Here is a 228,462-nt window from a genome sequence, read left to right as displayed (position 1 = left end):
ATAGTTTAGCTGGTGGGTCTGGCAGAGGGTCTCTTACGAGGTTATTATCAAGCTGTGGGCCAGGGTCATCTGAAGGGTTAACTGGGGCTGGAGAATCTGCTTCCAAGCTTATTCTGGTGGCTGTCGGCAGGGGGCTTGAGTCCCTTGATCGGCCAGGCTCTCCATAAGGCCTTCCATGACCTAGCAAGTGTCTTCCTTCGGTGGGGTTGTTCAGGAGTGATGGCAGCCAACACAGAAGCAGCAGTGTCTTTTATGACCGAACCTTGGACGTGACCCACTAGCAGTTCTGCCGTATTCATTCTATCAGTCATTCAGCCCAACCCTGGTGCCACATGGAAGAGAATACCCAGGATGTGAACGCTAGGTAGGACTGGGGGGACACTGGGAGGTCAGCTTCAAGGCTGGCTATCACAAAGTGTATTTTTCAAAAGTGAGGAAGCCTCTGCTAGAATCCCAGTAGGTTTTTCTTTATATCTGCTAGCTAGGATTGTGTCACGTGCCTATACCAAAACCAATCACACGTGAGGGCTTTGGGACCACCATTTTGGCTCATGACAATCATGATTCACCCCAGGGCTAGGATCCTTCTCCGATCAAGCATATGGTTGGATCCAGGAAGAAGATGGCTCTCTGAACAAAATCAGGATTCCATTTGAAATGAGGACGGCGCAATGGGAACGGATGTTGAGTTGGAAACTCAGTGTCTATGATGCTCACCTGCTAGGCCGTAAACTCCCTGAGAAAAGAGCCATATCTTTTCCTACTACCGCATCCCAGCATGTAGCCCACTACCTGGTACAGAGTAGATGCAGCCATATTTGTTGAATGAGTAAGTGAGTGAATTCATAACTAAACTGGAAGACCATAGGACTAGGCCAGGGGTATAAATCCCCAGGCCCTGGCTCCTTAAATTCTTCTTAGAACTCAAGAGGCCCCCTGCTCCCACCACAACTGCCAGCCCCAAGGATGGACAGGACTGGCAGAATTACTCTCACTTTATTTCTGGAGAAGTTTGATCCGATGCAATAACACTGATTCCAGGCGAGGGCAGGGGGCATGGGTACCCCTAAAGCAACCAGCATCCTGTGGCCCAAGGTGCCCTCCACCCCCAGACCTAGGTCCCCCCTCAGTTACAGTTAAATAGAGAGGAAGATCACCCCAGGGAGTCTTGGGAGGGTCTGCCTCCTGCACCCGTCCCCTCCACGCAGAGGAGTCTGAGCACAAGCTATTTACAGTATTCACATCCACTGTACCCCACCAAACCAAGGCAAATACTACAGGTGGCCCTTCCTCAAAGGAGGAGGCCAGAGAGGCTGTGAGTGTATGTGTGTGTATGGGGGGGATGTCCGCGCGTGTGAGCACACGAATGCACTGAGGAGCAGGGTCTGGCTCCAGCCAAAGAGACAACAGTCTATAAGGTGCAGATTAAAAATAACAGAGAGGACCCACCCCCAGGGGCCCAGGCCACTTCCGGCTTTGTTCTGTCTCTTTCTTTTCCAGACATCCTGGTAAATGATGCAGAGGAGCCCTCATAGCTGTGCCTGGATCCAAGACAACCCCTTAAAGGACTTCTGGGGAAAAAGAGGAGAAATAGTCAGGCAAACCATGCCTCCAAGCCCAGCTACCGGGGGTGGAGCGATTGGGGGCTTCAGGGTGTAGTGTACGAGAGTCTCTGGCAGAGCTGGAAGAGAGGACAGGGCTGGAGAGTCCTGGGAAGGCTGCTGGGAGGGGAGGCTATGGGTCCAGGAGTTAGGGATCCCTACCTGTGACCTGTGGGGGCTGCACCACAGCTTTCTTGAGGAAGGCTTCTGCCTCTGCGAAGGGCAGGAGTGTCTCTGATGTTCGGCCCAGACTCTTGTCCCCAGAGGGTCCCTTGGGGGAGAAGCCATTCTCCTGGTGTGCTGGGAGAGGCTGCAGGCCATTCACCAGGGACCCCGGTGATTCCTTGTTTGGCAGGCTGTGGATAGAGGGCAATGCTCAGGTACCTGACATCCAGGGACAGCCCAGGCACCCCCACAGCTCTAGCTTGTCCCTGCATCCCTGCTCAGGGCCCCTGGGATGTGAGCTGGTACCTCCACTGAGACTCCTTGGGGGCCAGCTCCTCCTTTTGCACAGCCTCCTTCTGCAGCCCTGAGGGCCGAGACTCTCCAGCTTTGACAGGGTCTGTCACAGGGAAGGAATGGTCATCAGTTGCCGGCTGGTGGGAGGAGTAGGTATGAGGATGGGGTGGTGAAGGGGATGGAGATGAGGGGAACTGGGACTTTACCTGGGCTGGAATTGTTGGCGTTTGCCTCCTTTCTGTCTGGCTTCTGCTTTGAGGAGGAAGAGCAGTCAGATTCCAGGAATATCTTGCTCCACCCAGCTAAAGTGCTGAATTCTCTCCCCGAGCCCAGACCCTCAGTGGCCCGCTCACGACCTTCCTTCCTCCAGCCTGGATGCCTTTCCCCAGCCTCCCTTCCTCACCCACCCCCCACTCCCAGCATTCCCTTGGGGAATCCTGACCTTGGTTTCAGCAGCTTCTGACTTCCGAGTCCTCTTCATGATCTCCTCCAGACGCTGTTTGGAGGACCCACATCAGTTAGGCTCAAAATCCGCCCTGATCCTAAACCTCCCACCAGTCAGCCCTGATCCTGGAGTCTTAGGGCCCTTGCAGCTCATACCAGTCCTTTCCAGACCAGGAACCAGAACTCACACTAATTCCTTGACCTACCCTTTATAATAAGCCCAAGACAGGGCCCACTCTCCCAGACGGGCCAGTCTCATTGACCAAAGTGGGGATCCAGCCCAGAAGATGGCACCGCCCACCCACTGTTCTGTCACCTTTCTGCGCTCTTGCCGCTCCTGCTCCACCTGCTGGAAGTGCTTTTCCCGCTCCAGGCGCTGCCGCTCTGCTTCTTCCCGGGACCGAGCTTCGGCTTCTTCTTTCTGCCAAAGACCCCAGTGACTGTTAGGCAGCTGGACTCCAGCCTTCCCTCCAGGCCAGCCCCCGGCCCGCTATCAGGGGGCACCAGCGCCCAGCCCTGCACTGCCCGCCTCCTGCAGGGGCACCTGCTTCTGAAGCCGCTCCTGTTCCTCCTGCTCCGCCTGCGCCTTCTCTCGAGCCTCCTGCTCCTCCCGCCTCCGGGCCTCTGCCTCCCTCTTGGCCTGGGCCTCAGCCTCCCGCGCCAGCTGCTCCTCTCGCATTCTCCTGGGGAACAGATGAAAACTCAGGCTCAGTCCTGTACTTTGACAGCTCCCATTTGGGCCCCCTCTGTCCCCGAGGGCACACTCACTTGTCCCTTTCTGCCTGTAGCCTCCGCTCCTGTTCCTCACGCTCCCGCTGCTCCCGGGCCTGGCGCCGCTTCTCAGCCAGGAGCCGAGTAGCTTCTTCTCGGTCTGTGGTGCCCGCCATGGGTTTGCTAGGGGTCGCCGGGGAAGCAGGGGCTGGGGGTGAGGTCAGAACAGCAGTATCTGGAGTGGGATCCAGGCCTAGGAGTCAGCACACACTAGCTCAGGCCCCTCCAGGATCCCTGCATGCTCCCTGCTTCCTGGACCTCAGGGAGACCCACCCACCCAACTTCTGCCTTCAGTTCAGGGTGGAGGTCCTCTTGTCTGGCCTATGTTCTGGGCCTGGACTTTCTGAGGGCAGGGGCTTCCTCTTCCTGTCTCCCAGCACCCAGTCCTCAAGCATCTCTGGGCCCATACCTCTGACCACCTCCCCCACACAGGCAAAGCTGGCTTCCTTTGACCCTCTGTCCATGCCCACCTGCAGGGATCTCGGCCGTGGGCTGCTCCTTCTGGGATTGGGCTGGGGTGGGTGAGGGCACAGGTGAGGAGGATGCTGGTGAGGCCGGGGCTGCAGGCTCCTTCTCATTACTGGCTTTGTTCTTGCTCTGGTTCTTGTTCTCGGATCCTGCCGCACTGGGGCTCTCCTTTGCCTCATCCTTCCTCCGAACCCGCCCCTTGGGTGATGCAGTGGTACCTCGGGGGGATGGTGGTTTGGGGGGCAGAGTGTGGCTGGGGCCTGGGCTGGGAGAGGCAGGTCTGTGCCAAGATGTGGAGGGAGAGGATGGCCGGGCCTTGGATTTGGGACTGAGAGAAAAGGGAAGAGTTAGGCCTGGAGGGCACAGCATGTCCACACACACTCATGCAATTCTGGCCGCCTCACTTCCTCAGGGAACTATCCCTCCCAGGCTAGGTCAGCACCCCCACTTTATATGCTTTCACAGAACCATAGTTCATTTTAGGGCTTATATCTCAGTTTGTGATCCTTGATTAATGTCTGTCTCCCCCATAGCTGGTAAGATTAACAAGCCCAGAATGAGGCCTGGTTTGGCTCATGAAGTGTCTTCAGATCCCATGCAGTACCTGGCAGGCCCGCCCATTCACTCGGGAGGTAATTGTTGAATGCTTATCAGCTGCCAGGCATTGTGCTAGGTGCTAGGGTACTTCAGTGATCAAAGCACTCAAAAATAAAATCTTCCCTCAAGTTTTCTTCATTTTAGAAGTGGGTGCCCAACAAATATTTGTGATTGACTGATTGAATGAATGCCCACCTGAGCTCAGAGGCCGCACCGGTAGAGAGTCGCGGGCGCGGAGAGGCAGGCAGCGACTGACGCTTCTTGAGGCTGCGCTCCCGGGCCAAGGCACTCTTCTCCTTCTCATTCTCCCGCTCCTTGTCCTTCTTCTCCTTTTTCTGCACCTGGTGAGGAAAGGGATGGACAGTGGGGAGGCAAGGAGCAGAGGTCAATGGCGTTTGTGTTCTGGGTCCAGGCTCTCGGTCCCCACCTGTTCGCCACCTGCACGGCCACTTGCCACTTACCGGAGAGGCCTCTGGCCGGCGGCGGACCGCGGCGGGGCTGCCCACCGCGCTGGGCTTGCGGCGCTCCCCACGATCCCCAGAGGGGGCGCAGCGGTGCACGCTGCGGGGGGCGCTGCATGGAGGCGTCAGAGGGCTGGCGGAGGCCGAGCGCGGGCACAGCGGCACGGCTGCGGAGGGATGAGCGCGGTCGGGGTGTGGCCCACACGCGAGGCTGGCCCCTGCCCGGCCCCTTGTGGGGGCTCTCCCAGGGCCGCCGCCCCTACCCTGGTCCCGGCCGTTGCGGGGCAGTGTGACTGCACTGCGACTCCGTGCCAGGAAGGAGAGGGTGGGCGTCATGAGACGGTCCACGATGCTGCTCTCCCATGCGCTCAGCTGCAGGCTGCGATCTAGGGGAGAAGGCCAGGAGCCGATCACCGCAGGGGGCCGCAAGAGTCAGGCAGAGGCAAAGAGAGGTGGCCAGGTATCATCCCCAGGCCAAACCCAAGGAGTCTTCCCTAGGGGACTCTCCTCCAGTCACGCCAGGCACACTTTACCGCCCTAGGGTCTGACCCCCAATGCAGACCCTGGTAAGACTTCCCAAGGTAACCGTCCTGCAGTAGCTTAAGGGACCCATCCTACCAACCCCTAAGTGAAAGGGCTCTGAACCGTGAGTACAGAAAGGAGCCTCCCAGGGTTGGTGAAAGGCCAACTGCTCTCTCCCTGTGTTCCACTGTAGGGCCCTGCTCCTCCTGCTATCAGAGACTGGCCTGGGGAGGCATGACCCCATGGATTTGAGACACTGAGGGTCCTTGTGTTCCTCTGACTCAGGAAAGTCCCAACTTTTAGGTGTCCCATGCCAAGGAGAGGCTGCTAGGGATGTCTGGCTGCCCTGGGCCACAGTGCTCTGTCCCCTCAGCTGCTGGGTTATTTTTAAGCCTTAGTCAGGTGGGGTTGCTACAGCAGCTGATTTGGTTGCTAGGCAACAAAGCAACCAAATAAGAGCTGGAGAAACATAAATAACTTGCACCAGGGCATGGTGGGAACGCAGGGGCCATGCCACTTTGGCCACAACTCTGGAGCTAGCCAAGGCCATGGCTGGGGCTATGAAGGCAGAGAGGGCAGGGTTGTATGGGCCCTCCAGGGTGCAGCCAGAAGAAGGGGCCCTGCCGCACGCACAGCACCAAGGACAGTCTCATAATCAGGGGCAAGGCCACCTGCCTGAGGCTGGCCTAGGCCAGCTGACTGTGGTTGGAGGCTTCCTGTCCATTCCCACCCCCATCCTACCCCTACTTGTTCTTGAGGCCCCTGCCACGCTCTCTGCCTGCTCTCTGCCCTTTATCTCTGTTCCCCTCCCCTGCAGGGCACATCTCTGTCCTCAGGGTCTAGACCCAGATGCCGGCTCCCCCTAGGGGTTTAGAGCCCCAGGTGGGGTAGAGAAGGAATGGGGAGACCTGTAATACATGAGGGCTGCGGGAGCCTGGGGTTCTTGTTGAGCTCTGAAAGGGGCTTCATGGGGGCTACAAAGGGGCTCTGGAGGGAGCAGGGCTGGGCCTTCTCTTACTTCTACTGGGGGAGTTCCAGAGCGTGGCAGAGGACTTTGAGAGCCGCTTGTTGATTATAGAGTCCACGTGTTTGGGCAGGTTTACTGCCGACACAGAGCACCTGCTCCCACCTGGAGGGGAAAAGACACGGCATTAGGGCCGGGCCAGACAGGAGCCAGGGGGGGCACTGAGGCCTTCCATGCAGGATGCTCTGTGGGTAGGATGGGGGAGGGAGGAGTGGGCAGGCTAGGAAGGGGAGGAGGAGGCAGACTTGGCCCTGGGAGGGGGATGGGTAAGTGACCAGGGACGACCTGGATTGGGGGAGCCGACGGAGAAGGAACAGAGGAAGGAGATGGAGTAAAACTAGAGAAACTACAGCCTTCCTGGCCAGGAAGCCATTCCCTAGGGCTGGGCACTGCAACCCCTCCCCCACAACCACCCAGCGTTGGCACTTGCTGACGCTGCCCAGCCAAGGCGCAATGGCCACAACACCCATGTACTGGGACAAATGCAGAGCAGTTCCTAAACGGAAAAACTCGTAGTCACAGTCATTCTCACAAATCCACATATTCATACAGACACAGAAAGACATGCAGGTACAGGCATATAGAGTGATAGGCACTTCTGCATGCACATGTGTGTGCAGACATGCACAGGTATAGAAACACAGACACTAACAAATAATGTGTCAGATCCAGATGCACACAGGCACAAACACATCGAAGCAACTTAATCATGGTATTGGCACAGCTAACATTTGTTGGATGCTTACCATGTACCAGGCACTGTGCTGGGCACCATACACATGTTACCTCACTTGATCCTCCCAAACATCTACCTACAACCTCGGAGGCAAGTAGTATTGTTATCCCCATTTTACAGATGAAGAAAGTGAGACATTGAGAAGTCAGGTCACAACACAAGTGCCAGAGCTGAGATCCTAACCCAATTCTGTCTGACTTGGGAGCCCTCACTGCGGTCCACAAGGCCACAAGCACATCAAGGCAAACAAATATTAGAGCCACAATGCCCAGATCCATGAGCACATATACCAAAAGATACACAGCTAGAAATACTGAACCTTGCCATTACATAAAGATATCCAAACACAGTGGTACATACATGCCAGCAAAGAATCAGACCAAAATCCATGATGGCCCTACGTGAAGAAAGCTCAGAGACAAAAATCTACCTTCCAAGATAGGTACATTAGGGGGCGACAGTTTTCTTTAAACAACCCATGTCCACAGGGCATTAAAGTCCTCTTTTATGTATCATCAACTAATAAAAATTGACAGGAGCCGAGAAGGCTAAACTGAAAATGACAGGTTTGATGAGCAAACCAAATGAAGAGGATCCATTTCTGGATTGATAGTGGAAGTTCTTGGGAAGGGATAATTTGGCTCACAGACCATTCCAGTAGACACAAGTCACACGAAGCAAGGCATACCTGCTACAGGGAGCTGCCAGTCCTTGCACTGAAGCTGCTCTCTTCCCCTACTCTTCAGGCCCCAGCCTCGCCCACCCACCCACCAGCCCCTCTAGCCCACTCACTGGTCTTATGTCCTGGGGAGCTGTGGTGCAAGGCCCCTGCCCAGGACCAGCGCTGCTGCCGGATTTCAGCCCATGTCTTCTTCACTGACCTCTGAATGGCTGCTTCGTAGCGCTCCTGGTGGGGTGGGTAGGTGGTGGGGGGAGAAGACAGGTTAGGGCTCAGATTCATTCATCATATCCGGGAGAAAGGCCCCTCCCTCACCTGTGACAACCCACACTCCCCAAAGTGTTCCCTGACTCATTACAGGTAACCAAGGTGACCAAATCCTTGCTATGATTAAGGACCATTTGCAACAGATCCCTTTCAACTTGTTCTTGGGGAGCTTTTCACTGTTCTTGAGTCATTTTCTGGGTGTGTGAGCTGTTTCTCTGAGGACAGAGTGGGACTCCCCTGCCTGGGACTGCCAGATGGGGCCAGTCCCCCTGGCACTGAGGGTCCTGACCTTGGGCCGTGTTTTCCTTTCAGCCTAAGGCCACTGCAGGGCAGAGCCAGGCCACCTTTTCCTTCATTTCTTCACTGGTGCTAAAGTCAAGGCTCTCCTACGTCATAGAGCTCAGCACACTCACACAGCACACTCTTTGTACGAACACATACACACATATACACACATACACGGCACACACACAAATACTTGTACTGACAGCACACAGTTACAGGTGCCCACCTGGCATGTACTGACCCGAACATGTCTGCAGTTGCACAGATGCGCAGATGTTGTACCCACAGGGACCCAATGGTTTTCTTTAAATAACCCATGACATGACCACGGATATGACCACATACTGAGCCAGGGTACAGATGCGCCCACATACAAGCATGCAGACCCGCATACCTCCAGTCAGAAGTGAGTGCACACGCACCTTGTTTTTCTCGAGCTTCTGCCGCTGCCGCTCCTCCAAGGCTGCTCGGCGCTGCTCGGCTTTGAGCCGCTGCTCCTCCAGCCGCCGCCTGCGCTCTTGGAGCTGTTTCTCCCGCAGCGCCTTGGCCTTCTCCTCCTTCTCCAGCCACACAGCCTTCTTGGCCGCTGTGGGAAAGGAGCCCCAGAGGGTGTGAGGGGTTCTGCATGGGGCGGGCCTTCCCTGTTACCCTGCCCTCGGTGGGTCTTTCTCCTGCCTGCTTGGTGGGGAGGTGCCCCTGGCTCTCAGACTCCCCACCTCAAATTAAAGGGCTTCCTGAAGATGGGTTCAAGGCCCCACAACGGGAGGCCTATTTCTCCCCCACTGGCCTCATGTCACTTGGCACTGAAGGAAAAATGAGTTCTTTAGTACCAGGATCCCTGTCTGATTTGGGGCCTGAGGGAGAGATCTTTTTCATGTGCTATAATTAAGAGTATGAGCTTCTGGTCTGAATCTCAGGCACTCCATGAGCTGTGCGGCTTAGGCAAATGATTTCATTTTTCTGGCCCTCTGTTTCCTCATCCTCAAAATGGATTAACTGGGATGTTGCATGTACTGTAGGTCTTAGCACAGTGCGCATAATTAAGTGTTCCACAAGTGTTAATGTTGTTAATGTGATAGTGATGATGATGATGGTGAGGAAGATGATGATGCTTCCTAAACACTCACCCAGGTACTTGGCCCGCTCTTCTCGCCGTTCCTTTGCCAGCTTGTGTCTCTCTCCTGCCTTCTTTGCATCTTTGTAGAGGGAACAAGAATAGACTTAGGTCAAGTGGTTCTGCCTAAGGAGAGTCTAAGCCTCAGGGCCTTTCCTCTAGGCCTCACCCCATCCCTTATCTCATCTCCTCCAGGGCAGAGGCATTCCCTCCAGTGGCGATGCCCAGAACCAGGACCCTGAGCCAAAGGGTCTCAGCCCAGGACTGGGGATATCACACCCACCTTGCTTGGCAGAAGGGCTGTCAGAGGCTGGCACTGTTGTTGGGGATGGCTGGCTGCTCCTTCGGATAGGCTTGGAATCCCGTGAGCTTGTGGCTGGTGGGGTAGGTCCCCTGATCTTTACTTCTGAGAAAGGGGACTCTTCCTGATGAGGGGCTGGTCTAGGCCCATCCAGCCTTGGGGGGCTCTCTGGTTCCAGTGGGAGCTGCTTAGCGTTAGTGGCATTCTTCATGGCAGGAGGGGTGTCCGGGGGGGTGTCGGGGACCAGGGCTGACATCGGTGGTGGTGGCGGTGGTGGGGAGGGGTCACCTTCTGGAGAAGGTCTTGGCTCTGGGGGGGTCCTGGCTGCCATAGCTGGAAAACCAACACAAGAGAAGAGAGACAGTCAGAGAGCACATCTGCGCCATCAGTTCAGCATGCGGCTCTCTCCTTTGTTCAACTGACCTGCTCATTGATTCATGCAACATGTTCATTGAGCTCCTATGTACCAGGCCCTGTTCCAGATATTAATGATATCATAGTGAGAAAATAGCCACGGTCCCACCCTCTAGTAGGGCAGAGAGACAAACAGCTAGGCAATTATAATTGTATAGAATAAGTACTATGTCTTGGGGTAACACTGCAGAGATGGTTAGCCTTCACTTGGGGGCTTCCTGAAGAAATAACAACAAAGCTGAGATCTAAAGGGCGAGCAGGACTTGGCAAAGCCAGGAGGTGAGGATTCTGGCAGAAAAGAGTTTGCAAAGGGGCAGAAGGGAGCAGGGTATGTGGGAAAGACAGGAAAAGTCCAAAGTACTTCTCAGTGCACCAAATGGTAATGATTGGTTTCTATGTCTTCCTGCTTTACATCAGGGTGACAGTGCCCTCACCCCAAGTCTGGTGCTCAGAGGGTGCCAGTGCTGGATACATGGGACTACATAAGAGGAAGGACATAAGCATGGGCACAAGTAGGATTCCCAATGGGGTGGGCAACCAGATATGTCCACTTTGTAATCTTTCTTTTCCCAATCACCCTTGGATTTCTATTTCAGAGTCCCTGTAAAAGACACCAAAGAGCCAGGTAAGGAAGCCACGTGATTTGGTATGCATGTGTATACGTGCACACGTGAGCACATGAACACTGTAGGGCAGTCAAAAGACCGGCCTCAGTGTCAGTCAGATGAGGGCCCAATTCTGATGTCACCATGCTAAGACAGGAAGGACCTGCTCCCCCAGAAGGTAACCTTGAGCAAGCCAGTCAACCTCGATAAGCCTCAGTTTTCATATCTGTAAAATGGGGGCAATGATCCCAAGCTAGCAGGAATGTCAGTGACGTGCCTGGCACAATTAAGGTGCCAGCAAACAACATTTTCCTCCCTTTCCCTTTGGATCTTATGAAGTTGTCAAAAAGAAGCTTCTGCAGTGTTGAGCCCTGGTACCATCTGCTGCTGCCCTCTGGGCACTAAGGGGACCAGTGGGGTCATATAGTCACTGGGCTTAGGGAGAAAGGCCAGGGTCCATGAGAAGGTGAATCCAGGGAAGTAGTTTTTGCTTTTTACTGGGTGGCTCCACCATACTGGGTCCTCTGCTCGGGGAACTCTGGCCCTCTCAGAAGGTGGCAAACTTCCCATCTCTGCGGGTGGTATTGTGAATGCAGGGACAGGACACTCCCAAAGGGTCACTTTTGGGACTGGGCACCTTTTTGAGGAAGACAGGTGTCCAGTGGTTGAGTATGGTCTCTGAAGGCAGACTATTTGAATGTGAACTTTGGTTTCCCCATTAACTGTGTGATCTTGGACTAAGTTACAGACCCTCTCAGTACCACAGCTTCTCTTCTATAAAATATGGATAGTACCTACCTCACAGGACTGTGAAGAGTGTTAGTGATAATAACCATTTTCAATTATATTATTTCCCGATAGCTTCCTACATTCAAAGCATTTCACACGTTATTTTTAATACTCACTGACAATATTTATGAAGGAGGCACTATAAATATCTTTCATACAAAGAAAGTAAGGCAAAAAGAGGTAAAGTAATTTGAGGTCACTCAGCTGGTAAGTGACAGAGGCTGGACTTGAACCCACTGGCTGTCACCAGAGCCCATGCTCTTACTCATTACATTCTCCTGCCTCTGTTTAAGGCAGTATGAGGTAACACATGTTACGCAATGAAATTGTTTGAGGTTCACACTATTTCCCCCTCATTCTTTCCCTTCCAGCTTCCTGGGCGCCAGGCAAGAGCCCCGGCTGAGGCCCTGTTTTGTCTCCCAGTGGCGCCTCCAACTCTGCCAGCCCCTCTGCTGCATGCCAGTCCACCCAGCTCTCCCATCAACTCTAGAAGGCTGCCCGGTCACTGTCAGTCTATTTTCTGGCCACCTGCAAATTCCTTTCTAACTCCAATAGGCAATAAAACTACAGCAGGTACTCAAATAATGTCATATCACGCAATGCCATTTCATTATAATGTTAATGAGATGCTATAGGAACTTAACTGTTGTTTATATCAATTAGCCTATTATAAAATTGGTTTCGCTATACATTATTTTGCTTGAAGTTACAGAACTTAACGATGGCAGTAAGTGAGGACTTACTGTAGTGTCAACTATTCAGTGAGTGCTTATTATATACCAGGAGCTGAGCTGGACAGACCCTTTGTATGCCCATCCTACATCCTCATATGAACTCTGAGAGGCAGAGATTCTTATCCCCATTATACAGATGAGATAATCACAGCTTACCCCACTGAGTGATCTGCCAGGGTTATAGAACTAGTCCACGGAACATTGGAATCCAGGACTATCCCAGGTGTATAAATATTAAGCTTGAATGCTGAGGGTGAAGTCTGTTTACTGCCATTCCCCTAGGACCTGTGCGTGTTGCAGGTGTTGCAAGGAAAACTGGTAGGCGGGTGTTTGTCTAGACCTAGGCAAGTCACACCCACAGGCAAGACCGTGAACCTCAAACTAGGTCCCGATGAGCGTGTGAAGAGAGCCTGTGAGGAGGGACAGTGAAATCTGGAAGGACCTGTGCCTGGGCGTCAGATGCAGCAGAGCAGAAAGGTCTTAGGCTCTCCTGTGGGACCTTGGGCAAGCCCTGAACCTGTCTGAGCCTCAGTTTCCTCACCACATTGTTGGGCCCAAGGATACATTATCTCTGGCACCTGGCTAGAAGAATCTGTCCACTTCTCCCCATCTCTGTCACAAGAACCTATGTGGGTCAGGCCTTCACTCCCATTGCTTCATAACACTGCTTTTCTCAAGGTTACCAATGACATCTACATTGCTAAATCTAGCAACCATTTCTCAGACCTTGTCTTGCTAGCCTATCGGCCACATTTGACACAGTTAATCCCTTGATGCTCCGTGAACGCTTTCTTTACTTGGAGCTGAAGACCACACACTCTCCTGGTTTTCAGTCTTCTTTGCTGGTCCCTCCTTAACTTGCTAACCTCTCAGTGCCTGAGTGCCCCAGGGCTCCGTGGAGGACCTCATCTCTTTTCAGTCTACACGCATTCTCTTGGTGATCTCATCCAGACTCACAGCTTTAAATACCATCCCTTTGCTGATGACGACCAAATTTTTCTCCAGCCCAGACCTCTCCCTTGAGTTCCAGTTTCACTCATGCAACTCCCTACTTAACACCCTGGATGTCTTACAGAAACCCTACATTTAACACATCCAAAATTGGAGTCTTGATCTCCCCCCAAAATGCTGTTCCTCCCCCCGTATTCCCCATCTCAGTCAATGGCAGCCCTGTCCTCCAGTTTCTCAGGCCAAAACCCTTGGTGTCATTTTAGAATTTTTTTCTTATCTCTGATCTCTCCGTAAATCTTTTTGGCTCAACGTGCAAAATATATTCTGAATCCAATCGCTTTCACTATCTCAACTTTTTAACATCTTGGTTCAGCCACTATCGGCCCTCATAAAAGACCCCTGCTGCCTTTCTGTTACCCTTTGGCCTTTTCCCAACACAGCAGCATGTGATTCTATTTAAACATAAGTCAGATCGAGTCATTCCTTTAACAAAATCTTCCAAAGATGCCCCGTCTCCTGGGGAGGAAAAATCAAAAGATATCCAGGGCCCTTCAGGACCCTCCTTCTCCAGCCTCTCAGGCTTCATCTCCTCCTCTTTGCTCCCTGCTCAGTCTATGCCCGCCACTGCTCCTTAAATATGCTGGGCATGTTCCTGCCTCAGGGCTTTGCACTCACTGATCCCTCTGTTGAGAATTCTCTGCCTTTGGATGTCTCATTCCCTCACCTCCTTCAGATATTTACTCAAATGTCACTTCTTAATGATGCCTTTCCCGACCCCCTATTTAAAATTACAGACTGGGGTGTGGTTCCATAGTGTAGCAGTTAGCACAGCTGCTTTACATGCAGAAGGTCCTGGGTCCATGCCCCAGTGGAGCCACAGTCCATGGTCTATGGCTATACCACCCTGAGGAAGCCTGATGTCTGACCTTGGAAGCTAAGTAGGATTGGGCCTGGTTAGTACTTGGATGAGAGACCATCTAGGAAGACCAGGTACTGTAGGCATAAATAATAGTAATAAAATAAATAAATAAAATTACAGGCTGCAACTGAAGTCTCCATCCCTCTTTCCTATATTTTCTTTCTTAAAAAATTTTTTTTTAAATTAAGAATTGACATTCAATATTACTTTATATTAATTTCAGATGTACAGCATAGTGGTTAGACATTTATAGTATGATTTACGAAGTGATCCCCCAAACAGTCTAGTTCACCTGGTACTATACTTGGTTATTACAATATTATTGACTATATTCCCCATGCTGTATTTCACATCCCTGTGACTATTTGGTAACTAGCAATTTGTACTTCTCCATCCCTACACCTTTTTTACTCAGCCCGCATCCCCCCTCCCATCTGGCAGCCATCAGTTTGCTCTCTGTATCTATGAGTCTGCTTTTGTTTTGTTCATTTTGTTCTTTAGATTCCATATCTAAGCGATATATGGTATTTGTCTTTCTCTGACTAATTTCACTTAGTATAATACCTTCTAGGTCCATCTATGTCATTGCAAATTTCATCTGTGTCTTTTCATTTTTCTTTTTATGGCTGAGTAATATTCCATTATATATATGTACAACTTCTTCATCCAGTTGTCTATTGATGGGCACTTAGGTTGTTCCCATATTTTGGCTACTGTAAATAGTGCTGCACTGAACATCGGGGTGCATATCTTTTCAAATTCGTGTTTTGGGTTTTTTTTTGGATAAATACCCAGAAGTGCAATTGCTAGGTCAAAAGGCAGTTCTATTTTAAATTTTTTAGGAACTTCCAAACTGTCTTCCACAGTGGCTGTATGAATTTGTAATTCCATCAGCAATGCACAAGGGTTCCCTTTGCTCCACATTCTCACCAACACTTGTTTCTTATTTATTGATGATAGTCATTCTGACAGGTGTGAGCCTCCTGTATTTTCTTCTTTTCAACTCTATATTTTCCACAAACATTAATACCATTTAAGCCCTCTCTCATTAGATAATCTCCATGAGAAATAGACAAATTTGTGTCTATTTCGTTTGCCATTCTACCTCTAAGGCCAACAGAGGGCTGCACACACAGCTGCTCCACAACTATCTGTTGAATGAATAAATCAATGAACTCCACCCTATCAGATATCATCAGCATCTCTCTTACCTGGGTAATTGCAAAGTCCTCCCACTGCTCTCTCGCATCCATTCTTACTCTGCTCTCTATGGAGCAGCCAGAGTAATTGTTTCCAAATGCAAATCTGATCATGGCATTTTGCTATTTGAAACCTCTCAATAGCTTCCCATTGCTCTGAAGATAAAGATATAATTATTGAATCCAAGCTGCAAATCTGGCATAGTCTGAAGTCCCTATCTCCACCCTCTATACATATACCTCTTGAATCTCCTCTCCATGTTACATACTTGCTCTCTGCACTCCAGCTACACTGACCTTTTAATTCTGATAACCATCCATGCTCCCTCCAACCACAGGGCCACATGCTCTTTCTTCTGTTTTCTTAGATAACTCCCATTTACCCTTCGTGTCCTAGCTCAGTCATCATTTCCTCAGGGAAGACTTCCCCTGGCCTCTCTGATCAGGATAAAGTCTCTCATTGTATACTGTCATGGCTTCATGTGCTTCTTGTTTGGAACACTGTGGCTATTACAATTTCAAACTTCCTCGCATGGTTCTTTTGTAATTGTCAGCCTCTTCCTAGGCTGTGAGGAAGCCCTACAGGAGCTTGCTTAGCCATGTCTGCTTTGCTCACTGCTGCAACACCAGCAGCTACCACACTGCCAAGTACATGGAGACAGTCATGAAATGCTGCCGAATGAGAATAAAGTGCTGTTCTAGGAAGCCGCCCTTGCCTAAAGCAGGTGCATAGAGGAGATTTTGACTCTAACAAAGATTAAATCCATGTGGCAATTTTATTGCAAAGGGATAAGTACCTAAAGAAAAGGAAAACAACAAACAACTCCATCTCAACCAGGTTTGGGCAGCTTCCTCGACTAAGGTAGAAATTAATAAAAATAATAATGAGTGTTTACTCCAGCAGCTCAACAAGAAAGACTTCTCGAGAGGCAAATAGGATGTTTGGAATGCCTTTTTTTGACCTGGCGGACTATTGACCTGGAATACAAATGTTTTCCTCAGGATTATGTCAACTCTGATGAAATGTCATTGGAACAGTGTTATCCAGAACAAATTATATCAAGCCAAAGTAATTCCTTGGTTAATTATCTATATGGTATGGTTAAACCAATTTCTGATTATACCCATTTTCAATCATCATGATCCTTTATTTTATTTTTGTCTTGTGTCACATTGTGAGGTTTTAGCACCATTAGTTGCTACATTGATATCTACCAGAAGTATTTGTTAAGAACTGGATAAGAGACAGATAGTTTGTATTTATTTCTTGGCACAAAGAACTTTAGCAGGGCAAAGGTGCAAGAGCTGGTTGTTGGGTCAATAAGCCATGTCTTCTCAAGAGCCCCAAGAGGGACAGTATGTGGGATCTACAGAATGATCGGGCCAAGTGTCTCGGAGGGCCTGTCACATTACTCCCCTTCTCCACCCTCTGGGAGCTGGCAGTCCTTTCTTCTTGGCTCTCCCTCCTCCCACCCCAACTGCTGCTGGGCCAAATATTCCCCAACACTGATAACTCAGTCCGGCTTTTCTATTTGCCTCCCTGCCAATGTGACAGCTCATGGAGAGAAGAGACTGGGTCTTAAACCTTCTTGCAGCCCCAGAGCTTTATATAGAACCTGCCCGGCACAGAGTAGGAATTCTATGTCTGTTTAATGAACACCTGGATGGATGGATGGATGGATGGATGGATGGATGGATGAACAAACTGTGGAAAGCTACCTAGCCGGCACATAGTCAAACTCCAAGCTGCTCCAAAGCCTAGCCTCTCTAATCCTAAATGTCTTGATCATATCAGAGCTCTGTGTGTGCCCTGCCAGCTCCTGAGCCCAGGAAGGGAAACAAACTGATTTATCAGAGCACTTTCCCTCATATCATTTAATTCTTATGAGAGCCCTAAAGGGAAAGTACTGTGGATGGCCCCCATTTCACAGGTGAAAAAACTTAGATAGGTTAAGTGAATTGCTCATGTCAGTGTCAAAGGTAGGATATGAACCCAAGGCTGTCTGATGACAAAACCCTTATGTCACACTGTTTCTGGTAGGCATCACCTCACCCCTTCCCAGGGCTCCTGCCTATTTCCTGAAGGAGGAAGTGATTCGGTAGTTCCCCCAGGGAGGTTTCTCCTACGATGGTGAAGGGTGCAGGTGGGGCCCGCAGGCACTGAGCTCAGAGTGCAGGAATGCAGGAAAGGCAGGCTCCTGTCCAGGCTGGCCACCAGGAGGCAGGAAGTGAGACACCTTGGCAGAGGGTGGGGGAGAGCACAGACAGCACCCCTGAGTGAGGAGCATGGGGAGGCAGAGGAATGAGGCAGAGAGAGGAAATGGGACAGAGCCCTCATAGTTCTCACAGAAGCTCCTTAGGTGGTAGTGCTGGACCAGACAATGAAGACAGTGAGGCAGACAAAGGAACAAAGATGCACAAAGAGACAGAGTACATATCACGGAGAGAAATGCCTAGTATGGACAGCCTGCATGATGGTGAGAGATGAGACACGTATTCTCTCCCCGCCCTCCACAAAGCAGACTTATGGGGACTGGGAACTCCACACAGATACACACCTACACATACATCGAGAGACAGACAGACTCTCTCTCTCTCATGGAGCCAGGCATTCCCTCTGTGTGCCTCAAAGACACAGCACTCAGAGACACGATGTCCCCAGTACACAGCCTCATCCAGGTCACTTCTGCTTTGCCCCTGCTGGGCACTCCTCTACCTGGCCCAGGGAAAGTCCAGTTAACCGTAGCAACAGCTAATACTGTGTCAGTCACATCTAAACACTCTAAACACATCAGTCCATTTCATCTTCACCACAGTCCTATAAGGTAGACATTATTACCCTATTTTACAAATGAAGAAATATATTCAGAGAGATTGAGATACTTGCTTAAGTCACACAGCTGGTGAGTAGCAAAGCTGGGGTTTGGACACAAATCAGTTTGACAGCCTCCTGGAGAGATCTGCTGGGAGGATGGGGGCGCGGTGGCGGTAGGCAGGAAGGACAAACCCTGGCGGATGCCTGCTTGTGGGGCTGGGACAGACGGAGCCCATAGGGGGCAGCATTACGCCCAGCTGAACCAGCTCTGAGAAGGAATGAGCTAGGAGGGTTGGCCTGCTCCAGCAGTCCTCAGAATGTAGGCCACAAGCCCCTGAAAGCAGGGCACTAAGGCAAGGCCCCAGCCTCTGTGGGTGGTGATAATGCTGGGAACCCAACTGAGACTGCAGATCTGAAGGAGCTCTCTGGCTGGTCAGCGGCCATTGTTCCCAGCCTCCAATCAGGAGCACCCACTTCCTGTTATTTTAGGCGGCAGGAAATGACCCCATCTTGCAACCCAGGCTCCATCACGGCGCTCCCTTAACCACGGCAGAGCTGCCCACTCTGAAGCCTACATGCTGAGGGCACAGGCCCAGCCTCAGGAGGCCTGAGGGAGGCCCACTGGCTGGACTCTCACCACTGCTTGGGTCCAGGACCTCCTGGTTTCAATTGCTCAGATTCCAACCTGACAGGGGAACCTGCTCTACCTCTGCCAACCAGGGAAAAAAGATCATGGGATCCCCAAGACCAAGATGCCCACCAGTCATGCAAAGAAAGTGGGCAAAACTGTTATCTGCTGGCTTGGTCATAATTCAGCATAGAGATGTGGTGCACTGGCTTAAGAGTCAGACAGATCTGGGGATTTGAACCTAGCTGTGCAACTTTAGGCAAGTGACTTTGCTTCTCTGAGCCTCATGTGTTTGTAAAATGGGGATAATGTTAGTCCTTACTTAAGCTATTGTTTTGAGGGTCAAATGAGACAATGCATGAGCATTGTACTGAACACAGAGAAAGCCCTTAATAAATAGGAGTGGGAAATAAGTTGGTTCACCAGAGAGTGTATTCCTGGCCCACATCTGCTCTTACAAGTGGAGAAGTGTTGATGGGGTCAGGGATACCATGTTCTCTACCTCCTACCATGCTCTCTGCTGCCCTCAGGACAGAGCTGCAGCTGAGAGGTGATGGAAGAAATGCTGAAGGCTGTGCCCCAGGGTGCCAGGCAGAGCTGCCACTGCCAACAAAGCTGCATTATCTAGGCTTGGCTCTTTGGCTCCCTCGCTGGCCCCAAGGCCCAGGAAGGATCCAAGGACATGGCTCCCAGCTGCTTGCTGCTTAACTTCCAGCCTAGGTCGAACCTGAGACCTGCCTTGACCATACTCAGGTGCCACCATTTCTAATATGGGCCCTGGTTTCAGCTCCTGTCCCCAATCCCTCTGCCCTGCCCCACCAACAGCTGATGCCCATCCTGAGGGGAAGAGAGGGGATGAACTGGCTTAGTGCCCTTTCCTCCTTGTTTGCATATGCATGACTGCACATTAGGGACTCATTAGAGGCCTCATTACTGGACCCACAAGACTAAGGAGTGAGAAAGCTGTCAGTGGGAGGTGCCAGCCAGGCTGGCTGCTGTGTGCAGAGACATGGACCATTGTGCCAGTCTCACCAACTTCTACTCATCCTTTCAGGTTTACCTCAAATGCCTCCTACTTTGTGAAGCCTTCTACAAGCAGAATGCTATGTCCACTGCATCACCATTATACCTGGGTTTCACTGCAGTGAAACTGCCTCTCACAGTGGGCCAGCAGCTTCCCTGGGTAGCGACTCTGACTCACTTCTCCGCTGTCTGCAACAACCAGCACCAGGCTGGCACATGGTGAGCAGCAGCATGGGCGTGCTGGATTGCCGGCTGTCCCCATCTCCTGCATCTCTCTCCTATTCACACTGCCCCACTACACCTTGGTTCATGTCATCTAGAACTCCCATCCCCCTTGCCCTCTGTCCCACATTTACCTCCTGAAGTTCTAAATAATCACACCTTCTCAGGCCTCTAAAGGAATTAAAAAATGACAAAAAGCAAATAGCTAGTGTTTATTGAGCACTAACTACACTCCAGGGCCTACCCTAAGTGCTTTATATGTTTATCTAAGTTAATGATCCCAGTGTCTCTATGAAATAATTTCTAGCATTATTCTCATTTTATAAGTGGGGAAACTTAAGACTTTTGTTAAGCCATTTATCTGAGGTCAACAGTAATAAATTATCTTCGATTCTAGAGTCTATACTCTTAAGCAAACTGACTCCCAATTCCTGCCCTTAACTCCCCCATTTGTATTTAGTACCTCCCTGCTGGCCAATGAGCATAACTATGATAATTTCAATAGCACTGCATTGAGGGTGTCTGTGTACCAGGGTCCTTTAGGTATTTCATCTCTAACCCTCACATTAATTCCCTAAGATTGATAACACTGCCTCCGTTTTTCAAGGGCATAACCTGTGTCCAGAGAAAGTCAATTGCTGCAGTCCAGTGGCTACTAGTAAGTGGCTTACTGGGATTTCCATCTAGGTCTTCTGACCCAAATGTGGGTGCCACACTTGTCCCCTACTCCATGCTGCCTTCTGTTAATGCTCAGCGTGCAAAAGGAACTCAAAGAGGGCAGGGATCATGTCCCCTTGCACTCAATCTCAGAGCCATGCCTCAAACTCTCATAGGGTGGTGGGCAGGACCTTTATTCCTAAGAAGCCTTTGGCTCAGAGGGGGCCTCTGTCACCAGTATGGTCCAGATTCTCATGTAACGTCATCTAGACCCTTGTGTATAGAATAGTCTTCCCAACTAGGACCCTGTATACGGGCCCCATGCAGGCTCCCCAGTACAGCCAAGCATCCCCCCCAAAACCCTCTTACTCAGTCCAGACATCCCACTCGAGTGTTCTAATTATAAAGCAGCCAGCGACTCAGGCCCTGATGTACACACCACTGCCAGTGTCCCTCACAAGCAGAGGGCCAATAACCAGATGGAATGGACCCAAGAGACGATTCTCACTAGATGTCCCCTCTCAGGCTCAGCAGAGCCAAGACAGACCCCAAGCACCCTTATTCCAGCGCAGCCTACAAACCTCCCAAACCACGCCAGTCTAAAGCCTCCCCTCTGTGTCCTCCAGCTCCCACACCCACACTGTCCCCTCGGAGCACCCACGCTGGCATGGGGAGGAGCCCACCGACAGCCAAGCGGCTCCACCTTGTCCTGGGCTCTCCGCACCCACTATTTCATCCTGAGCCCACGCCCCAGGGGCCAGGGAGGTGACAAGGATTAGGCTCTAGGACTCTATGGAGGTGCGGGGATGAGGCCACCTCCCCCCTGAGTCAGTGGGAAGAGAACTTGGGTCCTCAGTAATCACGTTCTTCCCTCCCCTTCCAGGAAGAAAAAGAAAGAGAAATCCCTCCCTCCAACACCAGGCCCAACCAGAAATCTGTCCCCACCCCCTCATCAGCTGCTCCCAGATCCGAATGGGATTTGCAGAAGTCCTGGGCGCTGGTGGTTTGGTGGGGTGAGGGGAGGAACAGCTTTGATGGTCTTGGGCCTAAAGAGAGGGAGGCGGGGTGTGTGTTTATGTGTGTAAGGGGGTAGATATCCAGAGCCTCAGGCTGAGGAATGATGTGGCATGTCCCCTGAGTGCCGGCCTTGAGCCGTCACCTCTTTGTACAGTGGGAGACTCAGGCCCAGAGAGGCTAGAACGGAGGGCGGGCGGGAGACGCAAATTTACTTCCGTCCCCTTCCTCCCCAAATCGGGCTGGGTGGGCTCCAGAGTAGGCCAGGCTGCAAGGGAGGCGGCCCACTCCCCATCTCCCGCCCTCGCCCCAAACAATGCCGCCTCCCCCTCCCCCTCGCCTTTATCTGGCGGGTTACTTGGCAGCCGCCGCTAGAGACCTCCCCCTCTCCTCGCCTCCCCTCCCAGTCGGACCGCAGCAGCAACAGGCCCTTTGCGCGGCAGCTGGAGGGATGGGGTGGGGGCGAGGTCTGAGCCGGGGCCTGGGCGTGGGGAGCGCCAGGGCCTAGGCTTCTGTCTGCAGGGCTCCAGGCTTGAGAAGCTGGGCCCCCGACACACACGCTCAAGCTGGGGTCACACGTGCCCACTGGGAACAGAAAGGACAGACTCCCCGGCTCAGTAGAAGAGGATCTTCAGGGCCTGGGTGGATGGGAAGAGGGTGGGGTGGAGAAGTCGAGGTGGCACCGGAATGGAGTGGAAGGGTCACCCTACAACTCCAGAGCGGGGTCCCAGTACAGCCGGGTTGGGGGAAGGGGCAGCTGTCAGAAGATGCGTCCCTGGTCCTGAGCCGCCGCCGCAGCCTTTATTTTTGAACTTCAAGCAGTCGGAAGGCGCGGCGGGGGAGGGGGTCCGTGCCCAGCGGGCCAGCCTCATCCTCGGCCTCCGTGAGGCCCCTCGACCTCCCCCCATCTCGCCTTTGCGTGGCTCCCAGCATACCTGGGGGTGCGCCGGCACCCGGCTCGGCACGTGGGCCGTTCTCCATAGTTGCGGCGTCACTGGGGGATCTCGGCGTCTCAGCGGCGACGGCGGCGACGGCCAGCGGCCAGGACAGGGGTCCCGCGGCGCATCACGCCCGGCCCAGCCCCGCGGGCAACAACTCGGAGGCGGGAGCGCTCCGGGGAAGGTAGAGGCTGGCTCGGCTGGTGGCCTGCGAGGCTCGGAGTCGCTGGCTGCCCAGGATCTGTCGGCTCCGGCCGCGATCCTCCTTCTCAGCCCGGCGCCGGCCCAGTCCCCGTCGCGGCCCAACCCTATTGTACCGCCAGGGCTGGGCCTGGCCTCTGTAACGGCGCGTACCAAGTGAGACAAGGGGAGGGTTGCCCCCGCAGCGTCCAGGGACCAAGCCACCAGGCCTGCCCCACCCGCCCCGCCCCCGCCCTGGAGCGCTGGCCTCGAGCCTCTGGACGCCTCTCCTGTGGCCGCAGCTGAAGGGTCACTATGGCTCCGGGAGGCGCCTCCTCCCCGTCGAGCTGCCTCCCCGTGCGGCCGCGCGTTGGTACACGCCGCCGCGCGAGAGGACTATGTAGGGAGCGCTCTGGTGACTCACCCGCCGCTAGGACTGGGGAGAGTGGGGGAAGCGGGGCTGGGGACCCCCAGTCCCACCCTGGAGCCTGGGAGCTGTGGCTCTGGGGCCTTGGCGGCAGCTTCAATTCTAAGTTCTCTCTCAAACCCACCTCAAACAAAATCCGCCCGGAGGGCGTCGGGTGACCCGAAGGAGGGTCACAAGAAGACCCCTAAAAGGGCTAGGCTTTCTCTCCCTTGGCCTTGGCTGGAATGAGAAGAGGCCCGGAAGCCTTGCTGCCGCCCTTCCTCCTGATCCTATGGTTGTGTCTTCCCTGCTCCTCTGGGGTAATTACAGGCCTGCATACTGCTTTACCCAGGTCTCTAATCTGCTGGGTCCCTCATGTCTCCAAACTGGGTGGTCCTGGCCCTGAACCTCCCCACCCCCATCAGACGACCCCTTCGATCTTCTCTGAAGGATTTTCTTCCCTGTGGCCTGTCGAAGAAGAGACTGAGCCCCATCTGACTCCTCTCCCCAAAGTAGCCTTGCTTCCCAGCTCTCTGGAGTGGATCCCCCAATCCCCTGTTAGTGCCAGCTGTGGTGGGGCCTCCAGCCAAGTCTGGCGCCGCCTGGGCAGAGTGGGGGAGCTTGCTGGGAAGGTGGATCGATGGTGATGCTGCATGGATTGACAGGAGAAAGGAGGAGGCACAGCTGGGTCTGCCCCCCCCCCACCCTGCCCTTTGTCCTGACCTCGAGAAGGTCAGTTCTCCAGTTCTCCATTGTCCAGAGATTAGGCCCAGTGAGATACTGTCCTCCTGCCCGCCCCCCTTCCCGCAGGGGTCTCTTTCCTTGAGCAGCTCCAAGAGCAGCCATTTCAAGGGGGTGGGGGGAAACAGGCAACCTGAAAGCAGCTTGTCCTGGGAGGAGTGAGTGGTTGGGAGCCTGAATCCTCTGGGGAGAGGTTTGGGAGGGAATAGTTCTCCCTCTAGCCCAAAATCATTAGAAGAGGATGTTAGAAGGCCTTCAAGATAACTTTAAGCCAGTGTCTTAACTTTTCTGAAACCCAGTTTTCTCATCTATAAAATCAGGAAGATATGGTACCATGGGGTATCATGGGGTCATTCATTGTAAAGGTTAAATACTGTAACACAGATGAAGTACTTAGCATAAAGCCTGGCATATAGGAAATGCTTAATAAATAGTCAGGATGATGATGATGGGGCTTCCAAATTAGGATGAGCAGAGTCCTAACAAATTGATTTGTTGTCAGTCATCTCATCTGGAGGGTGAGGGTGAGGGTGAGGGGACCGTGTGGATGATGGGGTCCTGGACTGTCCTTTGTGAGGTCAGAAGCCTCAGGACTGTATCTTCCAGCGCTGAACAGGCCCTCTCTGAGCCAGGCAGTGACTAGACTCAGGAGAATTCATGAACAGAACCCACCAGGGAGAGATCCCTCTGGAACGGTTCTTCTCCTACCCCTGATCTTGAGGTAACTGCAGGAACAAAGACAACTTGGTAGAAGTAGTGAGATACCCTCATTGGCTAGAGCTTAAGGATAGTGGAGGAGGAAATAGTAGCTAAAAATCAGAAGATAGGCCAGGGATTGATTTGAATGACAATTGACAACAGGATTTGTAGATTCCGTTCTTCAGAAGGGGAGTAGAAACCTTTAGAACTGGAAATCTCTGTTGCATCTAATGATCTGACTTTGAGGAACTCACTGAAGAGACAGTGTGTGGTACTAGCCTCTATCAGTGGTTCACAACCAGAGGCAATTTTGCCCCCCAGGGGACATTTGGCGATGTTTAGAGACACTTTTGGTTGTCACAACTGGGAGTGTTACTGGCATCCAGTGCTTAGACTCTAGGGGTGATGTTTAATGTCCTGCAATGCACAGGACCACCCCTAGAACAAAGATTCATCAGGCTACAAATTATAAATGGTGCTAAAGTTGAGGAACTCTTCCCTAGATTGAGGGTAGAGGCACCTGCACTCCCTTACAAGATGCTAATGGTGGGGACCAGCAGGGCATCTGGAAGTTAGGCAACTTGACAGACAGTTTTCCCATCCAGCCTCAAAAGACTTTTCCTGCATGCTGATGGGTCCACAGGGAGTTCTGGGAGGATGAAGCCTGGAGAGCACCAATGTCCTGTGATTGCTGCTGTCAGAGGAGACAGATGAAGTAGGCATCTCTCCATTCTCCCTCTAACTGATTGGGATCCTAGGCTTCAGTCACTTAGAGAGTTTAAAGTGGGTGTCTCTGAGTTTGGGGCTGAATGATAGTGCCTGGAGACCCCACATGCTCATCCTCCCCAAATATTATATATCTCATAGAAGGAGAAAGTGTGGCACTTGCAATTTCCAGGGCTGAAGCTACAACAGGATGCCCTGACCTCTTAGGTGAGAGGTAGGGGACTCTGTCGCCTCTTCAGTGCCTCCCCTATCGCCCAGGGCAGTCCCCTCCCCCTCTAACGGAAACAGGCATGAATGAGCCGTTAGTCTCACCACAGGCTGGGCTAAGGGGGGGCAGGTCATTGAATGAGGATCAGAAATATGTCCTCTTCCTGATCCTTTTAGGGGGAGGGCAGAAGTAAGAGCGTTAACAACCTCCTAGGTTGTGAGGCAGGGTCCAGGATGAATTTGATGGAGGGTTGATGGGAGATTTGATGCAGAGATATGAATCAACACCAAAGCCCTGAGGCTGCCTCCACACTAGCAAAGTAGGAAAGTGGGAGGGGCCAGGGGAAATGGCAGAGAAGAACAGACACTAGATTCTCACTCCTACCCCCAACCCCATGGCACTGCAGCATGAAGGGGTTTCTAACCCAAACTGCTTTCCTGGGGTGCCCGAGCCTCCAGGGCCCACTCCCTAGGGCTGGGAGTGGGGAACGTCCTCAAGGGCATTGGTGACACCAGCTACAATAGAGCCTCATTCCTTCCAGCTCTTAGGGAGTGGAAGAACACAGAGGGATTGGAGGGGGGAGGAATTCAGATCCAGGACTAAATAGGTTCAACCTTTTTGGTTCCTAGATAGAAGTCCTTGTCTAAAATCCCTGCTAGAGATGGGAAGCTGTCCTTGCTGCATTCTTTTCTAGGGAGAAGGAGACAAGGTGGGGAGGGTTGCCTAGTGTTCCTAAATGTCCTGGCTCAGAGGGGTGGTAGAAAGGAATTGGGGTTTTGAATTGATGGGAACTGTACTGAGAACCCTTGGAGCAGCTGTCTAAGGATCTTTTAAATTCCCATCTGATCCAGGGGTGAACGCTATAGGTCACCCAGAAATGGACCCCACCGCACCCTTAATTCAGGACTGAGGACGCTTTGAGGAGGAGTCCCACAGAAAAAGAGCCAAGAAGAGGAATCATAGGCAGAGAGAGGAAGAATTTCAGATTGGAAGACAGGAGAGGCTCCGCCTCCATTCTCTCCAGACCCTCCCTGCTTGACAGCAGGCTGGGTGGGGTCCGGCAGCAGGCCGTGACTGTGACTCAGGTTTCTGTGGGCAGCCAAAGCAGCCAGCAGGGAGGAGCCCAGACCGACAGGCCAGCCAACTGCAGATTTCACCTCAGCTGTCCTCTCTCCTGAAAACGCAGGAGGCTCTTCTCTGGCTGTGCTGGCCTCTGGGTGCTAGCTGACCCCTGCTCCGCCTCCACCCCTCCCATCCCCCCCCCACCATGTTCCTTCCCAGAACCCTCAGTCCTTGGTCCCCTCCCTCAGCGCATTGACACAGGAGGGAAAGTCAAGAGGCACTGCCTCTAGGGAGGCCCCAGAATGTCTGTGCCACAGGGAGGAGGGTATAATAATGATTGTCTTGCACCCGGAGGGAGAGACCTGGGGAATCTTGCACACTAACTTTCAGCCGAGCAGCCTGGGCCCCCATTCTTCCTCAGTATGGCTAGCTCATGTCTGGACAGGCTTGTTGTCATGGTGAAGGCTAGGGGTTAGAATACAGCTGCTGCAGTCAGGCTACCAGTCCCCAAGAGGAGAGGCTGCTCAGCGACTCCCAGCCTTGTCCTTCAGAATTCACCAGCTAGAAAGGGTTGGCTGGCACTTACAGCAAAGAGTTCTGGTCAGGGACTGTAGGACTTCCCCTTGGTGATGGGTGAGGGTGTGTCAGCACATTCCCCTGGTGTGGGGCCTGTTTATTGAGCTATGTTTTCAGAATTGCTGGAAGAAAGGGAATACACATTTACTTTGTGCCCAAGTACTCTGCATACAGGGCTCACCAGACTTCACAACAACTGAGAGAAATCCAGCCACTTGCCTAAAATGGTAAAGCTGGGATTAAAACCCAGGACTGGCTGCCTCCAATGCTGGTGATCTTTCTTTTCTGGAAGCCAGGCAGTGTATTTGTTCTAGGGGAGAGAGTGGGGAGAAAGTGACCTGAACTTTATCTAATACACTCGCTATTCCATCACGAAGATGCAGGTGCTGGCTGCTTTTGGGAAAAGACGGCAGTTTGAAAAGAAAGCCACTAACAAAATACTTGGCACATAGTAGGTGGTCATTAAATATTTTTGTAATGAAGAATCCAGATGTATGTATGAGCCATCGCTAGTTTTTTGGGACATCCTGAGAGCTTCCGAATTGCAGCAAAAGCATAAGAAGCTAGTTCAAAAGAGGGACTTTCCAACCCTGGCGAGAGAGGAATTTGCAGAGCCTTATGAGTGGGGACTGGGTGGGTAGAAAGGAGGGGGAAGTGTTTGGATGATACAGGATTACTGCAAGATGCGGACGCCACCCAGCGGCCAGAGTGCAATTTAGGGGCAGGCAGGCTCAATGAGTCAGCCGCGCGCGGACTCTCGGGAGTTGTAGTCCAGCTGCGCTAAGGGGCGGTACCGCCAAAGGGGCTGTTGGGTATTGTAGTCCGACGTCTGTTGGGCGGGAGTTACCCTCGTCGACCGGACCACGGGTCCCGTGGTGCCCCGCGGCAGGTCACGCAGGCGCGGTGAGTCTGTGCCGGTCCGTACCGAAGGCTGAGGGGCAGCGGCTGGGTATCAAGAAGGGGTTGCCGAGCGGGCCTGTGGCGAGGCGGGGTGGGCAGCCGGCACCATGTCGAGGCAGGCGAACCGTGGCACCGAGAGCAAGAAAATGGTAATTTAGGCCGCGTGGCCTCAGCGGGCAAGGCGGAATGGAGGCTTCTGGGGAAGGGGCTTTGCGCGGGGCAATTGGGAGAGCCTTATGAGCTCTGGGAGGGGGGCGGTTCTACAGGATGAAGGAGAAGGAGGCTGCCTGGCCGGGAGGAGAAGGGAGAGTCACTCGGGGCTTCCCAGGCCTGAGGCCGGTTGGAGGGCCGCTGGAGTAACCTCAGAGACCCCTTCCCCGCGGCCTGAGTGCAGCTGTGTGCGAGGCCAACAACAACGATGGCAATAACAGTAACTACTACCTATTGCTCCCTTTCTGTGTTAGGGACTGGGCCATCCACTTTCTGTACATTATCTCACTTAATCCACAAAGTAATACTATCAAATGGATAATATTATCCCCATTTTACAGTTTAGGGAGGTTACATAACTTGCCCAAATTTACAGCTAGGAAGAATTAGGATTTGAACCCATGTCTAACTCCAAAGCTAATGCTTCAGACTACTAGGCCACACTTGCCTTGGTGTTGTAAGATGCTCAGATAATGGTTTTGCCAGAAGGGAACTTTCTGTTTGGTGGAGAAAAAGGTGGGCTAGTTTAGGCAGTAAGTAGTGCCGCTTTGGTTGGGGGATGCTCCCCTCTGTCCTGCGACAGTGGGACACCATATAGTCTCATAAAGTTTGGCTGCAGATGGGGTGTGGGCCTGGAAAATAAAGTAGATGACTTTTTTTCTCCAAACTAAAGAGACTTCTTGGCAAGTGTTCCTTTCTCTTTGCCCTTTCTTTTCTTAATATTCTTATTTCCTCTTGAATTGCCTATGCTGTCTGTCTTTATTTTCTGAGTAGTTTTGAAAACTGAGTAATTTTCATGTTGGGCAGATCTGGGGCTTTTTGTTGACAAGACTCTCGAAGGAATGATTAAACTTCCCTCGGACCTTTGCATCTTCTGCCAGGAACAACAGCCCACCAAAAATGTGCTGCAGGAGGCCCTATTACTCCTGAGTAGTACTTAACTTTTTCTCTCAGGCCTCCTTTAAGAAGCTAATGATACCTATGGATCTTCTTTCTAGAAATATTAAATATAAAAACATATACACAGACATTTACTTAAATTTGGGGAGGGTGGGTTTGTGGGCCCCATAAAGATACTTCAGGGTTCACAGGTTAAGAATTCCTGTTTTGGAGGAAATACCAAGAGTTTAAGAAGAAAAAAATAAGTATATTTTGCTAGGAAACTGTCAAATAGGGGAAAAAGCATGGACATTGCTTAGAAGTCTTTCTCAATTGATCCTTAATTTCCTTATCTGTAACATGGGGATAGCATTGCCTGCCTGTTCAGGATTAAATGAGATCACAGTGTAGAATGCATGGGTTTCTTCTTTCTTTTCTTAATATATGAGCAGATATGGGAGGTATTCCTGCTTAGTTTTCATATCTTGTTATTGTATAGTTTTTTTTTTTTTTTTTACCTGAAATTGATATTGAAATCTTTAATACGATTTTAGTAGGAAACGACATTTGAGGAAATTACGGAGGGGCAACAGCACACTCCTGCCTTAAAGCTTTGCAGCTGCTGTTGTCACTGCTTGGAATTCCCTACCTCCAGATAGTCACCTAGCTACTCATCACTTCATGCACAGTTTACTCACATGTTACCTCCTCAGAGAGGCCTTCCCTGACCACGTGATTAGTTTTTGATCCTTTTATTCTACTCTTCATAGTACTTTCTTATTAAATTAAACATTTTATTATAAATCATATATTTGTTTATTTTTCGTCTTTCCCCATAAGAATGTAAACTCCATTCTCAGCACCTAGAATGACGCCTGGCACTAGGCAGTCTATATTGAATGAATGACACGAAGGTTTGGTGCATCCTCTCATTTAGTTCCTGGTAATATCTGATTGGGACTTGTGTCATGATCCCCTTTGTAGCAACCTGGTTTTCACATGCTCTTTTCCTCCCGAGAATTCCCACCTCTAGCACCCCTTTTCCCAATCAGCCCATTATTCTGCAATCAATAATCTAATTGTGTTCCACTTAAACCTTCCAAGATTTAAAGAGTTACTGTGCCTCAGTCACTAGACTTCTGCTTTAGTCTGTGCAAACAGCAACAGCCCATTTATCTGGCAAACTTCTTGGATCCCAACTATGGGTAAAGCCCTGTGCTAGGTGTTGCGGGAAATGCAGAGATGAAGTCCTAGTCCCTCAGCACATACCCTATGAGAGTCAGAAAAGTACACAACACAGAGGTATAGTAGTATCTGGGATTGTACTATACAATTGGTGACTGTACTGCTTACTTGCTGTGTGACCTTGTATAGGCTTTTTCATTGTCTTAAGCATCAATTTCACCGGCTTTAAAAAATAAATTTAAAAAGGTAATGATAGTATCTATATCGTAGAGTTGGTCTGAGGATTAGTGTGACACTACACCTAAAAATACAGTTAACACTCAGTAAATGTCAGCAAATATCCTTGTTAGTAACAATACTAGCCTTCATGTGTCTGTATAGCATTTGATTCTTGAATACCATGGATAGTCGGGCTTGTCCTTTTGTGTTTTGTTACTAGTAACCCAACCCCAGCTGCTCTATTCTCCAGAGCTCAGGTGAGTTACTAAATAGCAGTACTCAGAATCTCCATGACTCAGTCCGTCCATGACTCAGTCCGGTTACTGACCTTCCTTCCCCAGCTGCTGAGGACAATCACACTGGGTTACCTGTGTTGACAAAATAATAAGTGTGACTCTTAGGGCATTAGCTCCAAAGATCAGCCCGCTTAAGGAGATTCGATGTTTTGTTAGAGGTGCTAACTAAAAAGCTGCCTGAAAACCATCAAGTACAGTAGCTCATATGAGCGTAGGGCTTGGCTTTAACTCACTTTGCTCAGGTTTTGCCTAAAGTACTTGGATAAGTACTTAGAGATCACATTGATTATTGCCAATGCGAAATCATTCAAATGGTTTCTTAGCCTGGAAAGCATCTTTAATTCTGTTATCTCATTAGAGCCTCCCAACAACCCTGTGATCGGCATGACGTTCTACTGTTACTGTTTTTGTATGAGGAGATTGAAGTTTGGCAAAATGAAGGGACTAACTTCAGTTTCACAGCTAGTAAGTGGCAAGTTCAGACTCAGAATCAGGTGTTCTAACTACAAACCCAGTATTCTTTCTATATGCCTTATTAATTGTTACAAAGTTCTTCATATTGATTCAAAATCTCCTCCTTTGAATCTCTTTGGCACCACACCAGAGAGAATCGGTTTAAGAATAAAAATGATATCTACTTTTTGAGTTCATACTGAGCCCCAGGCGCTCTATAAACATTCTTATTGGAATCTCACTGTAACCCTGAAGGGCTGATAATGTCAAGATTGTGCAGATGGGAAACCGATGTTCAGGAAGATTAAGCAATGGAGGAGAATCATATAAGTTTTTACAGGACAGTACTCAACTATAAAAAGACTGCATCTCAGTTCTTAACTTGTCACTTGTAAAATGAGGATAGGTAATGTTCTGGTAACCTCGTGGTTGTTATGAGGATCAATGAGAAACTGAAGGCATTCTGAACGTTTTGTAAATGTTGATGACCATTACTATTGAACATAAAGTAATCTGAAAGTGTAAGTGTTGCAGAAGACATGCATGTTTCTTTTGGGAGGGAGAATGTGGTGCTTATGTTCATTGAAGAAATTGTACCAGTTGTATTAGCAACCTCTAAGGTCTCATGGAACCTTTTGTTTTAAGGGTCACAGAACTGAAAACCCAGGTCTTCAGACTCTGCAACCTCCTGTTTACTTCTCTGACTTCCTCTTCTGTTTTCTCTTTTGTTCATTCCTAGTCAATTACACTAGTTTCCCAGTTGTTTCTCAAACATGGCAGACATACTCCCACCTCAGCCATTTACACCTGCTGCCTAGAATTTTTTCACTTGGATGTTATCTTCATGGCTTACCCTTACTCTTTTCAGTTCTTGCACAAATATCACCTTAATGAGGCCTTCTTTGACTACCTTATTTAAAATTGACACACACACACACACACACACACACACACCAGCGTAATTCCCTCATCTCCGTTTGTGCTTATTTTTCTCCACAGCACTTATCATCTGGCAAACTATGTATTTTATTTATTTCATTTATTACCTGTCTCTCTCCTATTAGATAGTCCCTGGTACATCGTAAGCATTGAGTAAATAATTTTCTTCTATGCACAGCCCCACTTCTGTTTTTTAAAGTATGGAGATCTTTAAGTTATGTGTTTATGTCACACCCTCTTCCAAATAGGCTTGGTTAATAATTGAAGATGGAGACAGACTTGCAAATTGGAGGGTGTGGAAAACCTGAGTAAGGGGTCTCATTCCCAGATCCCAGGCATATTGATTTTGTGACCACGGACAGATCTGTCTAGGATCTTGATTTTTCATATCAGTAAATTGAGAACTGTTCCATGTATAAGGACCTTGATAAAGTCGTGTTATGTATGTTACTTGGCATCGTGATAGACTGAGGCTCTTGGAGTTCCATCCAAGGGCTCATTAATAATGGAAGGAAAGCTCTCTTGACTTAATGCAGTGATGCCCATTCTATGGACTGGTTACTGCTGGATTGTCTCCATCCATTCATGCCCTAGTCATTTTAGTGCCAAACCTTTAACTTTACTAAAACAATCATTCTCCTCCTTAATAGCTGCCCCTCAATTGCCATATTTGGCAAATAGTCTCTTGGAGACCCTGATCTGACTGTTTTAGTTGAGTTCAAAGAGCCTCCTGATGCAAAAACTGATTTTCTTTGACTTGCTAGTACAGCTAAGTTTTTTTGTTTTGTTTTAGGGGGGTTTATTAATATTATAGTTGTGGGGAACAGTGAATAGAATGAACACTGGCTTATAAACTCTTGGTTTTATCCCCCAAAATTACTTTTGTCAATTATTAGCTATTTGTTTTGGGGCAAATTACTTAACCATTCTGAGCCTCAGTTTCCTTATCTCTAAAATGAAATTAATTCCTGCCCTTTCTGCTTTACAGAGTTATTGTGAGGTGGAAAATGAGATGAATAAAAATAGAATGCAGTATGTAAACAAAAGGCATTCACAGTATTCATCCAGTGACCTCACCCGCAGGTCATGGGGATGAGGTGAGAAGCATTGGGTCCTGAGAGTCTGGGCCTTAACATTACTTGGACTTTCTTCCCCAGAAGACGTAAAGACAAAAAGGTGTTCTCCAAATTTGACAAGCCTCCATTCAGAAAGGAGTGGTGGGTGGCAGTTCGGCCTTGTATTCGTGTGAATCCATTGGTCCAAATGTACTGTTAACATGTTTCTCACTTTAACTCTGATGATGCCATCCCCCTGACTTGCTGCTTTCATTCTGTAGTCTTGGTTTTGGCCATTTCTTTCACCTTCCACATTTGTTTATTTGTGGGAAGGTGACAGGATTCTTTATCAGAGAAAGCGTTTCTGTGATTTTAACTGTGGTTATATTAGAAACCAGGCCAGGTCAGTATTGCATTCCAGACACACAAAAGATTATATTTCTTTCAGAGTTATCACCTTTCCTGGAAACGTTCTAGCTATGTGTCAAGAGGAACATTATTTTTTCCCGTGCTGGTAACTTAAAAGAAGAGTTGTCATTCCACACAATGGACTTCATTTAGGACTTCTTTCCTTCCCCATAGACCAGGCCCCTGGGTCATCTGCTGCTCCTGGTGGGGGAGTGCAGTTTAACTCTAGGCCAGGACACTCCAGAGTTCTAAGGTGCGGGGAAGCCACTGGTCACACCTGCTAACTCACAGAGGGTAATTTGTAAATGTCAGCTTTGGGTCTTTCACAGTATCTAGTGAACAAATTAACTGCTCTCACACCAGATTCTGAGCTTAGGCTTGCCAGCTGTGATGGGGTTCTGGGTCGGTGGAAGCCCACCTTTGTGTTTTGAAAGAGTGACTGCTCAGTTACATGAGGTGTCTTTTACAGCCTGTTTTGTAGTGGGGAGATAAATTCCTTGGTCACTCCATAGGGGATAATGTTTTCTCTCACTAGATGCAAGTGACCTTCCTTTGAATCCCATCAGTTGCATTAAGGCCAGTCTAGACTCTCACCAAACTTTCCTTGTGCAGGTTGGTCCTGACTGCTTTTTATATCTCTTTTAGAGCTCTGAGCTCTTCACCCTGACCTATGGGGCTCTGGTCACCCAGCTATGCAAGGACTATGAAAATGATGAAGATGTGAATAAACAGCTGGATAAAATGTGAGTGAGCTGCTCTGTGGGATCAATAAGAATGGTGCTCCCAGCACATTGAATCTACATGGTTCTTTAGAGCTCAGAATAGGGTCATCTCTCTTGTAACCAACATTTTAGTTTCCACTTAACTCATTTATTGAGATGTTTTGGAATTACTCCATTTTCCTTTTACCATTAACAGCTTTATGTTCAGATATAAGACATTCAGACCCCGTAATCTAGTCTGTTCTCTCATTTGCTTCCCAGGGGCTATAACATTGGAGTCCGACTGATTGAAGATTTCTTGGCACGGTCAAATGTCGGGAGGTGCCACGACTTTCGGGAAACTGCAGATGTTATCGCCAAGGTCATTATCCTGGGCCAGCTGGCCATGTCGAAGGATTGTCATTGGGAGGCACTGCTTACCACTTTCTCTGTCTCCCTTAGGCCCTTAGCATTCCAAAAGACCAGTTAGGTAGCTATTTGAACCAAAGTAGCCTTCCTGGTGGTTTGAGAATAACACAGATTATGGAAAACGGAAGAGTGGTTGGGATCATTCCTGTAGATTAAAGCCCCACTGAAATCAAAGCCAGATCTCCTTAACTGTGAAGACGCAGCAGAGTAGCATGGGGATTATTAATACAGACAAACGTGGTTTCAAATTCTGACTCCAATACTTACTAGTTCTTAAGTAAGTTATTGTTAACCTCTTTAATTACCAGTTACCTCATCTTTAAATGAAGAAAATAAGAGCTATCTCATAGGGTGTGAGGAGTAAATAAAAAAAATGAACATGAGTATTCAGGTAAAATGAATGCACTTAATGTAGTATGTGTATAATAAATGTTGTTAATAATATTGATGTTATATAATATAGGATTGATAAAACACCTATAGCTTTGTGGTGTCAGTTATCTAAAGATTGGTTCTTTTTGTTGTGGAGCATGTCGGCCATACCCAAATCCTAGAGAGGGCTAGCAGTGGAGAGAGTTTTGTGAGGGCTTGAAATCAGGAGGGTAGGTAGAGGGAAGGATGTGTTCAGAGTAATTCTGCCCCAGTGACCTCTATTCGCTTTCCAAAAGGGTTCAAATGGCACAGAGGACAGTGGTTTGGCCCTCTCCGCACTCAGATGCTGGTTCAGGGCAGGCACCCCACTCAGAAGATAAGTGCTCCCTTCTGCTAAGACGTGCAGGTGGATAGCACATTGTTGCCTAATTTACGATGCCTCGAAAGAGAGGGGTGTGGAGCTGTGCACAAGTGCCTTTTTTTCTCTGTCCCGAATACCTTCCTTGTTGTACAGCCCCTGCTACTCTTCCCATTGTGCTGTTGTGTGTCCTCTGACAGGTGGCATTCAAGATGTACTTGGGCATCACTCCAAGCATCACCAATTGGAGCCCAGCTGGTGACGAATTCTCCCTCATTTTGGAAAATAACCCCTTGGTGGACTTTGTGGAACTTCCTGATAACCACTCATCTCTTATTTATTCCAATCTCTTGTGTGGGGTGTTACGGGGAGCCTTGGAGATGGTGAGTGCAGCTCTTTACATTCTGGGACACCTGAAATGTAGTAGGGGCTTGATAAATGTTTTAATGAATAAGAGAGAGAAAAGAAAGGCCTTTCGCTTACCCAGTGCTTCATTGCCTAAGATGGTGATGCTGCTGAGTATAGGATCCAAGCTGGATGTTTCTATGTGGTGGTGATCCTCCCTGCCAGGCTGGGAGAAGGTGCTGTTAGCACTCAAAGCCCAGAACATCCAGTCCTAGATTGGCTTATTTGGTAACAGTCTCATTTGGAGGTATTCTTTGCTAAGTCTCTCTTCATGGGTCAGGGCCACTGTCTTCTACAAGGGAACATTGGCATTGACAATCTTGTCCTGCAGAAAACAGCCCTCTTTTTTTTTTGGCTGCTGCGGATAAGCTAGGGGCTCTGGCTAGGCAGCTACCCCTTCATTTTCCCACTGTCCCCCAGGTCCAGATGGCTGTGGAGGCCAAGTTTGTCCAGGACACCCTGAAAGGAGACGGTGTGACAGAAATCCGAATGAGGTTCATCAGGCGGATTGAGGACAATCTCCCAGCTGGAGAGGAGTGACCGTCCTGGGACTTCAGGGTAGCCAGCAGGAGCACTTGTTGGAACCAGAAAGCCTCAGCGCGCTCTCTGCCCTCTAGAACTCAGTGACTCTTTAACACAGATGTTATATATTCTTCTAACCTTGTTTCCATTCTCCATGCTAGCTAGGAAAGAGCAGACTGCGATATAGTCCATTTACTCCATGAGCATGCACATTCAGGAGGGAAATTCTTTGCTCCCTCTCCCTTCAGAGGGGCTGGATGTAGTCATCCTTGGTTGGACTAGAAAGAGCTCTACCATTTTACATTCCTGTTTGAACTTTCCAAAGCAGAACCCACTTTAACCCCATTAAGAGGCAAGCCTAGAACATCTTCCCTGGACCTTCAGAAAGCCATTGGCAAATGGCTGTAGGGGACCCAGGTTGTGGAGTGGGGAGAAGGGGCAGCGAGGGGTGGGTAGGGGTTGTTAGTTGCAGTGCGACACACTAGTGCTTGCCAGGAAAGGGGAGCCAGTTGTACTGGCAACGCCGACTTCTGGGAAGCCACCCTGGTTTCTCGTTACTCCCTGCTGTTTGGAGGTAACATCTCTTTTTACAGACGGTTCATCCTTTTTTTCTTACAGATTCTTCAATAAAGACACATTCTTGAGTGAAATTCTAGTCTTGTCCTGTTTTCTTTCTGCTAAGCCCTGGGAATTTTGTTGCAGTGGGGTGAGGAGACCAGCTAAGTTCATGGACCTGCTTTGATTTTACCTGGTTTTGGAATGGTTTCTCCCTACAGACCTGAGAGCCTGGGAAACCTGGTAGCAAATGAGGCCCCTTCAGAGTCATTTTTAGGTTTACTGTCTGTAGTAAAATGTAGAAGTAGACTATTATCCCAGACATGCCTAAAATGAACTATTCTGGGCTTTTGGCCACCTAATAGAGGGATTTGGCTTAGAAAGCCATGTAAACCCTGGTGTTGGGTACCATTTATTGAGTGTTTACTGTGTGTCAGACACTAATGAGCACTTCGCATATATTATCTAATTCACAATTCTATCTTTAGAGGGGAGGCCCCAGGTTGCCGAAGGTCATACAGCTAATAAATGGAAAAGCTAGGGTTCAAAGCCTGATTAGCATTGTGGAGAGGAGGGACATCAGATTGTCAGGCCTTACTTGGTAGCACCATTCTTGGGGACAGCCTAGGGCCTTGATGTCTAGCTACTCGGGTTGTTGGGAAGGGGTGGAATAGGGCCTCCAAGCTTTCCTCAAGGTTAGTAGACAGTTACGAGATGAGCGATTATAGATGCATTGTGCTCAAAGTGTGTCTTGATTGAATAGGTTAGGACCAAGTTCTGGGACACCAGTAAGAGGCAGTTTGCGCAGGGCTTGCCTCTTCCAGCTGGGTTAAGCCACCCAGCTGGAAGAGGAGAAAAGAGAAAAGGTCACTTTTATGTCTCCAAGTATAGGGAGGCTCATGCTCCCTCTGGGGTTCCATCCTCTGAGCTTCTACCTCCCCCTCCAGGTACAATTTGGGGCCCATGGGCAGGTACCCCATTTTTAGTTATCTGTACCCTTAGCACCCAGTATAAGGCTGGATCCAATTGCAATAGAGTTTGAATGAAAGCAAGATTAAGGGAATGAATGCTGGGGCCCAGATGTGGAAAGAGTTGTGTGGTGTCCAGACCCTGCCAAGAAAAGTGAGCTCCACCACACTTTCCCTTCTCCAGGGGCCCCTCGCCCTTCCTCTCCTCAGCACCACAACCAACTTTCCAGCAGCCGTTTGTGTGGTGTGAGGTTTTGGATATTTCCTTTCCCAGAGCTAGTCTTTGGCAACATTACAGGGTAGTCAAGCTGTGGAAACAAAGCCCCCTTAGTGACTTTTCCCAGTTACAGCCCCACAACTATGTCACGCGCACCCAGGGGCTGAGAGAGAGGAAAGGGCTGGTGCTATTCGAAACATCACTTCATCATCTTTCCCAAATGAGCCTAGCATACAAGTTCCAGCAACCTAGCTTCTGGTCCTCCCACCCCATAATTAATTATTGTAGATTACGTATCCCTCTACCTTACTATGAATGTGAGGCTGGGACCCTCCTCTAACCCCAGGCTAGGCTATTCCCCATTCTTTTTGATATATTGGCATGTCCTCCCTGCAAGATGGGGCAGGTGCGCCTGGCTATATGGGAAATACTGGCTAAGGAGGAGGGTTCTCAATGAGCCTGGGTCACAGCAGAGTTCTGGAGCTGGAGGGGTCCATGCTGGTGGCCTTTGGGCTTGGTGGTGGCTGGGCAGAGCTCTAAGGAAAGGCCTTGTTCTACAGCCTTTGGCCACCAGAGGTCTCTGGATCACCACAGTACTATCTCAGAGAGTGCCCACTGGACCTCTGGTTTTCACAATGTGGTAGAAGATGCACCTGATGGAACAAATCTCAGAGGCTGGTCAGAGCCAGGAAGTGCCCGCTTCCTCCAGTCATGCCCATGGGACCTGAAAGCAAAGCTCACGTGGCTGCCAGGCTGAGGGCCTGCCTATCAAACCCAGTGCACTGGCAAGAGCACATGAGCTAAGAAGTCAGTGGCCCTCCCCCAGAACTCTCATGCTGGCCTCCCACATTGTATATGCTACCTCTGAGCCCTCCCCAACTAACACCCCTTGCCTACTGAGCCGGGGACCAGAGCACACCAGCCTGGTTCCCCTGGTGTAAGAAAGTCCTATTCCTGCCCCAGACTCCTGCCAGTGACATTTCCATATTCAGGTTATGCCTTTTCCTGGTGGATTGGCCTCTTTATATTTGTATTGAGCAGCAAGATCTATGAAGGAGGTAGCAACGAAGGCCCAGGAGCAGAAATTGCATTAAGTAAAATTAAAATAGTCTCCTAACAAGTAGTTCATTGTGGATGGCTGGGGGTGGTGATGCAGGAAAAGCATCCTCCCGGTTCTCTCAGAGCTTAAGTGCTACCATGTGCTGTTCCCTGGAAGCCAGAGGGCCTGTGGGAGGAGGGGGAGGGTGGCAGCAGGCAAGGAGCCTCACTGTTACCAATCCCCGGCCTTTGATGTAGGGCCAGACCTGACCCCAGGACAGCCGCCGGCCACTGCCAGGGGAGCTGTGGGATGCAAGGCATTCCTAGGGGCGATTTACGTTCTGGCAGGAGGAGAGGAAAGTTTCTACTGTGAGGAAGGGGGTGGAGAGAGGGCCCTGCAGCAGAGGATGGGGGGGGGGTGTTTTGAGGAACAATGGAGGGAGCCACGGCACAGGACAGCACCTTCCTGCCTACACCTGGCTAACTTACCAGGCTTGGGTGGAGGCCTCCTTGAGGAAGCCTTCTCTGATGGATCCAGAGCTGGTGAGGATCATCACCTGCCCCCGCCCACCACATACATGGGCCCTCACAGGTATAGCCCTGGAGGATGCAGGCAGAAGCAGCTGCTCTTCCCTCCTGGCTCTTGGGGGCCTAGATGGTCACCCAAGGAGGGCAACTAGAACTGAGCTAGGCTAGAGGAGGACTGGGAAGATGGTGTGATTGGCATGAGGGCATGCGTGAGTACAGAGCAATGTTATTCATAGCAACAGCTAATATTTATTGAAGTGACTATGTGCCAGTGGTAGTCTAAGCATTTCACATATATTTCTCATCTAGTATTCACAATAAGCCTATTACGATTCTTATTTTGCGGATAAGAAGACTGAGACACACAGCTAATGTAGATTCAGGATTCGAACTCAAATAGTCCAGTACTGGACATCAAGCTTTTGTCTAAAACAATATGTGTTGTGTATGTATATGTTTGTGGTTCAGTGTGTGTCTCTTTCCTTGTGTTCTTTGGGAAGTGTGTCTGTCTGTGAATTCTTTCATTTAATAAAAATGTAGCCCTGTGCTAGGGGCAGGGGACATGGAGATGCTGGAAGCTTCGGTCCATATGGAAGCAGCTGAATACAATGCGTGTGTGGTGTGGGGAGGAGAGGAGAGGTTGAAAATGAGAGACAAGGCAAGTCCTGGCTCTGCTACTTATTGGTTATATGACAGTGGAAAAAGGGTTTGAACTCTGAGCCTTAGTTTCGTCATCTGGAAAATGGTGATTATAATGCTTATCTTGATGACTGTTTAAAGGATGAAACAAGATGAAGTATGTAAATTTCCTGGCAGAGGCTGAGTATTCTCTGATTGGCAGCTACTATGAACATGATTGTTATTAGGGGAAATGTCTTGTATAACTTCGTGTGTGGATGTGTGAATGTCTGAGCGTGTGTGCAGATGGTAATTTTGTGAAATCATGTCTTTGTTGTTCATTGCTGTATCTCCAAGCATCTAGCAGTACTTTTCAGCACAAAGTAGGTGCTTAATACATTTTTATTGACTGGGTATTAACTGAGTATGAGAATAGAATGAGGAGGGGTCGCAGAGAGAGGGGCATGTGGGCAGTGTGGGCCACCATCAGGACCAGTTACATAATTTACAGGGCTCAGTGCAAAATGAAATCGCAGAGGCTCTTGTTCAAAAATTATGAAAAAAAAGTATTAGAAATTTCAAGATGACCCAGCAGAGCATTAAACCAAGCCCTTCTGAGTTGGGGGCTCTATGTGACTACCCAAGCTGTGACACCCATGAAGCCAGCCCTGGCCTCTCACTCTCAGTAGAACATCACCAGCCCCCAGCCCAGCTATGCAGCAGGGAGTATAAGGAGAGTCCACCCGTGGCCTGCTACTCTTCCTGGGCCGCCCGAGGGAAGATGAGGGAGAGGAAGGTTTACTCAGTGTGGGCGGGCCAGGAGAAAGCAGAGGGAGGGGCCCGATAACCTGCAGACCTCTCCCCCAGGGAGTTCCCTATCGCCATTCTCACGCAGCCAGCCACCAAACCTCCAACCAGGCCACTGGGTGGTCTGGGCACATGTGGTCACATTTATATGTTAATTGAAGTAAAATTGTTAAAAGATTAGAATATTTAAGGTAACTTTAATTTCCACTGCATTTCTGGGATTTTTGAGGATGATGCTGAGAGATCCCCTGGAGTGGAAGCGAAGAGAATGGTAGTGGCTACAGGAGGGGTCTTCATTTCCTAGTCCTGTAGGCAAGGCTTCTGGCAACTGAAAAGAAAGAAGGAGGGCTAGACAGAGGGAAGGACTTCCCAGGAATTGTAGAACCACAGGTCCCGTGCTCTAGCAGATGTGGGAAGTCAGGGGGTGGGGATGGAGAGTACAGAACCACCAAGGTTCTGGTGGAGCAGGAATTTACCAGCACCGCACACCCCCTTCCCAGACCATTGGTGTACCCTGGGCCGCACATCTGCGCAAACATCCCTCCCTCCCCTCAGCTTGCCAGAGAGGTGGAAGGGGTGGCAAGAGGAAGGTTCCATCCAGGCCCTCCTCAGGCTGCCATCTGGGGTGACTGGTGCCTAGAGAGTTTTCTTACTGGCAAATCAAGACGAAATGGGAGAAATTGTGATAACAGTTACAAAAATTACTAACATTTATTGAGTCCTTGCTATGTGCCAGGCTTGTGTTAAGCCCTTTCTATTCACTATCATCTCTCCTAAGAATGGTGGGAAAGGGGAAGATTAGGGAGCCAGGCTGCCTGGAGTTGATTCCCAGATCACCCACTTCCTAGCTACGTGACCATGGGTGAGTCACTTAACCTGTCTGTGCCTCAGTTTTTCCCATCTAATAATGCTAATCTCAGGGGGCTGCTATGAGCGTTAAATGAGTTAATCTGTGTAAAGTGCTCAGACTAGTGCCTAAGAGCCCTGTGAAGGTTAGCTGTTGTCATTAACGACTATCATTATCCCCTTTTTAAAGAGGAGAAATTTGAGGTTTGGAGAAATGAGGTCATTTGCCCACAGTCACAGAGAAGCAGAACTGGGATCCAAACCCAGGTCTGCTTGAGTCCTCAGCTCATTCTGAACCGCCTGGCGGGTGCCAGCACCAGCTCAGCCAGAGGCTGCACTAAGCAGGTTATATGCCTCATCTGGTTCAGTTTAACCACCCACCCCATTTGATACTCCCAACTCAGGTCTAAAACAGTCCTTGGATCCTCTCTGACCAGTCTGATTCTTGTGGCTGAGGGAACCCAGAGAGACACAGCGACTTGTCCAAGGCCACACAGCAGGCAACCACAGACAAAGCTGACCCACTGAAATATAGACACTACCAGAGACAGACCAAAACTGGAAGTCCCTGGCAGGTGGAATGGGGAGCCTGGCTGGAGTCTGGCCTGGGCTAGCCCAGGAGTAAACCTCGGTGGGACAGTCTACAGACTTCTGGCTCCAGGACACTCATTTCCTGCTTTGGGGTTTTCTCTGCAAAGAGCTGGCGCACAAGGGGGCAGCTGTGGCAGGATCATGGCATCGCTGTCTCAACTTCTGTTGGAGGATGGGCAGGTGAGCCCCACCTGGAGGGTCCGTGAACACTGGGGCCACAGGACAATAAGACAGGCCTCCCAGGGCCGGTTAAAAGGAGAAGGAGCCGGAGCCCTCCATCCCTGCAGGCCATTCACCTGGGGAAAAATAAGGGAAGGGGCAGGGGAGAGTGTGTGCCACATAGAACTAGGCCAGAGGGCCTCAGGAAAGTTTATAGAGTGGTCAGGGGAATCGGGGGTGAGATGTTTGAGTGTCTATGGACATGGAGCCCTTGGGAGCCCCTTCTCCAGCAGAGTGCACCCCCCACTTGCACGCTTGCTTCACCATCTCCCCTTCACTGAGTTCTTCTCCCCTTTCTAAGAATAGCTCACACACAGAGCTAAATGATCTACATAGATTCATGAATTTAATCCGCACGACAAGCCTATGAGAGCTTTTCAGATGAGGAAACTGGGGCACCAAAGGTTAGGTGACTTGCTCAAGGGCGCGGCTGGTGAGTGGTGCTTGGACTACAGCCTGGGCAGTCTAACTCCAGAGCCCATGCTGTCAACCTTTAGTCCCTGCAGCTCAGCTCCCACCCCCTCCCTGAGCACTCAACCCCCTCTAATCCCTAATCAAGGGCAGATTTTCATACCAGCTCTGGGAGAGGGGCCCGGCTCTCTACCCCAACAAGTGTCCTCTTCAGTAACTGCCAACCAGGTCCCCTCCCCTTCCTTAGGTAGTACCACAGCCTGGCTCCCCTGTAGTCCCTCTGGGCTAGCTCAGGCCAAGAGGCCAGACCCAAAGACCCCTTTGCAACCCCCCCCCCCCCAGTCTGAGTGGTAGGATGAGAGTGGGCCCAGACTCTGGAAGTGGTCAAGGGTGAGAGGCCCCACTGAGGAGTGGTGGGGCCAGTGTGTATCTTGGCAGGGGGACAGCAAAGTGGGAGGCCCTCGGAGGGCAGGCGGGAGGTGGGGGAAGGGGGATGGAGGTAGGCCCAGACCCAGAGACAGGCAGCCTTGGGCCTTCCCTGCTCCTTTTCTGGACCTGTTGAGGGCTTGACTCTTTCTGTCTTAGAAAACACACACACACACACACACGCACACGCACACGCACACACGCACACATGCACACACGCACACACACACTCTTCTGGCCTTAGTTTCTCCAGACTTCTCCACCTCACTCGCTGCCTCCTTGTCTGTCCCTGTGGCTACTCCTTTGGTCCCTTCAACCTGGCTCCTGCCTCCCATCTCAACCACCAACCCCTAATTAACAGTCCCAAAGGACACTCTTCCCTGATACCTGACCCTGACCCTGCAGGCCTCCCTGGTTTTCTAGAAACACTCTGCCTTTGCCTTCTGAGTCACCGTCCTGGTTTCCCCCCAGTCCCCAGCTGCACACTCTCAGTCTCCTTTGCTGACCCTCTTTTTCTGCACACCCGTCCCCACATCCTGGCTTTGGCTTTCTCTGCTCCCCGTACTCCTTCCTTGGGCATCGTCCCTGTAGTATCAGTCACCATCTGTACACCATAGAAAGCCTGATTCTAGCCCGGAAGTCTCACTTCCCTTGTGGATACATGGAAGTCCCACCGGCACATCAAACTTAATGCGTAAAACCACGCCCCTTCTCCTGGACCACCACCTCCCCATTGCCTAACCAGAAACCTGGGTGCCGTCCTCCATAACTCCCTCCTTCTAGGCCTCTCGAGCCCACATCCAGATCCTGTCTATTCCACCTCCTTAACTCCTCTCACACTTGACCCTTCCCTCTAACCCCCAGGGTCTAGCCAAGATTAGTCCAGCAGCCTCCTCACAGGTGTCCCTGCCTCTGTCTTCCTCCACACAAAAGCCAGGGCGCTCTTTCCAAAGCACAGCTCTGACCAGTCAGTGCGCTGTTCCATAGCCTCTGAGCACACAGGCTCACCTCCCTTAGCCTGAATGTGCAGATCACAACCATCCCTCTTCATTCTTCCCCTGTAAGCCCTCCCCCTTCAGCTTGGGTCACTATTTGCAGGAAGCCTTCTGTCGCTGCTCATTTTGGGGCCACGATCCCTGTGCTGCCCTAATCCCCACAATGAAACCCCCATGCCCTCCTCACAGCTGCGTCTGTGGCTCCCTGGACGGGAGCCCTTGAGACAGGGGGCTCACGGGCACAGGGTGCATGAGGGTGACTGGGAGAAGAGCTGCCCGGGATGCGTGTGGCTGTGGGGGTGTCTTAGAGTGGATCCCAGGGAAGGAGGCCGACGTAGAGGCTGGGCTGGGCTCGCGGGCCGGGTGGGGCGCGCGCGGGCCTTGGCCGTGGCTGTGGAAAGAGGAGGGTGGAGGCCCCGCCCCGCCGCGCCCCTCCCGCCGCCCCAGTCCCCCCACCCCGCCCTCCCGCCCACTCCGGCAGCGGCGAGGGCGGCCCGCAGAGCGACGCGGAGACCCGCCGGTGCGGACCCCGACGACGCCCGCCCCTCCCTGAGCCTCCGACGCCCTCTTCCCAGAGCCCGCGCACCCTGGGCCCCCCTCGAGGGCCAGAGGCGGCGCCCAGGCCGCCCTGCAGGTAAAGGCAGGGGTGTCGGCTTGGCTGCCAGGTCTTGGGGGACTCCGAGGGCAGGACCTGGCCCAGGCTTCCCCTAAGACTGTCTCGGTCAGCTGGGCTGGCGCGTCCTCGAACGAGGACGGGACTCGGGAACGAGATGGGGACTCGGGCCAGGGGGTTGGCTGTAGGATGGGGGAGCCCATCCGGTTCCCTGTACCTCGTCCTCCTCCACGCCCCGTCCTCCTCCCCACTCCGCAGCCAGAGCTGCCCAGGCAGAATCCCAGATAAAGCCCCTTCCTCCTTCCCTCTCCCCAAAGTGGGGCTCCATCATCAGACAGTCCCTGGCAGACTCCCAGACGATGTGGCTCTGAGCATGTCACTTCGCCTCTGGGAATGTCCCTTCCCACCTGTGAAATGGGAATGACAAAGCTTGCTTGTCAGGGCGGTGGAGGAGAGAGGAGGTGGCAGGGGCGTTGGAACCCCCTCCAGCCTCGGGCAGGGAAGCGCTGCCGCTCTCTCCCTCCCGCTCCCTCTCGCTCCCCCTCTCTCTGCCCCGGCGGGTTCGCTGGCTACCCTCCAGTTTCTCCGTTTTTCTGCTTCTGCCCCCACAGTCTGTCCTATTCTAGGTGTCTTGGCAGCATCCCCCCCCCCCCCCCTCCAAACCCCCAACAAATGGAGATTGAGGTTCTGTGGCATGTCCCTGCCAGAGGCTCAGCACCTTCCTCCAGCTCAGGACTGAGACTAGCAGGGGCTGTCTGCAGGGGCGTGAGGGGGCTGTTGTCTGGCCCAGAGGGACAGGGGGCAGAGGGCCCCAGAACGGCCTCCTCGATGTGTCTGTCCTGGGGCTGGAGACACAGTAGCCCCAAGGAGTCTCCGGGGAGATGAAACACTGTTCAGCCAGAGGAGCCCAGGAATTACCTGCTGGGGAAAGGCAAGCCTTCCGAGGCTGCTTGTGGGTTTCTGTGTGTGAGCAGGTCAGTGTGTGCAATTGTGGGAGTGAGGAGGACAGTAATCGTCTGCCAGTATGTTCTGAATGTGCATGTCAGTAAGTGTGTGAGACTCTCAGTGTGTGTGAGAACATGCTAGGTTCCCAACACAGAAATGCCACTGACCTCCCTCAGGGGACCCTGGCAACCCACACATTTTTCCTCCTGCCTGCATTAGTGCCTCTTGCTAAGGCCTGTGCCCTTGTCTGGTGGCAAGTGTCCATGCCCTCCTCAGAGTACCCTTAGCAAAGGTAGCCTCCCGGGGGCTGTTGTGAGCATTTGAAAGATCTGGGGGCTGTGGGGCTGAGATAGGGAGGGGCAAGCAGCCTGGGGTCCCTCTCTGGGGACTGACCCCCCACTGCCCTGAACAGATAGGGGCCTCAGGGAACTCATTCTAGAACCCAGGGGAGGAGGTGTATGTCTGAGGAGACACCATGGGGTGTTGGAGACCCCAGTGGCCTCCTGCTGGGCTGGTGAACACCCACAGATCCTTGGACACACAATCACCCGAAAACGATAATGAGGACACACCAAAGACATTCTCACACAGTCACACATAGCTTACCCTCCCTCCCAGTTACAGCGACGCACAATCACATATGTGAACATGCTCTGCTGAAACATACACACCGCGGGTGCTGGGACAATGACAGGTGGGGCACACGCGAACCCACCCAAACTCCTACAGACACCTGGCAGGCCCCACATGGCCCAGCCACACTCAGACAGCTCAACACGCACTCACGTTCACGCTCACACTCAGACACGGTCACCAGGGTCTCTCTCGCTCCGGTTTCACTTTGTCCACCTCAGTGAAAATGAATGTTTCCACTCTGGCTCAGAGGGAAGAGAAAGAAAAAATGGAAGTGAATGTGTCTGCTAGCAAGAGGGAGGGGAAAGATATTGAACAGGGCTGTCGGCCCGAGCTTCCCACACTAACACCCCTGCCCCGGGCCTGAGCCAGACCAGAGCTTGGCAGGGCTCCAGCTTCCCTACCCCGCTGACCCCCACTCCAGACCCCTCAGTGGCAGGCATGGGGCTCCCATGTAGAAAAGTGGGGCCTCAGATGAACTGGTTCCATCTGTGGGCCAAGACACTTGCAGATTTGGGGTGGAAGAACCAGAAGGGTACGGCAAACTCTCATGTGGGGTACAGCTGTGTTTCAGGATGTCAGCTGAGTTACACCATGCAGGCCAAAGTGTGTGAGGGGGTGGTAGCCAGGGAGGGAACTTTTGGCTAGGGCTTTCAAGGAGAACCAGACTTTGACAGGTGCAAGTGGTAGAAAGTGGGGGGCGGGGGGGGGGCGGCATTTCAGCCAGAGGGAACAGCACGTGCAAAGATGTGGAGGTGGGAAGGTGCAGAGTTCTCTCAGGGGACAGTGAGTTGTTGTTGGCTTATGCAGTGGCGGAGTGAGTGGGAAGGACTGACAGCTACTCTGAGGTCAGATTTCCAAGGGCCTTGTCCAGAGAAAGGGTGTGAGCTGCAGAGAGGTGCAATCTGGCAGTCACCCTGGTTTCTCTGGGGTCAAGGACAAAGGGGGTTCTTACAGGCAAGGAGACTACTGAAGGGACCAGGCAGAGTGTGAAGAGAAAGGTGCTGGGGGCTGAGGTGGGTGGTTGCCATGGGGATGAGAGGATGAAATAGATGGAGAGGAGTAAGAGGAGAGACTGGACAGGCCTTGGTGACTGATTGGTTGGGGGGCAAGGAGAGTGCAGGCCAGGAGCTTTGTACTAGGATGCGGTGGCCTGTCCCCAGAGCAGGCCATGGAGGGGAGAGCTGGGTTCGGACCCCAGGGTCTGGTATGCTGAGATGGTTGGGCCTGGGCATTGAGTATGGCCTTGAGTTGGAGGAGTAGTGTCTGAAGACTGGGTTGTGTAAAGAAGCCCAAGTAGTTATGTGAGGCTACATTTGTACACACGAGTGCCCAGATATCAGCCAGGGAGGTCATACTCCCAGATAGGAATTTCCAGATGGTGGGCTGTAGATGGCAGGTCTTGAGTGAAGGCATTGCATGCAGTGAGGGAAAGATTGACCTTGGGAGTCAGACGGGCCTGGGTTACTTTCCATGTGACCCTGGGTAAGGGACTTCCCATCTCTGTGCCTCCATTTCCCCATCTATCAAATGGGAATGCTAATACTTGTCTCCAGGGTCGTTTGTCTACAGAGAGGTGAGGCGTTGTCCCAGGTCACACATGTGATCATGGTGCAGCACCTGGAACTTTCACGCAGACTTCTGATCCGTGTCTGTTATACCTCTCTGATGAAATCCTGGGAAGGGACTTGGAGGACCTGGCCCTGCTTCCATTCAGATTTTGGGGAAGTTTTGAATTGGGAGGTGACTGTCCCCACGCAACCTGCATGGGCTGAGATTCCTGGCTCTTAGAGGGTAGCAGAAGCGGGTGGCGGAGGGTCAGTGCCTCATGGGGAGAGCCATGCCAGCACTGTGGGCTCATATCATGGATCAGCTTATGGGGACTCAGAGGGGACCTTGCCCAAGGTCACAGAGGCCGGTGGCAGGACTGAGACCCCTAGTCTCAGGGGTCCTTTCCTTCCAGAGGCTTCTCCCACTAGTAGAGCCCGTCAGGGACCTGGGGCAAAGGGAACTTTGTCACCAGAAGTTCTCTAATTTCAGTTCTTCTTTCTGTCCCCTTGGGGGAGGGAAACAATAAGAGTTTATTGGGCACCTATTTAATGCCAGGTCCTATGTTAGTAAATCTCATTTAGTCCTTATAACAATATTGTAAAGCAGGAATTGGTGGCCCATTTAACAGAGAGGGAAGTAGAGGGTCTGAGAGGTCGGCGACCTGGCCAAGTGTCACGGATTCACTCCCAGGTCTGTGAGCACGCATAGCTCATGTTATTCCCACTGATCCCCCTGGGGCACTGCCTTCTCCAGGGCTTGGTTTGGTGGCAAAAGGAATGGAACCTAACTGTCAAGCACAGTGTGCCAGGTATTTTCATAACATAAAGTGCTTTTTTTGGGGGGGGAGGGCAAGGAAAATGGGAGAATAGTGGGCCTGAGAAGGTCAGAGCCAGAGAGAGCCTAGAACACTGAGGGCTGGGATGGATTTTCCACTAAGAATGTGCCGTGGTCCCCACGGGCCCTGTGAGGGAGGGCAGCCTCTGGGAGGAAGGGGTCCTGGTCTCTGGTCTCAGGTCTGCCATTGGCTGCTGTGTGACCTCAGGTAATTCTCCGCTGGGCCTCCACAGTCCCATCTGTAAGATGGGCCAGCAGTGCCATCCTGACTCTCCTTGGAGCCTGTAGTGGGGAGCCACGTGGGTTGTGGGGCAGAGGGGTCATTTTTCTTCTCCTGAAAGGTACTAGGAGGCCAACTCTCCGGTGTCTACCCCCATCCAACATCCGTAGCCCTCGCTACCCAGAACTTTCCTGTTTTACCTCCTTCCCTCCCACTGTGGTGGCTGCTGGCCGCCATGCAGCTCTGCGTGGGCCCTCCAGGCCACGCTCCCTCTGACAGGCGACTGTGGCTCAGCTCGTGGCAAACATTCTTTTCATAGTTCCTGGAGCACAGCAAATCCGGCTGCTTAGCCAGGAATGCAGAGTCCCCTCCTGCGGCGCAGCATGGGCTTGGGTGGGAAGCCCCTGGGGGTCAGGCAGGAGGGGCTGAGGGGGTGTGGAGGACCCCCATCCCCACCAGACACACTGTGCCTCAGCATCCGGGAGCTGTGAGGCTGTCCTTATCATCTGTGGACTCAGCTTTGGTCTAAACTCTGGGGCCATCCACCACTGGCTAGTTGGGAGAACTTGTGCAAGTGACTTTTCTCTGAGCCTCAGTTTCTTTACTTATAAAACAGAGTTTATAATCTAACCTCACAGGGCTCTTGGGAGATGTCATGGTAATGATGATTATAATAACATAATAATAGTGAACATCTATTAAACGTTCCTCTATGCCAAGCACTGCTTGAAGTCTGCTACATGAAATTAATGCGTTTAATCCTCACAAATGCTCTATGAAGTAGGAATTGTTCTCATTTGACTGAGGAAGCTGAGGCACTGACGAATGAGGTCATGTGCTAGCAAGGGGTAGGGCTGGAAGAAGAACACATGTAGCTGGGCTCTTAACACATCGTGAGAGTGTAAGCAAAACTCAGCCCAGGTCCTGCTCAGGGGGCTCAGAAAGTGGTGGAGATTTCTCTCATGAGCCCATCTCTGGGAGGTGCCGCATGGCCATTAGCACCTCATTTTGGAGAGCTGGGGTGAGGAAGCGGGGCCTGGGCCCTGGCCGGGCCCCTTGGGAGCCCTGCAGCTTTAGAAGCTGGTTGGGGCTGGGGGTGTGTAATGTCCCACCCACATCTGGCCTGAGATTTAGCTGGCGCTGCAGGCTCTGTGCGAGGAGGAGATGTCGCCAAGGGAGGAGCTCAAGGAAGAAGTGAGGAAAGGCAGCTGGGGGTGGAGGTTAAGAACAGAGTCCCATTGAAGTGGGCTCAGGCGCTGCCCTGGCACACCCACCTACCTAAGCTTTCTATTTTGTGGGACTGAAGGAGCCTTGGTAACTGGAGTGGACCCTTGAGGCCCTTGATGGGAGCTGCCCACTCTGTTCCTAGCCTTGCTGGTCCATGTTACCATCTCGGTTGAGGTGGTACAGATGGGGGTGGAGGAGAAGCTGGGAGAAGGGCCTATAGCTAAGGTCGCCAGGAAATGCAAGTGCACAGAGTTTGGCCACTTTGAGGGGCTTGGCAAGCGCCAAGGTTCAGATCTGGCCCCTGTGCTTCCCAGTCCTGTAATCTTGGGGAATGGATGTCACACCTCCATACACATGCTCTTCCCTCGGCCCTTCAGAAAAACAGGATAGTAATTCCTGCCTTGCAGGGAATTTTTTTGATAAAATAATGCCTGGAGAAAGCCTAGTGCTATGTCTGGTGCATTAAGTGTACTTGAGCTTTAGAGACTGTTATTATTAAGTAGGGGAATGGGGAGCCAACTTTAGGTTGGGCACGGGGCCTCTCATCCTGACATTCACGGCACTTCTCAGGCTGACCCCAGCCAGCCCTCCTCATTTCAGATCACTTGCATAGTGGAGAGCCAGCGCTTTGGAGCCAACGGCCTAAGTTCAAAATCAGGCTCTATCCCTCATGAGCTGTGTGACCTTGAGCCAGTTACTTAACCTCTCAGTTCCTTGGGTTGCCCAGTTGTATAAAAGGGAAGACAAAGTACCTACTTCACTGGATTGTTGGGAGGATTAAATGAGATAATCCATGAGAAGAGCTCAGAATAGTGCCTGGCACATAGTAGATGCACAATAAATGTTATCTGTGTTTTGTTAGTTAGTTAGTTAGTTAGTTAGTTAGTTAGTTAGTTAGTTAATTTTTATTTCCACACCTCCATACACATGCTCTTCCCTCGGCCTGGACCGATTGCCTCTCCCCATCACCACCCAGTTAAATCCATGGTCATCCTTCAAAACCCAGATCCAATATAAGTCACTACCGTCCCCAGGCCTCACGATAGGTTAGGGGCTGGGGCCACAGAAGCTGGGGTTGAACTGTGCAGTGAGGACCTCCCACCCAGGCTCCATAAGCTAAACTGGGCCCTCAGAGAGTAGCCTCTTGACCCACCTCCGGGGTCACCGTGTTCAGAGTGGTGGGGCTCGGCTGAGTTGGAGAGAAGGCCCAGGAGCCGCTGGCTTGGGGAACTGGCTGCTTGTTCAGTGAGAGACAAGGCCGGGATGTCAGAGTTTCCATGGGAGTGAGCAGAAGCAAGAGAGCAGCTAGGGGAGAGAGTGACGCAGCTGGTAGGCCTGCCTGCCAGGTGGGCTGGCTGGGTGACCTCTCCCCATCTACCCAAAAGTCATGCTGGGCCCTGGACTACAGCCCAGCTCCCCTGTGGGCAGCTTCGTGAACTAGATTGGGTCTTGCAACAGCCTGGCATCATGGTTGATTGAGGCAGAAACGGGAACCTGGTCATTCAAGACTCTGATCACATTACCTTCCATGCATGGCTCCTCATTGCTTTCCAGAGAAATGCAAACATGGCATTCCAGGCTCCTCACTAGGTTGCCCCAGCTTTCTCAGCTTCTGGTTGTCCTCTCAACCCCACGGCACTTCTGGATCTTCCCTGTATCTGCCGAGAGGCTTCCTACTGCCAGCAATTTCTTTTCTTACTTTGTCTACCATTTAGACTCCTACTCACCCTTCAGGATCCAGCTCCAATGCCCGTTCCTACATGAAGCCTTCTGGGAAGACTCAAGGGGGAGGCAATGTTCCCTGCTGTGTGCTCCCAGAGCCCAGAGATCTTAGCCAGCTATGTGGTGGCCACTTGTTTGATGCCTCCAGCTAATTCAGGGCAGAGCGTGGGGCTGGGGCATTTCTGTGTCCCAAGGCCCAGCCTAGGGTCCCCCTCCTCCTGACAGTAGGTGCTTTCCTAGGCAGGAACCCTAGCCCAGGGCCTGATATATACAGTAGGGACTTCTCTAGCATAAACCCTGGTGCACAGAAGGGGCTTCCTCTGCGTGGACCCCATGACAGGAGGAACTACATCAACTCAGGGCCAGGCACCCTGTGGACATGGCTAAGTGTGTGTGAAATGAATGGAGTCATATCCTGGCTTCCTGAGAAGAGGGACTGAGGTTGGGGCTGGTGTTCCAGCAGGGGCTCTTGGTAAGAAGCCCGTGGCAGGCACTGGGGATGGGGGCGGGCCTGGCCTGTGGGTTAGTGCAGGAGGCCTCCCAGCGCCTGGCATCTTTCTCACTGTTTCTCTCTTTCGTCCTCAGGTATTGCTTCTGCTGGGACCTTCAGAGGCCCCTCCAACCTGAAAGGTAAGCTAGATTTGGGGCACGGTTCTCTGACATTCCGAGCTGGATGAGCCCATCTCTGGCCGCTATCTAACCTTGCCCTTCCCGCCACAGCGGAAGCCCCTCCCCGCCCAGGATGTCCAGCAGGCAGAGGCTCTTGCAGGTGACCTCAGCTCCCTGCAGCCTGAGCTTTAAAATCCCGGCCCAACTCGGAAGCAGCTTTTTCTCATTTGTGAACTATTTGCCCTGGCTCCTTGGCGAGAGCCCGTGTTTGCTTGGCCTGCCCGGGTGCAGTGGCCTGGCTGTGCTCCTGCCCGGCCCCCTCCCTGCCCAGCCCAGCCCAGCCCCTCCTGCCGCCCGCTGCTGCCGCCACTGCGCGGGGAAGCCACGAAGGCCCAGGAATCTTGGCAGGCGTGGGTAGGCAGCGGGCGGCGGGTGGCGCTCCGGAAAAGACTGCAAATGTGAACCAGAAGGCGAGGAATTGGCAGCGAGGAGGCCCTGCCTGGCCTGGCCTGGCCTGGGGCTTGGGGGTGGCTGGGTTTGTGGGGACCCTTCGATGTCCAGTTCTGGTCAGAAGCTCAGGGCCCTTGCTGGGAAGCGAGAGTGATGGCGCCAGCCGAAGCCCGAGCCCCAGGTGGGGAAAGGCCGGTCCCCTGGCCACCTGCCTGAGGGTACATTGTTACTCTGGGTCCTGCCCACTGCTGGGCCTCTTCTGGGTCTGGGGCACCTACTGTGTGTCTCAGCCTGGCTAGTCCTACTTCCCTGGACATTTAGTTGCCCCAAGATGCTCCTCCCTAGGAGAGTAGTGGGGTGTCTAGTCTCAGAGATGGGCAGAGACTGGGGGCCCGGGAGGTGGATCAAGTTGCCTGCAGGAAGGGAGGTTTGGCCTCAGCCACCTCCAGCCCAGAGCTGAGAAGGACTCTGGGAGACCCACAAAGGAAAAAGGACCCTGTGGGCTTGGCTGGATGTGGAAGATGGGTGGTCAGAGGCCTGCAGCCAGAGCACCGGGCTGCAGACTGTATCGAGAACTTACTGTGGGCCAAGCTTCAGTTGGAGATGAGGTAGAGCTTGGGAGAAAGGTGACTAAGAGGAGGCAGGGAAGGCTACTTGAAGGAGGAGGCATTTGAGCCGGGTTTTAAATGAGGAATAACATGTTTGTCTGGAGGAGAGAGATAGAAGAGGCAATACGGGCAGAGGAGATCATCGGGTGAAGCAGGCATGCGGGTACAGGGAGACATTGAGAAGCTTGGGGTATCTGGATGTCAAGATGCTGGGGCTCAGGGGTGCAGTGGGCTCTTATCACTCCCTAAACAGGGGCGTTTTCCCCAAAAGTGAGTCCATGGCCCTTATCCAGGCTGTGAAGCCCTATTTTTATCTCCAGCCTGTGTCTTTCTCAGACCTATAAGTTCTCTGCCTCTTGAAAACACCCTCGGAAGCACCCTCCTCTCCCCCCGCCCCCCAATATTCCTTGCCCTGACGTTTACTCTGCTCTCAGTTTGAAAATTCCACCATCACCTGTCCCTCAGGGCCTGCTTCCAAAGCTGCTTCCCAAATCGAGCTTCCTCTGGGTCTGGGAGTCTCCCCTGCAAGGATGAAAATGTTGGGACTCTTGGTGGAGCTGCGGCCTGGCGGGGTAGGCAGGACGGGCAGGGGCAGCACTCCTGTCCTGCCATCTGCCTGGGTGATGACGCGGCCCCTGGGCAGCCCTGCCCCAGCCTGCCACCCCCTCACCCTCAGCTCTCAGATTCCAGGCAGCTCTCTGGCTTTGGAGCAGTCCTCACACTTGCACATTTAAATTTGAGGGGGTCGGTCTCATATGGATCCTGCAGGACAGAGAGCTCAGCATTGGACCCCGCAAGTCCCCACACAGATTCTGCGGGGCTGCTCAGCGATCGTCCTGGGAGGTCAGACACAGACCTGAAGTTAGCATGAGTGTCAAGGCCATAAACGCTTCCAGAAGGTCCTATCAAGTGACCAATAGCCAGAGATTTACAGAGCCTGGAACTCAGACAGAGGTCTAAATATAAGGATAGAGGAGAGGACAGATAAAGACGAACAGGCTCACAGAGATGGACAAATGGGATGGTGACACAGTGAGGGGAGACACGCCACGAGGTGCCTGAGATACACAAGACCCGGATTTAGTGGCACAGAGACATGAAGGGACACAGATGGGCATGGCACACACCCCCATGGCTCGTGCATGGAGCTGGGCCCCAGCCTCCCCCTTACAGTGCGCATTCCCAGTCATGATCTCAGAGCTGTGAGGGGCTTGCAGTCAATCTCTCCACCCTCTCTCTCTATCCTCCCCATCCCATCCTAATTGTTTCACATCCTACTGAGCACTGTTGTGGTATTTAGAGGATGTATTGAGGAAAACAGAAAAGCTAAGAGTGAGGGATGGGAGAGAGTCTGTTATAATAATCCAGGTGAGGATTTAGCAATTTAATTTAATAAGACTTCATTAAGTGGCTGGGATGTGCCAGGCTCTGGGCTGTGTCTCGTAAGGTCTGTATAAGGGCAGAGGCTATGCAGAAGGAGCAAAGGAAAAGAAGTGAGAGGGGTAGAGGAGACTGAGTCCACAAGATTGGATTGGGGGTTTGAGGGTAAAGGAACAGGGCTGTCATGTACAGTTGTTCATGTTGGCTACTGTACAAGGGCACCCAGGAAAGTCAGTGAGGAAGGCCTGAGTTGGCCCGAAGGAGGGGTCGGCTTTTCTAATTGTGCTAAGGCATTACATAGGCTAGAGAGATTCCTTACTGCCCTGTAAGGAAGGAAGGGTCAGAAGTGATGTCCAGGTTTCTGGCCTGGGCATCTGGGGCGGGGGGGAAGCAAGTAATGAGGGAGAAAGTAATGACATCTGTTGGGTGAGCCAGGAGGAATGCTCAGCTCATCATTGAACACAAGAGTCTGGGGCTCAGGAAAGAGGCCATAGCTGGAGACAGATGTGGGAGTCCTTGGTGAGGGGATTGGTGAAAGCTGGAAACTGTAGAAGAAACATCCAGAGATGAGGCCTGAGCTAGCTCCTTAGGGCAAGCCTGGATCCACAGAGCGGGCAGGAGGAGGGAGCAGAGGAATCTACGGAGGGACCTTTCCAGGAAAGAGAAGAGCGGGGTCACAGGGCGAATTCAGTGCTGGAGACAAGGTAGCGTGGAGATGAGGGGGTGAGGAGTGCATAGCGACTGGGCGTGAGCGGTAGAGACAGTTCCTCCAGGAAGCTTGGCTGACAGGGGCTGGAGGGAGATGAGGGCGGCCGGTGGGGGAGAGTTGGGCCTGCGTGGACATGGGGTGGAGAAGCTGGGGAGCGGGCGGGTGGGGGGAAGCATCCGCGGACAGACAGAGGCCCTTGAGGAAGAGGTGTGGAGGGCCTGGGTATTGAGGAGGAGGCAGGACTCCCTTCATCTGAGACTCAGGAGAAGAGGATGAGAAAGGGCTCTCCAGTTTCCATAAGCTGGGAGAGAGGCGGGGTGGGGGAGGCGGGGATCAGGAATCCTGGAGAAGACTGGAGCTGCCCCGCTGGCCATTTGGGGTGGACATCATGCCTAGTGGGTGAGGACAGCAGCTCCTCTGCTCCTCTCCAAGATCCATACCTCCATCCTAGTTCTGACTCCATCTTGTCAGTTTCGTCTCAGGCGCAGTCAGGGAAAAGGCCTAGAAGGCCAGAAAATTAACTTTAGGGAGCCTTCACAAGGTCCTGGCCTTTGGCGGCTGGTTGCCTAGGTGTTTTAAGGGTCAGAGATGTTGCTTCGCAGCAGGAGGAATTGAGGTTAGATTGAAGGGACAGCTTCCTGGCTATCAGGGTCGCAGGACAGGGCAGCGTACCTGGGGTGCCGATGGCTCAGATCATCTCAGTTAATCCTTTCACAGATGAGGACACTGAGGTTCAGAGAGGTTAATTCACTTGCCTAAGATCACCTAGCTGGTAAGTAGCTGTGTTGGAATGGGAGTCCAGGGGCTGCTGGGACTTAGGAAGGCCTTAAGGGCCCACAGGCTGGGCCCCTAGTAGGAAGAAATGTGCAAGAAATACTGCTCACCTGTTGAGGTGGCTGAGACAGGTCTGGAGAGAGAGACAGAGACAGAGCAATGAGTCAGGGAAAGAAGAGAGCGAGGCTGGGAGAGTGGGGAGGCAGGAGGCACCGGGGGAGCAAGCGGGGCAGCCGATCCCGATCCCGCAGAAATGTCTCCACAACAGGAAGCGTCTCATAACATACCTGTGGTTTGGCCAGGCCCCGGGGCTGCCTGAGCCCTCCCACCGCTCCCTCAGCTGCACCACCCCGTCTGGGGTGGGGGGCTTGGAGCTGGAGGAGCCTGCACTGCCCAGGGCTATGATCCATCTACCCTCCCACCCGCCTGGGAGGGAGGCTGCCAGCTGCACTAGCCACATCTCCACATGGTCCTCTGGGAGCCCTCTCCCTTAGGACCTCCTTTTTATCTGGACCTCTGATAGCTCATCTGTGAAATGGGATGGGGAGTGGGCAGGCCATTAAATTCCATAGGATAACCTGAGTCCCCTCTGTCGGTCACTCCTGGAACACAGGACCCTTTGAGAGAGGGGACTGGTGGGGAGGGGGTCACCGTTAGCTGATGCCCCTTCCCTTCCCGCAGCCATGTGGGTGTGGGGGTCTGCATTCATGCCACGTCTTCCTGCCAGGGCCCATACCCCCCACTCTCCCTTGGTCTGAAAGACCCCCAGAGTACTACCCACTCCTAGCCAGCCTCCTTGGCCGCCCCAGGGAGGCCCAGCCTGCCACAAAACGCTGACTTGGACAAAATGCTGTTTTACGGGGATTTGTAGAAAAGGGGGGAAATCCCCGTTAAGGACTTGCAGCTGTCCAAACATCGCGTCCACCCTGCTGCCGCCATTGCTCAATCCCCTGAATCAGCGTCTCCTTGTGCACCCCATTTTGTGCCCCTGCCAGCCCAGCCCCTTCCCAGCTTCCCTGGGTCCTGCCTTTCTTCTTAAGAAGTCACCAGAGAGGGTGATGACTTGCCCAAGGTCACACAGCAGAGCTGGGCTTGAGCTTCAGAGCCCTCCCTTGACTCCTGACGCCTCTCGGGGAGAACAGGAGTAAGGCAATGAATCCTTCCCTGTGAACCTGGCTTCCCTAGGCACGTTATTCTTAGCTGAAGTTCTTTGACTGAGGCCACGTGAATATCCCTGCCTCTTCCCCTGTGCCTGGGGAGCGCATTCCCAGGACAGTGTGACATGTATCTGTGCTAAGTCTGAGGAAAGGACTGAATGAGTTACTGACATGACCTTTAAATCTGATGGTGAATTGAGCTCATCAAACATTTATTGAGAATTATTGTTTGCCAGCCAAGTCCCGTGCTAGACACGGAGTTGGGGGAATGTGGTAGGTAGAGCGCATAGAAGAGGCAACTAGAGGAATAAGAGCTGCGATGGGGACCTGCAGCTGTCGGCAGAGCCCAGGAGGCATCCAATAGGCTTCCCTGATGTCCAGGGATAAGGAAGAAGGAGGCGGTGGAGATGCAGCAGGGGGAATCGAGTGTGCAGAGGCCAGAGAGCCTCAGGGAGCCTGGGCGTGTGGGGGAGGGATGACAGTGAGGAGGAGGTTAAGGGCTCAGAGGCTCCCAGGCACTCTTGGCTCTGATGGTGGCTGGGGTCGGGGAGCAGTCTGTCCCACCTGGGCTGCTGCGTTGTATCATCCAGGGCATTATTTATCTTTGTAAATAATGGAACAGGCTCAGCACACCCCTTTTCTTGGCCGTGTACTCAGATCCACCCCCCACCCTCACCCATACTGGCACATGCCAGCCTCACCTCTAAGAGATGAAGTAATCTTTCCCCCTCAAACCCACAGGTGGCTTGGAGCTGCAAGAGAGACACTCTTTCTCAGGCTGCTTCTCTCTGTCTGGCTTTTGCTCTCTGGCTGTTCTCTCTCCCTGCCTCCCCCATGGCAGGATGTCACAGTGGTTACAAGCTCAGGTTCCTAACAGCCTTCTGTTCCAATCCTGGCTCCCGCCGAAGCCAGTGGGCCCATCACTGTACTTGTCTGAGCCTCAGGCTCCTCACCTACAGAAAGAGGAATCATAACAGCTCCTCCCTTCCAGGGACCTGCCGGGAATTAAAACATAGATTGAACATAAAGCACGTAGGTGGCTGTCTGATGGGAGGTCTGTGTGCTCGAGCAAGTGTGAGCTGTCATTCTGCTGTAGACACTCCTCACTCCAGAGGAAGCACCTGCTCCGGGGCCCTGCTGCAGATCTGTCCCACCTCAGCAGACAAGACACAGTGCCCAAGGTGCTGGGAAAGGGCAAGTTCAGGGAGCCACAGGGTGTGGGGTAGGGATGCTCCTTGGAGACCTGCTTTGCCAAGGAGGAATGAAAGGTGGGGAGCTAGCCAGGAGGCCCTGCCCTGGCTCCTGACTAGACTTGGGGCTCTTCCTTTAGTGCCCTGCCTTCCTGTGCCCCTCCACAGTCCTCCCAGCTGAGCCTGAGGCTGCCTCTCACCTCTATCACCCCCCCACCCCTAGTGAGGCCTTGGCTCAGGTCCCCAGAGCTAGGGCTGTCCCGAGTCCTCCTGTGGTGGTGCCACGACCTTGGCCTCTGGCCGCTCGGGCCAGAATGGCTCACTCCCCTCCCTCTGCTTCCTGCTACATGCTCTACCTGCCTCCACCTGCTCCCCTGCCACTCATCAGGCAGAACATTCTGGCCCTGTGCATGTGTGGGCACTGCTCCCCACTACCCCATCAGGTGGCTGGTGCAGGAGGGCCCTTTTCCTGTTCATGAGACGTGGGGTGGTATGGTGGTTAGGCGCGGGGGCTCAAGGATCAGACAGCCTCGGTTTAGGTTCTGACTGCACCCTAGTTTCCTCATCTCTAAAACAAGGCTAACATGCCTCACGAGGCTGAGTGTGTGTGTGGGATGTAAAGCCTTAGGCAGTGTCTGGCCAGAGCCTCCATCAGCAGGACCAGAGGCCTGGGCCTATCAGGCGCAGCCTCAGGAGTTCTGGCATCGGTCATGTGGCAATTAGAACAGGGGCCCCGTGCTGAGGCTCTGGATGAGGCCTCGGTTCTCACACTTCCCAGTCATGTGTCCTGGGCAAGATCCTTACAGTCCAAGCTTCCGTTTCAACATCTATAAAATGAGGACATAAGTGCACGAGCCTCAGAGGGTCATTGAGAGAATTCCATGGAATGAAGCCTGCTGGGCCCTGAGCTCGGGCCTGGCGTGTGGGGAGCCCCATGAGTGATAGGCTGAGGCTCAGGGAGACTGAGTGACTTGCCCAAGGATATAGACCAGGCCGATGGCAGAGCTGGAATTTGAACCCCGGAGCTGGTTTGGCAGCTTCACCAACCTTCTCCAGATGCAGTCATTCCTACAAAGCTCCACTTGGTACTGAGTTTAGGGGAATATTGAGCTGCAGCTCTGGACTCAGTCCTGCATCAGGGAGGGCCGTGCTCCCCACATGCTTCCCTGGTGTGCATGACTCCCCCCCTCCCCAAACCCCTCTGGAGACCAGGCACAGGTGCTGAGGGGCCTCTGGGTGAAATTAGGAGACCCCAGAGCAGAAATCTGAGGGAAAGTGGGGTTTTTCTTGGGTATGTAAAATACTGGATAGTCCTCCATACAAATATCAGTGGCTGTCCACTGTGAGGCAGACACAATATCTCTAATCATCACAGTAGCCCTGAGGAGCCCAGTTTTCAAAATATAACATGATTTACCTATTAAATAATAAAAATATGATTTGCATATTAAACAATTGCTTACAATTCAATTTTTTTATGTAGTCATAGAATCATGCAGCCATCACAATAAATTTTAGAACATTTTATCACCCCTAATAGAAACTCTGTTTCCATTAGCAGTTACTCCCCATTTTCCCCTCCCCCCAGCCCTAGGCAACCATGAATCTACTTCCCATCTCTACAGATTTACCTATTCTGAATACTTCATATAAACAGAGTCATATAATTTTATAACTCGATTATTCACTTATATGTATAATGTTTCGAAGATTTATCTGTATTGTAGCATTTTTCAATACTTCGTTTCTTTTCATTGCTGCATAATATTCCATTATATGGATATACCATTCTTCACCCCTTCATCAGTTGATGCTCCTCTGTATTTCTACTTTACGGCTGCTATGAACATTCGTGTACACCATTTTGTGTGGACACATTATCCCATTTTATAGACGAGGAAACAGGTTCACAAAGTGGAAACCTCTTGCCCAAGCTCCTCCCCCAGCTGGGGAGTGGAGGACTCAGGCTAGCTGTTTCAGCATAAAGCCTGTGCTTCTCCCCACCCAGGCTTTGTTCTTGGAGGTGACCTAAATGCTGTGACCAGCCTAGGTCAGAAAGAAAAGACGAGAGAAGTTAACTTTATGGAGGAAGGGGTGACAGCTTCCCCGAGACTCGAAGGAGGAGTAAGAGAGGAGAGGAACATTGTAGGTGGAGAAGCAGTAGGTGCACAGTCCCAGAGGTGTGAGGCTACCTGGCATCTGGGAGCCAGCCATAAGGAGTTCTTTGTTATTGGGGCAGAGGTCTGAGGGTCGGGAGAGGCAGAGAAAAGCCTGGTAGGTGATGGGCTTGGAGACAAAGGTACAGATTAAATTTAAAAGGACTTGATATCCTACTTTCTTTAGGAAACTAAGCCTTCAATATACATTTTTAATTAAGTATCTATCAGTGAGATAGGTTTATTTTAGAACTATATTTAGCCAGTGTGTTATGTTTTCATGTGACTCATGATGCCACATCGCATCATCCATAAAATATTGTCATTTTCATTTCAGTTATTGTAACCCAGGGAAATAGGTATTTCCTAGACCATTTCTGAGTTTCTCACTTAAAGGACACTTATGCTTTGGTATGTGCGTATCTCTGTAATAAGGGTGATATTGATATATGTGCTGCTACCTATTTTTAGAATAAGTCTACTTCATGTTGTCATGAGGCCATGATTTACACTCTTCTGCCCACCGCATTGATTCAGAGGTGGAGGGTAGTTCAACGTTCCATTTGTAGATATCTTTGAGGGCTTTAGTAGGATGTGGCTCTGTTCAGGTCCTCCCAGGCTTTTTGTTTTGGATTTTTAGTAGGGTGCAGTTGATGTGGTAGAGTCAATTTCTTTGGCACACAGGAAGGTTTATAAAAATTTATTCATAAATCCCATATTTTGAGGAGCTCTTTTGAGAAGACTACTGTTGATATAAAACATTATTTTTGCCCCTCGAAAATAAAATGTTAAAAAAATTATGTATATATAGTAGGAAAAAAAACTGGCATTAAAAAAAATATAGACTATGAAAACCTTTGGAAAAAAATTATTTTCCCAGACATGAAAGCTTTGTGTATTGATTAAGGTGATTCTGAAAGTTTACATTTTAAATGTTAGAATGTAATATTATTGTTAATTGTACTCTCTTATGTATTCAATAGGAAATCATGGTTTATCAATAAAAATTAAAATTTCCATCTTTAAAAACAAAAGTCTTGCGTGCCATGCCAGGCACATGGACTTGATCCTGAAGGGAGTGGGGAGCCTCAGAAGGGCACCTACATAATACAAAGTCAGACATATCTAAGGCGCATCCCAGTTCTGCTTCCAAAAGATCTTTCCTTTATTTTTGTCACCTGGGAAATGGGATGATGAGAATTTTACCTCGTTAAAGTGCTAGGGAAATTCAGCGAGTTTTCATCTCTGGAGAGCTTATCTCAGTGCCTCGCACAGCAAATGGTAGTGAGTGTCATCAAAGAGTGTTGAGCAGGGGCTGCCGAGGGCTCTGGAAGGGTGTCTGGCTGCAGAGCGACTGGTCTGGGGGGAGCCTGATGTCCAGGGGAGAAGCCAAGAGACAGCTGTGGGGATGGAGAGCGAGGGCAGGGTTGGGAGAAGTTCTTCAGACTATAAGACTTTGGGAATTGCTTGTGAATAATATCTAACTTCTGATCTCTTTGTGAGTTCCTGGGCTTGGTGCCAAACCACCCAGGGGCTGGCTTGATGGCCCCTCTCGGTTCCTCCCTGCAGCACGCCTGTGGACGCCATGCGGGGGGCTCTGACGCCCCTGTCTGTGCCATCGCCTCTGCTGCTGCTATTGCTGCTGCTGCTGCTGGGGTGCGGGCCGCGGGCAACCACCGGCGGCGGGGCCGTTGGGGCAGCGGGCTACGCGCCGGTGAAGTACGTGCAGCCCATGCACAAAGGACCCGTGGGCCCGCCCTTCCGCGAGGGCAAGGGCCAGTACCTGGGTGAGCACCTCCCCGCCCCTAGTGCCTCGGACGGCTCCCGACCCTCAGCTCCCTGCCTCCTTTCCGCCCCCAGCTCCCTGCTTCCCCACCTTCACCAGCTCCTCACAGGCCCCTCGGTCACGGTCACAGCCCCGCAATCCCACAAAAGATTTTCCCATCTCCACTTTATTCCTGATGCCGGTCCAGGGCCTCCCACCCCAGTAGGGCCCGGAAGCAGGTACGGCAGTCTGGCAAAGGGGGTCTTTAGTAGGGCGGGGGCGGGGAGGGAAGGTCTGTGGGGAAGTTGGGTGGGGATGGCGACAGGTCTGTTCCAATTGGTTTACGGAAGGCTTCTGGCGCCACCTGGCGGAAATTCAACCCCAGGTCATGCAGGGATGAGAGGCACTGCAAGCTCTTGGGGAAGGCCCAGCCTGGGTAGGTTGAATGATAGGAGACCTGGGTGGCGACACCACGAAACTCCCAAGATGGCCACTGGAGAACCCTAAACTCCATCTTGCATATGAGCTGGGAGAGGGGAGAGCGGGGTTGTGGTCTTCATGAATAGATATAGAGCCTTGTCTTCTCAGGATCCATCCCATGCTGGTGTGCGGGAGTGGGTAGATGGGTCCTTTGTCCCCACTGTCCAGGCCCTGACTGCCCCTTCTCTTTCTCTTTCTCTCAGAAATGCCTCTACCGCTGCTGCCAATGGATCTGAAAGGAGAACCTGGTCCCCCTGGGAAACCTGGGCCTCGGGGACCTCCTGGCCCTCCTGGCTTCCCAGGAAAACCAGGCACTGGAAAGCCAGGGCTACATGGGCAGCCTGGCCCTGCTGGCCCCCCTGGCTTCTCCCGGATAGGCAAGGCCGGTCCCCCAGGGCTTCCAGGCAAGATTGGACCACCAGGGCAGCCGGGGATTCGGGGAGAGCCAGGGATACGAGGGGACCAGGGCCTCCGGGGCCCTCCAGGGCCCCCTGGCCTCCCTGGGCCCTCAGGCATTGCTGTCCCTGGGAAACCAGGCCCCCAGGGGGTACCAGGGCCCCCAGGATTTGGAGGGGAGCCAGGGCCCCAGGGTGAGCCTGGGCCCCCAGGTGATCGAGGTCTCAAGGGGGACAATGGGGTGGGCCAGCCAGGGCTACCTGGTGCTCCCGGGCAAGGTGGTGCCCCCGGACCTCCTGGCCTCCCTGGTCCAGCTGGCTTGGGCAAACCAGGTTTGGATGGGCTTCCTGGGGCCCCTGGAGATAAGGGTGAATCTGGGCCTCCTGGGGTGCCAGGTCCCAGGGGGGAGCCAGGAGCATTGGGCCCAAAAGGGCCCCCTGGGGTAGATGGTGTGGGGATACCAGGGTCAGCAGGGGTGCCAGGGCCACAGGGCCCAGCGGGGGCCAAAGGGGAACCAGGGACCCGGGGTCCCCCTGGCCTGATAGGCCCTACCGGCTATGGGATGCCAGGACTGCCAGGACCCAAGGGGGACAAGGGCCCAGCTGGGGTTCCGGGGCTCTTGGGGGACAGGGGTGAGCCAGGTGAGGATGGAGAGCCAGGGGAGCAGGGCCCACAGGGCCTTGGGGGCCCCCCTGGACTTCCTGGGTCTGCAGGGCTCCCTGGTAGACGTGGACCTCCTGGACTTAAGGGGGAGGTAGGGCCTGGAGGACCCCCAGGAGCGCCTGGCATTCGGGGTGACCAGGGACCAAGTGGCCTTGCTGGGAAAACTGGGCTCCCAGGAGAGAGGGGCCTACCCGGGACCCATGGACCCCCTGGACCGACTGGGCCCAAGGGTGAACAGGGTTTTACAGGCCGCCCTGGAGGACCAGGGGTGGCAGGAGCCCTGGGACAGAAGGGTGACTTGGGGCTCCCTGGGCAGCCTGGTCTGAGGGGCCCCTCAGGAATCCCGGGACTCCAGGGCCCAGCTGGCCCTATTGGGCCCCAGGGTCTTCCAGGCCTGAAGGGTGAACCTGGCCTGCCAGGGCCCCCTGGAGAGGGGAAAGTGGGGGAACCTGGTGTGGCTGGGCCTACAGGGCCCCCTGGGGTCCCTGGTTCCCCAGGACTCACGGGCCCTCCTGGGCCTCCGGGGCCACCTGGCCCCCCTGGTGCCCCAGGGGCCTTTGATGAGACTGGCATCGCTGGCCTGCACCTGCCCAATGGTGGTGTGGAGGGCGCTGTGCTGGGCAAGGGTGGAAAGCCACAGTTTGGGCTGGGCGAGCTGTCAGCCCATGCCACACCGGCCTTCACTGCTGTGCTCACCTCGCCCTTTCCTGCCTCGGGCATGCCTGTTAAATTTGACCGGACTCTCTACAATGGCCACAGCGGCTACAACCCTGCCACCGGCATCTTCACCTGCCCTGTGGGCGGGGTCTACTACTTTGCTTACCATGTGCATGTCAAGGGCACCAATGTGTGGGTGGCCTTGTATAAGAACAACGTGCCAGCCACCTACACCTACGATGAGTACAAGAAGGGCTACCTGGACCAGGCATCTGGTGGAGCCGTGCTCCAGCTGCGGCCCAACGACCAGGTCTGGGTGCAGATGCCCTCGGACCAGGCCAATGGCCTCTACTCCACCGAGTACATCCACTCCTCCTTTTCAGGGTTCTTGCTCTGCCCCACATAACCCGCGGGGCCCTGCTGCCCTGGCCTCTTCCTCTTTAGTGGTAGAGAGACCTTCTCAGTTACGAAGAACCTGCATTTAAAGAAAAAACCAAAGGCTGAACAGAGGCGGGAACAGAGGCATCCGTGGCCTTGGCCTTGGCCTTGGCCTGAGGAGACTGACTTGGTTTCTTCCTCCATGCAGGCTGAGGTTGTTTCTGGAAGAGGCTGGCCTGAGTTCTTCCCCACCAAGTTTCTGTGCAGTGTTGGGGTTGCACTCCTATTCCTGCCCTGCCTGGCCTGCAGGCAGGGCCCCAGGACACTCAGCCCAGCTGTTGGAGACCCCTACCCCCTTGTGAGTCCTGGGCTCTGCTGGGTGGTGAAGATGCTGCTTCTCTGTTAGAGCTGAGAGGGGACTGGGTTCCCCATCTACCACCTCCCAAGGGGGTGGGGGGACATATTCTTAAGCCCTGTGCTTCCTGCTGGCCCTGAGATGGCACCTGCTCAAGGAATGGGACATAGCTTCCCTTAGATCTTGGCTGGGGCTCTTCCAGCTCCCCTGGGACCTCCAGCATATGATGGTGGGTCCCCTGAAGAGTTTGTTTCTCTCCAGGGGAAAGGGAGAGGAGGGGAACCATCGAGGTGGCCAGCATGGACACCCTGCCAAGACTGCAAACCCAGGGGCAATGCAGTGGCATCAGGCCTGTCCAGGGCAGGTACAGGTGTGTGGCCTCTCCTGCAAGCTCCTGGGAAGGGCTAATCCCCTTCCACAGCTCTAGCCACAGTCATGGGGAACGGTGGTTTGTGAGGGGTCGGAGCATGGAGCTGGGGCAGGATGGCTGGACTTCGTGGGCATCTCTATCTCCCAGGCTGCCCCACCAGCTCTGATTCTGTTTAGCATGAGGGCAGCAGCCCAGGCCCCCCTAGGGAGGGGCACAGGTAGGCATGAGACAGGGCTGACTATCAGTAAACAGTATTCCTCCCTTTCTCTCATATAGGGGGAGGGCTGATTTTCTCACACGAAATTGTAAGGGATCCTTGCCACCCCAACCCAAATATCACCGAGGTAGAGCCTCTCATTTGGCCCCCAAGAACAAGGTGCTCACAAGCTCGGGAATGAAGGTTCTGCCTGCTTTTCCTTATAAGGACCACATGGTGGGTGCGTGTATCCACTAGAGGGGTTAATCTGGGGGGCTTCCTCTCTGGTTCCAATTTCCTGTTTTAAGCAGGATTAGGGCCCAGGAGGCTGAGGCTCTGAGAAAAAGGATGCCAAGAGGCCCCTCTGGAATGAGTTGGGCATGAACGTTTCTGCCATTTTCCCCAATCAGAGCTCTGCTGTAGGAAACAGGCAGGATCCCCCTCCCACCCCTCAGCCCCTGGTTCAAGCCGAATGGATAAAGCTGAGATTAGCGTTGGGGCAGGGAGGGACACTCCTTCAGCCCACCTTCTTGAATCAGTGCGAGCCTGGGTTAGTCAACTTGACCTGGTTTCGCTGTTCAGATTCTGGCCCTGCCAGACCGTCCGTGTTGAAATGGAGGGTGATTGCTGACTTCTGACTCGCTAAGCTGTGGTTCCCTCAGGCCCCTTGCCTGTCCTCCTCCCCACCAACTTCTCCCAACAAAGCAGGCCAGTTGACTGCTCACTTTAACTTTCAAAAGGAGAAATGAAAACCCAATCTGCCCAAGCGACACTTAAAGAACAGGTTTTGGCCGGGGTTCATGGTAGATTTCCTACGCTCCTACAACCATGAGAGCTAAGGAATCTGAACCATATCTGGTGGGCCCTTTGCTCAGCCTCCTTTCTGGGTCAAAGCCACCTGTTAGGGAGGGGTTCTGATGGTCCCCAGTGGTTACCCAGGGGACCAAGGAGGGTATGGGGGAACCCAAAAAAATTGTTTCACAGAACTGAGTTTCTGATAAATGTCACTCCTGAAGCCTTTGGGAGGGATTGTTGGTGCTTCTGAAATGTGGGATTTTAGTTCCAGGTGTCCACTTATCTAGCTTTGATAAACGATGTCAGGTTTTAACAATGAAAACTACATTACCTTGTGCATTTGTATATTCCAATTCCTTTTTTTAAAGATTAAGGTTTAAATGTTTTCCATTAGTAATTCCATTTCTAACCTGGTGAAGCAGCTTAGTTTTCTACATACCTATTATGTGCCCTGTGTCACAGAAGATTAGGGAAAAATGCACTTGGGAATAAAAGAAAATGGGACTTTTGAAAAGAAAAACAATGGTATTGACTGTACTGACACAGCCTCAATAAAACCTGTTGTGTAAAACAGCACAGTGCTGAGAATGGCATTCATGCAGAGAGGTCTCAAGCCTTTGGATTTCATAAGGTGTCCAGGGAGCTGGCTGACGCTCTTGCTCTGTGCCCTCTCTCAAGGAGCATGTGTCCCTCGCCAGCTGCCTGGCCATGGGTTCTGTCACCGCTGCATCGGAAACTGTGCTCCTAAGCTGCCAAAGCTCTGCACCAAGTAAATGCCATGAGGCCTTTTAAGAAAGCAGTTAGGCAGTGGCTGGAGCTGGGGGAGACGGATCGAGCTTCCCTGAAACATTCCTGCAAGCTCTCAAGGGTAGTGGAGCATGACAGCTGGCTCAGGCTCCCAAGGGCCAAGTTTCAACATCTGATACAAATTATGAATGAAATCATGAATCTTTGCTCCTGTGGGTGGGGCTAGTACTAGGCCCAATGATGAAGGCGGGGCCCACGGAGCTGTCCTGGACAGAAAGTACCTGCCTCACAGCTTGCCATGCTCTGCAGCTAGGGATCTGTCTCTGGTTATGGGGATCAGATGACACACCCGAGACGAATCCATGCTCTGCAAAGTCCTGTGGTTTGCCCCAGCCTGGCAGAACCGCACTTTGGCTGAAAGAGGATCTGCCCAGCAGTCCTAAAACCTCAGGTTAGCTGCAGAGCTGGGTGTGCTTCTCTCTCCACTTGGGCTGGAAGGATGCTCGGAATATCCCCCACGTTTGATGGCAGGTGTCTCTTCCCTTTCATTGAAATGGAGTGTGCAGAACTTCCTAGCAGGACAAGGCCTGGGACCAAGATGCAGAATGAGGCACAGCCTTTAGCCCACCCAGGGCATGTGGGGTGATGTGCCTTCACCACCCAAAGGTCACCAGTGATAGAAGGTGCCCTCTGCATCCTTCTAAAGGGTTCCTGTTTCTGGCCTGGCTAGGCTTGGAGAACAATCTATGGAAGAAGTTAGGCTCTAAGAGAAGGAAAATCTGGCTGTTCCTGCCCCTGCCTCTCCTGAGTGATCTCTGACAGGAAAAGGCACCAAACCATGCTTGACCTGCCCTTCCTGGCTGAACAATGCAGCCAGACAGAAGAACTGGAGGAATTTGCCTCGACAGCCCAGCAACTCATCCCCTTGGGATGCTAGCCCCCAGGAGAGCATGGCCCAGACAGAGGCAAGAGACACATCAAGGAGCAAGAAACTGTTCAGGGCAGAGGAAGAACACAGGAGACCATGGTGGGATTTAACAAAAACTGTTTATTGCTGTGATTTCTGATGGAAGCTGTTAACAAGCCCGACAGCCAAGGGCCAGGTATGTATCTAGATCGGCTAGATTCAAGTGCCCGTCTCCTTGATCCATAGAAACCTGCTGTTCGGGGACCCTGCCCAAAGACAGGCTTTCTAGCAAACTGGTTAAATCCCAACAAGGAGAAATGATGCTACTACAGATCATTTCCACCTCTCCAATCCCAAGTCCTAGATAATAAAGGAAAATGCCACAATTACCCCTCAAAAATAACTTGCCCTGGTCCCTCATGTTTGAGTTGCTGGGAGTACCCAAGGCTCTGTAGCAAGCCACAAACCCAGCACCAGGGAAGCACCGGTCCCTTACTCACTGTTCCAGTGACCTCCCCCAGAGAGCCCAGGCCCAGCGGTGCACTTCACCCATGCTGCAGGAAGACTGAGGCAGAAGGCCAAATACAAGGAAGCTCAGGGTGTCCAACACGAGCTGTAGTTGGTCCTGCTGGACACAGCGGAGCCCCAGCAGCTGTGGCTCTCACAGACTCTTCTGGAAGACCCGGTGCAGGCTCTGGGCCAGGACGTCTGTCTCCTCATAACCCTCACAGCTTTGCTGCCAGCTCTCTGGCACCTGTTCCATTCCATAGTAGGCACCAGCAATGGCCCCTGCCATGGTGGCAATGGTGTCTGTGTCCCCACCAAGTGAGATGGAATATATGAGAGTCCTCTGGAGGTTATTGAAGGTAGACGGAATCTCAGGGTCGGGCTCCATGCACCGCAGGAAGCAGTAGATGGCAGTGGGCACAGATTCAAAGGCGGCAATGCCGTTCCCTGTGGGGATGCCAGATTATGGGGACTTGACCCCATCCCTGCATGTCTCCAGGCTTCCTGCCACTTGCCACAAATCAATACTCTCAGCCTCGAGTTGGACAGTGATTAAGATCACAGGCTCTAGAGGCTGGACTACCTGGGTTCAAATTGTGGCTCTCACACCTACTGGCTGGGTGACTGGAAAAGCTCCCTTATTATATAAATCAGTATCAGTTGTTAACATTAGCTGTAAGAGCTGGTGGCCAGCTACCATTTCTGGGGACATTTATCAGTAAGGCTGAAGGTGCTGTGGCCATAGAGCAAGGTGGTGCTATGCTCACTCACAACCTGCCAAAGACCCTACAGGGGTAACTCTGCTGTCACAGCAGCTCCGGGCAAAAGTGTGATGGCAGGTGTGACTCCATGCTCCCCTCCCATCCCTGAGCCCAAGCCTGATTCTGAAGGATGAGAGGTGTTGGGGGACTACCCACCTAGCTCGGATACCACTTCCTCTCTGGTCACCGAGTCCTGCTCTAGAAGTTCTCTAATCTTTTTCAGTCGGCTGGAGTACGGATGCTCCTCCATGCCCAGCCTGTGGGTCGGAGGTAAGATTTCAGAGAGATCGGAGCCAGCAGGGTGATGCCGGGCAGGGGGGAGGGTTATGTGGGAGGGTGAGGCAGGCATGCAACTGGGCTAACACCCAGGCCTACGAGTCCTAACAAGTGGGAGAAGGCTGAGTGTAAGCCACCTGGTTTGTTCTCTGAGCCCCTGAGAGCCTTGTGGCACCGCCAAGGCAAAGGGGCTATTCCCGCCCTTCCCTAGGGTCTGCAATTAAAGGTCTTAGCTTGTGGCAATGCCAGAGGACCCCACCCCACACACACGCACACTCACAAACACACCTTCACCCCAATACTCACTCCCTGGCATCTGAGATAGACTGGGCATCACTCTCCAGCTCTTCCATGTGGCCCAGGAGTTGTTCGAGGAAGCGCTCGCTGGATGACTCTCCCTGCAAAGCTAGGTGCACAGCCAGGGCCTGTAGGATGGCTCCGTTGTAACCCAGGGAGGAGGCGTGTGTCAGCTGGGCCGAGAGCCGGGCAAACTAGGGCAAAGGCATGGAGGCTAAGACCAGCCGTCACAGAACCCAGAAAAGAGAAGACAAGGGGAGGGAGGGGACAGCCCAGAAACCAGCCTGCCCGGACTACCTTCTGCACATCCTGGATGCTGCTGTAGGCTAGGGAGATGCCAGCCACCCGCATGGCACCCCCATTGCCATAGGAACCTTTGCCGTTAAACTGGGCCCGGGCAGGCTCATAGACATCACGGCACTTGGGGCTCAGGAGCTTCTTGAAGACAGTGATTACTCCGGCACCATAACCCCTGTCAGGCTCCTTCTGGTACTCCTGAGCAAATCTAGGGGAGAGAAGGAAGACAGGATGAAGATTTCAAAGATGCCGGTCAGGTTGGGAGAGAAGAAAGGTAGCTGGTTTGGGAAAAGAGGAAGCTCTGGAGACCTATGGAGCCTACACTCGCGATGCTATCATTTCTAGCTTGGGAAGCTGCAGTGGACCTAAAGAGAGCGTCCTGCCGTGGATGGGGGTCCCGGCATGTATGGCTATCACTGCTCTGGTCAAGGGGTGTAAAAACTCTGCCACTTGGTTTGCCTCATTCAAGGACCATCCCCCCTCACCTGTGAGCCATGTCCACCTCGTCGAAGGCCTCCTTGGACAGCAGGGACTGCACCAGGGCCCTGGCCATGGCCGTGTCGTCTGTGTAGTACAATGCTTCTGCAGGGACAGGGGAGGGGGCGGGGGGAGGGAGGGAGAGCTGCAGGGCTCCGGGGTGGCAGCTTTGCCCTCCTGCTTGTCCTTTTATTTACCACTTCCAGAATGCCTAAGTCAGCCTCTCACTCCCACCCAGTTTCCTGGGCTCCAGGTCTTCAGATTTTCAGCAATTCTTTGTTCTGAGCCAGTGACCATGTCCTGAAGATATCTGAAGGAAAGCCTTCCTCCCACCTCTGGCTGCCATCACTGTAGTTCTAGTCTTCATACGACCTGCTTTGGGCCTCTCGAACCTCCTGCACGTTCCCTACTCTCCAACCGGGCCTCTATGTGCAGCCAGGAAATTCTTCCTAAGACTAGACTATCACTTTCCTCATCTCACTCTCCAGTTCAAGATGGCGGACTGTTGCCTTCAGGATGAAGCCCTTACTTTCTCACCCACCTTATATCCCACTGCTCCCCTACGTATCCCCAGGACCAGTCTTGGGGCCTGGGACAAGTTCTTACCAGCTCGGACTGTTCCCCTTCCTCCCCTGGCCCTGTCCGCTCCCTTCCTCTGGGTGCCTGGGAGTACTGCTCTGGCACCAGATAGGCTACAAATGGGCTAGGGCCAGGGACTTGGTTTTATTTGAAGGAAGAGCCAGTTACAGAGAATGAAACACAATCCCTAGCGAGCCCCCTTTCTCATTCTTCATACTGGCTATGCGTCCCCCTCTCCATGTATCCCAAGCCCCAAACCCACTTTCTTCAGCTTCTTCACTCTTCGCTTTTGAGAAGGCCACCTACTTCACCAGCCAGTGGCTAACCAGCACCTTATCTACAGCTGTACTCTCCAGTCTCTCCTAGAGGGAGTGAGTTTCTCCTCTGGTCCATCCCAGCCCATGCCTGGGGAACTTGTTCTTACTTTGTCTCCTCTCCTGTACCCTCAATCTCTGTGGTGAAGCAGCACCCGTTCTCCCTTTGTTTGGTCCCTGTACCCTGCTTTGCTTCCCTTCTCAGTCCATGTGATTAGGGATGGAGCTAACACCACCTCTAACTTAATCAGATAGCACACCCCACTCCTTTGTTCAGGGATGGATAGATGATCTGAGCCAGGCCAATGAGATTCAATTTGGGACTTTTGTGTCACCTACTGCAAAGATAAACTCTTCCTCTGCTGGAGCTGCTGAGCTGGGAGCTGCTGGGGGTGCCCCATGGGAAAGATCTACCAGAGTGAGTGAAGTCCACTAAGAAGAACGCAGATCTGAACGGACAGGAACTGGGTCTTGAGGATGCAGCTTCACCCCCTGGACTCAGGTCCGCTTAAAGCCAGACCTACCTCTTTTTGCTCAGGCCATTTAGAGTTGGGTTTTCTGCCACTTGTATCCAAAGGGTCCTAAAACACCTCTCAACCTAAAATATGTTTTTCCCTCATCTTAACAGCAAAACGAAATTAAAAACTGTCCATCTTTTCACCTCAACCATAGCTCATCTCTTTCCTTTCCTTCATATCAAACCATACTCTATCTCCACATTTTCCGCTTCCTCCTAAACCCACTGAAATCTAACTTCCAGGCTCCAATCTTTTACTGAAAATGCTTTTTTAAATCCAGACTTTCCTTTACTTTATCTCTCTGTAGCACACCAGTAACCTCTGTCTTCATCTTGAAATTTCTTTAGGTTTTGTTGATACCCATGCCACCTGCTTCTCCTCCTGTCAAAACAAACCGTTTTCTTCTCTAGCTCCTTTTCCTCCTGCAGGGTCCCCGAGTAGGGGCCCTTTTCCTTACTATTCTGCATGCTCTTCAAAAATAATCCTCCTCTGCTTGACCTCAGACGTGGTACTAGGCTGAGATCTGGGTGAGGAGTTGACTTGCGCCAAGAGGAGGGAGAAACAGAGGGGAGAGAGATTTACAAGGCAAGGGATGGCACAGGTCTGGGCTAGAGGAAGCAGGATATGAGGAAACGAAGAACAGAAAGAAGGCCACGAGTGGTGTAAGATGAAACTGGAGACGCATGTGACGCCGGGCCAGGTAGAACACGTTAAGGAATTTGGCTCTATCCTAAGGGTAAGGGAAAATCAATGTAGAGTTTCATGCGGGGGGGCACGGTCAGATCTAGTTTTCGAGATTACTCCCTGCTGTGCAGAGAATGGGGTGGTGGTGCACCCATTCGAGGGAACTGGGTAAGAAGTAAAACTGGTCGGGTGTATATGCTGAACTAGACGCAATTTAGGAGACTGACGCCCACGTTTCTGACTTGAGCGGCTGGGAGAATGGTGTTCCCCGAGCTGGGGAACGTTCGAAGCAAGACATGTGAATGACGGAGCTCGAATTTAGCCAGGCCGAGGCCGGGGTGCCCGCGGGCCATCCAGGTCTGGCCCCTGCCGCCCTAGGGAGCCTCATCTCCGAAAACGCGCCTATCCCGACCGTGCTCCCGGGCGCCCCGAGTCCCTAGCGGGCGCTCGGCCCCTCCCACCTGTCTGCGCGCTCCCGGGCGAGCCGGGGTCCGGCTCCAGGCTCTGGACGTGACGCAGGACTGACGTCAGGTTGACGGTGTTGTGCGCCTCGTAGAAGGAGCCCACGCAGTCCCCGAGAAGCGCGCCAGCCAGGCAGCCTCGGAAGCGGGAGAGGGAGCGGGCCGCCCCAGCCCCTCCGCAGCCCGCCGCCGTCATCGCTACCGTCGCCGCCGCCATCCGCGCGGACCCGTCGCCACTTCCGGTGCGGCGGGCGCGCTCCCCGTGGCGCCGCTTCCCCCCCACAGTGCCCCAGCCCCACAGCGCCGCCCCGCGGCCCGGAGCCCCCGCGTCGCTCCCTGCCCACAGCGCCGCCCAGCGGCCAGGAGGCGCGGCTCCAAGTGCGTGGGCCACGGCTGGTCTCGCAACGCTGGTTGGATTCTGCCAGGTCTCTGCTTTTAGCCCTCATTCTCCCCACTTGTAAACGGTGTCACCACGAAATGGACCCTGAGGGGACCATCGGACTATGGCAGCCTTGCCCGTCAGGACTTTATGAAGCCTCGCTCTGTTCCCCAGCACTCCCTCCAGTAGCAGCCCTTGCTCTTGGCCCCAACTCAGGCCTGGGCTCATACCCCGAAACTCTTACACTGTGATCCTAACCGCCCCTGGGTCTCCCCTATATATCAAAAGGCCAAAAAAAGGTCCAGCTGGGCAGTGCTGCCCTGGCCTACAGAGGGGCTCCCTGAGGAGGGAGAAGGAATTTGGAACCATAGCTTCAGGTTCATGGATTTCGAACATGGAGCTTTGGGGACGATGGTCCCTATCTTTGCTCCTCCCTGAGCAAGACGGCCAGGATCTCCCTGCTGGCTACATGCAGCAGTAGCAGAGAACCATCTGGACAGAGAACCCCAACATTTATTAGATTCATTTTTTTCCACCCCACTTCCTCTTCCATTTCCCACCTAACCTCCTCTCCCCATCTCAGTCTCCAAGGCTAAGCTAGCTCCAGCTGGCAGCTTTTGAGCGGACTCAGGGTGCGGTTTGTGGTGCGGGTGAAGGTGTCCACCTCAGGCACAAACTTCTCAGCAGGCACAGTCAGCTTCCGACGGGTGTCCATGCACTTTGTGTCCAAAAGCATCGAGTTGGCCTTGCAGGCGATGTCAGCCTGTAGCCGGGCCAGGTGCTTGTACAGGGCATCCAGAGCATCCCTGGGGAGGAGGCATTAACAACCCACCACCCCTGCATGAGGAGAACTGTAAGGCCAGGACTGAATTCACTGGTCTTCAGTCAGGAAGACAGCAGGGAAGCCAGCAGGCAGCAAGAGGCCCAACAGATGGGAGGTGTCCCCCTCCCCCTCCTGCCCGCTCCTCAAACCTACTGTGCTTGCGCCAGCTTCTGCTTCAGGGCAGCGATGGTTGCCTCTAACTGGTGAACCTCATCCGTGAGGCCATACTGTGCCTGGAGGCAGAGGGGAGGGTTGGGAGTCCCAGGTCAGTCATCCTATCCTTTAGCCTAGCAGTCCCCAACCTTTTTGGCACCAGGGACCGATGTGCCTATGAGAATATAATGGCTGATAATCAGAGGTGGAGCTGAGGCAGTGATGCTAGCACTGGGGAGTGGCTGCAAATACAGATGAAGCTTCACTTACTCACCCGCTGCTCACCTCCCACTATGCGGAACTGTTCCTAACAGGCCACGGACTGTACTGGCCCATGGCCCGGAGGCTGGGGACCCCCGGCTTTAGCCCATGGGCCTAGGTGCCGCCCTACGCCAGCACTCATTCTACTCCAGGAATACGTGCTGGGGAGAGAGTGATCCTGAGGAAATCTTAGCAGGGAGCCAGTGCCTCACTGGGGTAACCTCGCACCTGGTCCCGGCAGAGTTCTACATTGGGCCGGTAGGTTCTGGACTCTAGCCGGGTATGGCATAGCTTCAGGTTCATGAACTTTCTGCGCAAATCATCCTCCAGGTGCTGGATGTCTTTCTGCAGCTCGGTGATCTCCTCCAAGGTCTGCAGGAGACAGAGTGACTGGTCTCCACTGGCTGAACCCACCATGGTGCACCCAGGGCTTCCTGGCAGGGCAGCAGGCTCCTCATCCCACAGCAGGAAGTCCAAGCCCCAGGGGACTAAATGGAGAAGGCTCACATTCTTCTCTTGCCACTTGAGCTCACTGTACACTTTCTCCATCTCCCGCAGCCGCTTTCTGAAGGCAAATTCTGTTGCAACCCTCTGGGCTTCAAGTTCATTGTTGGTCTGAAGGACAAGTAGTAGGTAGAGCAAGAAAGGGTATAAGCTCATGGCGATCTGAGGATGTTGCTCAAGCAAGGGGATGGGATGCCACACAATAGACAGAGAACAAAAATATAACGGCTTAAGTGTACATGTGGGCCATCCATTAGCTGTGGAGGAGCGGGCTTGGGCTAGGGGTCAGTCACCTCAGCAATAGTGAGGGCGATGGCCTCCCTCAGCTCTACGGCTTCTTTCATCTCAGCCTCTGCCCGGTTCTTGCTGAACTGACTAAAGTCATCCCACTGCTGAAGTGTGGAGGAGCTGCAGGTGGCAGGAAATACTGGGGTCATAACAGTAAGGTCTATGCAGGTGTAGGGGGAAGAGAGACTGATTGGAACACTTCTCACCCATCAGGGACACGTGTGGGATTAATCTTCAGCGAGATGTTTGGGGACTTGAGGTTGAGAGAGAGGCAGCCTCTGTCAATGTCCAGTGTCTCCATTTTGCCCCGGTGGTCAGAGTGGAGCTGCTGTCGGACTTCCTGCAGGAGGCTGGCAAAGGAACAAACTCTATCAGGATCCATCCCTCCGAGGCCCCAGGACATACCCATCACTATACTGCAAGGACACCGAGGCATGGGGAGGCTGGAGTGACAAAGGCCAGCATAGCTAGATGAGCTTCTCACGAAATTATGATACCCATATGCTTGCACAAATTGACAGAGGCACGTGTATTGGCTACACTCACAAAGGCTCACGCATACACACAATAAAGTACTCAGTTCGGGAGGTGGTAAATGGGCTTCATCTCTCATGCTTCCAATCAACTGACAATGGCTGCCTAGAGCAGGGTCACGGGAAGTATTCTGAAACCATGTCTCGGTGGTGGAAAAAGTGCTAGTCAGTGGTTTTTGCCATGAGCACAGCAGGGGCTGAAGGCAGCCTGAGAGACACCTGTTCGTCATCCACGGTACATAGGTTCCACATTTAAGACATACAGCCTTAAAGTGCAGATAAACATGTAAATGACACCTCTCTCCCTTACCAGAGCTTTTCAAAAGATTGGCCGATCTTCCGTTGCAAGGCCTTCTTGGTGGCATCAATAACTTCCACCTCTTTGTGCAGCTCTTCCTCCACAGGGTCCTTCACCACATCAATGTCACGTCTACTGTCCCGCAGGGTCAGACACTCTATTGCCACATCCAGAGGCAGGTTCTTGGCCTGCAGGTTTTGCTCTGCTGACTCTTTCATCTAGAAAAGAGAGGGCACAGGAGGCCGGTGGGCCACCTACTGGGAAGTGGCTCTCATCCCCACTTTTAGCAGAGAGGCCAATGAGTGACTCAGATGGACATGCCACCAATTACCCCCATCAAGGGTTTCCCGATCGCAAAGTGAGCAGGGAGGGGAGATCTCCTTGCGGCAGGGTTTCCTGGCACCCTGCCCTAGTTCCCTGCCTGTGTCAGGGCATCGATCTCAGCATCTAAATCCGTTAGACACTTGTCCAGCATCTCCTTCCATCGGTTGACAGTATCAACCCTCTCTTCCAGTCGAGTCCTATTGTCATGTTCATCCCAAATGGTCTGGAAGAGACAGAGCCAGATAAAGAGGGCGTTGATGGTTGGGGGCTATCCCTTGGCCCACCCACCTAGGCTCCTACTCCCGACCTGGTTATTGGTCTCATTGCGGAGAATCCGGGCCTCCTGGCGGATCTGGTGTGATGCATCTCGCTGTCGCTCAGCGTTGGTGGACAACAGATAGCTGTTAGTGTGCCAGTCCGGCAACTGGAAGCGTTGACTGGGCTTGACGCTCAGTGTGGCCATGGTGCAGGGGACCGTACGCCTGTCCCAAGACACCTACCTCTACTGGAGAGGGAAAACAAGGCTGAAGAGACTGTAAGGAGATCCTCTCCTAGATCGAAAGCCCCCTCAAAGGACCTGCTCCTGTCACATTTTGTTCCAAACCTCTTCTTGCTTTATTCAACTCAACTCGTCCATCTACAGACACAAACTCCTAGACTCCGTAGGTTCTGGAGCAGGGGTGTGTGTGTGTGTGTGTGTGTGTGTGCGCGCGCGCTGCCAAATGCTGTGTAGGGTGGGTGGGGGTTGGCAGGAAAAATAGCACTTAATCTAGTTTCCACCCTAACTTCCAGCAACCAAGTCTTGTGGAGCTTCCTTTTCTTTCAACCCACCCCCAGCTTTGGCCAAGACCCGTGGGGGTTCTAAGAGAAAGACTCAGGGCCTCCATCCAGAGAGGACAAGCTAGTTTTGCAGTGTATACGGGTTGGTACAGGGAAATTTGAAGGGGGGCGCTGGCCCTGGTCCCCTCCTTCTGCACATGTGGGAGGAGGAGGAGCTGCTGTGCGAAGGGCCCTAGTTGGAGGAGCTGGGGGGTCACTCTATTTCCCAGCCGAACCCCAGCCCTCCCCTCCCCAGGATAATCAATCGTCTTTGAATTAATATCTCGACGCTGGCACAGAGAAAGGAGGAGGAGGAGGGAAAGAGGAAGGGAGCTCGGCCCTGGGTGTGAGTCCCCCAGCACCCGCCCCCCTCGGCTTCTCACCTCCTTCCCAGCTCGGACTTCCGCCTCAGCTCGCCAGCTCCTCTGTTAAGCGCCCTGGTTGCTAGGCACCGGCCGGTCAGCTCGCGGGTAACCCCCGCCCTCGTGTTTAGCTTGGCAACCGCGGAGCGGGGGCGGCTGGGCCCAGAGGCCTTTGGGGTCGGAAAGAGGCGGCTGCTGGGCTGCAGCTGCAGGGGGGAGCGCGAGGAGAAGCGCGGCAGGGTATCGCGTTCACTCACTTCATTTACAAGTTAAACAATTTTATTTTCATGAAAGTTATACATCGACATGATAAAACATACTTACAATACATAGAAAAAGTAATATCCCGCTCGGGGGGCATTCCTCAGCAGGTATCCTTTCAGAAATGTAAATATATTTGACATTATTTACACGCATTCGTTTGGTCCTGTATTTTCCGACAATTTCATCCTCCTGCTTGACGGCATAGAAGAAATGGTCATCGTTTTTGGAGAAGACACTTGCATGGGAGAGGAACCGGTACAAGAAGAAATGCTCAAAATTCCACCATTTCTTTAAAAAAGAGAGGTAAAAAAAATTCGACCCTGCCAGTACTGTTCTAGGCCTTGGAAAATGTTAACATTTATTGTTCATAACTAGGAGGTAAGCATTATCTCCATTTCCACAGGTATCTATAGAGATTGGCACTGCTAAAAGGCAGGGATGGAAACTCAGGTGTGTCTGATCCCCAGGTCGGTCCTCTGTGCTCTGTTACGGCTCCACACTGTCTCTAGTGGTGGTGCCGGACATCGAAAGGAAGGCAGAGATGCTGTTTCCAACACGTCGGCCTAGTCTTCTTATGAGGCTTGTGCAGAAGGGTCTCAGGAGGTGGGTGCTATTATCATGTTCCTCTCACAGGCGGGGAAACTGAGGCACGGAGAAGTAAGGAAGGTGCCCAGGGTCACATAACTAAGTGGGAGAGCTCGGATCCCGACGCAGGCAGTCTGCCTCAGAGGCCGAGTTAGGGTTCGATGGATGAGGGAAAGAGGAATCCATGAAGAGGCCTCAGTTTTAAAACCTCAATGATTGGTGGGTTGGTGTTAGCCTTCCAAGAGGGAAGGGAGGCAAAGAACCAAGGGCATGGCAGGCCAGGAGAAGATGAGCTTGACTTTGAGGTGCTTGTAGTGGATCCAGGTGATGTCCAGGCAGGCAGTTAGAGATGTGAGTCTGGAGCTCTGCAGAAAGATTGAGGCTAGAACATTTCCCAAACTTCCTTGACCACAAAATACTTTTTTTCTGAACTGTAATATAGGACTCATAAACCACATATGGATGAGGAATTTGTGATATACCTCTTTTACTAGGATTAAAGAAGGAAAAAAAAATCTTGGACAAATTAATTGCTAGAAGAAATGATTGAATTTTGGCTTATAGGTTTTGAAACATTTTATAACAGAAAGAAGTAAACAAATATGGCAGAATGGTGGGCACTTTGGCATACATCTCTGGGTGTGATGGTGGACTTAGTGTTCATGACTCATAAGCTTCCCACACATCCGGACCAAGAAAAACAGTGATAAGAATGAGTGATGCTGCGCTCTATTATTTTGTACTAGAAACACCAAGAAACTATAATTTTGATGTCCAGAAGTTTAGATCACAAGTAATGTGCAGACATGCTGCTGAAGGATTTAAGATTTTGGCAAATACCCGGCAATGCTTCAGTGCGTTCACCAGCAAGGTATTTTTTTTACTGCAGTGGATTATGATGAAAGCCCTGAGGCCTTTCAAATGCTCCAGTTGACGTCAGTTCCAAGTTCCCTCCACTTTTCTGCTAAAAGGAAATTTAGATCAGAAGACATTTATCATTTGGAGGGGGACATAGCTGAATAAATGGGTGACTGTGCTGCTGAGACTGAGAGAAAGAAGGTCAACATAAGAATCAGACAGCCTACAAATTACCACGATCCCTTCAAGTTGGGGATATTTTTGGCTTTCATTGGTGGACTTGTGTATTTATTGAAATAGAATAGGGAATTTACTTTTAACAAAACTTTGTGGGCAGTTTTAGCTCTGTGTTTTGTGATCATGACATCTGGTCAAATGTAGACTTCTATAGAAAGAATCCCATATGCTCAAAGGAATCCTCACACAGGACATTTCTGTTCGATGTGTGTAGTAACCTGGGAATGGTGCTCTTAGATACAGCTGCCACTTCTCACATGGACATTATGAAGAGGAAGATGCTGTGCATGACTGGTGTGTGTCTCGTTATAATATACTTCAGTTGGTTGCTCTCTTTCTTTAGATTTAAAAAATCCTGAGTATTCAGCGTTCTCATGCATTAAAAAAGGATCGTAGAGATAGACAAATGAAGTAAGAATTTTAAATGTGCAAAAACTGTTAAACAGAAGATTATTAACTCGAACTCATAACGTTTTTTAAGTGATTGAGATTGAGCCAAAGAAGACATGACATGCCTTTGCAATAAGCCATTTTCTCTCAAAATCTGTGGTCTTATGGTATGTATCTTCTCTGTTCTTCTCAATTTCCTCCTCCCAGTCATAGTATTACCTAATTTAGCGAATTCCAATGATTAAAATCATCAGAGAGCACAAGTTTTATAGAATTAGAACAATGTTTAAAGTACTTTAAAATTTGGTTAGCTGATCTTATTCTAATATGAAGAAGTCTCTTGTTAAGGTATCCCTACATCTAGCTACTGAAGATAACTGCATTATGTTTTCTGGAGGTGTATATTTGCAGAGTGTATTTTGTGTGTTGTCCTCTGAAGCCTAAGTATCTCTTTTTTGATTGCACCTCCAATGCCTAGAGGCAAACATAGTTCTTAGTGCTCTCCATCTCCCATCTTTCCTACTGAAATACGCCACTATGCTTCTTGATAAACTAACTGAATACCGGGTTATTATTTCTCCATAATTGTTAACTATCTTTTACCTGGATTGATTTCAAATAAGTTAGCTTGTCGATTCGAGGTTCTTTGCTACTTAATTTAAATCTAAGGGAAAAATAGATATAAAGATAATTCAGAGGATTAATGATAATTTTCTCACTCTTTTCTGTTTAGGAGCTTGTTAAAATATTGTTATTTCCAATATGCAAAAATGCAAAACTGAACATCTTAAAAGCTGTTCTATTTTAGCTTTCCTTTTCTCTTAAGTGGAAAAACAAAGTACAAATTTGAAGATTTTCTTTCCCCTTTCTCTTCTTTTTGTCATATGTAGGTAATCTAAGTCTAAAACATCGTACAAAATGCTTGGCAAATGACAGCAAAGATTTCAGTTGTGGTTTACTATTAAACCATATTTTAGCCTTTCTGCTGGAAATTGCCGTCTTAGAAATATGAGAACTATGATTGTGAAAATGTTTTCCAAGCAACAAATATTTAGTGTCATATTAGAAGACTCCTGCTTTAAATCGGGACTGGCTTTGGCTGTTTACAGTCAAGTAACCCTCCTCCTCCAAGGTATACTGGAAGATCTTGAGGCTTTATGTAAGAGGTGTTTGCCATGGGAGTTGGGTGTAATTTCCCCAGAGTAAATTACTTTTTTAAAACACGTAGTGGGTGGGAACAGTTGACCTCTCTGACTTTAATTTAGACGTTTTTGTTTGTACATCACTCCAGAGCAAATTGTTCCACTCTGGCCTTTTCTCCAGGTCACTTTTCTGCTGGGCTTGCACTTGTCTCAGGCCAAATAAATTCACGTTGAGATCCTCAAGGCTGAGACTTAGGCTTGGCTAAGTAGTTTTGCATAGCACATTAGTCGGGGAGAGAAATAACTGCTGCTTTAGCTACACAGCTGCAAATGTGCAGAAACCATTCCCCCCCCCCCACTTTGCCCTTCTTATCTTCAAAGCCTACTTTTGCATAAGAAACATCTCAGTTAAAATGAATGGAAAGCCTTTGCTATATTCAAAGTAAAGTGTTATACTTTTGTGCATATTTTCAAATTAATATCTCAAGGGCCTTAATGTAGACAATAGTAATACTTTTTCATTAAAGGTTTAGATAACACCTCTTGGTAAATTTTGAAAAATACTATTCAAAGGGATACTACAGATGGCAAACTTTTATAATCTAAAATGTTTATAAAAGTACAAAAATAAATGAGAAAAATTAAACTCACAAATATATATATGATGGTTAAACAACCTTAATTTTACATTTGTATAAAATATAAGTGAAAACTGTCTGAATGATGGTGGTGACTAAAATCTCATCTGGTGCAGCATCAAAACTATTCCTATGTTCGATTTTTGGTTTTAGTTTTTACAATATCATGTGCAGATTCCTTTTAGCAGGATACATTATAGTAAAGAAGGAGCAATTTTGTAGATTTAGCAGTTTCAAGTACTTTTGACTGGGTTATTTCTAAAATCACTCAGCAAGAGTCTATTAACATTTTGTTTCTGCTGAGAATCAGACATATTAAGCTTCATAATTCTGTCACTAAGGTGTCTGTTTTGTTTATAATTATAAATAAAATTTTAACCGAAGCATTATTCTTAAAGGAAAATATTTTAACAGAGGAAAGTGCTGCTTTATAAAGGCATTGCAGAAATCTTTACAGACTGAGGAAACTGTAGAATTAACAACATAGGAAAACAAACATCTTTCTTCTACAGATAAAATAAAAGATTTCAGGCCCCTTTATGATAATAACGTTTTATCAAATATTGGAAAAATGATTTGCATCCTTTCCTGGCATTGACAGATTAGTTTTGTAAAAGCATCAAGTGCTTCTTTAGCATCAGTAACAAGATCAGTCGAGAACACAAACAGGACTGTTAGGGTGGTACAGAGTTTGGGGACAGGTAGCTGGGAGAAGACTGGGATGGGGAATACATAATAGCATGACGGGATTAGACTGAATTTGCTGATATTCTAGAGAACATAAGTAGGGTAAACGAAAATTATGAAGTAGTGAGTTTTTACTATTTAGCCAGACTCTTTAGAAGTGAGTTACCCCCAGGTAAGGAGCATGTCCTCAAAGGCCTTCCTGCGTTGGTCGGAGGCCTTACCTTACATTAGTGTTCCTTTGAGCCAGTCCAAAGTGGGAAACCACTAGAGATTCCCCTGATGGCAGCTGTGAAGGAAGGAATACTGGGAATTTGCTGAATCTCCTCACTTTGCAAGGGAAGACAAAATCGGGATTTTTATGTGAGATCTGCTTTTGAAACGTTAGCAACTAATGAAAGTATTTTAACACCAAAAATTATTTGCAGGCCAAAATTGGCCTGCCACATTGAGACCTCTGATTTTAGTCCGATAACTTCAATTATAAAATGAAACGATAAACCTAAAGTTATACAGTTATGACAGTTAAGAGCTGGTTCCTAAAATTTTAGTTCAGTGTTTTCTTGCTTATTATACCTGGGCTGTGTACTTCAGGGCCTGTGAAGAGTCCCCAGTTTATTTGTTTCCTTTTTCCCCTAATTATTCTTAAATTCATCTACTGCCTGGCAGTTTGTAAGCCTGACTTCTTGCCTTCCCTTCTTTCCCCTCCACCTATTTTATTTGAAGGAAAATGGAACGAGGGGAGGAACCTCTTTAAAACCTGAGCTCTATCCACATGCTCAGCACTATTAAGTACTTTCTGTATAGCATCTCATTTCATGTCCCAACTGTACTGTTAGCTTCTTATAGCAGAGGAAACTGAGGTTTAGAAGCATCAAGGAACCAGTCAAGAGTGTCATGTAATCCAGGTTTTTAGCCCACTGTATCACACTGGCTCTCTTTACTTGAAGAGCTGTAATGATAACCACACGATAGAAAGTTTGGAGCAAAGCTTTTTTTATTGCAGTTATTAGTGAAAGTTACACTTCAAACTGAAGCTAAGCAACATTAAAACCATTTAAAAAAAAATCAAGGATTTAAAAACAAATACAACATAGAACCCTTCCAATAATGCAGAATGGCAGAACAAAGAGGAGTGGTTCTGTCACAGGACATTTTAGTGACAGTTTGGCTCAGAAAGAATGATGACAATTTCTTTAATAATATAAGTTACTGAACTGCTTAAAAATTGGCTTCTTCAAGCTTCTCAATCTCAATCCTAATTTTTTTTTGTAGTAAGTTGTTGGGGAAGATAAATTAACCAAAAGTAGAAAATTTACTACCAAACTTTAAATGCCAAAAAAAGTACTTTTGTTTATTTGCCTTCTGCTCATAGTTATATATAGTCTTCAAGGAATTAAGATGACAGTAAAATCCAAAGCCTGGCCCCCAAGTACACAGTGATAGGATTCAGCATTTGGTATTTCTGATTATACAGTGATTACATATATATCATAGGCTCCCACTCCCACCATATAAAGTTCCATTTTCCTCTTAATGAAATATGCCAGTCAAATTTAGTATCATTCAAGATCTTATCTGGTCCTATAGCATATTACAAAATCAGACTCGCTCCACTGTTTTAATTGATGTTACTGTATAACCAAACATTGACAAAAGAAGGCTTATAGACAAACATTTTGAAATTCTGCAGTCTTCAAATTACTATAATAAATTGTTCGTACTCATGAAAAGCCAAGACAGGGTCGGGAAGAAGAAGGAGGTTTGAGAGTCTCATTATTTTACCATGGTGAAACTTGGTATCAGTAGAAATATTTGGCAAGAATAGTTAGTGTGGAAAAGGAGGATGGAAAAAAAAGAAGTTACTTTGATTTTATGTAATAATTCAGTTTCAAAACATACTGATATTGACCCCCAAAAATAGTTCACATCTGCAGTACAAATAGGCACACACGGTCAAGATGGTTAAAAAGTAAAATTTAAAAGGCTATTTGCCCACCTGTAGGACATCTGCAGGTGGCCCCACCCTCCCCACATGTCCTACATTTATTTACATTTTACTTTTCAGAAAAGCCCCTTTAAAAAGAGTGCTATTTCCTCCTCCATTACTTAGGGTTTTTTGTTTTGTTTTGTTTTGTTTTTTAAAGCAGCAATTATCTAAAGTGGGAGCAGTTCACAACGCTTTAGGGGTGTGCATTTGTGTGTAATATAAATATTCTCTAGAGTGAGCGGTCAGATCACACTGGAATGGTTATATTACAATTTTAGTCCCCCAAACACTAAAGGAACATATTTTTTTCTATATAAACTTACGTAATACACAGTGTTATAAACAGTGTACACACACACACACACACACACACACACACACACACACACACCACTGCTTCCCACAGCCTATGAATGCATCCGTATACTAGTCCACAAGAATGATCTTTATTCACAAGATACACTAATACTTTTACGGGTCCATAACTGAAGAGAGACATTAAAGCTACAAATTACAGCAAAAATTGTTTAAAAGTATTCCTGATATATCAATGCTCTTAGCTATCTCACTCAGCAAGGTGGATTTTTTTATTTTCTGAGCATGAATCTCCCCAACTTTTTACTTCTAGTACCTGCAATTCTTCTCATTATCCTATAAAACTAAGACAGACATCACCTATGTTAGATGAGTTAGAAAATCCCAATTGCCTGCACAAGGGGAGGTCAGCATCTATAGAGATAAAAATAAATGCCGAATGTATTCATACCCTGTGTACCTAAAATGCATTATTTTTCTTAAACAAAAACAAAACCAAAAACTTGTCTGTTGCAACAAGGAATTGCTTACACAACCCGTGGTGATGTGCCCTTTGTTATTTTCTAGAAACAAAAGCATCCCCTCCCCACGAAAACGGAGAAGACTATTGAAATGTACGGTCTGCCCACCACCCACGAAGATATCAGGCTGCCTGGTATCACCTGCAGATGCTCAGAACTGAACTAAAATGAAGAAAAAAAACTTACTATATTTTATCTTTTACAGACATGGTAATTGGAAAGCAAGGCTCAACTCTCAAAGCGATGAGTGAAATAAGCACACTTCCCTCCTTCAAATCTAACCCCTTACTCCAAAACAAAATCCGCTAAGAAACAAAGGGGTAACTATCTGGTTGTATAACTGCCTCTGATGCCAGCATGTAGCGAAAATGCCTGCAGGCAAAAGGCCAAGTTAATTTCTGATTATCTAATGGTTTCTCCACATTAATCTACCTCAAAATACAATCGCAGCTGCCATAGCACCACTAAAGGAGTTTGGTTTTTGAAGTTACACTTTGCCAAGGATTATTATGAAGAAAAATTCAGCTTGTGCATCGGATATCTAGCTGGGGAGAAAATAAGAACAGGATACGTTTGTAAGTGAACACCATACCACAGTAAGGCTCAAGTTTCTCTCATACCTGTTTGGTAAAATGATCTATGGTAATGAATGATACTTTCATAGAGGCCAACTAAATGAACCATTCATACGACAAGATTATATTATCTTGAACTTCTGAAGAGTTTAAGCACGGTCACAAACATCATCCTATTCTTACAGCAACTTTGTGAGGTAGGTGAGGGCAGGTATTATCACTACCATTTTACATGGAGAAACTAGGCACAAAGATTAAGAGAATTGCCCACCGACACAGAGCGAATTAGTAGCAGAGTGCTGACTCAACTCCAAGTAAACTCTGAAAGGCAACAAGTTCTCGAGTCTTTCTCCACTTGTGGTCTTCTGAAAGTTCCTGTGTTTGAAAACACTTTGTGCCTTCTTATTTACAGCTCAGGCTTGACTAGGAAATGAGTTAAAACATTTAAATATGTTTTGCGCACACCAAGAGGGATATGTGAGATAGAGTTAACTGAAGTCTGAATGAATCAATATGTAAATTAAGAGGAAAGAATAGTCTTAGTGTTCATTCAGTATTTTTATGTATCTAAGAAGACAAATGTGAGAAAAGTCACGAACCTTTTAAAGTTTAAATGAGACTGACTGATTGAAACCAGAAGCTGTATTAATTTTCCTTAAAAATATATAGAGATCTCAGTTGCAGAAGATTGAAATATTACTTTCAAAAATGATTTTCTTTGATCGCTTTGCTATAACATATTTCAGATATATATTCTTTCCACATCATCACTCTATAGCTAGCAAAAAATTCTATGGCTAGAAATCATACCTGCAGCATTAACACTTCCACTCTTAATTCTCTTAACCAAGTTAGGGTTTCCTTCCATCTACAGTAACTAAAGTTACATTCTAGTGATTCTCCTTATATATAGTTTTTGTTTTATGCCTCCCTTTTATTTTTAAGAGAGAGAGAGAGAGTGAGTGTACGGGATGTAAGAACTGCACAATTCACAAACGGTATAAAACAACCAGTTATATTACAAAACGGGATGGCACTCAACTAAATAAAAGAATGGTATGTCAAAGGAAAAACTTGAGAATCCAAACATGAAGAAAATGCTCAAATAGTCTATCAACTGTAACTTGTCACATGTGATCCTCCTCCAAGAATTTTAAAGACTATTATTTACTTGTAGTAGAAGTCTATATAAATTGCCTCTAAAGCCCCCCCCCCCTTTTTTTTTTAAAAAAAAAAGGAGAAAGAGGTTGTACCCTGGGCTAAGAAATGAGAAAATGCCTGCGAAACTTTTAAAGAATCTTATAGGGACAAACATTTCAGTTAGTGCTTGCTATTCCTGATTTCTGAATTAGAAAAAGAACATGTGCACATTCGCAGGGTCCTCATCAATAGTATGAGACCATTCACCTTCTGTGAAATGGGGGGATATTTGCAGTTAATTACCATTGGAGAGCCAAGTCTGTTGCTACCAAAACCAAAGCTTCCTCTTTTTAAATACCCTGGGGCCAAATTGAGTCCATTTAGCTTGGCTGGACTGTCTATGTTAGGCAAAACTCCCCCTTCATTACAACCTACCACTGTTTTTCCTGAACCTTTCACCGAAAATATTTTCGTTACAGAAAAGACTACTTTGGAAAGGCCCTGCTTGGTGTAGTCTATGTAATGGGAAAAGAGAGATTCCATGTTGATAGCAACACCATGGCTCTATTTAAGAATGACTACTTCATTTAAATTCTTTATTATAATTAAGAAGCAACTTCCAAGGCTCACATTTAACAGGAATAGATGCAGCTTTATATTTGGGACAACATGAAATAAACTCAGGTTAGAGAGTACTCTTAGGTCTCTTCTGTACGTCAAACAGCAACTGTCGCTCTTTTATAATGTGGCTGTGAGAACTCGACAAATATTAAACAACTGTAAGGTTCTGTCCAAGGATCCTAGCAAAGAAACCTTTTCTTTGTTCTCTCCTTACTATATACACTCACAATCCCACCAGTCCATTTCTTTACAAAGACCTCCTCCTGTTTTCACAGGTTCTTACGATAAAGAGAGTCACATCTGCAACATCTTTGTAGAGTCTTTCCTTCTTTGGTTCTAAAAATATTATTAAAGGGCCGCATTAAGGGATTTTCATTTGTTTGTTTGTTCTTCAAACTAAAGCCATGAAGTAAATAAAGATGGAAAGACTTAGGCGTTAAATATCAGAGTAATCTCCCTCTTTAGTTTCTGGCACAATCTCTTAAAATTCAAACATAAAATTATAGATGTACACAGTCAATTTCTGGATGTAATAAAACCAAAAAAGGGAAAGTTCTAATGACCTATACTCCCATCTGTTTTCTACTCATAAAAGACTATTTTTGGGATGAACTATTACTTAATGCACAAATATTTCTTTCTTAAGAGGTGGCACATGACTATAAATGTAAACTAAACATGGACAAGTCACTAAGCACTTCACTACAGTAATGTAGTACTGATGCCAGGTACCTTGATTTTCAGAGCCAACCAATTAAAAGAGCAAAAAAGGCTCTATGTGTCAGGTTTTTATGACCTTTCAGAAGAAAAAAAAAAGGGACTATTTCTACTTGAAGCTGCCTTAAAAAATGTTGGTCTATAAGAATTCTATGCCTGTTAACCTAGGACAATGTTGAAACAATTAATAAAAATATTAAAGTTATAAGGACAGTAAATACCATTACAGGGGGCATATACTTACAACAAAAATATATCCGACTTTCTGATTTTTATTTAGTAGCAATAAATTGCTATAACCAGAGTACCCATCTTCAATTAATACTTGATGTGGGGGTAAGGGAAGTAGCTCAGAATAGTACATTATATATATAAAAACTACTGTAACTGCCATAAATGCAAAAAGAAATATAGTTAATGTCTATAAAAATCGCATGCTGATTCATTTAAATTGTAAATTCTTACATAATATAAAAATAACAATTTCCCAATTATAATTTCTTGAAACTTTCTCATTTACCCCCTTCTCAGTAGAAGAATAGATTACAGTATAGCAAAATGTCATATATTGAACCCAGTAATTTAGAATTTAAAACCAGAGGATGGGGTAAAGTTTACCTTTTAATCTCTTACAGAAAAAATGGCTTACCCAGCAAATTCACAGTGTAAAAATACAAAGGAAATAGCTTATCTGCTTAGAGAATTCACCTTTTTTCATGTACCTTTATAAAAAGTTAGTCGCCAATATAAATAAACTTGATATATTCATTAGGAAACTGGAGTGCCTATATATGCTTAAAATTATTGTTCTATAATAATACTTTTCATTGCCTTCCAATTAATTCATTCATAAATTACTACTTTGTTAAATTTTTAGTTAACTGAAATACTACATTAATCAGTCTTTATCCCTAGCTCTACCTAGCCACTTAAACTATGTTTCTTCACTGATGCTCAGAGTTGAATCAGCTTCAAAGTATGCTAGGGAAAAGATCAGGGTAGCAAATCTTCCATGTAATATAATTATGGGGAAAAGGAAATCCCATTTCAAAGTCAATTATCGATGAGTTCTTGATCATGTGCTATTTGTTTTCCAGGCTTATAAAAATGGTATCATAATCCTAATGCTGGATGATGTGACCATTTAAGCAGCTTGAATGTAGCTGGTTAAAAAATAAAAATGTAACAATAATTTGACAGGTTTCCCAACAATTGCAGATCAGGTAAAATAAGTCCAATCTGTTAGTGTTTGCTACTTAAGGGGAAGAAATCAACTTACAGACAAACCCCACCTTCCCTCCACGTTTAGAAATCTCTCTAAAGACTGTCTTTAATGCCCACTATATAAACAACATTAAATATTCTAAGTTAGAAAATGGTGTTAATGGTTTATTGGTAAAATCCAAACTCTAGACTTTATAGAATTAGTAGTTTGGTCGGAATATTAACATTCCATCTTAATCTTTGCTAGTATTACAAAGAAAGAGGAAAAGCTAGAAATATCTATAAAAATAAAATACCTTAAAACCAACATCTAAGCAAAATATAAAAGTTGCACACAAATTGCCAATAAATATAAACATTACAATACAAAAATTAATTATTAAAAAAATAAATTCATAATTGCTATTAAGACATTATAAAAAATGAAAAAGTTTAATGTGCATGTATATTTGCAAACAGACGCAGTACACTCCACGCAATCCATATAATTTTACTATTATTATTACATAATGCAGCATACAAAGTTACTGAGGTGTGGTGTTTTTTGTTTGTTTTTAGTTTATTATTTTCTGGAGGAATGCTCACCAAATTCACAAACAAGAACTGGTGAGGTGATCATTCATTTACTGTTTACTGCTTCCTAGTCTGGGGGAAAATTGCTTTCTGATAGATTACTAAATTTCTAATAAGTATGAATGGTCCTGCTATTTTCCTTCCATTTGCTTATTTTTCCAAAGTCCAATTTTGCATGTTCTATTATTTCTAATTAACTGATCATACCCTTTAGATACACTGTCGTTGTTTTTCATAGTTCCTCCATTCTAAAAAAAAAGAGAATCATTTAAAATATTTCTTAGTTCTTAAAAAAGAAAACTTCCCTAAAGACAGAGACATAATCATTTTACTTTTTCTCTTAAACTGATTTCCATGATTTTCATGATGACTTGGCTCTCCCTTTATAAGCAGTCTTCTTTGATAAAAATTATTTAGAAAAGGTTGCCAATAGGTATTTACAAAAGGGTCAATCTATAGTGGGAGAAAAAATAAAAAGGACATAATTCCTGGCAAGTTACCTTTCCCTTTGGACACTTTACCCATACTTTTGTTAAAAAGTTAAGCAGACTTCCTGTTTTATGTGCCTTATAGATTACCTTCAACATAGCTGAGAACTGAAAGTGTTAAAAAATTTATTTTTAAACTTACAAAATACATTTGGTGAGTATTTACCTAGATACTTTACCAAAGAAAAGCTTTACTGCCATTCCCTGGGACCAAATCCAGGACAACAAATAACATTATATGAAACTGTCAAATTCTTGGGAGTTCTAAAATAATTTATCTTTAAAATTTTTAGCCTCAAACTATTTGAAAAATAAAAATCTACAGCACCATCTTCTGAAAAGGCACTTTCTAAGAACCACCTTGCTTTAAAATATGATTAAAAAATTTAATTCAGCATCTACCCTGAAGAACATCTTTGCTTTACTGAGATCCTAACATAGATACAACATTAGATTTTGGTTACCTCAGACACTGATATCAAAAAGGAAGGGAGACCAAAGGCTGAATATATGATTAACAGGATCTTAATTTTGTCCCACTGTTGCCTGATACTTTAACAGGTTTCTCAGTGGTAAATCTCAACCCTCCCTGTTAAATTTATTATCTTTCTATTTTTAACCTTTAACTTCCATACTTTAAGAGTAAAAGATTCTTGAGGCTTTATCGACAATGTAAAAAATCTAGAGTACTATCTTTGATGGGTAAAGAAAAATAAAACTCAACTATCAGTAGATAATATTAGCACAAGCCTTCACCATTATATCTTAGTTAAAAGAAATTATTTTGACCAACATGGAAAACTATAGACAGAAATGTACCATTTTTAAAAGTAGGAAAAAGTCAAAAATATTTTTCCCTTTGTGAGATCGATCAATTGATCTATCTACCTGGAGACAGACAGATACAAGTGAGCAAGAACAGAGAAAGATGTTGATTTTTTTTCCTCCTGGGAATCAGCTTAGGTTTTACTAATCATAGTATCATTTCTAACATTGCCACTGATCAAGAATTTCTTAGCATAAGCAAGATTTTTTTTTTTTAAAGATCTTTTGGAGAAAATTCCCACTTTCACATTTCCGAAGTACTGATTTTACCCATTTTTTTCTTGGCTTGTTTTTGACCTACAGAATCACAAAAGTGCTTAATATGATCAAATGGGAGAGAAATAGAAAAATATAGACAGATTCTAGAATCGGGGTTATACTGCCAGGTAGGAAGGCCTACTTTGATATAAAGGCTCCCAACTATTATTATTGAAGCTTTAAGACATCTACAAATTCTCAAAAAGAAGGAAAGAAATTAAAACTTCATAGGGATAAAAAAAAGCCAAAATAAAGATGCCAGGACAATGAAGCTTGACAGATAACTCATAAAAGGTAATTTAAGTAGCAAGTTACTGTTAGGGACAACTTGTCTTTAAAAGTTTTCAATAGGAGAACCTCTAAGATGATGAGTGAAGCAAATATTTAACTCAGGTTTTATGATACTGAATAAAAATCATGCAGAGCTGTCAGTTAAGCTTCCTGGCAAAACATTCCTATCAAGTTTGAAATAGCAAGACTACAAAATATTCTAGCTAAATCCAAGTGGCTGGCTTCACTGATTTTATTAAAATTAACCATCCGCCCCCCCGCTGCAAATTCTTGTTAGCTTCTGAAAACATCCACCAAATTCCTTAAATAACAGTCTCTAATTCCTGGCCTATAATCCATCTAATTACCTATTACTGGCACTCTGAGTGTTCTTTTCTTTAAATGCTGAGATCCTCTGCCAGTTATTTCTACTGAATGGCAACTAAGCTTTTATTTCCTTAGACATACCTTAAGTTTGTCATGACTAAGTCTGTCATGAGGTCTGTCATAGTAAAATCCATTTTAAAGTAAATATACAAGTAAACATTAGGCAGTGGTGGGTCATCAGAGAACCTTGTTTGAAAAACTAGTATAACTCTTTAGAAGGTTAGGAGATCCTATTTTAGAATTTAGAGATGAATCTTTATCAAGTACCTTCCAAGACACCCAGTCTATTCCTACCAGAGTCCCTCCTAGACTCTCTTCTAGGAATAGAAATAAATCGGCTACACACAGAAAGATTTCCATAGAAGAATATTTTTTTCTGAGAAACTTGTTAAAAGATAAAATATTAAGAAAAAATAAAGGACATCTTTACTTCTGTGAAAATATGCCAAAAACCAGTGCTGAGGAGGTTGACGTACACTTTTTCAAAACTACTAAAGTAAAAATCCACATTTCTAAAACAAAGAAAGAGCATCCTGATACTATGTTTAAACTAAAATGGCAGCACCCTTTGTTACCTTGATATTTCATGTTCTTGACCTCATTTAGGATAAAAAAGTGGGGGTGTCTAACACTAGCCTTGAATCCTGCTCATCTCCTTATTGTTTAGTGCAGTAACTGTCAGACTCTACTTAAATAAATATAGCAGCTACGGTATTATAAATGTATGGTCCACAATGCCAGTAACTTGATACTGTAATGTAACAACATGTATCAGCACTTTACATAGACACATTTGCAATCCAGAATATACATTAAACTCCCAACTCTTCTTCACATGAAAATCAATTATATCAATTGCTGGGACTAATATTTTAAAGTCACTCTTACACATCACAGCAAACATCAGATCAAATTTAGCATTCGTTATATAGTCAGTGAGCAAGGGCAGGAATAGAAAGGTCATTATTGAATTTCATGGCCATTAAATTCAAAAAAACTTTTTTTTTTTTTTTTAAATAAAAAGGATCAGGAATTCTACCCCAGAAATGCAATAATAATTAAAAGAAATTTCAAGAAAGTATTTCCCTCTTAGTCTTTTATCTTCAAATTCTAAGCATAGGTTTCTCGTAATTGTTTGATTACCAATTTGTTAGTAAGCAAAATAGAAATATACTATACATATCCTTTCTAGTTAACCAACCTTAAACTAGTAATGTTGAAACTGTAAGAAAGAAACCCTAAAAAAGAAGTCACTTCAAAGGTAAAGCTTTATATTAAAAATTTTTTTTTCCTCTGTAAAAGTCCTTCTAAATAGATTTACATTATGGGCTTCACTCTAGTGCATGTGAAACTAAGTAACTGAAAACTGGGTAAAGCAGTAAATAGGGAAAGGATATCTACAGTTCTTCCCTGGACCCTAAAGTTTCCCACATGAATCTGTGCAATTCCCATTAATAAAAGATGTTTTACTCATTCTGAATGAGCATATAGCAATCAAGTTTTTACCATGTAGGATATATCATTTTCTCTTGTCCATGTTCTGACTACTATATTCAGTGAAATTTTAATGTAAAAAAAAAACCCATACATGCTTTAAAGGACTTTTTGGAGGAGGTGGGGAAGGTTGGAAGAAAAAATGTATATACTGTACAAATATTACTTCATGTAAAGGGCTTTGAAACAGTGTTGTAAATTGCATTTCAGACACTTCAATATAATAAACATACAAAATACAGTACTTTCTTAGTTTTCTGGCAGAGGGATAAAAGATTTCATACCTGTTGGAGGACATGGGCTCAGGTTTTAGGCTCAAAATACAGTAAATTGGCAATAAGAGTGGGTTATAGGTAAGAGAGAAACTGTAGAACTAATCCATTTGTTTTCATGAGCAGATGGAATTCCAAAAGGTTAACAACAATGCCCACTGGAAACAATCGGTAATATTTATACTCTGAACCAGTGCAAAAAAAAAAAAATAATAATAATTAAAATGCATTTTCATGAGTCACAAAGTGCAAAGCTCCCCTGAATCCAATGTTACTGGTGAACTTGGTTTTGACAACTTCATAGTACTTTTTAATACCTTAAAGTAAAATCATTATATAATGAAAGTTTTACAAAACTTTTTTCCACATTTCACTGATTTAGCGCATTTAAAATAATTAAAATCCTAAACTAACTTCCTTTGTCACAATAACCCTAATTTTAAAAGGAAAGTTACACTGGTAATAAATAAACAACAAAAAATAATGTTTAAATGGCCACATTTTCCTGATTAATTTTAGTCAATGAAAATGGGAACGTAACCAGCATGATTCTTCAATAAACATAATTTATTTTCAAAAAATTTAAATACTTTATAAATTTTTATCTATTCATGGTCATATCTTAAATCAAAATTCAACTTTATTTTTAATATTCAAGGTCAGACTTATCTAGGATATTAACTTCCTTCATTTTCATTATGATTTTTAAAGACATGCTTTAGATTTGAAAATTACAAAACTTTCCTTCTGAAATTAAGGCTGTATTACTTTGCCTTTTTAAAATTATGAAGGTGCCTGTTTCTTCCATTATCTGTGATAAAAACATCAGACATAGCTTTCCTTTAAACTGCTTATTGCACTAAAAGATAGCAAAAACAAGTTGTCAGTTCTTAAAATAAACATGATTATTTCTATAAAAGATGTTGCCAATATGGTTCTATAATTATTAAAGCACTATTCTAATAAATAGAAAAGAAAAGGAAGCTATACTTCAAAACACATACATACATATATGTTTATATATACACAAACATATATATAAAAATATATATATGAAAATCACATTAAGGTATGAGAGGCAGCAAGTAAACTAGCAAAAAAAAAAAAAAATTAAAAAAAACCAAAATAATCCCTTCTCTCTTGACCCAACTTCAGAGGCCTCAACCCTATAGAGTTCCAATCATTTAAAATATTTACTCTTTATAAAAGCTTTTAGAGATTTCCATGTATAGCCCATAGAAACAAAAGGCTTTAGACTACATATCACTTATAGAGAGAAAGAGTTAAACTTCTGACAAGGTCTTATATTTATAGCAGCTTTAACAAACTCACTGAAGAAAAAAGAATAGTTTAGGTTGCTACTGCTTATGTACACATTGCACAAATGGCAAATGTTAAGTTTGGAGGGGGCAAACACAAACTCTCATAAAACCATATATATATATATAAAATAATTTTGTTTCTTAAGAAAGCAGTATCAAGAGTTGAGGGCTCAGAATTGTGTATGAGACAAGAGACAGGAGAGGGTGTGCAAAACAAAAAAAAAAGTCTTGTTTGCCATGCTTCATATTCAAATGAACCAGATACATGAACATTTGAATGTCGCTGGTAGCATTAGGGGAAAAAAATGTAGGCGATGAAGGCAAGGGAGGTAGAGAGAGAAATAAAAGTGTTGGTGGGAGGATATTAAAAGAGAAAGGCAGTTCCTCAATGGAATGAACTATAAAATATATACAAAGAACATATATATCTACTATAAATGTAGATCCAGATATATATGCATATGAAGTATATATGTATATATTTAAAATATACACAGATACCTTTTACAATACATGAATGCACATTAATTTTTTTGCACACACAATTTTGAACAATCACTGATTATTCATGTAGGTGTTTTTTTAAACCATCATTTACCTTTTCTTAACTTTTTTTTTTTTTTTGCAAAGATAGTTGTGCTGCCAAGCAACTTGAGGTAAAGGCATTAAAAGGGTTAGACTACAAAGAAAGTGAAAACAAAACATTGGCGATACTTCCTACAGGAGACCGCACAAAAGCGCAGTTGGCTGGTTTCATATTGCATAATAGTGCTGTGTTCCTTGATGAAGTAAACAATCTTACTTGTATCAACATAAAAATCAGACCCTGGTCCCCACAGTGTTGGTTTCTGTATGGCTGCAGGCATCCCCACTCAACGAACTCCACTGGAAACATGTATGTCGATTCATCTTTCAGTTCTTCCTCTCAGAGAATAATCTTGGACTTTTTAAGCAAAGTACATTGTGCGTAAGGTATCTTGGTGAATCTGTACAGCCTTGGCAAGAGCTTGTGGATCTCGCCCATTGCTCTGTCCTGAAACATGACTTCCTTCAGCACTGTAAGAGAATTGATAATGAAAAAGCAAGGACCTACAACTGAGATTACTCTACACAGAAAAGCTAACAATTAGAATTGAAGGACAGATAAAGAGCTTCCCAGACAAAAAAAGCTAAGTGAGTTCATCACCAAACCAGTATTAGAAGAAATGTTAAAGGGACTGACTACTTTAAGAAAAAAAAAAAAAAAAAAAAAAGATAAAAACTATGAATAATAAAATGGCAATGACTACATATCTATCAACAATTACTTTATATATAAATGGATTAAATGATCTGATTAAAAGACATAGGGTGGCTGATAAGAAAACAAGACCTTTATATATGTTGCCTATAAGAGACACTCCAGATTGAAAGACATACACAGACTGAAAGTAAAGGGATGGAAAAAGATATTTCACGAAAATGGGGGGTGGGGTGGGGAAGCTGGGGTAGCAATACTTATACCAGTTTAAAACAAAGGCTATAAAAAGAGTCAAAAAAGAACCCAGTAATCCCACTTCTGGGTATTTATCCGAAGAAGCTCAAACACTATTTTGAAGGGACATGTGCAACCCGTATGTTCATTGCAGCATTAATTACAACAGCCAAGATATGGAGGCAGCCTGGGTGTCCATCAATGGATAAATGGATAAAGAAGAGGTAGTACATATATACAATGGAATATTACTCAGCCACAAAAAAGAATGAAATCTTGCCTTCTGCAACGACACAGATGGACCTAGAGGGTATTATGCTGAGTGGAGTAAGTCAGGCAGCAAAAGGCAAATGCCATATAATTTCACTTACATGTGGAATCTAAAGAACAAAACAAATAAACAATACAGAAGCAAACTCATAGATACAGAAGACATTCTTATGGCTTCCAGATGGGAGGGGGTTGGCAGATGTATGAGAAAGAAGGGATTAAGAAGTACAAATTAGTAGTTACAAAACAGTCATGGAGATATAAAATACAGCATAAGGAATATAGTCAATATTGTAAATATAAAAACTATGTGGGTACTAGATTTATCAGTGATCACTTCATAAGGTATATACATGTCTAACCACTATGATGTATACCTGAAACTAATTTAATATTGTATATCAACTGTAATTGAAAATTTTTAAAAAAATTACTTAAAAGAAAATTGGCAATGAACATAAAAACAAACCTTATTCTGATGCAATAATTCTGAAAATTATTTGTTGTAGAAAATTTCAAAAATATTTTAAAAACTAGAGGCTGATATAATGAATTCCTACATGTCTATCACACAGCTTCAATAATTAACTCAAGGCCAATTTTACTTCTCTCACCTGCCCAGGATTATTTAGAAGCAAATCCCAGACATTCTATAATTTTGTCTAAATATATCATTTTTATTATCAATAATCTCTCCCTTGGGTTATTTGGTAAAGCAATTAAATCACTATATCATGCTATTACTTATAAGCCTAGACTGCATACTTTAATGGGAACCCTTATCTTGGGCACTCAGTTCTGATTATCATTGTTTTTCATATGGATCATTGACTCCTCAAACAGCTTGTGGAACTTTAAATGGCAGTAATTTATGGCAAACAGAGAGGCACCTACTTAGATGAAAACATTTAAAGAAATTTCTCAAGAAAATCCTACATGCAGGCCACATTTGGATTTGGGCGAGAATCTGTATTTGTTAAACAGCTTTTATATTACCTGTCATGTTCTTTGTCTACGAGATGATATCTGGCTCTGAATGCCACCAGGTGAGCATAATACGCTGGTGCAGGTATAGAAACAGATCGTGTACAGCGCACATAAGTGTGGCAGAGCTGGTAAGTTAGCAGCTGAAGTTCATCTGCATTAAAGCAGTTATCATCCCATAAAACATGATAGTGTGAAGGACGGCTGGTACCCTATAGAGAAGGCAGTGACACATTCTGTTGATTTCTAAACTTTTAAATAAATATTCATCACAGACTAAGTTATATAAAAATTCAGCTTCGTACATTAGTGAAACATATTCTAATTTAATAATCAATTAAAAAACCATTTAGTTGATTCTGGGCATATAGCCAATAAGTGAAAGCAGGGACTCGAACAGATATTTGCACACCTATGTTCAAATCGCAACATCCAAAAGGTGGAAGCAACACAAGTATTCATTGATGGATGAATGGATAAACAATACATGGTATACCCATACAATGGAATAATCAGCCTTAAAAAGAAAGAAAAGTCTGACACATACTACAACATGAATGAACCTTGATAACATGCTAAATGAAATAAACCAGTTACAAAAAGACAAATATTATCCAATTCACTTATATAAAGTACCTGGAATAGTTAAATTTATAGACAGAAAGTAGAATGGTGGTTGCCAGGGGCTGGGGGAAGGAGGGAATGGGGAGTTATTGTTTAAAGGGTGCAGTGTGTCAGGGAAGATGAAAATGTTCTGAATATAAATGGTGGTATGGCTGCATAATAGTGTGAATATACATAATGTGATGGAACTGTACACTTAAAAACAGTTAAAATGCTAAGTTGTATGCTATGTATATAACATATAAAAACACCAGAACAATTACTTGCGCTCCTATGTATTAGTTACTATGTTAGGTATTACGCATTCAAAGGAAAACAAAATCAAAAGTTTCTTATCTTCTAGAAAACATAATTTGTAGAGGAGTAGAGGAGCTAGAGCACCTATAATTATAAAACAACTTATAAATGGCTATAATACTACTGCCACTTAGTCTTATATAAGCATACCAAAGGAAGTAATTGTGGGGGTAAGTCTTGGTTCTTTACAAAGTGGGGAATGAATGAGATCTGGCCATTTTGGGGAGGTGAAGGTGAGGAGACTCTAGGGAGAATGAACCACCTTAACAAAAGCACAAGGGGCTTAATGTTTAATGGTGTACTTGGAGAATAGCTAATAGACTAGTATGAATAGAGTATGGTACATGAAGTGGAAAAGACAAAGCTGAAAAAAAAGTTTGGAATCAGACTGAATGACATGTTTGGGAATTTGAACTTGCACATGGATGTGGCAGGGAAAGCAATGATTAATTTTTTTTTTTTACACAGGAGATTTTTTTAGGTGTGATGAGGTTGGAATTTTGTAAAAGAAACCCCAGCAACAATATGAAGGATGAATTAGAAAAAGAAACAAACAGAAAGCAAAAGGAGTAGTTGGGAGGCTGTTGCATTAGTTCTCGTGTTAGATAAAAGTATGAACTAAAGAAATGGCAGTGGCAAAGGAGAAAGATTAACTCATACTTTAACAAATATTTGAGTATCATTTGTCAGACACTGTGTAAGATTCTGGGGATAAAATTAAAATTATTATCAAATCTACCTCCCCCAAATTATATGTTTACAATGCATATAATGCATATATGATATATTCACACACATTTGATATTTACTGAACACTTAATATAGGCCATGTCTTGTATCAGGTGCCAGGCACACAGTAATGAATAAGACATGTATTCCAGAGATGAGACAGATAATATATAAATAAAACCACCAGAAATTGGGCTATAAATAGAATTAAAGTTTTTGGCTAAATACATTGGGGGAAATAGTTATTTTTTTAAGATTCATAATGACCATTTGCATATCAGTGGTATCCAAAAGTTCTAGAGAAAAAAATCTGTTTAGCCAGAATTTCCAAAATTTATTTGAACAGAGAATTTTTTTTCTCCTCTGTAGTATTTATTAAAAAGTCAGAGCAATAGTGTTCCTTGGGCTACATGAAAGTAAATGCTAGGTTTAAATATATACTCCAATGACATAGATTTTATCTCTAGGTCTTTTTAATTTTGTTTTGCTAAGTGATTACCCCCATGAAAATGTGTAACACTGACTGTAAAGGGGAGCAGATATAAGAACATAGATAAATGTGTGGGACAATAATTTAAAAGCTGTAATAGTGAAACTGGGGTTAGTGTATGTGAAGTGTATGAATATAAAGCTTTAAGATATTGTCTACGGCCATGCCACTCTGAACAAGCCCAAGTCTGATCTCGGAAGCTAACCAGGGTTGGGCCTGGTTAGTACTTGGATGGAAGACCAGCTGCTGAAGGCATAAATAATAATAAACAAAGAAAATAAATAAAAAAATAAAGCTTTAAGATACAGCTGTATAGTAAGGTACATCTTCCTGAAATTTCTATTTTATCGTTGGCAAGTAGCCTAAAACAGTTTTGGATGACATTTTCTCAGACATCTTAGGAATATGGATTCATTCTCTGCTGCTGGAGCATTTAGGAAGCATTCAATTAAAGCTCATATTTTAAGCATAGCTAACAAATTAGCAAAAAGATTTTCTGAAAAGAAAAAACGACTCTTAAAATTATGTACCTTAAAGCTGTAATTCCACAATTAAACTCTTTTACATGTTCAGTAAATGTCAAAGTTTTCCATGAAGTATTATCATAAAAAAGAAGCATATGTCAAAGGAACAATCAGGTATTTAAAATTTTTTTGAAGTTTTGGGTTAAGGACCCAGTTTAGGGAGAGTCCTTCTATTAAACTATTTATATTCTGGTATTTTCATAGGAATAAGCCCCTGTCAAAGTAAGACAGGGGAAGAAATTTACTGAAATTCATCTAATTTCATGTGGAAACAATTTGGAGTGCAAAGAAAAGTATTTCTCCTTTTTCTGAGATTTAAAAAATATACACATTAGTGGAAGTTCCTGAATTAAAACATTTCACCCAAAGCGTAGGCTTACCTGTATTCCAGCATGGCTACAGAGGTAAAAATCAAACTCATATGGGTGTGTAATGTCTGTATCAACTGTTGTTCCAGCTGGGATATTGCCACTCCTTCCAACCTGGATTTGTTTTGTCAAAGTTTAAACAAACAAGACAAATATAAAGAATGCATCTGAAAGCACTTTTAAAAATGTATAACTATAGGCTGATGCCATGATTTACTTCCTTCGACTTGTAATATTACTTAAGCAGGCACTATGAACAGATTTTATTCTAGTTCTGGTTCCTATTCTTAATGTTGCTGTACGTGAGAGCTGATAAACAACAGAGTTCTTAGTCTCTTTTGATGCTTAGCTGGTAGTTGACACCGATATGGGTGGAAGACTTAAAAAAATGTTTTTTTTCAAGTTACTTTAGGTGCTCTAATTTATGGTACCTGTGCACAGCAGGTACCCTTGATTGTGTAATTTATGAAAATTAACATTTTCCTTAGATAACACTATATTTTTAGAGAGAAAGAATGCTGAGAACATCAATAATAGTCACCATTTGTTAACCATTTATGTGTCAGGTACTTTACATATTTCAAATCTGGATAATCCTGCAAGCTAGGATTACTAGCTTTGTAACCATGGGAAGTAATTTAACTTCCATGTGCCACAGTTTTCTCCTGTGGAAATTGGGATAATAAGAAGTACCTCATGGTGTTCTTTGTGAAGATCAAATGAGTTCAATTTATAAAAAAATACCGAGAACAATGACTACTATTATTATTTTTTTCTCTATTATTACCATTATCACCTTACTAAAACTAGCTAACTTTTATTGAGTACTGAGGATGTGCCAAGAATCATTCTAAGTGCATTATGTATTTTATTTAATCCTCTTACCAACCCAAATAAGGTAAATATTAATATGATCCAAACCTTGCTGAGAAAGGAACAGGCACAGAGATGTTATTTGCCCAAAGTTACACAGTGAGTGTAACCAAAGACCAAATATACACCAAAAATAAGACATATCCCATCTCTCAGTCTTTTATATTGAACCCCTTTCCCAATGAGACATTGACATTGAAATTCTCAGATTTCCCTGCTCCAAGGTTTGCAGGGTTGGGGACGGGGCACTGGATACGATGACAAGACTGCTAATTGCCAATTTTGCACACAGACAAGAAAATATATTTCCCTTGGTATTTATACCTTCTTCCTCTTCCTAATTATAAAAATACACATTCACATTATAAAATACAGAAAAAAATTCTGTGAATTTTAAAGAAAGCATTGTTTAAAAGTTAGTTTGCATTAATTTTCACTAATCACTCTAGAAAGTCTCTAGCTTTTTAAAAAAACTAATTTTACACAATATTTAAAGAAAAGAATATATCTTTTTTCTTCTGAACATTTACAAAAGTATGAATAGAAAGAACAATTTTAAAATTATGAGTTTCTTCACATCAACAAAAAGCATTAATAGGATTTTAAACATGAAATTCTAGAAAGTTAAAAAGTAACAACCTATTTTGATACTTCTATACTCATAATCTGGTTTGTTGAAATATGCCACTATATATTAGAAACTCTGCTGTTGGCAGAGAGCCTTTGTTAAGTGCTCTATGAACTATGAGATAAGCTTGGCTTATAATGATATTACGATAGATATAAGATTACCCTTTCTGTCCTGTCAGCACAAAATAATCGAGTGTGATGTCTCTTCTGAACTACAATGTAAGTTATTCCGGGTTGATAATCTTTCTCCAAACTGATGCAGGCTTCTCGAATTGCTAGTAGTTCATAATATAACACCTAGAAAAGGTGAAATGGAAAGATTTGGTATAGTCAACTGTTCTCTTATACATACTTCAACTTAAGTTAATTACTTGGTCTCAGTTTCTTAAGCTTATCACTTTATAACTAAATATACTGCTATTCCATCTTAACTATTATCAGAGCATGGTCTCAGCAATCAAGGCTTATATATCCATCCATCATAAACATTTTAAAAGGGAAAATCTAAGGAAGCATCAAATTTGACTTTAGGAACTCTCAACTTAATTAAGGATTCTAAGTTCAGAACTAGACATCATATTTTAAACACAGTAGCTGATTTAACCACAATATGATGAGATCCCAGACAACCGACCTGCCGAAACTGTCCCTCTGAAACACCATCCCGATAAAAGATGATACGAGTAGGTTTGAAACGAGTTGACTTATAAAATTGAATGAGAAGTTCTCGGACCATGGAGGCCAAGTCCTGGATGATCTCCTGTCGGGGTCTCTGAACTCTTACTGTGGCACAGTATCTGCTTGGGTGAGCGTCCATACTACCTACAACCTAAGTTGGAAAAGTAAAGAAAAACAGAAATTCAGATAATCAAAACAACATGAATATGAATTTACCACAATAAAAAAATAAATTTGAAATAAAGTACATGCTTTTCATTTATATTTATTTGTATTTTACCAAAACCTTACTATATATATTTATAAAAGTTGGTTTTAAAGAAAATATCATTAAAATTCAAAAAGTTGAAACCAAAATGCTGATCTTCGTCTAAACTTTAGATAAGATAAACCTGCCTTATGATACTCACAGCAGCAATAGAAGGCTTCTTCCCATCACCGGCTGGTGGATGAGTGACATCTGCTCCCAAAAAGATCACTGGTTGCTGGAACACAGATGGTCTTAAACACATTTTAAAAAGAGTTAGATAATTCATTTTTTTCATTATCCATTTATCTGTTTCATAATACTGCAATACACTGCAAGTTGCTGAAATAGCACAGAGGCAGTCCTATATAGACAGCTTCATAGGCCTGATATACTGATAGCTTTATTCTCTTAATTCATGAATCCCTGGTCAGTGAAGTAAAAGCTGTCACAATGGGTCTACCCAATGTCTTATCTAGAGCAGTTTTCTGCCTTAAATAGTGGTGATGGTGGCTGCAAAGAGCAACTGCTGCTAGCATTCTTCAAACAACAGGCATAAAATGCTAAACCTCCTCATATTAATCCACAAATTTGTATCAATCTTTTTTTAACCTACTTACATTTTAAACTGATATAATCCCTCAAGGAGAAAAAGCATCATTACACCTTACAATGAAAGGGATTATGAGTGTCTACTACTTCTTCCTCCCCTGGATGAAAGTATAGATTTGAGTAACATATATTTAATAGTTATAAAGTAGCTAGTAGTTCATTTTATTTCTAAAACTGTATGTTTTAAGATTTAAATGGCTATTTCTTTGTTCTTGGGCTTATGGATAAAATTCTATATTTACCTCATTTTTGAATCTCATATCCAATAGAGATAAGAAGTAGAGGCAACAAGGAAAAACAGGAAAAAAAAAAAAACCTTTTGTGTCAAACATACACAAATAAGCATTTCTTATTGTAATGCTTATCTGTGGTGCATACTGGTCAAGATATTTCACTTTTTAAGGCCCTTGTTGCTTCAACTATTTAAAGAAAACCTGTTGTTTAATTCTCCCAATAACAGCCTCTTCCCAGTGCTTGTTTCATAGATCATTTATGTCTCATACAACCTAAGAGCTCTTAGACATGATGGCAATCCAGTACTATCTGCTGTCCCATTGAACTGAAGCAGGGGTTGATAACGTCTTACTTAACTGATTTACTGAATTGACATGCCCCACTCCCGACCTTCCTTTCTTCCCTCATTTTCTTGGTAAGTAGCCTCATGATATTAGGCTGAAGATGACTACCAAATAATGAGAAAATTCTTCAAGCTGGGCTCTCCAATAAAAAATAAAGTTCTCAAAACTTTCTAGCTAGGTAAGAGGAATTTTGCATATTAAATAAAAGTGGAGGTAGGAGGGGATTTTTACAAGGAAATCTCTTAATCTTGCCAACCTAAACTCTTAAGTTTTTGCCTAAGTATCTACTTACCTCTCATGACAGGAATCATCAAAGCAAACAGAACTTGGATATGGCAATGAAAATTAAGATATGAAAAATCAGTTTTTTAAGTGATTAGCTTATCTTACCTTTGATGAGGTACAAGAATATTATTGATCCCTCCGAGTTTAACATTTATCTTTAGGCACAGGTTTGAGAGAGTTTGAGGGGATGTTTTTATTACATTCTTGACTTGAACACACTGTGTAGCCATACCCAAAAGTGTATCTCCTACACGTTTCACCTCCGCTATGGAACAAATACAAATACCTCTAGTTAGAAAAAAGGACGAACTTTACTGAAAGTTAAACTACTGTGTTTCTCCCCTTGAAATATATCATTGTGTTCAGGACACTAAAAATTACACCAGTACCAAAACAATGGAATATTATTCGGCTTTAAAAAGTGAAAAAATTCTGAAAAACGCCACGACATTGATAAACATTATGTTTATCAATGATTGAGAACATTATGTCAAATGAAATAAACTAGTCACAAAAGGACAAATACTGCATGATTCATTAATATGAGGTACCTAGAACAGTCAAATTCAGAGACAGAAAACAGAATGGCAGTTGCCTAAGATGAGGGAGAGATGGGGAGTTATTATTTAATAGGTACAGAATTTCAGGGATGATGAAAAAGTTCAGGAGATGGATGGTGGTGACAGTTGTACAATAATGTGAATGTACCTAATGCCACTGAACTGTACACTCATTAACATGGTAAATTTTGGTATATATGTTTTGCCACAAAAAAGGGGGAAAAATTCTGATATATGCTACAACACAGAGAAACCTTGATGACATCATGCTAAGTGAAATAAGCCCGAAACAAAAGGACAAATATTATATGATTGTATTTATTTGAGTTACCTAGAATAGGTAAGTTCATAGCCACAGAAAGTAGAATCGAGGCCACCAGGGGTTGGTGGGAAGGAGAATGGGAAGTTATTGCTTAAGGGGTATAGTTTCTGTTTGGGATTATGAAAAAGTTCTGAAAATGAGTAATGGTGATGAAAATGGATAATGGATAAGTGATGATTCATGACAATGTGAATATACTTAAAGCCACTTAATTGTATAGTTAAAAATGGTTAAAATGATAATTTTATGTTAGATATATTTTACTGCACCTATACAGAAAAACTTATGTAGGGCTCAGGCAAAAGAGGGCTAGAGAAAAAGCTGAAATATAGGTAGCAGCACTCAGGAAAAAAAATTTAAATAAAAAAGAAGGGGCAAACGATGAGTTTTTCTATGAGAAAAACAGCTCTAAATAGACTGTTTCTTAAAATAAGAATTCCAGAATGACTTAACACTTGAAACCAGTGAGTGGTAATTTGATTTATAAGTAAACATTAAACAATTAAATAATTTTTTTAAAAAGTGAAGGAGAAATGCCTTCTCAGACAAATAAAAACTAAGGGAATTTGTTGACAGCAGACTTGCGTTGCAAGAAATGATAAAAGAAGTTTTTCAGAGAGAAGAAAAATTATATAGGTCAGAAATTCAGATCTATAAAAAGAAAGGAAGGTCAGAGAAGAAGAAGAAGTAAACTCTTTTACTTCTTATTCTTAACTGAACAGATAACTGTATTAAATGATAATAGCAACAATGTATTGGGTGGTTATAGCTTATGGATAAGTGAAATGAATGCCAGCAATGTTATAAGTGACAGGGGAGAGGAATTAGGAATACTTTGATAAAGGTACCCACTTACACTATCTGTGAAGTAGTATTGAATTACTTGAAAGAGGACTTAGATTAGTTGTAAATGTATAATACAAACTTTGGGGCAACCACTAAAATTTTTTTAAAAATAAGTATAATTAATATGCTGAGAGGAGAGAAAATGGAAAATCATAAAATGCTCAATTAAAACCAGAAAAGGTAGAAATAGAAGGGAAGAAAAAAATAAGACCCTATTACATGTTGCCCACAAGAAACCAATTTTAAATATAAGGACATAGATTAAAAGTAAAGCAATACAGGAAGATATACTATGCTAACACCAAGAAAAAGAAAACTGGATTAGCTATATTAGTTTCACATAAAGCAAACTTCAGGACTAGGAAAATTATCAGGGATAAAAAGGGATATTACATAATGATAAAAGGGTTAATTCTCCAAGAAGACATAACAATCCTGAACATGTATGAACTTAACAAAAGAAACCAAAACAAATGAGGCAAAAATTCAAAAATTGATGAAACTTTAAGGAGAGACAGACAAATCCACTATTACAGCGGAGAGTTCAACATACTTTTTTCAGCAATTGACACATCCAGCAGTGAGATCAATAAGAATAAAGATGATCTGACTGCACCATCAATCAACTGAATACAAGAGACATTTATAGAATACTTCATCCAATAACAGCAGAATAAACATTCTTCTTAAGCTTGCACAGAACATTCACCCAGATAGCCAACATTCTTCTCTAAAAATACATCGTAATAAACTTAAAAGAACAGAAATCATATATAATATGGTCTCAGATTACAATGGACTTAAAACTAGAAATTAATAATGGAAAGATAGCCAGGAAATACTTGTATATTAAATGACATAATTATATGTTAACACATGGATCAAAGAAGAAGCCTTGAGAAATTATAAAATATTTTTATCTAAATAAAATGAAATACAACTTATCAAAATTTGTGAAATGCAGTGAAAGCAATGCTTAGAGAGAAATTTGTAGCACTGAATATATGTATTAGAAAAGAAGATCTAAAATCAAAAATTTATGCTTCTACCTTAGAAAGAACTAGACCTAAAACAAGCAGAAGGAAAGAAATATTAATAATTAGAGCAGAAATCAGTCAAATTGAACATAAGAAATCAATAGAGAAAATCAACAAAGCCAAAAAGCTGGTTCTTTGAAAAGAACAATGAAATTCATCAAAATCCAGACAAAGAAAAAAGGAAAAGACAGATTGTTAATATCAGAAATAAAAAAGGGATCATCACTATTGGTCCCATGTATATTTAAAATAATAATAAAAGAATATTGTGAACAACTCTAGGCCCACAAATTTGATAACTTACGTGTAGTGGACCAATTCCTTAAATGACACTATCAAAACTCACACAGAAGAAACAGGTAATCTGAGTAGGTCTGTATCTATTAAAGAAATTGAATCAATAATTAATAACCTTTCAAAAAAGAAAGTACCAGGCTCAGATGCTTTCACTGGTGAAATCTACCAAACATTTAAGAAAGAAATGATACCAGTTCTCTACAATCCTTCTAGAAAATAGTGGCAGAGGGAATGCTTCCTAACACATTCTATGAGACCAACATTACCCTAATACCAAAACCAAATAAAGACATTATAAGAAAGAAAAATTACAGGTCAAGATCTCTCATGAACATAGATACAAAAATCCTTAATAAAGTATTAGCACATTGAATACAATAATGTATAAGAATTATACACCATGACCAACTAGTATTTATCACAGGTACGCAAGGCTGGGCTTCAACATTTGAAAATCAATTAATGTAATCGATCACATCAGGTGACTAAACAAAAAAATCATATGATCATATCAATAGATACAGAAAAAGCATGCGGCAAACTCTGTCACTCATTCTGATAAAAACTCTCACCAAACTAGGATTAGAGAACTTCCTCAACTTGATAAAAAACAACTACAGAAAACCTATAGCTAACATTATACTTACTGCTGAGAAACTATATCTTTCCCCTAAAATCAGGAACAATGCAAGGGTGTCTGTCTTCTCTCACTACTCCCATTCAACATCATATTGGAAGTCCTAGCTAATGTAAAAATAGGATTGGGAAGGAAGAAATGAAACTATCTTTGTTCACAGAGGTCATGACTGTCTATGCAGAAAATCCCAAAGAATTGACCAAAAGCCTCCTGGAACTAATAAGTGATTGTAGCAAGGCTGCAAGATACAAAGTAAATAATACAAAAGTCAATTGATTTCCTAAATTCTGAAAATAAATGACCGAGATTTAAAATTTAAAACATAATACCATTTACATTAGCACCAAAAGAAAAAAAAAAGATTCTTAGGCATAATTCTAACAAAATGTACATAGGATCTATATGAAGAAAACTATAAAACTTTGATAATAGAATCAAAGAAGCTCTAAATAGAGACATTCCATGTTCAAGGAAAGGAAGACTTAACATTCTTAAAATGTCAGTTATTCCCAGCTTGATCTACAGTCAGTGTAACCCCAATAAAAATCTCAGTATGTTATTTTATGGGTACTGACAAACTAATTCTATAAGGAAACAAAAGACCCAGAACAGCTACCACAATAATGAAGGAAAAGATCAGAGAAATGACACTACTTGACTTCCAATACTTACTATAAAGCTACATTATTCAAGACAGTGTGGTGTTCTAAATGAAAAGACATACAGATCAATGGAACAAAATAAAGAGCCCAGAAATAGACTCACATAAACAGAGGCAATCTTCAACAAAGTAGCAGAGGCAATTTATTGGAGAAAGATAGTCTTTCTAACAAATTGGTGCTAGAACAACTAGATAGCCACATGAAAAAAAAAAATATTCTAGGCACAGATTACATACTTTCACAAAAATTAACTCAAAATGGGTTATAAACCAATATGTAAAAAACAAAACTATAACTATTGGAAGATAACCTAGAAGAAAGCTTAGGTGACCTTGGGTTTGGCAGTGAGGTTTTAAATATAATGCCAAAAACATGATCTGTGAAAGAAAAAACTGATGAGTTGGACTTTATTAAAATTAAAAACTTGTGTTTCATGAAAGACGTTGTTAAGTAATAAAAAGACTAGCCACAGACTGGGAAAAAATATCTGCAAAATACATATCTGATAAAGAACCTGTATATAAAATATACAAAGAACTCTTAAAACTGAACAATAAGACAAACATCCCAATTTAAAAATGGGCAGAAAGTCAGAACAGATACTTACCAAAAAAGATATACAGATGGTAAATAAGCATATGAAAAGGGGACCAATGTTACATGTCGTTGAAGAATTGCAAATGAAAACAACAAGATACCACATTACACACCTATTAGAATGGTTGAAATTTTAAAAACTGACTGTACCAAATGCTGGAGACGATTTTTTCCTTTGAATACATTTTTGGAGTTGAAAATACTGAATCACAGACCAAAAACACATTTTTATGTTTTTGGTGGGAAGGATATTATCATTTATACTGCCATCAGCAATGTATGAAAATGCTAGATTCACTACATACTGACAAGCATTAGGTATTACAATATTTAAACGTATTTGCTGATTTAGTAGCTTAAAAGTACATAAAGTGCAAATTAATTTTATTAATTTGTACTTTACTATTGAAAACCAATGTTTTCTCATGTTTACATGTTTTGTTTTGTTTTTTTGAGAAATCTTGCATTATATTCTTTGCTCATTAATCTTAAACAAGAATTTTTTTAACACAATAACAGATATTTATTAATATTTTAACTAATAATACTAGCCCTTCATCGTCCCATTTGCTGCAGATATTTTCACTTTCTATTGGTTTCCTTTTAATTTTAGTTATACATTTGTGACATACAGAAATTTTAATTTTTATGCAGTGAAATCTAACAATTTTCCTTTGTGGATTTTTCTATCATGTCTGATTATACTCCATTCGGTAGTTTGAAAATTCTACTTTCCTTGTGTTTTTCCATGATTCAATGATTTATATTTAACTTATTAATCACAAAACTTTAATTTGTTTATTATAATAATAGCTAACATTTACTGAGTGTTTATATTACAGGTACTATTTTAGGTCCTTTATATATGTAAATTTAATGCTTACAACTGTCATGTATGGATTAGATTAATAGTATTCTGTTTTCACAATGAGGAAACTAAAGTTTAAGTAATTTGGCCAGCTCACACAGGTAGTAAGTACACTTGGCAGTACCTGGGTATTAAGCAGCATAGTCTGACTCTATCACTACTACATTATAATGATAATCAAGTTATCTCAAGGATATTTTTAATAATAATTCTTCCCTTAACCACTGTTTTGTAATGCCTACTTTACTAAAATTCTTTTTACAGGTCTCTTCTTGGACCATTTAGTTTACCCTACCGAATTGTCTTTTTAAAGTAATAATAAATGGTTTTAAAGTACTGTAAGCTGTAAAATGTTTTAATGTTTGAAAGCTTTAGAATATGTTTTGGCATAATTCTAAAAAAGAGTATTAAGTACTCGAGGAAAAATGCAATCTTAAGATATCCTTACCATACACAGGTGTCTTCCCTGGCAGGATGACAATAATGAGCTGCAGCCCAGAGTAGGTGTTCTTGAGATGCCGGAACATGGGCTCCACGCTGTCTGCTCCCTGCGCATATTTGCAGAAGCAAGGCTGGCCCTGGATGGGCATCCCTGCATCTTTAGAAATCTTCCGCAGCTGGTCCGTGAAACCCCTAGAAGGAGAAATCACTAAAAATAAACATTGTCTAGTCATGAACATCTATAAAGTGTAATGGAAAGTTTGGGAAAGGAATGGAGAATGAAGCAAAGATTTATGTGCCTCACATATGAAGAGTTCACCAGACTACTGATGTTAAGGGCAAAGCGGGTCACTGCTGTACAGTTACGTGGCTATTTATGGTTTACCAAGGGCATTAGTAATAGAGTGTGTTGGTTAAGAGCTCAGCTCTAGAGTTAGCATGAGAGGTTCTAATCCTAGTTCTGTTACTTACTAGCTATGAAATTTAAGGCAATGTTTTTCAGTTTCTCTCATTTATAAAATGCTTACTTCTAGTATCATGTTGGTGTGATGATTAAATGAGATAATACATGTAAAGCACTTAGTGCATTACCGAAGATGTTATAAGAACTTGATAAATTTAAGGTAATGTACATTTTCTAGTTTGATCCTTATAAGATTCGTTAGAGAGTGGAAGGTCTGGTATTACTCCTGTTTTACAGACCAGGAAACAGTTGCAGGGACATTATATATTTGGCCAAGGTCAAATGGTTAGGTAAGTGACAGAGTCAGAACTCTGACCTAGTCTAGAATTTCTTTTCACGATATTACCTATCTCAAACTAGGACATCAGGAAAGATTTTATCCCTCGGGTAAAACAAAATAAAACAAAACAAAAAAACTAAGAAAACAACATTTAAAAAGAAATAAGGCAGGCAGCACTTAATTTACTTTATCTACATTGCAAAAAGACTAATCATTTCATAGTTAAACAAAATTCTGTGTTTAGCCTAGGATAAATGAGTAATGATGTTGAGGTTTAACAATCACTTTACTTGTTTTTAAAATAAGGTCCTGAGTCAAGGATTTGAGTTATCTTTGATCAAAACACTCTGATTCCCTTAGAACAGAGATAAAGTTTACAGGAATTCCCTTCTCCTTCTTATTAGTGTTTAATTAAAAAAAAGTACACAGGTGACAAAATAGTCATGGGGATATAAAGCACAGTGTAGGGAATATAATCGATAATAGTGTAATAACTATGTATAATGCCAAGTGGGTACTAGACTAATGGGGGGAGGTGTCATGCCATAAATTAGATAAATGTCTAACTACTATGCTGTACACCTGAAACTAATATAAAATAATATTGAATGTCAACCCTAATTAAAAAATAAAAATAAAAAAAAGTAATTGTTGATAAGTAAAAAAGGTAAATATTTTTAGTCAACCTGAACGAGAGCCATAAGCCCAATGATTATGAGATTTCTATCGAGCCATGAACAACAAATGTAAAGTAAATAAGCTTGAAAAACAATTGGAGGCTATTTCTTTGGTTTCTAGAGGTCAAGTAAGATAATCGTAGCATTTCAGTAAACTGTCCTTATGATTTTACTTGAAAGCACGGGGATTAAAATTTTGGAGAAAAGAAAATATTAAGTGAATCTTAAAACATATAGTTAGAGATTTGTAGCCAATAAAAAGAAGTGAATAGAATAAAAAAAATTTATTTCTTACAAAAAAAGGCAAAACAAATTCTGAATTGGATAAATGGTCTCTAAATTACTCAAAAACTATTCATTATGGGTATACTTTACAGGATCTATTAGTAGAGATTTAAATTAGACAATAACTATTTTCTTAAGAAAATTATTGATTCTAGAGGGAGATGAAAAAATTTACCTAATTATAATACAATTATATTTTACACAGAAAGTGAGGATATTGATAAACCAGTATGTTTAGAGTTAAGAAAGATTATTTCCAGCATCACAAGTCAAAGAAGATTGGGTAGTTTTTAGATGAGCAGAGTTCGGAAAAAGGCATTTTCAATAACATGCAGCATGAGTGGAAATGAAAAAATGCAAGGGAGATGGAGGGAATACAGTGCTTCACTTTTCTGTCCAGAATATGTGAAAATGAAGAAAGGACTTAAGAGGTAGGTGAAAGATTATAAATGGCATACTGATCTTTAATGTTATTCTTTCTCAAGGAGAAGCATAAGTTTTTGAGTGCAGGTAGTCACAAGTGGAGCTGGTCCTCTTTCACGATGGCACAGCTCCTCAAACCAGAGTGATAGCAGAAGCCCTTGAGCCTGCCAGAGCCCCACAGATGTGAGAGTCCAAAAAGAGAGAAGAAAAGCCAACATGATAAAAAGGAACCAGGAAGGCAAGAATGGAGAGACTGTCAAGAAGGCAGTCAATTGTATCTAATGCTGTACCATTTTTGAGAAAAATCATGGCTGAGAAAGACAACTATTAGAATTGATAAACACAAAGATAATGGAGATCTTCCAGAAACCAATTTCAGTAGAGCGCTAAGATTTCAAGGAAGGAGAACGGAAACCTGGAAGCCTGAGAGAATAAGTGAAGTAAATGGAAAATTGAAGATTTTTTTGTTTGTTTATTTTAAATTTAAAGAGAAGATTGTTGAGTACTAACATGTCGAGGGAAAGAATCTGAAGAAGATGGAAAGTGGTAGAGAGATGGAGGCCAAATTTCGAAAAGTAAGGAAGTGGAAATGAGGAGTTAAATCTCTTTCCAGAAACTCAACTGAGAAATAAGGATTTTATTTAATCCTCGCCCAGCAGATGGTAACTATTATCTCTATTTTAAAAAGGTGAAAACTGAAGCATAATGATTAAATAAATTATCGAGGGTAATAAAGCTGGGAAGTGGCAAAGTTGGGAATCAAACCTAACCTATTTGCCATCAAAAGCCAATGATGCTCCTGCTATATCACATAAGCTAGTCTATTAGGATGCCTAGAAGAGCAAATCAGTGACTTTACTATGACTAAAAAATTCAGGAATCTTCATCAAAATATTGAGAAGATTGATTTTTAAAGGCTCAGTGAATAAATATACATCATGCCGAGGCAACACTAGTTAGTACATTAGCTGAGTAATTTAAAATTAAAATACAAAATTTAAACACAGAAAGGTTCCAAAGTGACAAGCCTTACTTCAATATTTCTTCTCTGCATTGCCTCTGTGTGGCAAAACAAGCTATAGCCCACATTTTGATTTCAACTCCTGTGTGGAACTGTTTTCCTCGCATGTCCCATACTCCATGGCTTGGTGTTGCTACTGTACGATTCTACAGAAAAAGGAGAAGGAGAAATAACGGCAAAAAGGAACAAACAGTTAACATATGGTTTATTTCAACAAGCTAATATACATATATATGACATTCTACATGGAAGAGGTTGTTCTAAATCAATATTACTTATATTTTTATCGTAGAAAAAAATTCTACTAAACTCAAGCAAAGACATCTTGAAACAAAAAAAAATATTGTTGGAACAATAAAACATTTTCTAAATTTCAGGCTTAGCTAGGATGACCTTCTCTCCATATACAGAAACTACATTTATAATTTAAAAAACTACCAAGAGGTTTTACCCGTCCTCCATACTGGAGCATAGGTGCTGGAAGTACACGTCCGGTTACATGGGCCATTTCGTCCCGAACTTTAAATTGAAACTCCTGAACAAATGGATCTGTTTCATAATTTGCGCTTCTTACCTAACAATAGAAAGTTTGTAGTTAGTTCCAAAATTCCTCCAAATCCCATGCTTTACTTATTAGAAGTCTCTATTTTTTTGTTGTTTACTGTATCAACAATGTTCTACAATAGGTCTTTTTAATGGTGTCCTAACTAGAGAGCAGAGAATCTTAACCTGGGGACCACAGATTATGAATGGATTGCTGTAAGTCTGTGAACTTCTTGGTAATTTATAGTAAATTTAAATGTATTAGGTTGAATAATAAGAAATTTCAATTATTTATGACCCATGAAAATAATAATTTTATATGATTAAACCTAATACAGTTTGGGGAGGGTGGTCTAGAGATTGTAAGAGAAATACTTGACCCCCAAAAAATTAGGAACCTTTAATTAGAAGATCTAGATATACACTATTAAAATTTAGTTTACGTAGTTTGATAGCAAATATTGATAATCCCAAGACTTTTTCCCCCCTAATTACTTTACAATTGATATAAAATTTGCTTGAATATTTTCAGATAAAAAGTGCCATATTATAAAATGTACTTAATGGGATAGATATAATTGGGACAGATAAGAAAGCCAGTATGACACTTAGATGATCATTTTTACATAATATATCCATACATACAAAGATAAAGAATTTATCGTAATTCAGTGTAGGCTTGGATCTTGAGAGTATAATTCATGCTTATAACATGTATAATATAGTAAGTAACTGTGTTTTTCAAAACATATTTACTTGGTCTTAGGGTAAATGTCAAATAAGGTTATAAAAAGAAGGCAATGTTCAAGTCTTTGAGTAATCTATGAAAATTTGTCTGCCACAGTATTACAGACCAAAAAAGGAAAAAAAAAAACAACTGTATAATCTAAATATGTAAAAAGAATTGCCCCAAAATAAGCAGCTAAAGTTGTTTTCTAAATTAGGCACCAATGCATCTTTTCTTCAAGTTTAAATGCCATTCATTTCTAGTGTTTTAGTGTACCTCCACAGTAAGGTTATAAAGACCAACAACTTCTATTAACCAGAACTTGCCGCATGATGTGCTAGGTGCTAAATGTTTTATAACTAATTTTTACACAGCCTTCTAACTACAAAAGTAAGTCTTTTATAATCTTCTTTTTACAGAGGATAAAACTAAAGTTTGGTAAAGCGAAATGAGTGGCTTAAAAACTATATAGCTAAGTACGTGACATAGAATCCGAAACCATGCTATGTTGTGATTGTAGAGTTCTTACCTGCACTAGCCTTTCAGATGCTATTAGAATAATAAAATAATAGTAACAAGAAGTGGAGAAGCTAGACTTTTAACCCAGAGCTGTTAAATTCCAAAGCCTGTACTTTTAACCACTGTATAATATTGTCTTGCTGGACAGAAAAGCTGTAATAAATAAGTTAGAAGTAGCTAAGATTTTATAGAGTGGGAGGTTCTAGTATCCTAAAGGTTTTAAAATCTTGTCATAGTAGATCAGAGAAAAATCCATGATGAGAACCAGACTGTATTTTCCTAATTAAATATCATGTAACAACTTTCATTCGCTTCTTATAAAACTATAAGAAAAAAGTCTTTTTCTATAATGGCTTATAAAATGAGCCAGTTCTATAACTCTTTTTCAACAATCTTTAAAATTGCTTTTGAAAGTGCTATCAAGTTGTTTTAGGTAATACTAATATTTTGACTTTTTTTTTCTTTACCTGGGCAATTTAAATGATATTAATGATATTAAAGAGCATAAGATCCAGGTCCCTTTTATTTTTCATTTTGCCTTTATTCCATCATTTTATAGAGTGGTATTTATAACTCTTCCTTCCTCCCCATTTAGAATAAGACAGTTTAGAAACCCTCCATTGTTAGAACTGTTTAATATTTCTTTGTTTATCTTGTAGTTACCAGTCCGATACTGGGGGCTAAGCAATCCTACTCTGAGTATTATGGCTCTATCGCTAGTTGTGATACCTTGACTTTTCTTCCTCCTCTTTTAGGTGGGCGGCAATAAAGTACTAGTTCACTATATTGAAACATTAGTTCTGAGAGATTCTGGTCTGTATCTAATTAAAGAGTTTCAAGTTAAATTAGAAGGAGCTAACCCTTTTCACAGAACCAAGGTTTAACCCCAGAACACCACTATTTACTTCCATGATCCCTTTAAATTCTGATAGCTCGTGAAACGGTAAAAAGGTACAAGTTGCTAAGGACATGGTTCTTTAGTAGTTCATCCTAATACATTTTTAATCCCCATTTCTAGGGTTAAGTACTAACCAATCTGCTAATTTCCTCTTGTCTATCTGGTGCAGATCTTGCTGTTGCTTTGATCATAGTGGAAGTCTGATTGTCCGTTAGCTTCTTGATACATCGTTGCCCTGCCACAATATTACAGACCTACAAATGGAAAAAAGTTTTGTACTAGACATACACATATATGTATATATTTTAAATTCTCAATGCCAATTATATGTGAAATTAAATTTTAATTTTTTAAAATCTACTTCATTAAATTGCTTTTTAATATATTAAGTAAAAAGTAATAAAGAATACTGCTTTACAGCATGATTGTAGTTAGGTAAAATGTATACTGAATAAAAAGGCTAAAAAGAAGTATACTAAAATACTAACAGTGTATACCTTTAGAGTGGTAGGACTGTGGAAGAATTTTTTCCACATTATTTGATTACCAAAAATTTAGAATAAAATAAAATTGAAAAAGTTAAATCTCCAGAATAAACACAAAAGTATGAAGTTAAAAGACCCCAAAAGAATGATGAATAAGAGGATATTAATAAGCAACCTAAACACATTACTTCTAGTGGCAGATACGTATGTTTCTGCTCCTGCCCCACTTGCAGACAGGGAAGGTGTGGGTACTTCAGCTGAAGAGTATACTTTTCTCTGAAATATTGTGCTACTGTTCTCTCCACAGTTTGGCCATTTTCTAACTGTAAAGGAAAGCTGGAAAAAAAAAAAGTACACATTAACAACTCTTATCTCAGTATGAGCCAGCAAAACTCTCAATCCACTAAATGGAGTAAGCTGTTTCACGTATCATCTCTGCCCACAAACACCAGCTTTTCTTACGTTTGATGACTGGCAGGCCTTCTTGTTACATTACAAACACGGTATTTCCGTCTCATTGTTCCACAATGAGTCACTTCAACCTTCAGACCTGTTCCCAACAAGAAAAACTGAGGTTACACATGTAAAATATTTATAGCTATATCAATCTGTTCACTACTATAAAAATTCAAATTCTAAACAGAAAATCTGTGATATAGGCAATGTGATATTAACAAAGGATTTTATATGTGACATTGTAAATAATGGTTATAATCACAGTAGACCTAACTCCAAACCTTTTCCCTACCTTATCAAGTTCTACACATTAAGAAATAGTACCACAAAATTTGAAACACCTTTAGATCAAGGGACAAACTGCTTTATTAATCAAAAGCCTGTTTACAATAAATTCAGGTTATTTATTCTAGGAGAGGGAAGGAGGAATGAAAGAGAAGTTGCAATCATTCTCAAAATATTCTATGACCTTCAACGTTTGTGAAATTTGAACATCCTAGTCATCACATACTGACTAAACATCACAATTTAATAAAGCTCAGGGTGTGACCAGGGTGGGTGGTAGTACTGCCCTGTGCATTGTACTGCCCTGTGTATCTTCGAAATCCTTCAAAGATTTTTAAAGCAGGGAGAAAAAAAATCCTAGGCCCTTTTCACAGAAGTGGAATAACAATTTTGTTGAAGTATAATATAGCAACACAGTTCTTTTACTACTATTAGAAATTAAATGCAATTAAAATAATTCTTTGATCAGATGATCCCTACTTTCTTAGGGACCCCCTTTGAGAATCTCATGAAAGTAGGGATCAGTGACCTACTTTCTTAGGGACCCCCTTTGAGAATCTCATGAAAGCAATAAGTACTCAGAAAAATGTACATACATATGGATCCCTGAAGCCCACTTATGGACCCTAGGAGTTTGAAGATTCCAGGTCTGTTTTTGAAATGGAAGCAATGCACTTTTATTCATTGGCTGAAATTCCCTGGAATGAAATTTCTTAAGCAGCCCTGTCTAACAGAGTTTTCTGAGATGATGCAATGTTCTCTATCTGTGCTAATATGGTAATCACTAGCAATATGTGTTACTGAGTTACAATATGTGGCCAGTGTGACTGAGAAACTGAAAATTTAATTTTAACTAGTTTAAATTAGCTACATGTGGCTAATGGCTACCATACTGGCCAGTGCAGTCTTGGAGTGACCTAAAGAAGAGTTAACAAATATACAGTGGCTACTGCTCACAGAAAAGCAACTCTACCTCTATGGCCTATCCTCAAATGGAGGAAAATCTAAAAAGGGATAAATTAGGACAATTTTTAGCTTCCTGATAGTATTTATAGTTATTATTTTTATATTATTTCCATTTTATATCTTTGATTCCTATAGTGCAGTGGTTCTTAACCAGAGGTGATTTTGCCCTCCCAGGAACATTTGGTAATGTCTGGAGACATTTTTGATTGTCATAACTGGTGAGTGTTATTTGTATCTAGTGAATGGTAGGTTTAGGGATGCTGCTAAGTTTTCTACAATGCACAGGGCAGTACTACCGCCCACCCTGATCACAACAAAGAATTATCCAGCTCCAAAATATCAACAGTGTCAGGTTACTAACTATAGAACCAAAAAAAAAGTTTACTCATAGTAATATTTTCTTCTAATATATCAGCACAAATTAAGATGCTAAATGAACACAGTGTCACTGTATCAGATTGGTTTGGATTTTTCTTGAGTACTCCTAATCGAATCAGTGAGAAATGGATTTTTAGTAACTGCCTTTATAAAACTAAAATTTCAGATGAATTAGAGTATTTAATATAAAAACTAACTATATTATTTATTAATTTGATAATAAATATTACAATATTTGTTATTAAATATACAAAGGAGATTGTATATATATAATATATAATTGTATATAAATATATTTATATTATGTAAAGGAGACTAAAATAATAAACTATCAAGGGAAGGTTTTATAAAGATAATACCAATAATATAAAGTAAGCAAGATATAAAAATATTATTGTGTTTAGGAGGAAAACACAATTGAAAATTTAAAACAAATTTCTGTTGTCTTATACCACTTAGCAATTTGTTTTCAAGCCTTCCTCTTGAATTAAAAAATTATTAGTAAGGTTCTACAAGCTTACTACATAAGTTTTTAACAAAAATAAACTGCAACTCTTATACATATGTAGTATTTTTACCATATACATCCCCAATATTTCTGCTCTTTATGATGAATTTGTGCATGAAGAAACCACCCTACTATTTAGGAAACAGTTCAACTGGAACTAAATGAGTATGCTAAGGAAATTTAATCATTATAGCACACTTTCTATCACTATTTAATATCTTTCATCAAATTCCTTATGCCAGTTAAAAATTAAACCCAAAAATATAGCACAGAACACATAACTTTGATTTTATTTTTTAGTTACTGTGGTAGGAATACATGATGTACTTACTTTAAAGAGACCCCACCCCCCCACTCACTTTTTAAATAGCTTTTATGACTTTGAATGGAGGAAAAAATCATTAGTATGTCAATTAGTTCCAACTGAGATTTTTCTACCCTGTACCTAGGGTCATAGGTTCCTAAGGATTAGACTCAAACCCAGGAGTTAGCAAAAAGCTAAAAGTTAAAAAAATGGACTACACAATCCTCTGCCCAGGTCCCTCCCTAAACCCTCCAACCAAAAAAAAAAATTTTTTTTTGGCTTTAAAATATCAAATATTTAACCTATAAACTTGGCTTTACCTTCACTATAACATCAACTTTATAATGCTTTCTAGTCAATTTTTCAGTCATTTCTTTGGGCCCCTGAGCAGCTGAAGTTAAGATGGAGTCCATGCTCTTCGGGCAGCAGTTGAATCCTTGTTCTGTACATCTTGTATTTTCTGTGATAAAGTGGTGATATGAGTTGATTGCATAGTTACCGCACAATAAGGTAAGTGACTCCATGATATCAGAGGTGGTAACTCAGCAGCAACTCCACTGGAAACATGGCATTTAGATGATCATGTGTTAAGGGTGGGTAACACACTACCTCCCCAAAGTGCCAACTGTACAGTTAATGCAGATTATGGAAGGATAATGGTAGGGTTGCAGTACAGTAATAAATAACAGTTTCTTATTCTGGCACTTCAATTACTTGAGATAAATAGATGTTTATTTTCAAAGCAGGAAGGATGTTCCTTATAATGTTTTTACTACAGTGATGATCTCTTTCTGGGTTACTAAAATGGCAAAGAATGAATGATTACTGGAGCAAGCATGATGTATTCAGCTACTCAATCAAAATTACTCTGGAAAAATCCCTTAAATTGCTGATAAAGTACAGTATATGAAGGATTGCATATAAAAATATATTTAAATATATGTAGAAATGTATATACATATAGAGTATATATACAAAATAAAAATTTTTAGAAGACTAGCAAAATTATTTTTTTCTTTTTCTCTTTGGAAAATTATGCAGAGATAAATTTACATTAGCAAAACATACATATGATGCAACACCACTGTACAAATTTTAGCTTCTAACTAAAATAGGCAAGATTGATGGTCAACTGTATAATGCACACAAAATAATTAAGTTCCAGCTCGAGAACAACACATGAAACAGCCTAGCCCCATATCCATAAATTTTTAAAAGAATAAAATATTCTATCTTTTCAAAAAATAAGAAAGTCATTACATCAGAATATGTTCAAAGAATGATTCCACTTCTGAAGTAACAATGTTTTTGAAATAAGCTTTCTACTTTTAGCAGTACTATAGAAGCATTTTCCCATGAGATACTCTTATACACCTTCAGCTAGTAAAAGAAAGTGTTAACAGAAAATTAGCTGGTATCGATATTAATTTCATTACTTGGTACTCCTTTCATTGAAACACTACCTAAGATGTTATGGTAATTCATTTAACATTTTATAACTGATCTATATTTTACTGGTAATTTTACACAAATAAATTTTAATTAAAAAATTTTTTTCCAAGAAAAATTTGTTATATCCATGCATTTTATAGTTAAGTTGTTCCAAATGCTAATTAATTCACCTTTTATCTCTTTGGTGAATTTTACCCGATGAGAATCAGTCAGAGGTCTTGGTTGCTCATCAATATTATGAATGTCAAGAACTTCACACATGAACTGAATTACAGGTTGTGCTTTGTAGAAGGCAGTGGCAGAAACTAAGAAGAAAAACACAAACAGTACAAATTAATGTTTCCTTAAAAAAAATTCCAAAACTTGATCTCGGGCTCCATAACGAACTAATTATAGAATTAAAATTATCCTTTATACATACTTACATATATAAAAATATTTCCAAAATTAAGCAGTTTCAATATGATCTTTGTTTGACTGGAAGACAGGCACAAGAATAGAAAAGCTAGACACTACGGTTTTTACATCTCTCTCACCATGGGTAATTGAATTATTCCATTCTCTATTACATGTACAGAGAAGTGTTCTGGGGTGTGAGATAAGGCCTATAAAGGGACAAAGAAGGCCTGAGCCCCTTAGATGAAAAGGCTATGTATTATTTCTTAAATAAAGCTTTCTATGCCACCCTAGACTGTTTATCTATTCCAGTGAGAGTTCTCCTTGTCTTATACAGATTTGAGAAGACAGTAGCAATAAAAGTTATTAGTGCTAATCCAAGCTATCGGTAGTAATAGTACGGAGTATCTGCTCGATGTTACTTAGCTGCCATTGGCAGTTTTCTAAGTCAACCAGCATGATTTCTTAACCTTGGGTTTTGGAACTGGAAGAGTTTCACCAATCATTACTAGATCACCACCAAACATTTCTTAAACACATATTTACTGACTGCTATTTGTGCTATAAAACATTGGCGATACAATGAAAAGTACAACCAAAAGATAGTAAGCTACATTCTATGTTATCTTAATACTTAAAAAAACATGCCCACTGTCTGCTGAGCTAAATGTAAACTTTTATGAGGTACGGTTTCTCTCTCTTCGGTTTAGGATTATGTGTCCTCCACAAAATGTCCCTCATCTCTGGAAGGATATTCATCAAGGCTTTAAGAGTAGTTGTCTTAGGATATGTGTGAGTGGTGATGCTACTGTGGATTTTCATTTTCTTTTTAATTTTACCTTTAAATCTTCATTTTATAGTGAGCAGATATTACCTTTTCCTTTATTACAGAAATACTATATGAAGTCTCATCATAAAATATCCCAATAATATAGACATATAAAGATTTCCTCCAGTCTCCAAGTAACGATTGTTGGTATGTATGTATGTATGTATGTATGTATGTTTAAATCCTGTTTTTATTATGCACTTACAGAGATACACTATACATACAACATTTTTTTACATGAGATCAGATAATAACTGTTCCATGACATTATTTTTTTAAATTAATAATATGTAGAGATCTTTCCATGTCAGAACGTTCTTAATGGCTTCATTTTATTCTTCAGTATGAGTGCATGATAACTAAGTAAATATATACTCCCTTACCCTTTTAAAAAAGAACTCAATGATAAAACATTAGAAATATTCTGGACTGTGAGTTTTTTTCTCATTATGTATCTTAGAGATAGATTTATAAGTACTAATATGGAACTATATCATTCTTTTTCAGAGCTGCAGGATATCTTATTGCATGGATGTACTTCATGTCCTATAGTTATGTTGGTTTGGTTTCTTTACTAGTACAAAAAATATTCCAATGAATGTTCTTATGTGTGTATACACGCAGATGTGCAAGCATGCACACATCCATGAGTATTTCTTTAGAAAGATTTAAAAGGAATCAATACTCATTGCTAAACTTCTATCCGAATAAATTTTAGAAACAATTTCTAACTAATTAAAAAAAGAGAGACTTATAAGATTATATTAGCATTCCGGGTATTTTATTCAAATCCACAGTAGTTAAAAGAAGGTATATAATATATTCTTCCATTAAAAATGTGACAATATTGTTGCGCATTATAAAAATGCTGGCAGGATACATACCAAAAAAGCACATATTGCTTCTAGGTAAACTTTTAAAAAGTAAATAAATAAAAGAAAATAAATATATGGTAAGTAATATGCTTGTTTTGTCTTTCCTTTAATCCCACGGGTAAATTTCCTTCACCAGATTACTACAGTACAGGCATTCACAACTAATATGTCTGACTTCAGAATTGAAACTGCTAAACAAACATTATTTATGCTATTTAACATTCTTCTATTATTTTCCCTACTATTTATACCATTATGCTTCTAATCATTTTAGTGTTTATCATCTTCTCTATTAGAATTTAGGCACCTGAGGTGACAATTAAACTTAGTGAAAAAAAGCTGTTAAAAAGATGGGTTGAAATCAGTGAGTATAGCTGAATTAGGTATGAATTTCAATAAGCAGATATCTGCTTCTCCACCTCTTGGTTAATTAAATCTTTAACATTTTATAAACCTACATATACATGTATTTTATTCCCTCCTCTTTCACAAATTAGCTAATTTGAAAAATATTTATGTTAAACATTTTTAAAATCTATTAACAAAATATAACACATTAATGTGTTAAAAGCAGCATACAATCATTTCCATATATGCTGGCCCCCAAAAAGCATAAGGTAAAATTCAGCATCATAGCTAATATTCTCACTGTACCAGGACTAGAAGAGAACTTTCTTAATGTGATAAAAGTTACCTATCAAAAAATCTATGGCACATTCAACTTTACTTAATGGGAAGCCCTAGACAGCACAGTAATGCATGTTAAAAGAAATATAAGGTAAAGAGAATAGAAAGGAGAACAAAGTTATTATTCTCCACAATATAACTGTCTACATGGAAAATCCAATAATCTATAAATTACAGAATTAACAAGAGAGTTCAACAAAGTTGCTAGATTTAAGATCAACACAGGAAAATTAATTATATTCTATACATTAACAACCAACTTAAAATGTAATAAAAAAACACTTAAAGTCACAACAAAAAACATAAAGCACTTGGGAAGAAATCCTAACAAAAGATGTATAAACTTATAGAATAAGTATCTTTACTATTAAAAGATATTACAGAAGACATAAGTAAATGCAGTGATATACCCAATTTATGTAAATTATCCCCAAATTAATCTGCAAATTCAAAGAAATTTCAATCAAAATACCAACAGGATATAACTCCTTGACCTCTGGAATTTAAGAAGCTGATACTGAAATTAACATGAAAGAGCAATGAAATATGAATAGCCAAGACAATTTTTAAGAACTAGGTCCATCCTATCATTCATCAAGATTTGTTGTAATCCTATTCAAGTCGAGAGACTGTGGTGACAGACATATAGACCAGCAGTATAGACTTGAAAGCCTATTTCATATTATATACAAAAATAAATTCCTATTCAGAGAACTAAATATGGAAAGAAAAACAAAGTTTAGGGAAAAATATAGAATATTTTGATTTTGGAGGTAAGAATTTCTTAAACAAGATACAAAACTACAAATCATTAAATCTATAAGAAAAAAGATACCTTAAGCAAAGCTAAACAAACCACCACCAGGCTACAGATTGGTAGAGGATATGTGTAATAAATATAACAAATGATTAGTATCTAAAATATTTAATGAGTTCCTATAAATTAAGATAAAACAATGAAAGTGGCAAAAGTATGAACAGGCATTTCACGGAAGAGAAAATCTGAATGTCAAAAATAAATTTTCACTAACTTTCTTATTTGTAAATAAGGTACTAAATATAAAAATAGAGTCATTTTACACCCATCAAGACGGGCAAAAAATGTCAATACTAGTAACATAAACTGACAACAAACCAATGGAAGAATGAAAGCTCTGATATAGATTGTAGGAATATATACTCGAGAAATTCTGAATTTAAAAAGGAAGACATGAACAAAAATGCTTATTGTAGCATTGTTTTTAATAGTAAAAAGAATGTAAACAACTCAAAGATCCATACAATTAAAGTTAATGGGCAGGGGCTAGATTTCAGATAAATAAAATTGAGAAATAAAGTACAGATATTACTTGAGAGTCTAGTGGAAATGAGATATATCAACTAGTTAGATTGATCGTATCTAGATATGTATAAACACAACTAAAGAAAAAAATATTTACCGAATTTGACTAGATATCTAGAATACCAGTGGGATAGTCTTTCACTTCATGAACAAGGCGTATCTCTGAATCTATTAAGGTCACTTAAATTTCATTAAGGTTTTGTAATATACTCTATAATATACTCTATAATATACTCTATATTTTAATACATTTACTAATCATTTTTGTTGCTGCTGGAAATGTAACTTTTAATTTTTTGTCAGTTATTAACTGTTGCATTTTTTTAAAAAAAACTTTATTTTCTTTTCATGGGTAGCAGAATTAGAATAATAATAATAATAATAATAAAAGGATAGGGTTGGAAATAAAATAGATTTTAATCCTAGGTCTAGCACTTACTAATTATCATTTCTCTGAATTTCTATTTGTTCATCTGTAAATTTAGAAAAATACCTACTACTCATAGCATTAGGGTGGAGATTCAATGCAAGATACCTATTTGTGCCCAGAACATGTCAGAAGCTCAAAAGAGTTTCTTTTTTCATTTTTGAAGAATTGTTTACTCATGTCCTTTGCTCACTAATCTACTGAGGTCTTAATTTTAGACAAAATCATTTTTGTCACTGTAACCTCCTTGAAGAGGTTATACGAGAGAATGTTACATGAATAAAAGATCAGAGTTCTTAAGTTTGTTTTTCACTGTGTCAAAACAAAAAATTCTCTGTTAGGATACAGCTCAAATAACATGCGAAAAAAAGAAAATAATAATTTGCCATATTTAAAATAACCAGGACTATATGTACCAAAAGAGTGTAGGTCCAAATGAAAAGTATAAAACAAAGCAGTAATTAATGTTCGATCCTGGCAAGAACATAATCAAAATTATACTTTAGTGTTGTACGCATACAACACTAAGAGGTTACATGGTATGGCAGTTATCTGCCTCAGTCTTACAGGTTTACTTCCATGGTTCTGAAGGTATAAGGCCACATTAAACATCCTGTATTTCCTATTATCACCTAGCAAAATATTAACACAGTACTCAGGAGGTATTGATAAAGGATTGTTTTCTATTTTTAATATAAAATGTCACATACTTACTAAAATGTCTGAAACATCAATATGCCATCTAACAAATTCTAATGTGAATACCACATGAGCATTCAGATCAAGAACTAAATATTGCCAGTATCCTAGAAACCTCTTCCTTAGCTCCTTCCCAACCCTAATGTCTTCTCTAAAAGTAACCAAAATCCTGGCTTTTATGGTAGTTACTTCCTTTTCTTTATAGATTTACAATATAAGTACAGATCCCTAAACATCAATTTAGTTTTCCTAGTTCTTGAACTTTATGGAACTAGAAACGTACAGCATATAATCCTTGAGACTTTTGCTAAAGATTGTTTCTAACTCATCTGTATTAACGAAATGTAACCAGTTTCTTCATTTTCATTGCTCTGCTTAATACTGTTATAGAAATACACAATTTATGCATTCTAATGCTGGTGGATGTTTGTATTGGTACTTCCCTTTGGCTACCAGAATATCATTAACATTCTTATAGTTGATCTTTTTGATGCACATATACATACAAATTTCTCCGGTAGAACAGGCTGTATCTAGAATTGAGTCATGATGGATATGTACCTCTAACTTTTCTAGATGAGGCCAAACAGTTCTAAAGTGGTTTTAACAAGTGAATCTCACAAGCAGTGTGTACGTCACTGTTGTGTCAAATTCTCACCAACTCTTAAGTACTGTCAGACTTGAATTTTAGCTCTTCTGGTGTGTATGTAGTGATATCTCACTTTTATAAAACAATTTTGAGCTATAATTTACATATAATAAAATGCATTTTAAGTGTTAAGTTTAGTGATTTTGACAAATGTATATTTATGCTATTACCACCCCAATTAAGACATTTTCATCACTCCAGAAAGCACTTTCCTTCCTCTGTGTAATTAGTTCCTCTCACATCTGCCCCAACCACTTTATCTGATTCCTTTCATTTTAAGACATTACATGGTTCCAAAATTTCATATAAATATCAATTGTACTGTATAATTACACTGTGTCTGGCTTCTTTTGCATTTCTTAGCTAAGATTCACCTACAGAACTATACAAATTAGTAGTTAGTTCTTTTTAATTCCTGGGTAGTATTTCGTTGTATGAATAGATCACCATTTGCTTCACCATTCACTTGTTGTTGGACATTTGGGATTGTTCCCAGTTTCTAGTTAGGAACATGTACACATACGTGCACAGATATTTGTATCAGCCTATTTTCATGTCTCTTGGGGAAAGATCTAGGAATAGAATTGGTGATTCATATGGCAAAAAAAAAAAAAAAGTTTAACTTTTAGAAGAATCTGCCAAAGTATTTTTCAAAGTGGTTATATAATTTTACACTCCTACCATTTCCACTTGCTCCACATCCTTGCCAATATTTAATATTACCAGTCTTTTTAATTTAGCCAATCTAGTGCATATGAAGTGATCTCATTATGGTTTTTAGTGGCATTTTCCAATGACCAATGATGATTAGCATCTTTTGAAGTACTTAATGGCCAAATATCTTCTTTTGTGAGGTGTCTGCTTTTGAACACTTTAAAAAACCATCTGTGTTACACATTTTTTCATGTATTCTGGACACAAGTCTTTTGTTTAGATATATTTTGCAAATAGTTTCTCCCAGCAGTAGCTTGCCTTTTCATCTCAAGAGTGTTCTTGAGAAAGTTTTCATTTAGATGACATTTCCAGTACATTAAGAAATCTTTGTCTACTCCAAGGATGTGAACATTTCTCCTGTTTTCTTAGTTTTAAATTTCCCAGTTTTAGCTTTGTTTTAGAGTGTGATAACACTTTGAATTAATTATTGAGCACGGTGTGAAATAGGGAGGTTTTCGGTTTTTGTACATACAAATACCCAGTTGTTCTGGCAGCATTTGAGAAGACTATCTTTTCCCCCATTGAATTATGTTGGCCCCTTTCTCAAATATCGACCAACCACATAAGTAGGTCTATTTGTGTAGCTATTTTAATTGCTTCTCAGCCTTCTGGCTAAGATCAAGTGTGCAGTTATCTGTAGCTATTCTTGATTGCTGATATATTTGATTACTGATACCCGGTAATCAAAACTAATACTAGAATAAAGATGATATGTCCATCTTTATTCTAGTATTAGTTTTGATTACTGTAGTTTTAAAGCATGTCTTGAAACCCTCCAATACTGTTTAAGATGGTTTTGGCTATTTTAGATTCTTTGCATTTCCAAACAAATAATAAGAATCAGTTTGTCAATTTATATTTTAAAGAGCCTGATGAGATTCTGAGATTGTCTTGAGTCTATAGATCAATTTGGGGAGAATGAACATCTTAACAATTTGAGTCTTCCGGTACAAGAGCATATCTGTTTATATTTCTCAGGAATGCTTTGTTATCTTTCAGTGTAGAGGTCTTGCACATCCTTTTCTAAATTTATTTTTGTTTTTAAAATATTATAAATGGTAATTTTTTTTTTCACTTTCTCAACTCTTGAATGCTGATATTGTTATATTGCTAGTATCTTGTGACCTTGCTGAATTGATCTATTAATTGTAATAGGGATTTTTTTCCCTAGATTAGGATATTTCCTGTAGACAATTATGTCTTCTGCAAACAGAGATGGTTTTATTTTTTCCTACACAATATTATGCCTTTATTTTTCTTGGGCCTCCAGCACAATGTTAAATAGAAACAGTGAGAGCAAGTATCCTTGCCTTGTTCTTGATCTTGGGGCAAAAGCAAGTAATATGGTCACCATGTAGTATGATGCCTATATTTTTTAGATGTTTGATCAGGCTCAGGAATTTTTATTTCTAAGTTGCTGTAAATTTTTATCATGAGAAGGTAAAAATGTGTCAAACGATTCTCAGATGAGGATTATATTATTTTTTTCCTCAGGTGTCAGAGGTATCAGAAATATACTACCTTTATAAAATTGAGTTGAAAAGCTTTCCTTCGTTTTCTGAAAGAATTTGTGAAAGACTGGTATTTTTTCCTTAAATGTTAGATAAATTCACCAGTGAAATCATTTGGGACTGGAGTTTTCTTTGTTAGAAAGAATTATGAAATCAATTTCTTTAATATAGACAAGGCTATTCAGATTTCTCTGAGTCAAATTTAATAAAGTTGTCTAAGTTATCAAATTTTTAAAAAGTTGTTCATAACATTTCCTTACTAATTTTTCAATTTTGAAGGTTCTTTAGTGACGCCTTTTATTCCTGATATCAGTAATCTGTTTTTCTATTTTTCTTTATTAGTATTACTGGTATTAATATTTTTAAAAGAACCAAATTTTAGCTTCATTCATTTTCTGTACTGTTTTCTATTTAATTTTTGCTCTGATCTTTATTATTTCTTACCTTCTTACTTTAGGTTTAATGTTTTCTTTTTCTAGTGTAAGACAAAAACTCTGTGTGGTAGCCAGCCTGAAGATGGTCCCTAATAAGTCCTGTCTCATGGAATTTGCACCCTTTAAGTCTCCTTTATACTGAATATAACTGAGACGTATAATATTATGAAAATGGCAGAATGCAACTTTCAATGCCTTAAGGTCATTGTAGCTTCTGCCTTGCTCTGTTATGCATTACTTGTTTCAGAGAAAGTCAAGCACAACATCATGAGGACACTTAACCAGCCCAACTGAGGTCCACGTGGCAGGAGACTAGGCCTCCAGCACAAACTTGTTACCAATTGAGTTTTACAGATGAAAAACAAGACTTAATTATCCATTTTAACACTTATTAAGTACCTACTATGTCAGGGACTCCTTTATGGGTTGGAATTTAGATAGGAATCAAACAAAGCCTCTGCCTTTTAAGAACAGATCCTGGGTTAAGATGAAAGATTAACTACAAGGAGCTCATTTCATTCCTTCCTCAAACTCCACTGTAACTACGGTAAGGAATTAAAAAAAAAAAAAAAAAAGACATTAACCAAGACAGAGAAAACAGAAAATGTATCAATATTTTGAAGATGAAAAGCAAGCAAGCAAGTTTTAACTAACCTAGTACAGCCAAGAAAGTGAAATCCCAAGCCAGCTATGTTGAGAATGATAAAAATCAATTGCATTTACACTACAGAATCTTCGAAAGTCGAGAAAAGTGGCAGTACTAGGTTACTTCTGAAACTGGTGACAGAAGGATGGGAGTGGTACAGAAAAACAGAGATAAGGTTTTTGAGAAGAGGTAAACTCCAAGACCCCTTGTGTAGCTCCACACTGCTGAACAACTGCCACTTCTTCATTCCTGCATAAATCTGTAGGTTTATTCCCTGGAAAAAGTAAAAGGCTCTTTGGAGGGAAGATATCAGTACAATTGAGGGCATAGGACTGTCCCAAAAATAAAAGATTAAATGACTATAAATATTAAATGCTGAATGCAGACATTCCCCAAGCTGGAATTCCCAACTTGGCTTCCAGAATGCAGGCATTGAGACTGTTACCCTTTAGGCAGAAGTTTGGAAGACTCACGTTGGGTAACTTGACCAGACAAGGAGAGAGAACTAAGGGTTCTAACGTTCTAAGCTCCCCTACATCAGCCCACTGAAATCATCCAATGATGAAGCTCAAAGTTGACAGGCCCCACTGATGCATTTATTCAAAGCGTCTAGTCAGTGTTTTTACTTCCACTGATCAAAGAGTAAATAATCAAAAATACTACATACTTGAGGAGAGTCTCCAAAATGGAAGACAGATCAAAATAAAAAAGGAATTTGGAGGAAGCATATGTACCAGATAAAGAAACACCAAAATCATTCTCAGTGAGCTAAGAGAGCATACTGTATCTAGGAAACAAAAATAGTATGCTATAACAACATTTGGAAAATAAAAAAATATTAGAAATTAAAAATAGAAATGAAAAAGTGGAGAGGACTGGAAGATAAAGTTGAGAAAATTTTTCAGCAAGTAAAGCAAAACAAGGGAAACAAAAAGACAATGGATATACACTTAAATGGGTACATTTTATAGTATGTAAATTAAACCTCACTAAAGCAATGTAAAGAACAGAACACTACTTTCAAATTTATGAAGGAAAATTATTTCCAACAGACACACAGCTAAACTATCATGTAGATTTGTTGATACATTTTCTAATGTGTACGGTGTCAAAAAAATTTGCCTCTTGTGTACTCTTTTCTCATGAAATGTCTGAAAAATAAAAAAAGGGGCGGGAGAGGAGGGATACAGGAAACAAGAGATAAATTTAGGAGAAAGAAAATTCCTCAGGGAGATAGTGAAGTGTGATCCCAAGAGGACAGCTATGCACCAAATATGAAGGGTAGCTCAACCAGACTGAAACAAAGGTGAATCAAGAAACAGATTTGATGAAGATTGTCACTGAGATTCCTGCAGCCATTATATAGTTTTTCCAATGTGAGGAGACCGGGTAAGCCTAATACAGATAGATGTCTTTACTTGACCTTGCTTGACCTCATATTGATAAAGTTCTTCCCCTGCCTGCCTAAAATCAGACTCTAATTTTACCCTAAAGAAATGTTCTGCTTTAATACACTTCTGAGAGGATTAATTTAAATATTGTAAAAATTAAATATTTCTTAATCTTAGAAATCTTATACTGAACTCTAGACATATGAAGCAAGCAATACTAATGTTGATTACATTACTTACTAAAAATCTGTTTCCCTTTTCCTTGCAAAGAACTTTGACTCTTAAACAGAATAAATTATAATTACTAAATTCTATGACCATTTATATTTTCTGACTACTTTCTTCTTAGAGTAACATAGTGTATGTGTTATAGAAAGTCACTTTTTACTAAAAGTACAAGAAAGTTAAAGAAAAATAGAGGTTTCTCAAATTAGATGTCCTGGGTTTCAGATCTGTCTGCCAGAAGTCTTGCTTCTTAAGGGATGCAGTACAGCACTGTGAATATTAAGGACATAAGCTCTGGAGTCAAACAATTAATTGCTATTACTTTAAACTATGTGACCCTGAGCCTTAAATATAAACTGTAGTTATATTTAAATATAGATTTAATAGGCTGTATCACATATAAACTATTTAATATAAAGGATAAACTAGCTTTGACCTCTAGATAAAGTTTAGAGATTTTCTCTCTAAACTTCAGTTGAGGGTATCACTTAACTTATACTTGTGGTGGAGTTTATATAATCTATGAAAAACACTTAGTATTCTATTTGGTACATACTAAGTAGTAAATTGAAATATCTTAAAGGAGACTTAACTAATAAACACCAGATTTATTGTGATGCTGTCAAAATGTGTGTTGTAAATGAGTCTGGCCTAAAAGCAGGCTAAACTAAAAATAAACTCTACATTTCAGTGAATTTAGGCTGCCAGTGAAGTAGGGTATATCAATATTTTATGTATTGTAAAGAAGAAACCTGCCAATTAAACTGTGACAAACCATTAACTGTTAAGACATCTCCCTATTTCAGAGATGATGAGATGTGAAAAAAATTTTTGAGTCTTAGATTGGTAAAATTCGGTAAGTTTAATTACATAGTTGAGACATAGGATAGTAAGCACCATGAAAGTCCATGAAAACAATCATTTTGAAGACAAGATTGTCACACAATTAGAATTAAATTGCTCTCTTTCTTAGAGTACTCTTCCAAGCTCATCTCCACCACCAATCTCATCTAGCTCCCATCTGTTACCTCTTCAGAGAAACGTTCCTGAGACTAGAATATGTCCCTCTCTTACATGCTCCCATTGCACTTGATATTTCTTCAGACTACTCATTATATTGCTCAATACCAGTCTTCTACAGTAGATTGCAAGTTCAATAAGGGTTGTTTTGAACCCAGTGTGATATACCAAGTGCAAAGGTTGCAAAATCGTTATCACACAGAAAAAAAAAGAAAATATAAGGTGGTCAGCGCAATATTTTCACAGCAGCATTACATATTACTGACAACTAAAAAATAAACCCATTTAAAATTTCAGGCTTTACTTTCATTTCATTAGGATACCACAGATCTTTTAAAAAAATACTGTCAATCTTTCAATTTCTTTGCTTCACAATGGTACCTTATCTATATATTGTTCACACAAATAAACAAACTCTCACATTTTTCTTGAAACATGTAGCCTTTTAGGTCTATTTCTTTCCCCTGCCTCAATAGACCTATTCCATTTTTCTTCTTTCTACCTAAAAGGAACCAGTATATTGAAATTGGTGTGTATTTGTCCCACCTAGGTTTTGATAAATTTTACTGCATTTGTATGTATCCAGTATATACTTTTTGTTGTTTTAAATTTACATAACATATCCTTTTGCTATTTGCTCTGCCCTCAATACTGTTTTCAATATTGATACATGGTTCATTCATTTAACTGTTATATAGTACACCACAATATTATATAACAATTTATGTACTCATTCAGCATATTCACTCACTCTATTAATAGAAATTAGGCTGTTTCTAGTTTTCTGCTATTACAAATAATGCCTCAGACACATATGTAAGATGTCTAGATCTATGGTATATTATGGGTTCTAAGATATGTACAATTTCTTCTTTACTTCATCTTTTCTAGATATGAAAAATGCTCTCCAAAGTAGCTGTATCAAATCATACTCCTACCAACAGTGTGTAAGAGTTCCTTTTACTTTATTCTCATCAACATTTGATGTGACTTTAATTTTTACTGATCTCATGGGTATGAACAGGTAACTCATTGATTTCATTTGCATTTTCCTGATCACTAATGAATATGAGAATTTGATTTTCATGTGTTTATTGGCCATGTGGATTTCTTCTTTTGGGAACCACCTGTTTTTCTACTGATCTGTCCTCATATTTTGTAAAGTTCTTGCTTATATGTGCTAAAGATAATCTCGTAGCTTTTAGTTTGTTGTGTCTTCTATAACACATAAGTTTTCAATTTTAATGTAGCCAAATTTATCAGTATTTTCTTTTATGACTTACACGGTTATTATTTTGTTCAATGTTAGACATATCCTTTTATTTTTTTCTGAAAGAATTTCAAAATTTGGCTTTTCAAATTAGGATTATAATCCACCTAGAATGTTGGGTATGATGTGAGATGAGTATACTTTTTCATACAGTTAACAACTGTTTAACACAATTAAATATTCTACTCTTTCCTTAGTAATATGAAATCCTACCTTGACATTTACAAAGTTTCCATATGCACACGTGGTTTACTTCTAGGCTCTGTATTCTGCTTCATTAATCTGTCTCTGTACTTAAAAACAGTGTGGTATAACTATTATAAAAAAAAGGAGGCTAATTCTTCCCTATTTATTCTTCTTTAAAATTATACTGGTTTTTCCTGGTCATTAATTTTTCCATATAAATCTTAATATTGACTTATCAAGTTTCATAATACACTTTATTGAGATTTTTACTTAAAATTGCATTTATAGATTAATTTAGGGAGAACTCACAACTTATCAATAAGCCTAATACATTTCACTCATTTAGTGCTTCTCTTATGTTTTTAATAAACCTTGTATTTTAGAGATCTTTCAGAAATCTTTTATTCCAGTGTACCTCATTTTCAATCCTAACTTTTGATCTCATCATATGTGTTAAAGCTCAGCTAAGACATCACTTACATCTACAAATACGTTTCTAACTTTCCAGGCTTATTTGGTTGCTCCTCCCCTATGCTCTTGGTTTTATTTATCTATTTTTTGTTTAACATGGTCAAGAGTTGTGCTAGACATGGAGGGCACATACACTGTTGAATAAAATTAGCTTCATAGAGCTTTCATTCTAATAGGAGACACAGAACAAAAAATTTATAATTCAGGGTGACACATGCTATTACAGGTGAAGGACACTGCACTATGGGAATACATAAGAGAAATACCTAACTCAGACTCGGGGGGATGGCTGGTTGGGGGGGGTGAAGGGTGCCAAATACTGCTTCTCAAGGAAGTAACATGTAGACTGAAACCTGTAAGAAGAACAGAAGTTAGCAAACACAACAGTGACTACATATCATAGTACTGATATCCTGGTCTTACTCTTGATTTTATTGGAAAAGCTCCCATTGCTTAACTGTGAAATCATCTACTCTTAAAATGTTTCCTCCCTTGGCTTCTTTACACCACTTTTTGGCTTTGATACTGCCTGTGATAACCATTGATTGCTCACTGATCCTTTATCCTGCCGTAAATGTTAGCATTCCCCATGGCTTTCTCCTTCTCATTCATGTTTTCAATCTCAATACTATTTCTAAAGAAGTCCTTCCAATTCTACAGTTCATATATGGATTTGTGTAGTAAGGAGTCCCTAAATGTTTACTTTTTAGCTCTTACCTGTACTTCCAACTACATTCCAGATGTCTCTTCCCGTATGTCTCAAAGAATCCTCAAACTTTAGATATATTCACATTTTATACAAGATGTATACTGCCAACCAACTGGCAACAGTAGATATACCTCGCATATTCAGTTGACAGCATAACCATTCATACTTGGTATGAGTAAGTCACTATTCTGAATGTATGTTAGCAAGTAAGCCCTCTTGGAGACTAGTTTATAACACTGCACAGTTATTGCACCAGAGGTTTGGGAACAGGAAAGTTGTTTCAAAGATTGAATAATCACTGCATTTTGTAGGCAAGGTATGCTCTTTTTAAAAAGGTGTTGATTTGGGTAGGTTTTAGATATCAGTTATTCAATCAAACACTAATCTAGGTGTTTCTGTGAAGATATATTATAGATATTAAAATCCATAATCTGTTGACTTTATGTCAAGGAGATTATCCTGGATAATATGAGTGGGCCTCATTCAGTCAGTTTACAGGCCTTAAAAGCAGGGCTGAGGCTTCCCTAAGATAGAGAAAGAAGAAATTTCACCTATGGACAGTAGCTGCAGCCAGCGCCCATAAGTTCCACCCTGCCCTTCCTGACAGCCTATCCTCAGGATTTCAGACTTGTCTAGCCAGCCCCTAAAACTGTGTAAGCCAAATCTCTCTCTATATAATCTCCTATTGGTTCTGCTTCTCTGGTTGAACCTAATATACCAGGTTTGTAGTTTATTTCCAGAAACAATTCTTTCAAAAACCTAGTAAACTTTCTGGTCTACTCATTTCCGATTAGTTCCATGTGCCAGTAACTATACCCAAAGTTTTTTTTTTTTTTTTTTAATCTGGACATGGCTCTTAAACCTATTTTCTTATTTTTTTACTTAATCCTTGTAATATGTTCCTTTCTCTCCATCCCACATTAGACCAGCACCATCTCTTACCTGAACTAGTGATTGAAAAAGCCTCCTAACTGGCATCTCAGATTAGTTTTTTCTCCTCTATCTATTCTCCACACTGCTGCCAGGGGTCTCTTTCTGGAAAACAAATATGATCATGTCACTATTCTTCTTAAAAACCTTTGAAGTCTTTCTACCTACAGGATAGAGGTAAATTTGTTTACTATTTCATTAATTTGTTTTTAACTCTTATTTCCCTCTATTTTTCTTTGCATTTAATTTTCTGATAATTTTCTAACTTGAGATGAATGTGTAGGTCATTGATACTTTTCTTCTTTTCTAATAGGCATTTAAGGTTTTAAATTCTAAGCATTGCTTTAGCTAATCATAACCAATTCCAATATATACATTTTCACTACCCTTCGTTCAAAATCTTTTAAATTTTCTTTGTGACTTCTTTGACCAATGGGTTATTTAGAAATTACTTATTGATAATATTCAAAGCTTCATTTTAAGTTCAGTAGGAAAATAGCACAATTTATTTCCAGACTTTCCCACTTTCCTCCCGGAACTCAGAGATCAACAAAGAATGTTGAGAGAGAGAGAGAGAGAGAGAGAGAGAGAGAGAGACACCCCACTATATCTTAAGTGAACCTACAACACAATAAAAACCTGAAAATGCCAAATAAAAATGGCCCCAAATACTTGGGACTAATAGAACCTATGTGAAGGAAAAGGACACAAAGCATAAAAGGAACCCCATGGAGGAACAGCAAATTTTCACCCCTAGAAAGGGTTCTCTTCTTATAGGGGGAACTGCAATGTTTAGAACTTAGATTGAGTGAGGGAATCTTAGAAAGAAGCAGAAAAAGGAGTTACAGAAAGTGTTATGAGGGAGTAAAGGGTGGTCCAGAAGTGACAGATCTCAGATAGGACTACCTTTCTGAAAACAAAGTATGTACCTTTTTTTCTGTAATCTCAAACTCACGGAAAGTTAAAAGAACAGTACAAAGAACTCCTGTATAACCTTCACAAATTTTCTAATTTGTTAACATTTGAGTAGGTACTTGCTCTTTAAAAGGCAAGAGCTGCATTAGCAGAAGCTAGCAAGGACCTGGTGGAACTCATGGCTTGTAGTTCACACCACCTATAAACACATATATTACTGAGAGGCAAAGGAGATGTGGCTGTATTTTGAAGAAATAACCCATCACAATGACAGAAGTCTTGAGCAGAGAAACCTGGAAAACTACCGTTTCCTCATGTCCTGTCCCACTTCTCCCTCCAACTCCAGTCAGGTGGTTTGGGAAAACGCATCGCACTCCAATATGAATAACAAAAAAGTGGTAAGTATCCATACAAATATACCATAATAAAATGTAAAAAGGCAGCACAACATCCTTGACAAAGAAAACTCAAAAGAAAATATCAAAAAGTAGATGAAAACTGCTTTTTAACATAAATTCAAAAATTCTTCATGCAGCTATGAAGAAAGATTTGAGTAAAAACTTAAAAACTTAGGGAAGAGACAACCAGTCAACAGAAGGTAAAATAAGCACTGCAGAACTCATAAAAAAAATGGAAGAATTTTCTCTTTCATTTTTTTAAATTCAAAAGATGAGGACTAACCTACAATGCATACATGGTAAAAATTACACCAGAAAAAGCACAGTTGGGAGCAAATAGGATGGAAAAATTCCATTAAAAAATGCTATATTAAAAAATAAAAGACTTGAACCTACATTTTTGAAGGAAATCCCATGTTTTAAATAAAACTGACAAACTAGTCAACGCTGAGAAATGAGTCCAGTAAAATAATTGTGAAAAGTACTTTTAGCAACCAGATTAAAAAAAATAATAATAATCAAGTCTCTTCTAGGGAAAAGAAATCAAGCTTATATCATACTTCTCTACTGAAAATTCACTGTCAGAAGATAGTGGGAAAATACCTAAAAGATACTAAAGAAAGTTTGAGTCAATAATTTCATGTCCAGTCAAGCAGTCCTTCAGGAATAAGACTATGACAAATGGCTTTCGATATGCAAAAACTCAGCTCTTATTCATATTAGTCCTTCTTGAAGAAACAACTTGAGGATAAATTGCAATCAAGAGATGACAGGAAAAATTCCAGCAAAAGGACTGGTAGTTACCACCAATACATTTAATTGTAGATTTAAAATCAAAACGAATGGACATACAGGTGACAGAATAGAATGTAACTGTTGCATGATCTAACAATGTAGGAATATATAAAAATAAATGAATGGTAGGAGTAGAATATAAAAGAATAAAATGACTGCACCTTATTGTAGTAGACAGCAGTCCAAGTTGAAAGCTGAGTAGTAAAAATTTTATAAAGGTCAATAAAATAATGTTATAATGGCTAAAACTAGTTAGTAAAAGAGAGGGAGGAAAGAAAGGAAGAGAATAACGCTAATAAAATTGTTATTCATTAAGGAAAACGAAAGACTGTTTTAAAAAATAGAGAAATTTGAGTATTACATGAAGTTTTAAGTATAAAGGTAACTACTAGTAGGAAAATAAAACCTTCCTAATATCAAAACTATCATTTAAAAAACATGAAACAGGCGACCTAGTTAAAAAAAAACACATATAATCAGAAAATATAACAAAATGATTTGACACAACTGACACCAAACATGTATGTTCATCCTATCTGGCTTAACTGATCCATTAACAGAATAAAAAGGACTGACCCACAAAGGAAAACCATTCCATACTGTCACCAAGATGCATTTGTATTTCAGAAAATATAAAGAAAATGAAAAATTAATGGATTGGAGAAAAGCCACAAAACCATGGAGTGTGATTCTTTTATTTGACGATGTAGACTTTGACCCAAAAATATAAAAAGAGTCACTTTACTATTGTAAAAGATACAATTCACAATGAAGAAAATAGGTATATATATATGTTCCCAACAACATAGCAGCAACATTAAGAAAGCAGAAATTATAGGAGATATAAGAAGAAATAGATAGAAACATAGTAATAATAGTACATTTATTTCTCCCAGTCTGAGAAAACAAGTAAACAAAAACAAATAAGGAAATAAATGATCTAAACAACCCAATCAAAATGTTACAGCTGATATTCGTTTAACTCTAATAATTAGATATATATTATTTTCAAATAGTATTGAACTTTTGCAAAAATTGACTATATATTAGGCTACAAAAAATACCAACAAATTTTAAAAGTAGAAATACAAACCACATTCTCTGAATAAAAACACAATAAAATGAGATATTTATAACAAAATCAGAAAATAAAGAGATCTTCAATCTGAAAAATTTTAAAGTATCTCAAACAACATTTGGTTAATAGGGGTAATACAAATAAAATTTGTAGTGTTTCCAGAAAATATGAAAATACTACATATTAGAGTCTTTGGGATATAACTAAAACAGTGATCTTTAGAAGAAAGTTGAATGTCTTAAATATTTTTATCAATAAGAAAAAATGAAAGTGAATGGGTTACTAATACAGCTCAAAAAACAACTAAATTAACTGAAGGAAAGTAAAGAAAAACATTTTAAAAGCTAACAGCAGATATTAAGAAGTTAAAAAACAGAAAGCCAGAGAACTAAAAAACAATTTCAAAAGCTATTTTGCTGGGAGAAAAACAATCCGTTGATTAACTATCTCTCCTAATCAAGAATAAAAATAAAAGGGACAAAGTACAAATACACAAAATAAGAAATGGGGGTAAAGTATGGAAATAAAACAAAATTTCAAAAAATAAGAAACTAGTTTGTAAAACTCTATACAAATAAATTAAATACAGATAAAATATTTTTTTAGTAAGATCTAACATACCAAAATTGAATCCAGAGAGCCTAACCAGACTTATTTTTGCAAAATAAATGCAAGAAGCTTTAAAAGAGCTACTTACCAAACAAAACAAAACACGCGGGCCACAAGATTTATAAGAAAATTCTACCAAATCTTAAAAGAGCTGATAATTTCAATATTATTTAAAAACTGTTATACATTTTAGAAAATGGAAAACTTGCAAATTCTTTATAAAATATAACATTAATACCAAAACTTGAAAAAGTCTATAAAAAAAAAAAGGACTGCAGATCAGATCAATCTTATTTTTGCAGTTTAATTAAAAAGTAAAAGTATTAACAAACAGAATCCAGCATCACATTAAAAGAATCAAGAAACATGTCTGGTTTAATGTTTGTTAAAAAGAAGAGAAATATATCATCAGCTCCATAGATGCTAAAAAGACATCTGAGAAAATTCAACATCCATTCTTGATTAAAAGCACTTAATTCAACAGCAGACGACAGATGCTCCTATACATACATGCATATATGAAGTATGATGCATATATATATATATATATATATATATATATATATCTCATACTTCAGGCAGAAAAACAGGAAGTATTCCCTCTAAAGTAAAGAATAAAAAGAGGATGCTCACTAATCACTAAGGTTTATTACTGCCCTGATTAGTCAATATAACCTGATAAGAAAAAATGAGATATATAAAAATTCAAAGGAAGAGGTAAACCTATCACTATCTGTAGATTAAATCATTATAATCTAGAAATTTCAAGAAAATCACTTGAAAAACTACTATAAAAATAATGGAATTTAATAGAGCAAAGAGAAAAAAGTTAGTATGTAAAAATCAAAAGCCTTCATGTACATGAACAACGACCAGTTAGAATCTACGAACCCATTAAACAGCAAAAATAGGGGAGAAAACATCCAGGAATAACAATAAGAAATGTGCAAATTATATCAGAAAAACTAGAACACTCATGAAGTAGACAGAAGTAATCTTAAACAAATGGAATGGTGTAGTATTTTATTGGACAGAAAGAGATAACATCTTAAAGATGGTAATGTGTCCTAACTAAACTTACAAATATAATGAGATCTTAAAAATAACAGCCCATCTTCCCATACCCACTAGATCTAGACAAGGTGTTTCTAAAGCTTACGTGTTAAAAAAAAAAAAAAAAAAAAAAAGGCCTAGAAAACTCTGAAGAGAAAAATGAGACTCATCCTATTAGATATTAAAAGTCATAGAAGAAATTACTGACCAATGCATATAAGTGTTTGTGTGTGTGTGTAGATAGATAAATACACACACACCAACAAAGAGACAAATTCCTATGTGGCAAAAAAACAAAAACAAAAACGATACTGAAGGCCAAAAGAAATATAACAACTTGATATACAGTACCTGTAATTCGCATGAGACAAAGAGCTAAGCTCTTTAATTTAGAAAGCTCTCTAGTAAATGAGAAAACCAAACATCCCACAGCAAAAAAGGGGCAAGGGACATAAACAGTTAACAAAAGAGAAGGGTAGCCCTTACATATATGAAAATATGGTCAGTGGAAAATAAAAATACATAGTGAAACCATTTCTTGCAAATTTGATCCACAAAAATCTAGTTTGACACCTGTACTGGCAAAGGCATAAGGAAATAGGAAGTCTTATTCACTGATGCAAAATGTTTACAACCTCTGCTGAGGGCAATCTGGCAATAACAATCAAAATTACAAATATATTTATCCTTGACCCATCAATCTCACTCCTGGAATCTATCTTCAAGAAATATGAAATGTTCTGAAATGGCAAATAATTAAAAACAGCCCTAGTATATATCTAAAGGAGACTTTTGAAATACATCCCCTCAATGACATATCTCCACAATGGCAGATGCAGCTGAAAATAACAAGGAACCATGTACTGATCTGGAACGATCCAGGGATCCTTGGAAGAATGGCTGATTCCAGGTACAGGGTAAGAAACAGAAGATGAGCCTGGAATGTCTTGCATGTCAGAAAGCAAAAAAGCTATCAAAGACTAATGAATTATCAATAGAACATTGTGATTTTCCACATTAAGAATTCCATCTAATAAAAAAAGAATAGCAGAATTAGAAAAAATAAGAGTTGATAATCCTTAGTGAAATAAATAGTCCAGGTAATAATGATCAATGAATGGAATATGAGTAATTGAAAGGTTGATTGAGAAATTTACAATGAAGAGGTCAGGCCTGCTGATCTTTGAACCTACTGATCAATCTTAGTTTAGCATCAATAAAAATGGAACCACTAGATACTGTGTCTAATATAAAAGATGAAGCACTTATTAAGTATTTTGAATCAGAACTCAACCAAGTGTCTAGGGCAAACTTTCATTTTCAGGTAATATAGGGAAAAGAGAAACAAAGTAATGATACCATAAGAGTGACACCACAAGAGAAGGCAAATCCAGGTTTCTGGATATTCCACAGGACAAGTGACAGAGTTTCTGTAAAAAGTCAATGGCATAAAAAAAAAAAAAAAGAAAAAAGAAACGAAACAAGAGGAAAGGAAATCGGACCACTACATTAAAAAAAGGCTTAAGAGCCAAGTTTGATGTGTGGATCTTGTTTGGATCCTGATTAGAGCCAACTAACTAAAAATATACATATTTGAAACAATTAGGGAAATCTGATTATAGACAGGGTATCAGAGGCTACAAAAATAAATCATTATTTTAAATTTTCTTATATATGATAATGGCATTGTGACTGTGTTAGAAAGCATCCATATTTTTAGAGGTTCATACTGAAGCAGCAGGGACAAAATAACATGCTCTCTGGGGTGTGATTTAAAAATATTACAATAACATGCTGAAATTTGAAATTTCCTTTATGAGGGCAAAACACTGTATTAATTTTTGTTACATTTGTTTTAGCTCTAATTGGTCTGGACTCCCTTTGCCTATCATTTTTTGTCTTTTAAAACATTAAAATGAGGGTTTTTCAAAAAAAATAAATAAAAATAAAAATATTATAATAGAGGAAGAAATGTAGATAGTTTAAGCAAAGATAGAAAAATCCTGACAATGTTGTTAAGGGCTACATAGGTGGCAGTTTATCATACTATTCTGCTTTTATATGAGCACAAAAATATAAGAAAACACTTAAAAATGAGAATGTAATTAACACATTAAGCATCAGTAGCAGGCATAATGCCAGAGGTCGCCAGGACCAATAGATTTCTCTTCCTATAAAACATGTATTTCATAATGAAATACTGACTTAAGAGTTAAAAGAACAAAAGTGAGTTACAACAAAAGGCTGTTCAAGTGATCATGTCAAAGCTTTTATATTTGCTTTCATGTCTAGCAGCAAACCAGGACAAGTTCTGTGTAAATGCTTTTTAAATGAAATGTAATATATATATATATATAAAGGTTTTTCCAGTTTGTCTTAATATATGTTCATATTACTTTAAGACACCAGCACATATAATTACACATAAAATGAACACACACACACACACACTACAACCACAAGCCATATGGAAATCAACTACCCAATACAGCATACAGTTACAGTTTCCTTACCATCAATATTAAGCATCATTTTCCACATGGCAGGCCGAACAGATTGATGGAATCCAAACCATACTTCCCTGCCTCCTCCAAGAGGGTGGTCATATCCTTCCGGAGCTGAGAAAAAGGAACGGCCCACAGGCGTATATCTACAAAAATTAAAATGGCATATTCAATCTTTCCTTCTCACGTAAGTATTTAAATCTGCAGAACAGGTAAGTCTAGACCACATAATTTATCATAATGATGCTTATCATTATGAATATATGAAATTAAAAAATTTCCAAATTTCTGAAAGCAAAAAACAGCCATTTTAAATGAAAAAAAGTCAGCATCTTTCACAGAAATTCTCTATTGTTAAAACTAATGTTAGTTTGAATAAGAAGAAATTTTTATTTAAAATATTTTTTTAAAAAAAGATTTTAAAAAGTTAAAAGTTCCAACCTTAGAGAATGTAAGAGTTCAATAATTATTGATCAAAAAGCTATTTCTATAAATGTGCTTGTAAGACAATATTTTTCTTTAAAAAGACACAGCCTATATGATCCTATATAAGCACAGAAAAACACACATGTAAAGTACTAGTGTGATTAAAATAGGAGCAATTTCAACACAATTCGATACTATGTATAAAGAATGAAATTACCTTTAAATTAAAGTGATTTAACTACAGGAATACATCTGAAAATATATCAGTTACTCAAGATTAATAGCTCCTAAGAGAAAGGCATTTTTCTCAAAAAAAAAAAAAAAGTCCATTAGAATAGCTAAGCTAATGAGGTCATTTACCTTCAAAAGTCAGATAATTTTCTGTAACTTACTTCTGTTAATGAACTTTTATTCATACTATTCTACAACTGAAATAATCAAAGTATACAACATCTGAAGGTTAACCAAAGGAGGCCTGCACAACCCTTGGGAAGAAAGCCGTCACACCTAAAATCTAAAAAGGAAAAAAAGCCAGAAGCACCCACTTCATGGAGGGCAGATGTCGTAGCACCACATCGACAGCATGGACAGGATTAGTGCTGATTGGCTTGTCTAATTCCAGTGGCTCAGGCAAGGTACGTCCTGTCAGGACTTCATGTAGTAGGTGCCAACTCACCCGAGAGACAAATTTGATTGACACCTTAAAAGGTCGATCTTTTCCACCTTCCCCAGGTAAAGTAACATCTAAATCTACCTGTTGATAGGAAAAGAGTCATCAGGTAAAAGCTGAAAAAGATAAATACAATTATTTTAAAGTTTAACTTAATACAAAAAACAAATCATCTCAATGTAAAATCAATGAACTAAAATTTAACCATTAATTATGTCAGCATTATTTGTCACTGCAAAATACTGGAAATTACCTAAATGCCCAAACATTTAGGTTGCTATAAAAAAAGGCTGTCCTAGGAAGATCTCTTGGAATGGCTATAAAGTAATTTCCAAACTATACTTTGAAGTGAGAAAACTAAAGTGCAGATTACAGATAGTATGCCATCTTTTGTGTGAGAAAGAAGGGGAAAATGGGAAAATATCCATATATCTGCTTATTTATACAATAACACAAGAAGAACCAGATAAAAAGAAATTGGTTACTTTCAAAAACAACAACAATGACAAAAGAAATTGGTTACTTTCAAAGGATGGGAAGGAACGAATTGAAATAAAGAAGGGATTAACAATCCTGAGTGTGTTTTTCAGTACAGTTTTGACTTTCGGAAGCATGTTAAAATTCTATATGCTAAATATTTTTTTAAATCAATAAGGCTGGGGGAAAAAAACTAAAATTGAATATAAATAAAATCAAATGAAACCAAATGCACTTCAAATGAATAACATAACTACACTGAAAGAAAGGGGAAAAACATTACTACAGTAACTTTGAACATGGTATACTAACTATACCAGGGGTGTGGAGGAGGGGGTCACTGGGAAAAAATGCATACAAAATAAAATCTTAAATTCTTATTAGTAGGTTTGTTTTCTGTAGTGGTATGGTATAGTTAGTAATTCAGAAACTATTTCATATGTTGTAGGAATGAACAGATGAGAGAGGAGCTAGGGGTTTAAAGAAGAAGAAAGATACAAACATGCAATGTTGGGAGTAAAGGAAAAATCCAGTGGGGATAGACTAGATCTGGAAGAATCAGTCTGAACTCATGATTTCCAATATAAATATTGTATATTGTATACAATAAGTGGTACTTCAGGACATATATGTTAGGTTTACAATATGACATATAATAACTTTTTATTTATTGTCTGTTTTATTTACTTACTTACATATTTCTATTTCCTAACTATGTCCACTCAAGAGCTTAGAAGCACATATACCCCAGTATCAATGAGCACACCCAGCACTCAGATTTGGGTTTTTAAATTGCATTACCCAACTAAAACCAGTGCTCCTTTGAGAAATGGCCAGTTGCAGGACTGCTGAAGGGTAAAAATAAGAAGAGCCTAGAACATCTTGTGCCACAAACTAAGGAATTATTCAAAGAAAAAAAAGAGGTCCATATCATGTCAAAAGGGACCAACTTAAAAGGGACAATGTGGGCAGTCAAATAAATAAGGATAAATAAAAAGAGAAGAAAATGCTTCCCCTTACTGTAGAACCAACTAATAAATGTAGAAGACAGAGTTAGAAAATCACTATTACTACACAGTACCAAATCCTTCCAAGCAAGAATCAATTATTAAAAAGTCTAATGAGAAACAAAACATTTAAAAATATCACTTGTATCAAATTAAAAACTCCTATCAAAGGACAAAAATCAACAAAGTGAAAAGGCAACCCATGAAATGTGAGAAAATATCTGCGAATTGTATATCTGATTAAAAAAATATAAAGAATTCCTAAAACTCAACAACATAAACCAAACCTAATTAAAAAATAGGCAAAGGACTATTGAATACATACTTCTATAAAGAAGATATACAAGTGGCCCATAATCATATGAAAAGATGCTCAACATTAGTATTAGGGAAATGTAAATCAAAACACAATGAGCTGGGATTTCTGAAAACATGGCGGAGTGAGTGAAGTCCTCAGATCTCTCCCCTTGAAACAACAATAAGCTGAACATCTAAAACTCAACAAAATACACTCAAACTGCACACCAGCACATCTGAGCATGGGATCTGCACATAAGAACACATCCATAGGTCACAACCCCAGGTACTAGGCGGTGGACTGGGAGAAATAAAGAAGCTGCCTCTTGCAGTAGCCAGGAGCTCCCAGGAGGAGGAGGGGGAGAGGAGAAGGTGCAGTGACTTCCCTGAAAAGCCCTACCTGGAAGTGCTGTGAGTTCCACACAGCCAGCGGCAGGGCCCAGTCATCAGGGTAGAAAGCAGAGAAGTGGGACAGGACCGCAGAGAAACAACACTTGATTTTACCAGCCCCAGTTGCAAAAAGGAGGCTGAGCCACAGCCCCCAACTCCCAACCCAGAGGGCCCTTCTCCCCATACCCTCTGAATATCGCAGAGCCCCAGGGGAATCTGAGCAAACACTGCTGAGACTGTCATTGACAGGGACTGAAACTGAGGATAGCGAGTGTGATTAAATAAGGCAATTTTAAGGCTTTATATAAAGCAGAGAACCAAGAGGTTTAGACACCACCTACTGGAAACCAAAAGAAAAGAGCCTTCTTTGCAGCAGGCTTAATATAATAAATCTCCTTTTTGGAAAAACAGCAGAATACACTTCCATTAATGCCCAGGCAGAGAAATAGTCTGTTAAACACCATGAACAACCAAGGTGACAAGGCATCTCAGAAAGAAAGATAAAAATCTACAGAAAATAAGCCTACAGACACAGAAATATGCAATTTAAATGATAGAGCATTCGGAATGGTACTTCTGAAAAAACTCAGGGAGTTCTAAAACAAGTCATAACGACAATTTCAGGAATTGAAAAAACAACTAGATGAGCAAAGCAAGGAGACTGAAACCTTTAAAAAGAACCAAACAGAACTTCTGGAGATGAAGAACACATTTCAAGAGTTAAAAAATGAAATAGCAGGCTTGGGAATTAGAGTCGACCAAATGGAGGAAACAGAAGACAGAAATCTAGAAATAAATCAGAAGGAAGAAGAGGGAAGACCTTTCCAGACATTCAAAAATTGAAAGAAGTCTCCACTACGAGGCCTATACTACAGGAATTACTGAAAGAGGTCAGCTCGCCTAAAACAAAATGACAAAAAACCCATACATAATTAGGAGCAGAGTGACTATCAGGCAAATAGAAGCAGAAGAGTGTAATCCATAATAAGAACAGAGCTTATAAGCTTAAATAATAAGAGAATTGCTATCGCAAGATAGTAATGAAAGTTCAGCATACATAGGGACAAATTGAGACAACAATGACTGAAAAGGGGAGGATTCAAAGATCTAAATTGGCAAAGGGGAAAGGAGATAAGGCACATCCATAAGAAAATGGATGACTGTATATATGTGACTATCCTTTTCATATTCGTGATGGTAACCACACATCAAAGATTCACAACTCAAGTATATAACAAAACTTTTATGAAGAATCTGAGGGAAAATCCACAAAAGCCAACCCAAATAAAGAAAACAGAAACAAAAGGACAGAGAAGCAATGGAAACACTGAGCTACCAGAAAGTAAAAGATAAAATGGCTGTAAGAAGCCCTCATATTTCAATAACCACCCTAAATGTAAATGGACTAATAAACTCACCAATAAAAAGGCGCAGTTACAGATTGAATCAAAAAATAAAACCCAACCATATGCTGCCTCTAGGAGAGACATCTCAGTTCTAAAGACAAATACAGACTCAAAGTGAAAGGGTGGAAAATGGTATTTCAAGCAAATGGCATTCAAAGAAAAGCGGGAGTAACAGTACTAATATCAGATGAAATAGACTTCAAAATAAAAAAGGTAAAGAAAGATATTGAGGGACACTTCATAATGATAAAGGGAATCATGCACCAAGAAGACATAACACTTATTAATATCTATGCTCCCAATTAGGGAGCTCCACAATATGTAAAGCAATTACTAACAGAACTAAAGGGAGAAAGAGACCAAAACACTATCATAGTAGGGACCTAAATACCTCATTGTCGGATATGGACAGATCATCCAAACAGAAAATCAATAAGGAAATAACATCTTTAAATGACACATTAGACCAACTGGACATAATTGGCATTAACAGAGCCTTCCATCCCAAAACAGCTGCTTATACATTCTTCTCTAGTGCACATGGAACATTCTCAAGAATCGACCACATACTGGAACACAGAGATAGCCTCAACAAATATAAGAAGGTTGAAATCATACCAACCATATTCTCTGATCACAATGCTTTGAAACTAGAGATCAACTGCAAAAAGAAATCAGGAAGAACCACAAATACATGGAGATTAAACAACATGCTACTGAAGAATAACTGGGTCAGGGAAGAAATAAAAAGAGAGATCAAGAGATTCATAGAAATGAATGATAATGATAGTACAACATATCAAAACTTTTGGGACACAGCAAGAGCGGTCATAAGAGAAAAGTTCATATCATTACAAGCCTATCTCCAAAAACAAGAATGAGTCCAAACAAACAACCTAATGCTTCATCTTAAAAAACTAGAAAAGGAAGAACAAATGAGGTCTAAAGTTAGCAGAAGGAAAGAAATAGCCAAAATTAGAGCAGAAATAAATCAAATTGAAAACAACAACAACAAAAACAAAATACAAAAAATAAATACAACGAAGAGCTGGTTCTTTGAGAAGATTAATAAAATTGACAACTCCCTGGCTAGACTCACTAAAGAAAAAGAGAAAGGATATAAACAAACAAAATCAGGGATTAAAGAGGGGAAATTATGACTGACATCACAGAAATACAGAGGATCATACAAGAATACTATGAAAAAGAATATCACATCAATATTAATAACCTAGAAGAAATGACCAGTACTTAGAAATGTATAATCTTTCTATACTGAATCAAGAAGATCTGGAAAATCTAAATAGATTGATTAGCAGTATGAAAATTGAAACAATCATCAAAAATCTATCAAAAAGTAAGAGTATAAGACCAGAGAGCTTCACCAGTGAATTCTACCAAACATTTAAAGAAGATTTAATACCTATTCTCCTCAAACTTCCAAAAATTTGAAGAGGCAATACTTCCCAACTCATTTTATGAGACCAATATTACTCTGATACCAAAACCTGGTAAGGATAACACAAAGAAAGAAAACTACAGACCAATATCTTTCATGAACACAGATGCCAAAATCTTAAATAAGATACTAGCAAACCGAACACAGCAACATATTAAAAAGATCACACACCATGATCAAGTGGGCTTCGTCCCAGGGGCACAGGGATGACTTAACATACGCAAATCGATTAATGTGATACACCACATAAATAAATTAAAAAATAAGAATCATATGATCACATCAATAGATGCAGAAAAAGCCTTCAACAAGATACAGCATCAATTTATGATCAAAACACTTAACAAAATCAGTATAGAAGGAAAGTACCTTAACATAATAAAGGTCATCTATGACAAACCCTCAGCCAACATTATACTTAATGGTGAAAAACTAAAAACCTTCCCTCTAAGATCAGGAACAGGGCAAGGCCGTACACTATTGCTGCTGTTATTCAATATAACATTGGAGGTTCTAGTGAGTGCAATCAGACAAGAGAAATATATAAAAGGCATCCAAATAGAAAACGAAGAAGTCAAACTGTCACTATTTAGAGATGACATGATTCTCTATATAGAAAACCCTAAGGACTCCACAAGAACACTACTAGAAATAAGTAAATACGGTAAAGTCTCTGGATACAAAAATCAACATTCAAAAATCCATAGCATTCTTATACTCTATTAATAATGAAGTGTCAGAAAAAGACGTGGAAAAAATAATTCCTTTTGCAATTACAACAAAAAGAATAAAATACGTAGGAATGAATTTACTGAAACATGTGAAGTACCTATATCATGAAAAGCACAAGGCCCTATTAAAAGAAATAGAAGATACAAAGAAATTGAAAGATATCCTGTGTTCTTGGATTGGAAGAATCAACACGGTTAAAATGACCATATTACCGAAAGCATTATACAGATTTAATGCAGTCCCCATCAAAATCTCATTGGCATTTTTTAAAGAATAGAACGAAAAATCATCAGATTTGTATGGAAGCACAAAAGATCCCGAATTGCCAATGTCATCATGTGAAAAAAAAAGGAAACTGGAGGTATCACTCGACCCGACTTCAAATTATACTACGAAGTGACAGTAATCAAAATGGCATGGTGTTGGCAGCAAAACAGACATATGGACCAGTGGAATAGAATTGCAAGTCCAGAAGTAAACCCATATTTATATGGGCAAATAATTTTCAACAATAAGTCAGCCTTAAGAAGAGATGAAATACTATCATTTGCGGCAACAATGGATGGACCTTGAGATAATCATGCTAAGTGAAATAAGCCAGACAGCAGAAGTTGAAAATCACATGATATAACTTATATGTGGAATATACACCCAAAAGCAACACATGAACAGGACAAATAGAGACTCATGGACATGGAGAATAAATTCGTTGTTACCAGAGGGTAGGGGGTGGAGGAGGAGAGGGAAGGTAGACAGGGTAAAGGGGGTCAAATATAGGGGGGGGGCTGAGGGTGCAGTGGGTAAAGGGGATCAAATGGGAGCTGAAGGAAACTTGACTTTGGGTGATAAATACACAATAGAATATAGAGAGGTCAAATTATAATGTACACCTGAAAATTATATAATTGTATTAACCAATGTTACCCCAATAAACTTAATAATGAAAAAAAAAAGTTAAAAAAAAACACACAATGAGCTATCACCTCATACCCATTAGGAGGACTACTATTAAAAAAAGAGAGAGAAAACAACAAGTGTTAGCAGGGATGTGGAGAATTCGAAGCTCTTGTACACTGTTGGTGGGAATGCAAAATAGTGCAGCCACTGTAGAAATGGTACGGAGGTTTCTCGAAACATTAAAAATAAAATTACCATTTATATGACTGAACAACTCTAATTTGGGCATATACACAATAGAACTGAAAGCAAGGATTAGAACAGTTGTATACTCATGTTTATAGGAGCATTATATGCAATAGTCAAAAGGTGTGCATCAAGAGACAAATGAATAAACAAGAAAATGTATTGTGTGTTTGTGTGTGTGTGTGCGCGCACGCGCGTGCACACATCATCTATAATATTATTCAGCCTTAAAAAGGAAGAAAAAATCCTACACATATGACAACATGGATGAACCTTGAGGATATTATGCTAAGTGAAGTAAGCTAGTCACAAAAAGGCAAATATTATATAATTATATGAAATACTGAGAGTAGCCAAATTCACAGAGACAGAAAGTAGAATGGTGGTTAACAGGGGCTCGGTGGAGGAGAGAATGACGAGTTAATGTTTAATGGGTAGAGAATTTTAGTTTTATAAACTGAAAAGTTATGAAGATGGATTGTAGTGATGGTTGTGAATATACTTATAACCACTGAACTGTATCTTAAAATGGCCCAGATGGTAAATTTTATGTGTATTTTACCACAATTAACAAAAAATATTCCCACAAAAACAAAGAGAAAAAGAACAACTTGATAGCAGAAACTTGACAGATATTAACTTAACCAAGTGATCCGTTAACATCGCCATTAATGGAACAAATACATATTATGTGCCTCCTGATATGATGCATTGATAAGTAAAGAACATTTATGTAATATTCCTGCCACCAATGCCTAATCAGAATCTAATCAAGAGGAAGCACCAGACAAAACCAGTCTGAGGGACATTCTAAAAAATAACTTGCCTGCAATCTTCAACCATGTTAATGACATGAAAGAAAAAAAGGCTGAGAAACTGTCCTAGAATTAAGAAGATTAGAAAAGACATAATATCTAAATATAAATATGAACTTGGACTAGATTCTGCACTAACGGGGAATAAATGCTAAAGGACATCAATGGAACAAAGCACGAAATTGAAATACAGCTTATTGATTAGACAAAAGTATCATGACAATGTAAATTTAGTGAAGTTGATAATCGTACTATGGTTTTTAATCTTTGTTCTCAGGAAAATACACATTAAAGGGCATGATGTATATGCAACCTACTCTTGAATGTCAGGAAAAAATAAGTATATATGTGTAGAGATATAGCTGTATTTATAAAGAACAAAAGAGAGAAAAAGAATGATAAAACACATGTGGCAAATGTTAAGAACATTGGTGAGTCTGGGTAAAGGGTACACATGAGTTCTCTACATTACTCTTACAACTTTTCTGTAAGTTTGAAATTACTTCAAAATAAAAAGTTAAAAAAGAACTGACACACTTACATATATTTAGACTGTAATAAAATGACAACAACTGCATTTAAAAAGAGACACTGCAAATGGACAGCTTTCCAATAAAGGAACACATATCTTACCCCAGTAGTTGCCACAGGAAGTGGATTGGCTGTGTAAAGACTTCTTTTTCCATCATAAACTGGTCTACAGTCCCCAAATATAGTTACTTTAAAATGTTGAACCATTGAGTCAACCACCTCCCTAAAAAAGGTAAAAAATACATTCAAATAATCCTTGGAATAACGAAATTTTAAAAAATTAACTGACGTAATTACTTACACTATTTAAAGCTGTCAAAATTCTAAATGATGATCATACACAATAAATGTTTGCTTTCAGGACAATGGCTTAGGACACCAGAAAGGGATGATATGAATTTCACAAAAGACAGAGAAGAATAAATTCAGTGAATTAAATATTCTGGGCCACAGCTGACCAGGAAAATATTATCCTTAGAAACTGATCCAAAATTCCTTTAAGCATCTCTAAGCACTATCTGACATATTCACTCTTTATCAAAGATTTTGATGATCTTTCTTATGTGTTCAAACAGCACCCAGTACATGTATCTATTAGAACACTTACTCCCTTGTATTATAATTATTATATACTTCATTTCTACTAGATTGTGTGATTCTTGAGAGCAATAATTGTACTTGGGCCTGGTACCCACCCCATCCTTCTAATACACCCCCATCCTTAGAACAGTATCTAGTATCTAGCGATTAAGGATATTTTGAAATCTCCAATTTTTAACCCAGCAAACATTTTTATCCTATATACTTACATGGAAAAATATTTGAGACATATATTTTAAAAAGTACAGACTATAGAGAGAATAATGTCAAATATCCACAAATCGATATATTTTTTTTAATACGCAGCATTTGTAAAAGAGTAGAAAAATATCTAGAAGGATAGGTAACAAATAGATACAGTGGTTATCTTTTGAGAAAGTAGTAGAGAATTTTGTTGTTGTTGTTTATACAATCTATATTATGATGAGAGTATACTCATATTGTACTGGTGTAAAAAAGTTTCTATTTTCCCCCTTTTCAATTTTATTTTGTTGAAACTATTTCAATCAAGATCAAGTATTTTCTAGAGTAAATTTTACAACAAAGATTTGATTCACTTATCAGTTTTGAGGTACAAAACAAATTTCAAAGATTTTTCTGCCATTTCAAATTTTCTTTTGTGGTTATTATCATCAATTTGTTTTGAAGGTGAAATTATACACGCCAAATTTGTCAGGATGTTTTAATTATTTTACCACTTTTTACTTAACAGCAAACTGGTGTAGTTTTAAGCGAGCCAAATCCTGGGGAACTACTCCAAAGATCAAAATGGTGGAGGGGGTTAAAAGAGTAGGGTCACAACACTTTAGGAATAAAAAATGTTCTGCTTTGATGCCTAGCACACAGTGGATTCTTAAGGTGGATAATCTACCTCAGTGAACTGCTAGAATCTCCAGTGGAATACACTTAAAGCCGAATATAACATAGCTGCCCCATGCCAAATCTGGTTATCCTCTAGTTTACTATTCCTTTTTAATTGGTGTCTCCGTCTTCCCATTTATTCAGATTCAAAACCTGGCCCATTTCTTCATCCAATTTGTTGTTGACTCCGCGGCTCTGCAGTATTTCTTACATCAGTTCTTTTCTTCTATTCCCAATTACCATCATCCCAAATTAAAACCTCACATCCTGGTACCTGAATTTTTGCTTTTAAGGCCTTTAATGTTTTCTTCTCCAGCCCAACTTATATACCACTAATAAGTCCCCAGGTAGAAAACATTAAGTTAATCATACTCTGCAGTTCATTGCACATTATCATCATTCAATTGTATAAGACCCCTACTTTACCCAAAGATTTCTTTTCTTCCATATTCATTTCTTATCTCCTTTTCAATAAATTATTTCTTCTAACATGTTTGATGAACATCCTTCTGTTTGTATGTATTCGACCTTTACCCTCTGCACTAAGTTTTTTAAAAGTCAATTCACATTGCTGTAGGACATTTAGTTCACTGTTTCTGATTGATGCAAAGCCTTTCACATGTTATCTATCCACTCCCCCAGCAATATAGAACAGAAACCACGAATATCTGCCAGCCACCAAAAATAATGTTGCGAAGCAATATCTTCTTCTGTGTCCCCTTATGAACCTGTATGAGAATTAATCTCTGGTTATACAACCAGGAACAGGACTGTTAGGTCCAAGTGAATTTTATCAACCAAATGATGAAGAATTGCCAAACTGCTCTCCAGACTGGCTGCCATAATCTACACTCCTGGAGATTCCTATTTCCCTGCAACCTAAACAAGATGTGGCATTACCCAGCTTTGCTTTCTAATTTTTGCTAGCCTAGTGGGTAAAACTAAAAGCTTGTTTTAACTTAGATTTTTCTTATTATCATGAATTTAAGCATCCCTCATGTGCCTGTTTCTTCTTTTGTGAATTCCCCATTTGCTTCCTTTGCTCATTTTTCTGTTAGGGTCTCAGTCTTCTTATTTAATTGAAAGAGTTTATTTCATATTCTAGATATTAACTCATTAACAGGTTTAGTTATTGAAAGTATCTTCCCCAAAATGTTATCTGCTTGTTAACAACTATGTATTTGCTTAACTAAAATCCTTAATGTTATAGCATCAAATTAATCATTTTTTCACCTTATAGTTTCATTCTTTCGAGCTTTTAAGAAATACTTTCTTAAACTAAGTCACAAAAATGTATTATGTTTTATTAACTATAGTTTTATCTATATTATTTTGGTCATTAATCCATCTGAGGTTCTTCTTTATAAAGGACCCAATTTATAAGGACTTAATTTTATTTTTCTTCATACAGTGAGCCAGTTTTCCCATATCACCTACTAAACAGTCTATATACTTAACCAATCAATTTATAATGCCATTTTTATCTTATTAAGTTCTCACGTACAAATTGATCTGGCTTTGAGTTCTGTTATAGTCCCAGTGATCTTGTCTGTTCTTGGACCAGTATCACAGGTTTTCCTGAGTACCAGTGTTTTATAATGTTGTAATGTGAAGTGGGGCAAGTTCCTTTTCTTTTTCTAAGTTAACTTGGATATTTATGGAAATTTTTATTCAAACATTCATGGAAACTTTTATTCAGAATAAACTTCAAAAGTTCTCTGCCCTTCCCTCCAAAAAAAGATCAATAACATAAGGAAAACAAACATCTAGTGCCCTGCATATAGTAAATAATATCTGTTGGTTAAAGAAACTGTCAAATGATACGTACTTAGGAGACGTGACTAGTATGCTAAAAACAAATTAGTGTGTTAAATCCTACTAACAAACTACAACAATGAACTCAATGAAGATGAAACATAAGGGCAATTGTAATATCTATACGCTTATGTTTGAAAAGTTCAACTGCAATAAGAACAATTAGAGGATCTGAACTTACCTACTGCTCTTGTGGTAAGGGGCTTTAGGTGACTATAAGTCCAGAATGAGCTAACAGTGTCATGTAGCTTCCTCAAAATTAAAGAACTCACGTTGCATATATTTAAGTACCCAGTAAAAGGTAGGTAACCATCCCATCATATATTACAGAGGTCATTTCACAATCTGGAGTACTCTGTTCAATTTGGAAAAATTTAATGCCCTAAAAAATGAAACATAATCAGTAGAAGGTAATCCTGCTAAAACTCATGCAATATGAGTAGAAATAAATCAAACTAAGGACTTTTACTCTGGAATAGGAAAGACTCAAAGGAAATTATATATAAGTCTTTGGCTATTTTGATGGATTGTCATGTGAAAAACTGAGTAGAAAACATATGGGAGAACAGAACTAGGACAAATAGCTGAAAAAATATAAGGAGCTAGATTTCCAACATTTTTTAACCACCAGAGTTATTCACAAGTAAATTATACTATCTTTTAAAGTGCCTGAGTTCATCCCTGCTAAAACTGTTCAAAGAGAAGTTAGGTCAGGGAAGGTACCAATTAAAAGACTGAAATAAACAATCTTTGCAAGCCCTCTGAGAGTTTGCTCAAATAGTAAAATTTAACTAAGAGAATACCAAACAATGAAACACTGCAGATTTTATCATGGCATCAAATATAGAAACTCCTTTAAGAAATAATTACACTAAATACCATTTGGAACTTAAGACTTCAGAGCCTTAAGGGAATGGTTAGAATATACTAGGTAATTTTAGCATTAAACTACTTGAGTTCATAACTACTAAAACCTTTGCTTCAAAGAGAATCAGCTTTTATGAGGACCATAATTTATTATGTCTCTTCACTTTAACCTCTCACTAATATGATGTGATTAACTGATATAGAGCTTTAACAAAACTTTAGTAAGAAGTTAACAAATAGACAAATCCAGGCACTTTGAGTTTTCATTTCGTATCTAAGAAGATAATGGCAAAGGGTAGTTTATTAAGAATGTTCATCAGGCCAGCGTGGAACTAGAGCAAAAACTCTCCAACAGTGATTTATCTAGTTAGCTATAGCAGCAAAGGTACTCATTGCATTATGAAGAAAGTTTGAATTAGGAAAAGCCAATTTGAGAAAACTTTAAAATATGTGGTAACATAAGTAATAGAGAACAAATAAGTAGATATTAAGTTTTTAGTCTCACTCGGCCACTGAGTCGTTACTTGCCTCTCTGACTTTAGTTCCTTTATCAATAAAAATGAGATAATAAGTCTCATGGCTGTTACAGGGACCAAATGAAATATTAATGAAAGTACTTTGGGAGAAAAAAGCAAATATGCATAATACTATTTTTATATAAAAATTCAGCATATTCTCTCAAAAATATACATTAAGAATTATACTGAAGTACTGAAGTCTTTCAAACAACTAGACACATCACAATGCATTAGCATCGAATTGGAGTAAATTAATACAAAGAAAGAATTCTGATAATTAACAGAAACTGTGAATTGAATTTTCTCTATATTATAGTTGTGGAGCACTAGTCTTTTATTATAACAATGGGTTGTAGGGGATACTTTGATATTTTGTTCAAATGCAGAAATGTTAACACAATATATAGGCGTATATTGTTAAGCCAGCCTCATAGCTTACAATAAAAAGTAAAACTACAATAAGCAAAATACATAAAATATTATAACTTCTAAAGTAATACATAGGAAAGCAATTTGGGAAAGAAAATTTGAGTGAGGATAACCTTCTAACCTATCTTTAGTGGCTTCCTTTTACTAATAACTTTAATTTGAGGAGGAAAGAATTCTTGCACAGTAAAATATGATGCATTTTTGTAAAACCTCAGGGTTGAATTTAAAAATTCTTAAGAATATCTGGTGATCGCTACAAAAACAAAACCTACCTGAGTATGTTATGTCTTATAAAGGGCTATATAGCCTACCTTCCCACTCTTACCTCAACCACCACTTCCTACATTCTGGTACCAAGTCTTTTGACTCCATCATGCTCTGGTGCACAGACTGTAAAGTAAAATTTAATATTGGTTTCAGTTAAGTTCCACTTTACCACCTGACTCAGCAGAAAAAAATGGTAGGAGAAGGAAACTTTAATGGAAAAAGAAATTATTTTTCTGTTAATCGTCACTATAAACTCATGGAGACGCATCTTCACCTAATTTTTAGATACCTCTTAACTCTCTGCTCCCAAAAAGCAGAATGAGAAATATTATTCTAGTCTACAGGAGAAAACATGAAACAATATTTTCTCCCACAAGTGACTATTCACATTAGTTCAGTATTTATAGCTGTAATAAATTAATCTGTCACTATACAGACAGAAGGAGGGAAAATAGCTAAGATATAACAAGATGCTCAAGTCACCCAGAGGTTTTTAAAACACAACTAAAACAGCTGGCCATCTGTCCTTTTTTCTTTTAACCTCTAAGTTATCTTCATAATTCTGTAGTAAGTACCACAGAAGGTAGCCAATTAATATTTTTGCATTAAGATAAAAGCTTAACTGGGTGCATGCCGAGAGCATGTGGGAGGAGACGCCCAGCCTTCAGAGATCCAGTTCTTCAGGGGATATGGCAACATTCATAGATCGGGGATGGAAGTGAGGTGGGGGTGGGAATAAAAGAGAGAAGGAGATAAAATTAAAAAATACAGAGTAGAGAAGGGGTTACACTTTAGATCAAAATTTTAATATTTTAAAATATAAAATCTGTAGTACACCAGAGCATTTTACTATAAACTATCTCCACAGTCATTTCACATGGGTGTGAATTCTTTCATAATCTTATATAACCACATTAGCTCATTTCTAGTACTCACAAATAATTGGTGGATTACTTTAGATTGAAAAATAAATTTTTAATTCAACCTGACTTACACAACGACTTTCACATAGAATACTTCTCCTTTGGGCCATCACTGACTTCTTAATAGACATGGTCTCTTTTTAGCCTTTAAACTCCTGGCTTCTTTTAGTATTTGGAACTGTGATCCATCCTTGAACATCAAGATCCTTGCCTTACCTTCTTTAAAACACCATCTATTTTTTCCTGGTTCTCTCACTTTCCCAATCTGTAAGTGTCTTCACTGGCAAACCTGAAACAATAGTATCCCAGAGATCTAGTCTCAGTCCTCCTATCTTGACTCTACTCATTTTCCCTTGCTTTTAACTACCACCTACACGTTAAAGGGTCTCAAATCTCAATCTCCATCTTTACTTATTTCCTGAGCTTTAGGCACCTATATCCAATAATCTATGGAACTTCTTTCTGATGTTTCTTATATGTTCCAACAGAAAATAAAAAACTTGATTTTTTTCATCATCTCTATTTCAGTTAAAGCCATCACCTTACACAAGCTAGAAACTATGAAGACATTTCTATCTCTTCCTTTTCTCTATACGCCTAAATTATTCATTCTTTTAAATCATCTAAGCCCTCTTTTCACCCTTTCTGTTAGTTAAATCTTAGAACATACTACATCTAATCTAGAAAAGTAGGTACCAGAGGGTCTGTACTATGAGGGAAACAGAAATATTTATATTTAATTTTCATATAACAATCAGAAATTAAGATTTACTAATATTCATGAATACAAATTGACACTGATGCCCCTTACTTAGTCCCTCAGATGGTCAGGTGTAACATATGGTATACCATGAATCCTGATAGAATGGGAGTTCTGCAACATTCAAGAGTTAACAGTAAACTCTCACTCATTCATTCATTTGTAACATGTTGCAAATTATTTCAGTTCAAGTGTGTAGCACATTCAGTCTGGTTTTTGGTACACTAATCTAAAATTTGAAATTATTAAATATATCCTTAGTTTACTTCAAAATATTGTTTCCTGACTTTAATTTTCTATTATCTTGAAATATGTTAAATTAGTAGTAAATGTCTATAAATTTAAAAAAATTTAATATGTATATATTTATTTAGCTATTTATTGTTGAGTGTATGGTCAAACATGTTTTAACTAATGGGGATGCGTGATCAAAAGTTTGAAAACCTAACCTAGACTACTGCAAAAGCCTTCCAAATGTTCTCCGCACTGCCATTAGTTTTGCTGTTATATACAGATATTCTTCATTGCTGGAAAGCCTCCAATGGTTCTCTATTGTTTCCAAATTCACAAACTTTAGCATGGATTTAAGATCCTCCATAATGTGCCCTCTGGCTAACTTTTCAGACTCTAGCTACTTAGACTGGCTACTTCTGTTACATAAACATGTCATACTTTTGTTCATGTTCTTTCTATATGTATTATTCTTTCCCCTGGCACACTGGGAAACAATTCAGTTTCCATACCATGTCATGTACTCCTTCTTCCTCCCTAATCCAAAGCAGGAATCATTACTCTTATCACAGTACATAATGTACAACTTACAGAACTTGTCACTCCATAGAAACTAAGAAATCCTTCAAAGAGATCGTCTTTTTTATCTTGTTATCTCCAGAACATAGCACAGTGCCTGACACAAAACGAGCACAATAAATTAGTTAATAAAAACATAGGAAATATCTAAAAATATATTTTTAAATCTAGTACCAATAAGATCCTATCTTGGTATAACCATATGTTAAATTGAGATAATTGTTTCAAATTGATTTAACTTAGTGCAAGGAAAAAAAAAACAAGAGCAGAAATCAAGGGATATTCATAAATAGAATACTATATAACTGTTATTATAATTTAAAGCTATATAAATGGACAGATTTTAGGAATGAACTCTACCCACACTGACAGTTAGGCAAATATTTATTCATAAAATTATCTTTGAATTTCAAAAATATTGTAATATTAGCCAAGACCAATTTCTACTGAGTAATTTATTTAGGTGCTACTTAAAAAGAATTTTGAGATTTGAAATGATCCCCATCTGTAAACTGTCTTATCTTCTTAGTGATTAACTAATATGAAAAATAAACTGGCCTATCATTTTATATGGTACAGTTTCCCCAATATAGGTAAACACTCAAAACTATACTAATTATTTTTCGCTGGAAGCGTTTTTTGGGGTATGTCCTCCAAATCATTTTAATCAGAAGCATATCCCTCTCTAGCTATGACACCGAAAGAACTATCAAAAGAAAAAATTAATTGGACTTCATAAAAATTAATGTTCATGCTTCAAAGAATACCATCAAGAAAGTAAAAAAGCACAACAATTAACTAAAAATGAATCATGGACTTGAATTTAATAAAAAACAAAACTATATTAAAAAAGTGAAAAGGCAACATGCAGAAAGGGAGAAAATTTGTGCAAATCATTATATCTGATAAGGGACTTTTAACTAGAAAGTGTAAAGAACTTCTACAACTCAATGAAAAGACAAAAGATACAATTTTAAAATGAGCAAAGGATCTGAAGAGACATTTCTCCAAAAAATATATAAATGGCCAAAAAGTATATGAAAAGATGCTGAACATCATCAGCCATCAGGGAAGTACAAATCAAAAATAACAATGAGATAACTACTTAACAACCATGAAGATGGCTATAATAAATAAGACAGAAAACAAATGGTAGTGAGGATATAGAGAAATTGGAATCATCATACACTGCTAGTGGAAATGTAAAGTGATGCAGCCACTTTGGAAAAGAGTCTGGCAGTTCCTCAAAACAGTAAATACAGAGTTACCACGATTCTACTCTGAGGTATACATCCCAGAGAAATGAAAATACATGTCCACACAAAATCTTGTATATGAATGTTCATAGCAGCATTATTCAAAAGAGCCAAAAGGTACGAACCACTCACATGTCCATCAACTGATAAACTGACAAATAAAATATCCGTACAATGAAATATTATTCAGTAACAAAAAGGAATGAAGTCCTGACATGTTACAACATGGATGAACCCTGAAAACACTATGTGAAGTGAAAGAGGTCATTCACACAAAAGGCCACATATCATTCCATTTATATGAAATGTCCAGAAAAGGCAAATCTACAAAAACAGAAAGTAGATTAGTGTTTGGCAGGGGTTGTAGGAAGGGAGGCAATGGCCAGTGACTGCTAATGAGTATGGAATTTCTTTTAGTAAAGATGAACTATTCTAAAATCAGATAGTGGTGATGGTTGTACATTTGTACACCATCTCTGTGAACCTATTATATACTACTTTAAATGAGAGAATTGTATGTTGTGTGACTTTTACATCAATAAAATTGTTATTTTAAAAAAGTATAGTCCTCTCTTAGCATACTACCCAATTCAATTATAATACTATGCAAACAATATTCCTAATAAGAGCAGAAAAGAAATTCCTTCAAACACTCTCATATTTCCACTGAAAATCATCCAAAATGGTATCAATACTGCCTTAATTTTTCCTTCTAAAATTCAATCAATGGAATTAATTACATTCATATTCAATACATAAAAATATTTGGCACCATGTTACTAATTAACAAATTAAACAAACATAATAATAATATTAATTATAATAATACAAAGACTACAAGATGTTTTGTTTATAAAAGAAAATTGAGCAAAAGTCAACCACAATATACTTACTACCAACTATTTCAAGATTCCTTCAAATCTTTATCCATGTCTAAAATAGATCTTAGTTACCATCATGCTATATATACAATCTTCATCTATTTCCTTATTCAATGATTTTGAATAAGTACATAACAGTTTACTGAAGGTTTATCCCCATATATATTTAGTAGTTGGACAAACTAGCATAAATTCTCAAGTTACAGAATTTATATTCTGGGCCATAATATTTCTAAAAATATTCGATTTTTAATTACTGAGACCATTTGCTTGTTAAAAAAACTAGAAACATTTGAAATCTGCTTCACAAACTTGCTCTTCTACCAAATTATCATTTTCAATCAGAATCATTAAATAGGAAAAAAACACACACATACACTCCAAAGGGGTGAGAAAAGGAAAAAAAAACAACAGACAAAAAGTCTAAAGTAGAGAAGCTGACTCACAAAATGATTCACAAGCATTTCTTGGATGTTTTGTCCAAGAAAACTCCTCTGACTAAAGTGGAAACTTGTTTGGCTACAATACATCATTTTGCTATTATGATTAATGCCACAGTACCAAATATTTGAGCATGTGGCATATGGGCAAGAGAAACTTCATATGTGTTGATTTAAGTACTGCTACATTTTGGCCCACAACTGTTTAGCTAATATTGAAAAGGAAATGTAAAATTCTATCTAGTTTCTCCTAACTTTTAGATTCCAGTTATTGAAGTGTTGGAACTAAACTAATTTCAGAAGCTCACCAACAATTTTAACTGACTAGTTATGTAGTAATATTGCAAAAAGTGAAGACAAAAACTAGTCTTTTGAAGAAAATAAAGGAAATAAATTTGCAAATTTTGATATAAAAGCAAGCCAATATTACTAACAAAGCATAAAGTTGATTTATGCCATTTTGGGAGTCTCACTAAGTCCTATAGTTCTTATCAAAACTCGAAAGATACATGATAAATATCCATTTGGAAACACCTACATAACAGATCCTTTACTCCTACTAACAAGTAATATAACAAGACAAAGCAACCTAAGAATGAAATATAATTAGGGATGTCAATAGAATCATAAGTTAAAATCAGATTATACCATACTAATTATATATATTCCTCTTCAATTAATTGTGTTTAGCATCTACATGTGAAACTCTATGCTATACAACTTCAAATACACACAGATAATACACAATTACTCCCCTACTCCTTATCCAAAAAAAAGTTAGGTAGGAGAAGGAACAAATCTAATAAGCAATTTTGTTTTTGTTTTTATTTAATATTACTGCCACTGCTCCAGTCTTTCATAATTCATCTAAAATACTAAAAAATCCCTCAATTGGCATCCCTCTAGGCCCCAAGTGTCCATCTCCCACCATTCCATCAATTCTGACCCATTTTGTTTACAAGTGATTTTGTTCTCCTAACATTTTCATCATATAATTCTTCTATTCAATAAATAACCTATAACAATTCTCCACTAAAATTGGGGTCATTTTTTTAGGCAAGGGAACGTGGAGAGGCAGTAGAAAGGAATTCAGCTCAAAAATATCTGACTTAGACATTTTATCAGTTAAGAGATTTTCTTAGATTAAAAAATGCCTTTTAAAACATGTAAACATCTACCAGAAAGGTCAGGATTATCTCTCACTCAAATATACACACTAATACCCCAGTTTTGAGAAATAAGATAATGGGAATTTGAGAATACAGCATGAGTCAGGGTCCCTTTAAGGGGATGATGGCTAACAGACAGTCAGACAAGAGAGAGAAGAAGGAGACTAAGACAAGGACTAGCCTACAGACCCTAGGAGAGAGGATAAGGCATTAAAACCCATATCTAGGCATACAAAGCCCTCTATAATGTCCAGTTTTCTTTCCTGTCCCCCATTGTCACACTCATCTCATTTTACTTTTATAAGCATTTCATTCACTTTACTAAGTATTTATAATATGCCAATCATTGAGGTAAGATGAGGCTACAAAAGTGACAATAAAGAATATTCCTTTTTGTGAAGAGCTTATGCCGGGAGAAAAGGTAAGCAACAAACAACAATGCATTGAAAATACTATAACAGAAGTGTACATCAAGTACTATAAGGTCATAGAAGAATGAACTATTATTATCTGACTATGGAATTCAGGTTTGTTTTGAAAAACAATGAAAGTGTACCACATAGACAAGGGCAGAGAACGCATTCCAGGTAAGAGCTGCAGAATATGGAAAATGATATGGATTAGAACCAAACTGAGACAGGTATGCTATACTAAATTTGGAATGTGATTCTGTAAGCAATAGGGTGCTGAATAAATTTTAAAGTAGGGGAGTGACATAATCAGATTTCTTATTTAAAAGGGTAACTATGCCAGAAGTACAGATAAATTACCTGGGGGCGGGTGGGGGCAGAGATAGGGAGGGAGGCAGAGAGAGAAAAAAGGGAGGGGGAGAAGGAAAAAGGAAGGTGGGAGAGAGGGAGAAATGTTAGTTAGGGTAGACCAATTAGAAGATTATTACAATAGTCTAGACAACAAATAAGGGTTTGAAAACAAGGTGGTAGCAGTATGGGGCCATATAGGGAACAATTTCTAAAATAGAATAGGACTTAATGACCAACAGGAGGAAAAGGGAAATGGAAGGTCTACCTCCCCTTAAGCCTGGCTTAGACTCACACTATACCTGGTTCTTCTCAATTGTTGTACCTGTGTTACTGCTGCTTCATTTTTTTAAATTGAGGTATAATTGACAAACGATATTATGTTAGTTCAGGTGTACAATATAATGATTTGGTATTTGTATAAACTGTGAAATGACCACCCAATAAGTATAGTTACCATCCACTACCATACAAAATTACAATTTTTTTTCTTTTTCTTCTTATAATCAGAACTTTTAGGATTTATTCTCTTGGCAATTTTCAAGTACACTATAATATTACTGACTATAATCACCATGCTGCACATTACATCTCTATGATTATTATAATTGGAAGTTTGTACCTCTTGACTCTCCCTTCACTCATTTATTCCCCTCCCAGCAACCACCATTCTGTTCTCTGTAACATAACATACATGTGGGCTTTTTTTTTTTTTTACATGTTATCACAAAGTCTTAGTACTTATTCACTTCACATATCTTGTGTCTTATCTCTGCCACTAAATTACAAACTTCTTGATAGCAAGAACATTCTATGCCATTTTTAAAATTGAGTTTTGTTTTATTTACATTATAAAAGCTCCAGGTCTACACTCACCTATGTCACAAATGAAAGCTTTTAATAATACTTACTGAATAAGAAAAGCCTGAGGTATCTGATACAATCCAAAATGCTAAGTTGAAAAGCATTATTTTCCAAATGTTCTGTCCATGAGCCTTTTTTCTTTTTAACCTCTTTCATGGTATACACCATATCATAATTTCTTTTTATATTCCCTGTATTACCTAAACCACAGCTGCACGCATGTGCGCACACACACACAGTATTTGGGGGAGGTAAAAGAATCTTACTAAAAGCTGATTGATAAATCTTAATATATCATATGTTTGTTCCTATATTAGAGTAAGGAACAGTTAGGAGTTAAGGATTAGAAAAACAGAAAGCATGAAACTATAACAACCACCATCTCTAGCTACCACTGTTACCACCACCATCATTTTAAAAGGAACATTACAAAAGGGGTAAGTAAGGTGGGGGTGGGTGGCGAGGAAGAAAAACAACACACGTATATTACCTAACAAGGGAAAAGATGCTCAGCCTGATTTCAAAAGCATATCAAAATAACTTGTACCTTTTCTATCATCACAGAGAAAACATATGAGCTCATGTTATAACGGAAAAATTTCAAGGCTATATGGAGATTTTACCCACCACTACACCTCCGATGTATAATCAATTTCAAAACAAATTACCATGTGTTCTTGGCCAAACTGTTAGGCATTATCACTGCTATTCAGATGTAAAACATAAACAATTACTATAGCAAAGACAAACACCAACAGCAAAAGATCTTCATGACTTCATGATTCTTACCTGTTCACTCTCCTAGGACACTTGTCTGGTTTAATATCTACCTCATAAAGGTAGACATCAATCTTTGGGATTTCAACTTGAAAACAGTTAGCCAGTAATTTAATGGGTTTGCCCATTGAGCCATAGCCAGGTCTTCTGGGCACCATGAGTAGGGGCTGGGCCCCAACGGGTCCTGCCAGGGAGGGGGGGAAAAAAAGAGTAACACCGTTATAAACTGCATTTGATAATCCTGTCAATAAGAGTATGTTAGAATTTTAAGTACAGTTGATTATGGTGTTGAAGCCTAGTGCTGAAAGATGACAATTTCTAACACTTTTAACTTTTTTCATCCCAATTTACTCTCCTTACTAAAACATACATACAAACAAACAAAACCCTGACTACTTCCAGAAAACTGTTTTGGATGGGGTAGAAAGAAGCGGACAGCAATCACACAAAGCCAGGTGAGTATGAACAAATACAAATCACACCTAAAGAGTATGAGAACAACAGCAAACTTAAGAGTAGAAGGCAATAGTCAGAATAAGAGCAAATGAACAAAATGAAAACAGTACACAGTAAAAAGGATCAGTAAAGCACAAAATAAATTATTTGAAAAATAAAATCTTTAAAGTCAAGGGAACACTGATTTTTAAAACAGGAGAAAAAGGGCTTACATAATCAGTATAAGTGAAAACAATATCTACAGATACTGAAGACATAAACACTGTCAATTAATTTGAAATTTCGATGAAATAAATGAAATACAGCTTACTGACACAAAAAAAAATATATATAAAATTTGAAAAGTCTTCCATTGGTAGAAATCTAAAATGTTGCAGTTGCTTTGGAAAACAGTATGGTGGTTCTTCCAAACATTAAAAATAAAATTACCATATGATCCAGCAATTTTACTTCTGGGTATATACCCAAAAGCATTGAAAGCAGAGTGTTGAAGTGGTAATTGTATACCTATGCCCATAGCAGCATTAGTCATAATGGCCAAAAAGGGGAAGCAACCTAAATGTCCACTGATGGATGAATGGATAAACCAAACATGGTACATGCATATAATGAAATATTAGTTAGCCTTAAAAATGAAGGAAATTCTGACATATGCAACAACACAGATGAACCTGTGGACATTACGCTAAGTGAAATAAACCAGTCACAAAAAGACACTGTATTATTCCACTTATTAATACCTAGAGTAGTCGAATTCATGTAGTCAAAGCAGAAGGATGCTTGCCAGGGGCTGAGGGAGAGGGAGTATGAGGAATTGTTGCTTACTGGGTTTAGTTTTACTTTTGCAAGATGAAAAGAGTTCTGGAGATTGGTTGCACAACAATGTGAATATACTTAAATAGTACTGAACTGTACATTTAGAAATTGCTAAGATGGTAAATTTAACATTATGTATATTTTACCAGCTAAAAAAACATCTAAGTGATATCTAGCATTAAGTTTTTAAAGTTCAAAATGTTGTAGCTTTGTTAAACAAAGCTCAAACAATAAATTCAGTTAATAAATTAATAACTATTATCCAAATGAACTTATATTTAAAATATCTGAAAAGTCCTGTAACTATTTGAAAAAATTATATCCACAATTAAAAATATTTGCACACACTGAAAGATTCTAGATCCAGATGGCTTCACTAGAGAATTATATGAGTTATTTAAGGAAAAAATACCAAATTTCCTCAAATTCTTCTAGAGAATAGGAAAAAAGTAAACATAACCCAATACAACTTATGATGCCAGACAACCCTGATACAAAAACCTGACAGGATTATGAAAAAGAAATATCATAGGATAATATCACTCATGAACATTCATGTAAAAATCCTAAACAAAATGTTAAATTAAATCTGCTAATATATCAAAAGGATCATACATCACGACCAAGATGAGCTTACATCAGAAATTAAAAGTTGGGTTAACAATTTTTTTCACTGCATATAAAAATTAACATTAAAGTGCTACATATATCATTTACTTTTAAATTTTATTTTTATATATTTGTAAGATCTCTTCTGAGGGCATAATCTTTCCTGATATGCTTGACCGAGATAGGCGACACTGAGTAAATCTAGACTAGGTCACTGTTCTGGCTCTGCCGTTTATCTAACCACTTGGCCATAAAGGTCAAGCCCTGAAACTCTATTTCCTGATCTAATAAAATTAAAATGGGAGTAATACTTGATCTGCTTCTTTTTTCAATAAATCTTGTCAGGCTCAATTTAGAAAATGAACAAGAGCTAAAATTTATCAAGCACTTACCATGCCTCAGGCAATGTGCTAAATGTTTTACATGCATTACCTCATTTAATCTTTATACAAACTCTAAAATGATTTTATCGATGCCTAAAATTTCATAGCTAGTTAAGTAGCAGAACTGGGATTGGAACCCACCCTGCTGGAGTCCCTAATTTGTTCCATTGATGTACATTCGTCTTTCTTTTTGCCAATAACATGCTGTCTTGATTACTATAGTTTTATAGTACTAAGTCTTGAAGTGAGGTACTGTCTATCCTACCACTTTATTCTCCTTCAATGTTGTGTTGCTATTCTGAGTATTTTGCCTTTCCATATAAACTTTAAAATCAGTTTGTCAATATCCACAAAATAACATGCTGGCATTTTTATTGGGATTGTGAAAATATATAAATTTCGTAGGGAAGAACTGACTTCTTTACAATACTGAGCTTTCCTATACATGTACATGCAATATCTCTATTTAGATTTTCTTTGGTTTCTTTGATCAGTTTTGAGTTTTCCTCATATAGATCTTTTACATATTTTGTTAGATTTACAGCTAAGTATTTCTTTTTTGTGTATATGTGTTAATATAACACATTACTGTAATTTTAACTCCAAATTCTAATTGCTCATTGCTGGTCTATAACTCAAGACTTACTATAAGGCTACAATAATAAAGACAGTGTGGTACTGGTAAAAGAACGGACAAATAGATCAAGGGAATAGAGCAGATGGCCCAAAAATTGACCCACAGAAATACAGCCAACTGATCTTTGACAAAGGAGCAAACAAGTGGATATCCACATTAAAAAAAAAAAAATCTACATACAGACTTTACATCTTTTTCAAAAATTAACTCGAACAGGCTAAGAGAACTAAATGTAAAATGCAAAACTAAGAAACTCCTAGAATAGTAAAAACTTAGGTGGTCTTAGGGTTTGGTGATGACTTCTTAGATAGGACACCAAAAGAACAATCCATGGAAAAAAATTGAGGTTTTCATTAAAATTTCAAACTCCTGTTCTGTGAAAGAGAATGAAATTAGGAGCCATGGACTGAGAAAATATTTGCAAACATGTATCTAACAAGAGGTTAATATCCAAAACATATAACGAACTTACAATTCAACTGAAAAAAACAACTGATTAAAAACGGGCAGAGACCCTGGCCCAATCACTTTGGAAATGGTTCCCTTTTGAGTTGCAGCTTACAACTACAACAAAAAAAAGTGTATGAACTACTATGACTCTGAACACCATGAAGACTTTGAACTTCTTTCATAAACATGAATGCATAAACTTGCTCAAATGGCCAGGTACCTCCTGAAGGTTCACGGTTCCCAAGGCCTGGACTGTGTTCATGGAACACTACAAATCCTTGGAGAAAGCTTGAGCTAACCAGTCCCTCCACCTCTGACAATTTACTGAGTAAATGGAGGGGGACCACATAGTTACTGTTGGCATTGTCTGTTGGGACACTTTCTAAAAACAGACCATTTTCCTTAACTAGTATTAGTTTTGGTCTGCTTTATGAGATCTATTTTGAACTAATGTAATACATGGCTGGTTTTAATATACCTTTTCCATTTATCATAGTTAATATTCCTACAATTTTAAAATCTTGTCTTTTTACATATTTATACTTCTGTCTCGTGATTTTTTTTGAATTGTTACATTAGTTGTGCACATAGTGAATCTCGCTTTTCATATCTTGAAAAAAGGAAAAACCCACTAAACAATAAACTTGGCTAGACCTTGTTTTGGGAATTTTAAAAGCAATTAAATTTTTTCCTACATGGAAAATATAAAATTCCTTCCTTCCTTCCAATCAGCTATTGATATGTTATCTGTTATAATCTAAAGTACTCCTATGACCTTTGTAAGCTCTGAATGAACTTTCTTTTTTCAATAAAAATTAAACCTTTTAGCTTCTTAAAAAATAACTTTCTGCTATTTTATTGATATGTAGTTACTAACAAGACTGGCTTAAAAATATTGTAGTGTTCTTTATGCCCATTCTCTTATGAAATTCATTGCCTCCATAGAAAATTTTTTAAAAAATCAAAAACATAAAGTTCATTTCTCTATTCTATACACATTTAACAATTATGTTCAAGTTTGTATAGAACGTAGATTAATTAATATCAGTTACTACACTTAAGTAATTTATAACATATTTGGGGATATCCCATCTTAATTATTAAGGAAAAGACATATTAACCTTAATAGCTAACTTGTATTAAGTATTAAATATTTGACATACATTAGGTGATATCTCACAACATAACTTTTGAGGCAGGTATTATATTATACTAAAGAAACTGAAACCCAAGGAGGTTAAAAAACATGTTCATAGTTAGAAGGTGGCAAAGCCAGGATTTGTAAATAGGCAATCTGATTTCAGTGCCTCCATTTTCAAATCAACACACTATACTACAAACATTTGCTGAAAGTCTATCATCCATTAGAAAACTATTTACTGATTCACTATTTTGTTCAACAAATATTTACAGACTGTCTCTAAGTGCCAAGCGTTTTTCAGGCTCAGCTGAATAATACTTTTAATAATAATAATAAAGACCTCGTCCTCACAAAGGTTTCATAGGAGTGATGGGAAAAAAAATATATTGTATATCGTTTTTGCCTATCAGGTATTATGAAGAAAAATAAAATAGGTTAAGAGAACGGAATGTGTGTGGGGAAGGTAGGGGGCAGGAACAAACTAAGTAGTTAGCCATTTAGATAGGTTTGTCAAAGAAGGCCTCTTTATTTTTTTACGTGAAGATCTAATTGGCTTTATTAATCAATTCATGAATCGGGCAGCATCTCATCTAGCAAGCAGAGAGATACTCTTAAGAAGGCCTCTCTGAAAGGATAACAAAAGCAGGCGGCAACAGAAGTGAGAGATCAAGTCGTGTCGATATGAGGAGCATCCTAGACAGAGGGAAAAACCAACAAGTATAAAGAAAAAGAAGCTTGCTTGGTGTTTGATTAATAGCAAGAGATCAAAGTGAATAAGAGAGAGAATGGTAAGAGATGATGTCAGAGAGATAATGGGAGATAAGATCACACAAAATTTTTAAGCTATGATGAGGTCTTTGGATTTTATTCTGAGACACGAGAAACCAACAAAAGGTTTTGAGTCAAGAAGTATTATGATCTGACTTAATATATATTTTTTAAATGATCACCTCAGCTGCTGTATGAAAAATTATATGTCAGGGTCCAAACAGGGAAACCAGTTAGCAGGCTAACTGACTGGCCAGGTAAAGAAAAATGTTGGCTAAAGCAGGGGTGGTAGCAGCTAAGGTAATGATGGTGATGTGGAAAATATTTAGAAGGTAGACCTGATGGTAACTGCTAATGGATTAGGGAAATGAGAGAAAAGAGCTCTCAAGGTATCTTGGTCTAAGCAACAGAAAGAATGGAAATGTCATTTACTGAGTGAGATAGGAAAGACTCACTGATAGGAGCAAGTTTAGAGAGAAAATCAAGAAGATTTTTAGGACATTTTAAGACCGAGGTATCTATACAAGTAGGTATCTAGTAGGCAGTTAGAAAGGTGTGGAGCTCAAGGGAGAGGTTGTAAATGTGAGTGTCTTCAACATTTTAGAGATAATTGAAACCACTAAATTGAAGGAGATGGCCCCAAAGGTGGTAGAATACAGAAGAATACTAAGCCCTGGGACACTCTCACTTTTTAGAGACTATGGAGATAAAGAGGAAACAGCAAAGGAAGAAGAAAAGTGATGGCCAGTAAGGTTGGAAGAGGACCTGGAGAGAGTGGTATCCATGAGACCAGGTGGAAAGTGTTCCAAGAAGGAAACAACTTAATCAAATGCAGCTGAAAGTCAAATAAAATGAAGAATTGGGAATTGACTATTGGTTTTTGTAAGAGTAATTTCAATGAAGTAGTGGGGACAAAAACCTGACTGGAGTAAGTTCAAAGAGAATGCCCTGAATTTAATCAAGCCTTTAGGTCCTGGCAGTTTACAGTGAATTCAGAGGAACATGTTAACTTATACCATGAAGATGGAACCAGCAAAATCCAGACTGTGAAAAAGTCTAAAAGGACAAACAATCCATAAATTGGGGGGAAAAAAAGAATAGAAAACTTTCAGATTAAAAGATGCTTAAGAGATGTACCAATCACAGTGTATGGAACTTATTCTGACCCTAACTTAAAAATGGGGGGAAAAAAATAAAGCCAAACTTAAAAATATATACATAGACTATTTGAAATAAGTAGATATTTGAACACTGACTGGATATTTGATATAAAGTGTTATTATTATGTTGCTGTGATAATTATACTGTGGCTTATTTAAATAATCCATACCTTTAATAGATATACTTAGTAGATATTTATGAATGAAACAGATTCTTCTAGAATATGCTTCAAAAAAATACAGGGGAGGGGAAAGTAGAAGGGACACAATGGACATGGGTTGACAATTATTGGGTTTGGGTGATGGGCACATGGGAATTAAATAATCTGCCTATTTATTATATACATTCTTAATTCTCTATAATACAAGGTCTTAAAAATTAGGAAGAGAGAAAGGCTATTTGCATACTTCATCTCCTTTTACAATCCCATTGTACAGATAAAGAAACTATGGTTAAGGAAAGCATTGCCCAAAGTCACAGTTCATTTTTTTAAATAAACTTTATTTTTTAGAGCAGTTTTAGGTATATAACAAAATGGAGAAGGTAGAGATTGCCCATATGCCTCCTGCCCCCACAAGCACTGCCTTCCCACTATATATTTGTTACAACTGATGAACCTACAATGATACATCATTATCAAATCACAGTTAACTTGAGAGCCAGGCTTTGTCTCTGAAATCCATACTTTTATACTATATCACAGTGCCATTTTTTTCCCATTATCGTTATTTTACCTGATGCTTTTTGTAGAAACTGGCAAAAACTAAAATTCTGTTTCAAAAATAAGCAATATAACAGAACTCTACCATTATTAGCTGTAAAATAATAATTAAGTTCAAGTATCCATAAATATTTTAATGGAACTTAATGAAACAATTCTGACACCAAATTATACTTCCAGTGAAGCATATTTTAGTTATTTAATAAATACACATATTGCACACTAGAGCTAAAAATATAATTACACAGAAATACAAAGCACTATCTGGGCTTTCCTTTCACCTCAAATTTTTCTTTCGGCAGCTAGGGTAAGTACTGGCTAATATCAACTAACCATATTAAACTTTAAACTTAAAAAAACATATATTTTCAAAGTGTGTGTGTATGTATGTCGTTCACTGACTTAACGACCTAAGATATACTAGTTGTTTAGTCTAAAGCTAAATAATAGCAAATATAACTGATGAAAAATATGCAGTGAATAAATTAAAATCAACTACAGCATCACTATAGCCTATCACCAAATTAAGGATTTTCAACAATTCTACTTCTCTAATATTCATGGAACACTCTTGTTTCAACAATTCTATTTCTAGGAATTTATCCTAAAGTAATCACTGCACCACTATACAAAGACATATATACTATGATACTTAGCAAACTTTTATTCATAATAAAAAAAAAAGAATGGAAAAAATGTAAACCACCATTAACGAAATAATATACAAAATTAATGTAAAAATAAAATTAAATTAAAACTGAAAATTATTATGTTGCTATATAGATGTAAGTATTAATACAGAAAAAATGTCTATAATACATTACTGAGTAGAAAAAGCAGGTTAAAACAATATGATGGGTGGATAGACAGACAGATGGTTGTCTAGGAAGAGATACGAGAAAAAATTAACAATGGTTTTATCTGGAGGATAAGATCATATTATTTTCACTTTCTATTATACATTTCCCTATATTGTTTGCTTTTTTAAAATTATAAACATGCATTTTTATAATGAGAAAAGGATTCTATTTTTGTTTTGGAAAAATAAATAAATATATTGTTGACTTCAAAATTTGACCATAATGCCTGTTTACTAGTTATACCTACAAGACTAACTAGTAAACATCAACATGAGATTTTAGTAACTTCCTATCTAATAACTCCACTTACTCATTAAATGAACCTGATCAATGTACTTATTGTCATATTATATTTACTATAATCACTATAGCTAAATAATCACTTATAGAACATTCAGCCTGTTGAGGGTTAAATTTCTCAGATGGTGGTATGGGGAACAATTTTTTAAAATGCATTTTCACCCTTGAAAACAAGAAGTGGGGGGACATTATCCAAGTAGTCCCTGAACTCTGAAAATGCCTTGAGATTTATTTTAAAATTCTATTAAATTCTAATTAATAGAATTTTTATTTGCTGGGTAGTTTTCAAAAACTGAGCACCTAAAGCACAGATATTAGAAAATTTTTTTTTTAGTAATTTTAAGAGTAATGCCACTTTTAGGTTAAATATACATATAGAGAGATATCAAATCATAATTTAGAAGCCAGATGTTTCTTTTTTAAAAAAAGACTTCATTGTTAAGGTATAAACTCATTTTGCAATCTAGTCTTTAAACTTTTTAAAAATGCAGATACACTAATGAAATTCTGTTATCAGACTTATAAGTCATTTAAAATATCAAGTATTAGTAATGACTCAAAAATATTATATAAGCCTACAACAGAGAATATTTTCTTGCAAAATTCTTCTGCAAATGAAAAATATAAAAAATTCTGTCTATATTACATATTCTATAGCTATCTTCTGATTTCTCAAGAACTTGACTATTTAGCAACAATGTAGGAAAAAACTGGCTAATGTAAAACAGAATTCTTCCAGGCTATTTCATTAAACTGACAATCCAGACTGATGCACGTAATTTTTATTGTATCCAAACAAACAAACAAAAAAAACCCCCCACTTAAGAGAAATCATCAGTTGCGTGACAAGGTTTTGCTAAATCTCATTTTTTTTTTTTTAATTTAGCAATGGGTAGCAAAAGAAAATAATTAATATCAACAGATAATGGCAGAAAAGTACAGAAATTCCAAATACAAAAAAGCTGTTCATGTATCCCAACAGCATAACCATTATGGTTGAAAAACCACACAATATTCTTTCTCACATCTGTTTTGTTAATGAGCCAAGAATGAGGGTCTATTAAGTATCCTAGACAACTGAATTAGAAGTAGGAATGTCGGGTGAATACTGTTCATCCCAACAAACTAAGACTAAGCAGGTTTAAAAAAGATACTATTCTTAAATTATCTTTGTAGTTTTACCTTTATTAAAATAGACCTATCACTTGCCTTTTTCCCTTTATCCATTAAAAAGAAAAAAAAAAACTTGTTACTTAAGATCCTAGTTTTAAATATTATAAGAGAAAATGTTTTGTTAGGTTGACAAAGTATTTAATTCATCTTTCAGGTAAACTCTCAAGTATTTTAAGACTATGGAAACCAATGTGAAAAGAAGCTGGTTGTGAAATAAAGCAACAGTATTCAACTAGAATCCAACAGCTTATGACAATTTGGCAAGAATTCTACTCTGAGCTAGGGTTTTTCCACATACAACAGAGAACTCTTCCAGGAAATGTCCCCTACACAGGGCCCCAGGTCTCTTTGCATACTTATCAGCCTAGGCTTATAGACTCACACAAATACAATGTTCCCAATGGACAATATAAATTAATATAAATTAATTTTAAAAATCAACCTATTTCATAAAATTCTCCAAAATAGCAAAAGGAAGTACACTCTAGAAATCATTTCATTCATTCTAACCTCTTTCCTACATTACTTAATTTCATTTTTTTTTTTTAAATAAAAGATTTATTAGTTCGGAATCTGGTTTAAAAATCTAAAGAGTGGTCGGTCATATGAGGTTGACAGAATGATGGATAAGTTTTAAGTCTTCATCATGTTAACTGAATTACATTTGAAGGTTACATGTATGTTTTTTCCTTTAAAGTCTTTGTTTAGAAGAAAAGTTATTTCTTGCCACCTTTTTAGTTTTCCCTCAGGGTGATACTGTTATAGAAATTAAATTCTAAAAAATCAAAATAATCTTGTACATTTTTATAAGTCCCACTGCAAGTGAAAACCAAATACCCCGCCCCCCACCACACACACACACACACACACACACACACCCACACCCACACACACAGTGTCATCATGGCCACTCCCGAGGACCACAAACTAAAATTTAAGTGTTAACCAGGTAGCCAAAACAAACCTTTTCCATGTTCACAATTAATGCCCTTCAGATAGAGCAGCATTTTGACTTTTTTTCCAAGACAAAAACCTACAAGTGAGAAAATTTATATAATAAAAACACTTCCCAAAGTGATTAGATTTATTTTAAATACCCAACTGAGAACCTAATGGCATTTGTTTTTAGTATTTTGAACCCACTTTTATCTACTTCATTCAAATCAAGCTTCCATACATGAAATTTTTGTTCCCTTGGAACTTGTTCTCCAATGACTTTTCTTACTGAAGAATGCATAGCCCTAAATTAACTATTATTCAAACACAAATTTAAGAGCATAACTAAGAAACACAGTCTATTTGATTTTGCAACACTGTATAAGGCAGCTACCAAACTTGTAAAATCAACTTACACACCATTAATTTAAAGGTAAATGTTTTTCTTCCATTGGTAGGTAAGTACAATTCCAGTGGCCCTAAGCAGTAGTCTGACCTTACCTAAAAATACAGACTAGAATAGTAAGGTTCTAAAAAACAGCTCCTCAGAAGTGATAACTCCATGAACATTTCTGCTTCCCCTATTCATACTTTATTAGGAACTAAAACATAACATATACTCTTAGTCCAGTTGTAATTAAACAATAAAAAACATCAAAGTTTCATCAGAGTTCCCCTAATGAGTCCTAGGCACAGATGCTAAACTATTAATTATTTAAAAAACAATTGTGCCAGCTTTTTTGGTTAATTAAAAGTTCATAGGTCAGTAGATTGTACAGGACACCCTTAAAAATCACTTAAAATATTCCATGGAAGAGACTAGAACAGGGAAATGTTAACTTTTAGTGAAGAATGATTCACTAAGAAACTATAGGACCTGTATTCAGAGTCCTCCAATGTATACACATTTAAGCTTTTATGTATTCATAAAAAAAAAACCCTAGAATTTAACATATCCTGTCATAAGATGATTCCCAAGAATCTCCACACGAAAGAAAAACTTAAAACAGAACTGGAGGGCCAAAAGCCAACACTGATTTAATAGACTATTAGAAAATATTTACATCTTAAATTTTTAAACCAAAACATGTATCTGTCAAGTTCTTGATTTAAAACTTAGTTGCACATTTTTCCAAGCTGTGCTTTCAATTTCATATGTAGTGTAACAATTGCATGTAAGTTTCAGGAAGAATGAAAATAATGAGGACATTGAGCTAAATTATATCTTATCTTCATTATTAGAATACAGTCACCCATGTATAAACTGCAATGAAAATAAACTTTGCATTTCAAGATGTCCAATTCTTAGCTCAAGAATTCACAGGAGCATTTACTGAATCATACTTGGCTAGCTGGACCAGTTGGCTAGGTGGTTTTACTTCAGAAGAATTTTCTAAGATGTTATCCATATATCTGGGCATAATTTCATATGAAAACCCCAAAGTTGAAAAAGAAAAAAAACTTTAAAATTTTTTGAAAAATCTTTAAAAGTTTTAGGATTAATAGTGTTTAACGTTCATGTTTTCCAGGCTTGTCAACAGGACAGTTATATTAATTAGAGAAAACTCTATATACTAAAACTTGTAATAAACTCCCTCACTACCCCAACCTCTACAATTTCTGAGTGCTTTTGCATCTACCTGACAATTTTATTCCTCTATCTAATCAACAAATTATTATTATGTCACTGATTTCTTTTACTTAAATTTTTCTTATCTCATATTCAGGTACCTCCCAAACTGGCAAGATGAGATGTGAGATTCAGGGGCTTAGGAACAAGACATCTCCTACAGTCAATATTTTGAAAATTAACTTGTAAATTCGTGACTGTCTGGATGAAGCATACTTTCAAATTTAACATACCAAGTATAAACGATCCTTTGGAAAGCAAGCCATTATGTAACTAATATCTACTTTATGTCCCTGAATTACTTAAGAACCATAAAGAGTGCTTTTTCCTTCAAAATAAGTACTGCCCAAGTTGCAGTTTTTTCTCGACTACTGTTTTATCCAAGGACAAAAAGGTTTCTTAAATTCCCAATTTTCAGGAATATGACAGCCGCTTCTCTAAGGAATAGAGAATGAAAAATAAAATACTGTCAGCAACTTTAAGATCCACCTCCTCACATAAGCAGTAATCCAGGCTGGTTTGACATTTTCAAGATCCTCAGGAACTATATACCATGCTGCCTGCTCGCGACACTGCCACAATCAGAAGAGAACTTGGGGATGGCAGAAATGCCATCTTACATATGCACTTTATAAAACCTATTTCAAACTTAATTTCGTCTGTTATCTCACTGTATCTTCGTAACTACCTTAAGAGGTAGGGTAGAGGGTTGGCCGCCCAGCGCCTCTACGGGACAGACAACCCGGTTAAAAGGACACGCACACCATTACATCCCCGACCGGAATAACAAAAAAGAAGGCAAATCCTTCTAGACGCCAGGAAAAGAAGAATATTGCCGAGAGAACCCCAAACTTCAATACTTTCCCCGCCCCGCAGTTTCGCCTACTCGGTGGCTCCGGGAAACTGCGGTGGGGCTGCGGGAAGGCGGAGGAGGGGCCGGGCGCGGGGCGGAGAGGGGGAGCCGCCCGGACAGCGTTCACCTCGCGCCCCGGGGCCGGCTGAGGGAGCGACGATGCTCTGGAGACACCACCACAGACCGAGCCAGAGGCTCTCCCACACTCACCTGCGGAGCCGATTTCCATTCATGGAGCTGGGGGGAGTGCTTCGAGCGAGAAAGGCGCCCGCCACTGGGGGCCGGAGGCGGTGCAGGGGGCGACGCGGAGCGACAGGCACTCTCACTCGGCCTCGAGGCGGGGTGGCGACGGCTTCTTCTCAGGAACTGCACTCCGAAAGCTCTCGCCAGGAAGAGCCGCCGTCGGGAGGCAGCACGCGACTAGGCGAGAGGAAGGAGAAGCGTGAGGCGAGAGGGGAGCTCCGTACGGAACTTGCGTCGCCCGCAGCCGCTTACGCTGCCGCTGCCCCTCCACGACTGCGGCGCCGCCGCCGACCTCCCTGGGGGCCGCCCCCGGAAGCCCGCTGGCGTCAGTTCCGCTGCCGCGGCTCGCCCGACGTCCAAGCCTCGCCTCTCCGACCCAAGCCGTGCGGGCGCGACGTCGGTGCGGACGCGGCTGGCGCTGAAGACGCAGGGGAGGTGTTGGGAGGGGGCGCGGAGCCTGGGCGGAGCCTGGGCACGCGCAGCGGGGCCCGCCCTCCCCCGGTCCTCCCCTGGGTTATGCTGGCCCAGTGCAATCCCGAGGGGCGGGACTCTTCGCACCACTCTGGTGCGGACCCGTGCCTGCCTGCGACATCGCGGAGGGCGGTGGAGCTTACCTGGGGAGGAGCCTACCTGGAACGGGGGTGGCAGGAGGCGCAGGGCCACCCACCTTCCCGTGCCCCTCCCTCCACGCCCAGTTCGGGCGGCCCCTCGCGCCGCCTTCTCAACTTGCAGTCAAGTAACCACAATTGAACACGCTAAGTCCGCAAGGCTGCTTTGATGACCATTTGGGGGAAAGGGGATGTACAGTTTAGCTGGGGAAATGATTATTAATAAGCAGGACATTACACAAACATCAGATCGAATAATTTCCATTTTTAAAACTCTTTAATAGTGCCTCGTCACACTGACATCCAAACTCCTTTCCAGGGCCGAAACGCACGGCGTAACGGGGGCCCCGCCTTTTTCAAGCTAGACTTCACTATGCTACAGCTATACTGGTCCGCCTCTAATTCCCCCAGCACATCTTTCCGACTTCGAGCCTCTCAACTTTTCGGTTCCTTTGCCCAGGAACATTCTCTCCACCCTCGCCTTCTTTTTATACCTTAAGACTATCTCAGAGAAGTATTTCCCGGTATGGTGGGGCACCCGTTTTTCTGTTAAGAGTATTTTCTTAATCCTGTTCCTACTTGTAATTTGTTTTACTACTTTATTGTGTGCCCCTCCCCCACTAGAATGTAAGCTTTATTAGATTACCAGGAGCAGCACATTAACTGGCAAATAGTAGGCTCTTACTATGTTACCTTTAATGCAAGCTTATTTTATTTAGGCCGACTCATGACTTGTCCCTAGGTCCCTAAGCATCAGTAATGTTTAGACTTTTAAAAGTCGAAGTACATTCTTTTTTTAAAAAGAAGCTTGGTCTAAAAAGGAGAAAGTATCCTATCTTCAACTTCTCTCCCTTCCTCCCCCCAATCGCTGCGGAACTTTGGACCAGTTACTTGAGCCCCTGGGCTTCAGTTTCCTCCTCTGAAAAATGGAGAGAACATGTACCTTACAGCTGTTGTGAGGTTAGAGAATGCATATAAAGCACAGAGAAAACCCTCCCTAAATGTCAGTGAATAAAAAAGTATTTACTATATTTACCATTTTAAAGCACTTATTGATACACCTACCGTAAACACTTCATAGATGGATGGGATTAAAACCCACATCAGATTCCAATTCTTTCACTTCTTCCCACCTGTGATCCTTTTTACTGAAAATGCCCTCCCCAATTTTAAAATGTCAAATTAAATGTCACCAGATAAAACATGGTATCTTCAAAGCTATTTTCAATCTTTGATGGTACACAATCCAAGTCTATAGCAGCATCTGACAGGGTAAATATCAACTGTTGTGCAAGGGTCTATCACACCTTCAACCCACAATTCTAGGACTGGTTCCCTAAATGACTGCAGGCTTCTTCAGCGTCTCCCAGAACAGACATGGTGATGGTGATGAACTGTGGAGAGAGGCCACTGTCTTCTTTGACATGGATAAAGCTGGAGTTAGACTTTCTAATTAGGTCCAATTTAATAAACGTCAATGATGCCTTCCCATGTACTTCCGCTTTAGAATGAACCCATATGAAAGGTTCATGAATTGTAGTATCAGGAATTGGGAAGGCCAAAAATGTTTGAATGATTCTGCCAAAAGCATGCCAAAAGTTGTATGAGGCTTTCCTTAACCACATGCACACCCTATTTTTGGATAGCCTCATTCTCAAATGAGTCTTGCTCTTAAGGGCATAAAATGGAGTCTTTGTGCAACTCGTTAAGTGTCATAGACCCAGTACCTAGAACAGTGCCAGAGCCTGGCCCATAGCAGCACTCTGTAAATATATGTGGGATGGACAGATGGATGGAGAAATGAGTGGGCTTCAAGAATGGGACTCAGGAATCAGGCTAAAACCCTGCCCTCATCCCATGTGGCACTGGTTGTTCTCAGAAGGGAGAACTATACAACAGTACAGAAATCTCAGGGGCAAGGAAATGAATACCTGCTGAAAGTTGCATTCCTAAGATTTCTGTGCTAGATAAACATCACCACTGGATGAAGAGAGCAACTAGATAGAATCCTCTCCTCTCGCATAGGTTAAAGTTGGACGACTTGACACTTGAGTTCAAATCTCTTCTCCTATACCAGTTTTTAAAACAGCAGAAAGGAAGCTACAGTTAACCTCTAACCATCACAGGAATTAGAAGGGTCAACTCCTGTGCAGTTTAAAACTTGCATATGACTTTTGGCTCCTCATAAACTTAACTACAGATGTCCCTCAGTATCCTAGGGGGATTGGTTCCAGGGTCTCCTGTGGATACCAAAATCCATGGATGCTCAAGTCCCTTATATAGAACGGTGTAGAACAATGTATACAGTTAGCTGACCCTCCACATCCGCAATTCCCAGCCAGGGGTTGAAAATACTGTTTTTTGATCTGCAGCTGGTTGAATCCGTGGATGCAAAACCTGGAGATACACAGAACCAACTGTATTTTTATTGAAAAAATCCCTCATATAAGTGGACCCACACAGTTCAAGCCTGTGTTGTTCAAGGGTCAACTGTACTTTGTATTGCAGTAGGTCATAATATAAAACATATTGGCTTTAGGGACAGAGCTGAGAGTGAAGGCCCTCTGCTACTATCTATGATCCTAGGAAGTTAATCCGAGCCTCACATTCCTCATCTATAAAAAAACAGAGGACTATGTAGAACAGACAGTGCTGGATACTCAATCGAGAGCCTTTACCCTGTTCTTTCTTGCCTAACAGACATGACTTGTCTTTCTAATCCATATGACTTAGAGAGTAACTCCTAATTAATCTAAGTCACTCATGATGAATGATCTCATTTGCTTTGCCAATGACAGGAATGGGAAGATGGCCTATTTCTAGCATATGAAACTTGAGGACAGATGTGTTGAGGTTTCCAGGGATTTTCTTACTTTAAATGAAACACTGTAAGACAATGTTATGTCAGCATTTCCTTTCTGAAATTACAGTACCCATCTTGGGACCCTGAGGTGAACCAGCCTGAGGATAAACCAACATAGAGGACAGCAGAGCAAAAAAAACTGCAAGAACCTGGTTTGTTGGTATTATCATTAAGCCACAAATTAACCAACCTCGTAGCCATATTAAATCAAGACTTGTCATGTAATAATTTCCTTATTTAAGCCAACTTAATTGGGGTTTTGTTATATGCAATTGGAAGTAACTGATAAACTACTTCACATGAATGCTGTGAAGATGCAATTAAATAAGATAAACAGATATTGTACGAAAAAATCTAGCTAAGTATTTCAAAGAACCTAAGCCCTTCGTTATCCAGTTCACTTCCATTAACTCATAGGCCTTTTCCAAAAAACTGACTGGGAGCTCCCACTGCCTCTTTTAAGGAGAACGTTACTTGTCTTCAGATGGTGGGGAATCTGGCTCCCTAAAAGGGGGCCCTCAAGATTTTTTGTCCCAAGAAGATATTGCTAAGAGGATAATGTTGAAGCTGCTATAGTCCAGAGCAAGAGGATGGTGTGTTCCAGCACAGTGGGCCACACTGGCCTAAAAAACCTTGGTACAGTATGCTGGGGAAGGCAGTCATGGTGCTTAAGTGGGGAACTTCTAAAATGTACCTCATCCCCAACAAGTCCACTCTCTCAGCTCCTCCTTGACAGAGCTGCTTTATAGGAGTGCTCTGTCATGCTCTGTGCACTTTTTACACTTGCCAGGTTTCTTTAGCCTATATCCCGAGGAATAAATATTTTGAAAGCTAGAAACAAACAGGGAGAGCTACCTGCTACGATTCAATGCTACTTGCCAGTTAAGTAGTATAGACAGCAGTCTGGGGATGGCTCAGACTCAGAACTTGAAAATAGTCTTCTCTTTATACTATAACCCCTTCCTTCAGCCATCAAACCCAAACTGCCATGAAATTCTGGAGTCTGCTAAGCCAAGAGATACTCAACAAAAAAACAGCCTCACTCTACTCCAAGCCACCTGTCAGACAAGAACACGCTATATGTTATCAATTGACAAGGCAGAGAGGGACGGCTGCTAAAGCAATACTGAAACGGGATGTCTAGGAATGCTAGGACAAGCCTTAACTTGAGCTCCAGGACCAGACAAATCACGCTTTGGGCTCCTTCCGTCTGCTTCTCTTGAGTAGCAACCAACAGCCAAATCCTGAAACCCTTTTAACATCAATCAATAAAACTAGAATTTATGGCAAAAGAAGTGCCATAATGATCATCTTCCCACTTGCTCTGCTAAAGGCTATAAATTTAATCTTATTTCAATTGGGAAAAATCTCTTCCATGTTCCAATTTGTTCTTCAAGTTCAACCAACCTCACTAACAGTTGCTGCTGAAGAGGGGCAGGGGTCTGGTCTGCCTGGCTAGCTCCCAAGGGAATCTGGTAGGTGGTAGCCACAGGTTAGCACTGCTATTTGAAAAGTCATAACACTTGGCCTCCAGAGGAATGCTAGGCCCACTTATGTACAATTACTAGCTGCACTGAAAATTTTTCACTGGGCCCTGTGCCAGAATCCTTCTCTCAGCAATCTTCCCACAGAATAACAATGCTCTAGCAGTACCAGGGAGGGATGCCAGAATTTACAAGCTGGACAATCGTGCCATCAGCTTAAGGTACAAACCCACAGAACCTTCAAGTTGGGGTGAGAGCGAGAAAAGATGATGGTAATCTGGTTAAGTTTCTGCTTACCTGAAGATTCATAAACGCTGAGTCCATCCTATGTATCACCTTCTGAATCCCTGTACCCCACCCCCCTATATTCATAAACCAGATTACTAGCTCATTTTGATTCTATTCACAAATTTATGCTATGACCATAAAATGACAAAAATGAATAGAATGCAGTTTCTGCTCTTAGGAGTTCAAAGGCTCTGGGGGAAACAAGTCATGAAAATAAATAGAGCAAGCTGCTAAGTACTACTGAGTGCATTGGAACACCATCTATGACACTGGTTAGGAACAAAATTAGGTTTGTTTATTTTATTCTTTTACAAGTATCTCCTGAGGACAGGAGGAAGCTGGAGGTGGTGGTGGCGGTTGTGGCGAACAACTTGGAAGTCCTAGTCTTAGCCTCATTCAAATCAGGTTTTTCCAAAACTCATTTTCAAGAAACACTGGAGAATGACCATAAAGTTATAAAATCCCAGAGAAGATGGGGTGGAGGATGGTAAACTGAGTAGAAAAAAATGCCACCTCCTAACTGCAACAGTTCATGTTGTTAATCACACCCTTCTTGGGTTACCTAACCCACTCTTCATTTTTCTCCCATCTCATTAAATCAGTCAAAAATATACAAGGTATCTACTAGTGATTTGACAATTATTTTTAGGTTCTGCTTCCTCTACTCATCCCTTAAATTGTGTTTCCTAGAGTTGTATACAATGTCTCTCACTCTAATTTTTCTAAACCATCGTGTTCATTCCTATGGCTTTAACTATCATCTATATGAGTATAAATCTCATATCTATAATTGCAGTTTTGTAGTCTTCCCTGAGCACCAAAACTGTTAAGTATTTACTGGAAACCTTAACCTCACTGCCCCATGGGAACCTCAAAACTCAGTCTATACAAGGCTAATTGTCTTTCTTCACAAAATTCTCCACCTTCCTTTTATAGCCTCCCCTCTCCCCATCTTGGTTAGAGGAAATATCCCAATACACTCACTTGCTCAAGCAGAAACCTGGGCATTAGCCTCTACTCCTCTCTCTCCCTTCCTTCCATCATCCATTCAGTCCTATTAAGTCTATCTCCTGAGTGTTTCTCAAATGTGCCCTTTCCTCTCTATCTTCACTGCTATAGCCTTGTTCCAGTCCCTCATTATCTCTCTCTTGTACCAGAGGACCATTTGGCTACTCATATCCCCCAACAAACTTTAAGTTCCGTAAGAAGACAGTTTTCCTAATTTTTGAATTACACCTGCATTTTCTCCCACAATACTGCTGGACACAGTACTTCACCTGTTTGCTGAAGAATAAATGGAGGTCCTGTGAAGTTTGATTACATACAATCTGCAGTTTTAACACTCTGGAATTTGTTTTATCCTCTTTCCTCTTTTAGAAGTGATGATGATTCTGTTCTTGTAATAATCTATTATTCTAACCTAAAAGCTATCAGATTTATAATTAATCCCAACAGTATGTTTTGCTAATAGAAAAAAAAAGAGAGAGAGAGAGAGAGAGAGACCGCACTTTAGAAATAGAAGCCACCATTCTTTATAAAACAGAATTGTGCTGCTGCTGTTGCTTGCTTCAGAAGGAACTGTACATTATAGCTGCTGGGATAATTTTACAATAGACTGGACAAAGTACAGCTCAAAGCAGGACACAAACACAAGTCTCAAGGGAAACAAATGCAAACAAGTACACAGCTGTGGGGCTCCAGGGACATTTCCCTATCCATGCTGGACTTGAGAGGGACAAAAGTTTAGAAACTAAAGTAAAACCCAGAGTAGTCACACATGCCCACCAGATGGTTGCTAAGTGCCAAAATCACACACCAATCAGGTTGGACTGTGTGCACAGAAAAGTCATTTCATTTTTCCTTATTGCTACTACACCAGGGGACTCAGTGCATTGGACACATTGTCTTTACTTGCACAATCCTTGGAGAGTTTATTTTCCTTTTTAAAGAAGGAAATCTGCCATTCCCACCTTATTCCGATTTTTGTTTTGTTTTGTTTTGAGCCATTCCATCCACTCCCTTTCTTGGGTTCCCAAACAGCAGCCAGAGATTCTGAGTCAGTAGGAGTAAGAGGAGAGCACCAACCTAGCCTGTCCCTGCTTAGGGAGAAGGCAAGTCCTAATAAATTGAGGAAAAGAGAAGAAACCAGAGTATCCCTTCTCCCCAATCTGTTTCAAAAGCTAAACAGAAAAGAGTGCCCTGCATATCCCTGCCACAATCAGACTTTAAGGAAGGTAGTCCAGCTACCATCCTGGATTGACCTAGGCCCAGTAAATATAAATAAAAATAGTTTCCCCCAATGTAGTTTCCAAAACTGCATTTTTGGCTAGTTTGAGATGACTTTCTACCCTGAAGGGAAAGGAACTTCCATACTTGTTACATATGACACCAGGTCTAAAACATTGTCCTACAGGCCTTGCAGATATTCCATGGGCCAGCTAAGTCAGTGTCCCCTTGGCCGCCCAGCTTGAGTGCTAGTCACATTTACAAAATTCTGGACAAGAAAAAGAAATGCCCAAGAACATTGTTGCTTTGCCAAAGAAGAGCTATCTAGTAGGTAGGAACCAAGAGCTTTTTAGAGAGGTCTCACACTTTTAGGTATCTTCTTCTCAAGCATCATTCTAAGCCTAAATTCCCTGCAACAAGAGCCCTGGGCTTATCTCCAGAGGCCAGCAGTAGCACCGCAATCCCCAATGGGTCAGGCTGAACTGGAAAAATAATCAGGGAGCAGAGCTCTTCTTCCTCCTCATCTTTTATCCAGATTCTCTCCATTCACTTCCCATCACTCTCTTCTTCCTCCATGTCTATCCCCTAACTGTCCAATCCTGAATTCTCAAGTAGCTCAACCCTAGCAGATCTTCAGGAAAGAGAAGCCCCAGGTAAAAATCTAGAAAAAGCAACGAGAGGAACCAACTCCAAGGAGTGGACAGGTATGGAAATTGCCATAAGCCCCCTGATTTCATGCCATTTGGGCAGGCCTGATGCTCTGCCCTAGTGTAAGCTTGAAGGCAATCCAACCCAAAGAGGATATTACTGGGCTTGGGGAACAGGTTCTTGGTCTTCTGCAGCCAAAGAGCTAAGCCTGACCTTGCCAGCTAACAGCAGGATCATCACAGCCATGCAGAGAATTCATCATTATTACATAGGCAGATAGGCAGGCAGATCAGCAAGCAAGCTGAGTAAATTAAGAGAAGAGAAAAAAAGAAAGAAAGAAAGAAAGAAAAGCAAGCCGGAGAAAGAGAGAAGAGAAAAAGCAAGGCAAAAAGTGGAACAAAGGAAGCAAGAGATCTGTATAAGATGATGAGGCTAGGCTAGGGTCATCTCAGCACTTCATCAGAGCTTGAGTGAGAAGCACCACTTAAACTGACTCTAAGAAAGCCAAAGCTCGTTGCCAACATCAATTCCCAATCTGCATGCACCACTTTTCAAATAAGAATAATCCTCAAGGTCAAGGGTATTTTTCAAGTCTCAAAGATTAAAAAAAAAAAAAAAATCAAAGCAAGAAGTTATTTTCTTGCCATCACTCAAGCTGCTTCTCTTACTTTATTTCTTGAATGGCATGTGCAATACCAGAGGGTTTAAAAAAAAAAAAAAAAAAGATGCATTTCAAGCCTCAGCTCCAAACCCGACTAGAGAAAGTGAGGCAAAGAGAAAAAGAAGAGAACACAAACTTGTTGCTGAGGGTAGGTGGCTACCACTAACTCCCTATGGATATTTGCAAATGCTGGTGAATGACTGGACCCTCCAGGAATAGTGCCCTGATCCCAGCCCCAAATGCACCCAAGAAGAGAACATGCAGAGCCCATTGTCCCAAGAGAGCTCCCCTCTCCTAAGGGTGACTGAATACGAAGTAGACAATATATGAAGGCGATGGACAGGGCAGATGGAGTGTTGGCATCACTCTCTTTAGGCACTTGTGTAAGGAATGTAGGCTCTCCAGTGAGATGCCTCCTCCCAGAGTTCTCCATTCTGGTGTTTAGCTGGGCTGTGCCCATGGAGCACCCCATGCTGTAACCAGAGGAAAGAAGCAAAGGAAGAGTTACTCAACAGTCCTGATGCCTTTCTCCATAATCAATGTTTGTGCTACGTTTTGTGAAGTCGCTGAACAAAGTAGCCAACCAGAACAGAACCTGGGAGAGACTTTTGCATAGCAAATCTGGGTCTGTACAAGGGCTGCTGGGGAGGGGAAATAATAGCTCTAACTATACAGGTCCGGATTTAAACCGGCCTTCCTCCGGCTGGTCTCCAAGCCTGAGCTAGGTCTAAAGTGTCATGGCTTCATCACCAGATCGGGGCAAACCCAAGCCCAGGTGCCTCAAAAAGAGGAATTTCCACACTGAAGCTGCAAGTTCTCATCTCGTGGGACAGGAGAAAATGAACAGTCAAGGAAAGAGGGGGCCTTGCCTCAAGGCCAGGAGGCACCAAGATAGAACCCCCTACTTTTCCAGTTCTGTAAGACAGCCAAACCCCATCTCTATCCAAAGAGACAAAAACAAACAAACAAACAAACAAAAACAAAAACAAAGCCCATGCCACCCACTCACATGCCCTAGTGGGAAACTGGGAAAAATTCATTTGTGTAAACAGAAGCAATAGGGAGCAGCAAAATCCCCCAGCCTGTTCACAGGACACACTGGAATCTGGGATGAGCCAAAGTATCAGAGAACAGTCCAAAGGAAGGGAAGATGCACTTGCAGGAAAGGGTGCAGGGCAGTGCAGAGAAGGGATCCTGTAGCAAGAAAAAGGTATTTTCTGCACAGAGGAAGGATGGAGCCCAGGCCCCACCTTAGGGAGATAACCACCCCTTACCTAGCCAGGCCAAGGAACAAGTCAGGTACATAATTCCTTCTAATGGCTCAATGTTTCTGGGATGTAAACTCGTAGGGCATGGGAGGGATTTCCAGATTTTGGCAATAGACTCAAGTTATGGTATAAAAATAACATTTAGTTTTTGCTCTTGTTTTCTTATTTTAGACTTAAGGATTGTTTGTTATAAGACACCCCAGTTAAGAAATATTGAAACTTAAAGAGACTTGACTATCAGGGGAAAAAAGAAGCCAAGAGTGAGAAAAGCTATGAAAGTAACTCTAGACCCAGGCAGGTGGGAAGGTGGAGGGGGACAAGAAGGAAAGGAGGCATAAGTAGAAAGGCCAGAGGCCAGTTATCTCAGCAGCTCCAAGACGTGTCAGGTCTGAAAGTGCAAATGTCAATGGATTTTAACCATCTTGAGGTTGTAATCTTTTAAAAAGCTCAATGAATATGGAAGTTAATTCCTTCAATGCAAAATAGCTGGCGCTCTGGCTGGAGGCTTGTTGGGTTAGGCTATTTCTTCCCGACCTACCTCCTCTCCCACCCCCACCCCATCCCCCCAAAGAAAGGTACAAAAGGTTGCAGTTCTGCAGCATTACCGTTACAGGGAAGGCACTGGTTACCCACCAGCAGGGTGGAAGGAAGACAGGGTCGTGTCACTTCAGAGCTAAGTGCCATAGTGCCTTTAAGTCTTATTAGGGGCTGGATGTCTGTCAGGGAGAAGGTGTAAGGTAGGGTAGAAAAGGTGGAGAGAGCGCAATAAGGGAAAGAGGGGTGGCAGTGAGGGGAGGAGCAACCAAAACCATTGGCATTAAAAATCTTCCTACAAACTGGATTCTCAACCCATTAAAACACCTTCTATCCTAAAATATTGATCTGGGTCTGGTTTCGTTTTTTCTTAAACAAATCTAGACCTTTTCTGATTAAGGCTCCTAAAAAATCCTTCCCTCCTCCCACCCACTTTCTCAAGCCCCTCACTTTCCCATCTAAAATATCAAACCCGAACCTACCAGCTTTTGTCCGAAGGGCTGCAGAGCCAACCTTACCAGGCTGTCAGGCATGAGTCTTTAGCACTGTGAGTCACGTGAGACACCTGTGTGTATGGTGGGCACCAGTGCTGCCCCTCTTGGTCCAGTGGGGTCAGGGCCAGATGTGACAAGATGAGGTGAGGGATGGGGCGGGGGGCATGAGGTGGATATCAGATTTCTGGCTGGTGATCTGGCTTACTGGCCCTGTTCCCCGCCCTTTTGCCCCCTCTGTAGAAGGCCTTCTGCATTCCTCCCTACTCTACCTCCCTCCTCCCTGCTTCCTCTGGATTTGGGCGGCACAGCTCTTGGGACTTGGAAAACTTTCTTCTATCCAGTGAGGTAACAGCGTTCTGCCTTCACGCGAAGTACATGGTGCGCAGAGTATCCTGGTGAACCTGCACGGCTTTGGCCAGGGCCTGGGGGTCCCGCCCATTGCTCTGCCCCGATATGTGGCTTCCCTCTCCACTGAAAAGGAAAAATGAAAGAAGTCCTTCCTGGTGAACTGAGCTGTTGCTAATCATTTCCCCCATCCCTAGGGTGCCAATTCCCATACAAATTTAAGAAAACAAACCCAACCCAGATTTGGGCAGATGAACCCAGGGGCACCACGTTGGACAACACCCATTTCCTTCTATCCTAGAAAAGTTGGGAGGGTCCAGTACCAGAGGCTGAAGCAAAAATGAAGCCAGCCTGATCTCAGGACTCACCTGTCATGCTCCTTGTCCACTAGGTGGTATCGTGCTCGAAAAGCCACCAGGCGGGCATAGTAGGCAGGTGCTGGGATAGAGACGGAGCGTGTGCATCGTACGTAAGTGTGGCACAGCTGGTACGTCAAGATCTGGAGCTCATCCGCTGTGAAACGGTTGTCATCCCAAAGGACATAGTAATGGGATGGTCGGCTGGTGCCCTGGGAAGATAGGAAGGTAAGGGGCCCTAGGCTGGACAGAAGGGTCGGCTGATAAGGAACAGGATCACTGTTAAGCGTATGGCTAGGTTGGAAGACCCACCCATGAACAGGCAAGTGCAGTCACCTATGTCATAAAGCATCTTTCTGATGGGCAACCTGCCTAAGATGTTCAAAGTGCACTTCTGCTCAAGACAATCTTGATTTGAACACCACTCAGTAATGACTGATATAGTCCGGAGGCATGGTAAAAATCAACTACTTTTGTTTGACCCATTGGAAACCCCAGGTCATAACCCAGCTACCTGGATGCCTGCGTGGCTGCACAGATAGAAGTCAAACTCAAATGGGTGGGTGATGTTGGTGTCCACGGTAGTTCCAGCTGGGATGTTACCACTCTTCCCAATCTGTGTAGAGACAAAGACAACCAAGATCCCAGAATCAGTCTGGCCCTAACTAGGGCCCCGACTCAATTCTACTCTGACTCCACCAGAATCCCAAGAATAAAGCAAAAGTTGCTGTTCCCAGAGGGTATTGGGCCTTGAAATGGCTTCTAAAGTCACACAACCTGTGTTTAAGTGGTGGTTTCTTCATTTATTAGCTGTGTGATCTTAGCAAGTCATTTAACCTTTCTAAGGTTAAACTAGAGATAATAATAGTACCTACCTCACAGGGCTGCTGTGAGGAAGACGCCTTGTACAGTGTCTGGCACATAGTAGAAGTTCAATAAATGGTAGTTCCCTTTCCCTTCTCTGGGAGCTGGTCTATATATGGGGTCTATAAGCCAGGGAGCTAGGAGGAGGGAGAGGAAGTATAAGGGAAGGAGGGGAGAAGGGAAAAACAAAGGGAAGGAGGTGGTAGAGGAAGGACAAGAGCTAGGGGGAAGAAAGGAGCCAGAGAGGATGAATAGGCAAGGACAAAATCCCCAGATATTATCTCAAGGGCTTCTTCCATATTAAGAGAAGGGAGACAGGATGAAGGTACAGGTGGCTTCCTCAGTCCCTCACTCACTCGCTCATTCTTGTCAGCACAAAAAAGGCGGGTGTGATGGCGTTTCTGCACCACAATATAAGTGATCCCAGGCTGGTAGTCCTTTTCCAGTTTGATGCAGGCATCACGAATGGCGAGCAGCTCATAGTGGAGGATCTAGGCACAGGGTGAGGAAGGAGACAGAGAGCTATAGCTACTCTTGAATTCACACACTTTCTGAACTAAGGGGTTGCCACTTGCAATATGGCTTTTTGCTAAGTCTTCCTTTATAAGATGATACCAAACCACTAGTGCTGATGGGCCCTTTCTACCAAAAGCAGCCTTATATGCAGTTTATCTAAAAGGTTCCTATAAAACCTTAGCTGAAAGACTTGGCATCGGCAGAGAGCACTCAACTGGTTCCTATGCATAAACAGACCCCAAATTAGACACAGAACCAAGGTTCACAGAGAAATCACTAAAATTACAAAGCCCAAATTAAGGTCAACTTCAGAATCAGAAAGATAATGGCAGTTCCTCTGTGAGCTCCAAGAGTAGACAAAGTTAGAACCACCAAAGAGCAGACACAATTCAGGGATGGGTGCAGAGGGAGTAAATGAATTTAATTCCACAAAAAAAGCAGGATTATAATGAAATGGCTAAAGATGAACACACAGGTAAATAACCATAGGCAATAGTTGCCCTGTGGCCTTAGCTATCAGATACAGAGAGTTAAACTGTATGGTAAAAGTGGATAGACTTGTAATCAATTAGAACTAGAGTTAAATCCAGGTTTTATCAGGTTGTATTCCCTTGAGCAAGTTACTTAAACCCTGCAAGTTTCATTTTCTACACATCTACTAAAGTTACTATTGAGTTACTAACAGCCTGATGAAGCTGTTGTGAAGAGTAAAACAGATAATTAATAAAAGCATAGAAAACCTAGTAGGGACTTAATAACTGCTGAATTGCTTTGCCAAGCAGTTTGACTTTTAACTCGAGGCTATATGAAGCCACTATACATTTCTGAACAGAGAAATGATATAAATTTATCTGGTATTTTAGGAAACACTAGATGCCTTAAAGGAAACTGAACCTAATGGTTAACAGCATAGACTTTGGAATCAGTCCAATTTATATAAATCCCAGTTCTACCACTTATTAGCTCAGGTGACACTGAAGAAATCATTTAACATTTCTAAGCCTCAGATTTCTCATCTGTCAAATGGAACAATTATTATTTCATAGGGCTACTGTAAGCATTAACTAGAACATATGTAAAGTGCTTAGCACAAATTATGGCACATAAAAGGTACCCAATAAATGGTAGTTATAGTATTAAATGATAGTCGAGGAGACCAGTTCAGTATACTAAACAATAGAACATGAAGGCCTGGAAAGCAGAAACAATAGGAAGAATATTATAAAGAAAGGTCAAAAGCAGTGGCTCTCAAGTGTGGCCTCTGGACAAAGCAGTATTACCTAGGAATTCGCCAGATCTACAAACTCTAGGGCTCCATCTTAAACTCACTAAATCAGAAATTCTAAGGGTCAAACCCCACAAACTGTTTTAAGCCCTCCTGATAATCTTGATGCATGCTAAAAAGTTTGAGAACCACTGGTCTAAATAATCAGTCCTCAACATGAACCAACTAGTAAACAGAAACTGAGGGTATTCTGTTACAAGAAAAAAGGTCTATAGATGCTTTTACATGCCACCTCTCATTTTTTATTTCTGCTCCCAAGCCTATTCTATTTAGCAAAGTTCCCAAGAAGTAGCACCTCTAAGTGCCAATAGCTTAGAAAATGTATCATACACTCTCTGCTACTATTAGATCCTCTGGCCTTAATATGAAGGTTTTTTTCATCTACTGTGGGCCCTACCTGGGGAAGCTGGCCTTCAGGAACCCCATCTCGGTAGAAGATGATGCGGGTAGGCTTGAAACGGGTGGACTTGTAGAACTGGATGAGCAGCTCACGCACCATGTAGGATAAATCTTCAATGATCTCCTGCCGAGGTCGCTGCACCCGCACGGTAGCGCAATAACGGCTGGGATGGGCATCCATACTGCCTACCACCTGAAAATCAATGAAGCAGGTTCAGACCCCAGAAACCCTTCCTACCCTCCCAACACTGTCAGGTTTGAGGAAAAGTTTCTCAGCAAGCAAACTACGCCATCAAAGTGAGTAGGGGTTTGGATTCAGTTAGCCCTGGTTTCAATCTCTGTTCTATCACACAAGCAGAAGATACTTTTCAAAGGGGACAGCGGCCAGAGCCTAGGATGGATGGCCACAAGGAAAATAGAGATAAATAAGCATAATGTAAGGGTTCCCCACATTTACTGAGTTAAGTTCAGTCTGCCTAGAGAAATGTGAGGGTTGAAGAAAGAGAAGTGAGAAGGAAGGCCTGATCCCTCTAGCAATTCAGAAGCCCCTAGGGGACAGGGAACAGAAAGCCAGAAGAGGGATTAGAGAGACAACTCATCTATTAGGTGGAAAGGGGATAGGGAGAGGGAAGAGGACAGTCCCAGCAACTATGTTACTCTCTTAAAAGGGATTTCAGAGAAGAAATGTGGGTCACTACCATATCTGTATCCCATGGGGAGAAAGAGATAATTTGAACAAAGAGGAGTGATGGAGACTGGGTCAAGTCTTTGGCCACAGCCTACACTCTCATTTGCTCTCACTGAAAAAAGAAAAAAAGACACCATATAATTAGTTTTATGAAGATACCAAGGGAGTGGTTAATGGTGATGATCAGCTGAAAAGAAAAGATCTTATGAAGGGTCAAGCACCAGAGATAAGGGAAGGAAATTATGTGTAGTCTTAGCTCAGAGCTAAGACGAGAACCTTACGAGGAACTTGGAGAGTATCACTCACTGCTGTGATAGAAGGTTTTTTCCCATCCCCTGCTGGGGGGTGTGTAACATCTGCTCCCAGGAATATCACTGGCTGTTGAAAGACTGCAGAGCTGAACGAAGAAGAGAAAACAAATGGTGAGGAGTTGGATTTTCTCTTCCTGGCCATCTAGCACCCACTATGGTCCTCTTTTCCTTGTGTCTGCCTCACTCTGCCTGGCCAGGGCCCTATCTTTTCATCAGTCCCCATAATGGTGCCTTGCTTGACAAGGGCAAGTGGGTAATAGCATACCGCTGGTGTGGGACTAGGATGTTGTTAATGCCACCAAGTTTGACATTGATCTTCAGGCAGAGGTTGGAGAGAGTCTGAGGCGAGGTCTTGACCACATTCTTCACCTGCACACACTGTGTAGCCATTCCCAAGAGTGTATCTCCAACACGTTTCACCTCAGCTATAAGCAGGGAGAAAGCTAATTAGTGCATTCACAAATACTTACTGAATGTCTACTAGATGCCAGGCAGTACTGGATGTGCTAGGGACCACAGTGGTGATTAGAAACACATAGGGTCCCTACTCTTATATTATTTACTATCTAATGACTAATTTTAAAAATCATGAAAAGTACAACGTTAAATGCTACAACAGAAAAATAATAACTTAGCCAGGAAAGGACTGAGTAAGCAATTACAAACTGAAATCTAAAGGTAAAAAAGAACATAGAAGAGAGAGGGAATTTGGGAGAGAACATTCCAGGCAAAAATGCACTCTGATAGGAGATAGCATTCTATATTTGAGAAACAAAAAGGCCAAAGTAACTATAAAGGAGAGCAAAGGAACCATGGTGTGAGAGAAAGAATATGGTAATTAGACTGACCTAGGGAAGAAATGAGAGTAGTTTACATTAGGAAGGCAGTTGTTAAGAGGAAGAGAAACAAAGAGTCGGAAGATAGTTAAGAAATTCCAAGAATACATACATATGTAAATAAGGGAAAATAAGTTCTGTGTTGCTAGCTTTTGTAATAAAATAGAGAGATCATAAATTCTTTTTGAGACACTTTTGAGTTCGAAGTGCTTTCTGGTCATCCCAGTGAGGATATCAACTAGGCAACTGGATGTAGAAGGTGGAAGCTGAAGACTAGTCCGAAATGAAAATGTAAAATCTGTGAAATATTTAAGTACAGGTAGTAAGTGAAGGTATAAACTTGATGGGATTATCAAGAGAACCGAGGAGAAAGAGAAGAGAGCTTAGACCTGAATCTTGAGGAACTCCCAATATTTGCAGAATAGGATGATGAGTCCGCAAAGGACTTTTCTCCTGCAAAGGAGAAAAATCCAGAGAATTAGGAAGAAGAAAAAGACATTTGTATCATAATTGTCAAGGAAAGAGAGAGAGTTTGAAACAGAAGCAAGTGTTCAACTAAGTTAAATGCTACTAAGAAATCAGGTAAAATGAAGACCAGAAATGTCCTTTGGATTTAGTGAAATTGAGGCAAAAAGTTAATGTAAAAGGCAAAAACTATTTTGGTGATATAAAGAACCAAGAAGGAGATGGAGGATCAATGAAGGGTTTGGTGAGTTTTTAATGGGAGAGACTTGAGCATGTTTAAAAAACTAAAGGGATTATTTCCACTTCCAAGAGAGAGAGAATAGTTAGTAGTAAACCAGTGCTTCTATAGAGAACATCCAGAAAAGCCAGATAAAATACAGAAATCATCTTTTTGAAGGCGGCAGAGGGGTAGTGAGACAATTAAGAACCCAAAGGACTAAAATTCCAGAGAGGGAGAGACTCTCAGAGATGAGCTATCTCTATCCCCTGCAGCTGCTTTCGCCCTGATACATTTGCTGATTCTAGGTGTGGGCAGGAGGCTGAGATTTTAGGCTTTGCACCAGCAGAGGAATCCACTGCCAGGGGATAGAGAATGCTACAGAGTTTCTGGCAGAAATAAACCAGTTCTAAATGTGAAAGGTTAAAAATAAAAGTCAAAAAGAAAACATAGATGGGAGCACTTGAGATCTTGCTCCCAGACATATGTTATCGGTTTGGCTCAAATAAACTCTTATAAAAATTATTTAAAAAAGAAAGAAGAAAGAAAAGAAAGAAAGAAAGAAAGAAAAGAAAAGAAAGAAAGAAAGAAAGAAAGAAAGAAAGAAAGAAAGAAAGAAAGAAAGAAAACGTAGACTAGTGTATCTTCATGACCTTGGCATTTCTTACACAAGACATATAAAGTCCTAGCCTAAAGGAAAAATATTAATAAACTGGACTACATTAAAATTTCTGTTCAATGAAAGACCCCTTTAAGGAAGTAAAAAGGCAAGCCACAGAGCAGAGATAATATAGATAATATACATACATATTCAATAAAGGGATTATATAGAACACCTATAAATTAATAAGAAAAAGGTAGTTAAGTCTATTAAAAAAAGAAAGGAAAAGACTTGAGCAGGCACTTTACAAAAGAGGCTAGTGAAACTGCCAATGGACATATAAAGTTACTCAATCTTAAAATCCAATTAAAAGCACAATGCAACATCACTAAACATCCACAAGAATGGCTAAAATGAAAGAGACGGTATCAAGTTTGTTAAAGATATAAAGTATCTAGAACTCTCATACACTGCTGGTGGGAGGTGTAAATTTGCACACTTAAAATCCCTCTGAGATATACACCCAATAGAAATGGGTATATGTGTTCAAAGGACATGCACAAGAAATGTTCACTGAAGCATTATTTGTAACAGTAAAAACTGTAAACAACCCAAACATGTCCATTAACAGTATAATGGATAAATACATGTACACTGTAACATAAACTACTACTATACAAATATGGGTGAATCTCGCAAACATAATGTTAAATAAAAGAAGCTAGACACAAAAAAAGTATATAAAATGTGATTCCATTTATATAAAGTTCAAAAACAGGCAGAACTAATCTATGGTGTTAGAAGCCAGAATAACAGTGGTTAGTTACCACTGCTGGAAAGTTTTAATGTCTGGGAGCCTGGGGCTGTGGTGATGCTTTGCTGCCCGAACTCGGTACTGGTTACACTGCTATGACATTCTGTGAAAATTCACTGAACTGAATATATAATACTTCTATATGTATATTATACTTCAATAAAAAGTTTATATATAATAGTATATCAATTTTATGCAGAGTAAGAAGTTAACAATACTGAGGACAGGATGAGGTATGGTACCAGATCAGAACTGGGCAAATGTCACACTATTCTTTCTACACTTTCTAGGCAACCATAATACAACTGGACTTGCTTCGACCATCAACAGAGAATTCCATTCACCTGGCCTCCCAGGAGGGTGGCTGAAGAGTCTTTAAAAGAATCTGACAGGTCCTCTTATCTGCTGGCTCAACTTCTAGGCAAATAACCCCATTGTCCAAGTGGTATAATCAAGAAGCAACATTTAGGTGGAAGAAACGCAAGGTCCTAATTAAGGTATGAGATTGCAGAGAAATACAACATTACTGAGCCCAGGAAAAGGAAAATTCTCTGAGTAAGCATTACCTGCCCCAAGCACGCTGCACTATATACTCCCCAGATAAAACAAACATTGGCTTCTCCCTTTAATGGAGGGAACCATAAACACTGATAATTACTCGAGACAGTTCTTGAGTAATTATTTTCCATCCAAGGGCTATCAATTTAAGGCCCAAGAGAGACATGGACTGGAGGTCAACCAACCTCCTTCCATAAATAGTTACTGAGTATCATGTCAGTGGAAGGCTCTACCTTAAGTGTATGTATGCAGAGGGAAGAAGATCTATTCCATGATCAAAGTAATACCAAGCAAGGTAGTAACTGATCAGCAACCTGATAAAATTTCTCGAGAATCCAGAGACAAGTTCATCTTCCAGGTGGGATGATAAGAGAAAGCTTCGGGAATAAGTACACTTAAACTAGAACTTATAGGATGGAGAGGATTTTAAGGATAAAGTTGGGGATAAGAAATAGAGTACTTAGATATTCTAGGCAAAGGTGAATGATATAAGCAAAACCAGAGACTGGAACGCACAGACAAAAAAATCATTTAGAGTATCTACTATGTGCCAGGCATCATGTTAGATGCTGCTTTTTATATAATTAACTCATGAGGCTCAGAAAGGTTAGGTAATTTGCCTAAGACAGTAAACTGGCAGAGCCAAAATTAAAATCCAATTTTAATTTCAGAACAAGTGATCTTTCTGGTATGCGTGGAAAAGAGGAGTATAAGATAAAGCTGAAAAGGTTAAATTATTACTCGGGCCCTGAAAACCTTTTATTTTGCGAATGGACCATGAAGGTTTTTTTTTTGGGGGGGGGAGGGGCGGGGTTTGGAGCAGAGCTACAAAAAGTCTCATCTGGTAACATATTTAAGGAAGATTTAAAAAGAAATGTTAGAACTGAGTTGAGAAGTGTGGGTAGAGAACACTGAAGGTAAAGCAAAGAGAAGATAGATTGCTTCCAAAGTTTGGATGAAGGTACCCAGAAGCAAATGTTATGCCAAACCCAAGAGAAGTAAAAAAAGGGCTTACTGGTAGACAAAGAAGCTACTAAAGTGATGGCCTACCAAAACATCTGCTTTTTTCACCAAGGTATTCAGGATCTAGCACAGTGTTTCACACATAGCAGGTCATCAATAAACTTTCGATGAAGTAAGGGAGAGAGTTCAAAGGACCAGATGGGAGCTGCAGAGAGGTCAAGGGTTGGATCGAGATTTCAATAATTCGTTATAACATATAATAATAGGTTATGACTGAATCAACTAAATGGATGAAAATTTCACTAGAATGTAAAGACAAAAAGAGAAGGCAGAGTACAGAAACCTGGAGAATACCATGCATTCCTAGTAATGACAAAAATAAGTTAAGAATAGACAGAAGAAAATATGAAGAAGTCGAGAGAACTGAGGTTGCTGGTGACCCCCTACAGAGGAGGTTAAGGGGAAAAGTATAAGTAAGAGAGATGAAAGAAGCAAAGGAGGAAGGAGGAAGTGGCTGGTGAGGAAGTGGGTGCAGAGAATGCAGAAAACTCATTCAAAAAGTTTGATGAAGAAAAACAAGAAAACAGGAAGACAAAAGCTGAAGGAGATGGTATGATTATGGAAATGTGCACTAGGATGGGGAATCTGAAGATGTTTGAGGGTTACAGGGTATAAAGTCCCAAAGGTAGCAGGATGGGATGGGATCAAGAGCACACACAGGTTGAGCAAGTAAGAAGAGTGACATCTCTTCCTTTTTGAAACAGAATGGGTGGAGAGGGAAAACAGTAACAAAAGTGCTGAGCTAGAGACATATATTGTCATTCCTATTCTTAAAAGTGAAGAAAAGAAAGGGAGAATGAGAAAACTTCTCAAAAAGTCCAAGTCATTCCCAGACAACAGAACATTAACAGAACCACCAAAAAGTTGGCTTGGGTACACTGCACTATTCCCTGATAGACAACACTCTCCTAAGAACAGGATCTGGACTAACCTGTCTCTGTATCTGGCCCAGCTTAGCCTGGCATAAAAACCAGCACAAAGAGGATCACAATAAACGTTAAGGGAAAGGGATGTGAGCAGGTAAGCAGGACCTGGGGAGGACTCATAGGCCCATCCAAGCTGATATTTCTCCTATAAGAGGAGCGCTGACATTAAAGAACAACTCCACTATAGCTTAGAATCCACAATGACTCCTCCCCAGGAGCCTTCAGGGAGCTACCCTGAGTCCCATCTTCATAACCACTATCCCAAGGGAGCTGTACCATACACGGGCGTCTTCCCTGGCAGGATGACAATAATGAGCTGCAGCCCTGAGTAGGTGTTCTTGAGATGCCGGAACATGGGCTCCACGCTGTCTGCCCCCTGCGCATATTTGCAGAAGCAAGGCTGGCCCTGGATGGGCATCCCTGCATCCTTGGAAATCTTCCGCAGCTGGTCTGTGAAGTTCCTGCAGCACAAGTATGGTCATGACAGAGGGCAATAAGTCCCACTTTAATACCTTTGACCAAATGCCTCCATCTTAGGTGCCTAAGCTCTATGATAGGCACTGAAGATTCTAAGATGAATGAGACATGATCACAGCTAGTGTAAAAAAAACATTTATAGTTGAGTAGGCCAAGATAGAGCTCGGTAAGAACTCAATGGTACAAGCAGAGAACTGAGGGAGCCCAGAAAAGGGACTTGTGGGAATTCCCAGGATCCCTACCATGTCCCACTCAAGCAACTGATTCCTGTGCTCTGTTATAAGTCCATAGCAATAGGCAGATGCCCGAGAGGAGGGCCTCTTTGTTCAAATTAAAATAAATAATGTTCCGACAGTGATTGGAACATAGGAGATGCTCAATAAAAATTAGCTCCCTCCTCCCCTACTGGTTCTTTGAAGCCTGAGAGCAAATAATAAACAAGCTTCTCTCCTTTGGCTTTAGGGCTTTACCCTGGGAAAGAAAGACAAAGTTTGAAGAGAGGGTACACATGTAATAAATTAAAAATTAAGTTACATAAATATAATGACAGACTGAAATGAACAGCAGGAAATATTATTTGTGAAAATCCTGCATTTAGAATAAAAGCAACAATGTATAGAGAACAAAAGCAAATTGTTTAGAGGATTCTATTATAGAGCATATAAATTTAATGATAGATTGAAAAACCTATGTAGTGAGAAAATAAGTATTATTTCATGTATTTAGTTAAAAAAACACAAGACAGACAAATACTATACAAGTCACGTAAAATTTTAAATCATTTATATACATATATAAAATGAATAACTGGACAGAAAGGTTATAATAATTCAGACAGTAGCTGCATTAGAAGGGAGAAATGGGAGCAGGACAGAGGCTATAAAGGAAATGTCAAATTTACCTGTAATATTTAATTTTCTTTAAAAAATAATATGACAAAACTCTGGATGATAGATACATGAGTATTGGTATTATTAATCTATATATTTTTAAAAATATTTCAAAATAAATTGTGGAATAAAGAAATACAATCTAACTATTGTAAATAAGAGCTAGAGCTCTGATGGGCTACAAACAGTATTTTTTTTTTTCAATTTCTCTGTCTTAGATACAACTGCAATGTAGCTACGAAAAAACCAATGTGTTATGAGATTCCATTAATAGTGGGTCTCTATTCAAGGAAATTGGTATTCTTAGTCTTCCCTCGACTACCAGCTTATTTGATACTATGTCCAGTGCTGGGGGCCACAAAGTGTTGAAAGATGTCTAGGATGGGGAAAGTCCCGAAATCCTACCCTAAAAGTGATAAAGCTGAAGTATCAGGGCCTCTTAAACTAAAAGAAAAATTATGAGGGTTGACCCTAGTACTCCCTCTTCCATCTCCAAATACCAATTTCTTCACCCGCAAAGCCACCTTTATCTCTCCCGTCTCTGTGGAAACGATACCTTTTCCTGTGCTCTGGATCCCATTCCCTCTCATACTTAGGAACTCTGCTCTAGTTCCTTTTCAGTTTCTCTGAGTTATACTTTCAGGGTATGTTAACTGTGCACATTCTCCCTAAACAGTCTCATCCACTGCCATGGCTGAAGACTCTCAAATCTCTATCTTTAGCCCAGAACCTTTAGTCCAGAACCACATATCCAACTGGACACTACTGACCCAGGTACACAAGTCACATTCTCACCGTCTGCATCTAGAAACCATTGAGAGAAAGAGATGTCTGATAAATGACTTCCTCCAACTCAGATTCCACATTTATCAGTTCCTGTACCCCAAAATATCCAAAACAATGGATTGTTTCTCAAAAGAATGGGACAGGAGAAGGACATGGGAATGAGAATGAAGCACTAAAGAATAGAGCTACCAAAAAGGTGACAAAGATGGGAGCCTTTCCAATATTGCCAAGGACCAGCCCTCCACTATTACTACGCCAAGGCTAGGAGATGCCTCACTTAAATGGGGCTAAAATACCAAGAACACAGGAAGAAGGACAAGAGGAACCCATTAAAAGAATGACAATTGTGATGGTAGTAGCTGGGTACCTGTGAAGTGGGAAGGAGGAAGCGGGGCAGAGCAGCCAGAGTCCCCACCACATTCATCAGGGGCTGCTGTCACCAATTCTTATGAAAACACCAAGGGCAGCTGAACCCACCAAGGAACACATCTCTATTATCCTTGTAGCTACCCAAAGTGGTCAGCCCTACCAACTCTTCCTCTGCCTCAGAGTACTCTGACCCCACCCCAGATTCAGAGAAATAAGAAACCACCACTTCAAAAGACTGCAGAAATACCAAACTATACACAGATCATCAATAAACTTTCGATCACTTTTTGTGATATTTGAAATATATCTCAATAAAGCTGTTAAAAAAAAAAAAAAAGATTACAACGGGGAGAATCACTGACTTCTTCTACTTACTCATTCACTCAGTCAAGACTATTATTCCCCTAACCTCTCCTATAAACCATTTGGCTGTCATCTACTCCCAACCCCTCAGCCAGAGGCCTTTACAACTTATGCTCACCTAATTTAAGTCACTTGGACCTGACTGAACAAATTTTGTACATAGGAGAGGACAGGTCAGAGGACTAGCTGAATAAGTTGCTCTTTTTTGTTTCCAATAAGGAATATAGCTTTGAAACCTCAGATCTGATTTTATCCCAACTGATACTTTCTTGATATGCAAACTTTGTACAAGTTACTTAACCTCTTTGAGCCTCAGTCTCCTGAAAATGGAAATACCACCACCTACTCACTGTGAAGATGAAATAAGAGAACACAGAATTAGGTACAATGTTGGCATAAACATTATAGTCATCACTACCAATATATATTACCAATGTTAATAATTATAACAAAAAGATAATTCAGGCCTCCCTTAGGAGATTCATGCCCTGAAATCATACTCTCTGAACAGATAGGTCTCCTAAGCAAGACTCCTGACCACAGACGGGCAGAAAAGGAGCAAGCAGAACTTTAAGCCAGACAGCACGAGGAGGCAGAGTCAAGAACCAGAAAGAGCGCACTACAGATCAAATCTTGGTCCCTCAGGGGTAGGAGAAATTAGGCAGCTCTCAGGTCCTTCCCACCCTTCCATCCATATACCCAGCCCTCCTTACTTGAGCACCTCTTCTCGACACTGTTTTTGGGGTGCGAAGCAAGCGATGGCCCAGACTTTTATCTCAATGCCATTGTAGAACTGTTTCCCCCGCATGTCCCAGACACCCTGATTGGGTGTGGCAATGGCCCGGTTCTGAGGATAGGCAAAGGGGGAGCCCAGGTGAGCCTCAGTAGAGCCAAGTGGGTAGGGGAGCAAAAGCCCCCGGCTGTATAACCCAATCTCCTCCCAAAATGCCCCAGAGATGTTGTCTGGCCCTGACCCTGCTCACCCGGCCGCCGTACTGCAAAATGGGCGCCGGCAGCACTCGTCCCGTCACCTCCGTCATGTCATCCTTTACTTTGATCCCAAATTCCTGGATGTAAGGATCTAGGTTGTAGCTGGCATTCTTCATCTGCAAGACAAAAGATGTGGATCTCAGGAGAGCGGCAGCTTGGCAATACCACTCACCCTCTAGGTCCCAAGTAGAATGCCCTAGGCAGCTGAGACTGGCAAGAATAGCCGTAAAAAAGGACAGAAAGTGTAAGATGACATAAGTGGGAGAGGATAACATAGAGAAGTAATACAAAAGAGAAAAAGAAATAGGAAGCCAAGTAGCTACAGCGTCAAGAAGCAAGAGCAATCCTATGGAGCCCCAGGCAACAAATCTAGACTTATGTTCTCCTGAGGGTCCTGGCCAAGGCAGAAAAGCATCTATGCTAACAGGGGCCCCAGTGACTGAGCAACCGAGCATACGTTTCTCTGCAGCCCCACTGACCAGGCGGCTGATCTCTTCCTGTCTGTCTGGGGCCGACCTAGCTGTAGCCTTTATCATAGTTGAAGTCTGGTTGTCTGTCAGCTTCTTAATGCAGCGCTGCCCAGCCACAATGTTACAGACCTGAGGAAACAAGAGGAGTAGGTAAGTCTGGCTTGAGTTCAGTCTACCCTATACTCAGAGCCCCACAGTAAAGAGACCTTGGCTGTCGGCCCTGCGAAATCCTTTGGGCATACAGGTAAGTTAGAAAATATTCATGTGCAATACAAAAGGCAGTAGAGCCACTTTGTGATTAAGAGCTTGTGATCCAGAGCCAGATCAGGGCTCAGGCCTCATATGTTAAATGGGGAGAACAATAACAATCTCAAAGGGTTGGTTGGAGACTAAATAAAGAGAGCACTTAAAGGGCCGAGTACAGTTACAGAACACAGTAAATATTCAATAAATTGCAGGACAAACTACTATTTACCAAAGGACCCAGTGTTAGAACTCTTCTGAATACTAAAAAGCTCAATACACACAAACTGGATTCCTAAAGTAGTATAGGCAGCTCTTAATGGTGGCAGGCAGTCTGTTGCTCCATCCTGCAACTCACCAGGAAAACTAAGACTGGCTCTTAACTCTTGAGTCCCAGCCTGCAGATAATCACCCTGAACTATAGAAATCACTGTCTCTGTTGACTGACAGTGTCCTCTGTTCACTTGAGAAACATCCTGCCACTCAGTTCCTCTGTGGCCCAACAGAACATAACGGAGATCAGCAAAGACTTTTTGATGATATATAAGACTTCCATTGCTCATTATACTATATTCAAGATGCTGTGATCAGGAAGCTTTATGGCAGAGAGAGCCAATAAGTTTAGAAGACTTGAGTTTGAAACCCAGCATTGCCATTTTAGGTGCTGTTACCTTAGGCAGGTGTAGGTCTCTTAACCACTGAGACTGGTTCTCTATTTCAGTCATGGAAAAAACACTAGCTATCTCATGAAGTGGTTGTGAGGATTTAGAAGAAATGAAATATATAACTTGCTCCCATAGGGCCAATACTATGTAAGTACTGGTTCTCTTCCCAATTTCCAATTTCATGCTGAACAATGATAGGAAAAACCAGGAGAAGGTCACCTGCCTTAAATTCTGTATCCCAAACAATACAAAAATTAGTGAATTCACTTAAGGACAGTCAAGAATTAAAATTTGTGAGGTAGCTCTCTTGAAGGCACCTTAAAGTTGTAGCACTCTTTACAGATGATTTCAGCTACAGAATCAACACTAAGAAAAAGACTAAAAGCAGGGATGTGGAGAAACTGGTAGGAAGGTAAAAAAGTACAGCCTCTGTGGAAAACAGTATGATTCCTCAAAAAATTAAACAAAGAATTACCATATGATCCAGCAATTCCATTTCTGGGCATGTACTCAAAAGAAGTGAAAATGAGGACTAGAATTAATATTTGTACACCTATATTCATAGCAACATTATTCACAATAGTTAAAAGGTGGAAGCAACCCAAGTGTCTGTCAATGAATGAATGGATAAACAAAATGTGGTATATGAACATTATTCAGCCTTAAAAAGAAAAAAATTCTGACATATGCTACAACATATATGAACCTTGAAAACATTATATTAAGTGAAACAGGCCAGTCATAAAAGGCCACATATTATATAATTCCATTTATATGAAATTCCCAGAACAGATAAATCCACAGAGACAAAAATAGATTAGTGATTACGAGGGGGCGGTGAGGGAGAATGAATGGTGAACGACTTTTAACAGGTATGGGCTTTCTTCTGGGGGTGATGATGACATGAACCTTTCTCTAAAATCATCTCCTACTACTTTTCCTCTCATAAACTACATGTCAGCCACTATGACCTCTGTCTGTCTTTCAAAAAGATCCAAGCTTCCTGCTGCTTTAGAGCCTTTGTACTTGCTATTTACTTCCTGCCTGGAAGGCTCTTTCCTCAGGTTGGTTCTATCTCATAATTTGGGACTCAGCTCAAATGTCTCCTAAAAGAGGACTTGACTTCCCTGACCACAATAACTAAAGTGGCTTTTCAACTGTCTCCACTCATACTTCTATCCCCTTAACCTATTTTATTATTCTTATAACACCACCATCTGTATATATCAATTTATTGTCTATCTTCCCTTCTAGAAGGTAAGCTCCATGACTAAAGGGACCTTGTCTTGTTAATCTCTACATTCCCGGCACCTAAAAGAGTATATGACACATAGTAGGAGCTCAATAAATTTGTTAAATAAACAAACAGTAAAAATCAAAATATAAGTTATTACATAAATTATTCCCCTTGGAAACTATTGCTTAAACAGAAGTAATGTTAATTTGCTAACAAATCTCAGCTGGCAGTAAATATTACCTAAAGCCTATCTACTTAGCTGGGATTATCCCTAAAGACGTCCATTTATACCTCAGAAAATATTGCCTTCGTCTCACTTTCTGTGCATCATCTATTAACTAAGTCAGAAATTTTGGCTTTGGGGATCTCTTCTCCTTTCAGAGATCTCTTTTCTTCTGGTTTGTTCTGAAATCCCAGAAGTTCACAGAGGCTTGAGCTTTGGTCCCAACTATTTGACTCCTGCCACTGGAACAAAGTTAAGACAAAAATCTAGGCTGGTGCTTCTCTAACTTTAACATTCATATGAATCCTCTCTGGATTCTGTTAAGAAACAGTTTCTGATTCAGTAGGTCTGGGTGGAATCTGAGATTCTGTATTTCAAACACGTTCCTGGTAATGTAATGTCTACGCTGTTGGTTCACTGACCATACTTTGAGTAGCAATGGACTAGACAATGAAACAGTCAGCATTAGTTTCTTATTAGACATTTTGGCTAGTGTATACGAAACCAAATAGAGCCTGATAGTTCTATATTCATATATTCTATAACTTAAGTAGCATTACTATTCTTTAATTTCAGGATTTCAAAGATCTGTTGAAGCATAAAAACAGACAAATCTTGAGGCCAAACTTTTTCAAAAAGAACAGATTGATCTTATTAGGGAAATAGGATTCATGTAATAGGTAACATTCATCTTCATTTTCTGTAAAATAAGGTATGTTTATATCTCTAGGTCATTTATGATCCCCAGCTCCAGACAACAGGAAAAGAGAAATTAAGAGAACATGAATGTGGGTAACTGAAATCTCTGTCCTGAACGAATTAATTACTTAAAAAACAGTAAATGTAGCTTTCAACTCTGCATGGCAGTCTTGAAAGAGTATGAGAAAAGGATGGGAAATAAAAGAATTCAGCAGGTAAAGATGAGGCCTACATTTCACAGAATGACCTCATACCTCTCAGAATGTCAGTTTTCCAAACTTCAAAATGTAGATGAGAGACTACAAATGGAAGAACAGACCTCTGATGATCAGTGTGCAAGTACAAGGCTTTTTCCCCAGCCCAGCCATTAAGTGGCAGCCTCACCTCTAGGGGCAGGTAGGTATGCTTTTGTTCCTGGCCAACTTGTAGGCAGGGCAGGTGGGGATACTTGAGCTGAAGGTTATATTTCTGCTTGAAATACTGTGCCACTGTGCACTCCACAGTCTGTCCACTCTCCAGCTGCAAGGGAAACCTGTTTGGGGGAAGGGAAGGAGGTGTCACAGCCCAGTATTCAATCCTACCTCTCTAGACCTACAACCATGGGAAGACCCAGACTTGGCTTCATCCCTATCCAGCCTCTTTTGAGAACTGCAGCTTTTGGGAAACCAGGCAATACAAGGCTCCAAAAGAGAAGCCAAAGATTTCAGACAAGTTCCACACTGCCAGGACATACCTCACTCATCTGTATTTCTAATGTCAAACACAAAGCCTGACACAGAGTAGGTACTCATAGTCCAATGTAATCTAAGGTCAAAAAGGTGGCTGAAATCAATGACAGCTTCCCTGAGGTCTAGCCCAGGAAACCAGCTTTCTTTTTCAGGAAGAAGAATAAGTTGAAAGAGATTCTAACATTTATAGAACTTGAGATAGGAAGGAGTCAGGGGAAGATGTCTAATCTACTATAAAGGCCCACAGAGGAAAGGTAGAGACCAAGAAGGTAAAAATGGCAAGGAGAGTATCAATGGACCTGAGAAGATTAGGAGAGGGATGTCAAATTCCCACAGCTTATCTTCGAAAACAGGGTTCATTCTCAGGGTTGGTCGGAGTTGGGGTAGGGGTGGGGAGTGAAGCGAGTATGCTGAAATATTAGCCCTCTCCCACCAATGGTATGGCTTAGAAGCCCTGTCAACTTACGTCTGATGGCTGGCAGGGCGGCGGGTAACATTACATACACGGTACTTCCTCTTCATCTGTCCACAGTGGGTCACTTCCACCTTCAGGCCTGGGATACACATTGCTTGTCAGGGTTGGAATAGGTGGTTGAGGTTCCCAGGCTTGGCCTCTCCCCTGAACATATCTCAAGGGGATTATTTCCTTTTAGGGCTAAAGAGAAAGTAATACTATTTCCCTTCCCTGCCTGGGTGGGTCCTCACCCTTGATCTCCTTGGTGAAGCGCACACGTTGAGAGTCCGTGAGGGGCTTGGGCTGCTCATCTATGTTCCTGATGTCCAGCACCTCACACATGAACTCAATCACCGGCTGCGCCTTGTAGAAGGCAGTGGCTGAGACTGTGGGGACAGGGAAGGTATAGCTTAGGTCAGGTTCTGCCTCCCAGAATAAATGGAGGTACTGCTCTTTACACCCTCTTCCTCATTGGGTATTGGGATGGGGGAAGGGTCTCAGGGCTGTAGGAATTAGAGTAGGAGTGTGGTTACAGAGCTGGGAGGGATGAGGCTGGGAGTGTGGTCACTGGACTCAGGGTGCCCCTGGTTCCATAGCTCTCCCCACTCACCATCAATGTTGAGCATCATCTTCCACATGGCAGGGCGCACAGACTGGTGAAAGCCGAACCAGACCTCGCGCCCACCCCCCAGCGGGTGGTAGTAGCCCTCAGGCGGTGAGAAGAAGGAGCGGCCCACAGGGGTGTACCTGGCAGGGACAGGCAGAGAACTGGTCCCTCGGGCACAGGCCCCCACCCTGTGAGGCATCCTGGGCACGGAGGAGCCCTGGCCTGGAAGGCAGGACACCAGGGCTTTAATTCCAGCTCTGATCCTTTACTATTTGTGTGACTGACCTTGTGCAAGTCTCTAACCTTTCTCTGCCCTGCATGGAAAGAGGGGGTGAGGCCCAAAGATATCTAAAAGGGACAGGGCCAATGCTTTAAACCATCTAAATGTTATACACACTTGCCTGGCATATGGTAAGGCTTCAAAGACTATTTTGTTTGAAAGGCACACTGAAGGACCTTAACATGTGCTCATTCCCCTCTTCCCCCCACAGCACTTCTGAGACCACTAGTAGCCCAGATATTAACTATACCCAGTACCTCATGGATGCCAGGTGCCTCATGGCCACATCCAGGGCTTGCACAGACTCCAGGGGAACAGGGATCTGGCCACTGACCAGGGCCTCATGCAGCATGCGCCAGCTCACGATGGCTAGCCACTTGATGGAGACCTTGAATATTCGATCTTTCCCTTCCCCAGGGATTGTCACCTCAAAGTCAACCTTCAGTAGAGAGAAAAGGGTAAAGAAATGCCAATGCTTTCCCACAGTCCAACATTCTTTGCCCTGCCGCAAACTGTCTCTCATTCCATGAATTTGCTAAGAATCTGCTCCTCAAGCTGATAGGGGAATCACAACAAAGACTTCAGAGTTAAAGCAGCCCCTTAGTCTCCAGCCACCTTGGTTCAGAGCTTCTATGCCTCTCAGCCACATCTAGCAGAAAGTCTTTTAGGTCCAGGTCTATTTTTTAAGTCTAATCTCAATCTGTCTGGAACAAGGACAGACATACAGCAGGCTAAATAAACATCAGTACCTACTCAACCCTCACCCTAAAACACACTTTCTCAGCACAAAAGATGAACGGCATCTCTGGACTACCAGACTCCAAACAGGCTTACATGAGCTCTTACCCACCCCAGACCCGACACTTGTCTAGCCTGAATCCCAACCTTACCCGTTCATTGCCAATGGGCAGTGCTGTGACAGTGTAAATATTCTTCTTTCCATCGTACACGGGCTTGCGATCACCAAAGATCTGAGGCTTGAAATGCTGGACCATGTATTCCACCACTTCCCTGTGGGGGACAGAAATGGCCTGTGGAAGCTGAGAGACTACCATTTCAAGCTTTTGAAAGTAATATAAGGCCCAGGCAAGGTCCTATCGACTACATTCTCTCCTAGCAGCTACTCTAATCTCATCTACTCTAGGTTGTGCTTCTCAAACTTCAACATTCATATGAATCACCTAGAGATCTTATTAAAATGCAGATTCTGACTTAGTAGTCAGAGCAAAGCCTGAAAATCTTACATTTCTGGTCCTCAGATCACCAAGCTGTAAAGGACCTGAAAGAGTAGGTATGAGTGCCTTCTGAGAAGAGGGGGAGCCTAAGGGGAGAAGGGCTTCATCTTAGGGTCTATCCAGAACCAGGAACGGAACTGAGGCTGCTCCAATTCTCAGGCTGATAAGGAAAAAAAATGCAGATGGGGAAGAGATCAAATTGGAATAAGAATAAACTGTGGAAGAACGTCATCTCTTTCATCTCTCTGAAGCCTTTAGTTCTGCCACAGTTTTCTCTACATTATCACCTCTTTATAAATTTCACTTTCTGTCCTCTGCCACTTAAGATTCCAGAGTGTCCATCTGTCCTTCAAAACCCCAGTCCATCAACTAATCTGTCCTCTTCACTTTCTAAACCAAAGCTCTTGAATACTAATGGCTAAAAAGACTCAAAATGTACACTAGAAGCAACTGTAAACACATGGTTTCAATTCCAATTAGGTTTCAGTGCTGACCAACAATCTTTTCCATGTCTCCTGATCATTTCTGTCCCTCATAGACTTTGTCAAACAAGATCTCTCCACTACCTTCTAATTGCAGAACTCAATTCTATGTCCTATCAAAAAGCAATTCTATAACTCTGAAAAGAGTAGACCATAGTAAGCAAGGCCAATCTCAAGTTCCCAAACATAAAACCATATTTATAATGCATGCCCCTTTTCCTTTCTTTCCTCTCACATTTGAAATATCTTTCCATATTTGATTTTTAAACATCTGAAAAAATGTGTTCAACTTCACTCATTAGAGAAACAGAATTTAAAATTAGGCCAAAATACAGAAAAACAGACACAAAGTCCAATGGAACAGAATTGAGAGCCCAGAAATAAACCCACACATATATGACCTAATTTACAACAAAAGAGCCGAGAATATATAATGGAGAAAAGAAAGTCTCTTCAATAAAAAGTGTTGTGAAAACTGGACAATCATATGCAGAAGAGTGAAACTAGACAACTATCTTACATTGTACACAAAAATTAACTCATGATGGGTTAAAGATTTAAATTTAAGACCTAAAACAATAAAATACATAGAAGACATAGGCGCTAAGCTTCTGAACATCGGTCTTGGTGGTGCTTTTGTGAATCTGACTCCAAAAGCTAGAGAAACAAAAATAAACAAATGAGACTACATCAACAAAAAAGATTCTGCACAGCAAAGAAAGCCATCAACAAAACAAAAAGGCAACCAACCAAATGGGAGAAGATATTTGCAAATGATATTTCTGATAAGGGGTCAATATCCAAACTATATAAAGAACTCATATAACTCGACAACAACAATAATAAAACAACCCAATTAACAAATGGGACAGAGGATCTGAACAGACATTTTTCTAAAGAAGACATACAGATGGCTAACAGTTACATGGAAAGATGTTCAACATCACTAATTATCAGGGAAATGCAAATCAAAACCATGATATATCACCTCACACCTGCTAGAATGAATATTATCAAAACCAAGAAATAGCAAGTGTTGGCAAGAATGTAGAGAAAGGGGAACCCACATAAACTATTGGTAGGGTGGTAAATTGGTGCAGCCACTATGGAAAAACAGTATGAAGGTTCCTCAAAAAACTAAGAATAGAACTACTAAATGATCCAGCAATTCTTTTGGGTATTTATCTGAACAATATGAAAACATTAATTCAAAGAGATTTATGTGCCCCTATATCCAATATAGCATTATTTACAATAGCCAAGATATGGAAATAACTTAAGTGTCCATTGACGGATGGATAAAGATGTGGCATATGCACACTGCCCCCCCCAATACACATACACAATGAACTACTACTACTCAGTCATAAAAAATGTGAAATATTGCCATTTGCAACAACATGGAGGGATCTTGAAAGTATTAGTTTATGTAAGATAAATCAGATACAAAAACTATATGATTTCACTCTGATATGGAATATAAACCAAAGATGTAACAAACAGACAGAACAAAATAAAAGCAAACTCATAGATACAGACAACAGATCGGTGGCTACCAGAGAGAAGAGGGCGGGGGGGGGGGTGTGTAATGGCTAAAGGGGGTCAAATATACGGATGATGAATGGAAAGTAGTCTTCCTGTGGTGAGCGCACAATAGAGTACACGGACATTGAATTATAACGTTGGATGCCTGAAATCTGTATGTTATTATTAACCTCAGTGAAAAAAATAGAAACCAAACCCTAAGTCAGCTTATAATTAGAATGATATTTTTCACACGAATTAAAATTCCACAATGAAATGTGGGAAAAGTAATTTTAAAAATTCAATTCAAATATAATTTTTTAATTATCAAAACACCAAAAATCCAAAAATAAAAAATCCTGAATTGGTACAGATATAGAGAAGAGGCACTGATATTTACTAATGGGAGTATAAATTAGTAAAATTTACCTAAAAAAAAAAAAACTGGCAATATCTCAAAATTTTTAAATGTATTGTGCCAGCGAATCCACTCCTAGGAATTTATCCTACCGATACATTCATATTTGAGTGTAAAAATGTATCTATATTTAATAATATTCGATAGTTTCATTTTTGTAGCAAAAGTTTAGATTCAACCTAAATGTCCCTCAACAGATTGAATAAGTTATAATATCATATTCAATGATATACCTATGCAAAAGAATGAGGCAGATACATATGTACTGATATATATTATTTTCCAAAGTATATTTGTTCAGTGGGAAAAATGTAGGTGCAGAACAAGGTACACAGGATTCTATATTCTGTGCATTTTTAAAAAATGTGCTATATACATATATGTTTGCAAATGAAAAGAAAAATATCTAGAAGCATACTCAAGAATGGTAACAATCATACTCAAGAATGGTAACAACCACACTCAACAATGGTAACAATGAATGCCTCTGGGGAAAGGGACTATGACACTAGAGGCTGGGGTAACAGGAGTCATTTTTCACTGCTACTTTTTGTAATATTTTAATTTTTTTTTTACATTGTGCATATATAGTTTTCAAATAATAAAATAACTTTTAAAAAGAAAAGCTTCTAAGGCTAATCTCTCCAATTGTGTATCATGTAAAGGCTTCCTGTCTCAGCAAGGACATCCCACTCATTCCTCCTCTCTCTGTCATGTACTTTTAAGCTCTTCTTCTCCACTAGCCCCTTCTCCTCAGTTTAAAAACATATCCATGTCTCACTCTCAAAAACTTTTCATTCACTCATTTCAATAAACATTGAAATGTATAGGTACTATATTTGACCCTATAATCCTCTCTAGCCAACATATTTCCTCTCCCCCCAAGTTTTGCCGTTAAGCTATCTGGAAAAAGCTATATGCTTTCACTATCCCTACCACATTACCTTCCATTCATTCCATAACTCACTGTAGTTAGATTATTAATAAGCCCAACTACTCTACTAAAACTTCTCCGACAAAAGGCACCAATCCTCTTCTAACAGCCAAATCCAATGATATTTTTCAGCATTTACCTTCCTGGAATCTCATAAACTTTCTTGAATTTGGTGATACCACCCTCTACTAATTTTTCTTTTACCTCTTTGGATCCTCTTTTAAGGTTCTGAGACTCAGAAAAGACTCCTGGACTTGGTGTTTTAGATGTGCATCGCTTACCGATTGACTCTGCGAGGACACTTATCCGGCTTGATATCCACCTCGTAGTGGTAGACGTCAATCTTAGGGATGTCCACCTCAAAGTAATTGGCCAGGAGCTTGATTGGTTTCCCCACTGTGCCAATGCCAGGCCTGCGAGGAGCCTGGAACACCTGCTGCAGAGGGGGCAGGTATGCGCCCGCAGCTACAAAACAAAGAGGCTGGTGAGGGTAAAGTCTGGCAGTCTCCTTTTACTCCAATCAGAAAAGGCACAAGGCTTCCCAGAAAAGGAGCAGGAGAGCACAAGGGAAGCCTCTTTCCTGCCAACCCAACCCAATTGAGGGCTTCCACTGGCTCAGACATCCCAGGTTCATTTAAAAAACAACAACAACAACAACTCCTTCCTATTTGGCAAATTACCCTTGTCTATCTTAAATTCAAGCAAATATATAGTAAGTTCCTATTACACATTAAGTAAAGGAGCTAAATCTGGCTCCCAGGAATGAAACCCCTGCATCTACTAGATTAAGACACATACTTTCACCAGGTATCTAGTCCTATTCTCTGCCAGCCAGATGCTCACTTCATTCATCACCACCCTGAACACAAAACAGCATCATCTTAATGCTCCTCTGCAACGTAGGCAGCTGGAAGGTCCAAAGAAGGCTAGCTGGGGGTGGTGGCAATGTTTGAGAACTGAATGGCTGAAGTTGGAGAGATAGAAAAGGAGAAAAAGCTAAAGCAATAGAATTTGAAAGCTAAGGAAAGGAGAGAGGCTTAAGCAGGGAACTGGAGTTGGGAAGGAAACAAGGCTATTCCTGGGGAGACAATGACGAAAAAGTTCAAAAACAGAAAAAGATGGAGAATAAAGACAGGCTGAATATAGGAGATTGAGGTAAGAGAATGCTAGAGTAGAGGACTTAGCACAGAAAGGCAGCCATTAGTATGTTGGAGAAGGGAGAGATACTGACTCTGGGAAAGAGAATACAACATTCTCAGCTTCTTCCATACAGAGAGCCCAAACAGTAGCAGAAGGGATCAATTTCAAGACAGAGGGAGCCCTTGGGAAAGGGCTAGGGCAGAGAAAGTTCCCACTACTTTCTCCTTTCTTGCCATCAGCATGATTGTAGTCCCTACTTTTTATCTTCCAGCTTGAGGGAAAAAGGAGGGAAAAGGGAAACCGTCTAAGAGAAGCCTTTGTCCAGAGCTACTATTGTCCTTGCCAGAAGAGGACTAGCTCAGGTGGGAGGAGAGACAAATTAACTGGCCCACAACCTCCCATCACCAGAGCTCTGCTTTCAGTCTGCCAAGTGGGGGGATGGGGCACATCCTCAGTTGGGGGTCAGGAAGAGGTCAGAACCATTCATGGGAGGAGCATGCTTCCCAGAGCTAAGCTCCAGTCTCCTTCTAACCACCTGTCAAGCCCAGCCCCACTCTGCATACTTGGAAACACAGGCCCAGCCTGAGTTAAAAAGGCCTTCGAGGACTCACAGCTACATGAGGAAGTGAAAGCTTAATTTAACTACTAGCACCTGGCCACCTACCCCAAAAACAGCTGGAGAGAAATTACACATAGCCATAGACACACATAAAGTGTGACACATTCCTGTCATATACGTCCAAACACTCACTTGACCTAGACACAAAGACATACCCCTCACCACCCTAGATTGTAAATTCTTTAAAGGCAGGGACTAACTGCCTTGGTCATTGCTAAATATCCAGTGCCTGGCATACAGGAGGTGTTCGATATACAGATATTAAATGAATGAGCAAACAGATCCTTACACACACCACAAAGAACACAAAGAACACCTGCAAACTGCTCAGAAACTATTATAAATCCTTCCCAAGACAAACAGGCACTCTGGTGGATATAGCTGGTAAAAGACACCCTTCCCCTCCCCAAGTTCTTACATTCCATTCACTTCCTTAGCCTCCCAGGCTGAATAATCCTTAGGAGCCTCAGGAGAAAGACATCCCCTAGAGCTAGGGGCTGGATGGAACCGATGGGGGATGGGACACTCAAAGTCTTCCCTTCCCCAGAAATAGGACTAGACCAGACAATCTTAGGCACCCTCCACTCCAAGGAGGCTTTGTGAAAACAAGAAAGCCCCCACGCTCTCCCTCATCTGCAAACCAGGGAAGGCAGGAGGAAAGGGGAAGCTCTCTCCTGTTCCATCCTCCTGCAAGCCTTACAGCTGTAGAAAGTCACCCCCCTCTTACCTCACCCTGCCCCCAGCCTTTAGTCTGAGAAAGGGAGACACTTCCCCGCAGACCCAGACAGGGACAGACGGCCACTTTGTGATGCAGATGAGGGCCCCAGCACAGAGGACAAAGCTTGGGCCTTGGGGGGAAGGGGCGGGGCTCTTCCTTGCAGACAAAAGCAAGGAGGGAGGGGCGCGAAGAGGACACTCCCCCTCCCCCCATCCCCTACCAGCCCGGAGAAGGAAAAGAGCTGAAATGCCTGGCTCAGAGATTCCTTCCCTGCAGTTCTGAGGCCCACATACCTCCCAAGGAGCCAGACTGCCTATTCAAAAGACAAACTCATGGTTAGGTTAGCAGTTGGTAAGCAAAGAGGCCAATCTCTCCAAAAAGAATATATCCACGTGTAAGTATACACAAATTATTAAATATCCACATGTGTGCTTAACCATTTATGTCACATTGGATGTGATTCAATTCAATTAATAAACTACTACTAGCTGGTTCCACAGATAAATTAGACACTACCTGTCTGTATCGCCGAAGCTACCAGTCCAGTATATATGCTTGGAACATGCTTGAGACCTAAGCCCAGTGAAACCAGCATCAATACCTTAGTTTTGTGCACTGTGTCCTAAAGCTTCCAAGAGAACAGTCTGGGCTTAGGAAGGAGGCAGTTATGGGGTCCTTCCATTCACAACTTCCAGAATGAATTTCAATTATACAATTTGATGAGGCAAATCATGTCTGACCAGGCTACAGCCAACTCCAGATACCAGGCTATATAGTCTCTTCCCTAGAAACTTATTTCTTATAACAACGTCAGTTTTTTTCATCACTCCAGACACCACAATTATTTACAGTCTGGTATGGTGTCAGCTCCTAGCAAACTATCTGGACCTCTGTGACCTACTGCCACTCTACAGTCCACAGGTTGTTGCAAATAACCTCCAGCCTAGAAAACCAGACTTCCTGGAATGGAGAGGGGCCTGAGGGAAGGAGGAAATAGTTTTCTGAAGTCAGTAGCTCCCTGCACTTCACCTTAAGACTTATACAGCCTTAACAGGATTGTTTTTGCTAGGAGGAAAAAAGTACTATATAGATCACTGAATGGATGATGTGAATGAGTTGGGACGAGATTTCCTTGAGGGTATTATGGTGAAAAAGACAAAGATTCTTCCACCAAAAATGAAATTCACGTTGCAAATGGAAATCCTACTACTACCCCCAGATCAAATGGAAAGTGGTGAAATATGACCTAAAGGATTCCCAGGTAAAGACTGCTCCTCCTATCAAAGGATTTAGGCAGGACACAGGTGGTGCCACAATTCCACAGCCCGTCCTGGGGACTCCAGTCATCTTGGGGCAGGCAGCCTAGCCTTAGTTTCCCCTGTTTTTATCTCCTTTTTCCTGATTGCCCCCTGTGAATAAGGAGAAATTAAGACTATCACCTGAAACTCACTAGAGTAAGCCAATAAAACCCCTCATCCCCCAAGTAACTTATTTTATGACAAAAGGCAACCTTGGATCTAATGACTTGGCCCAGACAGTTTCTAGGAATCAGGCAAAGGAAAAAGAAAAAATAGCCAGTGGGAGATAGGAGCCATAAAAGTATTAAGGTATATAAAGAGATTAGGCTGTCACTTCAGGAGACATTTCAATGAAAAGGTCATTATCCCTTGATTAAAAGATCCCATCTCTACTCAGTATTGTACCAGAAGCATGCAAAGCAGGCAAACAACCTCTTCCAGGTAAACCTGGTACTGGCCTTGGTCCCTCAGTAACCAATACCTTTTCTAAGGCCAAGCTTTAGGAAGGCCCCGCCCCAAGAACATAGCTTCGGTCCCAGTCTCTCCTCAGCCCAGTGACAGAATAAGGCACTTGACAGTTTCTCACAACCCTTTCTTGGCAAATTGTGACTGAGGGCTTTCAGGGACAAGTGTAAGAACCCCTAAGATGGGGAAAGGGACCATTTCCATTTGAGCTCCGCCAGCACAACCTTAGAGAGATGCACCCCATCAGCGCGCTCCTTATTCCAAGCCGAACCGCGCGGGGTGGGGAATGGGGGGATTCAGGCAACCACGCCCCCACCACATAGGGCAGCCCCTTCCAGCTGCCATCTCCGCGCATGCTCCGGTGCCTCTGCTCTAGTTCCCCAGACTCACGGCGGGAGGGGGGGGGATTCCCGGGGCTGGATCCCCACCCACCGCCCCCTGACCCTCGCCCCCGCGTCAGACCCAGCTGGGGCGGAGCTCACAGTCCAGCTCTGCCGCCTTCTCCCAAGAGACACTAGCCCAGCCCAGAGCCGCTGAGCCCCTTGCCCCTGGCATGCGGCAGCTCTGGGCCCATCTGTGTCGACCCCCTCCTCTCCAGGACACCTGGAGCCCGCCCCCTGCCACCTGCCGAGCCTCCTCCTAGGCCTCCCGGGACCTTCGGAAGTCCTTACGTGCGATCAGGCCCTTCTCCCTGATGACTTCCTACCCCCAGGAGTGCATAGAGCCTCCTTTGATAAACGGCCCCCATCTCAAAGATCCCTTCACAAGGTTTCCCCCGGAACTGCACACAGCCCCCTTCAAACTGGGCCTCCCATCAAAAAGAGCCCCTCTCCTTACTCAGGAAACCTTCCCTCACTCGGAAATCCTGCTCTTCATGCGCGAGTCCCCGAGTCCTTTGGAGCACGCACCGTCCCCCCCTTCCAGGGGGCCCTTACCTGCTCCCGAGGGTCCCGCTTCCATCCCATATACCCGTGCGGAGGTCAGGCGGCCCGGAGACTGTGGAGTCCAGTGTGAGGGGCCTAAGTACCCCGCACTCTAGCTGCTCGGGCTCCCGGGCCGGGCTCGGCTCCCCCCCCCAAGCCCGGCCGCTCGCGCCGCCACCCCCGCAGCCTCCGTTGCCGCCGCCGCCGCGGAGCCTGCAGCAGCTCCCCCAGCGAGCGCCCGGCCAGCTGCCAGTGCGCAGGCGCGACCGCCTGGCTCAGGGGGCGGACGGGAACGAGTCAAGCGGGGCGCTCCGACAGCAACAAAGGCCAATGGAGAGGGGCGGGGGCACCAGGGACCCGAGACAGCGGCCCCTGGCGGTCACCCATCGCCATGCAGCCCGGCGGGAGGGCTTAGGTAAAGGCGCAGCGAAACCGCGCAGTGGCGTAAGTGGGGTGGGGCGGGGTGGGGCGGGGTGGGGCGGGGCGGGACGGGGAGGGGGGACATCCCTGCAACAGCCTACGGCCCTGTGTTTTTTCCCCCATATAGCTCCCTCCAAGCCTACACATAGCCTCCTCACTTCGCACAGAGCCACGTGCACATCGCAGAAGCCCCACCTCATTCCCAGGCCCCCTTACACACTCCGAGCACCCAATCACCCAGAGGCCCTGCCTCCCACCTCTCCTCCCAATCTCTCTCACCCTTCATGCCTTGGCTGCAAAGTGACTGTCTCCACGAAGCCTTTCTCCATCCCTAGTCTCTGAACTCACTGACGCCACCCCCTTTTCCAGGCCGAGTGCTGGGCGCAGAGACCACAGAAATGAAAAAGACCCTACCTTGGAAGATACCACAGTCTCAAGTGCGGCTACAGAACTCTATCTGTGGGACCTGGGAAACATCTATCTCCATTTTCTCATAAACAGCTCACGTCTGAACTCAGTCAATCTGCTTCTCTCTTCGCCACGTCACTTAAAAGACTTTTTGTGTCGAAGTTCAAAGGATAATTTTCAATTCTGGTTTCTCTGCAACATCTGACACTATGCCTCTCGCTTTTAAACCTTCTACTTGGCTTCAGCATTTTCTGAGATCTATTGCTTAAGTTTTTTCAGTCTTCTTCAGGGGCCCCCTTTTGCCTTTGCACCCTTAAATAAGTGTTCAACATGGTTTCAATCCCAGCTTTCTTCTCATTCCACTTTTCACTTTCTTCTTGAATGTCTCAGCCATTCTTATGGTGCAACCCACTATCCTTCCAAATCTCTATTTCCAGCCAAGTGTCAGACTCATATTTCCAAGTGTCTGCTGGACAGCTCCACCTGGATATCCTACCAGCACTTCAAATTCAAAGAGTCCACAACCAAACTCTATCCCTTAACCCACAAAAGTGCTTGTCTTATGCCTCAGCCTGTCTCTGCGACTTGCCCCTTCATCCCAGAAATGAAGTTTCTCTTCATTGCCTCCCATTCAGTTGTTCACCAAGTCCTGACATGTTTATCTCTTGAACTATACTTGTTCTCACATCATCCGCCTGCCATTCTGATGGCTCCGTGTGGTAGTGCAGACCCATATTAAACATTTCCAAAAGTATCACACCACTTTCTTGCTAGTCTCAGTTTCTGGGAAGATTCCTCTCATTTGGTCTGCTGCAGCTGATAGGTGGTAAGAGACTCAGCTCAAACATCTCTTTCCCTTATATTCATTCATATGTATTCACCCGTATGTATTTTTTATGCCTACTTTATCCTAGATGCTGTGCTGAAGGCTAGAAACTTAAGAGACAGACCATACATACCCAGTCCCTACCCATAGAGAGTTTAATTTCTGACACTCATCGTAGTATAACTTGCTTCTTTCTAGCAAAGGTTTTCAAACAGCAGGTGTCAGAATAACCTGGAGAGTTTGTTAAAACTTCGATTGCTGAGCCCCACCTCCAGATCTTGTGATTCAGTAGCTCTTGGGTGGCACCAAGAATGTTCAGTTCTAATAAGTTTCCAGAGGAGGCTGATGCTGATTTGGGGACCACACTTTGAGAACTACTGCTCTACAGTATAAAGTTAAGACCGAAGACTCTAGAGCCAGACTGTTTTGGTTTCAGTTCTAGTGCTGCCATTTACCAGTTGTGGAGCACTAGGCAAATTATTTGTCTCAATTTCCTTCTCCAATTTGGGGGTGAAAATAGCACCCACCTCAATAAGGCTGTTGTTAATACAATAAAGACCTTAGAATGGTGCCTAGAAGAACATAGGCAAAGTATCAGCTGCTATCATAATTATTGTCTGTCTCTTGCACTGTATTCTAAGTTCTTTAAGAGCAGAGACCATATCGGGTGCATTTTCTGTCCCTGTTTAGTGCCCAGCACAAGCTGTGCTTAGAATGATTAGAAAATTTGGGTTGATCCGAATCAAACAGATGGCATCAAAACAATCCTCAGAAATACCCAAGACCTTTACCTTGGTATAACTAAGATGGAAGCACAGCACTTCATAAGAAGAGTTTGAATTCCCTGTTCTAAATACCAAGCCTCACACTTAACTTAGTGGAAAGGCACTGACCACTATTCTGACCCATCTCCAAAGTGGCTAGCAGAGTCAAGCCTGGCCCGAGCGTCTCTCAGTCTTTCTGCAGAGTGTCTCCATCATCAGGGATTTCCCTCTTGGCTAGGCAAAGTGGTAGAGTATAAAGGAAATCCAGATAGCACTTTGCTTTTTTATGCTGACAAACTTCTTCCAGTAACTGTTGATGTACGTTCCCAGAAACCTACTGGCTCCTTCTGTTTCCAGCTCAATCCTTGCATCTCGGTCCATGGCTAACTCACACCCACCGGCCTCTGCTGTGTGGGTCAGAGGCCAGGTCTTTCCATTTTTACATCTTCTTTAAACCCAGAGTTTTCTGGCCCCCAAACAAGAATGGCCTGAAAATATCTGCATCTCGATCTATATTTTCCTTTTTTTAGTATCTAAAAAATAGCCTGAAAATAAAATCAAGGTAGTAGAATAGACATAAAACAAATCATATAACTAACTATTAGGAAATGAATCATCAATAGCTCTTGCATACATGACCTCTTTTTATCTATAATAAAATGTACTTCTTATATATCTCAGGAGATAATTTTAAAAAACCAGAAATCATGAATAATGGAAATAAATGTCAGCTGGTACTGTGAAAAGACTTATGAAATTGGTAAATTTTTTTAAATTATTTTTTTAATCAAAGTATGATTGACACAATAAACTGCACATATATAGTATATAATTTAATCAATTCTAATATATGTGTCAGCCTGTGAAACAACCTGTGAACAAATCTATCACTTCCACATTATAAAACTCATCACAGAGATTTAATAAACATAAGGAAATTTTTATATAACTATAATGAATTTTTATATAACTATAATGAATTTTTATATAACTATAATGAATTTAAATTACATATATATCTTTACTTTAAAAAAGGCAAAACAAGGACCCAAAAGCAAGAACTGAGCAACAATTAAGGACACTGAGAAAGTTATCAAAATTGACCAAAGGACACCTAGCCCAGAAGGTTCGCCATTTTATATTTCCAACCCTTCCTGAAAGAGACAGTCCTGTTCCGTGTTATACGAATGATTTTAGAACATGGGAGAAAAGAGAATTTTCCTAATTTGTTCATGACGGTAGATTAAGATCCTCACTTCTTATCAGATATCCAGGAATATGGATGCAAAAATTACAAGTCAAATACTAGCATAAGGAATTCTATAAGAGATTAAATAAAATTATGATAATAATAATAATAATAGCTAACATTAGGTTTACTTAATAATAAGTGTCAGGCGCTTTTCCAAAACTTTACATATGTTAACATAAATAATCCTCACAAAAATCTTGGAGCATCGTAGATCAGATAGGTGGACTTGGGCTGAGAAGTAATAGGTAAATAACCATCACAGGCAGGTACTGTTATTAAAAATGGAGACACAGAGAGGATAAGCAATTTGCCCAAGATTACACAATTTGCAACTAACAGAGGCAGAACTTGAACCCAGGCTGGATGGTTCCAGGGTCCATCCACATTTTCAACCAAAACATTATATGGCATTATTACTAAAAGAATAGCATATAAAATAGAAAGGTAATTCAGGATTGGAACAAAAATAAAGAAATATCTTAATATACTATATATGTAGATTAATCAAAAACAATTGTAATAGACAAAAATATTTGATACATTTTAATACCCCTTCTTAATAAAATAATTAAAATCACTTATCCTTACCATGATGGTAGAATATCTATTTTTAGCTAGTGGCCAAGCGGATATTTTCCCTTTAAAAACAGGAATAAACGAGGTCACTCTTCACCATTATTACTATTTTAATACTGGTTTGGCTATTCTAGCTAGAAGAGAGAGACAGGGACAGAGACAGAGATAGAACCAGAGAAAAAGAAAGAAACAGACAGACAGAAAAAGAGAGAAATTAAAGTATATAAGAAAATATCTTTATTGCGGTTGATGCAATTATATACTAGGAAAATATAGTCTTATTAAAATTAGTAATACTAAGTAAATAGAAGGATTCAAGAAAATAAGCAAACATCTGCAGCATTCACTGATGGTACCAGTAATGACTAATTATAAACTATAATGATAAAATATCCAATTCAAAATGCTTAGAAATAAATTTCATGAGATGTTTGTGTGATGTGTAAGAATATTTATAAGAATCAACCAGAATACACATAAAAAAGCCTGGGTTACGTAGAAAGAGAGTCCAAGTTCCAGGATGAAAAACCAAAACATATAATGTCTGTTGGACTCTTGCTACTCCAGCCTCAAGTCCTGAGAACCAGCATCAGGTATTTCCACCCATCCCCATGCACTGTGCTATAGAAATACAAACAGACAAGGATGGATACAAGCTAGTTTCTACTCATAAGAGACAAATATAGATCAGTGCTATCTAATAGAAATATCATGTGAGATACATATGTAATTTTAGATTTTCTACTAGCTACAGTATAAAAAAAGGAAACAGGTGAAATTAATTTTAATAATATATTTTTCTTAACCCAAAACTATTATTATTTCAACATATCAATTAAAAAATTATTAACATTTTACATTTTTGTATATAGTCTT

The 228,462-nt window shown here is 41.8% G+C and overlaps 7 protein-coding genes across 37 annotated transcripts; 2 read left to right on the top strand and 5 right to left on the bottom strand.

Moving 5' to 3' along the window:
* Nucleotides 1–977: 977 nt before the first annotated feature.
* MAP7D1 (MAP7 domain containing 1) lies at nucleotides 978–23,115 on the bottom strand. 12 transcript variants are annotated; one of them, XM_036231744.1, is made up of 18 exons: nucleotides 22,635–22,984; nucleotides 9,712–10,062; nucleotides 9,442–9,510; nucleotides 8,737–8,900; nucleotides 7,876–7,990; nucleotides 6,342–6,452; nucleotides 5,065–5,187; nucleotides 4,802–4,968; nucleotides 4,536–4,681; nucleotides 3,746–4,071; nucleotides 3,273–3,468; nucleotides 3,049–3,187; nucleotides 2,821–2,925; nucleotides 2,503–2,556; nucleotides 2,267–2,312; nucleotides 2,073–2,163; nucleotides 1,764–1,957; nucleotides 978–1,571 (listed from the first exon to the last, which is right to left on the bottom strand). In XM_036231744.1, the coding sequence occupies exons 1-18, from the start codon at nucleotides 22,678–22,680 to the stop codon at nucleotides 1,561–1,563; spliced, it is 2,454 nt and encodes an 817-aa protein (XP_036087637.1). In that variant the 5' UTR covers nucleotides 22,681–22,984; the 3' UTR covers nucleotides 978–1,560. The 12 variants fall into 12 exon arrangements, with proteins under 12 accessions (XP_036087637.1, XP_016002701.2, XP_016002697.2 ...); XM_016147215.2 differs by having other exon boundaries at nucleotides 2,267–2,309; nucleotides 3,273–3,450; nucleotides 22,635–22,980; XM_016147211.2 differs by having other exon boundaries at nucleotides 3,273–3,450; nucleotides 4,802–5,187; nucleotides 22,635–22,987.
* A 5,015-nt stretch (nucleotides 23,116–28,130) lies between these two features.
* TRAPPC3 (trafficking protein particle complex 3) lies at nucleotides 28,131–37,216 on the top strand. Its single transcript, XM_016147232.2, has 5 exons — nucleotides 28,131–28,284; nucleotides 34,425–34,522; nucleotides 34,763–34,862; nucleotides 35,840–36,022; nucleotides 36,465–37,216. The coding sequence occupies exons 1-5, from the start codon at nucleotides 28,243–28,245 to the stop codon at nucleotides 36,582–36,584; spliced, it is 543 nt and encodes a 180-aa protein (XP_016002718.1). The 5' UTR covers nucleotides 28,131–28,242; the 3' UTR covers nucleotides 36,585–37,216.
* Nucleotides 37,217–39,869: 2,653 nt separating this feature from the next.
* COL8A2 (collagen type VIII alpha 2 chain) lies at nucleotides 39,870–68,191 on the top strand. 3 transcript variants are annotated; one of them, XM_036231703.1, is made up of 4 exons: nucleotides 39,870–39,887; nucleotides 53,116–53,160; nucleotides 63,133–63,350; nucleotides 64,012–68,191. In XM_036231703.1, exons 3-4 carry the CDS (start codon nucleotides 63,149–63,151, stop codon nucleotides 65,928–65,930), a joined length of 2,121 nt encoding a protein of 706 aa, XP_036087596.1. In that variant the 5' UTR covers nucleotides 39,870–39,887; nucleotides 53,116–53,160; nucleotides 63,133–63,148; the 3' UTR covers nucleotides 65,931–68,191. The 3 variants fall into 3 exon arrangements, with proteins under 3 accessions (XP_036087596.1, XP_036087594.1, XP_016002719.1); XM_036231701.1 differs by lacking the exon at nucleotides 39,870–39,887 and adding an exon at nucleotides 42,773–42,914; XM_016147233.2 differs by lacking the exon at nucleotides 39,870–39,887 and adding an exon at nucleotides 45,300–45,419.
* A 1,202-nt stretch (nucleotides 68,192–69,393) lies between these two features.
* Nucleotides 69,394–74,686, bottom strand: ADPRS (ADP-ribosylserine hydrolase). Its single transcript, XM_016147234.2, has 6 exons — nucleotides 74,444–74,686; nucleotides 71,896–71,992; nucleotides 71,411–71,618; nucleotides 71,123–71,307; nucleotides 70,697–70,797; nucleotides 69,394–70,226 (listed from the first exon to the last, which is right to left on the bottom strand). Exons 1-6 carry the CDS (start codon nucleotides 74,658–74,660, stop codon nucleotides 69,934–69,936), a joined length of 1,101 nt encoding a protein of 366 aa, XP_016002720.1. The 5' UTR covers nucleotides 74,661–74,686; the 3' UTR covers nucleotides 69,394–69,933.
* Nucleotides 74,687–74,771: 85 nt separating this feature from the next.
* TEKT2 (tektin 2) lies at nucleotides 74,772–79,259 on the bottom strand. Of its 5 annotated transcripts, none has more exons than XM_036231686.1 (9): nucleotides 79,209–79,259; nucleotides 78,314–78,508; nucleotides 78,104–78,229; nucleotides 77,695–77,900; nucleotides 77,058–77,201; nucleotides 76,857–76,971; nucleotides 76,288–76,674; nucleotides 75,799–75,878; nucleotides 74,772–75,628 (listed from the first exon to the last, which is right to left on the bottom strand). In XM_036231686.1, the coding sequence occupies exons 2-9, from the start codon at nucleotides 78,467–78,469 to the stop codon at nucleotides 75,415–75,417; spliced, it is 1,428 nt and encodes a 475-aa protein (XP_036087579.1). In that variant the 5' UTR covers nucleotides 78,470–78,508; nucleotides 79,209–79,259; the 3' UTR covers nucleotides 74,772–75,414. The 5 variants fall into 5 exon arrangements, with proteins under 5 accessions (XP_036087579.1, XP_016002722.2, XP_036087583.1 ...); XM_016147236.2 differs by having other exon boundaries at nucleotides 78,314–78,511; nucleotides 79,209–79,249; XM_036231690.1 differs by lacking the exon at nucleotides 79,209–79,259 and adding an exon at nucleotides 78,611–79,175 and having other exon boundaries at nucleotides 78,314–78,511.
* A 5,705-nt stretch (nucleotides 79,260–84,964) lies between these two features.
* On the bottom strand, nucleotides 84,965–183,118 carry AGO3 (argonaute RISC catalytic component 3). 11 transcript variants are annotated; one of them, XM_016147240.2, is made up of 21 exons: nucleotides 169,701–169,806; nucleotides 163,556–163,640; nucleotides 162,190–162,262; nucleotides 161,109–161,173; nucleotides 155,796–155,916; nucleotides 147,312–147,520; nucleotides 146,350–146,486; nucleotides 123,748–123,882; nucleotides 119,691–119,778; nucleotides 119,417–119,564; nucleotides 118,878–118,997; nucleotides 116,508–116,630; nucleotides 116,069–116,202; nucleotides 112,915–113,099; nucleotides 106,746–106,905; nucleotides 105,329–105,419; nucleotides 104,875–105,069; nucleotides 104,403–104,537; nucleotides 102,750–102,851; nucleotides 99,718–99,917; nucleotides 84,965–98,033 (listed from the first exon to the last, which is right to left on the bottom strand). In XM_016147240.2, exons 4-21 carry the CDS (start codon nucleotides 161,156–161,158, stop codon nucleotides 97,925–97,927), a joined length of 2,442 nt encoding a protein of 813 aa, XP_016002726.2. In that variant the 5' UTR covers nucleotides 161,159–161,173; nucleotides 162,190–162,262; nucleotides 163,556–163,640; nucleotides 169,701–169,806; the 3' UTR covers nucleotides 84,965–97,924. The 11 variants fall into 11 exon arrangements, with proteins under 11 accessions (XP_016002726.2, XP_016002730.1, XP_016002727.2 ...); XM_016147244.2 differs by lacking the exon at nucleotides 162,190–162,262 and adding an exon at nucleotides 159,151–159,351; XM_016147241.2 differs by lacking the exon at nucleotides 162,190–162,262.
* Nucleotides 183,119–188,341: 5,223 nt separating this feature from the next.
* On the bottom strand, nucleotides 188,342–223,589 carry AGO1 (argonaute RISC component 1). Of its 4 annotated transcripts, none has more exons than XM_016147251.2 (19): nucleotides 223,353–223,589; nucleotides 218,459–218,642; nucleotides 214,475–214,595; nucleotides 213,842–214,023; nucleotides 213,308–213,444; nucleotides 212,949–213,083; nucleotides 212,710–212,797; nucleotides 211,900–212,047; nucleotides 208,458–208,577; nucleotides 207,972–208,094; nucleotides 207,702–207,835; nucleotides 204,380–204,564; nucleotides 198,929–199,088; nucleotides 198,659–198,749; nucleotides 197,663–197,857; nucleotides 195,821–195,955; nucleotides 195,115–195,216; nucleotides 194,613–194,812; nucleotides 188,342–194,370 (listed from the first exon to the last, which is right to left on the bottom strand). In XM_016147251.2, the coding sequence occupies exons 1-19, from the start codon at nucleotides 223,375–223,377 to the stop codon at nucleotides 194,262–194,264; spliced, it is 2,574 nt and encodes an 857-aa protein (XP_016002737.1). In that variant the 5' UTR covers nucleotides 223,378–223,589; the 3' UTR covers nucleotides 188,342–194,261. The 4 variants fall into 4 exon arrangements, with proteins under 4 accessions (XP_016002737.1, XP_016002736.1, XP_036087529.1 ...); XM_016147250.2 differs by having other exon boundaries at nucleotides 207,963–208,094; nucleotides 223,353–223,578; XM_036231636.1 differs by lacking the exon at nucleotides 223,353–223,589 and adding an exon at nucleotides 220,664–223,328 and having other exon boundaries at nucleotides 207,963–208,094.
* Nucleotides 223,590–228,462: the final 4,873 nt, after the last annotated feature.

This window comes from Rousettus aegyptiacus, unplaced genomic scaffold (assembly GCF_014176215.1).
Source record: "Rousettus aegyptiacus isolate mRouAeg1 unplaced genomic scaffold, mRouAeg1.p scaffold_m13_p_1, whole genome shotgun sequence".
Classification (NCBI taxonomy): domain Eukaryota; kingdom Metazoa; phylum Chordata; class Mammalia; order Chiroptera; family Pteropodidae; genus Rousettus; species Rousettus aegyptiacus.
The sequence above is the reverse complement of the archived record's forward strand: the minus strand, read 5'-3'. Positions and strand labels throughout refer to the sequence as shown.

What these genes read in the sequence shown, in the direction of transcription:
- MAP7D1 (XM_036231718.1), bottom strand. Translation starts at nt 22,680, where the DNA reads ATGGAGAACGGCCCACGTGCCGAGCCGGGTGCCGGCGCACCCCCAG. An exon ending in CTGGAACTCCCCCAGTAGAA is followed by an intron (nt 5,188 to 6,341) that starts GTAAGAGAAGGC and finishes CTTCTCCCCTAG; the next exon opens with ATCGCAGCCTGCAGCTGAGC. An exon ending in GCCGGCCAGAGGCCTCTCCG is followed by an intron (nt 4,682 to 4,801) that starts GTAAGTGGCAAG and finishes TTTCCTCACCAG; the next exon opens with GTGCAGAAAAAGGAGAAGAA.
- TRAPPC3 (XM_016147232.2), top strand. Translation starts at nt 28,243, where the DNA reads ATGTCGAGGCAGGCGAACCGTGGCACCGAGAGCAAGAAAATG. An exon ending in GCACCGAGAGCAAGAAAATG is followed by an intron (nt 28,285 to 34,424) that starts GTAATTTAGGCC and finishes TATCTCTTTTAG; the next exon opens with AGCTCTGAGCTCTTCACCCT. An exon ending in CTGCAGATGTTATCGCCAAG is followed by an intron (nt 34,863 to 35,839) that starts GTCATTATCCTG and finishes GTCCTCTGACAG; the next exon opens with GTGGCATTCAAGATGTACTT.
- COL8A2 (XM_036231701.1), top strand. An exon ending in AGGCCCCTCCAACCTGAAAG is followed by an intron (nt 53,161 to 63,132) that starts GTAAGCTAGATT and finishes TCCTCCCTGCAG; the next exon opens with CACGCCTGTGGACGCCATGC. An exon ending in GGGCAAGGGCCAGTACCTGG is followed by an intron (nt 63,351 to 64,011) that starts GTGAGCACCTCC and finishes TCTTTCTCTCAG; the next exon opens with AAATGCCTCTACCGCTGCTG.
- ADPRS (XM_016147234.2), bottom strand. Translation starts at nt 74,660, where the DNA reads ATGGCGGCGGCGACGGTAGCGATGACGGCGGCGGGCTGCGGAGGGGCT. An exon ending in GCATCCAGGATGTGCAGAAG is followed by an intron (nt 71,308 to 71,410) that starts GTAGTCCGGGCA and finishes CCTTTGCCCTAG; the next exon opens with TTTGCCCGGCTCTCGGCCCA. An exon ending in GGAAGTGGTATCCGAGCTAG is followed by an intron (nt 70,227 to 70,696) that starts GTGGGTAGTCCC and finishes GCATCCCCACAG; the next exon opens with GGAACGGCATTGCCGCCTTT.
- TEKT2 (XM_036231686.1), bottom strand. Translation starts at nt 78,469, where the DNA reads ATGGCCACACTGAGCGTCAAGCCCAGTCAACGCTTCCAGTTGCCGGAC. An exon ending in TAGAACTCTGCCGGGACCAG is followed by an intron (nt 75,879 to 76,287) that starts GTGCGAGGTTAC and finishes CTCTGCCTCCAG; the next exon opens with GCACAGTATGGCCTCACGGA. An exon ending in CAGAAGCTGGCGCAAGCACA is followed by an intron (nt 75,629 to 75,798) that starts GTAGGTTTGAGG and finishes CCTCCTCCCCAG; the next exon opens with GGATGCTCTGGATGCCCTGT.
- AGO3 (XM_016147238.2), bottom strand. An exon ending in TGCTCCAGTATGGAGGACGG is followed by an intron (nt 116,203 to 116,507) that starts GTAAAACCTCTT and finishes CTTTTTCTGTAG; the next exon opens with AATCGTACAGTAGCAACACC. An exon ending in CAGAGGGACAGTTTCGGCAG is followed by an intron (nt 104,538 to 104,874) that starts GTCGGTTGTCTG and finishes CACCTTTTCTAG; the next exon opens with GTGTTATATTATGAACTACT.
- AGO1 (XM_016147250.2), bottom strand. Translation starts at nt 223,377, where the DNA reads ATGGAAGCGGGACCCTCGGGAGCAG. An exon ending in TGTCCTCGCAGAGTCAATCG is followed by an intron (nt 214,596 to 218,458) that starts GTAAGCGATGCA and finishes TGTCCCCCACAG; the next exon opens with GGAAGTGGTGGAATACATGG. An exon ending in AGGAAGAGATCAGCCGCCTG is followed by an intron (nt 208,095 to 208,457) that starts GTCAGTGGGGCT and finishes TTTGTCTTGCAG; the next exon opens with ATGAAGAATGCCAGCTACAA.